This window comes from Anas platyrhynchos, chromosome 20 (genome assembly GCF_047663525.1).
Source record: "Anas platyrhynchos isolate ZD024472 breed Pekin duck chromosome 20, IASCAAS_PekinDuck_T2T, whole genome shotgun sequence".
Classification (NCBI taxonomy): Eukaryota; Metazoa; Chordata; class Aves; order Anseriformes; family Anatidae; genus Anas; species Anas platyrhynchos.
Window position 1 is genome coordinate 10657810 of NC_092606.1, and position 254870 is coordinate 10912679.

The 254870-nt window shown below is 52.9% G+C and overlaps 7 protein-coding genes and 1 long non-coding RNA gene across 31 annotated transcripts in view; 2 read left to right on the top strand and 6 right to left on the bottom strand.

Moving 5' to 3' along the window:
- Window positions 1-13769: 13769 nt before the first annotated feature.
- On the bottom strand, window positions 13770-122904 carry TYW1B (tRNA-yW synthesizing protein 1 homolog B). 5 transcript variants are annotated; one of them, XM_027445999.3, is made up of 17 exons: window positions 122829-122904; window positions 121640-121694; window positions 121249-121391; window positions 120387-120524; window positions 119704-119805; window positions 118710-118904; window positions 117549-117830; window positions 115007-115126; window positions 99011-99137; window positions 87773-87825; window positions 85008-85126; window positions 74034-74143; window positions 67601-67778; window positions 63616-63751; window positions 41875-41985; window positions 28218-28385; window positions 13770-16171 (listed from the first exon to the last, which is right to left on the bottom strand). In XM_027445999.3, the coding sequence occupies exons 3-17, from the start codon at window positions 121375-121377 to the stop codon at window positions 15950-15952; spliced, it is 2190 nt and encodes a 729-aa protein (XP_027301800.3). In that variant the 5' UTR covers window positions 121378-121391; window positions 121640-121694; window positions 122829-122904; the 3' UTR covers window positions 13770-15949. The 5 variants fall into 5 exon arrangements, with proteins under 5 accessions (XP_027301800.3, XP_071882280.1, XP_071882281.1 ...); XM_072026179.1 differs by lacking the exon at window positions 115007-115126; XM_072026180.1 differs by lacking the exons at window positions 117549-117830; window positions 118710-118904; window positions 119704-119805; ... (2 more) ...; window positions 121640-121694; window positions 122829-122904 and adding exons at window positions 100638-100702; window positions 116611-117486.
- An 11-nt stretch (window positions 122905-122915) lies between these two features.
- On the top strand, window positions 122916-128710 carry SBDS (SBDS ribosome maturation factor). The gene is made up of 5 exons (XM_027446010.3): window positions 122916-123145; window positions 123392-123521; window positions 124750-124950; window positions 125541-125705; window positions 126322-128710. Exons 1-5 carry the CDS (start codon window positions 123018-123020, stop codon window positions 126448-126450), a joined length of 753 nt encoding a protein of 250 aa, XP_027301811.1. The 5' UTR covers window positions 122916-123017; the 3' UTR covers window positions 126451-128710.
- A 135-nt stretch (window positions 128711-128845) lies between these two features.
- CCDC183 (coiled-coil domain containing 183) lies at window positions 128846-134813 on the top strand. Its single transcript, XM_013107981.5, has 14 exons — window positions 128846-129738; window positions 130199-130320; window positions 130462-130539; window positions 130861-131028; window positions 131103-131207; window positions 131347-131469; window positions 131848-131976; window positions 132093-132153; window positions 132237-132337; window positions 132506-132666; window positions 133170-133335; window positions 133529-133654; window positions 133883-133979; window positions 134614-134813. The coding sequence occupies exons 1-14, from the start codon at window positions 129672-129674 to the stop codon at window positions 134724-134726; spliced, it is 1617 nt and encodes a 538-aa protein (XP_012963435.3). The 5' UTR covers window positions 128846-129671; the 3' UTR covers window positions 134727-134813.
- Window positions 134814-139968: 5155 nt separating this feature from the next.
- Window positions 139969-151464, bottom strand: SEPTIN4 (septin-4). 2 transcript variants are annotated; one of them, XM_027446002.3, is made up of 12 exons: window positions 151175-151375; window positions 146858-147151; window positions 146584-146677; window positions 146424-146510; window positions 145218-145341; window positions 144846-144980; window positions 144632-144749; window positions 144217-144318; window positions 143846-143942; window positions 143421-143583; window positions 141618-141717; window positions 139969-141366 (listed from the first exon to the last, which is right to left on the bottom strand). In XM_027446002.3, exons 1-12 carry the CDS (start codon window positions 151358-151360, stop codon window positions 141307-141309), a joined length of 1560 nt encoding a protein of 519 aa, XP_027301803.3. In that variant the 5' UTR covers window positions 151361-151375; the 3' UTR covers window positions 139969-141306. The 2 variants fall into 2 exon arrangements, with proteins under 2 accessions (XP_027301803.3, XP_071882286.1); XM_072026185.1 differs by lacking the exons at window positions 139969-141366; window positions 141618-141717 and adding an exon at window positions 142764-143007 and having other exon boundaries at window positions 151175-151464.
- Window positions 151465-153716: 2252 nt separating this feature from the next.
- On the bottom strand, window positions 153717-157505 carry LOC139999164 (uncharacterized). Its single transcript, XM_072026186.1, has 2 exons — window positions 155019-157505; window positions 153717-154789 (listed from the first exon to the last, which is right to left on the bottom strand). The coding sequence occupies exons 1-2, from the start codon at window positions 156403-156405 to the stop codon at window positions 154713-154715; spliced, it is 1464 nt and encodes a 487-aa protein (XP_071882287.1). The 5' UTR covers window positions 156406-157505; the 3' UTR covers window positions 153717-154712.
- Window positions 157506-157639: 134 nt separating this feature from the next.
- On the bottom strand, window positions 157640-166308 carry LIMK1 (LIM domain kinase 1). Its single transcript, XM_038165754.2, has 16 exons — window positions 166121-166308; window positions 163563-163659; window positions 162157-162295; window positions 161910-162019; window positions 161614-161820; window positions 161030-161135; window positions 160755-160939; window positions 160479-160662; window positions 160196-160282; window positions 159831-159962; window positions 159681-159740; window positions 159508-159573; window positions 159250-159406; window positions 159088-159143; window positions 158844-159001; window positions 157640-158727 (listed from the first exon to the last, which is right to left on the bottom strand). The coding sequence occupies exons 1-16, from the start codon at window positions 166176-166178 to the stop codon at window positions 158541-158543; spliced, it is 1989 nt and encodes a 662-aa protein (XP_038021682.1). The 5' UTR covers window positions 166179-166308; the 3' UTR covers window positions 157640-158540.
- Window positions 166309-166737: 429 nt separating this feature from the next.
- On the bottom strand, window positions 166738-188168 carry ELN (elastin). Of its 18 annotated transcripts, none has more exons than XM_072026010.1 (35): window positions 187975-188167; window positions 182692-182745; window positions 182310-182336; window positions 182125-182157; window positions 180788-180832; window positions 180224-180316; window positions 179788-179847; window positions 179642-179701; window positions 179507-179557; window positions 178154-178225; window positions 177984-178010; window positions 177707-177778; window positions 174792-174833; window positions 174331-174396; window positions 174004-174048; window positions 173752-173853; window positions 173605-173664; window positions 172571-172693; window positions 172441-172488; window positions 171399-171536; window positions 171257-171313; window positions 170933-171094; window positions 170765-170821; window positions 170024-170167; window positions 169774-169827; window positions 169545-169679; window positions 169403-169450; window positions 168992-169033; window positions 168632-168691; window positions 168151-168192; window positions 168041-168064; window positions 167751-167792; window positions 167586-167615; window positions 167423-167473; window positions 166738-167326 (listed from the first exon to the last, which is right to left on the bottom strand). In XM_072026010.1, exons 1-35 carry the CDS (start codon window positions 188051-188053, stop codon window positions 167277-167279), a joined length of 2295 nt encoding a protein of 764 aa, XP_071882111.1. In that variant the 5' UTR covers window positions 188054-188167; the 3' UTR covers window positions 166738-167276. The 18 variants fall into 18 exon arrangements, with proteins under 18 accessions (XP_071882111.1, XP_038021681.2, XP_071882112.1 ...); XM_038165753.2 differs by having other exon boundaries at window positions 172589-172693; window positions 179642-179710; XM_072026011.1 differs by having other exon boundaries at window positions 174807-174833; window positions 179642-179710; window positions 187975-188166.
- Window positions 188169-253700: 65532 nt separating this feature from the next.
- The window catches only part of LOC106015848 (uncharacterized), a 13570-nt gene continuing 12400 nt past the window's right edge, over window positions 253701-254870 (bottom strand). For both annotated transcript variants that reach the window (XR_001188157.5, XR_011804289.1), the window contains exon 3: window positions 253701-254870. This exon is cut by the window's right edge and continues 3092 nt beyond it. This is a non-coding gene — a long non-coding RNA (uncharacterized lncRNA).

A 254870-nucleotide genomic window follows, 5' to 3' on the forward strand; every position in this document is an offset into this window, starting at 1 on the left:
AAAAAAAGAAAAATACCTCCTCCCCAGTTCACCCAAAGCCAACCAAGATAATGGGGAAAAAAATAGTTTTTTTTTCTGGTAGCTCTATGGTGCAAGAAGCAGAGCCTGCTTTGCCCTTGCTTCAGAAGGATGCAGGAAGGACTTGCGATGCCTTCCATTATGTCCCAACACAAGGAGCCAAAACACTGCCAAATCCTGGTGGTGATCTGGAGGGCTCAGTACTAGAGGTGTTTGTTTTGGATGACACACAGCAAAACCCTGCCCTTGGATGAAAAGATCATCAGATATTTGGGGTTGGCAGGGACCTGCAGAAGTTTCAGCCCAATCTTCCCCTCAAACATGGTCAGCCATGGGGTCAGACCAGGTTGCTTTATCCAAGCGTATCTTAGAACCCTCTGACGATGGAGGCAGAACGAGGACATTTAATGTGATTTCAGAACTTATGTACAAAGGGAACAGCTTAAGTCACTTTGAAATTTGGTATACAGTTCACTGCTGTAGGTGCTCCTGCAAAACCAATCCTTCATCCATAGGCCAAGATTTAGGATCTGAGGCTACCAAATTGTTAAGAGAGCAAGAAAATCATTTACACTGCTTGTAGCTGTTCTTTGTGGGATTCAGACCATGAATGGCAATGTTTGCATGTGTCACTGTGGAGCTTTCAGTAAGGGACATGCTGCTCAGTGGTGCAATGCACATTGCACCCAGGAAAGGAGCACACTGGTGCTCTCTGGTCAGGAGCCTGCACTGCAGCATCACAGCAGCACTGAACCTGCAACAGGGACAGTGAGCACCAGGAGCTTTATAAATGCTCCGTGAACCTGTAAGGAAACCCCAGATTTTCCCCAAAATGCTTAGCCCCAGCCCTGCAGCCACATCCTCAGCCCTTGTGCAGGCATCCCCTACAGGACCCTTTCCATCTCCTCCTCCTGCTGCAAACCAGGCAGCAAAGAGGCATTTGGGACATGAAGATGCTGAAGGGACAGGAGCACCTCTCCTACAAGGAGAGACTCAGGAGGACCTCATCAAGGTCCACAAATACCTGATGGGAAGGTGCAAAGAGGACGGAGCCAGGCTCCTTTCGGTGGTGCCCAGTGCCAGGACCAGAGGCAGTGGGCCCAAACAGGGGCACAGGAGGCTCCCTCTGAGCACCAGGCAGCACTTGTGTGCTGTGCAGTGACCGAGCACTGGCACATGCTGCCCAGAGAGGTGCTGGAGTCTCCTCCTTGGGGATCTTCAAAGGCCACCTGCAGGTGGTCCTGGGCACCCTGCTCTGGGTGGCCCTGCTGGAGCAGGGTTGGACCAGAAGGACCCGGAGGTCCCTGCCTGCCTCAAGCAGTCTGGGAGTGGGATATGAGGGCAAGATACAAGTGGTGACCGCTGCCTGGCACCTTTTTCCTCATGGCCCTCCAAGGCTCCATGCACTCCTGGGAGCCTAGTCCACCCCATGAACATCCAGACCTCCCAGAGAAGATTTCCAAAACCAAAATTATTTATGGAGTTCATTTGCTGGGGATGAACTAAGATTTGGTGCCAAGTCCAGGCTCCTATTGTTTTTCTTGGGTTAACAGTTGTGACACAAGGTGATGGCTTTGCTCGTGCCTAACCCAGCATCCGCAACTCCCCTTCCTGCAGCACTGCATGGACAGCCACCTGCAACAGGCTGCATCAGGAAACCTGCACAGCATCTTTTAAAGCAGACATCAAACAGGGGCTTTGAAGAGATCAGAGCTTTGCAAGGATCCTTCAAAAGGGCCTGGATGTTCCCTGTGTTCACCATTTAATCCTGGAGGATGAAAGAGAGGACAGGGAGGAGAAACATAACCAAAGAACAAATTCACCACTGTGCTGGTGAACTTAGGTACGGCACAGGACTCAGTCCATCATGGATCTGGCAAACGAACGCTTCCCGCCCCCCTCACAACAAAACCGATGCTCAAATTAATCTGCAACTTCAATCGCAATTGGGGGACCCCTGCCCCATTGCTCTCTGCTCTGTTCCCATCAGGGGGACACATGAAGCCACCTCCAAAGGCAGCCCAGTACCCCACAGGGTCAGACTGGGTGCCTGGTAGCAGCTGCCAGCACCGATATAAAATCTCCCGATGCGTCCTCACTCTGAAGAGGTCGGCTATAAAAGTAATGTGAAAAACGGCTTTAAATAAACCCATCCAAGACCACTTCATAAAGACACAGCTGGCTGTACAGAGCTCATTTGTTTTTTAGTGAAGCTTCACAGGATTACAATTATGAACAATCATCGTTTTGATGCACTTGGTTATTACAGTAATAGCCAGGAAATAAATACCTGAGACAGGCTGGCCAGACAGAAGTTAGAAAAGAAACACTCACCTACAAATTGTATTGTCTAAAATTCAAGCTTTTAATATAAATATTGGCAATTTTGCCTCTTCCCTCCCCCCCAGATGAAAGTATTGCCAGCACTGATGTGTTGCCAGACACAAAATTTGGGCCAGGCTTTGCAAGAGCTGTCAGTTTAGCGCAGGGACCCTTCCTGCACTTGTCAGAGCAGCTCTCAGCCCCGTGCCCAGCCACTGCCTGTGTTAAGGGGACAGGGCAAGAGCCCCCAGAGCCCCTGCTGCCCCAGGCTGGCCAAAGCATCACTGGGGGCAGGCAGCACACCCTGCCAGCCCCTGGGGTATGGGTGATTGCTCACACACAGGGAAAAAAAAAAACAGAACCCACCATTGGCATCGCACTCATACAGGTGAGAGGGGCATGAACCCCTGGATCAAGCAGTGGGATGAGATGAAGCAGTGCCAGGGAGGGCTGAATGAGAACTTGAACACAGTAATATCCCTCTAGATTTTGACTTTTCAGGTGGGGAGAGAGGGAGGCAGAGCATGTGTCTGGCAGCTCCAGCCAACCCACCAGGGAGTGCTGATGCCCCCCAGCACACAGCATGCCAGGGTCTAATGCAGGAAGAGGAAGGATTTGGTAAGAGGGGATGCTGGAGCTGTAACACTCTCCCTTCAGCCCACGGTGCTCTGAGCAGCACACCCAGGACACTGCTCCATGCAGGGGCTCCCAACAGGCTGTGGGATGCCCCAACAGAACCTGAATAAAGGCTGGTTTTATTCACCTGTGAGTCTCATGCAACCGAAGTCCCTCTTTCAACCTCTGCCAGCTCAATCACCCCAGTGTGGTGACAAACCAGCAGCAAAGAGCCTGGAGGCTGGGTACTGCTGCTGGGAAGGGGCAGCTCTGCCTGCATGTACCAGTGTCCCCTAAAGCAGAGGCTTTGCCCAGCCAGGATGCCAAAGTCTCTGGGGAGGATTTTTTGGGCCTCTAAGAGGCCAGAGCAGATTAAGAAGGCAACCCAGTGGTGTGTGTCCCCCCCACCTCTCCCCTTTATTTTATTTCCTGATTTTCTATTATAAGAATAATTTTGCTAATGCTGTACAGCACCAGAACAAGGAAAGAGCTGCTGGCAGCCCTGGGCTCACACATCCCCCAGAATGAAGCCAAGGGCTCCCTCAGCTGCATTCACTGACAAACCCACCAGCACAGCCCACCTGAGGCAGCACCACGGGCAGCACACCCCCACCACTGGCCCCACCAGGCTGCAAAACTCACCACAGGCACCATCCACAAGTATCCTTCAGTATCACATCTCCAATGCTCAATAGACTATCTTGGAAGTTGAAAGCAACCTCCTTCCTTCTGGGCAGCCCCAGTGGCTTCTATAACCTTGCCAAGCCCTCCCGTCCTTACAGCAAACCAGGTCCACCTGTACAGAAATCACCCACAGCTGGTTTTCATCCCCCAGAGCCCATCACCTGCTACGCTGCAGCTTCCACTTAGCAGAGTGGCTTTCATGGTTGCGGGGTATACCCGATAACACGCACTTGGGAGAGCACAAGTTGCAAAAAGTGGACCCTATGTGAAAATAACTGCAGGATCCAAGTGGGTTTTGTTGCTCGAAATGTCCAACTTGTACGCAGCGCATGAAGGCAGATGGAGATGGATGTGTGGTGCTGCCAGCTCTGTGCCTGAAGGGCCCTCAAGGAGCTGCTGGGGAAGCAGCAAACACACTGCAACCACCTATAAGCACATCTGCTCCTGTAGATTTGATGTTACCAACCAATTATGGGAGTTTGCATTGCTGTAGTTTTAGTTAAGCACAAGTCTCCCATGCATGGCGCTTTGGGAGCCCCAAACACGCGATGCTTCCAGCCATGCTTCCCTCACCGCCCCTGTGGGTATCCCTGGCGTGAGTCTTCCTGAAATCTTCAGGAAAACATAAAAAAAAGGAAAAATGTAGAGAGAAGCTGTTCTTAAGCTGCAGCAGGGCACCCACCAGCCCAGCTTGCCTGATGAAGCCCTGTCCTGCAGCAGGGCTGTCAGAGCCAGGGAGGGTGGTGGGGACCCGGCTCCCATTTCACCTGGTTTCAAGCTGGGTTCGCCTTCTCCCTTCAAAAACAGCGGGCAGATGGACCTTGCTGTCTTTACACATGCCCAGGATCAGTGCAGAATTGGGGCCTGGAAACCCAGCAGCAGGGATTATCCCTCGTTTTGTTAATTTGCTGATTTCTTACTGTTCAAACCCCACATCCTTGCTTTTAAACTCACATTAACCTCTCACTGAGGCTGGTGGGACCCGTCTGGTCCTCCTTTGGGCAGACAGAGTGGAGAGGGAAAGATGCAGTGTCCCCATCTGCTCTACAGCCATAGTTCACTTTGCAGGGAACTCCAGGGCCAGGGATGCCTAGGGACACAGTGGTCCCCATCCTGGGGAGGGCTTTGCTTCAAGCACAGAGCACCTTTGCAAGGTGAGCCCCAAACTCGCTGCAGCCTTGAACCCTTTGCCTTCACCTGAAAACAAATGGAACAAGAAATGAGCCAAAAATGTTTTGAAGGCCTTTTTGTGCCCTCTAAGCTGTGAGCATGTTGTTAGCATGGCCTCCCTGACACTTCAGAGGGACACATCCAGGCTTGAGACACGATGTCAGCCCCTACAGGCTCAGTCCCAGTGCTGGAGTTCAGGGACAAAGGTCCCTGAGCACAGCCTGGGCCCCCCTCCAGCAACAGGAGACCACCTTGGCCACGCTCAGTCCACTGTGGCTTGTCCCTGTGCCAACCTGCCTGATGGGGCACCTCCATGAGATGAACCAGATGGATTTATTACAGGGATTTTAAGCATCCAACTTTGCCCCTGACATTTTAAGAACACACAAAACTTGTGTCAGAGAGAAGGCGGTGCTGCTCTCTGAGTGATGCACAGTGCCTGAGCAGAGGAGGTGACAATATTGATCTGCACACATTTTCTCCTTTCCCAGGTCGGCATCTGCAGGCCTTGCAGAAGCTGCAGGCTCACAGCAGCCTGGCTGCCCAGCCAGATTCCAGCGACAGCTCATGCGGGACAGGGACATTTCTGCCCCACAGCTCCAGGGACTCTAAAGGAATGGAGAGCACCAGAAGCAAAGCCCAGCCCCAACTCCTCTCCCTCCTAGCAGGGCTCGAAACTGCTGGCTATTAACTTGGCTGTTAACGTGTTTTCATGGCTTGGCTTTCTCACTGCTCACTCTCCAAGGTGTTTAGCAGCTTTCATAGCTAATTTGTTTAAAGAAACCAAAATTCTTTGTTCTGAGCAGACTTTAGGAGTCAAAATTAGCTATTTTGGCACCATCTGCGTAAGCCCAGCAGAGCTCAGAGCAGCTTTTCTTCTAATGCTGTAAGCTTGTCACCAATGAGCAATATTTTATTAGTAAAATGCTAATGCCCCAGTCCAACACAGCCCTCCTTGTTTTGCAGCCTCAGCCCCTGCCTGCAACGCTCACCACTTTTTTCCTTCTATATTACTCTGGAGACTGGATTTCTATAATACAGGGATGATGCATTGTATCATTCATGGGGTGGGCTGCTGGGAAGGAAAAGAAGCACATGTGAATACTCACCATGTACCTCACATTGCACTGAAATACGCCAAACACCATCAATGCCACAAGTATCAAGTCCGAGTTCAATGCCAGGTCTCAAAACCCTGGCTCTTCACTTCTCTGGCTTGCAGTCATGGGGAGATGGGGGCAGGTGTTGGAGGCTGGAAGAGCTGTCCCCATGCGAGAACCCCTGGTGACGCTCCTCCAGGTGCTGCTGCCAAGACAAATGCCTATGGGGGTCTTCCAGGAGAAGCTCCTGAGTTAAAACAAAGATTCATGGGTCCTATCACTGGTGATCATGGAGAACTGGTCACCTGCCCCTCCACTCCCCCTCACGAGGAAGTTGTAGACTGCAATGAGGTCCCCCCTCGGCCTCCTCTTCTCCAGGCTGAACAGGCCCAGTGCCCTCAGCCGCTCCTCATACATCTTCCCCTCTAGGCCCTTCACCATCTTCGTAGCCCTCCTCTGGACACTCTCCAACAGTTTCATGTCCTTTTTATACTGTGGTGCCCAGAACTGCACACAGTACTCGAGGTGAGGCCACACCAGCGCAGAGTAGAGCGGGACAATCACCTCCCTTGACCTGCTAGCGATGCCGTGCTTGATGCACCCCAGGACACGGTTGGCCCTCCTGGCTGCCAGGGCACACTGCTGGCTCATATTCAACTTGCTGCCAACCACAACCCCCAGATCCCTCTCTGCGGGGCTGCTCTCCAGTGTCTCGTCGACCAGTCTGTACGTGCAGCCAGGGTAATGATATCTGATAATGAAATTATATATGACCTCCATTTTTTTTTAAATTTTTAAAATCTCCAGTGGGTGTATTTCGTTTTTATTTGGGACAGCCTTGATACCACATGGGCAGTTGTACCCTCACCTGTCTCAGTCTCCTGTTTCAGACTGCGTGGTGTCGGCTGCCTGCCTGAGTACATTCATTGAGAATAAACCAACACTGAACATTGTCTGAAAGCCCCAAACCTGCTCCCAGCAGGACAGGATGGGTTGCACAGCAGCCTGTTACTGTCACCTTGCTGGGTGGGTGCCACAGGGGTCAGGCAGGAGCACCCCAGGAACTGCCGAGGCCGCAGCCTCCCAGGACACCCTGTCCCTGCGGGCTGTCAAACACAGCCGGGGAGGGAATAACAGCTGTAAGAAGTGAGGAAGTAAAACTGAGAATAGGCATGGAGAGGTGTTTGTATCAGGTGTTCAGGAAGGCAGGAACCAGAGCCCAAACCTGTGACGCCAACGCCAGCAGCTCCATGTCAACACCCCTGCGGGGTCTCCAGCCCCCAGCCCTGTTGGCTTTTTGGCTTTTGGAGAAGAGAAGTAGAAATAGCAGCATGAAGCAGGCTTGGGGATGACAGATCAGCAGCTCAGGGGGCTGCGGATAATTTGACAAGCAGCTTCACATTTCCTGGGGCGATCCACTGCAAGCAAAGGCAGCATTTAACAGCTAATTATTCACGGCTTTGATGCTTTCTCTGTTTTCCAAATAACACGTATTTAGCACTAAGATGATTTAAACAGCTGATCTCATCTGAGCCCCTGGCAAAGAGGAGGAAATCCAGCAAGGCAGCAGCGGGTTAAGCTCCCAGGTGGATGCCCCAGCAGTGAGGGTTATGTCAGCAGCAGCATCCCAAAACTCGCAGCCGTAAGAAAAGCGTGAGCAACAGTGGCAGGGTAGAGACGGTGGGTGCAGGAGTTTGTGGGGGCAAGGAGATGCACTCCTTATCCCCCATGGCCACCCCTCTGGGGCACATGAGGGCTTTGAAGCCGCCCTGCAAACAAGGGCCATGTCCTCAGCTGGGTTCGAGAGCTGAACCAGCTGATGCTTTGGGTAGCAGGGATGAGAGTGGATTCTGGAGTAATCCACAGCACAGCTGGCTCCATCACAGAAAACAACAACAACAACAACAAAATCACCACATTTTGGGGGATTTCAGCAGTTAACCACATTTCTTTCAAGTGAGTGTTGACATTTGTTGACATTCTGAATATTTCCGAGGGGTTTGGTTTTGTTTTGTTGTATTGATTGGAATGACTCCTTGCAAGCTTTCTCTTTGATTTTGATCTAACCTGAAAAGTATGGCTTTGGTTCAGAAAGTTGCATATGAAGATGCCGCCAGCTGTGGTGTGATGGGGAGCAGGGGAGCAGCCGACCCCATCCATCCAACCCAGTGGGCCCTGAAAGGGGATGGGGAGGCCTGAAAACACTGGATCAGCAAAGCAGATACCACCTATGAGGAAAGACCAATTCCAGGCTATCTTCCAGTCCAGACATTTATTTTTAGGTTGTGAATGCCTTGAGAAGTTTCCTTCCTCATTCAAAAAAAAGAGATTGTTAAAAAAAAAAAAAAAAGAAAAAATTAAAAAACAACAACAACAACACCTTTAGTTACTTTGTTTCTTTAAAAATAAAAAGGTGGGGAAAAGTGCAGGAGAAAATGAAACAGCAAAAAATGTAGTAATATCTCTTGGGAGATGCAAATTTCCTGGAAAACCAGGTCTAAGCTTTACGGAGTTTGCTTGGAAGCCTGAACCCACCGCAGCTGGGGCAAGAGATCAGCCGCTGGAGATTGTTTCTGCCATAGCAAAGCCTCTTGTGCCAACAATATTGTGCCAAACAAGCGGTTTTGGGCATCTTTTCCATTGCATCCCCCCAAATTGACGTGTGGTGGTCACCCAGCTGTGGAAGGCAGCACAGGGAGAGTCACAGCTGGGGTATGGAACAGCACAGAGAATGCACGGCAACCTTTTGTTAAAAAAAAAATTAGTAAAAATAATAAAAATGCCTGCTGCGACAGCAAAGTGTTTCCAGTGCAATGTGAACAGCAGCATCTGAGGAGGACACTTTCAATCATGGGACCAAATAAAACTGCATTTTCCTCTGTGCATCACCAGGGCCCTGATGCAGCCCCCCCAGCCCAGCCCCAGCCCTGCCTGGGGCTTCCCCCCCGTGGAGAGGATGCTGATGCTGCGTGTCAGCCAGTCATTTGCTCCTGGCAGTGGGTACCACACCTGAAAATGCCCAAGATGCTGCCCTGCAGGATGCCCAGTGCATTTCAGAAAAGAGGCCAGAATGTTTCCCACTTAAAAATAACCCCACAGGCATCCAATATTTGAGAGAAAACTTCCAGCCTCTCTGATTTGGGGTGCACGGACCCTGCACCTCTCTGCCACCCCAGAGCACCTCCAGTTTTCCTTTCTCAGTACCAACACCGCTGAGCACGCTGCGGCCACCTTCACCTTCTTTCTGAAAGCTTTTTCCAGCACCTCCTAGGATGGGAGAGCATCCCAGCACCACCTTTGGGAGGACCTGTGAGCAAAGCCTATGCAATGCTTACAACATGGGGTCACTGTGCAAGTGGCAGAAGGACTTTGTCTTCCTCAGTCTTTCCAAATAACAGCAAAGGTTGTCCTAGGATGAAGGCAGAGGGCAGGATTTGTCTCAGCACAGGGGAGACAACCCAGCATGGTGGCCCAGCCCCAGAAAGCTGGAGGATGCCCCTGGTGGGATGGAGACATGGGGATGTGGTTGGTGGGATGCAGCCACCAGGGATGGGGAAGGGATTGGTGAGATATATAACCATGAAACTGCTCCTGCTTAATGCTCTCATGGGCTTCAGTCATGTTGCTGCTGCATGGATTTTGGTGATGACTGGTGTGGGTTCCCCCTGAGTGTCACTGCCACCTGAAGGTCCCATCGCTGCTGGAAATGAGATCCCTGACACCTCCTGCTGCAGCTGGGCTTGCCAGCCAGAGTGGGATGGAGACAGAGATGGGTTTGGGGAGGGAGGGAAGGAAGTGTTGGGCTCCCTCCTCCAGGAAGGGTCAGCTCCAGAAACCCAAGGCTTCCTTGAAATATTTCCCCAGGTTTAGTTTCCTCCCCTCCCCTTCCTCACAGCTGCTGGAGCAGCACGTGTCCTGCTGTGGGGCCTGGGCCCCTCCTGCCAAGCCCGCAGCCTTTGCCAGCTCCCAACTCAATTTGCAATTGATGAAATGAAAAAGATGCCCTTCCTTCAATTAATTCAGACATCTTTTTCCTCGCCCCTCAAGGCACGATAGTGGCTCTAACATCGTAAATGATTTAGGATGGGAGCCAGATGAAGACAAAGCTGATGGATGACAATTCTCTGTTTGGGGGATGTTTTCCAGCTGGAGATTTTTGGAAACAAATAGATTTATCCCCTTCAAGAAACGACACGCAGCCATTGCATGACTCACGCTGTGAGTCAGGGAGCAGCAGCAGCCAGGAGGGATGCCAGCCTGCACCGGGAAGGGACGGGACAGACCAGGGGAAGGAGCTGGGGCACAGGGCTCAGTGCCCAAAACTCAGCCACAGCCCCTCTGCTCCGGGCTCTAAGTGGTTAAAATCCATTTTGCCCACTTTTCCTTTAGGATCAAACCTCCCGAGCCTCCAAGCTGGCTGTTGAAGCAGTAAGACCGTCTTCTCTCAAAGCCCTGGATTTGGGTAAAATCCCCCCAAACCAAAGCAAGGTCAGTTCCTTGGGGAACCAAGTGATCTTTAAGGTCCCTTCCAACCCAAGCCATTCTATGATCCCTATTTTTGCAGAGTGTGTTGAGCACATCCCATACCAACACATCTTGCTGGGGAAAACGCAGAAACCACAGCCCACGGAAGCATCCCAGAGGGCGATGATCTGCTTTACACCCAAAAGCAGAGACTTCAGGCCGGGCGTGCAGTTCCCGTGCAGATGAGGGACTTCACCCTGCGATGTTGGGGTGCCCGGAGCTCCACCTCCACCGCTGCCTGCCGACAGGTGAAGCCCGGCAGCGATCGGCTCTGGCTGAGCTGCGCCTTACACAGAGCACGTCCTGGAAAACGGCGGCGATTTGTATTAAGTTGTACAATTGAAAGCTATTCGCGTAAGAGGATTGCTTTCGGGTACGTACATTGAAAGATTTGCTCTAAGCACAAGGCAATGCAAGTGTAATTGTGGGAGCAAATCCTGCCCAAATTGCTCTCTGCACGGCTTCCAGATGTTAGACAGCCCAAAAGGGACAAGCGGGTGTGATGCGGTGTCACCTACCACCCTGCCTGGCTTTTGGGGCCGTGTTTTCCCTCTAGCCTCTGAGCAGGGGAAATCACAATTTTTCTGAGACATTTCAGCACCAGTCCCAACGCGGATCCCACTGCGGTGGTGGCCTTGGTGCAGGCTCTGGGGACCTGCAGCCCTGAGTGCCCCCTGCATGGGTCACCCACCTCCTCCTCCCAGCCCTAGTGGCAGTGGCTCCATCAGCCCCAGCTCCGCGGCACCCCAGGACAGACCTGGAAACACAGAGCTCCAGAGCACGGGGACACCAGGAGGATGAGGGAGAGGGATGGTTGGAGCATGGGGACAAAGAAAGAGGACAGAGGGAGCGTGGGGACACCGGAGAGAGGAGGGAGAGGCCTCTGACAGCAGGAACAAGCTGTTATTTTGACTCAGCCAAATGGCCCGTGGAGAAGCAATGCATAAAGGGGACAGCAGCAATTCCCGTGTCCCAGGAGGGGCTGGGAGAAGAAACAGTGCGGATGCTGCAGCACGGAGAAGCCACGCAGACAGGGTTTTCTTTAGGGCTCCCCTAGGATTTCCAAGGGAAGGAACTGTGGGGGTTTTATGGGGCGTTTTACATGAAGTGCTAATGACCACAGCAGCTGTTGAGGGCAGCAGGCATCTGGCGGTGACACGCAGCCCCAAGGCTCCTCAGGCACAGAAGCCACTGCTGCCAGGGCAGTGCCGGCTGCTACCAGGGCTCAGCACAGACAAGGAAGGGGCTGTGGTGACCGCTTGTGATTTACGGCTGTTTCAGCTCTCAGGGAGGTGGATGCAGGAGGGAGGCATCTGGCCCAGGAAGGAGGACCAGGTGCAGAAGAGCTCGTGTCCACCCAGGGGAACATGGTGTGTTATGGTGGGCATCAAACTTCCCAGCCCAACTCCAGCTGCACCCACATGCAACTGATGCCCTGGGGTTAACTTGAGTCCCACAAAATAAATGTGGCTTGCTGAAGTTGTTAAAAGACCTCAGTTAACCCAAGTGACCCACAGGAGGCTGGTGGCTTGGGGACATGTCTCACAAGCTGGTCTTTCTCCTACGAGTGGTCAGAAGGAGCTGCAGGCTGCTAAAGGACAGCCCATGCCTGCAAAGTGGTGGGACCACATCGTCCCTCTGCTGCCTCTACCAGAGCTGGTACACGTGTGTCTGGAGGATTCACTGATTTGTAACACGGATGCAGTTAAATACTTGTGCATCTTATTGCATACACAACTTCCCTTCCCCTGGCCTATGCCATGGGAAGGTACCCCCAGACCTACCATTACAAGAGGCCACATGGAGGAATGAGGATGAGCGTAATGGCACAGCTGAGCAGAAATCGGGGAAGATCACTACCTAAATGTGCATGCAGGGGCTGGGAAATGCCCTGCCACAGCTGCCTGGGCTGGCGGACATCAGCCAGGTCTTTTGGAGCCTCACAGAGCAGAGCTGGTGGCTGGAGAGGTCTCGGCACCCTCTAAACAACTGTGTTCTGATAACTGCATCCCACCCCTGGTATTTTTACTCAAACTGCATTAGTTCTGCAAAATAAGCCTAGAATACAACAATTTTTAACTTGAACATAGCCCAACACTGGGAATTTCTGAGAATTCATACTCTTCACATGGCAACCCTGCCATTGGAAGCAGGAGTCAGAGCACAGGGCTTTCAGAAAACAGCACAGAGCACTTTTGCAAAGAGCTCCCGGGCTTTCCAGTGCTGCCAACCTTCACCCTAAAGCCCAGATGCAAGTTAAATGGTGTCAAATGTCACCAAAAACAGAGGAGTGATTGAGCAGAGTATGAGAGCGCCTGTAGTGAAGCTGTGGTGGGAGCATGACAAATCATTCCCCAGCAAGAGGAAAGAAGAGCAGCCCTTCACCAGCCAGTTTCTTAAGGAAACCAAGCCCCAAAGACAAACTTCCCATGATAGTTTTGGATTTGAAAATATGATTAGCCCCTGCTCAAAGGGTTGGACCCCTAGCATGGCATGGCAGGAGCTAGGCTGGTGGGGGCCCCCAGGTCACCCATGTCCCCTGCCTTGCCCCATTGCTCCTTCACTGCAGCCCACCCCAGCTGGCCAGGTTTTCTGCAGGCACCAGTGCAGCAGAGCATGCCAAAACCATCTTCTGGCAGAAGGCAACAAGCAGGAGTGCTCCCAGCTGAGCGTGGTGCTCAGCAGCTCCCAGGAGCAGGGCTGTAAAGGAAGCAGCACGCAGACAACCCTTAGCTAGGAAGAGGCACCAGCAGCTGAGAACAGCAGATCTCACTAGGACCATAGCCTGGCTCACCCATGGGCAGCTTTCAGGATGGGCCACAACACACAGAGGCTGGGGCAGGGGTCTCACCAGCCTGGCTGGGACACTTGGATCCTCCAGCTGGATGCAGTCACTCAGCACAGACACCTCACAGTCACCTGGGCTTGCTAGAGTCCTGCGTCCAGACCTGGGTGGTGCAGTGCATGCACACCAGCATGGTTGTCACGCCAGGTTTCCATCATATGCAGACACAGAGATGGCTTAAAAACATCCCACACCTGCCCATGGCTTGCAGGTGCCACTTGTGTCCCTGTGGAAGCGCAGTGACTTCTCCCCAGCTCCAACCTCCTTTCAGTGCTTTGGGCAGAACCCGTGATGGGCCTGTTGGAGCTGCTTCCTATCCACCAAGCCCTTTCCATTACCCACAGGCACGTGGGCTAACCCTTCTGCTCCTTGTGCAAGAAAAAAGATTCAAGAAAAAAGATGTTCTGCAACACTTGTTGTGCTTTTCACATCCTTAAAATCCTGTTAGCATCCCCTCTCACAGAGTCTTGTATGACTATGACACACAAAGGTGCCCTAGGGAAAATTATTTTTTATTTTCTTTCTTTTTCAGAATCACTTTTAACAATTTAAGAAATGAGGTAATCTTAAAAACAGTCACAATCTGAGGAGCACCCATCGACAACACCGTGGGCTCCGCGGATCCCAGGCTGCAAGCGCTTGTGGAGCCAGCAGCGGTGGGAGCACTGCGAGCACCTGGAGCCCGGCGGGGATGCAGATGCTGGAGCATGGCTGCATTCTCCCATCTCCAGCTGGCACCTCTGGGTCTCCACTCAAGCCACATTTCTGCAGCTGGCTTGGCCAGGCTCCTCAGCTGGAGCAGTGTCAGGCTTCCACCACGCAGCCGCTGGAGGAAGCGGGGACTGCAACCACCCCACATCGCAGCGGAGTGGGAGGAGAAGGTGGGGAAGCCCTCCTGCCCCCTGGGGAAAAGTCTGGCAGAGCTGTGGCAGGCAGCCAGCAGGCATCAGGGATGTCTGGGGCTATTTCAGGCCTTCAGTGACTGAACACACAGCCTGACCACAGTGGTGCTTCCCCAGTGAGGTCTGCCCTGGGTATTTTCATGCCAGTCCTTCCTAACACATCAGTGAGAGCTCACACTGAGACTGCAGCCGACATGGGTATTGCATAAATAGAAAGGCACGTGAGAGCAGTGATCTTCCCAACAGCAAACCCCTTCCTCTCTCATTTAAACGCATTTTTCCAGCCAGACCCCAGTACCTCCAAAGAGAGTGCAAGGCAACCCCTGTGGCTGTCAGTGTACCCCATGCTTGGATGTCACCACTCCATGATAAGAAGTAGGTTCTTGACACAGAAGAAATCAACTGGATTGGGTTTTCACTTACATCAGATTGGCACCCCTATTCAAACCAGTGGTGATGCTGGGCCCTGGTTTGGGCTGAGATATAGTTAATTTTCTTCACAGTGGCTGGTATGGTGCCATATTTTGGACTTTGGAGGAAAATAACGTTGGTAACACACCAAAGTTTTAGTGCTTACACAAAGCCACACTTCCCAGCTTCTCATGCTGCCCTGCCAGCAAGAAGGCTTAGGGTGCACAAGAAGCTTCGGAAAGGACACAGCCAGGACAGGTGACCCAAGACAGGTGACCCAAACTGGCCCAAGGGATATCCCACAACTTATGGTGTCATGCTGAGCAATTAAGCAGGGGGAGTTGGCTGGAGGGGCCACTGCTGCTCAGGGACTGGCTGGGCATCAGTCAGCAGGCAGCGAGCAATCGTGTCGTGCATCACTTGTTTTGTGTGTTCCTTTATTATCTTCCCTTCCTTTTCTGGCCTGTTAAACTGTCTTCATCTGAACCCATGAGTTTTACCTGTTTCCGATTCTCTCCCCATCCCACTGTGGACAATGAGCAAGCGGCTGCGTGGTGCTGAGCTGCCCGCTGGCTTAAACCACAAGGGGCTGGTGAATTGCACAGGTGGAGCAAAGGCATCCTTCCATGAGCACAGCGTGGCTTTGACGGATCATGTGCTGGTTAAGGCTGCTGGGAGACTGGAGTAAAACAGCTTGGAAAGTACACATTGCCGAAACCATGGAGTTGGAAATCATTTGGACAGATATCAGAAGTTGCACACGACATTAGTAGGGGTGCTGTTACTTACACCATCCCCAGTAAGCTGAACCTTGGGCAGCAGACAGGGTCTTTCAGCAGACAGCAGGCGTTCAGAACACATAAAGGTACAGTCGTTGGTACAATGAGGCCTTCAGTGGGGCTTTTAGATCTGCCTGCAGTCGCACCTGCACAGACCCAGCCAGCCAGCAGTGCCTAAATCCCCTTCACACTTACCCCTATGGACACCACACACTTTGCAGCCGAGCTGGGTGCACCCCTGGTCTCCCTTATGACTCGTCACCAACGCCCACCCCCCCCGCACCTGAACCCCAGCTTGCACAGCCACAGAGATCACGAACACGGCCTCCCCGATGGCGCTGCCAACGATGACACATTGCTCTCACGCAGCATTTGTACAAGGTAAAAAGTGTTATAAATACTTCCATCCAAGAAGCCCTAAAAACAGCAAGGAAGGGTTAAACAAAGACTTCAACATCCTTCTCAATATTCAACTTCAGAAAGTCTACGTGAACAGATTTGATATGGGTGTTAGTATGGAAATGAAGACCAAAGCTCATCCATCAGCCAGCCTGCAGACTGGCGAGCCCCATCCTAACGTCAGCACCCAGAGATGTCTTTTGCTTTGCTCTTCCGCTGGTATCTTACATCCAGGGGATCAAAGCCCCGTTGGCTGGACCCAAAAAGCGCCCAGCGAGGAGTCCTGGCTGTGTAGTCTGCTGCTGTGAATGTCTTTGATCCCCCACTCCTCTCGTGCTCTCGCACCAGCTCCTGGAAGCGCTCGTAGTTGATCCAGGTGCACCACTCGCCGTCAACCTTGAACTGCAAAATAAGAGAGACGTGTTACTGTGCTGCAGAGCAGGGAGCATTACCATGTCAGTGATTCATGGTGGGACAAGCTGCTGAAGCTGGGTGTGTATTAAATTGGTTTCCTACCTGTATTTTTTTTTGTGGGTCTGGTGATTTTTTATTTATTTTTTTCCCCAAATTTCTGGCCCCATTATGTCCAAGGTGAAGCCATCCAGAAGTTAAGATAGATTCTTAAAGAGGAAAAGGAAATCCTTCAGGCAGACATATACCAGGAGCTTACTGTTTCTGAGCTACATTTCATCCATGAGGTCTGACAAAGCAAACGCAGAAACAGGATGGCCACTTCTCTTACAGCTGTAGTCATTTAGCAGAGCTGTCTACCAGCAGATAAGCTTCATGAAGATTCGATTGTTTGGTGGCTTGACTGATCCTTTGAAGTACCAGATCCCAACATCATTTCAGCCCCACTTTGCATCCCAAAGCCCAGTTTCAGGTGCAATTGCACTTGCCAGTGCACTGTCATTTATACCTTAGACACCTTAATCTGGGGAACTGAAGGAGTCCTGGAAGCAATGTATAAATTTGAGCCCAATACCCAGGTGTCCCTTGATGAAAGGCAGGGGCAGAAGGGCTGTGTTCGGGAGTGGGGAAAGATAAAAAGGTTTAATGACACGAATCCTCTTTCAATACAAGAATTTTAAGAATTCCTTACTTTGACAAGTTGAAGCTGCGTTTGTCTCACAGACCTGCTCTGCTAATTTAGCAGCAGTCTTGACTGAATCCTCAATTAGGATTTGTCTGAGCTGAGAGCTTATCCAAAGAAAGAGGGAAAACATACTGGCTCCCTGATTTTTTCGAAACCTGATGGTTATGCATTTAAATGGCATTTGACTTTCTGCCCAAGAACTAAAAGCTTTTTTGGTTGGAAAAACTGCTGATACCTGCAAAACTTTGAATCAAACATTGCCAATGTTAATCTCTTGCTGCCTGTGTAATTGCAGCAGATTGTTGCAGGAGGAGTCCTTCACCCAGAGCAGAGATGTGCGACTGCAGAGCCAGAACAGCCGGGAAGGAGTCTTGCTGTAAATATGCTCGCCCAAGGCTCATTCTTTATATGCTAACATTTAAACAAGGCAACACGTCCTTTCCCATGTGAGCGGCTGCAAATAAAGCAACAGCAGAGGAGGCAACACATTGCTGGGAAAGCAGACAGGTCCCTGACAGAACCAGCCTCAGGAGAGCTGAGCTTCCCTCCCGATGGGAGGTGCCAGATGACTTTGGCCAAGTCACCCAGCTCCCATCCCTCCAGTGCAGTCCTAACTACCAAGACTCAAACCTTACTGGCACAAAGAGCATCCCAGAGCAAGGTTTCTGCAGCCCCGCTCGCAGCCCTTCCCAGCACAGCAGCCTGGGAGTGCTGCAGGCAGGCGGTGGTGCTCTGCAGCCAGCAGAGACCTGGGGCTTGGACCTGTTCTGCCCATGGCACTCCTCTGCAGCTTCTCTCTGCTCTCCCATCCCTCTCTTTCTATCCCCAGTGCCTGTCTTGAAACATCATAAGCCAAAAGCCAGAGGCTGAAGGGAAGACACTTGAACAAGTTCAGACCATGCATCAGAGCCCTCCCCAGATTTGATTCACTCCTGCTCATCAATAAATTCTCACATGAACTAAGGGCAAAAAATTCTGCAGGGTCCAGCCACACGACCTGTAACACAGGCAGCATGAAGCAGAGCTGCTTAGCACACAACAAGTCGCTGAGCCTATTCCCATGACATGCTCAGAGCTCCTAACTCGTCAGATGGGTCCCTAGATAGACTCAAGGCCAACTAACAAACCTTCTACATAAAGAATAAAGCCACAGCTGAGACTTGGAACCAGCTGAAGAGGTAATTTTGTAAAGCTCATTTCATTGAAAACCCATGGGATGCTCTCATCTCAGGAGGGAAGGGGAAGCTTGCAAAGAATCCTTAACCTTGCAGCCAAGAGAGGCTGAGCAAGAGCCAAAGCCACGAGAGGTGCTCGTGCCACCAGGGCAGCTGGCACAAGGCTGCAGCTGCCATCCCCAACCCAAACCCTGGTGTAGATCTGTGCCTCTACGGAGTCTCCCAGTAGAACAGCACCGCTGCCCACCTGGGGGTAAAAGCTGTCTTGCACAGGGATCAAAGTCTGAAATCAGGACACAACTGTATTGCTTCCCTTTTTCAAAACAAACTACTCCATTCATGCCCTGCCATGGCTGTATCTCACTGTGGTATCTGTGGAGACACTGACCTTCAACAAGGCTAACAGCAGGAGATAAAACCCAGAACCTCCCACCCACACCAGTGTCTGTGGGGCGATTTTGGCCATACGTGTTAGAGTGCTCCTGCAAGCGGACTGTGCTGTCAGAAGCTCTGGGGGCAGGCACCCTGACTCCTCCAGCAGACACAAGCACCCGTATTTCCCAAACCAGAAGCACCCCGTTAAGTGCAAACATGCGGAGCATCGGGGGTTCTTGACCCACAATTTGACAGCAGACAGCACTGAGGAACGTGGCACTGGGTGCTGCCTCTGTGTGAGAAATCCTCGAGCAGCACCAAAGCTCTGCCTTTCCCCAGACCCCACCAGGCAGCACAAACTCCGGAGGCTCCCGGAGGCCAAGCAGCAGAAGCAGGGAGGACACTGCTCGCAGGTGGCCCAAGTGCAGCAGGCTCAGACCCGCAGCCTCTGGGCTGTGCTTCTGAGCGAGGTGAGGCTTGGAGAGGTAGTTTGGTCAGTGGCAGAATGGGATATTTGCCCCCTCCTCATCCCCTCAGAATAAATGTTGAGGACAAAATGATGGAGCTCTGGTTTAATCTGGTTTTAACCCCTCCCAGGCTTGCACAATCACTCGCATTGCTCCACAGGTGTCCTGAACGTGGACTGGGGCACCTAGGGGAGATTCTAAGCCATCTCATTTGGGCTCAATATACAAACCTGCAGCTCCTGACACAGCAGAGCTACTGATGCTGTGAACCGCCTGCTGCAGCCCTGCACAACAAGAGCTCCCGCAAGAGCGGCTGGATGGAGGCTGCCTGGGGTTTGTTACAAAAGCAGATTAAATACTATTAAATATTTGTGGGGCTGCAAAACAACAGCAATAAAAAACAAAGAGATGGGAACCATCCTTTATTCTTGTCATGAAAACCAATTACTTCTGCTAAGGAATAAAAACCAGACTAACGTGGGGTAGGGGAGAAGAGCCTCAATTGCTTAGGATTTACAGACGAAGTTTTAACAATTTTATGATTATTTCACAGATAATGGAAGATTTAAGACTTGGAACAGTTTCACAACATCCATACAACAGGCGAACCAATGATAGGCATCAGTGTTATTTCAAACTAATGCAGTTGGATGTTTTATCAAATTTTTCACTACCTGGTTAAGTCTTTTAAGGCGATAAATACATCGGCAAAAGACGAATGGCTGAAACCTTCCCCTTGTTTTCAAGTTAGCATCTTAAAAAAAGAGCAATAAAACTCCTTCAGTGGCTCTGAGGCCAGGCTGTGCTGTCTGGAAAGGCAAACTCAGCGCCTCCCAAGGGCTTTGCTCAACAGCGAGGTGATGCCGGGGCCAGCGCTCAGCTTCCCCCTAGGAGGTCTTGTCCCTGGGTCCCCAGGCTCCCACCCCTGCTTGCTCCGGTCAGAAGCTGTACTGGTGCCCAGCTCCGCAAACCCTATTTCTGCAGATCCTACAGCTCGTGCAAGGAGCACCATAAAGAACTCATAATGGCCCTCGAGTCAGGAGGAACCTGGAAGCACACATTCAGAGCTGAAGGATCAGGTGGCTCCGACCTGAGCATCACCTCCCTGCCCCTGCGACACAACTGCTTACAGCTCCGCAGGTTTTTGGTTCAAAGTAATTTTGTAGCACGACACCAAGGCCCTGTGCATGGGGCAGAGCTGCGGCAGCGTGGATACGAATGGGAAATTTCTTTAAATCAGCCTTTGCAGTATGTTTAGAGCTGTTTAGTCTGTACGGAGAAGAGCTGCTTGCTGCAGAAACCCATCAAGATACACGAAGGAGAAGAACCACACTACATATTTCTCTTCTTATCAACCTATTTGCATAAACAATTTTGGAGAATAAAAATTTATGCATGTATTGAGGACGATATAGTAGTACAATTTACTACATTGGCCCATTCGCGCGTAATTGCCAAGAAATAAACACGGGGTTTATACGAAGGGATAAAATACAGAAGAAAGGCAGAAATGGTGACACATGAAATGCCAATGCTGAAAAATGGAAGTCAGCCAAAACCCAATTAGCTTGCCCTAACAAGGATAATGCTATATTCTCCTCAGAGGAAAACACGCTGGAAGGAGAACGCTCCTCTTTGCCTGCTGACTGCTGGTCTCTGCAGAAAAGTGTGCATTTCCCGGACAGGAGGACAGAGCTCGGGCAGAACAGGACAAACCACAGCACAGCCCACAGGGCCACAAGGCAGCCTCGGCACATTGCGTCCCGTGAGGCTGATGCAGGGCAGAGGGAGAAAACAGAGGGCTTGGGGGCTCACAACCAGCTCTTCAATGACTCATGAACGTGTGGATAAATGCACGGGTTTAGTAGTCCAGCAAATGGCACGTGCAGTATTTACCAGTTAAATACAGCAGCTTTATATGCAGTCTTAAAACCCACGCAAAAATCAGTCAGTAGCAAGGAGGGAAAACGGGGCACGGTCAGCAGCATGGACCCGGCACTGGACAGCAGGGAGCAGTCTGGATGTGCAGGGAGGTCACGCCAATCCCCCAACAGTTTTTCTAATTGCAATCCCCAACATTCTGAAAAAAGGGTTTTGGCCAATGCTACATCAATGCTTATTTGGTTTGCACGGGGCATGAGACATTAAAGAGCATTTTGCAAGAGCAAGTCTCAGCAGCTGAGCTTTTGTAAGGCCAGCAGCTCGGATGCTTCCCTTCCCTTGCCTGCACTTTTATGTCCTATCCCAAAAACCAAATCAAACCCAGCTGCTGGCTCTGCTCTTACACATTCAGAAGCGATTAGGTCTTCCTCCGCCTTCTCTCAAAACCCTGCTGAGCGACACAAGCTGACAGCTTACACAGGGGCTCTGTGTCGCCTGGGCAAAGCTTCTGCTGATGGCTCTAGCGACCCAGTGCTGCGGGGTGCTTCGGTGCCGCAGGCAGGGTTTCGGAAGGGCTGTGCTTTCCAAAAAAACACATCTTTTTTTTTATTTGTTTTTAAGGGAAGTAATGCATCCAGAGCCTGCAGCATTGCGCTCCCTGCGCTGTCTGAGCATTTAAAAGCACAGAGATTAAAACCCAACACTGCTACCTTCTATTTACATTCTTTGAGAAGAAAGCTTATCTTTGGAAAAGCAATTGGGTATCCTCAGTCCGTTTGTCAGCACCTTCCCTTGAAATGCTTTCTTTGCTGAGCCTAAATATATTCTTTCACTAAGAAGGAAAAAATATTGTTCTGGGGAAAGGGAACGGGGCTTTGCACTTTGGCACTTTTGGTAGTTCTTCGTTTTGTTTTTAAATTCCATGTTTCTGTACTTATATTCTTGAAACTTAAAAGTATGCCTGTGTGTTTTCGAGTACCTGCACAGCTTCCTGCCAGCACTGCAGACTGCACTTCAGACCAGGTGAGTCCACAGCCCATGGGGTCACTGAAGACCACCTGCTTCACACTAGACGGTTTACATTAAGAGCATTTTGAGACAAAAGTGCATAGCAGAAACACTCCTCTCCTTAACTCCCCTGGCATCAGCTGGAACAACTCAGGAGCATCAACACACTGCAAATTTCATTGATCTGCAATGATATCTGACTCAGAATACAAAAATAAATCTGCCTACAAGCAGCTGTACAGCAGTGCAGAAGTTAACACCCATCACCTATTTTCCTCTTGCATTTGCATTGGCACCAGAGCCTTGGGGCCTGTCCCAGACTCCAGGTGTGTTGCAGCACATCAGACCTAAAGAAACAGCACCAGCCTTGCAGAGAACCTGTCTGTGAACCAGATTTGGTGGGGTAGGCGCACATCTGGATTTTCTATAATGGACAGAAGTCGTGAGCTGTCTAGACGGTGCAGCTGGGCTCTTACAGTCAGAAGGAATTTAAACATCGCAGCCCCAGAGGCAGCACGCGAGGCTGAGCTGGGTCCATTCCTCCTGCTGCCACCATGGCTGGCTTTGCAAGCCCGCCTCACCTCTGTGATGCCCTTTGTGAGAAATACAATCCCATCTTCCAACTCCATTTTACTTCTCAAGGTTGCACGGTTTTGAAATGTTTAAGAACTCTGGGACCTGAAATAGATGTCTGAGTGCGGGGTAATGCCACGTGAAATGTGCTGCTCAGGAATTATTTACCGCTTCGGATCTGCAATAAGGTTGCTTTCAGCTACTGGCTTTGTATTGCTGCTCTCCATGTCTATGCCCAGAAAAATGCCTGACATGAGGAAGGCAGCTGGAAAATGACTCTGAAGGTCTCAGTCCCAAGCATCTTACTTTAAAACTGATGCAGCCAATCATTTCAGTAAACAACTCCTCCACACAAGGTAGTATTAATTAGACCACATATAATGAGAGAGAAAACTTGCACTATGCAACTGCAGTGACTTTTTGGCACCTGTCAGTACAAAGTACTCTGACAGTACTCCTTAAAGTCAAACAAATAATTCATTGTATTATTACACACAGTTTCTCATCTAATTAAGACTCACAATTATTTAAGGCTCCATTTATTCAACAGTGAAAGTGGCTGAGCTGGAGTCATTCAGGGAAAAAAAGAAGAAATATTGTAGATAAATTAATCTTAACAGGGTCACACAGCTTGTTAAAAGTTAAAAACCTTTTATTTTTATTTATCAATTGTAACCTCAGGCTTTGCATGGAAGAAGTAAAGATTAAACTAGTTAAGTAACAAACGTGTGGAACAGAAGGTTAGAACCAATCCATTCTTTGCAAGCAGCCACGCTGAAGTAGATGAAACACCTCCCAGAGCTGGCAACTACAGTGCCTGGAAATGGGGTTTGCTATAATGTTTCCTGAGAGCAGCGAAACAAAAAGGCAACACCAAACCAAGGCTAAAGCGACCTGGCTGTGCGCTGCTGGGCCAGTACTGCAGTGCTTGATGCTTGTGGGATTGTTCCTCTGCCACTTGTCAGCTTCTATTTATTAAATCTAATCTTGTATGAATTAATTACTCTAAAGAAAAGATTCATTATTGCAGATTTTTTTTTAATCTGTACCTGCTGCAGAGATGAACAACTCATCTGCCAATTAAACCAGGGCTACATCCAGACAGTTTTAATTCCGATGGATGAAAAATTGATTACCTTAGCATAACTGATCTTCTTTTAATAACTACCAGATCAAGCACAGCAGAGCCACCTTCCTACTTCGAAGGAGATGGAGGGGAAAAAAAAGCAACTTAAAACCCATAAGACCTCATGCTCACACCTGCAATCAGGCTGTACTTGGGCTACTAAAACACTTTGTCCTGAGACAGGGAGGAGCCCCTGCGCAGGGATGTGGCATCTTTCATGACCTTCTGACATGAAGCAGCAAGTCAAGTCCCTTTTCCCCATGTACTGCACCAGTCACAGCATGGGGTAATGCTGATATAACAGCTGAGGTAGCAAGAGGAGGACAGGGTCCAAGTTCTGGATCTGGGATGCAGGATCACAGGGACAGCTCGTGCTCTCCAAATGATTTGCAAGGCAGGAAGGAAATGGATGTGATGGACTATTTTTCTGTAATATAACCCTTGTTAGTCAATCTGCAGCTGGTAGTTAAGTGCTTCCTTCTCCTCCCTAAATATAGATGAAATGCTCAGCATGGAGCAACTTCACTGTCCTTCACCCAAACTCTCAAGCCTCCTACAAGCACAGCCAGGGTGCATGTGAAGTCCTCGTGTCCCACCAGAGCCCCATGGGACAGACATGGGTGATGCTGGAAAGCCCGGTGGGAACAAAAAGAAGTCTGATTTCATCTCTGGTGGGAAGATCTCTTGGTTGATGGAGAGCAATGAGCACCACAGACCAGGTTGCCATCTCCCCCCAGCTTATTTCAATTGCAGCTACCCATAATATCTGGTGTGGTGGCACACTGTGCACCCTCAGCACTGTATCTTGGCTATGGGAAGTCTTCTCCCCAGCTCTTCCAGGAGAGGACAGTGAGGAGAGTCCTTCCTCTGAAAGCATGTCTCCCTTATCAGACCGCCCCTACCCTCTATAGAAGGACACCTCACCTCCACCAGCACGGGGTAGCTCAGGCAATACCCTCCTGCAGGGCCTCCAAGAGGAATGAAAGCAAAATCTTCCCCATCGAGTGGCTGCAGATACCTTCCCAGAAGTGGCTGCCTTGGCTTGTGTTGCAGCTGCTCGGTGCCAGTGGGCACGCTGTGCCTGCTGCGACCCTGCTGTGCCAGAGGAGCCAGCCAGCAGCACCAGGGAAAGAAAATACTCCACTGGTGAGATGAGGGAGGTCTGTGGTAAAATCGCTGCATCTGGACCAAGCAGCCCTAGAGGACCTTGCATCCAGGGTACGGACCTGAATCTGATGGCAGAAGCCAGGCAAATCTGTTTATTTGGGAAAAGAGGATGCTGACAGCAACTTCTCTGAGCTTGCTGACCATTCACCTCACCCTGTTAACAGATACCTCCACTCAGGCAAAAAAAAGTGTTCCTTATGCTAAGGAAACAACATGGAAATCCACTGACATGGAAAACAATCCCAGCACCACAGGGGAGGCAGGGGTGCTCACACACACACACAGACCTGCTAAGGACCAGACTGAGCAGCAGCACAGGATGCAGACCGTGCTAACAAGAAACTCAGGTCTGGAAAGCAACTGGGAAAACGTGGCTGGAAACCAACTCCCCCTTGCAAAAGCGAGTCAGATATTTAAACAAACCTAAGGGGAGGTAATTGGCAGGCAAGCGTTTTGATACAACGGAGCGGGTGGTAAACACATGCATAAAGCAAATTCAACAAAGTGAGGCAGAGGGTTTCATTTGAGAAATTATTGAAATGCTAGCTTTCATTCAAAAAAATATTTGCTGCAAGGCAACTGGAGCACATTCTCTCTCCTTAGGCACTCGTTGTGGTTGTCTCAAGGAAACATTTATTGTTACAGTGCAGGGAAGCCAGCTGCTGGAGGTCTCACTCTGGAGAAGGTTATACATATTAATGGTTGTATTATAAAGTCGCTGCTGTCTCAATATCTCAGCCAATTAGTTCAAAAGCACTAACAAATTAGGTTTTTGTACTGTGGCATTTATAGAATTTGGTACAAAGTGAAACAATTACTGAAGGATTTAGCACCGCTGCTGAAGAACCAAAGCAGACGCAGCGGGCTCGAGGTCATCGTGCGGGGCACACAGAAAAGATGGCTCTGAGGAATCCCCACAGCCTTGGGAGCCCGGATCCAGACAGACCCTGCACCCAAGCCCAGCTGCCCTCTGGCTCCAGGGGGCTGGTACTGGTACCCAGCTGACCTCAAAGCGTGGCAACGCCTGCAGCCAGTGGTTCCTCAGCTCCCTATGAGGGCAGTACAGGTGCTCCCTGCATTTTTTTTAGGGCTCTGTGAAGGGCAACTGGAAAGCAAACATGTCGCACTAAGGCTTTAAGCTCATGCAACCTCTGCAGCTCCTATTGCACAGCACGGAGCTGCCAGGTCCAGAGCTCCCTGAGGTAAGCAGCAGTCCTCTCACTTCCCCAGCTTCACTGAGGCCTGAAGGCTTTCACCAGCCTCTTATTTTTAGTTGTAGAAAGACACACAGACACCATGACCGTACTTCTGGTCAATGGAATTAAAAAAAAACGTGTGTGCATGCCTATGTGTGAGGGAAGAGACTTCAAAGACTAACAGCAGATTTTTGAGACACTGAAGTACCCCTAAAATGCAACAGCTTGTACATGTATAACCTCCTCTTGATTTCCCAAAACAAGAAAATACCACTAGACAAACTGCAGCTTCCTCTACCTAAAAAAACCTTTTCTACCTAAATCTCTGGCCTTAAAATACTTCAGAGCTCAAGTCCTAAACTATTATTCATCAAGTGAGCAGGTGCCTATCAATGACTCTTCTTAAATCAAGGAGCAGAGGCTATAATCAAGGTGCATTACTTCTGACGTGTCCAGACTCTTTAGTACATGCTGGCACTTCAATACTAGGGTTTAAAATTATTAGTATACATATTGTTTCAAAACCTCAAAACTCAGACCTAGCAGAGCCCAAAGAACAAAATCACATTTTAAAATTATTTTTATTACCTACTTCCTGCAACTCCTTAACTTTCTAAAGATACCTTTGATTTTGCAATTACTCACTACAGTTTGATTGTTCCCAGAGTACAGATTTTCTCCAAATAATATACACTGACAAATTTTATTCTCCACTGGAGCCTGAAATTCTGAATTAAATGTAATAGAAATATATTTTTTTTTTATTAGTTGTTTTAGTACCAAGTATAGATTGTTTCCAAAAGACGCCCTCTCCTAATGGCTTTGGAAAGCAAAGCAGCTGTTGAATTCCTCCTGGGCTGGTATCAATCTATTCTTGTTACTAACAGTGTTACTTAAATTATGCATCAATAACTTAGGTGGCAATCTGTTTCCTTTCTTTCCCTGAGCCTTTCACCTTAGAAAAGGATTTTTTGCATTCAAGGATTTGTTCAGGCACTGTTGCCAGTGGCAACAACCAAGACTGAGACTGTAAATAAAGCAACTTTATCATGAGTTGAAACAAAAAAAAAATAGTGCCAGGTATCACATTTTTTTCTGCTCCTTTTACATCTATTCCCATAAAACAGCAAATCAAGGAAAGCAACAAAGTTTTGCAACTGCACAAAAGTTTTCGACGATGAGATTCTAATTGTTTCCAAACACCAATTTAAAATATTTCAGACCTTCTGCAAGTGGCGATTTTAACCAGTTACTCCCTGTGTGTAGCATAGCATGGCCAGAATTTTCTTGCATGTAAAGCCATACAACACGTGACTAAAACCATGTCCCCATCCAAGCAGATGGTAAGAGAGAATATGTGGCTTCAGCAAACACAAGCAAAGAGCAAAACCATCACTAGTTGCATAGTAAGTAGTTGCTCCACCAGTTGCATTGCTAGCACATTATACATTTTCTATCATCTTTCTGTTAAGCTTTGCTGGAGCTCAGAAAGGCAAGTTGTACTTGATATTTCTCATAACCTGCATCCTTTAAAAAATATTTTTTGGCACTTCATTTGTATTTCAAATTGTGTTGATGGTATTCATGAAGGAACCTGAGTTTCTAACACAACATTTTACATACGCACTCAAAGGCTGCTGAGACACACCTGGCCTGCAAAGTGCCCCAGTAGCATAAGGGACACTGGGTGACATCAGAAGGCAGCTCTGCATCCTCTTCTCCATCGTCAGGACAGAGAACACAAATGTGCCTGTTGTGTTCTGATGAATGATTTTGCAGAAAGGCAGGTCCAGTTCAAAAAAAGCACGCAGACGGTATTTAACATCTACATATCGATTTGACCTTTGACAGAATTATAGCTCCAGAATAAGCCAAATACGTTATTCCAGCTTTGGTTGAAGTGAACATGGACATCTAGAGCTTTGGAAGGCATTGCCAGGATCCAGAGGAGGCAAAACATAACCCTAACCTTGTGTGAAGCGTAAGTTCCCTAAAGAGCTGCATATACCAATGAAGACCATCACGAAGAAAAATAAGGCAATGAGACAGAAACAGCTGACCCACCTCAACAAGATTTGCCTTTGCCTCTCTCAAAACACAAACCAGCGAGAGTGATGAAGCACAAGAAATAATTGCAATGAGCTCTTCCTGGACCCATTAGATATTTCGTGCTGTGTAACGCTATGGAAGTGCTCTGAGTTATCACGACAACTGAAACCTGCAGTGGCTTCATTAACTCTCTGCGGTACATACTAGGCATTTTTCCCTCCAGAAGCATTAAGCTAGCTCCAGAAAGAAAATCTGCTCGAATAAGGCAATTGCACATCACTTCCAAGGCCAAGGCATGGTGCCTGATCTCACAGCTTGGCACAGAAGAGTCTCACCTTCTTGTGAGCTATCAGCAGACAGTTCGAGTGTTCGTGCTCACAGGCAATTTCGTAGTCTGGGATGAGTTCGACCAGCTCCTGGACGAAGCGCACCACCTCTTCGTGCCAGGGGACGTTGGCCATGGTGAGGCTGCTGGCCGAGCTTTCTCCGCAGTACGTCACCCCCTGAGAAGAAACACGGAAACAATCACTGTCAGCTCAACCCTTCAAGGTCAGGTCCATTTTACCCCCCTTCATGCTGCATCTTACGGAAAAGAATTTGGATTTGGGGATAGCCTCAAATAGACCCGTCCCTCGGTGCTTTGGTAACCGCAGTCTGCTCAGGCTTACCCAGCAGTGACACACAGGTCAGGCATTAGCCTGCAAAAACAGTTCAAAGCACCCAAACAGATAGAGCTTGTGCTCCTGAGCTACCAAGGGATGCCTGAGAAGATCACTTTGCTTTGAAGCATAATGTGCCTAGAATAAAGTCTCACAAACAACTAATGCAACAAGTCTGGAGAAGAGGAGGCTCAGGACAGATCTTATGGCTCTCTGCAACTGCCTGAAAGGAAGCTGTGGGGAGCTTGGGGTCGGCCTCTTCTCGCAGATAACTAGTGATAGGACAAGAGGGAACAGCCTCAAGTTGTGCCAGGGGAGGTTTAGGTTGGAAATTAGGAGACATATCTTCTCAGAAAGAGCAGTCAGGCATTGGGACAGGTTGCCCAGGGAGGTGGTGGAGTCACCGTCCATGGGGGTGTTCAAGGAAAGGCTGGACGTGGTGCTTTGGGATATGGTTTAGTGGGTGACATTGGTGGTAGGGGGTGGTTGGACCAGGTGATCCTGGAGGTCTTTTCCAACCTTAATGACTCTATGAAGTTGCAGCACGGTGTTTCCAGAGGGGCCCTGTGTTCTGCAGAGGTAACGACTCCCCCTCCTGAGCCAAGGCTGCAATTTCTGCCACCACCCCCTACTATTTGTACAAATCTCTTCCTAACTCATTGTAAAAACAGTTCTCTCCTAGCCCCTCCATCTTCTGGCTGTTCAATCTAATTACAAGACAGTTAAAAGTCTATTTTAGCCATAGGTAATTGCTGTAACTGCCCCAGATCAACACAAAAAGCCCACTTGCTGCCTTCCCGTGGTGCCCATGCAGGGAGACCCAGGGAACCATAGCCTGGGCCATGTGGATACGTGCTTCTGCAGCTGCAATGGACTGCACATTTCAAGCAAGATGCTCAGTGCTCTTTACTAAATTGTTTTGAACTTGAGATCTCAAGGTTCTTCCCGACTATTGGGCAGTCTACAGAAACAACAGGATCCTCCCTGAATTTGTGTAAGAGAAGCATTTGCAAATCATTATGCAGCTGTGCACCCATGGGCTGGGCAGAGTCCTATGGAGCAGCAGAGCCAGTATTAGCAGAGACGTGGCTCATTAGGAGAAAGGAATAGATGTAGGTGCTGGCAGGGCAGGAGCAGCTTGAACCCAGAGAAACAGCATTAAAATACCTTTCTTTCAAAAGAAACAGGAAGAAAAAAATCCACAAGTATACAAATTATCCTCCTAGACTGTGCATGCACAAAGGGTGCAATTGAGACCCTAAAGAAATGTCTAAAAATTAAAAGGTACAAAATTTGAACAAAGTGGAGGATTCCTGTGAACCTGGAGATTTTCTGAAGACAAGTGCTAATTAAGTTCAAAGCAGGACAGAACTGGGCTTTAAAGCTGCAGAATTTGCATGGGCCACTGCCACTTAACACTTTGCGTTCGCTAAACCAGAAGTGATTCCACAGGGATGAAAGCATCCTCCCCAGGGCAAAACCCAGATTTCTCAAAAAAAAAAAAAAAAAAAAAAAAGTTCTGCTTCTGCTCTTCTGCTCACCTGAGCTGTTTTTCAGCAGCAGCCAAGCACCTAAGAACCCCTCAATAAAGCCAGCAGATGAACACCCCTGGGAAGGAAAGATGAGCATGTACACCTGGAAGTGAAAGAATTGCACAGGGACATGTGGGAAACTATGGGAAAAAGATGAGTATGTACACCTGGAAGTGAAAGAATTGCACAGGGACATGTGGGAAACTATGGGAAAAAGGACAGGAGCCCTGGTCAGCACCTTGGCATCAGTGCCCTACCAAAACCTCACCTTCCCAATTCAGCCTGCTTTGACTCTGGTCTGCTTCCCTCCCCTGCAGCATCACTGCTCTGACTTCCACAGACAACAGCAAAACACTGTAAAACTGTAAAGCCTAGATGGAGGTGCTGTTCTTCATCTTGCATTCACTGCCCAGCACTAAAGTTGCAGCTTAAAGGCTGCCCCAGACCCAGAGCAGACTGCGAGGGTTGGCTGGTTCTGCCCCTTCTGAGCAGGAAAGGACAGACAAAGCCCCACAAAGTCAGGGGATTTTAGAAGCCAGCTGGAAAACTTTGCTTTACTAACTCCAGCTGAAGAAACGAGTCACCAACTTTCAAGATTATTCTGTAATTTTCCAGCTTGGTATCAGCAGTGGTGTTTGCACGGATGTCTACAGGCTGCTCACCAGCACGTACAGGATGCATGGCAGTGGCTGGGGGCACTTGTCCAAACTGCTGGGTATCGACTGGCTTCCAGGCAGACACACAACAGCAACCACAGAAGTTGGCATCAGCTGGATGCAGAACTAACACTGGCACCATAAATCAGCCCAAATACATCCCCGGAGGAAGGGCACAGGGACACAAAATGAAGGTGGATGCTCCCAGGGTGAGCAGGAGGTTTGGAGCTAAGCGAGAGGTGTAGAGCCATTAGTTACATGCCTTGGGGTCAGCCGGTGTAAAGAGCCAGTAAACACGGAGTACTCAAGGCTGAAAACATGAATAGACACCCAAAAACATAACAGCATTTATAAAAGCTCCCTCCAATTCATGCTACTCCTGCAATCTTTTGCTTCAATTAATTCAGAAAATACTGGGACCTGCCTGGAAAACAGCCCATCTCTGACTGTCTCCTGCACACACAGAGGGCGGATCAAAATGCCTAAGTTGATGCTGTAGAGAAATTCTTACTGTTTACTTACGAGCAGAATTTATTTGACCACATTAAAAAGCAGCTTGTGATTTTCTGGCCAAAGGCCATTGGAACAATTTATAATTTCTATAATCCTACCACTCAGGGAGAAGTTCATGTTGCTTTGTGAAATGCTGAGAGCCGAAGCAACTGCCCCAGAACAAGTGTATGCAAGAAGTGGAGGGATTTTCATAAAACTGAGGGGTGCTGATTGCAGATTTCCCCTGACCCTGCCCGCACAAACAGCAGCACCACCTGCACCCACCACAGCCCCTGCCAATCCTGGATGCCACAGCACCACTGACTTCGCAGAAATAAAGGTCGTGCAGTGCTGGAACCCCAAAAACCCTTTTCCACGGGGTGGGAAATACTCAGCACTTGTGGGCTGATATGACAAGGGCTACAAGCATGGACTGCCCAGAGCACGGACAGCAGCTTCCCACTGCAAACCGGTCTGCAAAGCTCTGCAGCTCACCGGCGTGCACAAGTCTTCCAGAAAGCAATCAGAAAAGCTGTTTTCCTGAAGTATCCTCAGAACCAGTTACTGAATGAAGTGGCATTGTTCAGAAGATGCTTTCCTCCCTGCTTCGCTCACAGTGACCCGGAAGGCCTGGTTTGCTGCAGCAGTGCTCGTGCCCTGCAGCCCAGGGCAGCTCCACAGGTTCTCCTAGGCCAGAGGAGACAAAGCCACTTCTAAGCTTATAACTTGGAGATTTGTTATTTTAATTTGGAGATACAAATCGGTAACTGAGGAGGTTCAAGTGATCAGTCTTAGCAGTGACCTCAATTTCACTTAAGCCTTGCTCCATCACTGAGTTAAAGTTTTCATAAATTAGCCCAGCAGTATGAAGCTTCCTGAAGTGTTTAGTTGTTTATTTCTGACTTTCCAGATAAAACTAGTTACAAGCATATTGAAGCAGTTTAACCCGTCATACCACAACAAATGTCAAACTCACTGGCACTCAAGAAGGGCAAACTCACGTAGGAAGCTTGGCTTTTCTTCCAGACAAAAGCCTGAGTCCCCTGAACTCAACACTTCTGCTGTTTTATTCCCAGCAGAAAAAACCATCAAGCATGGGCATTTAAAACATGCACTGTCATGTTTTTCCTCTGAAGAACACTTCTCCTACCTGCCACCTGCATCCCCACCATCTTTATGGTACCTGCTCCCAGCTGCCATTGCATGCCCTGCTCCCAGTTCAGCTACATTAAAGCCAAAAATGTCACATCCAGCAATAAACAGATCTTTGGCAAACACTTGAAATTAAAGCAAGGTGAACCACACTGTAAGGCAGATGCTTAAAGGGGGGTGTTACAAAGAAACAGGCTCATGCTAATTAGAAACTGTACAAGTTTTGGAAGCAATTACTTTCTCGCTGTTAAATTTATGATGACCCTCCTCTATTAATCTGCCCAGGCAAACAATACTTGAGCTGCACGCCGTAACTCAGAGCTGGAGCACAAACAGGTTGACTGTGCACAACAGCACACGAGTCAGGGGAACACTAAACAGAGAAGTACATTAATATTTTTAAGCCCAGCTATGAAAGTCTGAAAAAGACCGTAAGCGTTCTTATTAGAGCAGCCAGCCAAGCAACTAAGATATGCATCTCCAAAGTTCGGCGGTACAGACACAGCTCCATATAGCAATATTTTCCCTTGTTCATTATACAGATTATGATTTGAGCAGCATGAAAAATGGATGACTATGAGGGGGAAAATTCTTAGCGAGCTACAACATGACTCATTCTTTTAATAAACTTCAAAGATATCATTTACAAGCAAAGAAAGCACAGAGGCAAATGGAATAACTAAGTGCTCGGATGGCTGATTAATTCACATGCACAAATCAATGAAAATCAGCTTAGCAGCACACCGAATGAAAGCACATCAGCTTTCAACTTCTCCAACTTCTTAAAACTTGAGTTAATTAAGAGTGCTGATACCACTTAAAAAATGTGAACAGTTGATTAGGGCGGTCATGTTATATTTTTCAGTAATACATGAAGACAGTTATTAAGACATCAAGTATTAAAAAGGAAACTGGTCTATTGTACACCCTAGTGCTTATAGAAAATTCCCTGCAGTAGAAACATCAATGATGCTGCCTCTTAATTAGTCTTTAATACGGATGCTTTAGCATCCTAATCATGCCACACAGCTTTGGGCAAATACCTGGAAAGAAAACCTTTTGAAAAGCAACTCGGATGTTCTTGGTTATGCTGGTGGGAATCCAGAGCACCCTCAGCAAGCGCACTCGGGATTTATGTGCTGCTGTAACAGAGCCGAGCGTGCACAACTGTATTTAAGCAACACGTTGTGCCGAGATGATTACTGCTGTGGAGAGTGAGAAACATGAGAAGCTCACGTCGCCTGCTGCTCGGCACATTTGTTTCATTGCGATCTGGCTCCTTGCCGGAGATCTCATCAGCTACCAGTCATTTTAATCCATGGGACTATGAAGGAAGGGAAGTAAATATGACAGCACTTTGTTTCTTAGCTCAGATAAAGTCCAGGCTTCCCAACTTAATTACTGAACAAGAGAATTTTCTGAGCTCCGAGCCCACAAATTGTACATTTGTTCAATTGAGGCTTCGGTGAATTAACAGAAGAACAGAGCGTTGGCCAAGTGCTCCTGACCTGCTGAGCCACACAGCCACTGCTCCAAAACTACGGCAGTCCTGCCCCAAGACAAATATAAAAAACCTCAAATGACATGTTGATAGATCGCACACCCCGCAATAAAAATGCTTATGATCTGAGCATCAGCATTGTCCAAATTATATACACAAGCTCTCGTGCATGTCTGCTCCTCACTGGAATGGATTCAGCCTTGTTGGTTGGTTTTTGTTTTTAATAGTCACTTTCAAGTTGATTTAACAAAGGACATTGGTTTATTTGTGTCAGTTAAATGTGAAGAGCTGGAATGGAAATGGTTAGGCAGCATAACCCCGATATTTATCGGGAGTTCTCCGGATGCACCACATGTATGGCTACATGCAGATCTGTGCCACAGCACCCCATAAATCTTCAGCAACTCCCTTGAAGTCAAAGGAACTCCTCACATAAAGGCTAAGCTCTGAAACTCTGGATGTGAACTTTCCTTCCAGCTTTTAGAAGTGAATGATACAGATCTCGCAAGAGAAATGCTCACTGTTAAATCCCCCAGCCACCACTCCTCATGCACAGAGGCAGGCAGGAGAAGTCAGAAAGGCTCAGACTGGGAGGTAAGAGGGAGACTTCAGCCTGATAGCGACTTGCTTTGCTGTGATCCTTCCTATCGTGCTCCAGTTTCCCCAGCTGCAATAGGCTAACGGTACTAGTCCCCTTCCCCTGCAACAAAGTAGGCAGAGGACAGAAAGCATTTCCCCACGGCACTGTTACAAACATGCACAGCAGCACTGGGCCGTCACACATGGCCAGTCGCCATGAGCTGAAGAGGCTTTACATCCTACAACTTCATCTGGTCATAGCTAAAAGCCCCCCGAGCCATTGCCATGTGTTGTGTTTCCTACTTGTTTTGGAGGCTAATCCCTTTTCTCGTGCTGGAAGCTGCCAGCTACCTCCTTTAGCCGGGATGTTCACAAGGGTTGCCTTTGCATCCAAGCCCAATGCAGGACTGCAAAAATTCCTTCTCAGTTTCAGAAATGCATTTGCAACAAAATGCAAGGCTTGGACTAAAGACTGACTTTTCAAGGACACGATGTGGCAGCTTCACTTGAAGATTCCAGATATAATCATTCACCTATGCTTGCAATGAAGCTTGTTATCAAGCCTTAATAGGTGCTCCAAGAGTGCAACAAACGCCCGTCAAGCCGAACTCCTCAGACACACCACGTATTAGTAACTTTTAGCTGAATCAACAGAAATACCAAACCGGCTCCCTGCCTCTGTCACCCAGATGTAAATAATTAAAGGAGGAGATTTCAGCAGAGGCAGCTCAGGACCTACCCAGAAGCTGCCCGTGCCATGTGCAGCCTCGTGCTCCCACCCAGGGCAACTGGGGTACCCGACCGGCCGGTCCCTGGGGTGGCCCCGACCGCCCTTCAGCTCGCCTGGGGGGGTCGCACAGCGCTGCTCAGCCCAGCTGTGGGCACCTTGGCCCCTACCACGCCTTCTGTCTGGTCCACGCAAAGTGCAGAGATGCTCTTGGCTTGCTGCTTGGCGCAAACAGCAAGTCTTTATTGTTTGTTTTTCCCTCCTTCAAGCAATTACACACTGCTTAGGTTTGTTTTACAGCAAGCACTGGGACAGGTGATTTTTTAACTTTGTCTTCTCCTCATCTAACTGGAATAGCACCAAGACTCTGAGTAGCTTTTTGACAGGTGGGGGCAATCGCTTATTGGTGCATGTAATTAAAAACTCATTAAAGCAGAGCTCATTTTCCTCATTATTTTAAGCACTTAGTCTTTGCTGTTTAAGAGGACAAGACTGAGCAGACTGGGACAGATATGTCCCTCTGGTCCTTCCCCTCAGACATTGACTTGGTCATTTTAATTTCGTAGCAAAGTCTCGGATGCTGACCAGGAGCTGCAGCTGCAGAACCTCGTCCTTCACTCTGCTGAACACGAGTCGGACCCTGAACCACGAGCTGGGTGATGTGCTGGAACCAGAGCTATGGCACAGCCACCAAGGACAAGTGCTTTCAAGGAGCTGAACATCAATTTGAGGAAGGCTTGAGGAAATTCTGTGCAGTGCCTCAAATCCCACCCCTGCTTTGCCCAAGCTCCGTGATACAAACAGCCCTTGACCAGAGGACAAACCCAACAGGCTTTATTATTATTTTTCCCTTCTTCAAATGAAAAGGCTGCAGAGAAGCAGCAGGGCTCTGCTCAGGCTGATTTGGAGAGCTGCAAGATGCAGCTTCACTTCAGCAAATACAGATGGCCTCCCCGAGGAGGGCTGGTTCACCTCCAGCTCCGAGCAGAGCAAGTGCACCTCCCGCACCATCACGGACACAGCTCTGAAGTCAAAAGCCAGGTGTGCAAGGATCTGCCCTTCACAAGCACACTTGCATGCACGCAGTCCTATATCTGTTGGCAGCGTGGATGGGATGCCTGGGCACAACCACAATTACAGATGCAAGCATACCCAGCTGCTCTGTGATCTGCCTGCAGGGGTCAAAGGTCTGCAAGGGTTTTGGGTGCTTGGCTGGCCTTGCGCTAACACAACCCCACAGCATGCTCCACTCCTAGGCTATTGAACGAATTCTTTATGACCTGCTTACATTTTTCCCTTCTAAACACTTCTGCCCCTTTGCTTTAAGAACAAATATAAATGGCAACATACTGTGTGTTAACAGAAGGCTCTGGCTTTTACAACAAGAAGAGGGTTTTGCAATGCTTGCCACTGCAAAAAGATGAGCTGCACATCCTAGATATTAAATCTAGCAATCAACCCAGTAGAACTGTGATAGAGATGTTATGGCATTCAAGTTTACTAATGCAATAAATAAAAGTAATGTGTATTTAATAACCACATGACTGATTCTTCATTTGCTTGGGTTTTTGCACACCAGTAATCAACACTAATTTCTATTGGCTTAAATAAGAGAACAGGGTCCCACAGAGTTACACTGCTGTAAGATACTCATGTAAATGAGAACAAGTATTAAGCTCTGCAAGAATCTAAATCTCTACCCACTCCACCCTGTGAGCCTCTCTGGAGCAACAGGGGATTAGCTACATTCATTTTAAATGAACGTCATTTATCTCAAGTATTTAACCAGGAAATCCCACAGAGATGAGCCTCATTTTCTGGCAGATGCTTTGCAGTATCTTGTAATATTTTTTTTGTTTATTTGCTTTAAGCATGACCTGGTCTTTGCCTTAACCTATCTCACTGGGGTCTTGGAAGAAAAAAAGAAAAAAAAAAAAACACAACAAAACATGCCCCAAGTGTATGCCAAACCAATTCTTTAGCCTTTCACCCTCAAAGAAACATTAAGAAGTTACTTCTGATCAAAACAAACAAACAAACAAAAAACGGTCTTTTGGAGAAAATGCCCATGTCACAAATGCAGTGTAAACACCACAAATACCACAGCTGGACACAAGGACAATTACACACCAGCAAGAGTTTTTGTTCAATACATAGAGGAGACCATGAACAGGAACTGCGACAGCAACGAGCGCTAGGTTTGAACACTCCTCAACCCTGCCGGGATTCTTCTGGGTCAGAATTGAAGTCCCAGCTTTATACATTATCTGTCCAAGCACCACTCTGACCACCGTGGGATTATGCCATAGCCTGCGTACGCTTTGCCTACACAACTGCAAATTCCCCAGGTGTTGGGGCTACACTTGAATTAGCAATGCAGTCTCTTTTGTGCTGCTGCCCTTTGCCTACACCTACTCACCTTTTATTCCAGAGCAGAGGGACACAGACCCCAGCTTTTGCTTCACCCTGCAGTGCATGGGCAGAAACATTGAAATAACCTCAACTCATGGAATCACAGGATCATTCAGGTTGGAGAACACCTCTAAGATCATCTAGTTGAACATTTAACCAAGAATTAAGTCCATCACTAAACCATGCTACTAAATTCCAAACCCACACGTTTCTCAAAGATCTCCAAGGACAGTGACTCAACTGCTTTGCTGGGCAGCCTGTTCCAATGCCACGCAACCCTTTCAGTAAAGAAATTTCTCCTAATTCCAGCTTGTTCATCATCAGGGCAGCTCAAAGGTTTGCACAACACCCCTGAAATCCCCACAGTGGCTGTGTGCTCCACTGACCCTGCCATGCGAGAGTGCTGATTGTGTGTGTAGGGCACTGGACAAGGGCTTCACAAACCAGCTTCTTTCCACAGCTTCTTTTTTAATGCTATCTCCAGAACGTACAACTGAGAGCAAAGCAGGGTAGACTATAAATTCTGTTACATAGGGGTGCCACAGCAGGTGGCAGACACTGCAGCAACACGACCATCACCAGCAGCAATGGGGACACCACCTCCGGTGATCAGAGGACACTTCTGAGGTCAGCAAAGCGAGGAAGCCACCCTGAACACCCCTGTCCCTGTCAGCCTCTCCAGCTGGGGCTTGGGCTGGAGCCTCCTTCCCTGCAGCTACTCGACTAGATGTTCACAAGCCCTCTGGAGCTGGCTGCTTGACCCTTCTGGCTCAGAAAAAGGGAAAAATTGGTTCCGCTCCCAAGGTGAGAAGCCAAGTAAGCCACTTGCATTGCTAAGTCACAGATGCACAGCAGAGAATGCTGTTGTGCCTCCACACAGAGCCACACCTTCCACACTTTAGGAACACGGCTGTTCGGCAGGAACTGGCAGGTGAAACCATGCAAAACAAATAAGGCCACTGGCTGGGCTAATCCTGCATTTAGTATGAGCTACTTTTCCTCTTCGGATCACTACATGCCCACCTTTTGGAGCAAGTGCAATGTTCCAATGAGGCAAGAAAAAGGCAAATTGTTTAAGAACACCTGGCTCTCACAAAAACATCCCACATGAAAATCTGGGAGCACACCTTTTGCCTTTTTTAGGTCTGTTTAAACACAACCTAGTGACAAGCAAATCCCTTGTTCCAGGAAAGCCACCGCAAAATTTCTTTACGTTTTAAAGGGAAGCTGTACTTACTGAAGGCTGTGGGCAGGGAAGGAAGCCTCTCTCCCCATCACTTCCAGCCAAAGTACAGCAACTAGCACAGACAAGGGCAGTGTGCGTTGCATGCTCTGGAAAGGCTTTAGCCTGGGTTTTCCCATGTCCTGAGTACTGCTGTTCATATTTCCAAGAGTAGAGACTTTCCTCATACCTGCAAAGGGCTTTTGTGGCTATGGTGCAGGTACACCAACCACCAGGTTCTCCAACCACTAACCTACTCACAGAGGAAGAAACTGAGGCATGAGGTATTCTGCTCCTTGGCATGAAAGGGCAAACCACAAACTGGCCCAGACCAGTATCCTGTGAGGCCAGGATCTGGGAGAGGTTTCTGTCCTGCATTACTAACAGACCTTCCCTTACCTGCTGGAATATTACTGAAAACATTCACAGAATCACAGAATGGCCAAGGTTTGAAGGGACCTCTGAAGATCACCTGGTCCAACCACCCTGCCGAGCAGCGTCACCTAGAGCACCTTGCGCAGGATGGCATCCAGGTGGGTTTTGAGTATCTCCAGAGAAGGAGACTGCACAACCTCTCTGGGCAGCCTGTCCCAGTGCTCTGTCACCCTCCCAGTAAAGATGTGCCCCCTCATATTGAGCCAGAACCTCCTGTGCTTCAGTTTGTGCCCTTTGCCTCTCACCCTGTCCCTGGGCACAACTGAAAAGAGACCGGCTCCATCCTCTTGAGACCCTCCCCTCAGATATTTATAAACATTGATGAGGTCTCTCCTCAGTCTCCTCTTTTCCAGGCTAAACAGGCCCAGTTCTCTCAGGCAGTCCTCATACGACAGGTGCTCCAGTCCTCTGATCATCTTTGTAACCCTCCTTTGGGCTCGCTCCAGTAGTTCTGTTCCATTTAGATCAAAGTGTCCTGCTCGCTAATCTAATTAAGTAGAATTAAACAGCATGCACTTTTTTTTATAAAAAAAAAAAAAAAAAAAAACAGCAGGACTGCTAACTTACATCAGTGCACAAAAACTCCCAAATCCACCCAACAACAACTCATGGCCAGCAGGCACCACAAGCACACACCTTCCTTCCTAGTCCTGTGACCCCCCAAGTCCCCCTGCAGCCTGATGTGGGGCTGGTTCCTGAGTGAGGCCAAAGCCTCAGCTACCCCACTGTGCTGTGTGGCTTCTGTGAAGTGCCATGCAGCCCCTCTCTACCTCAGTTAATACTTCTGCAAACAGGGTGAAGCGCTCACTATACATCCTTTTCTTGGAGTAAAGTCATCGCTGCTTGAGAACTGAGAAGCACCCTGAAGTGCCCAGTTCAAAGACATTTTTGATGGAAGCAGCTTGGGCAGGAGCCTCGCCCAGCTGGGTAAACACCACGAGTCAATCCCTGACCACCTCAGAGGGCTTCTAAACTACTTCCCCAACAGTCCAGGCCATGATTTTGCTAGGGAGGAGTTGCTGGGAGCGCTGAGAACCACAGCTGTGAGGCTGAATCCTTCCCCAGGCAAAGGGAACTGCAGCCTTGGAGGAGACAGATGTTTGCCCTGGAGAGCGCTCAGGGGAATCTGCACTTAGAAACATTGATTAACTTACACCTGTTTCATTTTTACTAATTAAAGCCTCTACATGACAGAGCAGTCTAAGTAGCACGTACAGCCTCACCCTCCACACTTGGCATGCACTCATCTGTCTTCCTCCCTGCTGCAAGGAAGGATCTTGTACCATCGGGCTGCAGGGAGACAGGGAGGAGATGCAAGGTGGAAGGGTGCCACAGGAGCAGCTCTTCTGCCAGGTTTTACTTTACTTATAAAACAGCCTGACATGCATTGTAAAACTGAAGGTTTCCTCCCCCCCCCAAACCATACTCAACATCTTAGTTTGTATCAAGCTATCAACTTCAGCAGCGCATTCAAAGACAAAAAGAACTCCCAATACTGATAATATCTTAGAATAATTGAAAGTCTTGGGCTGGAAGGGACCTTAAAGGTCATCCAATTCCAACCCTCCTGTCATAGGCAAGGATGCCACCCACCAGATCAGGTTGCCCAAAGCCCCATCCAGCCCGGCCTTTAGCACTTCCAGGGCTGGGGCATCCACAACTTCTCTGGGCAGCCTGTGCCACTGCCTCACCACCCTCTGAGTGAAGAATTTCTTCCTAATGTCTAATCAAATCTGTCCTCTTTTAGCTTAAGACCACCCCCCTTGTCCTATCATTATCCATGCAAGGAAAGAGTTCTTCTCCATCCTTTTTGTAAGACCCCTTCAGGTTTTGTTTCACAAGGAAATTGCAACAAACTTTTTTCTTCAAAGCAGCAGTAAATAAAGGTTTTACAAAGGGAAGAAAAATGAAAAAAGGAAAAAAAGGAAAATGCAGAAGTAATAGAACTGTAAATATGCAGACCTGAGGTAGATGTGCTGATCTGCAGGGGGAGCTGCTGGAAGAAAATGCTGATAATGACTCCTTACAGAACACATTGTGATTTTTATTACTTTATTTTTTTTTTTTTTTACATTCTCTGTATACTAAATTGATTAATCCGAAGATAAAGCACCTCCTGCCCTACTGTATCTCACATGCTCCTGTTAGTTGCTCTTCCAGTCCCGAGGACAGTATTTCCTCCTGTTTTGCACGGCCTGATGAATACTACATCAGTAAGTCACACATTATCGCCTTTCCCCCGGCAGAATTTGAGACCACAGTGGGAAGAATAATGCCACACACTACCAGCTTGTCCTAGAACATTCTGCTTAAAATGTTGGCTGACATAAAAGAAACAAGTTTAAAACTATTTATCTGTCCCTGCTTTCATGAGAAATACAAAAAAGCCCAGAGGGTTATGATTCTGTTGGGCAGAAATTGATGTCAGCTGCCACAAAGCTGGTCTCGCTTAACACTGAAGACTACGTTGAACACACGTATGAGGCATTTGAAACCTGTCTGCCTGATATTAAAAGCAAGAGATGTGTTCCTTATATATCAGTGAAACCTTTGGAAGAAGGAAACTTTAACACTGTTTACGTGGGAAACAGGGACGAAAAGGTAAAATACTGATGTGCAACTCACCTTGACCTCAATGAAGTCTGGTTTACCCAGGGATACCAGGTCAGCATAGGCTCTGAGTTCATCCACGTTCCAAGCTTTCACCAGTGTCAGCCTATAGACTGTACGCTGTTGCTGTAAAAAAAAAAAAAAAAAAAAAAATTAGCAATCAACACTGACACATGGACAATGTTCCAGCCTTCCACACAGCTTCAAATAGGAAAAAAAACACATTAGTTTATTCCAAGAAACCACAGGGTAAGACAAAGTAGACCCAAACCAGGAGCCACCTCACTTGTTCTTTAAAGGAAGCTCCACATATTTGAGCCGAGCCACCTTTTGCTCTACAAAGCCCCATCTCCTCTCTATAAAACGCAGGCACTTCATTTTCACAGGAGCTTTTACTTATTTGGAAAATAACCAGGAAGTTTCTCACTTTAATTTGCTTCCCCAGGCTTAAAATCTCACCATTTGTTGCTCTATAGCTATTTTATTTCCTCCAGCTGGATCACCTGGCCCTGGTCACTTTTGGACAGACTGAACAAGGACAGACAGAGCATTGCCTGCCCCTGTCCAATAACTCTTCCACCACATTAGGTACAACATTGCAGAGAAAAGGCTCTCGGGTGATCAGTTATACAGAACATTTTATTGGAAGCACACAGTGAGGGTTAAAAATCACAGCCAGGAAACAGTGCAAATACCTCACTTATGAGCTACTGTTAAAAGTGTGGCACAAACCGCTATGGACAACCTCAGTACCTGCAGCACTCACTGATACAAGAGCAGCACCCACCCCTCGCTGCCCTCCGCATCCCCGACAGACCTTGTCCCCCCATTCCCATGCCGCAGATGAGCCCGCTGAGTGCTGCAGGCAGCTCACGCTGCAGCAGGATGCCCAGGCTGGATTTATCCCCGTGCACTGCTCCAGGCAGCACTCTGAGAACTTCTCTCCTTGGAGCTACTCAGATGCTTCCTCCAAGGGCTGCTCTCTGCAACAGTTACTGGCGACAAAAGGACTTTGGCTTCCTTAATCACTTGGCCATGGGATGGATCCAGACTCCCTGCCTACATCTGCCCCTTTCTCCCCTCTCCTTCCCTTCATCTTCCACTAACTTCTAGAGGTAGGTGAAATACAGCATTGTGGACAAACTTGTGGTTAGATGTTCTGGATTAACTCACTGCACTCAGCACATCGGCTGCACGATGTGACAAAGGCCACTGCGCACCAAGGCCAGGACTTCACAGCACAGCAAGGGCTGGAGTCTGGTTCTCCTGCTCCACAAAGTCCAGACTTTCATCACTTGAATTAAGAGATTTTCCCTTACCTATTAACATGTCTGTGGCATAAGGTTACCCCAATTTCAATGCCACTTGTGGTACGCTATTCAGTTTATTCCATTTTTTCCCCAACACAGAACAATGAGGTAATACAGATATCTGCTGCTGAACTGAACTTTTCATCACCAAGCCTCAGACCATTATGCACTGCAATGCCCTTGCAGCATCCTACTGGGTAGGGCAAAGCCAGGACTGGGGCCAGGACACTGAGTTCAAAGCTCTGTTTTAGGAGTTCACCCTATCACCCTTCCCCAGATAAAATGGAAGTTTCCCACTGTCTATCCCAGCCACATTTTACTTCTGCAGGTCCCTCTGGCCTACAAGCAATATAAGTGAACTTTGCCCTCTATGTAAGAATCAAATCATCACTGTCCTAAAACAACATACAAGTGTTTTACATGGAGGAAAAAATTAAACCAATATTCTACACCAGTTTACTATGGAAGTGTTCCAGATTATTAACAAGTAACTAGAGCACAAACAAAAAAAAGGAGCATCTCCTTCCTCCAGCTAACAGCAGAGAAGAACAAGGGGCGAGTCTTTAGGGTGCTGGGGTATGTGCAGGGAACTAAAAGCCAATGCACACAAAAGCACATCCAACACACTCGGTGCCTGCTGCCTGTCATCTCAAGAGCCTAAGCACCAGGTAAACCTGCTACACTCTCCAGTGATAAGTGTAAGAGAAGACTTAATTCCTACAAGGATTCAACAGTGTTTGAGAAAATAATTCTATAGTGCAGCATCTTTATTACAGAAGTTTGTGGAAGAGTAACTTCAATTAAAGAACAATTGAGTGAATGATTACTGAAGGTCAATTATTCTGTGAATTGAAATACTTTACACATTGCTTATAAACTGTTTTACGCATAGCGTATAAATACATATTTAGAAATGAGAGACTGCAAAATAAATGCATCATTTAGCAGGGAAATAAGAAACCAGAGGGAAGATATCTAACAGGAGGAAAAATGCTGATACGTGCGTGCCTGTCAATCGTCTGAAGTGATTAGATACCCAATTAATCAGGAAATGTCTCCCCAAAGGTCAGCCCAGTGGTAAACAAATGCAGGCAGCTTTAAGGCAACAGTAAATAAAGTCATGTTTTTAATACCAGCCCTTAAAGCCTGCTGATACAGACCCATCCTACAGGGCCAGTCCTCAGAGATCAGCAGATCAGGTCCCTGGTGCAATCAGCAGTTGGGGGTCCAACACAAAGTGAAGCCTTTAGTGTTTTTTTGTTTTTGTTTTTTTTTCTTCTTTTTTTTTCTTTTCCCCAATAGGATATTTTTGTGCTAAAATTAAGAGCAGATTTCCGGAAGTCTCTGTTGTGCACAGAAAGCGTAAGTTGGCAATGAGCACGCGGCAACTGAGACAAATCCATCCTGTTTAAACCAGCAAGGGTAGCACCGCCACTGCTGGCTGAATAATCCGCATCATTGGAGGCTATAAAACAGAAAAAAAATTAACAGGGAGAAATAAAATACAGGAAATCCACATGTGGAAGGTGGGATGAAAGTCTTACGAAATCCACTTGATCTTCGCGCAGCAGACACTATTTAGGGAATTTGAAGATATCATGCTTGTAACAGAATACTGGACTGGGCAGAAACCGGTTTCAAGTGCCGGATTGGAAAATATCAGCGCATGCATGGAGAGCTCCAGTAGACTAATGAGAGACATTTATAGCTAAAGTGTGAAGCAGAACAACTGCTTCGTATCACCTCTGCCAAGCAAGGAGGGCACGACCTGCTGGCAGATGAAGCACTGGCAGTTCAGGAGGGCATCAATACCCTAGAAGACACGTGACAAACCTAAGTCATTTCTGCACTGCCATGCTGCTTGGAGCAAGCTTAGAAAATACCCAAGTGTTCTCCCCACATTCCATTTCTTTAAGAGATCTTCAAAAGGAGAGAAGACATTTCCTGCTGCAAAGGCTGCAGAGGACCACTCACAGCAAGAGGTGAGCAGTGATCCCAGCTGGCAGCAAAAACTGAGGTGGCTGCAGGAAGGTGGCTCTGGGAATGCCGCGCTGCCATTTCAGGGGACCACTGTGATTTTTGGCACAGGGGCAAAACTGGTTCCCTTTCCATACCTGGGGGCAGAGGAACGTGCCAGAAGTACCCACATCCCCTAGGAGACCACACTGGAGGGGGCTGCCCGCAGCTCAGGAGCGAGCTGAGCATGTTCACTGCCAAAATACAGCAGAAGCAATGCATTTAAAAAAAAAAAAAAAAAAAAAAAACTCAAGTCTTTCCTAGTGAAATGTGTGTGAAATCAGATTGCAAAGATTAACAAACATCCCAACCAACGGTGCAGCGGCTGGGGCAGGCGGGGGGGGGGCACAGGGGCTGCAGGACGAGCTGCTCCGCCTCGTGTCACCGCTGTGGGGAGGCTGCCAAGGGAGAGCTGCCCAAGGCGCGTGGCCAGCAACTGGCTGCTTGTGGCGAGGAGCAGGGGAACAGGCGTGCCGGCAGCCGTGACCAAAACCCAACCGTACTAGCACGAATTTTGCAGTAATACAAACATTCGCAAAAAATCCTGGGCTGAGAGAGGACAAGCACGTGCAGCGAGCTGCCAGCCTCCCTCCCCGTCCTCCTGTGTCTGAGGCCCAGTCACTTGTTGTCTTGCAAGCCAGGATGAGAGGGGACAGCTCTCAGCACCTCGGCGCTGCAAAGGCTGGTGTTGAAGTCAGACCATCTTATTTTCTCTATCTCATCTCAAGAATAGGTTTTAGGGGCTAACCCCTAATCCCCGTGCTTTGCTCTCAACTCTAGCAGTTTGTTCCCTCTCTGACTTCAAAACTGGGCTGAGGCATGCAAACACTTTTCCCACAAATGTGTTTTTTTTGTTTTTTTTTTTTTTACACTCATTCTACAGAGGGAGTAAACCTAAATGACACAAAAAGTGGTTTGAAGCTCCCGCTGAACACACCATGGGGGTGTCAGATACAGCAAAAGCAGTTTGGTGGAGAGGATGAAATGCTATTGATTTACTTTCACCACAGCATTTTCTAATGTACATCAAGTAAAATACTTCAGCATGCTATTTTTTTGGGGCAATGAAGGCCACCACGAAGAGCTGTTTCTCCCATTTGAACCTCAGTTTTAATACTCACAAAGAGATGCCCTCCATCATTTGAGGAGTCTAACTGTAAAGTTCAAGTACTTCATAAAACCAAAACCGCTGCAGTAAGAGGGCTCATTCCCCGAGAGGCAGCACTAACCAACAGTTAATAATTGCAGTCCCTGTCTGCTATCCCTCACTTCTACAGCTGATGCATCACAAACTGTTAATTAATCATTACTGGTAGCGAGGGAAGCCGGTGAAGAGAACTAAACTGCTGGAGGTATACCAAAAAAAGTTGGATAAATCAGACGTTAGAGCTGTGGCTGAAGAAATCTCTTTCCAGTGAGGAACATCTCTCACGTGCCATCCGAGCAGGGAAGAGCCTCTTTAAAGACGTGGTACAAATGCCAGATCAGAATGGCTGCGGGGCTAATGGTGCAAAGTGTTAGGTACAATCCTCACAGACTGCTGGCAGTACAAATACACAACCCTGTTTTATTAATGTATTATTTGTATTTGCTTGTACAATAGGGCCCCAGGAGGTTCTCTTAAGCGCTGAAAAACAAGAAATAAGAGCTTAAGCCCTGAGAATTTAATGATCTAAAACATCAGGATATAAAAACAGACTGCAATGCTTTACGCCCCACGTTTCCAGGAAAAGCAACCATTATTTCACTTCAGACAGCCATCAGAATAACATTAGTGTAAAAGAAAAAGTTAATATTGTAACGATCCTTTCAAATGGGTGAAAGTTGAGGGCGTGGAGCCAAGTACATGTTGATGTCTGAGGGCTCTTGATGCAAAGCAGCAGGCGGGGGGCTGCGGCTGCCCCTCCATGGTCTGGGGGTGCTCCAAGCTGCTGCCCAAGGACAGAGCTGCTGGGGCAGCCGCACAAGCCCACAGGGTGGCAGAGAAGAGGAAACATGGAAGAGAAAACATAATAACATGTCCTTGTAAATAAATACTTGGTGGGGGAGTAAAGCAGGTGAAGACAGACCCTTCCCAGCAGTGCCCAGTGGAAGGAAAAGTGGCACTAGCTGAAACACAGGAAATTGCACTAAAAAATGAATTTCTATGGGGAAGGTGATTAAACATGGAACTGGTTGCCCAGAGAGGCTGAGGAGTCCCTGTGCTCACCCAACCAGAATTAGTGAACCGATTCAGGGCTGGGGAAGCCAGAATATCTTGCATAAAGTAATATAACAGAAATCATGGAGTGCACCAAGGGGTTATGTGCTACAGTGCCCACAGGCCTGAGGCAGGAGCCAGGCTGGGAGCAGGATGGAGCCTGGCCCGGACACAAGGCGATGCTCTGAGCACCCGGTGAGTCCGCTGACCCAGCTGGGCAAACTGAGGGCATTCCTCGGCTGTTTGCAGCCCTTTCCTGATGGAGATCACAGCTGAAGAACACGCTCTACAAAGAGACGATCTCAGAAATGGAATAACTGAATAACTGACTATTAAAGGATTATTATTTTTTCAGCTATGAACACTCCAGAGCCTAATGAAGTCGCCTGGCCAGCATTGCTTGGCTGCACTCCAGTCCCTGAGGAGCAGCCAGGGAAGGGTCTCCTCGCTGGGCTGCAACTCCCCTGCTGTGCACCATCCGCTCTTCAATTTGACCCTACAAGGACCCTAGCAGGACCCCTGTAGAGGTCACAGGGCATTTACTGCATGCCCAGGAGCTAAGGCTGGAGGGCTCTGGCCTGCAGCCCCCCGGGAGGCGAAGTAACACCATCACTGAGCTCCTCCAGGACCTGGTGTGCACGTTGTGCCCTGGGGTCCCTGCAGGAACACCCTTTTCTGCCTGGCAGCCTCCTCCCTGCCCTGCTCAGGAGTCAGTAATGCTTTTACTTATGCCCTTGATAAATCAGATGTCTCAGGAGATGCTACCTGGAGAAAAGTGACAGGAGCTGCTGTTGAGAAAGCACCACAGCAGCGACCAGTGCTGGTCACAACATCCTCTGGAAGCACAAAGCAGATCTCTGAGAGGTGCCAAAACAGCAGTGGGAGGGCTTGTGCTGCTACTTAAGGACAATTAGCATCAGGCACCGCAAATCCACATGCTGGGAGATCTTCCTGAAGGTCCCTGGGAACAAAGGCAAAAGGACAGCAACGTCGTCCTGAGACCCTGCCCAGTTCCAATGAACCTCTCCCAGGCTCATCCAGAGCCTCGTGTACAAAAGGTGTAATGGAAGCCTTCTGCCTGCCCACGACACCGGGCATATGGGTGGAAACTCAGCAGCTTTATACAAATACCCCTCACTTTCTCAAACCTTCGCTCTGGTTATCACAGCAGACTTTAAAATACAGCACTGTCATTTATTTAGGACTGTATGTAGCAGCTGGTCCAAAGGCACCTCAGTGTAGATTACTGACCAAGAAATATCTTTAAAAAACAAAACAAAACAAAAGAAACTACTGAGAACCCTATTCAGCACACACACACACTGGTCACCTCCCTTTCCAAGTCTTTCAAACCTTATTGTTTGGAGGACACACCATGACAGTGTCGACAGCATGCTCAGAAACCCAGACACTGCTCCTTCTCTCTCTCATTGCATTCTAGAACTACACACCAACTGTCAAGCTTTTGTAACAGGGTCCAAAATGTAAATAACGAGGGTCGGCTTGGCAGCACCTCAGACCAAGGAGTGAGGAACCAACCTGGTGAAAAGCAGCATTTTCCCCCTGGGCAGCTCTTGCTAAACTCTCTCCAAGCTACCCCCAAAGCTCTGCGCTCCTTGAATGCCAACACAGGGCACAAGGAACAAACAAACCAAACGGAGTCAAGGGAAAAATACGTGCTATAACAAAATACTTCATTAGCTGGATCTAAGATACTGGTCCCTCTCTGAGATGACAGAAACCAGTTTTCTGTCTCAAAGGAGTGCCTCATGCCCTGGTGCTGCAACAGCAGCACCCTGCAGGCAGAGCTCAAAGCCGCGATGGGGCCAGCAGGGGGATGCAGCTCCTTTTCTCCATCCTATACCCAGGGCAGCCAACACCCAGCTGAAGCCACCAACAGCCCCGAGGCAGTTACGTTTTCCTTTGAAACCATCCTAGAAGTTTCCTGGTCTTAAAATTTTGCCTCTGGCCAAATTTCAAAGCCAAACGATCCAACAAACCCCAGGCTCCCAGGCAGGCCCACGAGGTGACACCACCCTCCTGGTCTCCGCTGTCCCAGAATACGTTAATAAAGGTTTCACGTCAGCTTGACAAAGTGCTCCCTTCTTGCTTCAATAACCAAGGGAGCTTTTTTTTTTTTTTTTTAAATAATTTCTTTTTAATTCCCTCCTCCTCGACATTCATCTTTTTGCAGATCAAATAAAATTATTCTTCATAAAACATCCCAGGTCTAATCTCAGGAGGAAGAGGGAGGGGTGAGCACGTCACGCGTGCTGCAAGCAGCAGCTTGCTGGATTGATGGGTTTGTATGAGTTCAGCATCTCCCTTTTCTGGCTGAGGCAGGGAGACAGAAGAAGCACAATTTGACCTCGAGGGACTGCAGGAGGCCGGGGCAAACATAATGAGGGCAAAGATTGGACAAACCTCCTCCTCCAAGCCACGCTCTGGGATCCTACAAGACCTCTACCTTGGATTGTGTCACTTGGACTCGTTCTTTTAATGATACAGCATAATGCTGTCCCACTGTTTGGAAATAAACTCAAACCCTGCATTTCAGTTTAGCTTAAAGCCTAAACATTCGTACCTCCCTGTGATATAGATGAAAAAAACTTATTGCTAGAAAATTACGTTTTGTTCTGACTCCTCATAACAAATCCATGTTTTGCAGCTAATGACGCTCAAGTAACACAACCAGTATTGTCAACAGAAACACTGCTTTGCTTAAATGCAAAAAGCAGTCTCCGGGGAGAAGAAATTATGGTGCAGGCTCTAAACAAATTGCTCTTTCCCTCACTCAGCTTCACAGATCCTTTGCAGGTATTAGATGATGAATAGGAAGCCACTTCAAAAGCCAGTTTCTCAGTTCCATTAATATTTCTTATTCCCTTCAGTGAAAGACTCAACTTGCAAACTGACTTCATAACACATTTTCAGCGCTTCCCAGCTGGCGAGGAGCAGCTCGGACCAGCACAGACAACAGCCCAAAAGCTGAAGGCACGCACAACCTCACAGCCTGGAGCAGCGCCAGCACTCCTGCCCTGCCCTCTGCACGCAGCAGCCCCACGAAGGCAGCCCCAGCCCCTCCAAGAACTCGATTCGAGGCCCTGTTCTGGGTTACACAACACCTCACTAGGCGAGCAAGTCCTGAATGAAGATATCAAAGCAATTTTCACACTTGGAAATTACTTGTCACAGGGATATGATCAGAAAAAAAAAATATCCCTGCAGCCAAGCATCTATTCACCACATTCAGTAGCATGCATCTTTATGCATAAAACCCCATGAAGGATAAAAGATCCAAAATGTAGCAAAAGGAAGTCTCAAATGCCAACACGCCCCAGATTTCACAGCTTTCCAAACCTTTCCCGTTCAGCCTGGAGCCAGCTTTTCTGCAAGCACTGCAGGTTCAGAGAGCCTACGGGATCACTTCTGCCTCTCCCGAGCCCCGCGCTTTGGAGCCGCAGGCTCCCCGGCCCCACAGAGGAGCTGTGGCCCCCACCTCGCTCCTGGAGAGCATCAGCAGGAACAGACCTGGTGCCCTTGAAAAACAACGGCAGATTAATCTATTCTTTTGGCAACCAGGACCCTCCCCTTAAATAAAGGGCTCATCCCTTCATTCAGGCTCATCCATCACCAGGCACCCAGCCCTGAGCACTGGCACGACAGGCGTCCTCCTAAAAGTCACATTGCAAGCACCTGAGAGCCTTCTGCCAGGCAGATCTGCGCAGCAGAGGAGGTTTTTTTCCCTTCAAAGATTAACTCAGCACAAAGCACAAAAGTTCTTGGCTTCCTTTCTTCAGGCTAATACCGTCATTAAAGTGAGAAAACTGAATAGGTTATGCTGCGTAGGTATCTACTAAAAACATACATTGTTCAAGCATTTGCTATTAATAAACTGGTTTAAAGCAAGTTGAGGCTTTGTCTTCACGGCTAAAAAAAGTGCATTTTAACCATGGGATAATTAACACATTAGCTACTCTGCTGTAAAACCAGAGCAAAGCTCAGAACTTTAATTTTACTGCTCGAAAAGGGAGAGCGCTCAATGCCAGCATCTACCTGGGGATCAGCACCAAAGCGCCTGGTCTGCTTGCCTGAGATTTTACAACCCAACAGTTCAGAACAAAAACTCAGCAGTTCTCAAGTGCCACGTAGAAAAGACACAAGGTTTCTTACATTTCCAGAGTTTTGAAAATAAAAACTGAAAAATGCTACCATGAACAATAATTACAAGAATATGAAAGTTGTATTTCCGTTTTGCACTTTTTTTTTTTTTTTTTTTTTTTTTTTTACTATTTTCATAATCAAATCATTTGACATAACTGATCTCATTTTGTAAAAATCAGCTTTTATTGAATAGCTTTGAAATTCTTCCTGGAAATCAAAGGAAGGTCCTGAAGCAAGACAAACACTAATTGCTAAGCCAGGCTGTTAAGCCAGAAACGCCCTCAGCCCGCACACAGTCCTGCTGATGCACTGAGCACAAGTATAAAATATCCAGACTGGAAATAAGGGAGAAAAATCAGATTTCATTCTTTTACCTTCCTAAATCAGCTTCTTAAGCCATGTTCTCCTTTCCATAATCATTATTCCTGTACTTGCCACCTATTGCTCATCATCTGCTTTATTGCTTCACACTTCAGTAATAATTTACCCATTTTAGTTAAATATCTCCAGAAACAAGCCAAAGTGGGGTAACATCTCTGTTCCGAAGCCTGAACATATTTTAAGTAGATCAGAACCATAACTGCTGCTTATCCATTTTCCACAGACTTACTTTTAATATACCTGCTCATGTAATTCACCAAGAATAATATTCTCCTGATTAATTACTGCTTTTTGTTATATCTAGAGCAACTTGAAGGAATTACCATGTAAAATTCATACCCAGAGAAAGAAAAAAAATCCAATGCGATACAATTTAAAATAAAACAGCATCAGAACAGACTATATCAAATCATCAGCAAAAAAACACTTCAAGCTTGCTGTTAAACAGACCACACAGCCTGCAATATTTCATTTCCTCAGGGAAAGAGTACGTTTAACACTGAACAGACAAAAAAAGCATTAGCAGAAGCCTGGGTAGGGCTCACACCAAGCTCTCCACAAAATCGTTGTAACCAAAGCCAGGCTGAAGCCTGAGCTGCAAACACACGCAGGCAGTACCGAAAGAGCCCATCACAGCCCTTCCCTGGGATGAAATGCTCAGCGATGCTCCAAGTTTGTGCCCAGGTCCCGCTGACTTTGAAAGGACTTCAGCCAGAAGCTTGACAGGGGACGCTGCTGGGAGAGCTCCCAAATATAGGCGAGATCGGGACCTTTCTGCACAGGCAGCTTCCAATTAACACGGCGGCAGCCCCGTGGGTCGCGGCAGCAGCTGCTGCCACAGCAGGGGGGGGACAGGAGCCAGGCCCAGCGCCGGCTGCTGCTCCTCGCACAGCACGAAGCGCAGACAAGCACCGGAGCCTGGCCAGAATCTGACTTGCTCAGCCCCTCACTTCCTGCCCCTCTGCACCAAAGAGGTGAGGAACCCAAGAACCACTGACCTGCTCCGGGCTGACCTTAGAAGTGCTCTGTTCAACTCGAGCTGGCACCTCCGCGCTCACTTAGCGGATGGGGTAGGTGCTTGGTCTGCTCACACATTGGGAAGAGAGGCACTTGGACCCAGTCTGAGATGGGGAAAGGCTGAAATGACCCCCAGGACACCCCACAGCCTCCTTTCATTTTATGTCCCCAAATGAGGGTGCAGGTCCTGGCTACAGCTCCACGCTGCCACTTCCCTCGGGCGCCTGGACCCAACGTCACAGACTTGGCTGCCTGGCCCCAGGCACGGGCAGGGCAGGCTGCTGCTGCTCCTTGTGCAGCAGCCCTGGAGGGCACCTCTCCAAAGGTCTCCCTTCAACGCACAGCTGTAACCCCGGCAGCGTAAGGGAGTCAAGAGGAGAACACTAAAAGCAACTACAGGCAAGGAGGAAAGTCTGCCTGGCACAGCAACGTGCAAAATACCATAACACACAGACAGGGGAACTTAAAGAAAAAACTTGAATGGCACTGATCTGCACAAAGAAAGTGAGGGGTAAGAGCAGTTTAAAAAGAGTCCAACTTTAGCCAAATGCTTTTGGACAAAGAAAAAAACTGAGCATTCACCAGTATCTCTTCAGATCCAATGGAAGAACCCAATCTCCCCCATGTCAGCTGCCAGGTGCTCAGTATTTTTAAAAGCCATCCCAGCAGTTATTTATACATGCAGGCAAAGACTTGGATGCTTCATTACGGACCTCTGTAGTTGGAAATCTCTGCCAGGAAAACAACATCCCACTGAAATTTTGCAGGGCTCTAACAGAATATTTCTCAAAATCAGTGTTTTTGAGACAACAGGGGATACAGGAAAGAAGAATAAACTGCATTTTAACTAACACTGTAATAACAATGCTTTAAGTCAGCAACTGCAGGATAATGGAAAAACTGAGACATCTTGTCTGCGAGGCAGAAAGAGAATTCAGGATCTGACAAAAGATCAGCTCTGCCACAGGTATAACTCAGGCAGCGATGCAGATGCGATGCCCGCTTGAATGACAGCATGGCACGCTGGCACAGCGAGCACAGGCTTGGCCAAGGCTGGAGAAGGGCTATTGTGCTTCAGACAATAAACTGACATTTGCTATCTCAGAAAACAACAAACCAGCCATGCAACTTTGAGAGTAAAGTGATGAAAGCAGAGATTAATCTGCCGTAAAAACATAATTACCTCATTAAAAATCACTCTCGCAGTTTGCGAAGCAAAGAGTAATATTTTTCTTCTGGGTTTTGTCCAAATCATCTAAAAATAGAAATGAAAGCTCTACCATAATTTGCTGAAAATCCTGCCCATTTCATTTAACATAGAACAATATAAGCGGAGTCTGAAATAAAATTTCTTACTGGGGAAGCAGTCCTTGCAAGACTACTGTTCCTGTAAAGCCCTATCTCAGGAGTTTACCTTCTGAAGTAACAAAACCCATGCAAAAGCAAACAGGCTTTAAACATTTTAGCTGCCCATCCTATTGGGTAGTCACGCTCCAGCAGGAGCTGGAGACCGAGAGCACTCCCAATTGGCGCTGGGACAGAGTGAGATGTGCCAGGAGGTGACACGTCCAGAGGACATGCCCCACCTGAGCACCCAAGGAACGTCATTCTGCATGGGCAGGTTTGTGAAAGCAGCCCCTCACTGCACCTGCATGATGCTCTGCAATGCACGTGTGGAGATCAATGCTGCTGCAGAACAGGGGCTGCCAGTGCCCCCCGTCCCAGCACATCTCACTAGCACTTACCTGAGCACTCAGGTGCAGTGCTGGGAGCCTTTTATCAGCTCCCGCAGGCTTTGTATCTGGCTCTCAGCTTTGAACAGTTAGCCTCTGAGCTTTAGCCTCGAGGAGCTGGACTCCTCTCAGTTCCCACTGATTTATAGGATTAATCCCTACAGATACACTGCTTGTAGAATATCACCACTGCAGAGCACAGCGGTACTTGAACTCTTCAGTCCCTGCCCTATCTATTCCCACCCACCAAGCAAGCTGACCCCCCAGCTGCCCGGGTCTTGTAGCCCCCAGTAAATCAGCACCATGGTGCACACAGCAGAGGCTGGCAGGCTGCAGGCTGGCAGCGAGCAGCACTTCTGCTTGCAAAGAAGCTGCCGCTGCTTTTCTGTGCGGCACTCCAGTCCTTTTGCAGCTGCATAGATACATCCTGCCATCCACTGCAGGATGCCACCTCTCCTGTCCTGGCATGACAAAACCACTGCAAGCTCTCACATGTCCCAGGATGCGATGACCCTCAGACTGCGCCCCTGATTCAGGCTGCTTATAGCTGCTGGGCAAACATCCTCACATGCACCATCTCAGGAAGACAGTTGTGGGCAAGCACCAGGTTCGTCTCTTCTCAGCCCCACTGCTTGATGTGCTCTCAAGTGTGGAGACATGGGCACAGAGCAACTGGGTGTCTCTGAAAGCTACTGAGTGGGATGACCCTGGAGCATCATGAAGAACAGGAGAGCTCTCATTCACTGCCATGCAGCATCCTGCTGTCCCCAGCTCACTAAAGTGCAGTACTGCTACATCAGATCTCCAAGTTCACTCTGCAGGTACAACCACAAGCAGTGCATGAAAATATAGTAGTTAGAAAAGAATCAGGGATTTGCTCAGTTGACAGGAGCTGGGTGGAAAAGGAAAGAACAAACAACTTAAATTATAGGAGCAACCCAAAGCAACAGAAAATCAGGGGCCAAATACATGTCCCATTCCTGCAGGGCAGAGGGGGAACACCTGGCTTCACAAACCTGCCTTAATGCAAGCCTCAGGCACGAGGCACTGTGCATTGCCACTGATTAGCACCATCTCCTCACCTCGTTTCACCAAGCCACACATTCAACTGTTACTTTACCCACCTTTCACAACCGCAATGTGTCCACCTCCCTGGGAGCTTAAACAAAAATGACAACTTTCTCCTTGAAGTGACTACCTGGCACAGCTAGAGCCTTTGGTAGGAACACATCCCAGCAAACTCTGGATGAAGATGCCATGCTATGTATTCTTTACCACCGAGAACAGAAAAACAGCTTACCCAAACTGTGCATGCTTCAAAGGTATCTGTTAGTCTGAGATACATATTTAATAATGATGTTGTTTTTTAAAAATCACAAAAAAAAGGTTAAAGTCAGTGTCTCTGAATGTAACTTCCACCCCCCACTGGAGGCACCTGCCCTCAGGGATACATGGTTTAACATTACCTGAAGCTCCAACATCAAACCATGGAGTGGTTTGGGTTGGAAGGGACCTTACAGACCATCTAGTTCCAACCCCTGCCATTGGCAGGGACACCTTCTACTGGATCAGGTTCCCAAAGCCCCATCCAGCCTGGCCTTGAACATTTCCAGGGGTGGGGCGTCCATATCAAATTAAAGCTTTCTAAAACTGAGACCTAGTCTTTATGAAATGCCTTCAGATCTTTGCATTTTCACGGAAAGCTGGACTCTTCAGAAGAGCCCTCCAGGGAACTACGGCTCCTCAGGACAGAGGAACAATTTCAACACACAAAGCCAGAATGAGCCAAACGCAGTGAAGCAGATGCACATTTTTACAGGTCTGCGAACAGCTGCATTAACACTTGGGATCATCAGCTCTTCAATTCCAGGGCTCATCACCACTTACATTCTCTATGTTACTCTGTTTTTATAACTAACAGTTAGAGATGATTTACAGTGCATCTAATACCAGATCCTCCAGCAAAGATTTATAAGGATCCAAGTGCTCTTCTGGGTAATAAGAAAGGGAGACCCTCCCCCAGCCGCTCCCCAAAAAAACACTGTTCAGTACAGCAACTGCACCTATTGCACTTCGAAATGGCTTCTCTCAAAACTGTTTCAACTAAGTTCACTCATCTCAAAGGCCTTAGCTGCATGAGAAATGAGAAATAAATCACCTTTGATTTACCAATTTTCTTTGACCTTTTACTAATTACCAGCTTTCTGTATTTAAGTATGTACAAGACAATAAATTCCCCAAATTTATCTAAAAGACACAACAGCAATTCAGCAGCTTCAGAGGAGATTCTGAACGCACCTGGTATGATTTCTGCACTTCTTATATTGGCAAATCTAACAGCACTTTTGTCCAAGGAGAAAGTGCAGAACTTGGCTCTTGAGCAAACGACTTCCAAGTCAACAAGGCTCCAGATGGGTTTTTCAGCACCGGTGGAAACAAGGGATGGGGCACATGGTTCAGGAGGTCACAGACCACCTCCCCGATCACAGACATCATTTATGATAGCTCCGCTACCACCTACCTGCCACAGGATCCTGCTCTAAAAGTGAGCTGAAGGAAGAGGCTAAGTGCTCCTCCTCTGTTTCAGCGCCAGCCCTGCTACGTTCGGTCAGACCACCGTCACTGCAGGCTGAGCCGGGCACTCTGGTTTCACCCCAAGGTGCAGGAGGAGCCTTCCCAGATGCTGCTTCACCAGGGGACGCATGGCCCCCAACTGCCCTGGGAAAGGAACTCCGTCTGTCACTCCAGTACTTCTGCAAGCCTTGGTCACCTGAACACAGCTGCAGCACTGCATCCACCACAGCTTGTGAGAGGGTTTCTAGAGCAATCTAATGCTCTCTAGAGCAATCCACCCCCTATTTTTTTCCACCTGGCATGGGGTCCGTGGCTATGTTCCCTCTCATTCTGAGGAGCACCAGCACACCAGCTACCACATTCCTACAAAATCCATTTTTTTTTTTATTTCCATCAATTTTACACTCTGAGATGAGAAAATAGATCAGTCTTGCAAGATGCTTTGTCAACTCATCTTCCCTGAAATGTCAAATGAATAGATTCGATGAACCAAATAAACACTTCTTATCTGAATCATCATGCTAGAGCCACTGATACTCGGTCAGCGAGAAGAAAAATTCAACAGCTAATGCATTTAGCAGAATGGAATATTATCCAGTGCTCTGAACAATCCCAGTCCATGGCATTTGGCCCAGTAGCTTTAACTTTATAGGTTTAAATAAAAACATGCTTTCAAATAAACTGCAGATATAAATTTCTTTTGCTTAGTTGCCACAAGCAGAATTTTAGATTCGCTTTCTCCTTCTTAAGATTCCACAAAAACACAACGTGCTCTCTTCCTCACAGGGTGCCCTTGGATGAAGACCATTGCTCTGTTCCACAACCAGGGAACGAAAGAGCAAAATGTCCTCTTCGAGACCATGGGGCCCGCTGGGCAGCCGGCAGTTCTGGCTCCCAAAGCTGAGCCCTGCGGAACAGAGCAGCCATTCCCTAGTGGTCATTGAACCGCATTCTCTACAAATCCAGTCTCTTACAGTGTCTAGGAAGAGGCTCAAGGCAAGAGACAGACCACATTTAATTGAAGGTAGGGATAGTAAATGCTTCCAATGAAAGCGTTAGCAGCAGAAATAGGTGAGCCAAACGGTGTGTGCTGGCCAAGAGGGAAACAGAAGGGTGAACTTGGAAGAGGAGAGCCCTCGTTTCTTCCATTTACACTTCAGAGGTCAAAGCCCACCTCTCCCTTCCCACTTCTCCTGGGGAGGTGTCTCCTGCAGGCAGGAGGTGGCTGCAGCCCCCCTTTGGCTCCACCAGCAGCCCTGAAGCCCGGCTGCCCACAGCCCCGCATGGTGAGCAAGGAGGGGACTGGTGCGGAGAGGGGGCAAAGCGCTGGGGAAGGACTGGGACAGCTCCCCCAGTAGGCCAGAGACACCTTGCTTCTCAGCCAGGCTCGCTATCCTGTCTTCTTAAGGCACAGCAACAACCAGCGCCTCGGAATATTGGATCATTTTTGATTATGAAGTGTGTTTATGAACATTTTTCCCCTTTTCTTGCCTGCAAGCGAACCGAGAGATACTGGAACAGACAGCAGAAATAAGATTTCACTCCCTCTGATGCCAAGAATCTTGCTGAAGCCTCATTTGGATTGCTGCTTGCTCTAAGCTAAGCTGAAAGGAGATGATGTATTTCAGAAACTATAACTTAATATTGTACCTTTGTAACACATCATATTGCATTTCAGAAGGCTTACACCAGAAGTCTCATTAGCAAAACTATTAAAACAAGCACACAGCTGGTAGAGAGCATTTTCTGTGCAGAAGAGTCAAATACTTCTAAATTTATAGTAGCAAAATTGATTACTGATTCTAACATCTGTTAGAAATTTTTACATTTAAATTCTCCTCAAAAAGTCACTTAGCTCAGAAACAGACGAGGCTCTACAAACCAGTCCCTCCCCCCAGTAACCACATAAATAATCTCCATGCAAATCAAATGTGCTCTTCTCATAAAAGAAATCATTACTGTCATATATTACACAATGATCACTACAACATGCTTAAGATGCAACTCAATGTATTTACACTATGTTTGTAATCACACAGAAGCCAAGGGTAACTTTGAAGAAAGAATCATATTGGAAAAGACCAAAAGGAAATAGCAACAGATGCAAGACAGAAAACATTTAAATATGCAAGTTGGTGTCATCACTGAGAAATGTAAAAGGAACTACCTGTAAGCAATGTGCCAGCACAGAACTGGAAGACATGAGACATTTCATATTTCATGCCTTTCTCTGGACAAACCATCTCTATCAGCTTATGGCAAGGGGGACAGGCACTGAAGTCCTTGGAAAGCCAACATCCTATCAAATATGTGATAACCTGGGACAAGCAGAGCTAGGAGTTTTAATTTTTTTTTGGTCCTTTTTAGTGGGAGGAAAAAAGAGACTTTTGCTACATCGCACCCACAGAGCCATGACCCTGTTTCTCTATGAAATCTTAATTCCTCTGAAGAAGGAAAAAATGAAGGCAAGGTTTTACCCAAGATTTAAAGCAAGAGTTGTATATGATGTATAAAGACACTGAACTCCAGAAAGCACCAATAAACCACTTCTTTTGCTTTTTGTGACTCTCCTGGAAGGACAGGAAGGATAAGGTTCTGCCTCATCATCAGTTCCCACAGTGCCATAACATCTATTAACCTAAAGGGTTTTTTCCCCTGTTTGCTTTGTGCATGGCTCCAATCTGTTTCAGAGAACATTGGCACCTGTCCCCTTAAAGTTAAAGCAGTTCAGCAGTGCCTACTTGGTGCCTGGCAGCACAGCAAGTTCTGAGCTGACTGGACAGGATTTATCATGATTAAGTCAAGAAGACACAGACAGAAGAGGTGACACCACGTCAAGGGTGGAAGAGTGCTCCTCAGAGCACCTGAACACCAACAAGGAATATTCCCCTACTGCTCAAACCCTCAAGTGTCCAGGCAGTAGCAGGCACTTGCTTCAAAGGTTATCTTGTGTTCCCAAAGATATAGAAATTGAAAAATGCTCAGAGATGGTGCAACGTAATGCTGAACCACAACCAGGGCACATCCTGCTGCTCTGCCCATCACCGATTTTTCTTTAGTTATTTTCAGTGCACTTGGGTAGAAATAAGCACTTTTGCAATACTGGGTCACTGCATCGCCACTTCACATACCAGCAACAGGGTGTTTCGCATTTTTCTCAGTCAACGTCCCTATTGCTTGGGAAAACATCTGGTGATTTATCACCAGCAAGAATAACAGTTTTCAAGTCTTGCTCAACCCACAGAACCTGTTGGAGTAACACTGAGGGAAACAGAGCACAAAGTCAGAAAAGTAAAATGGATCATAGGTCTGCTGGTGTTTCAGAGCTCACAATGTCAGCTCCGTGTTCTCATCATCAGGCAACACATTTGGTTAAAGGTATTTTTGGAAAAAAAAAAAAAAGCATCAGCTTGATAAGAAAATTATGAGGTATGGAAAATCTATTTTTTCCCTCCTGAGCTTCTGGACATTTGAAATTAATTTGCACCTCATTTCTCATTTGGATACTGCATTATGAAAAAGCAATGGCTGGAAGAAATTCCTACCACTGGAATACAGACTTCTCATCCCTAGCAGAGAAGGATTCACATTCTTAGCGCTTCTTCCAAATGCCTGGTCCATCAACTCAGGTCATCTCTCAGTTGTTCTGATGAACTAAAGGCTGTCAGAGGATGAGTCTATGAGACTTCCAAAACGTGACATTCAGAAAGGGCATATTCTAAATTGCACATAGCATCTTTCTTCTTCCTCTCAATTTGATCTGGAGGATGGAAGACATGATGAGAAACAAATGGAGCCTTCTGGGAGTCCACCTGCTGTTTAACAAATTCCTCTCTCAAGAAACACTTCTTGGCATAGAAAACTCAACACAAAGATCATCTAAATGAGAATTCCTCTAGAAAGGATAACACTTGAACCACATAGCAGGGGACAAGGACAGGGTTCCTTCCTGTTTGTTGCAGAAATCACAAAAGTTTTTTTTTTTCATAGAATCATAGAATATCCTGAGTTGGAAGGGACCCTTAAGGATCATCAAGTCCAACTCTTGACACCGCACAGGTCTACCCAAAAGTTCAGACCATGTGACTAAGTGCACAGTCCAATCTCTTCTTAAATTCAGACAGGAATTCCTGAACTTCCCTTGCAAATGCCGTAGCAACTAATCACTAACATGCTGTATGATGCTGTGAAAGCACACTGGGAACAACGCATTATTAAATTCACTCCTGTCTCTAACTGCCCATCCCTGCAGCACCAAGCACACAGCCACAGAACGGCCAGGCTCTCTACCTGCCAGTGGGCATCACGCAAGCAGGAGCAGCACTTGCCAAACACAGAAGCAAGCGCAGCAAGGTACAACCATTTTGTTGTTTTTGTTTTTTTCTTCCTTCCAAACTCCCTTTGCCCATTTCTGTTTATTTTTTAAAATGCACCCAGATCAAGCCTATCAGTGATTCTTATCAGCAGTGACTCATATCAGCTGCAATGCCAGCTTGTCTCAGTCTCAGGAGAATTAAATTGAATAAACCTGGATAGTTTGTCAGGCTGTGTGAAAATATTGGACTTGTATTTTATTTCCAGATATATTAGCATCACTTTCCCAACACAATGCATCAGCACATCACCATCCACTCTGAAATAGAAGCTGTATTTCTCAGGAATATCAGCAGGTGCATTAGCTTTCAGCACTCCTCATTCATCACAGTCCTAAAGAAAGGTGCTTAAAATCACATGTGAACACCAAGCAGTGCACTTGGAAGGAAAACAGTTGCTTCCACCCAGAAGCAGCTCAAGATGTTTTTTTAGGTGCCACAACTACATGTAACATTAAATGAAAACTTATGAACAGCAACTTCCTTGAGACTCCTTGCTGCTGCCTGTGTTTGATGACACAATGTGCAGCTGAGCAGGGGCTGGCAGAACAGTGCATTACCCATTGGAGAAACTATTAATTGGCTCTTGTGTTATCAGTGTTTCAAGGACCCTTCAAAGTGCAGTTGTTTTTAGGAGAAAATGCACCTGCTAGCTGAGCTTTTTTTTTTTTTGTTCTTCACCTTGACCAGGGTATTTTTAGCTGCATGGACAGACTTGCCAATACTTTCACATTCAGTTCTTTGCAAGGAAATTTCTGACAACATGCGGCAATGGATGAACCCTATCTACCAGGGTCAAGAGAGACAGGAGAGCAAAAATCAGCTTCCCAAAAGACTTCTCCAGTATTTTTGCTTTCAGTATTTTAGTCCCCCTTCTTATTTCCACAGCTTCTCCTACTCACAGTATTTAATGATAAAGTTTGTACTCAATTTCAGTCAGCTCAGTATTCGGCCTGAGATTTTGCTCAACAAGATCAGCTGGCACTTAAAAACAGCTTGATAAAGCTACCCACATGCCCTTGCAGAAGAAAGTGTCACTCAATTACACTGAGTCTCCTGGATCTCCTAATGTAAGCATATTTGGCAGAAAATGGTCCAACATTGTCATCTCAGAAGGCAGTAAATTTGATTCAAATGAAACAGTCTCTTGCCTGTTCATCTCAGCAGGTAACATACAAACTTCTGCCAAAACAGTAAATAGCCGTACTTGTTTCCATCAGAGTGCAGTATCAGTAAACAAGTGAGGAAAGGCATTCATGAAGCACTTTTATTATTAATTCACGTGATGCTGTGACCAAGAGTGATTCATTAATCGCTATTAAAAACACTAACACGGTGGACTGAATTTTGAGACAACAGCAGCAGACGCGAGCCTGTGTTTTCAGGTCACCATTCAGCTGTCTTGCACAGGCACAAAATACTGACAGTGCAAAGGGACACCCTTATAACTATGCTCAAATACACTATTTCAACTAAATCTTCCAGACGTAAGCAGATGTGCTTAGAACTATGTAGCAGGAGGGCAAGTAGAGCTAGGAATCTCCAGCACACAAATTACGCCCTTTATGTAATTCAATTTCAAGGGAGCCTTTGCGAATCAGTGCTGAGTACTGCATGGATTTACAATTCTTCCTAGGCTTCCCTGAATTTCTAATCTTTTGAGCAGCCATCAGTATCCATGTTCCATTATGAAATCTATTATCTTATAAACTCATCTCTTATCTTCACATCTTATATTCATTATCTTAAACTTACAAAGTTTACTGTCCCATTTGACACATTCTCCTCTCCTAGTTATGGAATTTCTTCTCACATAGAAAACTGATCAACCATGCTGGAGTTTTACATGTTATACAACTTATGTGCAAAACATGCTGCTAACAGACCTCAGAGTGGATTCTGGATGTATCTTAAGACCCTCCATCCTCCACTTTTGTCCCAAGTAGGTAACATGCAGAAGGAAGGAAAAAATATTCTCATATGGGTACCTTTTCAGACAAGGCCTTTAAACTGTCTAGAAACCTCTGCCAGAAATCCTTGAAGAGGGGTCGATCAATTCTTTTCAGGCTCTCTTTGGTGCTGGCATCCACGCTGACATACAGCTGCGTTACTGGCTCGAGGTTCCTTGATAATAAAAAGAAGGGGATTGTTATTTTCAGATATTCCTGTTAACTGAAGGTGGGCATTCTTACCAAGGCATGTATAAAAATACAGCATCTGCCAACAAGCTGCTCTGCTGCTCCAGGAACTATGCTGTATTCATAGGGAAACTCTTAAGGTTCAGCATTTCACACCACTGCCAAATGACCGCTCTTACCAGTAAGATGTTACAATTTTCTTTCAGCACTTAATATACCCCAAAAGTAAGAGTACCCCATACAAAGGACATCTTTGAGATACAAGGTTATCTTTTCCTCACTGAGCCGGAACATGCTTCACTGAAGTGTACTTCTAAAACACTCAGAAACCTTTCCCATTGCAGGCTGCCATGGGTTCATGCGAGGCATCGACTCCTTTGCACACCACAGCCCACGTGGGTAAAAGCCATGAAGCTCAGCCCCTTCCCCTGAGCTGCTATTCACCCTAGCCCATGGAAAAGTAAACCCATTCAACAAAAATACAACCTTAATTCAGCCAATTTCTACTGCTGGACACACTGAATTTATTGTTTGCAGCTGGCATCATCTGTCAAATAATGTTTTGAAGGAAAATCAAAGCTGTTAAAAAAAAAAAAAAGTGCCACCCCTCCCCCAGTGTTCTCCTTCTACTTCCAGGACTCTTATTTGATATAAAGTGCATCTGGTTACACAGTGCTGGTGAACACAGCATCTGGGAGCCCAACACAGGTAACTTCCAAATGATGAAACCTCCCCTGCCCTGCTAAGAGCCTAGGTCAAGAGGCTCTGCAAAGAGCATAATTCATTCCCGAAATCCCAAGGGTATAAAAGAGAATGAGCAACGATGAAGTCCATTAGAAAAGGGATAAAGAAGGACAAAAAAAAGGAGCAAACTAAAGCGAGTTCCCTTGCCACAGAGAGGACTGATAAGGTAGCAGGGGTAACACACACTCATTCCTCCGCTGTCCTCAGGGAGACAAAATGAGGGCCTCCAGCTCTTAGCAGTTTTAGGACAACGCTTTGCAAGTGTCTTTTCTTCCGCCTTTTTTTTTTTTTTTTTTTAATGTGCGTGTGTGAAGGCTGTTAATGAGCAGACTATAGTCCCAGATTGATTTGGTCCTTTAGAAGATGAGAACAAATTAGAAGCTATTGTTCAGCTGCCAAATAACGCCACCTAAAAATACACCAAAGTGTCTCACTCTCCCCAGAGGTGACAGGATGACAAGAACTGTCCAGAACAAGACCTAGCAGAGCTGTTAGCAGCCAGAAAATCCAATTACTCGACATGAACACTCAACCTATGTAAACATACTTTCTCAGTACGTATTTAGACAAAAGAATGAAACAGCCCAGAGCAAATACAACATTTTCGGTTAAAAAAACTGTTTTGCAATTAAGCTTGTCTGGACTGCCAGCCCAAAGCCACAAGCTCCAGAAATGACCAAATGTTCTAGCCATGAGTGGACTGAAGTATTCAAATACAATGAACATAGCCAAAATACTTCTTGTCTTTCCTTAAAGCTACATTTGCCTAATTAGGAGACCCCAGTGAAGATGGAGCAAGTGGTTTTTTAAAACACGAGCTGAGAAAATCATCTCTTCTAGGCATCTGAATGAATCCCAAGGACAGGCAAGAGGCAGCAGACTCAGCCCTGGAGAAAGCTAACTCCTTAAGGTAACTCCTTAATCTCTCTCTCTCTCCTTAAGAGATGCCAGCAAGGGATTTCTGCCCCAAATTGTTGCAAACCAGAACTGCCCACAGAGCTCTGCCATGGCCAGGAACCAGCATGACTTCCTGCACGCTCTCGCCAAATGGGGGACAAGGTAAAAGGGAATCCAGGGGTACACCCATCACCAGGGAGAAACAGCACAAACCAATCTTCCCTGAACACACCCAGATTTCATAATTAACAGGAAATTTAGTTGCACACTACTAAGATAGGTTTTTGAAAGTTTCTCCTTAATTTTGGGTTATAGTTTGCAAACTACCACAACTGAAGACAGCTGAGATCCTATCCAGGAGGCCAAACTGAAATTCATGGCATTTACTATGTGTAAGATGAACTCATGCAGAAATCACAGCTAAGTTGTGTAGCAGTAAACTGACTTCAGACCACCAGCCATGGGGTAGTTTTACAAGCAAGAAAAACAACGCAACTTGCTTAATGATACAAAAACCCAGAAACAACAATATAATAAGGAAATGCTCATTTCTGTGAGCAATAATGAGCATCTGCTCACTATTATTGATGTTCATAAATGCAGACATAGATGTGAGGGTTCTTGTTCACAGGCAATAATCAGGAACAATAAAAGAGGACAAGAGCCAGGTAGCCGTTCAATGAGCTCACACCAACGAAATCGCTTCTGCTTTATGAAAAAGTGTTTGTCTGGAAGCAGATGAAGCTGCAGCCCAAACACAAAGGAAGAGGAAGGCACAGGCAGCACCACGCTGGAGACCCACTGGGTCCCCCCAAAGCCAGGGAACACCCCAGGCGTGCTCTGAGTTTGCGTGCTGAATGCCAGAGGTCATGCTGCCTGTTTCAGGACCAACTTTTAGACTACAGCTCCCCTCTTCTGACAATAGAAAAATGAACTTGGTGCACACTTTAGTTCTTGTATTATGCAAGTCATTAACCAAAGATCAGTTGCAACTTTTAACAACAGCAAGACTAGCATTCTATCACTTTTTTGTTTCTTTTTAACAACATTCAGCAGATCCTAAGAGATCAGCTGCAAAATATAGTATGCTCTCCTTTTAAAATGCTATTTTTAGGAAGGAGCAATTTCTGTCTATCAGGCACATAATACATGACTTAAAGTAACTTGATTACACAATTATTCAATCATTTGGAATGCCTTTGTAGTGTATAATTACTCACTCAAAAATTGCATGCCCTTCCCCCCTCACTGCCATATTCAGACCATGAAAAGGAAGTAAAAAGGAAGCTCTCTCAGAAAGCACTAATATGGAAAGGCATTGAACTGAAATAAGCTGAGCAACATACCAGAACCACCCCGCATACAGCTGCGCTAACTTGCTCAACTAACTCCAGGGATGGACTTTGTCAGCATTGTTAGCTGATGGTGTTCAAATCAGTTCCCAGCCACCTTGCAGCTCACACTACTGTGCAGAGCAAGGGCACTAACTGTTTCCTTGCTATATTCCTTATTTTTATTAAACATGGCCTGGTTACTAAAAGACATCTGAATCAGCAATGCGTCATATTTGTAAAAACTCTGTTGGAGCTCTTGAATTGTTGTGTGAATGTTTAGCACAAGTCCCTCTGAGAGGGAGATAGTAACTACTGCTCCTGCTTCTGCAGATGAGGTTAACGTATTGCTGTGCTTCTCTCGTGCTCTTACACTGCGCTCTGGGTCCTGCTGCAGAGGCTGACCTGTACAGACCTTGGGTTTGAGCTGTTACGTCTGTTTATAAGGCAGTCAGAGCAGATGTCAGACTGCAAGGGAAGCAGACAAACCAGACAGACAATTTGCGTTTGGCCTGCTCGAGCTGTCAAACACTCACGCCAGGTATCTGCATCCCCAAGCACAAGACACAGCTCACTTGCTGCTCTCCTTCCCTCACACCTCCAGGAGATACGATATTACATTCTCTTCACTTCAAGAAGTGATCACACTTTAAGAGATATAAAAAAGAAAAAATCAAGCTGGGAGAGAGAAAGATGAAGAAACACAGGGAGATTAAGGCTAAAATCGAAGAGGTGCCAAGTAAGCTTTTCTTTTTTATTGTCAGCACTCGTGCAGAGCTGACTTGGACAAATGATAAAATGGCATTACAACACAGGTCAGCACTGAAATGCCTTGGAACAGAGTTATTTCGTCCAGCCCTTACCTAATCTCATCTGGAAACTGTGCGTTTGTAACGAGGAAGCTGGAGATATTGTGCTGGTGCAGGAGCTTCAGGAAGCGGTTGATCTCCGGGTACATGATGGGCTCTCCCACCAGTGACAGCGCGCAGTGCTTTGCTGTCATTGCTTCCTCAAAACGATCTGCTTTTACTCCTGCCACTCCTGCAAAAAAGACGGAGAACCGACATAAGTTGCATATAACCTCTCCCTGAACCATGCACCCATATCTAAAATATACCCTGTCACCAAGTAAAACCAGCTAGAGCCTTCCTGAACCAGAGAGAACACCAAGCCACAGAGACCACCAAGACAGCTCTGCAGGAACCCAGAAAGCAGTGTATGGTCAGGCATACAAAATTCAGGGCTTTGTGTGCACAGTTAACTATTGCAAGTGATTCTTCTTAGTAATGTTTAAGTCAAACTTTCCCTTGCTAAGACTTCAGTGATGCTGCCTGAATGCTGAGACAAGCACAAGAGCAAGTTCAATTCCACTTCAAGTTGGCATTTAAAAAACAAATAGGTTCTGTTTCTCTCCAATGCTAACCACAGACTGTGTTCCAGCCCCACAAGAACAAACTCCTCAGTGAGGTGGGCCTGGCTCCTTCGAGCAGAGCCACAACCACCAGGTCTGAATCAGCATCAGCCACCACGTGCAATGCAACCCAACAGAGGACGTGCTCAAAAGAAACCTCAACACATGACACTGTCTTGAATAGTAAGACGAGTTCCAGAACAAAGACAGAAAAGCGAGGAACTCAACTGCAGCATCCACGTGAAAATACCATCTGCAGGTTTAACTGACCCGAGTCACATTTACTGCACCCACAGGAGGGCAGGAGAGAGGTGAGCACTGCTCCTGCCCATCCGTATCTGACTAAGTGCTCAGCACCCCGTATGAAGCCATCTGACTACAAACAAGCTTTTGTTCCAAATGTGTCACTTCACATTTCCTTGATGTGCCTTGATGTACTTGAATAATATCTGAGGTTTCAGATTGGGGGTTGGTCTGTTTCAAAAAACAAAGACTTAAGTTTGAAACCAGGTCCTCAGCTCACCTCCCGTTGCCTAGACGCTGGAGCTCAAGCAGTACAGAAAATTACATGCTATGCTGCAAAGCCAAGATAAAAAGAGGTGTTCGTGGATATCGCTTCAGCCTCACATAGAAAAGCTGGTTTGTGATCAGAGTGAAGCTTAGTGCATTTTAAACCAGCCAGGCTCTGTCCTGAATAGGTGACAGGACTAATGGTTACTCTGCAGAAACTTGACAGCGCTAAATGAGAACTTTATTTGAAAAGAAAGGAGCATCTCAACCACACACAGAGATTAAAGGACTTAACTTTTGTTTTCCTAAAGCTACTTTAGGTCATTTTGGGAATTAATTTCTCTCTCAGTATCTTGCAATTGGACTACAGTAATTACACTGCCAGCTTTATAAGCAGACAGAAGAAAGTTCCAACATCACGAAGTTCGAGAGTAACTTTCTCAAAATGGTTTACATCAAACCTGGCATACAGTAAATACACTCCAGAGGAGAGTAGAGGTTTTATATGCGATCATTTGACCACATAAATCACGAGCTAGACAGGAGTAAACTAAACAGGATTAGTGGGTACTCCAAGGAGTACATGAATGCTGCTGTACGTGTGGCTGCCCTACCACTCCAGTGCTCAGCCTCTGTCCCTGCAGATGAGCCCCCTTCTGTCTTCAGCCAGCAATGGACTTCAACAAAGGCAGAGCTCGGGCAGATGCCGCATGGCATGCGGCAAGTCCCACACAGGTGCAGGAGCTGGGAGCCACAGGAGCTTGAGATGCCTCTGCAAGAGCGGTGCACAGCTTCCAGCTCAGATCTCAGCAGAGCGTGCAGCCAAGCCACCTCTGAGCTGCAGATCTCCTTTGAAAAGCTGACTCCAGCTGCTCTCCTACTGACACACTTCAGTTTCAGAAAGGAAAGCATCATCTGGCACGTCACCCTGTTCAGGCTGGCTGCTGGCTTCGGCTTCGTGCATCCCTCTGCAAGTACCTGTGCTACTGCCTGTGGGGCAAGGAACACATTTTATGCATGCACACATCAAGACACACAGGTCTTCCCAGATCTCATTTTAAGACCTGTGTTTTGAGTGATTCCCACAAAACTGCTCCCTGTAAGCCAGCAGGATTTCCTAGTTTAGGTCATGTGCTTATTTGTTCATTTTTCCCCCAAGCTAAACAAGGGCTCTATTAGAGACACCCACTCTTATTTTTTGAATTATGTTTCAATTCTGTGCGTGCCCTTCACAAGGGCACTGAGATTTACTAGTCACCACCTAGAAAAGGTATCCATCAAATAAACTGCTTCACACCTTCCCACCTCAGCTCCCTATCAGGAAGATGTGTCTCCGTAAGTTACTCTAAGAGAGAATTATGTGACATTAATTAACATCTCTAGTCTTCAAAACCTGTACACACTATTGAAACATTAAAAGAGGGAAGAAGGTATCTTTAAAAGCATGCAGAAAGACTTGCAGGATGAAGAGCTATCCTCTAGGATACATTATAGGAGAGAGGGTCTGCAAATATTTTTTGTTCTTTCAGGGAACACCTTATTTTTACTACAATGTGTGCAGATAACAACGCAACACAATAACTCTCCTCTCCCTCTGGTCTGTACCAGAATGCAAAGCTGTGGTACTGGTACTACGAAGAGCACAAATTTATTCAAATGTTATCTGAGCAACGTTACCAGACTCAAGAGACACGAAGACGAAGACATTTTCCCCATGCTTTTCTTCTCCAGCAGCTCAAATTCTCTGCTCTACACTGGGATCAGCATTCCAACTCCTTGGCAGATGTGCACAGCACCCAGCTGGAAACTTGACCGGTGTCATTGGAGCAGCCCACGGAGCCCAGCTGCAATCCATCTTCCCTCTACACTCTCTCCCTCTTCAACAAAGCAATCTAGTCCATCACTCTGCTCAAACATACACGTATTACCTATTTATCTTAAAATCAATCATCGTAAAATCCAACCCAGTATTTGTGTTGCGCCGCTGGGTTTGCTGGAAGCGGTGGTGTCTTCTGCCTGAGCCACCTCCAGCCCAGAGGGAGCACAGCTCTGGCAGGCGCACAGGGAGTTCCCCGTGGGTTCCCCCTGGGTTCAGGGCAACACTTCTAATCAATTTTGCTCTCACATGGTTCTACTCTAGCCATTGTTCACCTGCACCTCAGGGAAACAGTGTAAAATTCACAAAATGTAACAGCTAGCTACTGGTCTTAATTTTTTCCTGTTTTTCTTCTCCTGAAAACACTTGCTCTTAGGCTCCCAAGACAGGGAGTACATTACCATCTATTACTCTGCAGTAACAACCCCCCCCCCCCCTTTTTTCTTTTTCCACTTTGCAACACAGTTCTAGTCCAGAGCTTTTTTTTTTTTCCCCCCCCTCCAGTCATTCTCCTCTCACAGTTCCAGGTCAAGGATAACTGTGCTGAGGAAGCGTGTGCAAGTTTCAGGCATCGTTTGGGAATCTATTTAATGGAAAATACGCTCCAGAAGAGAGAATTGGACTGTCTTTACAGACCTCTCAACACTCTGGGAATACTTTCAGATGCTGCCAAGTCATGCTTGAGTCTTTCCTCCTTCCCAGCCCTTTCTGGGAATGCATCAAGGTGTATCATGGAGAGAAGAGGGTTACTCCAGAGTTCGAAGTTGGGTTTAAACCAACTCCTGTACTTAGCTTTCAGAAGGCAGGGCTTTCAAACAGCTGCAGAATAAGCTGCTTTTCACCTTCTTGTAATGCAAACAAGAACACATGTCCTGCCATACAGGAGCAACGTTTCCATCACACTGCAGTGCACCAACACTGCATGCAGGAATTGCCCTTGACTCACACAGAAACGCACCCTGTGCTCCATCACAAACTGCAGGCAAACCCAGTCATCATCTGAAACAGCACGTGGCTTTTTTCAAGGTGAACATGAGTGACGATTTTGAACTCAGGTCCTACCTGATAAAAGAGGATACATATTTTTAATTTCTTTCAGGACTTTTGATTTTAACAGGTATAACACAAGTCACAGAACTACTGGTCAGAAGGGACTGCCACAGGTGTCTGGGCCAGGCTCCTGCTCAGAGAGGACAGCTGCCAACACTACTGGGGCAGTAACAGATGTGCTTAGAAGACCTGAAAGCCTCCAACGCTGGACGGTCTCTCCTCCTCTCTGAGGACCTGTCCGAGAGCTGCACCACCTTCCCTGTGCAAGCTTATTCTTATGTCCAGCCTGAATCTATCAAACAGCAACCTGACTCTGTTGTCCCTTCATCTACAATAGCAGGAGGGTCTCCTCCCAGCAGTGACAACAGGGCGATGACACCCTCACAGAACTTTCCGCTTCTTGCTGAGCTCCATGTGTCCCCATCAGCCCAAAGAGCAGCTCTCTTGAGGTGCTGCTGAAGTACAGCTCTGCTGGTCAGTGCGCCTGTCACCCCCCCTAAATCAGTACTGCCTGCAAAGCTGCTGGGGGTGTACTCAGTCTCATCATCCGCTCATGGAGATGTATAACACAGGCTCCTGGATCAACACCTGAATTACCCTGCTTGTTATCAGCCACCAACCAGACTTCAAGCTATTGATCATGATCCCTTTAGCTTGCCCAGCCACATTTCAACTAATTTAATAGCCTGGCTATCCGGAATAGACTGAATTCTGAGAAGTGCTCAGTGCTGTAAGTATTAAGCATGAATACTGCTTTGTTTATAGCTTTAACTGTTACTGCATTCCAGACGAAATCTGACATCCTACAGGCTCCTCACTCAGATGAGCCACCTGTACCCAAACCCCTGCTGTGCTGGCACTGCATCCCAGCAGCTGAATTAACAGGCTGCCATGAAACCCTGCAACGGCTCTGGGCCAGCCAGGCAGCACTGCTGCAGGTGTTCTGCCCTTCCCAAGCACTCTCCCCACCTAGCTGCAGCACAAAAGGAACACCACCAAAGCTAGGATGTGAGACCTGCACATCTTAACACCCTGCCCTGCCTCGAGCACCAGGAGCTGTGCTTTGCTCGAACTGAAGGAAGATGCACTACTGACACCAAACTACTCCTGCTGTGCCTCCAATCCTCTCACTAGCTCTTCTGTAAGGAAAACCTCCCCACCAAACTACCATCCTCTTCCCCTGTTACACTACAGCACCGTCACTTTTCTCCTGAGGAGCAATAGAACTGCAACCCAACCCAGTGGGCTGCATGCAAGGGGCAGAGTGCAGCCAGGTCTTGTTCTTGCTGCTATCCACTCAGCTCAGAACGGGAGCTCCCAGGGAGCTGGCTTCCCTGGAGCTGTTGGTCTGGGATTGCAAGATGATTCAAACCAGCCACTTCATGAATGTGTAAAACAAAGCTCATGAGGCCCCAGCTTGAGTTATTTTTCTGCCTATTACATAAGTCCAATGAGCGAGACAGAGCAACTCCCCTCCGCTGACACAAGTTTTTTTTGCCTGTCACTTTTTTAATCCATTGGGTTCTCTCTGTGCACAGCCAACATAAACAAACGGGCTCCCAAAATGACAGCCAAGACTGAGGCTCATCTTGCACGTTTTATGGACGCTTCATTTCACTCCTGCTGCTCACGCAGCCTCTGCTGTCAATTAGGAAGAGCAGAGTTCTAGACCTGCCCTGCCAAGCTGGCCAGTCCTCTGAGCACACAACGCTGACCTTGGCAAAAAGACCAAGCTTATTACACACATCTGGGGGAAAAACAAAACAAAACTAACAGCCTTCTATCTCTATATATACAGACATATAGCAAGTGAATGAACTCATGAAGATTTGATATTGGAAGCAAAATACAGTAATTTTCAAAACTTCCTAACAACTGCAGCTTCAGTTGCACACAAATATACTGAATAATTCTTAATAAATATCATCATCCTGAATGCTACCTCTCACTTGTAAGTGAGGAAAATACAGCCTGGAAGTTTCAGAGGTAACAAATGCTCTCAGGGGAATATGGCTGGACAGCATATTTCCTATTCAGTTTAGAAATTGATTCCTTTTGCCTTCCACCTGCCCTCACTTTTGTATAAGAATCAACATCACTCATCATGCGGGCTAGCTTCAGCCACTGCAGAAGCCTCTGTACACACAAAGAAAGGATGTCACTGCCAGGATGCACAACAGGCAACTCCACTGTACTCCCTCAAGGCAGCAGTAGATTCCCAACAGCTGACTCATGTTCTAAGTTCAAAAACAAGACAGAACATTTCCAAAAACAAGTAATAAGTACACCCACAAAGTTTCCTATTTGCCTATCTTTCCGAGATTATAAATCTTATGCCTCCTTACCAGCATTCTGCAGGTAACCAAAATGTTTTAATCTAAACTTTGAAAGTGGTGCTGCTGATTATCTTCCCAAAGTATCATTAATGGGCAAGAGTAAGAAAGGTTACCTTTGAACTGCTTAATCATATTCTGATGGTTCTCAATAGCCTCCTGCAAGATCATTTCAGGTTGGTCCATCTTCCATCTCCACTCTGTGCCCACTGGATTTGTATGATGTCTGAAGGAAAAGGAGACTGAGTTATTCATTGCAATTTGTACGAAGCCATCCATCACCCTGGGGACTCTGGTATTGTTTAATAAGACTGAAAAACAAGAGCAAATTATCTGCAAGATCCTGCTTCCAACAACTCTCAGATGTGACCTTTGAACACCAGTCTTCTACCCCTCTCCTCCCAGACTCTGGTCCTCTCCAGAAAGAATGGACCTTGTAGTCTAGTATAAACATTAGCATACGTATTTTGAATCATTGGTAAAAGGTTTTTAAGAAGTTAAAATGACGCTCTGCAGCCAGAAAGACCTCTTTTTAAAGAAAGAAAAACCAGCTCTACCTCCTCTTCTGACCACAGCTACATAAAGCACTTAAGAAGGAAGATCCTAAGACTCTTATGGATCCATTCTGGAAAGGCAAACTATTACCCTAAGAAGGAAAGGATTTACTTCTAAGCCAATCTTTGGTTAACACTAGTAACAAAACAGATGATAGCAGGCTACTCAAAACACATAAAGGTTCTGGGACTTCTGCAGTATGCCATAGATTCATCCAGTTAGTCTCCCAGATTTACTCAGTAGGGGCTTCTCATCACTTCTGAGACCTGCCACCCAGTTTCTGACACCCAAAGGGAAAAATTAAGTGTTAATTTAGGAATCAAACTGACTGCAGGGACAAAAAACACTGATCGTCACTCTGAGGGACAGCTGTGTTGAACTGGGATAGGCAGCCGACCTTGCCTATGCAGAGAAGACCACCCACTGTACCCACATTTTGCTTTCCTCAAAAATGCAAAAAGCATACTCAGGTGAATCGACCATTCAAGTGCCTGGAAGATACCTGAAACTTCTTGTGCCTTTATTCGTTGCCATGGGAGGATATTACTCAGCCACTGTAAGTTATCTGGAAGAACCTAATCCAGACCAGCAAGTGAAACCCCACAAAGCAACATGCTCATTCCTGGACAACTCCAACCCAAGGAGAGCCTGTACAAGAGCATGGACCTCTCCCTGGTGAGAGGAACTTCCCACTAACCTTGCTGCACTCAGGTTAGTATCGAACAGGGGTAGAAAGACGTCTAAAGGCTGCACTAAGAAAACCAAAGAATTTGTGTTTTCACCTCCTTGTTCTCTCTGCCCTCTCCTGTTTGTTCCCCAAAATACACTACAAAAGTTTTTCTACTTCTCCCCTACCAATTCTACTGTGGCTTACTGAATAACGCAATCAAAGAAGAGTAGTATATATTTGCTGTGCCTTTCAAAATAGCGTTATTAGATCAATATAGGTCTGGACAAGAAAACATCAAGCAATGCATCTTCTTGAAACTCAGTCTTATAACCAGCTGATCTCTTTTCTCTACTGCTTTCATCATCCCTGGAAGTCAGCCATGGAGAGGACTGAGGTTACCTGCCTCACTCACTCCTTCCATCTTCAAGGGCATTAGGAGATAACATTCAGTATTTAAAGGAGAAAAGAGAGACAAGGGCACTTTTTCCAGAAAGAAACGGCTGCTTTTTTAGAAGCAAATGGCCTACTGAAGACCATCAAAAGATTCCCACTGGCTGCAGCTCCACTTGAGCAGTGCTAAAACACAAATTCTAGCTCCAGAGTCAACAAGAACAGACCCTAGCCCAAATGCTGCTGTGCCCGCTTCAAGAGCAAAGATTCAAATGCTACTCTCAAACTGCTTCACCATCTCAAAGCTGCTTTAAGCAAAAACAGCTTTTTTGCATTTTTTTTTAAACGCTGCCAACATGGAAAGTTTTCTGAATGCCAACTATAAAAAGGCATTTATAAAACACTTACATGTTTAACTACATAGCTTGTACCCCATATATTTAATAGGGCAAGCTGGCAGAAGATCAACAGGCTCTTAATGCACACTGGACAACTATTAATTACTAGCGTCTAACAGCCCTTGAATTTTTAGCACATTCTGTTTATTAAACACACCGGGTCATGTCTACAAAGCTCATTTGGCAAAAAGCAGCTTCTTTTCTCCCAGGGCACAAAGCAAGGGTTTGGGGCTGATGAGATTGTTTCACAGTCCCCAGCAGAGACCGGCTTTCCCCGCCACCTTCCCACTCCCCTGCAGGCTGTCACCCCTGCATCCCCTGCCTCACCAGCTACTCAAGCCTTGAGCAGGTAATTAAGCGTGATACTCCTTTCCATCCCAAAATAACACCGCACACAAAGAAGTCCTACCCAAAACCACACACACACTAGAAAGCTCTTACTGTGTTAGAATTTGAGTCAGGAACATTTACATGACCCTTTGGAGACAAGCCATCGCCATCCCAGCACCCCACTAAGATGATGACGGCGATTGATGATTATTGATGATCAATTGATGATTGATGATTATTGATGATCAATTGATGATTGATGAATAGATGATTCCCCAGCTAGTAAGGACTGCCACCAACCAAGGCTGGTTTGCACACCTCATATCTCTGATCTACCAGTGTTATTTGACAGTGTCACCAGCACGCCCCCAATCAGACCTCTGTGAGAAAGGCGGGTGCTGCGGTGAGGCACTGCATCCCCACCCCCAGCTGCCAGGGCACGATTTCAGTAAGGCAGCTTTTGCTTTATTTTCAGGACAGGTTCATTCAACACCGCTAATTCTAACTGTGGAAAATGCCAGGGGAATTTACAACTACTTCTTTACAAAACTAGAGTTGTTTTCTCCCTGCTAAGAAACTACAGCTTGTTTATAAAGGAAATCCTTTTAAAATGACCTGAAGTGTCTGAGTTTGTGCCTCTTTTCTTTTGTCAGGGTGAAACCATGAGTACAGATGGTCTTAGGATGAGAGCCTGAAAATCTGGGCTCTAAAATGAAAGTTTATTTTGCAATCAACTCCCAGCATGGCCAGAAGAAACCAATGACCCTCTTTTAAAATGTTTGCTTTCTTCTATGAGCAAAGGTTAGCATTACGAAGTCTTTCAAGAGACTTTGTTGGAAACCGTAGCACAGGTATAAAGTATCCTTTACTCCAGTGATTGATGTCGATACCTGGCAGAGAACACGAAGGTGAGGAAACACTGGGGGCAGTGATCATGAAAGGACAGGGTACGCAATTCCCAGGAAGGGACAGGAAGGAAAAGCAGAACAAAAATAAGAGGGTTCAAGACAGCAGATCTCAATGATCCCTGAGAACCAGCAGGTGAGGTCCTAGAGGAGAAATGTTGAAGGGCAAAGGAGCTCTGGAGAACTAGAAGGTTTTTAAACCCTATTAAGGCAGAAGTGCAACTGTGGCAATATAAAGCAAAGTGTAACAAGAAACCAATCCAGCAGAATCACAGGCTCTTCTGCAACCTTGCAATCCTCCAGCTGAGAAAAAAAAAAAAAAGGAAGAACTTCAGAACACAGGGTCACAATCAGAGAGATCAATGCATAGAGTATGATACACCTAGCAAAGGATGTACAAAAGGGCCAACAAGAAAGCCTCTCCCTGTACTGACATGAGGAGCAAGCAGACAAACAAGGAAAGTTTGGCCAATACACAAGGACACAAAGCTTGTTCCTCCGTGATAACAAGGAGCGTTGGCACCTCCTCTTCCTAATGACAAAGGGACAAACCAGATGAGACTAGGAAAGGACAAGTTAACAATACTTCTCTAAAAAGTGTTTTCACTCGGGTGGTAACCTTGCCCTGGAATGTGCTGGATGAACCAGCTGACGGAGCATCACGGTGGGTAGCAATAAGCTGAAAGTGTGTGGCCAACACAGAAATGCAACTTCAAAAAGACTACAAGACTGCAAGTGCAACGCCTGCTTTAGCAGGAATCGAGGATTTCTGTATCAGCCCCTCTTAACTTTGAATTCCTTGGCACTCAATGGATTAAGTGTTTGTGATTTCCACACCCCCTTGAGAAGACAGCCTGCAGATGATAACAGCCAACAGAGAACATTTCACACCAAGACCACCACGTAGGTGTGGTGGCCACCTTGTAGGCAAAGGAGAATAGAAGAGTTCAAGCTTTGGACTCTGATTTACCCAATATTTTCACAATTTGACCAAGGAAATGTTCTGTAGAAGGCACTATTTTTAAAGAGTGGTGGAAAACTTAGATCTGCGATCAGTCGCCACTGCTTCAGAAGGCCACCAGACCTGGCCAGAAGGACAGCTGCAGGGCGCGTGTGGAACTGGCCCCATTCAGCGGTTTCTTAGAGCTGAGCAGCACAGGAGGGGGGCTTGCCACAGCCCCAGGTGGAACCAACACTTCTGGAGATGCAAACCCACAGCATGCCATTAGGAACAGATCACCCGCTGGTTGAGGACATCACCGCCCTGCTGGTGACAAGCCGCCGTAACCTGCCACTGGCTGCAAAACGCAGCACAGGGAGGCAAAGAGCTGGGGAGCGCCTCCTCCACGAGGGATGGGATAGCGAGGACGGGCTGTTCTCCAGGCATGCAGAATCACAAATGGCCTCAAAACAACAGTGAGGAGGGATGCCTGGTTCTACCAGTCCCCCTGCAGACCAACGCTGCAGCATGCTGCGAGGGGAGCACTGCTTCGTGCCTCTAAGCACAGGCAGCACGCAGCCATCAAGCAGGACCGACACAGGCTCACCTGGACCTGCCCTCTGCAGAGGATGCACCAGAGACTTCATGTCTCAGATTGTTTTACAAATCACACAACACTCACTTTAAAAAGAAAAAAGTAAGTTGATAGGCATTTTTAGTTTTTTGTTCTTATCTAGACTGTTGTCAGAGAAAAAGGAACAATGTACCTACAGAAACTTCCCATTAAATATTTTTTTTGTGTTGCTTTGAGAAGTCTTTTGTTAGGTTTAGGAGTAAGAAAAATAGTTTATAATGAATAAATTTGGCAAAAAACATTCAAAACACATGGCATTAACTCAGCAGAATGTAGGAATAAGCTATTTGGCCTGTTCTCCCACGTGCCTGGTGACAGAACGAGGGGGAATGGGCTTAAGTTGCGCCAGGGGAGTTTTAGGTTAGATGTTAGGAAGAACTTCTTTACCGTAAGGGTTGTGAGACACTGGAACAGGCTGCCCAGGGAGGTGGTGGAGTCACCATCCCTGGAAGTCTTTAAAAGACGTTTAGATGTAGAGCTTAGGGATATGGTTTAGTGGGGACTGTTAGTGTTAGGTTAGAGGTTGGACTCGATGATCTTGAGGTCTCTTCCAACCTAGAAATTCTGTGATTCTGTGATATTTTAGAGAAGAAAACACTGGGGAAATAAGTCCAAAATCAAATTTTGGATATCTAAATATCCAAAGAAAACTCATTTTAACAGTGACAATAGTGAGTATTTTAGAAAGAAAATTTGGACATCCATGTTTTGAAATCAATTTAGGTAAAAAAAAAAAAAAAAAAAAAAATAAAAGATTTTTCAGAAACATAAAAAACCCATGGCTGATTTATTTTTTCATCCCAAATCCAGCAGCTCAGAGCACTTCCCTAGAACACGCTGCAGCTGACCTCCCTCCAGCTCCAGGGGAGTGCTCCCCCCCTCAACGCGCTGCCAAATCACAAGGTGCAATTTTTCCTGAGATAGTCATGGTACAACTGCCTACAACTCGTGGCACTAACAACAGTGATTGCTTTAGATGAGGTTGGATTTGCCAGCTACCCCAAACAGAGGGGACTGAGCTTCACAAGGCTCTAGACAAATCCCCTTTTTGAACTCGCATTTCCGAAGTCTTAAGGACAGAAGACGGGCCAATGCTGAAGAATTACACCCCAACCCTCAGATGTCAAAAATACTCACCTTTTATAAGCAGGGCACAGTTTATAGAACAGCAGGTGCTGCTGAGCACCTCCCAGAGGCCTGCCAAGGGCTGTGTCGGTGTATTTTGTTCCTTCCCAGAAGAAACAGGCACCGTGCTCAGCACAGCATAAGAAACCATCCCAAAGGCAGCCCTCAGATGTGCAGGGTCACTTTCAGAGCCCACAATCGCTCCATCAAGTTACTCATTGCTGTAACTGGCTACCAAGTCACCTACAGTACCTAACAAGACACACGTAAGCATTCCCTTAGCCAGTGATCTGGTTACAGTCACCACTAACGCCATAAATACACAGATTGGCCATGGCAGCTACAAAAGCCAGTAACAAGTCCAAGAATACAAAAATGCACGCGGCTGTGAGATGAAAAGCACAGACTTCAGCCCCAGGAAGTGCTGGCAGGCTATTTTTTGTTCCCCTGTGAGCCTTTTACATAACAATAGCAATGAAAATGCTCCTCACTGCACAGGGTGAGCTGGGAACCCTCCACAGTAGATGCCCCACTGGGGCTTTATTGACCTCAAGGTCACTGACAGGAACCTTACCGCTATGCTCCCATGCCTGGATTTGGCAAACCAGCATCTCACCATTACCAAGGACCACGCTTAGCAGTGCGGTCTTTTGTACCGCACAGAGCAACTGATCCAACTCCATCCTGCTCTAACAACAAGCACCAACGGCACTGGCAGTGCCTCAGCAGAGCCCCAATGCTCCCGTGTGCCAGCACAGAAGCCCCCAGCCAAGCGAGACCCAGAGGCTTGCTCCCACCTCACCCGATGGACCCCACCAAAGTGTTTCCACAAGAAAAATGCCCAACAGGTGACTGCAGTGCTGGCAGAGCAGCACGTAAAGGCACCGAGAGAAACATTCTCTACTCTATCGAAAGTAAAAAAAAAAAAAATTGTGTTCAGAAATTACTTGTGACATTGGCTCAGGTTTTACCAAGGATGAGCCAGCTATATTCTGCCATCTGCCCCTCCCCTTTCATTTACATGGTTACCTCCAGGTAAATAAACCAGTGAAAAAAATAACACTGAAAAGGGTGAACACCTCACCATGTACTACTACAATTCTGTAAACAAAAACAGGAGAATTAGACTTATGCTGGGAGAACAGTCTCGCTCTGTTGAAACAAGAACAGGTGACTAGAGATGCCAAAAGGCTTCCTGAACTTCCAGGCTCAGGTTCCAAACTTATTTTACAAATCTGCATTGCTGTCAGCTCCTTTGATATCATATTTCACATTTCCCTGACAAACTTCACCTCTGGAGTAGTCCTTTAATAAAAATAAGCTTTGTTTTGATCTGTTTTCAGTTTTCAAGCACCTCTCCTGTAGGAGATTAATATTATTTTTTTTTAATCTCTTCATTTTGCAGGGCTTACTGTAATCACTGGCTTTTGGCCACGTACATGCAGACAGTCCAAACAGTTTCAGCTGTTGCCTACTGTACAAGTTAAAGCTGGAGCCTTCAAGTACAGGTACAAACAATATAAAGCTACAAAAGAAGAAATATGAACACATTTCTTTATGGGATATTTTATTCTGTCTGGTTTGCCTCTTCCTCAGATGCAAAATAAAGCCTATTAATTTAAATCTTATTTAGCTGTTCCATTGCTCCACAAAAATTGATCGTGTTTTAGACACTCAGCCAGAGGACATAATCAAATCAGGTTTGCCTGGTGGCTGTGCCGCAGTACAGTGTCAGAAAGCCTCAGTCCCCACACTTGCTCTAATTGATTAAGAGATTCGGTCATTTGCACATTTCCATTTAGACAATTAAGCTAAAGAGACACTACAAACAGCGAGACCAACTGAGTGCAATAATGGATAGCGACGGACTATTTCTGTAGGGACAGTTATAAGTTAGGGATGTTGCTGTAACTAAAATTTGGTGGGTTTGGTTTTGTATTTTTTGTACCCCCTCTTGCTTTTATTGCAGCACCGCCTTGCAGGGGAACAACACACAAACGAACGACCTGCCACATCGCTAACCTGCACCAACAAACCACCAGCCACAAGGGGAATGGAAGCAAGGGCCAGCGGCCAGCCCAGCAGGGGGCACAGGCAGGTTACCCACCAGCCCGGAGGAGGAAGGTCTCTAGAGCACAAGTCAAGCTGCATCTTTTATAAGGCAGCCCAACTGTCCAAGTGTTTGGGGGTTGGCTCCACCCGCAACGCCTGGTCTGGGGCCAGAAGGCATCAGTCATGACCAGCCAGCTGCAATGACATCCAATTCCCAAGGAACGCTGCTGAACTACAGCATTTCTTGCCAAAGTGAGGAAGAGAAAACAAACAGGCTCCTCGGCCTTTTCCTCAGTGATCCTCGGAGAGCCGCAGTGAGTTATGCAGCTGGAAGTACTGGCAGCCTCTACAAATGTCAAAATCCTGAAAGGGATCAAGGAAAAAAAAAATCACAGCAGTCTTATCTGCAGCTTAGTGCACAGAGCTGCACAACAAGGCCAGCAAAGCATAAAACCTGTATTAAAAACATTTTGCCAACTGTAGATCAAAACTATCGTTTCCTATGTCTCCAACAGCACAGATGGTAACTGCTAATAAGAAGGTAATATATTTATACTACCCAGCCACTGGTGCTTGTAATTTTGCATTCAGCCTCATGTGATTAAGCATCTGCAAGGAGTGGTGGGTTTAAAGTAAGAACTGTGTAGATGTTGCTGGATGTTTGTGAACTGCAGTGACATGTAACAGGTAATGACAGAAGTGGACGAGGAAGTCTCCTTTCATCCAACTAACCGGACCTGGCGCAGCTTGCAGCCATGGGAAGGATTGTAGCAGCACAAGCACAGGGTCTGAAAGCGCTGCCAAAGCCGAGGAGAAAGCTTCATTCAGTGACAGTTCTGGTTTATGTCAAGCTTAAGGTGTACATAAAATGAGCCGTGAGATGAGATGCAAACTGAACCTTAAGTCTTCAAATCCAGAGGTCAGAGATGAGCAGACAGCTGCTATCCACATGGACAAGTCCAACAACTGCAACCCATTTCACCTACTGAAGGTGAATGAGAAAGTTTTTCGGCACAGTCCTCTGGAAAGCTATTTGCTTGTATTCAGGTTGTTACCATTAGCAAAAAAAGCATTCCAGCACTCAGTATGATTAGAGCTACACGTTTCCAGGATTCTTCTCAAAGTGCCAAATGACACCTCCAGAATGATGAGTCACATGGAAGGTATCACACTTTGCAATTTATCCTAATTTACACTTGTTTGACCTCTCCAGCTCAGCCCCATACTCTAGGTACAGGCTGGGATACTGCTGCTAAGAAATGCCAGAGTTGGGTCATTTTGAAGGGGAACAGCATTAAATGGTCTGCAGTGCAATACTAGGAACAAAACACTATGTTTTGGTGATGTTATTGCTTTCTATTTGCTGTTTATGATGTACCTTCTGTGTAGGGACAGAGGGACAATAATACGCATGGCGGTCTTCCTCCTAGCAGTACAGCCACCACTGCAGAATTAAATGCACTACTGCTAGCTGATACTTGGAAAAAAGGAATAAGCAGTACATTTTTTGTTGCAGTCATCAGATTGTTATTACAGGCTCTGAAGAAAAGTGGTAATACTTGCCAGTTGCTGTCCTTTCAAGCCAGGATACAATGAAAGCCCATCAAGAGCACCAATTAACATTCTGGAACAGGCTCCCAAACGCAAACTTAACAGGACAAGTGGTATCTGATGCTTATACTTAATACTAATATGGAAGGCAGCGTCAAAGTGCGTTCAAAGTTTCAGCAGCACTTTTGTGTGGATGCTGTCATTTAAATATTCTCTTGAAACATTTGCATTATTAGAACTTGATGACTGTGAGAGACAGGAAACAGTACTCAGAAACGCAGCTGTTTCGGCATGAAAATACTGGTACATTGGACACCCAGGCTCAGGGATGGAATAGCTGCTGCTGGCAGACAGCCCCCTAGGGTAGACAAATAGCAGAGGACGTGCAGCCCCCATGGTTTGAAATAGCTAGCAAGGCAGAAGACAAAAGAGCTCAAAGAATAACCTCTGTGTCCTCCCACTCGGTACACTTTCACGTCATTGCTTTTATTTCTGCTGAGCTTCTCAGTCTCACCGATCCCATCCTGCACTCCCCCTGCCTAGCAAAAAACTCCCTCTGAAATCCAGGCGTTTTGGTGAGTTAGCAGTGCTAGAGCAGCTGACAGTTCAGATCTAGGCAAAGCTCATTTCCTTCAGAGAAATGACAGTGAAGTAATTCCTTCGAGAAAAGGGTCACTTTACTAGCTAAAATGGAAAATCATTTATTAACTACTGTTTTAGAAAGGCAACAGTTATGAAGTCATCACTTTTCACTCACTGAGAATGTGAATTGCAGTGTGAAGGTAAGACAAAAGATCCAGTTTCAAAGAAAACAACAGAATATTTAGCACCTTGGTGGCTTTGCACAACATGAGGGCCTGTCCACGTGCTCCAAAGCACCACAAGCCAGTCCCAGACAGTGACCTCAAAAGGGAACCATACTGCTGTCAAGTGCTGGCTCCTGCCAACCCTTTCAGAGCAGGGTGCAGAGGGACTTGTAGGCAGTTGATAAAGAAAAGCCCATCTCCTGTCTCCCTGATTTCTCCTTCCACCAGCTGGTCTGAACTTGCTGGGGCCCCAAGATGTGGCTGCAGAGGACCCTGCTCTAGGGAAGGTAGCGCTGGGGAGCCATCAGATCTTATTCAGCCTCTAGGAAATACAGTCTCCCACGCACCTACCTCAGGCCCAAGCCATAGGCTCCACAGCTCTCCAAGGAGGAGTGCAGGCAGATGCACGAAGGCCTGGGTGAGCACAGCTCCCTTCCTCACTCCTCCTCACACTTGCAAATGGAAAAGGACACATGAATGACGCTGCCCTATGTTTGAGGATAAGGACAGGGACGGAGTGGTGCAGAACAAAGCCCAACTGGCCCACGCAGTTGAGTAGAGCAGGGCACAGGATTAGCACCGTGGACAGACATCCCTCTTACGTAGCTATTGCCCTGTTTCTTGTGTTGCTGTTCACAGTACAGGATTCCTCTCCCCATGTGCAATAGCACTGAAAGACTGTAATACATAACTAGGTGATCTCCCCCCAAAGCAAAACTGCAACAATATTTTACCTCCAGCAAAACACACATTTGTTGGCACAAGCAAGGCTCGGCGTGGCTTCCATGCAGCGATGGCTCTCAATTCCATAAAATGTGTGCTTGTAGCAGCCGCCTCGGCCTCGAAGCATCGACTGGCAGCAGAAAAAGACACAAATACTGAGAAAGTTAAAACACATTATCTGTAACCAAACCAAGTGTAAAGATTTAAAGTCTGCTCCCTGGGCATATTTGCAGTTTTCAATCACTAGTAAATTTGGTGTTCAGCCACCTGTGATGGGTACAGCGAGCCAGGTCACAGCTATGCAACAGGTCAGAATAATGACAGATGCAGTCTGTTTTAAGAAATTCCTAATAGGCATATCACCATGCAGTCTGATTGTGTAAGTTTCCTCTCACACAGCTTTAAACTTGACACCATAAGTGCCTTGTTTCTGTAAGGATCTATCCAGACAATCATCATCTTCTCACTTGCAGCACCAAAGCATAACTGTGCTCCACCGAACCTTTTAACTGAACCAGCCAACAGAAGAAAGCAGGTAAAGCCACTTAAGCCATAAGAAATATTATTGCAAGAGCCCAATAAAGAGTAACAAGGATCAATTTAAACGCTGCACTATGAAACACTCAATTCTTTCCATTTGTCTAGTAAAGCATTTCTTTTAGCACTAAATTAAATAAATATCCTGACCTTATAAACCCTCATTCACACCAGTCATTGGCTCCAGCAGGACATCGCACGTTCCTTCACAGAGCCGCAGCAGCCTTCCCACTGGAATTTGTCTCCTATTTAGTATGCAAGTTGCTTGGAGCAAAGACTGTCTTTCATTATCTCAGTTAAATAATAATAAATGAGAAAGGATCTTTACCATTCTCCAGAGAAAATTTGAAATATAACATAATAACTTTTAATCTATCTTTCTCTACCTGAAGTGTCCTAGTGATCCAAGAGAAAGTTTCCACTGAGCACTAGGGAAAGAATAGGTAATGCCTAGCATATGTACAGCATTGATGGAAGATTAAACAAAATAGAAAATATCACTTATTCTACCCATCCCTCAAATGACAGAGGTTTCAGGAGACTCACAAGTTCTAGGAGAGCAAGTTGTATTATGGATTTCATAAAACAGGCAAATTGGACCCTGCCTTAAATTTGCAGGGTTTATGCTCTTTTCCAGAATACGACAGACACAATCATTTTAATCTGAGATATCACTGTGGAGCGCTGCTTAATACTATTCCTCGTAGCCCTGGCTCCTTCTCTCCACTGATACAAATCTGGAACAAACCTCCTGAAGACACTCACATATTGGTGTGAATCTGAGTCAAAGCCACTGCCTGTAACCAATTTCAGCTCAATTTATTAGAAGGCTTTATGTTCAATTCCTGCTTAAGCTAAAAATAGTATGGTACTATCTAAGCACACAGAGCTGCTATTTATTTTGTGAAATGGCTTTACAGTGCTGCATTAAATTTCAGTTCTTTAATAAAAATAGGTTCTCTGGTTTTCTCTCAGTCACAGCATTGATGAAGTCTGACAAGTTTTTCTTTAAACATTTCGTGGCCTTCTCTGACGCTAAAAATGATGGAAGAGAAATATTTGCAAGAGTAAACAGCAGAAGCATCACTGGGATCAGTATGTCTCAAATATTCATGACAATACAACGGTGGGCTCTTTAAGCTGTTCACAAGAACAAGTCTTTTGATAAGACAGTTCATTGATACCAGCCATTTCAATAAAAACCTCACTGCAGCCACCCACTTAGGTGATTGCCATTCAAAGAGCTCTTTTCAAAAATAAACAAAGTTAATCATGCAGCAAAAAGAGAGCTGAGAGACCAAGGAACTGATCGCTGCCACAGCTCAAGAATTAGATGCACTGGCATTTTGATGAGATGCTGATTCCTGGTTTATCATCCTGCGAATGCTGAAGGCTTGAGCACGTTAAAATCAATGTTACTCCTCAAATGTATACCATTACAGGCCAGCTTTCAACTTCAGAGCTGCAAACTGCTTCTCAGGGACCTGCAGAGGACAACTAAAACACACATTCCAAAGCAGCTGACGTTTGTTCTATAGGGCTCTGAACCTCCACTGGGAAAAGTCTTAAGCCTGCAAACAAACTACTTGAAAAGCTAATGGCTTACATAGCCTACAACTATAGGACTTGGGGGATGATTTTTTTCCACCTATATATGCATACACACACACATATATATACCCACGTGTATATTATGTACAGCTATAGATACACACACCCCCAAAGACTAAATTTAAAAAACTCCTAGTGACAGTTACTTTGCTATCTAGACCTTAGCAAGTGTTGCAAAATAGTGGAGGAACATTGCCTGTTACAAATCAGATGCCTTAGTCACAGAACAACAGGTTTAATGAGTGCCCTTGTGCTCTCATTTGAACGTAGCGATGGACTGTCATCTTTGTTTCAGAAGACCTCACACCTATGACGAAACCTTCCCACTTTCCTGTGGCGTTCTGCTCCTGCCATATATTTTAGTAGGTAGGAGATATTTTAGCAGACAGCAGAAACGGGAAAAACAACAACAGAAAATGATGTTCCCAGCTCTTTGCCACAGTCATGTTCTCACTCTTAGCAGCAAGTTTTTAATAGCTTGAAATGCAGAACTACAGCCTGTAAGACAGAATGTTTTCTTGCAGGTAATATCACATTTTTAAAGGGTATTTCACATGTAAGTTGTAATACCTGAATAAGTCTCTAGCTTTATCTTTTTATTTATTTATGAACTGAGAAAAAAGCATACCTTTGTCCATCGACAAAGCTTCACCCCAGAATGGCTTCCGATCAGCTTGTAACCTGAAGACAAGAGGTAAATCAAATGATCAATTTCAGCCTGAAATAGCTGACACACAAAATAAGGGGTAACAGAATTATTAAGCATCTCCACCTCAGTGCTGCTTTTCCCTGTTAGCACAAGCGCAACACCAAGATCAGCAATGCCCGCGCACATCGCTCGTCACTTGACTCTGGGAGCCCACACATCCGAGCAATGGCCATGGCCACCCAAGGGACTTTGGCCTGCTTGAAGCAGTTTTTTCCAGAGGGGATCTATTTGTACTGCTCAGCTCTCTGAATCATTCTGGGGTGGCCTTAAGACTTCTCCAAGTAACAGGGTAGCCCTGCAACAGCGGTGTGGGACACCTGCATTGACCCCAAGGGATGGGACATGGAAGGGAGCAGGACAGGGCACCAGCAGCTTCTCCTGGCCCTAAGCAACTACTCCTGACCTGACTCTTCCTCAGGACCAAGGAGACCTGTTCCTGCTCCTCAGCAGGTCTGACCAAGCCTGGAGAACAACATCTGATTGACCGTGCAGCTGCAATGGTGGAAGAGAACCAAAATACAGGGCTCAGTTTGAACTCAAGCTTCATGGGTTCACCAACACCACACACACCATCTCCCCTGGCCATGACAGAGCCACAGTAATCAGATAAGCAAGGAAGCCACTACTCCACACCCAGAGGAAAGCTGATTTCACATCATTTCGCACTCCTAAGCCAAGATCAACACAATTTTATTTAAATTTATTGGCCCAGAAGGATTAATTCTACAGTGTCTGTTAAGCACTAAGTACTATTATTACCCAAACTGCTTGAGTTAGGTTATTTTCTTCTTTGAAAAAAGTGCTTAGAGACCAATGTGTCTGAAGGATTAAAAATCACTTCAGAAATCAGCATAAAAATAAGAGGGATTTGAGAAGCCTCGTGGTGTCACTCATGCAGTAGCATTTATGCATCTGTGTGGCCTGGCTGTCCAAACCCAGCACATCTCCACCAGAAGCTTTGGGCAGATGTTTTTATTAACACTTTCAAGGGAAATCAGACTTCAGGTCTCAAGCCTCCTTCCTGCTCCTCCTACCCAAGAGGGGGTAAAAATACCTGTTCATAGAAGCAGCCTTCACCTGGTGAAGGAAACGGGCACAAGCACCCTGCCTGGAACTGGTCACCACGTCTCATGCAGCAGGGCCCCAGGGAAGCATGACAGCACCCCAAAGTCCCCTGCACCTCCAAGTACACAAAGCCAGCCAGGAACTAAAGTGACAGCAGATGCCGTAACAGCTGCAGCAGCTAGAAATTAAACAGTGTGAAGACATGCACAGCTAACAAGAAATCACACAGCATCTAGAGCACGCTGCTTCCACTACTCCGCCACTGAAATCCAGCAGAGATCTGACCAGACTCCTCTTACTTGTTGACCTTATGTTGCTCCAGTCTCCTTGTGCAGCTTCTTAACCTCATGGGAGGGTGGACAAATGTAGTTTTAGCTTGATCTGTTCCCTGATCAGCTCTCCAAGAGACTGCGTGAACGGTTGGGTCATAGCAAGGGGGGTGATTGGCAGAAACCAGTGGTGGGGGCCCCCTTTTGATGGCAAAGGGACGGACAGCCAGGTTAAGTGAAGGTTCAGAGACTTCAGTCTGCTCCCAAGAATAAGCCCTGAGCTCCCTCTCCCCTCAACTCAGGGGGAATGGACAACATTTCAAACTCATGCTCCTTGCACATATGCCTGGGTTAAGTAAATGCAGCAAGGAGGAGAGAACTGATGCAAGCCAAAAAGCCTTGGTATTTTACCAAGCTGATCATCCAGCCCTTTCCTGGAGAAGACATCAACATTACCCTGATCAGCACTTCTGATATGGACCTGATGTCCGGCACAGCCAGGGGTGATATTGAAGTCACCATCTAGGACTGGATGTAGCATCTCCCTGTCGATCCTTGTGTGAGACAACCAAATCCCCACAACTGAATTTGGCAGTATCACATCATCTCCTCTTACCCTGAGTCTCTCCTGTTCATTTCTTCTGCATTTCTCTGCAAAAAGGTTTGTCCAGCAAGGTCTAATCTCAGAGACCTCCCTGTACTGCTAGAATTCATATCCTTACAGAATATGATGAGCATGGGAAAGCCAGACTCTGCTGATATCAACCACTGCAGCCCTAGTCGTCATGTTATATTTCTCAGAACCCAGCAACAGTGTTCCTATAAGATTATTCTCTCAGATTGTCAATAGAAGTAATGTGGCTGCTTTAAAATGAGTTTTAGATTAAAATTAAATTGGAACTAGGGCACGCTTGCCCAAATCCACTACTGCGTTGCTTAACGGAAGAGAGGAAGCAGCTACACTGGACAAGGTGCCAAACTCAGGAGCCCAAAGCTGCAACACTTTCTCTTAACTTACTTAGACCAACTTCCACCATGTGGAGCGCCCACAGCTTCCTATAAAGGCCAAGAAAATTGTACATGTTCAACATCAAAACAGAGGCTTACAAACTTCAGCCAGCTTTAGCTATGAGAAGGGGCTTACTCATCTTATTTGCTGCTGCCAGGAGTCACAGCTAGAGTTACTGGAAGAAACATCATATATTTGCAGAACTTCTTAAAAGCACTGCACAAAGCTTTTGAATTTGAGTCTTCACTGCATGGGTAGCTCTGGTAGCCAGTCTAGTTACCTTGCCAAGCCATCACAGCGATCATGGACCATGACACATTTTTTCAGACTTGGAAATTAGACCAAGTATCAGCAACCACGTCTGTACGCTCTTTACATCTATTGTGAGCAGAGTCCCTCTGACTCTAAAGCCTGTTTCTTTGAGCACTATATTTTAGCCCCCAGTTTGGACTAAAAGAAGAAAATGCAAAGGATTATGCAGGAGCCAAGAAGTGCTGAGCTTCAAACCAGCCCTGGTAAAGAACATGCCAGAGAACCAGTTTGAGGGTCTCACCCATTACGTTTCTGCAGCAGTTTCTGCAGAACAACCCCTGGGAAAACTCAGGCCAGCTCACCTCTGCCACGAGCTGTGCCACAGCTCCACCGTGCCTCTGTCAAGGCTCTTCTACAAATGGTAGCTGAATCATACCTTACTGACAGCCCCAGAACCTGCACCTATGCATGCCAGAGCTCACAGCACACACACTTACTTCTTAAGCTTGCTCTTGGGAAGTATTATTGGGAGCAATAACTCTAAGTGAGTATTTGGATGCAACACCCTCCAAATACATTGTATTGTCTCAATGGGACTGGGCTCATAACCCTTACGTATCTTCAGATCCTAAGGCTCAACAGAAACATCCTATTTCATCTACAGCCTAATATTCAAAGGCGTCCTTAAATTACCAGCAGGTTAAATAATAAGCTCTACTCAGTAAAGGCACAATGTCTGATCACAAGTGTGTATTTTAGTTGATTGCACACTAGATTATAAATTTTGGATGACCCAGAAACCTGCCAAGCTTCACTGAAATTCGGTGTCACTGTCATAAAGACTTGAATTAAGCTTTTAAACAAGCTTTTGGGTGAAATTAGTTTCATCAGGCAGTAGGCCAATAAACATTCGGTGATTGTTTGCCCTGAGAATCAAACTGGAGTTTAATAGACCACAGACGGACTTTTAACCAAAAGAGATGGCCTCTGTAACAGATGGTGAATGCCCCATCATCTAGTACAAAACAGTGCTGCAACTGTTTAAGACCATTACAGCATTTCAACTCCATCACGTAAATAGTTTATAAAGTCCATTCTCTGAAATTTTAAGAATTTATTGAGGGACACTGCTGAACTTTCAGCCTCAGATACATACCGTAGGCAGGACACCACTGTCTATATATACACACACACATCTCGCATTGCAGGAAATTGAGGTATTTTGGTGATGTCTTTGCTAGATTGTTTTACCGGTGTCACATAACATGTCTCCAAATTTGGATTAGCTACATGCACATGTGAGTAAGCACGGTAATTCTGAAAGCAGAATAACCAAGATAACTTAAATTTCTACTAGTACAACTGTCCACATATTAGAAGCAGCATCATATCTGCAGTCAAAAAAATGCATCTGCAATAGTCACATCCACAACTTTAAGATTCCTCTGACTATCCTAACACGGCCAGATGTCCAGGAGAAAACCCGAGGGCACCTTCCAGTACAGATGTTTACACTACCAAAAGCATGCTTCAACTAAAGACTTTGAAAGCACAGAGGTAAAGATTTTAAATAAAAGAATCAAGCAGATGAGTGGTTGTAAAGACCCCAAAAGGCAGAAAGACTTAAACACCCTGTGAGAATTCAGTAACTGTAAGCTTGGCGAAAGCCAATCTGATGTCACGTTATGCTTCAAAAAAAAAAAAAAAAAAAAGTGACTTTCAGAAAGCTTTCTTCAGAAGAACAAGTAATATGCAGCTGACAAATCAGCATGGTTCTATCAAGCAATCTCCTTAAATAAAAACCTGTTTTGAAGCAATGATTATTCCTTAAAGCTGAAAACACAGTAAAGAAAGTGGAACTTCAAACTAGGGGAATATTTACAGAGAAAAGTTTCCAGTTTCCTGCCATTTTGCAAGCTTGCTGGTTAAAAGGCCTGAACCGAAGGTTACAATACAGCAGTAATCCATCACCAGCATTGTAAGGACCATTTTGAAAAGCTGTAACAATTGCTGCACTCCAGCTCCCGTCTCAGAGACAGCATTCTGACTAATGCTGGAAAACAAGTAAGAAAAATAGAAGAGTAATTTGAGAAAGGAACCTGTTCAAATTATATCAGCATTTATACCAAAATAGAAAGAGGTAGGATCAGGGAATTGGAAGTTTTCAGATCGCCCGAGCACGGTAGGAGAAACCTCGGGTTTTATTTCTAGCACTGCTCAATCTTCAAGAAATCCTTGCAAAGCACATCTCAGAGTCAACTTCTCTTCTCTTTTCTTTTTTTTTTTTTTTTTCCCCAAAAAAGCTTTTTTGAAAAAAATTGCTCTTAAGGAGCAAAAGGCTAGTGAGTTGTGGAAGGGCTTGCTTCCACGCACTCATGGCAGATAAAGGAACATGATAAAGGATTGCAGGACTATACCTTACACGCAAAAGATATTGTAGTTCAAAATCAGATGGAAAGTTTGCTCCATCAGCGGAGCTGCCAAAATGCTGCTTCAGATCATTCTCATCATAAAGAAAACACAGAATTTCTTGAACATTTTTAACTCGTAGTAAAAGCCTGCTGAAGCCGCTGCAAGAATCACAGCTGCTATGTCAAGCAAACCAAACCTAACCTAGAATCAAGAAAATGAGACTGGTGAAGGTCAAGGATGGAAATGCCAGTAGATCCAAGTTCCAGCAGCAACAGCTGTCCATGAAGGAGCCAGTAAATTCTTAATGTCTGGGTTTTCGCTTAAACCCAGATGTCCATTTTAATCCAGTAGCACTGTTTCCCTTGCAGCACTGAATTGCCAGGGCACCAAGGGCATAGGAATATAAAACCTCCAATACTCAAATGTATGATATCTAGTCAAATTCTGCTTTTGACAGACAGACACAGAGACGACTGATACTTTCACCTGCATCAGCTAGCGCTGAAGGATAACAAAAGAAAACCTGTCTATATCTGGCATCTTTGACAAAGCAAAGTCTAAGACCATTTGCAGAGCTGTCGTAGAGTGTTTGCCATGCAGGAGTGATGCTCTTGACCTCCACCAGAAGCAACTCCAGCAAGGCACACCTCATCTTCAAGAAGCGAGGCCATGGGCATCTACAGCATGGCACCTCATCCCATTTTAATTGAACCTCCAAATCAAATGCAAGTTCTTGAGACCTCTTACCATGGAGAAGATTGAGAAATGGGATGTCCAACCCCTTAGCCCCAGTAGTTTCACCAGCTTCCACACTGGCTTTGCCATCCCAAGATGAGAACAGCTGCCCTCTACCCCCAAAAAGCCATCTTCACAGACATCCACCACCACTCACCAGAGCAGCCATCAGAGAACAGAATGAACATGCTATGGACAGAAGTCACCTCCCCATTGCTCCCAGACACTGTGCAGATAAAGACCTGCAAAACAAGTCACCCAACTAACTGAATAGCAAAAGGACCCTACACCTTTGGGACGCTGGGAAGACAAGCTCCACTGAGGAGGAGAGCACATCCAATCCTGTTTTGGCTGAAAAGCAAGAGAGAATGTGGTGGGACTCTCAAACAGGCTGTCTCACAGAAGAACCAGCTTCCCCAGAAACATGCCCTGCACTGCCCCAGCCAGCAGCCCCAGCTCAGCACAGAGCAACAGCTCCATGGCCAGGACCTCAGGCTGCCCTCTCACCCACCCACCCTCCCATGGAAGACCTTCAGGTCCCCACAGTGCCTCCCATACCCCTGCCTCATAACTCCAGCTCCTCTCACATCCTTTATCTATTTTGACTGGCCTGATGACTGGGTAGGATGCAGCAAATATGCCCAGGCTACAGCTAAACCCTTGCCAACCAGCAGCAACCAGCCAACCAAACACGATGGGGCATAGCTTGGAGGTCTGAATTCTCAACTGAATTGGAGGAACTGAATTCTCAAAATTGAAACATTTTAGAAGTGCTCAATATCTTTAAGAACTTAAAAGTCAGTGTCAGCTTTAGCAGAAACTGTCCTGCCAGGTCAAAAGGTTTAAGTGGAAGAAGGCAATCAGCCTGCACAGCTCTTTTCCTTAAGTAGCCCGAACTAATACACAGAGAATTAACGTTATTAGAGAAGAGATTGTGCTGGCTTTTAACGAAGTTTTCAGTCATTCTGAGCACATTTCTTTCTCTACACGTCCATTTGTATAAAGATGGTGACCCCTTGCCTGGGGAAAGTGCTGTGTTATGAAGAAAGGATAGCAAATTTTATCCTTGCCTAAATATATCTTGTACTTTGTTCCAGCTTAATAGACTTAATTTCAAAAGACCAATACTCTCCAAAGCCCTTCCAAAATCTAAAAATAATGGGTGATCTTCAAATACAAGTGAATTTATACTTATTTTCCTCTGTTATATAGGGTAACCACCAACCCCAATAACTGCACACAAGGGAAGAATCAGGCCCACAACGCTGAGTTTTGGCTATCTAATCTGCTACTGATAAGCTGCTACATCTGCGCCAGCACATTAGTATTGCAGTCAGCTCACCACCAGCTCTTGGCAGCTTCCACGCTGTTGGACTTGAGCATCTTCTGCTTCCTGGATTCTTCCCCGTTAACTGTGTATTTCCCATTTATTTACACAGATATTTTTAAGGAACAGCAAGAAAATCTAGCAGGCTTAACTTTGCCTGGTTTCAGTCATTACATTTACTCTACTCACAGGTATTCACAGAAGAATTTTGTGTTTTTCAAAACTAATTTTTAATTTTCCCGTAGCCAATAACTGAATTCTGTGGTACATTTCAGAGACTGCACCAGTGTTACTAATCCCCGACCCAGCTGTGAGCTGTTAGTGCCACCTGGAGTTTCAGAGCAATACATAAATCACACCAAAACCCAAAGACATACAGAAACATTTCGGTGCACAGCCTGCAGAAGTGTACATCCAGCAGCACCAATCTCTGGGCAACTTCTCTGTGCAGTGGATTTGATTCCCAAAGCCACAGCACCTACATCTCAGCACAACGAGCCAAGCAGAGACCGTCAGAAGCTCAGAGCAGCAGGCACTGAAAAAAATCAGTCCAAGAACAGGCAGTAAAAGCTACCGACTACTTCACTACTTCTGAAAACCTAATCTCAAACAAGATTGATAAGCACTTGAAAAGCTTGGTTTTCAATATTCTTCTGAAGTCAGCCTCCAGATTTCTAATGCACGCTGAAAAACACAGATCAAAGCATATCTTTACATCGAGCAGGAAGCCAGAGCATGAAAGAAAGAAGTTAGTGAAGTAGCCCATACTATTTCAGATAGCAGCCATCTCTGAATAAGTACTTGCCTTTCAATACAAGTGAAATACAGATTATGGACACACTGGTGCTAAATTTTATGCACATTTAACCAGTAGAAACAGGATAATCCAACTGGGCTGCAGCAAAACTGTACTCGCAATAGCAAAGCAGCAACAGAATAATTTAATAGATGTCCATGGGGTCTGTCTTTGGGTAACACTAATACATTCCTGTTGTGTTATTACCTACTGCACAGTTACAAGAAACAGTCGTGTTCAGCAGTACATACAGTTGAAGAGGACAAAGCAAAGAACATGTTGGAAACAGAGTATGAGCAGATTAAAAAAAAAAAAAAAATTCAACTTTCAGCCCCAGCCAGGATTGTTTCAAGACTCTACAAGAAACTATAGAAAGCAAATGAGAAAGTAAGTTGGGCTGTGCCTACTCATCACCACAGGAAACATCCACATGAAAAGTTTGCTTCTATTTTCAGTTAATTTCATGACATCGACCTAAACAGATGAAGCAACTAAAGCATTAACATACTGTCAGCCCTCTCTCTCTCCAGCTATATTTGTTACTTGGAAGTACTAAGTAGTTCATGCTGTATGTGTATTTTATGCAAGACTGAACACCGATGGGAAGGGAATCAGTGTTTGCTCACAGCACAAGACCAGCTACGACTTTCAAAGAAACAGCTATTTCAGAGAACCTTTTATAAAGGTATTTGCAACCAGACAACTACAAGGGCTTACACCTACACAATTCAATATTTTAGATTATATTTAGCTGAAATTCACTGCCAGTGCTAAAATAAAACTATTAAGCAATATGCAGTTTACGCACAGGAAGGAGCTAAATTTGTCTGAAGGTGATTAAAAAATAAGACCAAGTGTTACAGTAGTCTGAAGAGATGCTGTTCAAAGGCAAACTTCTGTTATTTCTGTTATGCAACTACAGTTCAAAAGAACAGCTTTCTTCTGAATCACTACTACTGTTTTTTCCTTCTCTTGGGCTAATTATGCCCTTAGGGAGAATCTTGAAGAGACACTGAACCCATATCCAAAGCAAACAGTTGTCGCCAAATTAGATGATCTTCTGACAACACTGCACTGTTATTTTTTTGGGGGGATGGTGCTGAGGGAAGGAGCGAATTGCTTTATTTGTATAGCCACATAAGCTTGTCCTGGCATATTATTTGCAGAAAAGAGCTACAGCACAAGAAGAGAAAGGTAGATTTTTCTTCCAAAAGCATCCACTAAAGAATTATGTGAGAGGCAGAGGAAAGAAGGGGAGGGTTGCATCAGCAAGAGGCAGTCGTAACTGAAATTACATGCACAATAGTTTTAAGCCTTTCAAACTTCAGATTTAGGTGAGGAGACCCCCCAACCAGATGATCCACTGTTGGCACTACCCTGAATGCAAAAGGAACAGAGAAATATTTTCAAAATAGAAAGTATCTGAATAATGAATTCCTGTCTCTGGAACACCACAAGGAAAACCCAGTTATTTGGGCCTTTGCATCAAAAAAAAGAAAAAAATCCATCAGCAATGTGACCCTCCCTCCAGCATTATTTTTCAAACTACCACTTTTATACAGCACTAATACCCCACCGTTTCATTCATCCCCCAAAATGGAACCAGTAACGAATGGGTCATAGCGAGCCGGGGCATGAAGCGCTCCCACGACAACCCCTGTGACCACCCTGGCCTAACGAAGAGCCAAGGCAGAGCACTGCACCCCAAGAAGAGCATCCAAGCAGGGCAGTTGCTGAAAACCATGCACCCAGACCCCAGAAGTTAGTACCGCAGGCCACTTCTACATCCCTTCTAGGGCTCCTGCTGCCTCATGCAGGAGCTGAGATGCCTGGGGCACCCCATGGAAGCAGTGGCCCCAACCCTTTCAAAATAGGGGACTCATAGCAGAGCACGCACTCAGCTCCCTGCAGGCCAGCTCTAGAAGCAGGGAGGTGAGAAGAAGTCCAGAAGTCTCCAGCAGACCACTCCCCAGCCCTGCCAGCCAAATTCACCCATCCTCACAACACCCGTGTGGGCAGAGTGATTAGCCTTTCTGATCACATACAGTAGTAACAAAACAAGTACAAATAAAAGCCTGTAAGACTCCTCAAACTGCTCTGCAACTGCCACCATATCACAACCTTCAGAACCAAAGCTGAGAAGCATTGAACCAGCCTCCTACAGCCCTCCGCTGGCTCCAACCAGCAGCAATGCCACTGTGGACATGAGGATGAAGCACAATCACTGCTACTTCATGCTAAGTGTCATTTTAAAGAAGCTTTTGCTGGATTCTTTAAATCTGCAGGCTGAATGAAAGAACAGCTGTTTTACAACTGCACTAAGGTTAAAGAAAAACAACCAAACGAGTCAGACATGACAGGCAGAACACAACACCAGCCATCTACAAAAACTCAGGCTGAAGAATATCTGAGATCCTGTGGAGCAAACGTGTTGTGATCCCATGGCTGCTGGACTGACACAGAATGTGGTCAGAACTTCAGAGCCCAGCTCTGCAGCAATGTGTCTCCACTACAGTGACCAAAGAACCTTCTCCGACACATCAGGAGAAAGGCTATTGATTCAGCAGGCAAGAGAACTGAGTACACTCATCCTGAAAAAAATCACACAGGCTCCCTTTAGTCTCTAACCACAGTGACAGAGCAGCACAGGGCAGCTCACATCTCCCTTCTCCGGGCTTTACCACTCACAGCTGAGGGTTTTGAACTGCAGGGCTGTTGGCTTGGCTCCTCTCATGCTTGCCCTCTGTTTTAAAAGACTTGTCCTCTATTAGCTCATTAACACTGTTCATTACAACTCATAGGAGAACTACTAACCTAGTCATCTAGCAGATGACATTTGAAAGACTTTCCTTATCGGAAATGAAGTTTTAGTGCCAAAAAAGCAGAGGCATTTGAAACTGAAATAAAAGCACGGAACTAAAGTGCAAGACAGAAACAAATCTGATCTTTAAATATTCTTACAGAAGCCTATACTTAGTCCTATGTGCCTCACGCTCCTATCTTCTATCTCAAACTGACTTAGCAGAAGTTACACCCTGAGAACTCTGCTACCCTCTCTGTACTTTACTGTGCATCATGCTGAGATGCATTACACAGCTTTAGATTCTTCCCCCGTGGAACACAGATACAGACAGCCCTATCCTAATTTCTCTTGCCTCTGGTTAGAGCTTACCAGAAGCCTACCAGGACTCACAGTCCAGAGCAGCATCTTTGAGAGAAAACAGGCTTTCACTGGCTCTGTTAACAGCCCACCACTAAGCCAGGACTACTGCCCAGGCTGACAGAACCTCACCTTGCTTTGTGAGCGCGTCTCTCAGAGCTGCAGTTATCATCTCTCTCTTTTCACCTGCCTCCTTCCTCCCGGCGGTCTCTCCAGACAAGCTCGTTCCAACATGTCCTTCCTCAAGCTCACGTTCTCTCTGTTTAAAGACAGTGAATTACAACCACTTAGATTGAAACATCATGTTTTAAGCACTGTGGCACAGTTCAACGAGTCCTGACAGACCTGCTAGACTTAAAACCTACACAAGTGCCCACACATGAGTTCTGCATTCATGTAATCCTGCATTTGATCCCTCTTCCCATCTGTCACTGACCTTTGAGTAATTTAGGACGGTGAATTAAAATAAGAGAAAAAGATCCATACGTGACACTCTACATTTGTTCTAACGGAGCAAGAAAATTTCCTAGGACACTTTAAGAAACCAGGTGCTTGAATCTCATCTGGAAGCAGGAGGGACTCCAGGCTTTAAACCCACGGGTTTTGTGATTGCAAAGTAACCTCACCTCTCCACAGCATGCAGACCCAAAGGAACAAACCATCCTGTTTGGAAATGCAGCTGCCTGGAGTGACAAAGCAGCTATTGTCTCAGTTATTTGGGACAGACAGTGGAAGAAAGCCACGTCACTGCAGTGATTTGGACAGCCGAAGAGTTTAGACTAGAAGATGCTCTCCACGAGTCACCTAAAAGGACAGCCAAGAGCACCACCAAAATTCAGTGATCAAGAAAAGGCTATTTTCCTCCAACTCCAGACAGAAGCTGCTGCATCCCACAAGTTTGGCTTTCAACAGATGCTGCTTTATAAACATGCTTAAGCTCATAGAGTTTACTTAAAAACAAATACAAGAATATCATGTATTAGCATAAAGTTAAAAGAAGAGAAACAAACAAATCCCAGCACGTAAAAAACTGTGAATCCCCTGCTGTATAAGTGTCACTTCTGAGACTTTATGGGTATTTATTACTTTATGTCTGCACAAAGAAGCATGAAAGTGTAAATAATTACTTTGATATTTCATGCAACTTATAATCTGTCAGTCCTTTATGGCTTTTTGAAATATTAGAGAAGTTACGGATAAACAACAAACAAAAACCAACAGAGGACATTCTGTTTCTACAAAACAGGCTATTTCACATCCAAGTGTCTTTTGCGCCAAAGACATCAAGAAGTTCATGCAAATGCTTCCAAGTTTACCCACCAACTGTTCACATCGCTAATGAAACCAGTGCGCTTGGCTTGCCAAACTGTGTTCTTCACAAAGTAACCCAGCCGTCCCTGAACATACATATCTTGTGTACCTGAGCAAAACTTCAGAAAGCAATTACAGGTAATCCAGAAGCAAAAAAAAAAAAAAAAAAAAAATTCTCAGGGGTTCCAGAACAAAGGAAATTTCATAATACTTGAGAAGAAAAGCTTTGTCTACAGTTTCAGTGAGGCTGTGCAGGAAGGTGTTTTCTAGCGACCAGTAACATAACTTGGGCCATACTGAAGGAGAAAGCAGCTTCCATCTTTCACTTTCCTTCACTCAGTTTGCTGAAAAGCAGTAGGTTACTTTTGTCTTTTAAATAGGAAGATTGCATTAGTTTCTATAACACATTACAAACTCCCCTGAAAGGTTGGCTCTATGAAGTACATACATGCTGTTGAGTTTGTAAGCTCACATCCATCCATCAACTTAATCGTCAGGGAACTGCAGAGTCACCTGGGTTGGAGAAAGAAAGACCTTCAAGAACACAAAATCCAACCATCAACCTGACCTACCATGTACCACCATTAAACCATGTCCCTTAGGGCCACTTTCACGCATCTCTTAAATACCTACAGGGATGGGGACTCCTCCAGCTGAGCAGCCTGTTCCACAATGTTTAACCACCTTTGCCATGACAAAGGTCTTCCTGATATCCAATCTAGACCTCCCCTGGTACAATTTGAAGCCATTGCCTTGCATCGCATTAATTGTCACCTGAGAAAAGCGAGCAATACCCTCCTTGCTGCAGCCTCCTTTCAGGCAGCTACAGGGAGTAACGAGGTCTCCCTGCAGCCTCTTCTCCAGACTCAATGACACCAGTTCCCTCAGTCGCCCCTCATACATCTTGTTTTCCAGTCCCTTCACCCAGCTTTGTTGTTCTTCTCTGCACATGCTCGAGCAATTCAATATCCTTCTTGCAGGGCAAGTGCAGGGCACCACACTGAACACCATATTCAAGATGCAGCCCCACCAGTGCTGCGTACAGGGGACAATCCCCTTGGTGGATTTTGATCATGAAGACCTCTTCCCTACTAGTCCTGCTGGCCACGCTGTTTCTGCTGTTGGCCCTCTTGGCCACACGGCTGGCTTGTGTTCAGCCAGCTCTCGAGCAGTACCCCAAGGTCCTTTTCCACCAGGCAGCTTTCCAGCCATTCTTCCCCAGGCCTGTATCACCTCATGGGGCTGTTGTGAGCCACGCGCTTAGAGCCCAGCACTAAGTCTGGCATCATTTAGCATCAAGGCTGTTCAGAAATAAAATATTAATATTACTGAAAAAGCCTCATGCATAAAGAAGGGAGGAGATAAAAATCCTCATCTTTTAACTATTAATTCTTAAACTAAGGGCTTCTCCCACATCATTTAACCAACAACTAGGCACGACCATCCACTTAAAAATGAAAGGCACTATCTCAGCACAGACTCATTAGCTTGCCAAAGCAAGACACCATGAAGGATTTGTGAGTAGACACATGCTGGCACATCCACTCTGCTATCTCATGCCAGGTTAAACCCCCCCCGGAACTCAATGTGCATTATGTAGCACATCATAACATTAAAAAATGCAGTGATTCACTTAATCATAGAATCATAGAATCATAGAATATCCTGAGTTGGAAGGGACCCTTAAGGATCATCAAGTCCAACTCTTGACACCGCACAGGTCTACCCAAGTTCAGACCATGTGACTAAGTGCACAGTCCAATCTCTTCTTAAATTCAGTCAGGCTCGGTGCAGTGACCACTTCCCTGGGGAGCCTGTTCCAGTGTGCAACCACTCTCTCTGTGAAGAACCCCTTCCTGATGTCCAGCCTAAACTTCCCCTGCCTCAGCTTAACTCCATTCCCGCGGGTCCTGTCGCTGGTGTTAATGGAGAAAAGGTCTCCTGCCTCTCGACACCCCCTTACGAGGAAGTTGTAGACTGCGATGAGGTCTCCCCTCAGCCTCCTCTTCTCCAGGCTGAACAGGCCCAGTGCCCTCAGCCGTTCCTCGTACGTCTTCCCCTCCAGGCCTTTCACCATCTTCGTAGCCCTCCTCTGGACACTCTCCAACAGTTTCATGTCCTTTTTATACTGTGGTGCCCAGAACTGCACACAGTACTCGAGGTGAGGCCGCACCAGCGCAGAGTAGAGCGGGACAATCACCTCCCTCGACCTACTAGCGATGCCGTGCTTGATGCACCCCAGGACACGGTTGGCCCTCCTGGCTGCCAGGGCACACTGCTGGCTCATATTCAACTTGCTGTCTACCACGACCCCCAGATCCCTCTCTTCTAGGCTGCTCTCCAGCGTCTCATCGCCCAGTCTGTACGTGCAGCCAGGGTTTCCCCGTCCCAGGTGCAGGACCCGGCACTTGCTCTTATTGAACTTCATGCAGTTGGCGATCGCCCAGCTCTCCAACCTATCCAGATCCCTCTGCAAGGCCTTTCCACCCTCATTCGAGTCCACAACTCCTCCAAGTTTGGTGTCATCAGCAAACTTGCTCAAAATGCCTTCTATTCCTACATCCAGATCGTTTATAAAAATATTGAAAAGTACCGGCCCTAAAATGGAGCCTTGAGGGACCCCACTGGTGACCGCCCGCCAGCCTGACGCAGCCCCATTCACCATAACCCTTTGGGCCCTGCCCGTTAGCCAATTGCTCACCCATCGTATGATGTTTTTATTTAGCTGTATGCTGGACATTTTGTCCAGTAGGATCCTATGGGAAACCGTGTCAAAAGCCTTGCTGAAGTCCAAAAAAATCACATCAGCTGGTTTCCCTTGGTCCACCATACGGGTGATCTTATCATAAAAGGAAATCAGGTTAGTTAGGCAGGACCTACCCTTCACAAACCCATGCTGGCTGGGACCAATGACTGCTTTGTCCCCCAGGTGCGCCTCAATACGTTCGAGAACCATCTTCTCCATGATTTTACCAGGCACTGACGTGAGACTGACAGGCCTGTAATTGCTAGGGTCTTCTTTCTGACCCTTCTTGAAAATCGGCACAACATTTGCCAGCTTCCAGTCTACCGGGACCTCTCCAGACTCCCAGGATCGTTGAAAAATAATTGAGAGAGGTTCCGCGATGACGTCCGCCAGCTCCTTCAGCACCCGGGGATGAATCCCATCCGGACCCATGGACTTGTAGGGATCCAGGTGGAGTAGCAGATCCCGCACACGTTCAGGGTCGGTCGGGAGTTTGTCATCCCCACCGTCCCGGTCCTCCAGCTCGGGGCACCCTGGGTCCCGAAGCCCATCATCGGCATTGAAGACAGAGGCAAAGAAGGCGTTAAGCGTCTCTGCTTTGCCTATGTCATCGTCTGTGAGAAGACCTTCCCTGTCAAGGAGCGGCCCTATGTATTCTTTAGTTCTCCTTTTTCCATTCACATATCTAAAAAAACCCTTTTTATTTTCTCTCACAGACACAGCCAGCTTCAACTCTAGGTGTGCTTTAGCCACACGAATTTTCTTCCTACAGACACGAGCAGCATCCCTGTATTCTTTCCATGTCACCCGGCCCTCCTTCCAGTAGCGAAACACTCTCTGTTTCCGCCTAATCTCCATTAGAATGTTCCTGGTCAGCCACGCCGGCCTCCTGCCCCGCCTGCCTGACTTGCGATATTTAGGAATCGCCTGATCTTGTGCTTCTAGGAGGCATCGCTTAAAGAGTGACCAGCACTGGTGGACATCAAGGCCTTCAAGAGCAGCTTCCCAGGGGACCTTGCTGACTAGTTCCCCGAGCAGCCTGAAGTCCGCCTTCCCCATATCTAGGGATGAGGTTTTGGTGGCACTTTTCCTTCTGTCACCGTAAATTTTGAACTCAACCACTTCATGGTCGCTATGACCGAGGCGGCCACCAATCACCACATCTCCCACCAGACCCTCTCTGTTTTCTAGCAACAGGTCTAGGAGGGCACCTTTCCTAGTTGGCTCCGTTAGCACCTGCACCAAAAAGTTATCATCTAGGTGCTTCATGAACCTCCTGGACTTGCTCGTGTCAGCCGTGTGGCACTCCCAGTTAACGTCTGGCAAGTTGAAGTCCCCCATAAGGACAAGGGGAGTTAATCTCGAGGCCTCTCTTAGTTCTGTAAAGAATAAGTTATCGGCGCTATCGTCCTGGCCAGGCGGTCTGTAATAGACTCCCACAACGACATCCCCTTTATTCGTTCGTCCCTTGATCCTTACCCAGAGGCTCTCAACTTTGCCATCGCCGACCTGAAGTTCCACACAGTCCAGCCCCTGCTTCACATACATCGCCACCCCACCACCTCGCCTACCCTGCCTGTCCCTCCTGAAGAGCCTGTAACCGTCTATCGCAACACCCCAGTCACAGGACTCATCCCACCAGGTTTCGCTTATGCCGATGATGTCGTAGTTGCGGGACTGGGCCAGGACTTCTAACTTAACTACAAAGACGACATCCTATCCAAGCCAGCCTTCAGATACAGGGACAGTCCTTCTGAATTCAAGAGTTTGCATTCCTACCTGCCTGTTGTGCCTATCACTGCCATAGCTGAGAAAAGTACCTAAACATAAGAACAAATATATAAAATTGCTTTACTGGCAAGGCAGAAACGTGTTTATTTCAATGATCATTTCCCCCTTGGAGAGGATGTTAATATTTTTTCCTCTTTCATCTTGATGTGAAAGCCTGTAAACAAAATAATTGTTTTTTTTTCCTCTGAACTGCAATACCTGAGTTGTTCTGTTTGGCAAGTGATTGGCTTCAAATATTTCTTAGGGGAAACTGAATTCACACCCCCATGAGTTTCACTGATTTGCTTAATAAACCTTTCATATCTATTTTTAGGATTTGAGTGCAGACAACAAAGTTAACTTTGCACAGAGCAAACTTCTTGAGTTCTAGCAATTTAGCAGGAAGTCCCATAGTAAATCTAAAGCAAGTTACTGTCTTTCCGTAACAAATCAAGCGAGCACTGACAAGAGCCAGCTTTTTGTGCCCTTGAAATACTTCCCTGCCAGAAAACTGAAGTAATCCCCTGGTCTGTATTCACCGATGAGAGCCCACAGACAGAAAGCCCCGTGAGTTCCTCCCAGTTCCTTGATAACTCAGGGTTCAGCACAGCTCTTGCTGCAGCCTGCAGGAGCTTCAGCCTGCTGTCATGCAAGCAGGTCTGAGTAAGAGCATCAAGACCCACATGTAGGGACTAATGATCTACTCCTCTGCAAGTGAAGGCGAAAGTCCTTCCGTTTCTTGCCATACAGGCAGCACAGACACGAGCAGCACGTACTTTGTGTACAGGCAGCGAAAATCTGGCAGAGACATTCCCTGCCAAGGCAGAGGTGCTGCTGCCCCTCTCACAGGCCACAGTTCAAGTGCTTCAAAGGATTTCCTACAAATCTCCCTAGGAAACTCACCCACAGCCACTTTCAAATCTGGTCAGCGTGACCAACAGCACATGCTACTGCCACTTCTCTTTGAGCTGCTCTCTCCAGGACATCAAGGTGCTTGGTGTCTGTGTTTTCCGTTTTAAAACATCAAATGCTTTCCAGACTACTATTGTGGGCAGGGGAGGAGGAAAAAAAAAAAAAAAAAGGGAAGTTCAGTGTAAACTCCATACAGAAGTATGCCCTTAAACTAACTTAACTTAGCATTTTTAGCCTCATGGCTCTATTTATGTCCCAGAGCTGAAAAAAATATGTTCCCTGAGAAGTTGAGAAGTTTTTGCCCCTGGAAGGAAAACACCCAAAATATATCCCAACTCTGACTGAACTTATTTCCTACTTAGCCTCCCACTGGGCAAACGAGAGGGAACCCTGGTCTTGTCATAATTTACAGCCTCATCCATCAAAAGACTCTAGGATCTTCTAACAAATGAAAGGCACAAACGCTAAGAAAACAGTAATACATCAGCGGCTGGAGACATGAGAAACAGAACTGGAGCTAAGGGAAAAATGTTGGCAAGGTTGTCAGGAAAAGACTGCCTGGCAGCAAGAAGCATTAGTAAAACTTTCCCAGGGGAGTGGTTAAATGAGGTATTGAAGTTCATGAATTACATGAATGAAGAGTTGAAACCTCCACCAAGCAGTGCTCTGGAAGCAATACCCCAGTGACAATAGGACAGTTAAAGCTGACAAGCTTCCCCTGGTTCAGGCCCAGCAATCTCTGGCACTATAGGCAGTGGTTTCCTGAGGGACCAACCTTCCCACAAGAGCAGGACAGAACATAAGCTCACACAAGAAGACTGCTAGCCTGCTGCTCCAGGTACAGAGAGCTGGCTGTCACACAGCCCAGTGGTTGCAAACAGAAATGGAACTGCTCAGTCCATGGACTAAATGCCCTGTCACTCTTACATCAATGTGGGATACTCTAACTGCTGTCAGTCATCACTAAAAATGGCCCTGAGCATTTGCAAGTGAGCACAAAAATGAGTATTAGAAACTTGGATTGAGTAATCACTGAACCAGCAAACACCCTAACAGCATGAAAATCTTATTAAAAATAGCTACTGGTGTCTACATAATCACAAGTTACATACCCACTCCATACATCACTGCCCAGTTAAGCAAAGAGCCTGAACCGAAGCAAAAAGCAGACGAGAGAGAAAAGCCTGACAGCTAAGAAATGGAGAACTTGGCAATCCATTCCTTTGCCATGGACTGAAACAGGAGGCGGCTTGATCAAAAGCAAGAGCCATGATATGTATTTTCAAGATCTGTCCCTGAAGTGGAAAAAGCCCCTGAGAAGTTCTGATAGATAAAAACAAAAACTGAGGAGATATTTTCTCCTGTGATAGATACCTTCATGACTTTTCAGTAAAGCTCTGGAAAGAAGTTTCCATCCACACCTAAACTGCTATGCTAAACAATAACCCAAGGCCCCTTGCATCTTTCTCCGGCAGCAGGTACTAGGTGCCATCCAAAGAAAGGATGCCATCCAAACACAACTGCAGCTCAGACCCTGTTGAGGGAATCCTGCATTTTCTTTGTTTGAAGAGTCAATGCTGAGATTTTTGGACACACACAAAAGCAGTGAGGATTCATTTTAAAATCCAAACTCATGCAGACAAGTGATGACAGAAGGCTTATGCTGCTACCTAACTGAATCAGCTTGTAAGGGGCACAGCACACCCTCCGTGAAGCACAGAAACATGAGCAATCCCACCAATGTCCATTTTCTTGTAGTACAGCATCAGAGAGAATCATCAAGGACAAAAATTCCCAGACCATAACTCTAAAGTATATATGCAGGGCTACAAAAGGATTTTTGAGATTGCTTCACTGAGCTATAATATCACTGCTTTGCTGTAAGGAAGGTTTTTACAAGGTGCAGTTAAACCTTGTCTGCATTTCATGTGCTACTTCATGACTCTGTCGACATTTGTTTGATTTGGGAAGCTTCCTTGGACACACCATAAAGACTGATTTTTCAAAGGAAACAGAAGAATCAAAAACTAAAAAAGTCTGCCTGTCTCCACCCAAAAGTAACTAGCTTATATTTGAGAACTGGGACATATATTCACATTATTCCTTTCTTCTGTGCTACTATAATCAAAACTAAAACCTAGGAAACAAGATTTAATAAGTGTCCTGAAGTGCTCAGCTCAGCCTAAAGCCAGCAAGACTTTCTGCTATAGTCCATTTTGCTTTTTCACACACAGAACATGTAAGCACACTTTTTTTTTTGAGGGTCTTGCCCTATTTTGCACACTTTTTTTTAAATGGCTCTGTAAAAGACTTCTCCATTCCATTTCTTTTTCCATACAGTTTGGGGGGGGGGGGGGGTGGGACACGGGACAAAAGGACATTTTACTTCAACATCAATCTTCCAAGCAGCTAAAACATCATGCACACATTCAAAAAGAGTTATGAATTTCTATTCTGTGATCATTGGCTACGTTTGAAGCAGCCTCCAGTCAGCAATCTGAGCTAATATCAGCTAGACGTATGTTTCCTACTATCAATACCTGGTCTGGAAAAAGACAACCTTTGTAAGCAGTGAAGTTGGCTGGACTCCATACTGCTCTTCTGTATTAGAAACACTGAGTGTCTTCCAGAGAAGGGAAGGCAGACTAGTGCACTGACACGGGTCAGGTGTGAGCAAGAGAAGTTGCCAGCTCCCATAACTACCTTAGAGATGCAGCTTGCATTTTGTCTTCACAGTTCCTGTCAAGCAGGAAAGCATTTAACCATAAAATGATAATTCAGGTTATGAAACAGTGCTAAAAGGCAAAAGCGCTTTTGACACTTTGCCTAGGGAAATGAGAGTCCCAAGCATGACTCCCCCCTTGGGTTGGATTTCTCAGGAAGACCATTCAGCCAAAGACCACATTCAAGCTCGTGATCATAAGGACCCAGGGCTAACCGGAGAGCAGCAAACAAGTCCCTATTTGCTCTTCCTCCCACTTCCCCAAGAATATCCAAATCTTCCAAGCATCCAAATTAACAGGTCTGTCCTGTAGCCTGTTCAATGATTTGCACTAGTCACCTTCTCAGAATTATTAGATAAAAGACACAAGATTAATAATGTATTTTTAACTCATATAATATTCTTGTAATAACCATACATGTAAACCCAAAAGGAAATTACCTGGTTTCTACCATAGTAAGTTTTCATTGACTGTAAGAGAATATAAACTAGACAATTAGCAATTGGGAAAACGGGCATCGAAGAGCCCTGTAGAGCATCCCTCAAACTTTGCCTGCTTTGTCAGCTCAAATATCAAAGAAAACAAAATCAGGGCTCACCTTGCAACAGGAAAGACAAAACAGCTCCCACTGTCTGTAATGGGTGCTGTCCTCCATGCAGAGGAACAGGGCACTGAACAAGCTGGAGGCTGTATACTCACTGCAGTCAAGAGCCACTTACAATCTATTCCAACCCCTGGGAAGTTGCAATAAATAAGGTTTGATTGGAGACTACATGTGGACAGGCTTACTGGCAGCTGCACTGCTGAACAACCGATCTGCGGGGTTCATCTAGCAGAACACGGATGCATTTACAGTACCTCTTAACACCTTATCCAAACACATTTATTCGGCTTGAAGCACAGCATCTGCTGCCATCCTTATGCTAGTCACTCCTTGGATACAGCAGCAACAGGCCACTTCCTCCACACTCCTCCCAGTAATTACCATCAGCAGATAATTGTTCCATGCATTGATTTGTGGACTTCTGTTCAGTTGTGTTATTTGCCTGGCAAGAAACTTAAAAACTCCACAGGAAAAAAACACCTGAAGAAACACAGCACAAAGTTTCTGCAAGAAATGGTAAGCACAGGGGCTGGGCTGCTGCAGGAAACACCCTGATCTTCTCCAATAGCAGATGGGGAGAAGAAAAGGCTGCAAATAAAGATGAAATCTAATGCTCAGATGGACTTAAAACACTTCTGAAATTTGATATTTAACAGCTTTGCATTACTATCCAATTATCAAAGGGCTGGAGCACCTCTCCTTTGAGGACAGGCTGAGAGAGCTGGGGTTTTTCAACCCAGAGAAGGGAAGGCTCTGGGGAATCCTCACATTGGCCATACAGTGCCTAAGGGGAACTGCAGGAAAGCTGAGGAGGGACTCTGTCATGGGGTGTAGTGATAGGGCAAGGATTAATTCCTTTAAACTAAAAGGGGGTAGAGTTAGATTAGTTATTAGGAAGAAATTCTTTACTCAGAGGGTGGTGAGGCACTGGCACAGGTTGCCCAGAGAAGCTGTGGGTGCCCCATCCTTGCAAGTGCTCAAGGCCAGGCTGGATGGGGCTTTGAGCAACCTGCTCTAGTGGGAGCTGTCCCTGCCCTTGGCAGGGGCTTAGAATTGGATGGTCTGTAAGGTCCCTCCAACCCAAACCATTTTGTGATTCTATTGACTAATTTACAACAAACTAAAGAGCAGTGAGGGGTATGGGATCTACCAACCAGCACAGAAATCAGGCTCTTTACTCTCTGAACTCAAAGCCCTTTACAAATGCTTATCAGGGAAAGCCAGCATCACAGTGCACGTCAAAGACAGACTGCCCGGTTAGAAGCAACCTTTATTTTTCCTACCTATATCTTTGGGTGCTCCCAGGTTCTACATGGAAACTGAAAGCCTGAAAATCTTACATTGTTTACAAGTTATAATTCTTCACATCAGTCAAGGCATAAAGAAAGATTTGAACACAGGAAGAGGACAGGGAAAAGCATCCCTTGGACAAATTCAGATTTCAGTGCTGGTAGTCATCCCTGAACAGGGAAATGATGTTTCTTAAAGCTTGTTTCAAGATGCAGGATCACTCTGAATTCTGAGCCAGAATAGCAGAGGTCAAAATCTAGCCCAGAGACTGAGCTGCTGAAGATAAGAGTGATTTTTTCCTCTACAAATCTGTCACCCATGAAAAGTTAGAGAAACTTCTTGGAAAGCTCTAAAGGCACACATCATTTTTAGCCATTTCTAAATCTGACAATTAAGTACTGAGCCTCATTCAATTCAGCTAAAACACAGCTAACAACTCTTGCATGCTCTAGAAGCTTATGCTTCTATAAAAGTTGCATGCAACACTGTCCGTAAATCTCATATTTAATTCTTAAGTCTTGAAACTTACTGTCCCACTTCATGTAAAACTCCAGTCAACTCCACTAAAAGCTTCTTCACCGAGGGTCAGAAAAGTCTGGTCTGCCATGGCTTACAAGAGGCTCTTAAGAACCACTGAGTAACTTGATTCACTATCCTAGCGGTGACAGGATAACAGCAACATTAGGATGACTTTTTAGAGAGGAGAGCTGGGGGAAAGGGGAAGAACTAAAAAAAAAAATAAATCAAGAAACCAGTTCTGTCGCAAACAGCAATAAAACAAACTTCTTGAACAGACTTTCTTGGGCATGCTTTCTTTCCTATAAAGTCAACCCTATCTTGTTCTCACACCCTCTTCCTTTGTATTTACATCACAAACATGACTATCAGCCTCATTAAACTTTGAAAAAAACAGAACACTAATCTCTAAACCGAGCCAACAAAATATGCCCATTTGATTACCTCCCAACCCATCCAAAAAAAATAGGATATTATTATTACTCATGCCTGCAGTTTCCAAATATGAAGGTTAATAAAGCCATTTCATTCCCTTGGAACCAGTCTAGATTGATCTGTCTTTCTAGTTTATCACAATCTCCCAGCTGTGGGAGATAATCTACATTAAGAAATGGTGTCCCTGTGATTAATTACAGTCTTGCAGGCCACAAACATATCCATTAGATTTCTCAATTTTATCTGATAAATATATTTCAAGGGGGTGTCAATGACTTTGGAAGATGGGTAAGCGTACTGCAATTGTACAACTTAAAGTCTACTAGTTACGAAACCCATTAAGAAGAGCTATTGCCTTCTGCTGCTGCATAACAGCACTTTGGAGAACAGGCCCAGACTGTCAGCCTAAAAAACAACAAGCCAGAATAAACAGATGCAGAGAAAATCCAGAACTAAACCTAGCTGTCCATGCATCCCCCAGCCCAGCATCACAGCCTTGAATCATCAGACACCAAGAGAAGCAACCAGAGAGCTGGCTGTGATAGACTGATCTGCCAGCCCTCTTTGGGCCATGGCTGCATTACACACTTCTGGACTTTCATGCCTGAGCACTTCATTAAAGTTTAGATGCCATCCGTACTGATATAAAGGTCAGAGTTCTGTTCAGAATCCTACTAAGCATCATCCATTTCTTGTGGTAGCAAGGTCCAAAAAATTGCATTACTCAGAGTGCTGGATTTCAGAAGCTATTAAATAGCCATCATGAGACAGAAGAAGATTCAATAAAGTGTGGAATTTCCCTTTATACCAATCATCATTTAATATATTTGAATGATGTCCCTTTGATACCCCAGTCTTTCAAGTTTTGGGCTCGTATTAAGTGTAGAAGGTGAACATCATCACCTTGAACAACATTCCTTCATTCCTCAGTCCTTAAAAATCTCTCTTTTCCAAGGAATAGCGTGTAATAACTACAACTGTACCAGGAAGATAGGTTCAGTCATTCACCTTGTACTCCTGGATCCATCTGCCTGATCCAAATAATTGCAAAAATCCAGTACTTGTCTCAGATCCTTAGGCTACACTTTGTAAAACACAAGTAAGCCAAAGCATACAAAAAAGACAGCTGTAGGCATACAGACACAAAACAAGCTGTAAAGCAATCCAGTCTAGATTCTCATCAAGTAATAGGAGATGGATGCAAAATTAAATTACTATCACCTGCAGATATTTGAGTAAACATTCGTTAGATATACTTGTCTCTACAGCCTCACTCTGCTATCCCACAGAAAGCAAACCAACAATGAATTGTGAGAATCACTAGCAGATAAGACAGATGTGCAGCTAGTCATAAGTGGCAAAATGCCTCCAAAAGATCAGAGCTCAATCAAAAAACACTTCAAGAAGCTAACTGCATTGCACAAGGCAGAACCTTCTACTCTATTGCCCATAAGCGGAGTTAATATACACAACACTGAAATCCCAAAAAACACATGCTGGAAACTGCCAAGCGTATTTCAAACCCAAGACGCTCTGCACGCAAAGTGTTTGTGATGTAACCCTGAAATACCCACATTTTCTTTAAACTCACTGGCTTGTACATAGGCAGTTCAGACAGGGAAATCCAAAGCACTTGCCTGTATCTGTAAGGATTACTGCAAGACAACAGATTACATCAGTGTACATGTAAAACAAAAGTGTCAGACTGATCTTACACAGTCCAGCATTGTGGGGAAAAAAAAAGTGACTGAAGGGGATGACACAACTTACCTGAAAAAAATTCCTCATTGCATAAATTCATAGCCACTAAAGTGAGAACATGACTTAAGAAACTAAGATGCATTGCATTTAAACAACTGTATCTTCTAGACTTGGAGCAAGAGAGCCCAATCATGATGAATTACTTTCATAAATGCAGATCATCCTGCTCTTTCATATCAAGTCTTCAGCATTTATTTTCGTTACAGTAAATAACTGCACCTAAGGGATCATTTTACAATTCAAGTGTTTGCATAAACCTGTTGGCAAGTCAATGCACACATTCCCCAGGAGATTCTCCACCAAGCCAAAGTCATTCTTTTTCCAAGCTAATGATATGGATAGCCATCAGTTCATGAGATATTTACACAGCAATATCCTTTGTTTCCAGGGTGATGGCAGGACACTCCTATTCAAGAGGGTCGAGGATTAACACTGAAGTCACCACTGAAGGCCCTTTCTTCATTACCTGCTCTGGTTACAGAAACATGAAGCTAGCAACCTAAATTGCAGCAGCTAGGCAGATCAGCCACACAAAATGGGAATAAGGGGGCCAGTAATGAGAACTACACCTTGTAAGGTTTCAAAATAAATCCAAAATCCCAGGACAAGTCTAGAGTAGTGCAGCGGTGTCAGCACCAAAGAAAAGCTGACCTTTGTTTCATCAGCTGACAACAGCTCACATCCAAAAGGAGCCAGGACGCTTTGTGCACAAGAACGCATTTTCAGTTCTTGCCATGGTCCCACACAGAGGTGACTCGCACTTTAAGGATTAATTATTTGCAGAAGCAAAAGGGCAGCACTCAGCTGTCAGGAACAAACAACTGTTTGTCATCTCCTCCAAGAAAAAGGCAGCAGATCAGAAGACTGCAGTTTGCAGCTCCAGATGAGCACTTGTGCTCAGACAGAAACTGTCCTCTCAGAGAGGCTATTTAGGTCTGAGGCACAAGAACCTGACCTTCACACTTGTGCTGAGTACCTTGCAGGTACCACACGCAGGCCCCTCTTACACACACACTCGGGCAGGCCCCTTCCTTCCCTGGTCTCAAACCATCTCACATGGCATGCTGCTACAGGAACCGCAGTTCCTTTCTTGTCAGTGACCTCTAGTGGCAAGCACAGACAGGAGAGGAAAAAAGAGGGCCAGCTCACAGCACAGTTACTATGAAAGAGATCGATCTTTTTCCCCACCAACAACCGAAAAACAAACAGTTCATCCTTCTCTTGGAAACTACAGCAGTCAAGTCAGGGATGGAAGCTCTCACACATTCTGACCAACCCCATTGGCAGGGCTACTCTCCTGGAGTCAGGCTTCACTATAAACAACAGATTATCTTCTTCCCACTCCAAACGGTAAGGATCAGAGATCACCGTATTCCCCTCAGTTTCCTTACCTCCGAAGGATTCAGCTTCCTCTAACCCAAGGCTTGCCTTGCTATAGCCCAGCTGCGTACCCTTGCCTCAGAGTGCTAAGGAAATTGCTAAGGTTCAAGAAAGCTGTGAGAAGTCCATACCACAGCACTGTGCAATGTAAGAAAGGTGTAATTACAGACAGAAGTACGTGTAGGTTTGTTGAGATAGGGACAGGTATCACCTGACCTTAGGGCAGCAGCAAGATGCAGAAGCTGTTCGAGCAGTCTGTTACCACTGCACCTGCACTGCTACCACCCCGCTCCACTCCCTGCCATGATGTGCCAGCACATGGCATGCCTGCATTTCAGCTGATGTACCCACAGCCAGATTTAACAGGATTTGTGTTTTGATACTGGACTGTAAATCACAATGGCAGAGTTGTGCTTTCAGATCTGTGATGTTCACAGTGAATGTAATTTCTCTCAACTGAAGACAATGTGTTACCACACAGCATTCACTTCATGAACAAGCCAAACCCAGTTAGCCAATACCTAAATCCGATATACCTACAAGCATATTCTGGGCTTGGGACAGGTTCTCAAATAGTTCATGTTTTACTCTAACTGGACTCTACAGGTTTGAACCCAGCAGACAATATTTGAATCAATGATAAAGAGCTGGCAGTTCTATACTTGCTGCAGTAGCGGTACCTTGGCTTTCTTCATGTGGCTCATGACATTGCCAAGATCTTCAACATCAATGACAGAATTTGTGCCTCCAACTTCCTCAGCATCAGCCTCTTCCTCACTAGTGGTTTCAACCAATTCTGCCTGCATAAGAGACCAGAGAAAAAAATAGGTACATATCTGCTGTGTTAAACAGAAAACCTGAAAATAGCCCCAAAGTTACTTCTAACAGTTCAGTAGCACATGTACACAGACCATCTAAAACCCAGCCCAGATAGCCTGTCTCCAAATCCACAGTGCTCTCTTTCCCTGTGTCATCTGCCCACCCGATCACTTAAGAAGTCATACAGAGAGGTCTGATTCCTGCTGTATGCTATGACAGTCTGGAAGCCTTAACTCCTCCTATTACCCCTGGCCTGAACAAATAGGGGAGAGAACTGCTTTCCACATCAAACTGTTCACAGAACAAAAAAATTGTCTCCCTTTCTGTATGTAGCCAAGTTACAACATAACAGCACCAATGTAACAACAAGATCAACCTCATCTCCTTCCAGGCAACCTGCCTGGTGAATGAGGGAAAGGCTGTTAACATAGACTACCTAGACTTCAGCAAAGCCCCTGACACGATCTCCCACATTATTCTGGAGAAGCTGGCAGCCCATGACTCGGACAGGCACTTTGGAGAAAAATTAGGAGACATTTATTCTCAGAAAGAGCAGTCAGGCATTGGGACAGGTTGCTCAGAGAGGTGGTGGAGTCACTGTCCCTGTGGGTGTTTAAGGAAAGGTTGGATGTGGTGCTTAGGGACGTGGTTTAGTGGGTGATAGGGATGGTAGGGTGATGGTTGGCCCAGATGGTCTTGAAGCTCTTTTCCAACCCTAATGATTCTGTGAAGATGCATTCCTCCTGTTCCTGCAGCAGCCAGCATCCTTGAACCACCTCAGACAGAAGAGCTCCTGTTTTCCTAAGGAATTCTACATGGCCATAGCAATCATTTCCAACCCGTAATAAACGACATCCAGGAAGGATTAAGTACCACAGCAGCTCTGGGTCTTGCATGCAGAGCAATAAAGGATTGTGTATTCAAAACCTGCAATCAACAAATATCACAGAATGGTTGAGGTTGAGAGGGACCTCCAGAGATCATCTAGTCCAACCCCTCTGCTCAAGCAGGCTCACCTAGAACCAACTACAAAGGATCACATCCAGGCAGGTTTTCAATCTCTAAAGGAGACTCCACAACCTCTCTGGGCAGCCTGTTCCAGTGCTCTGTACTGAACCATACCCGAACCCTAAAGAAGTTCTTCCTCATATGGCAATGAAACCTCCTGTGGTTCAATTTATACCCACTACCCCTTGTCCTATCACTAGCTACCACTGAGAAGAGTTTGGTCCCATCCTCGTTACATTGTCCCCTCAGGTATTTTATTGAGAGGGGATCTTATCAGTCTCTACCTCCTCTTCTCTAGGACAAACAGTCCTAACTCATTTAGTCTTTCATCATAAGGCAGATGCTCCAGTCCCTTAATCATCTTCATGGCTCTACGCTGGACCCACTTTAGATGTTCTATGTCCCTCTTGTACTGTGGAGCCCAGAACTGCACACAATACTCCAGATGTGGCCTCACCAGAGCTGAGTAGAGGGGGAGGATCACCTCTCGACCTGCCGTCCACACTCCTCTTGATGCAAGCTAGGGTCCTACTGGCCTACTTGCCAGAAGAAGGGCATGCTGCTGGCTCTTGGTTATCTTGTCCACCACAACCCCCAGGTCTCTCTCTGCAGAGCTGCTCTCCAGCAGGTCAGCCCCCAGCCTGTACTGGTGCTTGGGATTATTCCTCCACAGGTGCAGGACCCTACACTTGCCCTTGTTGAACCTCAGGAGATTCCTTTCTGCCCACCTCTCCAGCCTGTCCAGGTTGCTCCAAATGGCCGTGCAGGCCTCTGGTGCATCAGCCACTCCAACAAGCTTTGTATCAGCTGCACACTGGCCGAGGGTGCACTCTGTGCCTTCATCTAGGTCATTGTTGAATAAATTGAACAGCACTGGACCCAGTACTGAACCCTGGGGGTCACCACTAGCCACAGGCTTCCAACTAGATACGGCACTGTTGAGCATATGCTAGAAGTGATTATGGGTAGATAAAGTCAAGGAGGTACAGGACTTGCTCAGATAACAGTACCCCAATGCCTTTGGAAAATCCTTGGGATGCAAAGTGCTTGAGCTTCACCGAGTTGGGAGCATGCTACCTGCTCATAGCAAGCTAAACGCTTCAATCTGGCTGTGAGACAAAGCAAAGACTGGCTCCCTTGGAGCATCTGTCACAACACGCATCTCCTCCCATATCATATAGAGGCTGTTCAGTCTAAGTCCAACGCTAATCCTTGGTCCTTCTTTTTGGATTACTTATTCTGCTTGCCTCTCATCCCTCTACTCCGTAACAAAGAAGTATCAAGCTCCCCACAGCACTTCTCTGGGCTGTGGGATGAAGGAGAAGAGTCAGACAACACTCCAACAAGCACTGAAGCACTGAACCAGAAGTAAGGACTTGTGGATTTTGTCTCTACCTCAGCATTCTCATACTCTGATGCCCCGTGTTCATGATCTGAGCTCTCCTTGCTCTGCTTCCCCTGGGATTTGCACTTCCCTTTCTTGCACTTCCCACTGCAGGGCTTCCTTTCCCCTCTGCAGAGGGCCTGGAGACAACTGAGGAACTTGGTTTTCCAGGCTTCGAAGTCAGCCTCAATGCTGCCATGCTTGCTCTGGGCCACGTTGCAGTCCCCCTCAGCACGAGTCATGATACGGCTGGCACTGAGCATCCACAGCCATCTGTCAATATTTCTTCCAACCTAGGATGGGATAGAAGTTAAAAGGAAATTTAAAAGTAACAGGCAATTAAGAAAGCAAGGACCAAGCCTGGAAATAAAACAAGCTACACAGGCTGCAGGACAGCAAGACATGGACTTGTAGACTCCTTCTAACCTGCTGAATCAGAGCACAGCCACAAGGCACTCTGAATACTGCCGAGCAGCCTCCAGCTGTAAATACCCCTGCTATCATGGCAATGTAGTAAGTGAGGTGTGAGAACTAGCTTTGTGAGATGCTTGTTGGTTAAGATGTCTACATATATGACACTTCAGGTGGCCCCCAGCTACATAAAACCAACAGTCTGGTGGCAGTCACCCCATTTTTCTTCAACTTCAGAGATTAATTATCAGGCTTAGATACCAACGTATTTTATATTAAGAAACAAAGAACCACAGTAGACAGCAAAATACAAGAAAAGTTGAGAAAAGTGCTCTAAACTGAAAGGCAGCAAGTGAAAAGGCTTCTGGTAATGTGTCTTCATGCACTGAAAGTGAGCTTTCAAAGCTGGGAAATCAACTTAATAAGGATGTGGTAAATGTGTTCTCATTAGTCACTACCAAAACCACTCAGATTAATGCCATGCTTACAGGACTTGTCTCTGTCCCATTTCATAGGACAGCACACTTGCTTCAACGCTGCATTGCCTATGGCCTAAACCCAGCTCCTATCAAGTCCACACAAATGCTGTAATAGGAGCTGAATTCTCACACCTTAAGTTCCATACTAGGTAATATCAGTGTCTTCTCAAAATGATAGTACAACTCCACCTGACCCTAAAAACCTACTAGTGTCACTGAATTTTGTTGCAGTTTGGAAAATTTAGCCATTCAGAGGAATGAAAAAGTAATGGGGATACTCACCGTGTTATAATGATCAACATAAACTGAGTTTCCCAAGCCAAACACAGCATATCTCAGGCCCTTCAGGTAGGTTTTGCCAAAGCGGAAGTCATTTGCAGTCTCTTCTAACCACTTGCAGAACCATGCAGCACTCTCAGTTGGCTGTCCATCTGTGTACGTAGCTACCAAGAACACACAAATGTTCCTGCTGGTTGTCTAATGTATAAGAGTGGGACAGGAAAAAAAATCACTGATTATCAGAGCACTTTACATGAGGAAGAGCTGTAACACAAGGACAGCTTGAAGAAGTTAAAAGTTGTTTTGTGGTGGGGTTTTTTGTTTGTTTGTTTTTTTACTACTATGTGGGTTAAGAATGCTGCAAGTAATAAACCCAATGGTAGCAAGTAGCCATCCTCCATGCAAAGCCATCTTAAGCTAGCCAAGGGAAATCAAGCCATCTTGCTGTCTTCCCCCTACATAACAGGGACAGTAGTAAAACTGACATCCACCTTCCCTACCCCAGTGAACAGTTTCTTACACTCTTGCAGTGATAAAAGTCTCCCACAGATGCAAGAAGGAACTATTAATATTTCCAGAAGAAAAAAAAAAACATCAAGGATTATTCAATATAAATATGCCACCCTCTTCCCCCCCCCCCCCCCGAAATTTTCTTAAGTCTTTGAAGGTTGCAGAAGTATCACTATTTGATCTTTGGTTTCCCCATGTGTACCCTCTCAGAGAAAACAGAGGGACCAGGTGCAGATACTCTGATATAAGTCACTCCTGAGTTACAGGAACCAGCTCATACAAAATCAGCATCAGTATCAACATATTGTAGATGATGCTCTTATAGTGACTTTCAAGATTACTGCTGAGCGCTGAAGGGCTATGCTCACCTATGTTTAAGAAGCAATTTGCAAACACATAGCTTTGGGGACTTCCAGAATAACAGGAGAGAAATACAAAAGGAAAAGATCCTTGACAATAACAGGAACAGTTTGTATTTATTACATACCTCCTCTGCTAGACAGTCATCTGGATCATAATCTCCCATGCTAATTACTTCCACAGGCAAATTAAGGGAAATAACTGCTTCAGCCAGACCTTTCGCAAATCTCTGAGAAATGTAGAAAACTATGAATGACTTCGACCCACCTACAGTAAGTGTGAAACAAGCTCTGCTGTGTCCAATCACAAGACATCTCCCAGAACAGAAAAAACAACGACACTTGATAATTACACACTGCACCTGTAATTTCTCAGATTAAAAAAGTGAAGGAGCAATGAAGACTTACAACTGCTAATAGCTAATAATTTACATACATACAAATTCATTCTTTTTGACAAAGTACCTGAAGCAGCAATTCTCTAGAGTACCTGCTAGCAAACTAAGAGTATATTGTAAGAGCAAGTTTTAAGTCTCATAATTAGTGTCTCTACCACTTGCCCCACTTTACGTGAACAGATTTGTGGTTTGCTTTTTTTTTTTTGGTTTGGTTTGGTTTTGTGTTGTTTTTTGTTTTAAACATAATTTTTGCTTATCTGTCATGCTGTACACTGATTTCTAATGAAATAATGAACTTTCCAATAAGCTTTCAGATTTTTACATGGCACAGCGTTCCTAAGGCAAGTGATATACTTGAATCTCGGAAATATTTCTATCAGCTTCAGGCATGTGGAAAAAAAACAGTAACATACCCTTGCTGTGCCAGTCTGAGACCCATAGAAAATCTTTACACCAGCAACATAGACCTCCTTCGCCTGCAGGGCAGCATATCCATTTGCTTGTTTTTCTTCTACGACTTCAGAAGACAGATTCCCATTGGATTTTTCACCCTGTGAAAAAAAAAAAAAACAAAAAAAAACATTGTCTCATTCAATCCTTTTAAGTGTCCTTAAGTCCATTTTCCCAAAAGCGTTTAAAATCCTAAGCCAGTAACCAGCCTCCCAGCACTATGCCAACACAACAGTCAAAGCATTTTAGCTTCTCACACATTCCTAGAGAAATGCATTCGTGACTATTCCACTGAACTAGGCCATGCTGCAAGCCCATCTCACACATCAGGGAGACAGCAGGATTCAGCAGAACCTGAGAAGTGATTCTTCCACCCTGTGCTACAGAACTTCACTTGTGCGTGAGAAGGTTTTAGCTTCCTGAATGAACTAATCACACTCCAATCCTAAAACCAGTTCAATGTTTTCATTAAGGTCACCAGAAAGGCTAACCTGAAACACTGGACACAAGCAGAGTGACTTACATGAAGTGACAGAGCTGTCCAGGCTAACACTTTTCCAATGCAGAGTGAGAAGTTTTCAGGCAAGATCTGCTCTAACCTCAGAGCAGCACTGATGGCTAGTTACCCATGCCCACAGCACAATCCAGGCTAACTGTAACTGTCAGGTAAACTAAACCACACTTTGTATTTACAACAACCAAGGTGGGCCCGCAGCAAAGTGTGGCATTTCACTGCACCAGTGGGTACCTTCACCTGGCACCTACCCGTTCCCACACACCAGTTTTGGGTTTTTCTCAGACAAATGTGCTCAAGTCTCCAGTTACCTTCTTTTTGGTGGTGAAGAGCTGGACAGCAATCCAGAGACTAATCCCAAAAGCAATAACAGAATAGATGTAAAATCTGTGCAGCCATAAGGATGCCAGGCAAGTGTAGGAAAAGTTCCACATATCCATTCAGACATCTAAATCTAGAATAAATCACAGATTTAGCAAAAGCAAATTCCTTCGGTATGAATTTAGAATAAGCACACAAAAAAGTCACACCACACCCACAGATTCATGCCATCAGCTATTCTCAGGCTCTGCAGAAAACAGCTTCTGGCTGAAGACACAACACTACAGCTGAATCAGTGACCTTCACCTTCTCAGCAGTGCGTACCTGCCTACCTAAACTAAAATTTTAGACCATCACACTGCAATGCCGGGCTTCTCTTACCTAGGACAGGTTCTGTCCCAAGGAAAGGCAGGAAATACTTGTGCAGCACCGCTGCCTGAAAGTAAAGTAAAACATCATTGTTAAACATCAATTGCGTCTCACAGGCCTTAGCTTTCCATAGACCCAACACACACAGATCTCTGGAGCTGTAAAATGCCATGTCAAGGGGGAAATCACTCCCCAGAGCTAACAGCAGAACACAGCCCTGGCTTGCACACACAAGGTGCTACACGGATTACAACGACAAGTTGGGTACAGAGCATCGAGGCCAGACTCAAATCTGGATTTGGTCACAAGTACTTTCCCAGGGTTATATCATGTGGGTGAGGTTTCATTTGGAACAGTGAAAATTGTTCTGAGCTGGCTTTAAAACTCCAAGGGGTGCTGCTTGTGTGGCCCCTGTGATTACTTAACGGGTATGAAACATTCAAGAGCTTCAAGGAGGCTCATCTGCAACACGTTACTGCCCAAGAAGCACCGAGCGTGACAGCTGGTGAACCTGCAGGCCTCCTGCACCCTGCTTTGGCAGGCGTCTAACAGGAGCGGGAATGCAGAAAGCCTGAGGAAGCTGGAAGCTTTATCTTCGCTCTCCCCAGGCTGCCGCTCGTAGCAGGAGGTTAAAGCCCTCCTTCCCCTCGGCCAGCGACACCCAGCCCCCCAGAGAAGCGGGGTGAGGGGACCCCGCTCCCGGCCAGCCCCGTGCCACAGGTGGCTGCCGGGCGCTGCAGGCAGGGAAGGCCTCCAACACCCCAATAATTACCCCACCGGAGCCCCCTATGCTAATTACCCCATTAATTATTCCACTGAAGCCCTTCATACCAAGTATCCCAATAATTACCCCCACTGAAGCCCCCCTGCACTAAGTACCCCGATAACCACCCCACTGAAGCACCCCCACGTGCTGATTACCCCCACTGAAGCCCCCCCGTGCTAATTACCCCAACAATTACCCCACTGAACCCCCTCCCACGCTAACTGCCCCACTAATTACCCCACTGAAGCACCCCCACATGCTAATCACCCTCACTGAACCCCCCCTCACGCTAATTACCCCCACTGAAGCCCCTCCTCGCGCTAATTACCCCAATAATAACCCCACTGAAGCCCCACCACGTGCTAATTACCCCCCCCCCAGAAGCCCGCCCCCACCACTAATTACCCCTCCGAGGGCCCCCACCACCCCCCGTACCTCCTCTCTCCCCTCCGCTCGCGACCCCCACGCGGCGCAGCCCCAGCCTCTGCCCCCTCCCCTTCCGCTTCCCTCCGGCCGCCATTTGCCGGCCCTGCCCCTCCCCGCCCCTCGCCGCGGGGCCGCGCTGCGCAGCGCTGTGGCGGTGTCTGTGTCTGTGTCTGTGTGTGTGTTTGTGAGGGTTCCGCCATGTCCATCTTCACCCCCACCAACCAGATCCGCCTCACCAACGTGGCCGTGGTGCGGGCGCGGCGCGGGGGGAAGCGCTTCGAGATCGCCTGCTACAGAAACAAAGTCATGGGCTGGCGCAGCGGGGCGTGAGTCCGGGGGGGAAGGAGGGAGGGGGGGGTGCAGGGCCTGGCTGCGGCGGGGCAGGGACCGGCAGGGGGGCGGCTGGGAGCGGGGAGGCGGCGCTGAGGGGGCTCCGTGGGGCCCGGTTGTGGGGTGGGGGGGATCCTCCGAGATCCTCCGGGCTCCCCTGGGCCGCCCCGGGTCTTGTCAGCGGGCTCGGCCCTGCTCTCTCCCCGTCCCCGCCGCTCCCTGACGCTGCTGTTGGCCGGCAGGGAGAAGGACCTGGACGAGGTGCTGCAGACGCACACGGTGTTCGTCAACGTGTCCAAAGGGCAGGTGGCGAAGAAGGAGGATTTGGTGCGGGCCTTCGGGACGGATGACCAGACGGAGATTTGTAAGATGGTGGGTCCCGTGCCTCATAGCGCGGCTTGTCCTGGCTTGCATAAGAAACAGTGTGACCAGCAGGGCTAGGGAGGTGATCGTCCCCCTGTACTCGGCTCTGGTGAGGCCGCACCTCGAGTACTGTGTTCAGTTTTGGGCCCCTCGCTACAAGAAGGACATCGAGGTGCTTGAGCGGGTCCAAAGAAGGGCGACGAAGCTGGTGAGGGGCCTGGAGAGCAAGTCCTACGAGGAGCGGCTGAGGGAGCTGGGCTTGTTCAGCCTGGAGAAGAGGAGGCTCAGGGGTGACCTTATTGCTCTCTACAGATACCTTAAAGGAGGCTGTAGCAAGGAGGGGGTTGGCCTGTTCTCCCACGTGCCTGGTGACAGAACGAGGGGGAATGGGCTTAAGCTGCGCCAGGGGAGTTTTAGGTTAGATGTTAGGAAGAACTTCTTTACCGTAAGGGTTGTGAGACACTGGAACAGGCTGCCCAGGGAGGTGGTGGAGTCACCATCCCTGGAAGTCTTTAAAAGACGTTTAGATGTAGAGCTTAGGGATATGGTTTAGTGGGGACTGTTAGTGTTAGGTCAGAGGCTGGACTCGATCTTGAGGTCTCTTCCAACCTAGAAATTCTGTGATACTGTGATTGGTGCAGCCGGGGGTCCTGAACGCCGCGCAGACGTGGGAGGTTGGTTGGTGGACCTCTCACGGCGTGGCTGTAGGTGAAATCGTTTGATAAGAAACATGGAGAGAGGGGTGGTGGATCTTTGGTATAGTCTCAAATGTACGTTCATCTGAGTCTTCTGCGTAGCATACAGCCTTCATGTGCTGATCTCTTCAGACCCAGGTGAGCCTTGAAGAATTTACCATCAAAGATTCACCACGAAGGATGCGGAGAAAAGGATATTCACTTATTTTGGAGAGTTCAACTAAATGTTAAAGCAAATCTAGTTTCTTCTTGGCATGTTGCAGACTGTGGGCTTGCTGTGGGTGATGACAGTTTAAGTAAACCTGTGCCTTTCTTTTTGTAATTCAGTGCTTCTGTAGTGTTTCTTGGTTGTGGGTTTTTTTCTGACATCTTTCCAGTGTTGTCTGTTGTAACAATATACATTCTTAATTTGTTTGTGTTTTTTTTTCCTGCATTTTGTGTCTAACCAAACCATTAAAGCAACTGTTAAATCTGTCATGCAAGGGTTTTCAATTTTTAGCCAGATCTGCAACACTTACTAACCAATTTAATTTTAACTGCAGATTTTATCAAAAGGGGAGTTGCAGGTGTCAGACAAAGAACGACAGACGCAGCTGGAGCAGATGTTTAGAGACATCGCAACTATTGTGGCTGACAAATGTGTGAATCCTGAGACAAAGAGGCCGTACACAGTAATCCTTATAGAGAGAGCCATGAAGGATATTCACTACTCCGTCAAACCAAACAAGAGCACAAAGCAACAGGTTAGTATTCACTCAAAATCAGCTTGTGCTCAGAGGTGTTGTCAACAAGTGTAACTTTTCTATGAGCATTCACATAGGAATGAAAACAGCCTTGTGGTCAAAAGCTGGCAGAATGGATTAGTTGGCTGGCTGGCAGCTGAATGCTGGGTACAAGCAGCTTCTGAAGCTCCTGTGGTTTGTTTTTTAACTGTTTGGTGAAGGGAGAAAGAAAAAAACTAATTAAAGCAGCATCAGTGATATGCCTGGAACAGAAATAAATGTTTTATGATTTATTTCAAGTGAGGTGGTAAATCAGTCCGTACATCTGAGCCATATGAGTTTGTAGTGTTCTGTAGTATAACTGTCATTTAACATTATTTCCTATTTAACATTCTTTCTGGTGTGTTTTTTCAGTATTTGATGTGACCACCATCAGCTCTGCCTTTAGTCTAGCAAACTAGTGTAACTGCAATCTCTTCCTGCAGCAGAGTGCTAGTGAACAGTACTGAGAAATGTCTGAGGCTAGTGCAGAAAAAATGAGGTTTTGATCTGTGTGGCCTTTTTAAGCAAGTGAGTAAATGCTCTTTCTTCTTTCTTCAATGTCTCTGCAGGCACTGGAAGTGATCAGACAATTAAAGGAGACCATGCAAATTGAACGTGCTCACATGAGGTTACGATTTATTCTTCCAGCAAAGGAGGGGAAGAAACTCAAAGAGAAGCTCAAGCCACTGATTAAAGTTATTGAGAATGAAGACTTCCACGATCAGTTAGAAATTGTAAGCAGTAAAGCAGACCTTGGGTTTCATACTTGATTTGACTATACCATACTACAGCAAGAATTAGTATAGGGAAGTTGTTTAGATAAACTGCAAGGGTGCCACAGATTCTAAATCAGAGTCATGGTTTGTAGTCTTTAACGTCACACAGTCGTACTGAAAGCTTGAAAGTAGCCTTTAGTTTACAGAGATTGCAGGTTCAGACTGAGGGGAAGCACAGTGTAGTTTCTCTAGCAGTGATTTTCCTATAAAATACCTAAGTTTCTCTACATGTATGGAATTCTTCTGTTAATTACTTGGTGGATTTTGACAATAGTTAATTATTTAAAAAACAGTTTGTGGTAAAGCAAAATTTGTAATTGGTAAGAATCTTTGAGAACAAATTAGAATCTAGCAACCTAACTGTCGAAACCATCATGTCCAGCACGCTGAATGTACTGGAAATGCAAAACTTCTTTGATAAAAACTTTTGATTAAAATTGCTTATCAATTCTGCCAAGTCCCTATAGTAACAAAACAATACCTTTCTTTAAATGAAAATGAATTTTAGATCATGAAAAGTTGTTGATGAAAATTGAGTATTATTGCTTGACTGATTCAATGTGAAATATTTCAGGTGTGCCTTATTGACCCAGGCTGCTTCAGAGAGATTGATGAGCTGATCCGATGTGAGACAAAAGGGAAAGGAACGCTGGAAGTGCTCAGTCTGAAGGATGTGGAGGAAGGAGATGAAAAGCTTGAATAACAAAAACCTTCTTGATGCAGTACTACTTTAACGGCATTCAACGGAATGACTGGCGTTAGCCACTCTTTTCCGTTAGGCCTTCTTGTTTTTCCAATCTCTTGCTGCCAAATACTTTCTGACACTAATCCTTTGGGATTTTTCCATGCAGTGTGTTTTTTTTATCATTTTACACTTGCTTGGTTTGCCTGTAGGAACATTTTGTGTCAAAGTTGCACTAATGAGGATTGAGTTAAGACTTGATATGGAAGTTACTATGGCTTTGGTGTACTTTAAGAATTGCTGATGAGGACTGTTATGGCACCAATCAGTTTTGCTTAAATTGTCAGTGATGAGTGGAAGATTGCATATGTCACCGAGGGGTGGGTGTTGTACGTGAGGAGAGGAACCTTTGGAAAAGGGAGATGCATTTTCACTTTCAAAGAAGTGCAAAATGTGGATCATGTGTAAACCAATCTCTTGGCAGCATGAAAACTCACCTATACTTCCATAATTGGCTGCTCAATAATTACAGTAATTTAAAGGACCATTCTTGTAGATTTTCTTCACTGGATATAACAGCACTCACTAACTTTAAAAAAAAAAAATTCTCCAAATAACTTATTCATAAAATCTATTTAGTTACATTGATAAAAATGAATTATCATCTATTTATATATTATAGATACAGAAAGAAATAAAATAATTATTTTTGTTATAGCATAGGAGGTATCCCTGGCTGTGGTGATGCTTTTCATAGGCTGGAGGAGCAGCCTGCATTTCTGAGCTGTTCTCATTCACGCAATGAAATGAACCGCATCAGTAGCCTCTGGCCATTGCGCTAGACAGGCTTTTTGTTGGGCTGGAATTCCCTCGTGGTAGCTGTGTGTATGTGTGCCTTTTCGTTTGAGTTTGATGCAGAACAATGCTTGCAGCTGTCCTTTATCCTGTGTCTCTTTATGCTGCTTTCTAACACATGCAGAATTTTCAGCCAGCTCCTGAGGCACAGTGTATAGTTCTTCAAGTTTGTTAAAACTTGTCTCAAATGTATTAAACAAATGCTTTTTAACTTGCATATGTCAAAGAAGAGGGGAAAAAGAGGATGAAAACTGGAGAAAGAGGTATGAAAAATACCCCCAGGCCAAGCAGATATTCTTGGGAGACTGAAAGCCAAGTCAGCAGGAATTTAAGGGGAGCCTTTAGTGTTACTTTCCTGTTTCCATGCTGACAGTATGCAGCAAATCAGGATTTGCAGGGCGGCCAGCTACTATATCTCTGTTTCAGATAAGCATGTGGTCCATTAATTCTGTGGTGTTTACTTCTGGAGCGTGTGACCACACCTCTTAAATGACAATTAAACAGACCTCTAGGTTGTATTTTTCACATGACCTTTTGCTATGTACCATTAAAAGATGATGTGAATCTTCTAGATTTCATGCAGGGAGAGAAAGTCAACTGGAGAAAGATTTGATATGTCAGGTGCAGAGGAGCCCACGTGTCTACATCCTTGGTCAAAGGTTTCTTCTCTGAAGTTGATTTCTGCAGCAGCCTGTTGACATGAACTTGTTGTGCAAGGCTGGTTTCAATTTCTTCAGTTTTGGGAGGACTTGCTGCTAGGGAGCCTGAGTTCTGCTGAAGGGTTATGAAATGAAGATTCTTGAACCATTGTATCCATCTTTAAATGCTTTCTGTTGTCCCCCAGGATAATCTTCCATCATGTTTAATGCTACCTAGGAAGGTTTAGTGGCTTAATTACTGTATTTGTGAGGTGGACACAACTTAAGCATGGAGAGCTGGAAGTGCTTGGTTAGATAGGCAAAATTCCTCATATATACAAGCCCATTGCTGATTGTCTTTCAAATGGCCATCTCTGCATTCACAATTTATGAAGCACTGAGGATGATGTTGATATTTAACTTGTCACTGGTACTTAGAACTAACATGTAATTCATAAATCTGCAAAGGAGACACTGAGCAAAAGCCTCAGATGACATTGTGTTGGTAATATTTGATTTTGTAATTCTGTAATTTCTCTGTTTTATATGTTCAACACCTAGAGCACAGTAGGATGGCTTGAGTTACAGAAGCTTAACCTAAGCTGATTTATGAGCTTGGTGCAAGAAAGTCAATTTCCTTATAAAGTCTTTTTCTACAGATCAAATGTTAAAGGTTCTCTATGGTAGAGGGAGCTTGGTTTTATTAATAAACGTGCGTGCATTTCTTAACATGTTTGCAGTTCAGCAAGAATGTATGGTAAGCATCAGAATAAATACCAGTATTGATAGCTGTTCTTTCTATTTTCAACTTTTGCCCATTTCTATGAGGAACATAGTCGTTTCCTGACTAATTAACTGAAATTTCCGAAGCAACATACAATGTAGTGTATGAAGTAAGCTGGCAGCTTTGAGGTAGTGGGCGTGGATACACATGCACACATTTTTTTCCCTGAAATTTTCCTCAAAAACTTAGTTAAACAGACTCTTGATCTTCTGCATGTTGCTATTCTTTTTAATTGTGGTCTTTCTGTTGAGGGAGAGATTCAGTTTCATGGGGATCTGTGAAAACCTGTAGGTGGCAGTGATTGGTCTGTAACCCATGAGTTTAAATGACACTGAATTACTCCAATTAAGACCAGTATTTCACCACTTGGCAAGCTTTACGTAGAGGCAGTGCTTGTGATTGGGTTGGGTTTCACAAGTGGGTGATAGGAACTGAGGCTAGGAGGGAGAGGAGCAGAATGTAATAAATTAACAGGTAATTACTCGTCTTTCCTGATATGACAGCTACCCCTAAACCATCCTGGTAGGATTCCTGACCCAACCTTTATACAGCTGTGAGAAGCTCCTTGAAGAACGTACCCCTCCTGGACGTACCTGATTCCTGGCAGGGCTTGGAGTGTTTGCAGGGCTGAGGAGGTTGGAACTGCCGTAGCCACGGTGATGGGACACTGAGCGTGGTCCCAGCTGGCTGCCCAGCCTTTGGAGGGCTCGGTAGTTGGTAATTGCACAGTGTTCAATCCGTCGTCCCCTGCAGAAACGCAGAGGGGGCTGTGAGTGGCTGTGGCCACACCGTAGGGGCGGGTGGCAGCCAGGAGGTGCAGGGCAGCCAGTGTGGGTGTGTGGTGCTTGGAGGAGCCGCGGTGCCAGTTCCATCCGAGGTCACAGGCCAGCAGTGGCACCACCGGACAGAGGGGCAGCAGCAGCTGCTGTGTGCGCTCCGAAGCTCAAGGCCAGACCACTAGCACCATGCAGAGCCGCAGGGCAAACATCAGCCAGCAGACCCAGGAGCTGCGCAACATCATCACCTTGCAAGGTGCTGCTCCTTTTGGCCTCGCGGGCACAGCCTGGCGTTGGGGGCCCTCGGTGCTGGGATGTGGCAGGGATATGGGATGCGCTGGGATGTTGGCCTCCTGCATGGCACCCGAAGCAAATGGGTGGCAGCCCCACTGGGATGGGGCCTGCAGTGGCTGCCTGGTCCCCTGAGCAATGTGACCCCCTGCAGAAAGGGGCCATCAGGTCCCCGGGGGGCTGCTCCCTTCCTGCTCAATGGGAACAGCCAAGCGTGTGGCTGCTCAGGCACTGGGGAGGCAGGATTTGGCCCGATGTCTTTTGTCCCTGCCTGGCTTTTTCCCACTGCCGAGCCTCTGGGGCAGAGAGGATGCATTTGTGCAAAAGGGGCCAGCAGCGGTGGGTGAGGATAGGCTGTCCTGTGCCAGAGCCTGGGGACAGGACATCATCCTGCATGGCACCAAGAGCACTCTAATGTCCTCTAGAGCAAGGGAAGAAGTTTTTCACACAGTCATCTGAGGAAAAGCTCAGCCAGAACAGAGATCTGCTCCCACAGCTGCGCGGGATGGTGCAGGAGGACGTCCATGCCCTGGGCATTGCCCAGAAGGTACCTGCAGATCCCCTCAGCTGCACCCCTGCTCCTCTGCTGGGTCTCTCCAGGAGAAGACACTAGCCTTATGGGACAATGGTAGGATGTGACAGTCCCCAGCCTGGCACGGATGTTTTCTCTGCCCTTTCCTACCCACAGCGTGACCAGCTAATCATCTCCGAGGCTTGCAGAGCACAGAAGAACTTGGACATCGTTTTGGCTGGCAAAACGGTGGAGGTAGAGGGCAGGGCCTGGCTGGCACTGGCTGCTGGCAGGGGTTGGGAAGGGACACTTTTAGGAGCCTTTGGGCCAGCAGCCCCCCAGTGGTGGCTGTGAGACCTGGGGTGTTCACAGGTCCCTTCCCATCAGAAACACTCTGCAGCTGCAGTGTGTGGACACCAGTACCCACCTCTGTCCTGCCCCACCTCCAGGGCAAAGCTCTCCCATCCTCAACCCTGCCACAGCAGTGGCCATGTCCCAGTGTCCCCGGGTCCCCAGCTCTGCTCTGGAATGAGTTTCCCAGGCAGGTCCCCATCCCCTCCCCACGTGCCCATCCAGGGTGCCCGGGAGAAGCTCCAGAGCAGCATCTTTGAGCGGGTGAACGCCTGCAACGCGCTGCTGTACGAGGTGAGGCGGCGTGGCCAGACCCAGGACGAGCTGCAGCAGCGGCTGCAGCAGCTGCTGGATGTCAAAATCGATGACAAGCGGATCCAGGAGCAGGTGCAGGTACATGCCACTCCTTCCCCATCCCAAGCTCCCCGGGCTCGGCACACTGTGCCACCCCATGTCCTGCCCCACAGATGATTCGCCAGCTGGAGAACAGCATCGAGAAGATGCTCATGAAAGTCCGCACTGGGCAGAAGGTGACCCTGCTGTACCTGGCGGTGAAGGATGTCCTCAAGAAGGTGGGCTGCCCCTCGCTGTCCCAGCACGCAGCACTGCGATGGACGTGCCCTGCGGCTGGGCTCTGCCTCGGGCCATCTGCTGAGGTTGACTTGGCACGGAACCCAGAGAGGTGACGCAGGGTGGCTCCGTGTGTCCCAGGAGCTGGCCTACCTGCCTCTGCATCTGGACCTCCTGCACGGGATGGCCGGGGTGTACCATGGGGAGCTGGAGGACATGGAGCTCATGGCTTTGGATGCCCTCAAAGCCAATAACATAACCAAGGTGAGGAGCTGGGGGGCCTCTTCCTTCCATGCTTGAAAGCCCACAGAGGTCCAACAAAAACAGCCCCATGTCCCCAGGCTGGTGCATCTTCCTGCAATAAATTGCAGGACTGAGCTGGACCTGCCCACAACAAGCAGGTGCCTTTACAGCTCCTCCAGCATCCTGCTCTCTGTGGCCCCGAGGCTGGGGACAGCCTGCCAGGAGCACTGGTGATGTTGAAGCCAGCCTACTCCAGCCTCCAGCCCTCCGTGCCCTCCGTACTCATTTCCTATATAGCCCAGGAGGTCAATTTTGGCCATGGAGACCAGCTGGCCCACAGAGGTCCTTCCCAGCTTTGACAGCCATTTATCCCTTCTCTCTGACTCTAATGTGCTCCAGGAGGAGCTGGCCAAGCTGGAAAGACAGTTCCTCGCGGAGAGGGAGCTCAGGCATCGCACCCTGGCAGCCCAAAAGGTGCAAATCGACCGACTTTGGCTCAAGGGCGCAAGTGAAAAGCACTTGAGAGCGGTGAGCTGGTGGGAGCTGGGGCAGGGGGCAGTGCTGAGAACTCCTGGGGTGGGCGTGCTGCAGGGCCACCCTCCCCAGGTGCCAGCAGCTCGGGGTCACAACGAGTGTCCTTGCAGCAAGCCAGGTATGACCTGGCCATGGACTTCCCTGCCCTGCTGCCCCAGGACTCGCTGATGGGTGAGTGCCTGGAGGGGTGGAGGTGCCAGGGAGCCCGAGGAGGAGGAGGCCTCCTTCCTTCCCTGCTCCTTTCTTCTGCCCAGGCTCCAAGCTGGAGGCCACCAAGTCCCAGATCCAGCATGAGGCCCAGGTGACAGCAGAGGTGGAGAAGGCCAAAGCTGCGGTGCAGTGCTCCCGCCTCTGGGTGAGGGAAAATCCCACCCAGGAAACACCCAGCCATGGGGAGCTGAGACTGCTCTGCTCACGGCTCCATCGAGGGGCTCTTCTCCCGAGCCCCCTGAAGCCCTTCTTGCTCCATGGTGCTGACCCCCTGAGCCCTGTGGGCTGAGTCCTCGCGCTGTGCCCCGAGCAGGATATCACGGGCAGGCTGCTGGCACAGCAGAAGTCCACGGCGGAGCTGGAGCAGCACATTGGGGCGTGCGAGGAGAAGAGGCAGGCACTGAAGGCCACGCTGAAGGACTTGGAACTGAAGCAGGCAGAGCTGAAGTTTCGCCAGCCCCCAAGTGCCATCAGGTGCTGCTGGCCTTGGGCTGCAGAAAGCCTCCTGGGGGCCCAGATCTGGGTCCAGCCCATCCCTGGGGAGCAGGGACACATCCTCCTGCTGCTTGGTCACTGGGACACCTGTGTCCCAACAGGCCACCCTGCCTCTGTCCCCCTCAGCTGCCCACCCCTCCTATACCAGGGCCTGTGTTCAGCAGGGTGCTCCCCACTTTGGTCCCGGCAGAGCACCCAAAGCCCCCCCTGGGACAGCAGGGACATGGGGCGAGGAGGGATGTGTGAGGTCCTCCTGTCCAGCACCATGGTGATGGCAGGACCTGAAGCCGTGCAGTGGAGGTGCCTCTCAGACCCAGCCTGCCCCAGCAGGGCATGTGGAGGACATGTCTTTCCTGCCAGGCCTGAGCTACAGTGCAGGCAGCGTCCACTCCACAGTGTGGGCCCACCTGGGCAGCTTTTGCAACACTTTTGGGGTCTCTCTGCCTGGGAGCACCCATACAGACATGTGTGGGTCTGGTCAGCTGTAGGAGGCTGGAGACAGAGCTGAGGACGAGCCTGCAGCAGGAGGAGGCCCGGTTGGAGCAGGCGCGAGCCCAGTCTCTGAGGAACCAGGAGCTCCTGCTCCTGTTTGAAAATGGCATTGACAACCTCTTCATCCGCCTGTATGGCATCGATGTACCCGAGCAGGTACAGGGTGCAGCGAGGAGCTGGGGACCAAACTGCCACCAGGAGCAGGCCCTGCCTATCCCCTCCATGTGTCCCCTCCCCAGAGCATGACCCATGGCAGTGCTACGGGGCATCCCCGTGACACTTTGTGCTGCCACTATCACCCCAAGCAACTCATAATCCGTGTCAACGTTGTTCTTCCCTCTGGCCCCAGGATGTCTCCGTCGAGCTGAAGGGGGTGGATGAGAAGCTGCAGTACTGTGAGCAGAAGCTGCAGCACCTGGTGCAGCGAGTGGCCTCCCTGCCTGCCCCCAGCTACAGCCCTGATGAGGACAATGAGGTGTGCAGGGGCCCTGTCCCTGGTCTGGTCTCTGGGGCCCTGCATGTGGCTCCTCCGGGTGGCCTGTCCCAAGGTGTCCTCCATGCTGGAGGTGGCCCTGAGGCAGGGCCAGGGTAGTGCTGGATGCTGCAGGGGGACCCCTTCCCCAGGGGGATGGTGAGGTGGGACACCCCTCAGGTTGCAACAGCTGCTACTCCTTCAGCAATTACCCCAGAGCATCTTTTGCAGATTTTTGTGAAGGTCAGGAATTTTCTGGAGAAAACAACTGCGAGAGAGCCACAGAACCTGAAGATTTCCTTGGAGGACATAGGCTCTGCAGTCCACGGTAGGAGAACACAGGGACAAGTCCCACAGCAACTGCCCCAGCCCACGGGACTTCTGGGGGTCCTGTTTTGCCTCTCACTGTCCCAGCAGACCCCAGCTCATGAGCTGATCCCAACCCATGCGCTGTCCCCAGACCCTTGGTGCTGGCCAAGGCTTTGAGCATGGGTGGTCATTTTTGGTGGGTATGGGGGAGAACAAAGGCAGCTGGTGGGGTGGTGAGTGCTGAACCACATCAAGAGGTGCTGTTGGTCTTCATCAGCCAAATGGGGGTCTCCTAAATCACCTGGTAGGGAAGAATGACCAGTGCTTGTCTCTGTCTGTGGCCTCCTCCTGTTAGATGCTCTTAGAGGAGATGGAGTGCTCAGCAGCTCACCACCTCTTTATTCACAGAGGGAGCTGTGGCCACCATCTCACAGCTCCAGACCTTTACAGGAAGCCCCACCAGTGACAGAGATGAACCACTGGGGTGGGGGTGGCATTGCCAGGGGATGCTGAGGATGGAAAATCTAGTTGACAGTGCCTGTGCTGGAGATGCTACCAGCCCTCCAAGACTTGGAGGCTCTCCCTGGAGACAGATATGGTGGAGGTGGCCTCCCAGCCCCACTAAGCCCATTTGTTCCTGTTCTCTCCCACAGATCCCTTTGATTTTGCTGACAAAGACCATGGCCTGGTTCTCACCCGGGAGGACATCAAGAAGCAGGGGCTGCACTTGATCGAAAGCAAGATGAAAAGTGGCAAGAGGAAGTAGTGGTCGCTCCCCCAGAGTTCCTGATGCCTTAGACCCCCCCCGTGCTGTTTTCCCAGCAGGTTTAATAGAGCAGAGCTTTTTCATCCCTCCCAGGCTTGTGGTAAGGCTGGAAGGGGGCAATGTGGGAGGTGGTCTTGTCCTGCTGCCCTCACCTGCTGCTCGCCCTGCAGAGCTGGGGACATGCTGTGGTGGGAACAGCTTTCCCCCCGGAGCAAAGCCATGGGCAGGCTGGCTTTCTTCACCCTTGATTCTGTAGGGCCAGTTTCACCATGGGGCCTCTGCCCCCCACCCCAAAAGGCTATGCAGAGAGTCAAGGCCACGCACTGGTGGGACAAGAACAAACAGGTAGAGACACCTAGGCATGCATGCAGGTGCCCAAGAAGGCAGCATGCCTTGAAGTCATGCACTGAAGCATGGAAGAAAGCTGCCTGTGATTGATTTAATCCCATGGTGGCTCCTTGCAGGAGGCTGGGTGGTGGCATGGCAATGATGGATGGGGACACGGCAGCTCAGGAGGGTTAGTACCACCTACAAAGAGTCCCAGAGCTGCAAAGCACCAGGTCCCACTTTTGTTTTTTTGGTGAGGTTCCAGAGTAGGAGCTGACCTAGCCACTGGGTTAGATTTAATGGGATTTCACTAGGCAAAAGGCCACCACACATGGATCTGTTTGTAAGATGTTCTCACTGTCCCATGGATCTGAGGCGGCTGGAGGGAAGCATACGGGTGGTGGGGCAGCCTAGGTGGGCATGGCAACTCTGGACACATGCATGGGAAAGGAGGGACAGATCCTGCCTCGAGAAGGAGGAACCAAACATCAGATGAAGCCCCTAGACTGGAGCTGTCCAACCTCTTCTTGGACCTCTTGTGCCTCTTCCCTCCCCCGTTGCTTGCACACATGTCATTCAGCCCCTGCTGACAGCCCTGAACTCCAGGCATCAGCTCTGGGCTGCAGGGAGGTGCCTGGAGATGGCTTCGAACCCAGTGGGACCTGGAGAGCAGAGGATGCCCTGCCAAGTGGTGGTGGGTCGTAGACACCTGGCCCTACCAGGACACATCGTCTCTGCAAGCAAAGGCACACATAAAACAATGCTGCAAATAGATGGTGCTGTTTCCCCAAATACAGCCAGCACCAAGGGCTTCTGGCAGGGACCTGTAGTCCCTTCTGGTGACCCAGAATCTGGTGACACCACATCCCAGCCCACAGGGGGACAGCGGCACTGTCATTTCCACGTGGTGCCTGCACTTGGTGCTGACATCACTTGTGATTTCATTGCTGTGCAGAAGGGAATGACTTGTTTTGCTGAGCCTCCCAGGGGACAGGCAGGTCACACCAAGTGTTCTTGGTGGGTTTTGTGAGACTGCAGTTATAGAGAATATATTGCAAAAAGCACAGTCTATTTTGCCTTTAAAAGGAAGCTCCAGAAATAGCACAATTTGCCAGTGAAGGCATCTAACGGAGCTTTTCAGAATCAATAGCCACATAGGCACGTTCTTCTGCATAATTACACCTGCCCTGTTCTCACGTGCTCACCACAGCCAGGGTGTGTGGTTTGGGGTCTGGACCAAAAAATAGTCTGCAATCTAGGGGCCAAGCAAGCGGCAGGGCTGGATGGTGCTGGACCACTGAAACCATGTCCACGGTCTCCACACCCAGGGGTCTGAAGAGCTTTAGCCAGGCCATACTGGTGGGCTCTATTCAAATAGAGAATTAGGAAGCCAAATGCTTGCACAACTTGAGCAGAAACCCCAACTTGAGCAGAAAACATTTCTGCTTTTTGTGTAGGGCCCTGTCTCCAGAGCCTAGCAGGCTGGTTTTGAGATTGGTATGCACCCCACAACACTGGGGTGACACAGCTGCAGTGGTGGCATTGTTGATGAGAAATCACGGAAAATCCACCCACCCATGGGTCTGTTCCTTCTTTCTTTCAAGGCCATGTAAGTGGCTGCCCAGCAGTTTTAACTACAATGGGGCTTCGGGAACCAACAGGAACTCCAGTGTTTGCTTTTAAAAGGTCTAGCACAGCACAAGTATGGAGCATTAATTCTGTCTCAGCTGGCTTAGAAGCAGCACCTCCAGGACACGTCTGTTAGACAGCAGGCACCCCACCACTCAATAAATGGGAGTGGTTTGAAGCTATTTGGTAAAAATAACTTAAACAGATACTTCAGAATTATGCACATAGCTGCTGGGGGTGCTTTCCTCTCAAGAAGCTCCTGATAGCCTCAGGTCCTCCTGAAGGAACTTCCCCCTCCACCCCCCCAGCCGTAGCTCCCCCAGAAATAGCTGTACACCTATTGAATGGGTGCTGCAGGAGGAAGCAAAGGCTTCCACCTCCCCCCTTGCCAGAAACACCAGGACAAGAGGCGATGAGCCCACGGGCATCTGCCAAAGCCTCAGGCAGCTGAGAAATGCCCCTCTTGGTGGTTATACCACTGAACCCAAGACCCAAAACGAGGTACTGAACAATGAGGAATGTCCCGGTTCCAGGTGATCTGGTAGCCTGGAAGCTGAGGAGGAGAGGAGCAAACTGTAAGTGTTTTGTAAAAAGTGAAGGGTGGCTTTTTAGAGCACAGTGATGGTGCTTTGTCCCTTGCACTCAGTCCTGATGCACAAAGGAGCAGGAAAGAGCACTGGAAAGCTCTGGAGAAGATCTCCCATAGCCTGACACATTTCCTCTCCCTCCTCTTCAGCCTTCAAAAGGCGTCTGGTGAGGGGCAGAGCCATACCGCTCAGCTAGGCCAGGGCCTTCCTTCAGCTGGGTTCAGTGCTGAGGAAAAAGTTTCAAGCTCTTGCTCTGGTTTTTCTATTCTGGATGTGAGAAAGAGAGAAACCACAGAACATGTTGAACACTTCTTCATTTTCTGGAGAACTGGGGCTGTGTCCCGCCCTGAGGAGTGTGAGGCGGTTCTGGGGCATGACGGCACGCTGCAGCTACCGAAACCACCAGGTCTGGAGAGGAACTTACAGAGGCAACCAGACTCATCACCAGCATCCGTTGGTTCAGATGCAGCATCCCAAACCTTTATCACAGCTGAAAAATAAGAGGAAGGCATGTGGTGCTGCAAGCCAGCAGCTCGTAGGCGCGGAGACAGACCCCAGTGCCACCATGGATGGAGCTGGAGATGGGCTGGGCACAGTTTGGACAGGTGGATCCCAGCCCCCCAATTTTAAACCCCTTCTGACAAAGCAAAGGTGCGAGAGGGAGTGGGAAGGAACCAGAGCAGCGGCTTGGTTTCTGGGTTCAAGATCTGGATGCCCCAGGGCACTGTCCTCACCCCACAGAGGCCATGGGGCAGGAGAACCACGCAGGGGTGCTCCCGGGGGGACAATGTGTCCACCTGGCCACTGGGAGGGAAGGGGTGGTGCTGGCAGGGGGTCCAGCAGGCATGGAGATAACACAGCCCTGGAAGGAGCAGAGAGATTTCCTCTGCCTCCCTGAGAAACGTTTCCTCCCACCACAATTATTGCCAAAGGGCTGGAGAGCTCCAGCATGATTGTCTGCAGGCGGTGCCAGTGCTTGTGAGGGACCTAAAATAGGACATCGGAGAATGCACATCAGAGAATTCACCACACTAAAATATCTCTGCCCTGGAAACACTTGTGGGAAGGCTGGGTTTTGGGTGGGATTGTTTTTTCTTTCAAGGATGTGATCAAAATCAGATGGAATGAAGCAGAACCGAGAGTAGGCACAGGCTGGAACTGTTATCAGAGCCTGAGCACTGGGGTTTTCCTGCTGAGGATGCCAGCAAAGAGCCAGGGCAAAGGGCACCAGGCCAAGTCAGCTGGTTTGGGGCCACAAGAGGCTGTGCTGGCTACCCTGGGCAGGGCCACCAGGGCAGGGCTGCTGGGGAGCTGCAGGAGGCAAGTTCCTGCATCCAGAGGAACTCAAGCACTTCTCCCTTTCCCTTTCATGTTATAACGACTGCCATTTATGAAGATGACTTTTGAACTTTTTTGACTTTTTTGCTCCCTGAATAGTGACGTGATGGATTCCCCCTGCATCAGGTGTTGGTGGGGTGGCGGTGCACCCTGCGGCTCCTGCTCCATGGCAGGGAGGCCCTGGCCCATGGCCCCTCTTGCTCCTGGCTGGTGCTGCCTGGGGTTGCCCAAGGTGGCCCCAAAGAGCACAATAAGAGGGGAGAGATCAGTCTTGGCAGCACCAAGCATGTATCCAGGACACTTTCACCATCCAGGAGGGATTGCTCCGTTGTGCACCCCTCCTGCAGCACCAGAGCCTCGTGCCCTACAGAGCGGGTTTGCATCACCTGGGGCTTTGCTCCCAAAGACCCCTGTGGGGATACAGCAGGGGCAGCATGGGTGTGGCACAGGCTGGGGTCTGGCACCATTTGGGGCAGTATTGGTGGGGAATGTGCCACACTCTGTGACTCAGGTGGTCTGAAAACTGCAAGCAAGGAGGAGAGTGGCTGCCAGAACCTCAGCCCTGACCCCATCTGCGTGGTCCCACCTTGGGGCAGGAGTGGCTGGTGCATGCCCCAGCCCTGGCCAGGCTGAGGATGACCAGAAGCAGCCAAAGGACCTGCAGCAGCTGAGGAACAGCAACAAGCATCCAAAGGCAGAACCTCTGCCTGGGCTTCTCCCCCAGCTGGACCACAGAGCTGAGTCCCACCTGTGGGGGATTTGGGGAAAAGCCCACCCAAGCTCTCACCCATCTCCCCTACTAGTAGCTGTGGTCCTTGGGGTGCAGATACAGAGGCAGGAGGGTCTGGATGGCAATGGAGCACGGCTGGGGACAGGGCTTGGAGCAGACCAGAGTGGGGACACCCAGCAAGGGTCCTCTGTGCACCAGGCAGAGGGGTCTAGAGAGAAACCAGCTCACGCTGAAGCCAAACTGGCATAACTGGTCACGTGTGCTCATAGGGGTGATCCAGCCACCATGTGCCATGGGGGCATCGGGGCAGAGCAGGCCATGTGGCGTAGATGCCCCCAGCTCAGGCCCCAGGGGGTCCCAGAAATGCCCAGTGCCAGCAGCACCCACAGCACAGTGTGAGAGGGGGATGAGCCAGCACCGGGCACTGGTCCTTGTGTCCTGGAGAGCTTGGGCAGCTTCCCAGCCCCCGTCTGGGTGCCCTGTGTCTGCTTCAGCAGCATGGGGGTGGCAGAAATCCCCCTGAAGTCCATTCTGACACCTTTCCAAGGAAAAAGAAGCCAGGAGTGAGAGGCCATCCACATCATCCTGATGCCTCGCCTACCCACACGCAGCCCGTGGAAGCGAGACGTGGTTGCAGACAAGCCAGGTCAGCCGTATTTATTGAGAACGTTTGTGGAGGGGTTAAAAATATTTCCACTAGCTCTATAAGAATTTATAAACCTATACTCTTCGTATACTTTAATAAATGCATCTATGACTGTCATGCAAAGGTAGGTACTTCTGTAAGAAAATAGCAAGATAAAAAAAGGAAAGCGCTAACACAGCCTGCAGGTCCCTGCTCACGGGGCGGTGACAGAGGGAGCCCTCAGGCTGCAGCCCATGCGGGGACACGGGTGGTACCCACCAGGCACTGTCCCCAGCAGCCTGGGACACCTCCAACCACACCGTGGGGGCTCAAACCCACCCTGAGAGGGTGGCCAGGGCCCTGACAGGGAGGGAACATGGCCCTGTGCCCCAGTTGTGTCCCCATCCCTCAGCCTGGCCGTCCCCTTCAGCCTTTCCTCACTGCCTGCGGGGAAGCAGGGAGCTGGGGGGGCTCCCCTGGGGCCAGCTCTCTGCCTGCAAGCAGCACAGGCAGGGACGTCTTGGGGAGGGGGGCACGGGGACACAAGAGACAAGCGAGCGGCACCAGGGGCCGAAATGGCAGCGAGGGACGATGCTCTTGCTAAGGGCAGGGATGGCGATTATTGCTCTATAGGGCCAACGTCAGGGGGAGGGGGGAAGGTCTCTGCTCACGGGGATTTAGGGTTCACGGGATTTTCTACAGGGACAGCGATGCCCCAAGGCTCCTTGTGCATCGACTGGGGATACTCCTGTTGGACGATGCTCACTGGGGAGAGAGAACGTGCCCAGGACATGGGGCTGGGCACCATCAAGCTTCAGGCCCTTCTCCGCTGGCACAGAGGTGCCACAGGCCCAAGTGGTGTCTGTCCCTCCAGCCCCTCAGTGCCCCGCTGTCCCCCTGCGGTCACATTTTCCCTTCTGTTCCCAAGGTGGGAACCAGCAGTGGGACGGCCCCTGTTTTGTAGGGCTGGGACTGTCCCCTCCTTTCATCCTCTTTTACACTGAGCAGGCAGCCCTAGGTGACACAGGGACAAGAGCCACAAGGCGGGGAGCTGGGTGGTGGCGGCCTCCTGGGAGACACCCGGGGCTGGGGCAACAGAGGGGGAACCGAAGCACTGGGGACAAAGCTGCACCAGGGGGTGCAGGGGTGGCCGGGACAGGGTTTGGGGGACCCCTGGGCTGGGCACCCTGCCCCCTCGCGGTGCCCAGGTCCATAAGGCGATACCGCAGCAGCTTAAGGTGAGAGGTGTTGTTGGTACCGAGTCTCGCAGCTTGGCTGGGATGGAGCGTGATGTAAACATCTCTGATCCGCGTGGCACACGGCCGGAGGACGAGGAGGAGGGGGCTAGTGGGAGTCCTTCATCTGCTTCTGGATCTTCTGCAGCATCTCCTGCATGCGCCGCAGCTGGGACAGAGCAAAGGGGTGACAACCAGGGAGGTGGCACCTCCCTGGGCTTCCCCCAGCCACATCACCTCCCCTGCACACAGATTTGGGTCGAGCATCCCAAGCAGGTCCGGATCATCAAGAGATGTGTTTTGGGGAGAAAACCTCTGATTCCCCTCAAATGCTTCCCCAGCTCACCTGCAGGATGTACCCTGCTGGGTCTGGGGGCAGAGCAGGGGGACAGCAGGATGCTCGGGGGGCCCTGTGCTCACCTCCTCGTCCTTCTCCCGGATGAGCTTCTCCGTCTCCGAATCGGGCACCGGGGGGATGACAGGGATGGGGAAATCTGTCCCGCTCTCCCGCGTCAGTTTGCTGTGGGGCAGAGAGAGGAGATGAGGTTGTTCCTATCCCCACCTCCAAAACCGAGCCCTCCTCCCCCAACTCAGAAAATATCTCCCAGACCCATACAAGAGCTGGGGCCAACCAAAGGGGACGGTGCTGGCCCCCTGGTGTCCCCCAGCCCCTGAAGACAGCCGGGCTGTGCCACAGCCCCTGCTCCCAGCAGCGCTGCGCTGCTTTCCCAGAGCATCATCCGGGAAAGGCACTTGTGGTACAGCGCATCCTGCCCGCGGCCACCCCATCGCAGCGGGCTGGATCGATGGTTTCTCCCATGGCAAGGACACGGGGAGGGACCAGCTCTGGTGGCTGGGTCCCTGCGGCAGCCACGCGCTGCCCCAGCAGGTGACCACGTGGCTGTGACACCGCTGCCGCTCGCAGCAGTCACGCGTGTCACCTCGTGCCCGCGGTGCGGGGACATGCAGGAGCGGTGCTGGCTGTGGCAGAGCTGATGTGTGGGGAGGTTGCCCCTGGCGCTGGGGTAGTGCAGGCATGCAAAGGCAGGGGATGGTTTCTGGTTGAGTTTTGCTCTGTTTGGGAGATCCCCGCCCGTGCTCCTGACAGTGGCAGGGGGAATTTTGGAGCCGCAGGGATGGTGGTGAGCTCCAGCTCCAGCCCCAGCAGTGAGATGAGGTTGGAGCTGGCACCAGGCATGGGCCAAGCGGCTTCACCAGCCCTGGGCACCCACCTGAGGGACCTTCTTAAAACAGGCACCCAGCTGCCTCCCACACCCCGAGCTAGCATCACCCCAGTTTGGGGTTGCCTCCCTTTGGCTGGGAAAGCTGGGTGCCACCAGATGGGGACACAGTGGGGCTGTGGCAAACACGAGTGCCTGCAGACCCCTTGGGCACTGCTGGAGGTGGGTGCTTAGGTGACAGTGCCGGGCAGGGTCCCTGCAACCCCACCATGCCTGGGTGAGGTGGGTGGCCCCAGTGACACAGATCTGCAGGGGAACTGCATCCTCCCAGTGCTGTGGGCACTGCCAGCACCATGCCCCTGCCATGGGAAGCTTGACAGTGGGCAACTAGATGCTGATCTGGGCAATGGGCAGGTGGTCTGGGGCTGGCTGTCCCCAGGAGCCCCCCAGGTACTTTTCCTGCAGGGCCCTTGCAGGCACAGAAGGACCAAGACAGCATTGGGTACCAGCAAGCACTTTATAGAGGGGCCAGGGGACGCAGGCAGCGGTGGCAGCAGGGGACGAGCACGTCCCTGGCTCAGTCTGCAGAGCAGTCGGCGCAGCACAGCCGCAGCGTGGAGGGCTGCCTCCTTCTCCCACAGCATGCATGGAGAGATGAGCTTAGGGCACCCATTGTCACCGCCAGCCATCCCCGACTGCCACCCGTGACCACCCCCCCAGCCAAGGACAAGCCACCCGCCAAGCCCCCGCACTGCGCCGGAGAGGGCTCTGCAGCCAGCTCCGTGGGGCATCTGCTTTTTGGGGTCACCCCTGGAATTCTGGGGATTCTGAAGGGGATGCAAGTACCACGAGTCTGGTGGGCATTGAGGGCAGAGCCTTGGCACCAGCTGCTTGCTCTGCTCTGGCCCCAGAGCCCGTGGGGACAAAGGGTCCCCACCAACCCCTCCAGCCAGCAAGGAAAGGGCCACCCCAATGCCACCCCAGGGAGAAGAGAGGCTGCCCCATCCCTCCCCACAGCCCAGCCCCACTGCCAGCCCCGTACTTGCGGTTTCTCTCCTTCACCACCATGCGGGTCATGCTCTGGATGCACTGCGTGCGGTAGTTCTCGTAGTGTGTCTCCCGCGTCACGTCCTTCAGGTCCTGCATGTGTGTCCTCACCAGCATGGTGCGCAGCTTCACGAAGTCGCAGTGGGACGGGTTCTCCACTGCAGGGGAGCCGGGGGTCAGGGGGCCCCACCAGCCCCCCCCCTCCCCAAACCCCCCAGCGTGGGGACCACAGCACGGAGAAGGGGTGCGCGATGGTTGGACTGTGCCCTTAGGCACATGCTCTAAAATTTTGGGCACACCTGTGCGGTGCCAGGAGTTGGACTTGATGATCCTTACGGGTCCATTCCAACTCGGGATATTCTATGATTCTATGACTCTGTGTCCCCGTCCCTGCAGGGACAGGTCCCCCCATGCCGTTACCTTCCACGATGCCCCAGGGGTAGAGGCGCCCGCGGACGCGCCGGCCCTTGGCCTCCACGACCGTGTTGCTGCCGATGACAGCGAAGGGGATGCTCTCCTGCAGGAGGATGGCGAGGGTTATAGCAGGGCTCGGTCCAAATTCCCCCACCCACATCTCCCCAGCCGTATCCAGCACAGCTCTGCCAAGATGCCCCGGAGCCCTGGCTGTGGGGTGGCGGAGCTCGCAGCAGGGTTTCTCCATCCCACTGAGCTGCAGCTGGCAGCAGCTCAGGGAGGTGTCCAGCCCCGTGCGATACATCCCAAACCTACTGTGCCTGGCACCAGGGACTGTGTGCTCCCCACGGCCCTGGGGCTGCAGGGGCCCAACCCACCTTCAGTGCCTGGTCCTGCAGCTTGAACTCCTCATCCTCATCTGAGTCACACTCGGGGAACTGGTAGATGCGGATCCCATAGTGGTCGATCTCCTCACGGATCTGCGCACACAGCCCGGGTGAGGACTGGTCTCTGCCCCTTGGAAAGGGGGTGAGGAAGCGCCACGGGCAGGGCACACACCCGGTGTCCCCCAGGGACCCAGCAAACCTTTCCCCCACAGGAGGAGGGCAGGATGTCACGGACACCCCTACCCCCCCCAGAGAGACAGGACCCTGGGGACCATCAGTACTGGGGGTCACGGGGGATGCTCCACCACAAAGCCCAGGCAGGGGATGGGAAGGACCACCAGGCAAGAGGGGACCACAGCCCCCGGATGTGAGGGGACAGCCCCAGGCAGGATCAGCTCCCCCTCACCTTGTTCTTCATGCGCTCCACCTCAGAGGGTGTCAGGGTGTCCGCCTTGGCCAGCACAGGCACGATGTTCACCCGCTGGTGCAGGGCTCGCATGAACTCCACGTCCAGGGGCCGGAGGCTGCAGGGGAGCTCTGTGAGCCCCCAGTCCCTTCTCTGACCCCCTGGTGCTGCTCAGAGCCCCAGGTGGGCAGGGAAGGGGGGGTGATGCTCCTACCCATGGCCGAAGGGCGAGATGAAGTAGATGCAGCAGTGGACGCGGTTGTCCTGGATGTTTTTCCGGTTCAGGCCACTCTCATCACGGAAATACTGCTCGAACTGCTGGTCGATGTAGTCAGCCACCGGCTTCCAGCTGGGAGAACAGGAGGGCTGGCAGCAGGGGTAACCACTGGAGCCCCCATGGGCTTTCCCCAGTCCCAACCCCAACATCCCTGGGCCCAACACCTCTTCCAGGGCTCAGCATCCCGAGGATGGGGACTGCACAAACCACAGCACCGTGGGGCGTCCCTGCCTCGGAGCCGCTCACACCCACAGCAGCGCTCCCTGTCCCCAGGGCCACCCCAGCACACCCACGTCCCTCTCCCCGCACCACTCGGTGTTGTTGACGGCGTCCCCAAAGCCTGGCGTGTCCACAATGGTCAGGCGCAGCTTGACGCCCTTCTCCTCAATGTCCACCACGTGCTTGGTGATCTCCACTGTCTGCGTGATGCGCTCTGTGAGGGCAGGAGAAACGGGAATGGTGCAGGCACCCCAGGTGAGGGTCAGGGACGAGCAGGATGCACTCATCTCCGCACACGATGGGCACAGCCGTGGTGGCACCACGCTCACCCTTCCCCAGTGGCCATGCCATCACCTCCTGTGACAGCATCTGTCCAGCACCAAGCAGGGCACCCACCCACCCCAGCTTAGCCCCAGCCTGCAGCCACTGCTCTCCCTGTGCTAGAACAGAGCCTGGGGTCACATCCAAGCCCTGGGGGCACAGGATGCCTCCCAGCTCCCAGTGTCCCCACGCTCCTGGTCACCTTGTCCTCCAAACCCAAGCACTTCACTGCCCACAGCTGCTTTTAGCTTTTGAACTCAGAAGCCAACAGGAGCCCTCCTTCTGTGAACACAGCCAGGGCAGCGTGAGGGTGAGGAAGGTGGGCTGCCGGAGCATCACCTCAGGAGTATTTTCAGCTCCCTGCACCTCTGTGTGACTCCACAGCCCCGCCACTGTGTGTTTTAATAACCCTTTACCCCCAGCCCCCCTGCACGCCCCGTGTCTCTGCATCCCCACGCCCCAGGGATGCTCTCATCGCTCTGCGTGTGTGCGGCTGCGTGTGTTCATTTAGGCTGAAAATTGCTCCTGGCAACCCAAACAAACCCAATAACCCCCCCGGACTGCGGGGATCTGGACCTTTCGGGCTATTTTTAATTAGCGTGGCCACCGCAGCTGAAGTGGAGCCGTCCACGTGGCACTGTGTCCCGGACCCCGACTGTCCCCAGCCCAACAAGCCAGGCTTTGTTCCCCCTCTGCTTTGCAGCCCAGGACAAAGCCTGGTGGGGGGGGCACCGTGCTGGGGGGCCCCGCTGCCTTGGCAAAACATCGCGCCTGCTTCTGCCTTTGGGGAAGCCCAGAAGGGACAAACGCGGGTGTGAGGGACCGGAGGAGCCCAGCTGGGTGCAGAGAGGAGCTGCCAGCCCCTGGGGGTGGGGCACAGATGGAGATGTCCCTCCAAACCCACCCGCATCCCCTCCCCGCAGCAATCGGGGTGTTCACAGCTGCTGCCCGGTGCCCGGTGTGGGCTGTCCTTACCTTCAGCATTCAGGAACTTGCGGTCCCTGTACATGTCCGTCAGGAAGAGGCTGTTGACGAGGGTGGATTTCCCCAGCCCAGACTCCCCTGGGGCAATGGGGAGCAGTGAGGGGACGCCCAGGTCACCATCCCCACACCAGCCACCGCGCCAGGCCCCTACCTGCCACCATGAGCGTGAAGTCGAAGCCCTTCTTCACCGACTTGCGATGGACCTGGTTGGGGAGCGTGGCAAACCCCACGTACTCCTTGTCGTCCTGCAGGGAGAGGGGACGTGGAACAGGGGACGCTGCTTTCCCCACCGGGGCTGTGCCCCCCCAGGCAATCCAAGGGGTCCCCTTGGGCTCACTGGGCAGGCACATCCTCTGGGGACAAAAAGACACCCCTTTGTCCCCCCCTCCCAGCCCGCCCACACCCCAGGGACCCACCGCACGCACCTCGGAGGAGTCGTAGGGGTCCAGCTGCCCCCAGGGGCTGCGCGGCCGGGAGGGGCTGGGCGGCGGGGGGGCCGTGATGAGCTGCTGGGCATCCAGGGGCCGAGGACGAGAGAAGGGCCGCGCGTCCCTGTCATCGGCGGGCTCCTCGGCGGGGACCCTGCCACAGAGGGGGTGGCCGGGCTCCCGCCTGCCCTCGAGGGGCTCCACTTTGCGGGGGGTGTCGGTGGGGGGGCAGTCCCGGAGGAACTGGGTGAGCTCGGCCTCCTCCGAGTCCTCCTTCAGGAAGCGCTTGATCTGGGGGGGAAAAGGGGTGAGGAAGGAGGGGACGCCCACAGCGGCACCGCTCAGCATCGGGACCCCCAAACCTCCACAGCCAGCCTCATGCACCCCCAAGGCAGGGGCAGGGGGAAACCTTGGGAAAAAAAAGAAGAGGGGGACAACAGTGGCAGCCCCAGGACAGGCGTGGGGGGAGCATGGGGACAGCAGGGTCCGTGCACCCCGCGGCATGGGCGCTTACAGCTTGTTGCATGGGGAGGTCGGACGGCTCCTGGCGCTCCGGGGGGCAGGGATGGGGACTGTCCCCCCTGGCCCTGCGGGGGGGCTGGGCACCCCCACGCTCCTTGGGGTCTTCTGGGGTGGGCAGAGCCCCCGCATGCGCCATGGCCTGCAGGGAGCATGGGGAAGGAAGGAGGGGGGGGAGAAGAGAGATGAGAGGCAACAGCCACGGAGCTGGGGGGCAAACAGGGGTCTGCTCGTGGGCTCCCCATGGAAACTGCCTTGGGAATCCCAACCCACAGAGGGACTCCCAGACTGGGGGCAGGGCTGAGCCCCCACCCTGCACAGTGGCACCGAGGTGAGAGCCCGCCATGGGGACACGCGTGTCCCCCTGCACCCCGTGTCCCTGTGGAGGGCGGCTGTGCTGGAGGCCAGGCGAGAGGTGCCGGGTGAGCGGGCTGGAAACGAGGTCACGCTGCTGCTCTGCCCGGCACCCCCACGGCCACCAGGATGGGGGATGGCAGTGCCAGGCTGGTGGCACCGTATGTCTCCCCCTCATCCCCCTCCCTGTCCCCGTCCCCGTCCCCAGCAGGTCAATAGCACTCGCCAGGTCCCTGGCACCGCAGCATCCTCCCCTTGTCAGTGTGCTCAGCACACCCTGCCCAGCTGGGGACAGGTGACCACTGCCACCGAGCATTTCCAGCCCCACTGCCCCAGCTCTGTCCCATGGGGCTGCAACCCTTTGGGGCCCAGCCCCCCACACCCCAGCACAGGGAAGCTCCATAAAGCTGGATTGCATCCTCCCTGCAGTGTGTCCCTGGGGACATCGGCTGTGGTACGTCCTCCAGCCCCCCTCCAGCTGGGTGTGGGGCTCCCCCCGTGTCCCCCACCCATGTCTGCCCCCTCTCCCCCAATGCTCCCCCCGTACCTCCTGCAGAGGCTGCAGCTCAGGGCCGGTGGCCATGGCCGAGCCGGTGTCACCGCGGCTGGGAGATGCTGCGAGTGGCACCAGCTGCACCGAGGCTCAGAGAGGGCCAGGAGCACATTAGCATAACTCCACCCTGCGCAGGCACCGGGGCACCCAGGCACAGCCCTCCTGGGTGCGGTGGGGCAGCGGCAGGGTGGGGGGCACAAGAGGGGAGCCTCCAGGCACAGGGAGCTGAGTGAGCCCAGCTCCTGGCCAGCTACGGAGCAGGAGAGCAGCTCTGGGAGGTGTCAGGGACCAGCGAAGCATCACTGGCCAGGGAGGGGACAGGCAGACAGGGGGAAATGGGGCTGCCTGAGCCCCCCAGGCCTTGGGCTAAGCACGCAGCTTGGAGGACGTTCATCCCAAGAGAAACAGCTCCATCCCCAGAGAAACACGGCTCAGCTGCCGCTGTTCAACCTCAAGGGTTAACCAAAGCATTAACGGCCCATGGAGGAGCCCGAGGCAGCAGCCGAGCTGTCAGTGCTGGGGGGTCTCCCCCATCAGCCCAACGGTGATTCGCCTTGATGCATGTCAAGATGCATCGAAGCAGCTCAGGCGCGGAGCCGGGCAGGCTTCACTTGCCTGAGCTACCCAGGGAAGTGCTAAAAAGCCCCAGAGCGCTGCCCTGTGCCACGGAGGGAGCTGGGAGATGAAGCGCGAGGGGCCAACAGAGGCTGATGGTCCTGTGCTGGGCCCCAGCACCCCATAACCCATAAATCCAGCACGGGCTCTCAGGCTGAGCCCTGGCAGCGCACACAGCCCCAGTGCCGCTGCTCCCTGACTGTCCCACGCTGGCGCCCACCTGCAAGCTGGGATTTATGTGTGCCGTGTCCCGTAAGCGGATTACACACCCCGCTGCACATGCGAGCCGCTGCCGGCTGCCCTGTCCCCGCCTGTCACCCTGCATCACACCATCCCGCACGGTGACAGCTCGAGGGTGCCACGGGGTGAGGTTGGCGGGGCACTGGGGCAGCGCAGCCTGAGCTGCAGAGCCACCGATGGCATCTCCACGCCTGGTTGCTCCCCGCAGCCTCCCCCAGCTGCTGCAGGGAGGCTTCGCACCCAGGACGTGGGTGAGGGCTGCCAGGGCACCTGCAGCATCCCCAGCCCCATGTCCCCAGGGGCAGCACTGCACCCTGTCCCCACGGGGGTGGGAAGAAGTGTCCCAGCCAGGTGCTGTCCCCACAGCTGTGCCCCACCTGAAGGTGACACCCCGATGTGCCACCCACGGCGCTGCACACCCCACAGCCGGGTGTCTAAGGCAGACAGGGCCACAGATGCCCTCATCCCCACCACGTGCCACCCCCCCCGCTCCCCAGCATCCACGTCCCCTGGTTCTCCCCACGCACTGCACTGCAGCGAGAGGCTTCCCCTCCCCGTAACCACCCCCCACCAAAGCCCGGTTTTCCGAGGAGCAGCCCGGGGGGCTCGGCTGTCCCAGCGTCCCTTCCCTGGGGCAGCCAGCACCTGGGCTGCTCATGCTGCGACCTGCCTGCTGCCGCCCTCTTGTAATCGGAGTTTCTCGCTCCCAGCTCCCACCCCATCAGTGCCGTCCCTGTTGGGAAACCAAGTCCCCGAGCTGCGTCGCTCAGCCTGAGCAGCCTGGGAAGGCTGTGGGGGAGCAGAAAACACATGTTGCTGGGACCTGCAGGGCTGGAGCACCCCTGAATGTGTGTGGGGGAACCATGGGCGAGGAGCAGGTTGCTGGGCACCCTACAAACAGGGCGCAGGGTCAGGCGTGGTACCAGGCCTGGGCAGGGTGGCCATGCACACAAGAGCAGAGCTTCCCAACGCGCCCCTCGGTGCGGGAGCTGCAGCCCCTTCCCTTCGGGGCACTTTTTAGGAGCAGGTTGAGTTACTTGAGGGGGGGCCCAGGCTGACAGCGTGCACGGCAGCACCCCGGGTGCCGCAGCCTGGAAGTGACAGCGGGGCCTGCCCGGACTGGAATGGGGGCAGCGTTTCGACGCGTGCCATTAACCACGGGAACAGCCACCACGGCCCCGAGCAAACGAGATGGTTCGGGGCACTGAGAGCCTAACGCGGCTCCGACACAGGCCGGGGACAGGGGTGTCCCTTGGCTCCATCCATCCCCAAAGCCGATTCGGGGGCTTCTGGGGACGGCGCTCCCCCAGGAGCGGTGCCGCCACGCTCTGCCGGCCGCCCTCTCGGCTGCTTTCGCCGTGTCCCGCTCCCAGGAATGCGCCGCTCCCGTTCCCACGGCGGCCGCTCGGGAAGGACGGGGCGGATCGGTCCCACCGGGGGTCCCTCCGTGGGCACCGCGACCCCCTGGGGACCCCGCGGGGGGGATGCGCGGGGCCGGGGCGCAGGACGGGGCGCGGCGGGGGCCGGGGCCGGGGCCGGGCGGGCTCTTGGCGGCTCCGCACCTCGCCGGGACCCCGCTCCGAGCGGCCCCGCGGGAGGGCCCGGCCCGGCCGGCAGCGCCGCGGGCACCGCAACCGCGAGCGGCTGCCGGGAACCGGCCGAAGGCCCCGGTAAGGGAGGGGGGAGCACAGAGCCAGCCGCTGCCCCCCCCGTCCCTTACGGCGGTGCCCGGGATGGGGGCCGCAGATGGGGGGCGCAGGTGCCGCTTCCCGGGGATGGGGTAGGAACGGGGCGCCCCGATGCCACGGTGTGGGGGGCGATGTGCAGCTTCCCCCCCCCTCCCTCCGTGCCTCCGGTCCCGGGCAGGTGCGGCCGCGCTGTGCCCCCCCCGGCCCCGCTGCGGCACCGGCGCTCCCAGCCCGCTCCGCCCCCGCGGCGCCGTCACCTTCACGGAGGGCACCGGCAGCGGGCAGGCGGCCCCGTGCGGCCCCCTCCCTGTCCCCGGCCCCGGCCCCGGCCCCCCCCGGCCTTACCATGGCTACCGGGCGCCGTCCGGGAGCGGCGGCTGCCGAGCGGCACGGCCGGGCCCCGCCGCCGGGATGAGCAGAAATAGCAGCGGCGGGGGCGGGGCGGGGCGGGGCGGCACCGGGCACCGCCACCGGCACTGCCACCGGCATCGGCATCGGCACCGGCATCGGCACCGGCACCGGCACCGGCATCAGGGCCAGTGTTCGGCACCGGGACCGGCACCAGCGTCAGCATCGGGCACCGGAAAACGGGCACTGGCAGCACCAGCAGCAGCACTGGGCACCGGCACCGGCATCGCACTGGTATCAGCATCAGCACTGGTATCAGCATTGGCACCAGCACTGACACCAGTACCAGCACTGGCTTCAGCACCAGGCACTGGCACTGGTACCAATGCTGGCACCAACACCAGGCACTGGCATCAGCACCAGCACTGGGAACTGGGATCTGTGCACCAACACTGCTACAGGGCATTGGACACCAGTACCAGCACCAGCATCAACACCAGGCACTGGGAGCTGTGAGCCAGCACCAGCACCATGCACAGCACACCGACACCATGGACTGAGCATCAGCACCACGTACTGGGCACGGGGCAGCAGAACCAGGACTGGCACCAGTACCAGGCATTGCCCAAGTGGTACCAAGCACTGGGCAGGAGGCACTGAGCGCTGGGGAACACTCACTGGTCACTGCACGCCAGCTACAGGGTACTGGCCACTGGGTACCAGCACCGGTACCAGTCTGCATACTGGGAGCTGCACAACTGTTGCTGGGAGCTGGCACCACACATCACACACCAGGCACCAGGCACTGGGTCCTGTGGCTCTGTCTTGCAAAATCACAGCCTGCTCTGTGCTGTCCCTGTCCCTGTCCCTGTCCCTGTCCCTGTCCCTGTCCCTGTCCCTGTCCCTGTCCCAAAACAGTGCTGGGGTTGGAGGCAGCTGCTTTTGGGGACATTCCCGGCCATGGGACCCTGCCGTGAGTGCTGGTGGCACGTGGCTGTGTCCCTCCTGTCCCCATGGAGGGCAGGGGAGGACACTGGCACAAGACAGCGGCCGGGGCATCATGGGGTGCTTGTGTTCCCAGCCATGAAAGGGGCAGCGGGGGGCTTGGCCAGCAGCAGCTGGAGACAAAGCCGGAGCCAGCCCCAAGCAAAGGCTGGGACCATCTCGCTCCCGCAGCTCTGCCCCCAGCACTGTCAATGCTCAGAGCCTCGTCCCCTCCATGCCGCGGGGCCACGGCCAGATGGCTCCATGCACCGTGCTCGCTTTATTCCTGTAAACAGCCCATGGAGGCGCAATCAGGCACGTGGGAGCCTGAGCAGCACCCGGGCCCCGTCCATCTGGGGCAGCGGGCAGCAGGCAGGAGTGGGGCAGGGGCAGGCAGGGGCAGGTAGGGGAGGATGGATGCTTAAATCCCTAATCCCCGCAACAGTGCTTTCCTCTGAGAGGCAGCATTACTGGGGATTACTCACTTACACGTTCCAGGAGCTCATCCCTGTCTCCCGGTGCCCTTCAAGGAGCAGCTGCTCCCATGGGGGGGCACTGAGCCAGGCACTGCTGTGATGAGCTGGCTGTGCTCAGCCAGGCCAGCAGGAGATGTGTGCAGCCTCCAGCAGTGGGAATTTGGCCAGGGCCTCGCTCAAGGAGCCCGGTGCCTGGCAGAGGCTGTGGGATGTGGCTGCAGAGCTGCAGCCCGGGCTTTAAATAGAGCATTAAAAGCTGAAGGGATCAGCTGCGGAGTGGGAGGGGGATGCAGGGGGGCAAGCCCAGGCTACGTCGTGGCAGCTGGAGCTAAAGGGGGTCACGCTCTGTCCGTGCCTGGCTGAGGAAGCGTGCTGAGTGTGCCCAACACAGCCACATCACAGCGGGGAACGGGACCTTTTGGGTTGTCCTGTGCATTTTCCCCGTGAGAGCAGGGCAGCTCTGGGACGTGGTGATGTCCCCATCCCTAGGGGTGCTGCACTGGCTGACCTGGGCCAGATGCGTTTTTCTTGGTGGGGAATGAACCAGGAGAAGCAGCAGTGACACGGAGGGAAGCCGGCGGTCCCCAAGGCACCCTGAGCACCCCGGCCTCCCTCGCCCTGGCCAGCAGCAGCAGCCGGGTGCTGGCTGGGAAGGGAAGCTGCAGTGAGCCTCGACCAGGGGCCAGCGCTCTATAATTATCATGGGAGGCTGAGTTATTTTGGGAAGAGGCTATGCGCTGCCAAAGCTTTTATTCCTCCAAACCAAAACAAGATGGAAAGAGCCCATCCCAGGATGCTGCATCCGGCGGGCGCGGGGCCGTTAACCCCTTGCCTGCCCACTCGCCCCCCCCCGCCCACACCCCCCTCTCTGCTCCCATTCCCCCAGCACCGCACCGAGACGGGTCCTTGGCTCCTCGGTGGGCTTCCCAAGGGGGAGCTGCCCCCAGCCCACCCGTGCACAGCCCATGGGGCCAGGGCTGAGTGCCCATGCCCCAGGGTCAGCCCCCTCCTCTCACACTGGCAGGTTCAGAGGCTGCGAAGCCGCTCACAGCATCCTCCGTGAGAACCACTATTTTTAGCTATTTTGGTTGCAACGGGTCCATTTTTTGGGGCCTCGCCAGCATGGAGGCTCGGCAGAGGAATGCCTGCCGGGGTCACCACCTAGCCATCCCTGAGGGCTCAAAGCAAACTTCCCAGCGCTTCCCACAGGACACAGCCTTGGAAAGACGCCGACACGTGCCCTCGGCACTTTGCAGCCTCAGAAGACCCCCTGAGACAGCCAAGCAACTTCCAGGCTGGGAGCAAACTCATTTTTCCCAGCGTGAGGAGGATGAGCCGCGTTGTGCACCCCGGGGTGCCACCCAAGTGCCTGGGTCCCCCCCTGTGCTGGATCCCTGCAGGCAGCCAGCGGTCCCTGAAACACTGCACCAGGGTCTCGCAGGCACCCAAAGCCACACCCCGGCATCTCCGCATCCTTGTGCCAAGCCCCTCAGGCTGCCCCTCTGGACCAGGGTATGGAGGCCTCCGGGGGGCTCAGGCATGGAGTGAGCTCTGTGCCACCCCCTGAGCCTTCCCACACTTCATCACATGCCATCGGCCCCCAAAAACCCTTTGCAAAGTGTTCAGCAGATGGTGCTGACCCCTCCCCTCCCCAGCCTGGGGACGCGGTGGCAGTGGGGAATTGGCAGCACCCGGTGTCACCTCAGCCAGGCCATCACTTACCTCCATGTCTGGAGCCGCAGCCAGAGAGGGGTCAGCACCGGAGCAGGCAGAGGACAACAGCCAGAGCGAGGAAAAGCAAGTTTTTCCATCAGTAGTGGCTGAGGATTTCTAGGGCTCCTTGCATGTTCCCCCAGCTCCCCACAGACCCCCCCCCCAGGCCAGGCACAGGGCACAGTTCGGGTGGCACGGCGTGTCAGTGTGTCCCTGCTGCAGAGAGGGGCAGGGCAGGGGAGGCAGCAGCGTGGTGGGGAAGCTCAAACGGCAGCGGAGGGGGCCTGCTGCCTGCCCAGGCCTGGTGGCCGAGGGACCGGAGCTTATACAGCTGGGATCGAAGCGCTGTGTTTACATAGGCCCTACACAAACTGCCACAAGGGGCCGGCCTCACCTTTCAGGGACCAGAGGTGGTCGGTGTGCCTCTCGTCGGCCAGATCTGCAATGGAGAGGAAGGGCAGTGAGTGATAGCTCCAGCTGCCACTGGTGACCACTGCCCCCGTGCAATGTCCCCTCCGTGATGTCCCCAGGCTGTGCCCTGGCTGGATCCCTGTGGCCAGGGTGGAGTGGAGGGGACGAGGACATCCTTGACGTCCTTCCTGGGGCCCTTCTTGCCACATTTACAACTCCCTCCCGCTCCAACCGCAGCAGGTTCAGCCCAAACTCACCCATGAAGAAGGTCCTAAATCCAGAGGCCTCCGGCTCCCTGCCTGCCACGTCCCCATCATTGGTGTCACAGCCGGAGGGGAAGCTCTTGGGCATCACCTCCTGTGGGACGGCGGTGGCAGGGGCTCTGCCGCATGGTGCCAGCTCAGCCGCATCCTCGCTGGAGCCACCTCTGCCCGCCGTGACCTCCGTGATGGCACCCAGCCCCAAGGAGCCAAGCTCGGTGGCATTCGGCCTCATCAATGGGGACATGGGGCGCGGGGCCACCTGCTGCTCCGGGTGCACCAGGGGCCACCAAGCCGAGTCAGGGTCAGGCTTGGGCAGAGCCCTGGCAGTGGGGACATCCCTGGCGAGCAGCAGGGGCAGGGGGACAGCTGGGCCCTGGCGGTCCCTACCAGGGGCATGGGTGTCCTCGGGGGAGTGCTCAGTGGGGCGTGGGAGCACGGGCACGGGTGTGGTCTGGGTGCCCTTGTCCCTCTTGGGAGGTGGCGGCGGGGAGGGTGCCATGGGCCAGGAGCCCCCGTGGGCCACCTCCGCCTCCACCACTCGCCGCAGCCGCTTGGCCGTGAGGTGCAGGGCGCAGCGGTACTCCTCCTGCTCCTCGGCACGGGCCTCTGCTCTCTGCACCCCCCTGCTCTCCCACGGGGCTGAGGCCCCCATGCTGGGCTGGGCTGGTGGGGGCTCCAGGGGTGAGAAGCCCAGCGTGGTGCCAGGCTCGGGGGAGGCCCGGTGCAGCACGCACCGGTAGCTGGATTTGTCCCCGGGTTGTTGCGGGGCCCTGTGGGATGGCTTGGTGTTGGCGATGGCTGCGGGGCTGGGTGGTGCCGGTGGTGGGGACGGGGAGCTGCTGGTGGGGTGGGCAGCACGGGGGGCTCGCTGCGGGGCTGGGGGTGTGGGCAGCTGGGTCTTCACATCGACCCACGGGGGTGGCAAAACCTCCGTGCTGGGCTCGGTCTGGGTCATCTGGTCCCTAAGAACAGCCCTGCTGCGGCAGCGCTGGGGCCGGGCCAGGGCCCCGCGGGTGTCCCGTGGGGGGCAGCCCCCAGCTGGTGGCTCTGCCTGGGACAAGTTGCTTGTCATGGGGGCGACCGAGTGGCCACTGCTTTGTCCCTGCCCTGGTCCAGGCTGCGGCCGGCCGCTGGCCCTCGCTTTTAGTCCCACCCGCCGGGCACCCAGGGGACTCTGCAGGGCCACCAGCAAGCGGCCCGATGTCACCGGCTGCACCAGGCACATCCCGCTCCGCAGCTCCATCACCATGCAGGGCAAGCGGCTGCGGGGGGGCTCGGGGACCTGTGGGGATGGGGTGGAGGCGCTGCCAGGCTGGGGGGCAGCAGCCGAGGGGTCCCGCGGGGTGTCACTGTCTGGTGGCAGCAGAGGGTTTGGGGCCATGGGGCTGCGCAGGGCACGGCCGCGGCTTGGCTGAGATCGGTCCCCGGGGAGGATGGCACGCACGAGCCCGGCTGCCCGCGGCGATGGTGTCCTGTGCCCGGAGCGGAGAAGCGGCGCAGCGTGATGTCACCAAGGGCACCGGGCGCTCCTGTTCCTTCACCAGGGTGACAAGAGCACGGGGGTGGTGCAGGACCTGGCTGGGGGTGCGCTCAGGCTGCTCCATGGGGTGCAGCCACCATCTCCCCCCAACTCCCCCAGGTGCCCCTTTAGCAAAGGAGTGGCCAGGGACACAGCAGAGGGGACAGGCTGCTGGCACGGTCCTGAAGGCCCTGACTCCGGGCAGCACTGGAGCAATAAACCACGAGGTTTTCCTTGTGATGTACATGGATCCAGCCTGGATCCGATTCCCTTTCCCTTATGGCTGTGCAGTCTCATTGCCTGGCTGCAGCATTGCCTAGGGCCACCCCGTTGTCACCACCCCGTCCCCTCCATCTCCCTCCATGCTGCTTGCAGACACAAAACCTGGGGGTTGAGGTCTTCTCCAGCCAAAGCTCGAAACCCTCCCAGGGCAGGGATGCCCACGTAGCTGGGGACCTGTTCCAGGGTGGCTGCACCCCACGGCCACAGGATAGCTGAGGCTGGCAGGGACCTGGGGATGTCATTTGTTCCAGCCCCTGCTCCTGTAGGGCCACCCATGGCAGGGTGCCCAGGACCACCTCCAGGTGGCTTTTGAAGATCCCCAAGGATGAGATGCCACCTCCTCTCCTTCCCCCAGGCAGGATGTGGCCCCATGCCCACACTGTAGCCTGCCCTTGTCCCCTCAGGCGGTTCTGGCACACCCTGGTTTGATGATGGTGGCCCTCGGGGATGTTTCTCCAGCTGGTGCCCGCAGATAAGGAGAAGCCTTCGGGAAGCCGAGTGTGGCTGAGGCAGTGACACGGAAGCAGCCGTCACTGCCCTGGACACACGCCAAAGCCAACCGAAAGCTGGGCTGGGAAGGCAGCGAGGATGCGGGGACACACAGGGCCACCACTGCCTGCGCTGGACCACGTGTGGCCACCTCGCCTCGCGCTGCTCGTGGAGCTCAGCACTGGGGAGAGCAGGGGCAGCGCATGGCCAGCCCTGGGGCAGGGGGGCAGGGAAACACGGCTCAGGGGTCCTGGGGGGCAGGAGGAGGGCCCCCCCTGGCAGGGGCAGCCCCTGTGCAAGCGAGCGAGTCCCAAGCAGGCCGGGCAGCGAGCGGGGAAGGATTTATTGACCGAGGGCCGGGGTACATCACAGTTTGAGTTCCCTTCCCGCCTCCGGAGAGGACGTCGCGTTTGACTTCCCGGGCAAAGTGCGCGGAGAGGCTTCACAGTTTCATCCTTCGGTAAAGCAGAACTGAGGCAGTGACAAATGGCAAACTACGTCGTATGAAAAAATAATACAAACTCTTCTCTTTAAATATCTTACAGAAAATGAACCTGAATAAAGAGCATGAAAAGCACCGCACGGAGCGGCCCCCTCGTGTTGGCCCTCGAGGGGATCGAGACGTCCCCGCGCCCACGGGCGCACAGAGACCTGGCTCAGCCCAGGAGCCCCCCGGGGACGTGGTGGTGGTCACGGCACAGCGCAGGCGGCAGGGACGGGGAGAGCGCTGTGGGGACGTGGGGAGCGCTGCGTGCCCGTCCCCACGCCGCAGGTACCGCTCGCTGTGCCCGCAGGGACGGGGCGGGAGCAGCGTCAGTGGGGACAGCCGGGGCATCGCTATGAGGATGCCCAACGGTGGGGAGGTGGGGGGGGGACAGGGACCGTGCCCCCCCCCACTCATGGAGGAACGGGGACGCCCCTACTGTGTTGCAGTGCAAGTTCACGGAAACCCAAGGCACCTCCGCGAGGACGCGGGTGTGGGACAGGGGAGCCCCCGGGCGTGCAAAGCGGGGGGCCGTGTGGTCACCAAGTGAGCGGAGGGGGGGATGTCCCCCCCGCCCCTCGCTCCTGGGGGGCCAGGGCTATGTACGGGGGGCCGTGCAGGCTGTGCTGCCCGGGGAGAGCCAGCTCCCAGGGACGGGGCGCGAGCACAGGGGACACGAGGGTGGCTCCGGGGCCGGCCCCGGGCCAGAGGAGATGCTGGCTGCGGCTCCCATCTCAGCAGCTTAGACGGGGTGCAGGTGGGGGGCTCTGTCGGGGAGCTCAGGGTGGGGGGGCAGCCCCCCCTCGCCCCTCCGGTGTGTTTCCCAAAAGGCTCGGGTGAGCTGCTCCAGCTGCGAGCTCAGCGGCAGGTGGATGTCCAGGTGCATGCGCAGGGTTTCCAGCCACTGCTCCAGCTTGCCAAAGGACGGCCTGAGGAGAGAGGGACATGTGGCACGTGGTGTGCCACCCCCCGTGCCGGCAGCCCCCCCAGCCACACAAGCACCCCGATGTCCCCGAGCTAGGGGTCTCAGGGCACCAGCACTCACCGCTTCTCGGGGTCCAGGTCGCAGCAGCAGACAGCGATGGGGAAGAAGCTGGGGGGGCAGGCAGGGGGGCAGTAGCGGTCCAGGAAGCCCCGGACGTTGAGGCCGAAGTCAGTGGTGCGGGGCAGGTAGTCGGGGTCGGCGCTGACCCGGCCGATGATCTGGGGAGGGAGCGAGGGAGGAGAGATGGGCACCAGCGGGGACGGCGTGGTGGCACTGGGGACAGCACGGGGGCAGCAGCACTCACCTCGCAGAGGACGATGCCAAAGGAGAAGATGTCCACCTTCTCATCATAGCTCCTCCCTGAAGGGATGGACGGGTCAGGTCACACTGCGTGTCCTGTCTGTCCCCAGGTGTCCCCTTCCTGGGGACGAGCCCCAGCTGTCCCCGTGCCCCCCGCACCGCTCACCGTTGATCATCTCAGGAGCCATCCAGTACGGGTTGCCCACCACCGTGTAGCGCTTCTTGCGGTCCGGCTTCTTCAGGTTCTTGAGATGCTCGGGCTGGTTCTTCTCATCCACCATGAGCCGTGCCAGCCCGAAATCGGCCACCACCACGCTCTTGTTCTGGGTGGAGGGAGGGGGGTGAGGCGTGGGGCCAGCCCCATGGGGCCACCCAGGGCCGAGCCCCTGGGCCGGGCTGGTGGCACAGGCACGGCGAGCCTTACCTCGCGCACCAGGCAGTTGTGGGAGTTGAGGTCGCGGTGGATGATGTTCATGGAGTGGAGGTAGGCCTGGGGGAAGGACGGGATGAGGACAGGTGGGGGGAGCACTCGACCCCCACATGCACCCAGCCCACGGAGCCACCCCTTCAGCGGCACCGTCCCCAGGGGCTGCTCACCATGCCAGCAGCGATGTCCTTGGCGAAGCTGACCCGCTGGCTCCAGGGGTAGTGGCTGTCCTGTGGGGAGAGGGAAATGGGGAGGGGTCCTGCCCTGCCGCGGGGTGGGGGCGTCAAGCTGCCCCCTGACCTGCTCCCCCCGGCACTCACCATGCTCTTGATGAGGCCCCGCAAGGTGCCCCCCTTGATGTACTCGGTGATGAAGTTGAGCCTCTTCTCCTTGTAGAGCACCCCGATGAACTTCAGCACGTTGGGGTGCTCCAGGCAGCGCATCACCTTCACCTGGGGGTGCGGCACCCGTCAGGCACACCACACCCCCCCGGGACACCCCAGTGCTCCCCAGGCAGACCCTGCGCTATTTGCCCTGGATTGAACGGGCATGGAGCTGCCAGGCCATCCCCACACCCCCTCCCAGCCCTGTCGCAGCACCACCCCTGTGGGATGCACCACACCAGCACGGGGAAGGACAGCCCCATCCCTTGTCCCCCCAGCCCAGGGAGCCGCGTGCCGCTCACCTCTTTGAGGAAGGTCCTCTGCGTCTCCTCGTCGAAGCGGATCAGCTCCTTCATGACCATCACCTCGCCCGTCTCCCTGTGCGTCACCTGGCAGAGGGCAGGCGCTGAGTCGCTGGCTCCCACCTCCGGGGACACCCCCAGGACACATCGCCCACCTCCTCCCCACACAGCAGGGCCGGGGGAGATGAGACCACCAAGCTCATGACACCAGTGGCTGCCCACAGCCAGCAGGGGCTCTCTGCTTGGGAACGGTGCCGCCGGTGTCCCCCCGTTGGTGACACACCTTGATGGCCTGGCCGAAGCAGCCCTTGCCCAGCACCTCGCCGTGGATCAGGTCGGAGGGGCGGAAGATGCGGTGGGCGCGGGAGACGACACGCAGCGACTCGGAGCGGCCGATGTCCTTGCGCTGGGAGGCGGGCGAGCCCACCGAGCTGGAGCCCGGCGACTTGTCTGTGCTGCAGCTCCTCCTGCGGGACAGACGGACGGACGGACGCGGGGTCACCCTGGTGTCAGCACGGCCGGGGATGGATCACGGGATGGGGACGCGCGGCGGCCTTACATGACGGTGCGCTGGCGCATGGCACCGAGCTCCCCGCAGGGCGTGGGGGCCGGGGAGCGCAGGGGGCTGCGCAGGTCGGGGAGGGGGCTGCACGCCAGCGCCGACTCGCGGGCCAGGGGCTCGTGGGGGTCATGCTCGATGGTCAGCTGGAGCAGGCGGCTGGTCTCCTGGATCAGCAGGTCAATCTGGGGGCGCAGAGGACACAGGGGTGGCACGGGGGCGGCATGGGGGCACCCCGAGGGATGGCCGAGCTGGGGGGTGCGGGGGCAGCGTACCTCGTCCAGTGGCACGTGGCCGATGGGCGTGCCGTTGATCTCCAGGATGCGGTCACCCACGTGGATGGAGTTCTTCATGTCAGGGCTGATGCAGTCCGGGTCCACCCTGCAGGGCCAGCATGCGGCAGGAGGTCAGCCCCTGTGGCTGTGTCCCTGCTGGCTGGGGACACACTGAGCGGCCCTGTTGGTCACCCCTTGTGGCACGGTGCCCACAGGTCACCCTGAGCACATGGGGACACTCTGACATGTTACCCACAGGTCACCCCAAGGGGGACACACTGACATGGTATCCCCAGGTCACCTCGAGCACATGGGGACACGGTGGTGTAGCACCCACAGCCCTGCTGGCCGATGGGCGAACACCAGCACAGCGCCCCACACCGCCCTGATGGCTGGGGACACGCTGGCACAGCGTCCACAAGCCACCCCAGCTGACAGGGACATGCCACCACAGACAGGACCCCACAGTCACATCTATCCTTCACTCTCCCACGCCAACAAGGCCCTGCAGCGGGCAGCTCCCACCGGCTGAAGGGACCCGACCCCCAGGAGCAAGGGGGTGACGCGGTGACGGGGCTACGCACTCTCGGACACGGACGGTGCGCGAATGCTCGGCGCCGCAGCCCTGGGTGCCACAGTGCTGGTCGATGGAGACGGAGAAGCCACGCTTGCCGTCGGAGCAGGCGGGGATGGAGACGAGGGTGACGGTGTGCGGGATGCGGGAGCCCGGCGAGTCGGGCAGGATCTGCTCGATGACTGGCGTCACCACCATCTGGTAATAGCAGTGCCCGCTGCGGGGCCGAGAGGAGAGGGGTGGGCATGGGGGGGGACACACGCACACGGGGACCCGCCAGCCCTGCCCGCCGCGGCTGCTACCTACCAGTACAGCTTGGAGCGCTCCACCAGCGCGTAAGTGTCCCCGTCCCCGATGAACGTGTGGCAGTTGAGGCAGCTGAAGCACTCGGGGTGGTACTTCTGCTCCCCGGCCACCTGCAGGCGGGCTCCGTCAGCACGAGGCACCCTCGGGTGCCACCCCCGGCCTCCTCCCCGCGCAATGGGGAACTCCGGGGTGGCCGCGAGGACCCACGCGGAGAGAGCGCCGTGGGCGAGCGTCCCCGCAGCCTTACCATGACGAGCCCCTTGGTGATCTGCTCGGCGCAGCCGTGGCACAGCTCCCCGAAGCGCGCCCAGTAATCCTTCTTGCAGTACAGCCGCCCATCCTTCTCGTAGTACTGGTGGGACAGCGACGCCCCGCACTCGCAGCACCTGTGGTGGGGACCGGGGGGGCGCATGGGGACACGGCGGGGTGACAGCCCCACGGAGAGCCCCTTCCCCTGGCTGCCAGCGCAGGCTGTGCCCGTGTGTCCGTGTGTCCGCCTGTCTGTCTGCCACCCACCCGGTGCCAGCGGGGTCCCGCGGGCCCTGCTGACGGTCACGGCCCCGACGTGACTCAGGACGCGGCCGCCCCCGCTATTTATGGGACGCGGGGGGGGGGGGAGGGGGGGCAGCCAAAAGGGGGGGTCCCCAAAATCCAAGCTCGGATGGGATGGGGCCAGCAGGACGGGGGCTGCGGGGCTGGGGGGGGGCGGTGCCGGGGGGTTGCTGGGGGGGGGGGTGCGGGGGGGGCGATGCCGCAGTGCCCCCCCCCGGGGCCAGGAGCAGCAGCAGCGCGGTGTGACGTCACGGCGCGGAATTTCCCCACCCCATGACGTCACCGCGCGAGGACTCCGCGCCGGCCCCGCCCCTTTAACCCCCCCGCTGCCGCCGCCCGCTGAGCCCCGACGGGGCGGCCGCTGGGTGTCACGGGGGGGGGGGGGCACAAACGCCGCCGCCCCGCAGCCCCCGTTTCCCCTCGCCGCCAGTCCCGTCCCGTCCCGTCCCGTCCCCCCCCCGTTAGGCCGCGGGGCCGCGGGGGGAGGCCGCAGGCTGCCGGAAACCCGCCTGCCCCGGGGCGCGGGGGGGGCCGGATCCAGCTGCAGCCCCCGCAGCGCGGGTTGCGCTGGGGCTGGTGGCCGCGGGTCTGTCCCTCTGTCCGTGTGTCCGCCACAGCCTCGGGGTGCGGGGTGCGAGCATGGGGGGGGGGGGGTCAGGAGCCCCCCGGGGCTGCAGAGGAGCGCGGGTCCCATCCCGCCCCCCCCCTCCCACCCCCCCCTTACTTGGCTCCGGCGCTCAGCGCCCGGCTCTTCCTCAGCACCGCCGCCAGCATCCTCGGCACCGGGCGGCACCGGGCGGCACCGGGCGGCACGGCACAGCCCGGCCCGGCACGGCCACACCGAGCCCCCCCCGGCCCGAGCCGCCCCCCCCCGGCCCGGCCTCCTCCCGTCGCCTCCCGCTGCTCGAGGCTCGGGGAGGGCGCGACAAAGAGGAAGCGGGGAGGGCCGGTGGCGGTGACATCAGCCCGCGGCCCCTCCGCACCCCCCGGGAGGGAAGGGGGGGGGGGCAGGAAGCCGGGCCGGGACCCCGCGGGACGCCGCACGGGGGGCAGAGCCCCCGCCGCCCGCTGTCACCTCGGTGCCCCCCCCGCGGGTCCCACCTGAAGCAGTCGGCGTGCCAGTCGGCGTTCAGCGCCTGCAGGTACTGCCCGTCGTAGATGCCCTGCCCGCAGCTCGCACACACCGGCAGGTCGGTCCCTGGGGGACAGGGCTGTCACCCGGCTGCTGTCACCCGGCCACTGTCACCCGGCCGCCCTCCCCAGCCCGGGCACGGCCACGCCACAGGCTCGCAGCTCCGGCCGCCTGCGCCACCCCCCTGTGCCCGCAGGGACCGAAGCCACCCCCAGCTCCCAATCGATGGATCCATCGATCCCCGGGCTTCGGAACGGGGACAAGGTCACTGCGCTCGTGTCCCCAGCATGGGGGGATGTGGGGACAGGGCTGAGCACGGGGCAGGGGTTGACCTCTGCCACCAGGACGTGGCCAGAGTCCCCGTCCCCTCGGCAGAGGGCTGGCTGGGACGCTGCCCCCTGGTCCCCCCAGAGGCAGTGCCAAGGGGAGCAGTGCACGTCCCCGGGGTGCTGGGTGGCTCCAGGGGCTGGTGGTGCAGGGGACACAGGGGGACATCGGGACACAGGCCCCATGGGGCTGGCAGGGCATCAGGGACATGGAGGGGCACAGGGCAACGGAGAAGGGGGACAGAGAGGAGCAGGAGTCGGGGAGGGAATGTGGGGCAGGCGGGGGATGCCAGAGGGGCAGGAGGGGTGACCCTGGGGTGGGAGGGTGCAGGGGGCGTGTGGGGGTCCTCACAAGGGACACTGGGTGGGATGGGGACGCAGGGGGTGCGGGGGTGCCTGGTGCAAGGGGATGGGGGAGGCTTTGGGCAGCAGAGGGGTGCAGGGAGGAAGGGGTGGGGTGATGTGGGTGTGGGGGATGTCGGGGTGCCCAGTGGTCAGGGGGATGTGGGGAGACTGGGGGGCCCAGCAGGTCGCAGCTGCAGGACAGATGTTTGGGGTGCACGGAGCGGGGACAGAGGGGATGCCTGAGTGCTTGTGGTGGGCAGGCAGGGGGGCATGGGTGGGGAGGGATCTGGGGGGCACACGCTGGGGTGCAGGATGGTGCCAGGGGGATGAAGGGGTGAATGAGGCGTGCAGGGGGGGAGAGGGGGCAAAGGTGTGCTGGATGGGTGCAGGAGGGGATGAAGGGGGGGGACAAGGGGAGTCTACAAAAGAACGAAGGGCTGCAGGATGCGAGGAACAGAAGATGCTTGCAGGGATACAGAGGGATGCAGGATGGGTGCTGGAGGATGTAATGGGGAAGACGGGGTGCTGGGTGGGTGCAGAGAGGGAGGTGGGGGGGGGTGAAGGGGGTGTGGAAGGAGCTGAAGGGGTGCAGGATAGAAGGGGTGCAGCGGATCCAAGTTACGTGCAGGGATACAGGCGTGCAGGATGGGTGCTGGGGGATGCAGGCACACGCAGGGATGCAGAGGGGCGCAGGAGCAGCGTGGGGCTGCAGGACAGGGAGCGGGCTGCCTGCAGGGGCACCAGGGGCGCAGGATGGGTGCAGGAGGATGCAGGGGGTGTGCAGAGGGTGCTGGGGCACGGGGCAGCCAGGGTGCAGGAGCATCACAGGATGCACGCAAGGATGCAAAGGGCGATGAGGAAGATGACGGCACTGGAAGGGATGCAGGGGAAGGGTGCAGAATGGAACAGGGCACAGGGACAGGGGAGGATGGGGGCCCGCAGGGTGGCATGGGGCGCACTGGGGGGTGCGGGGCTCAGGGCAGGAAGGTGCAGGACGGGGGGGGCTGCAGAGGCACCGGGAGAGTGGGTTTGATGCAAGGAGTCCAAGGGGTCCAGAGTGGATGTGAGGCGCAGCCGGGATGTCGGGGTGCAGGGGAGGATGCAGGCTGGGTGGGGGATGAGGGGTGAGCTGGGGGGGCAGGGGTCACAGGGGTGCAGGGGGGAGTCAGGCTGGAGGGGGCTGATGGGGGTGCAGGCTGGGTAGGGGTGCAGTAGGGGATGTGGGGGTACAGGGGGAGATATGGGGGTGCAGGGGGTGCATTGGGGGATGTGGGGGTACAGGGGGAGATGTGGGGGTGCAGTAGAGAGATGTGGGGGTGCAGGGGAAGATATGGGGGTGCATTAGGGGGATGTGGGGGTGCAGGGGAGCACAGACTAGATACGGGGTGCATGCAGGATGTAGGGATGCTGGAGGGACACAGGCTGGATTGTGGATTGGGGGTGTGGGGGGGATGCAGGGGGAGATGTGGGGGTGCAGCCTGCATGGGGGTGCAGGGGAAGAGATCGGGGTGCAGGGAGAACGTCTGGGGGCAGCCGGGGCTGCAGGCGTAGGGCTGCGGTGGGGAATGAAGGGGACGACGCCGGGGTGCAGGAGGGGTGCGGGCTGCACGGGGCACGCGGGGGAAGATTTCGGGGAGACACCGGGGGGGGGGCGCGGGGGGGGGCGCGGGGGTGACCGGGGAGACGTGGGGGGGGGGGGGCGGCAGGAGGATGGGGAGGGGGCGATGCGGGAGCGCGGGGGGCCGCGGGCCGGATGGGGGCCGCGGGGAGGCCGTGGGGGGGGCAGCGCGGAGCCGGGGGGGGGGCGGCGGGGGCCGGCGGAAGCGCTGAGTCAGGCGGGGCCGGGGGTCACGCACCTTCCTCCTCCCCCATGGGCTCGTCCCTCCAGGTGCAGCACAGCAGCATCAACCTCATGCGGCCCCGCCGCACGGCGCCGCGCCAGGCCCGGCCCGGCCCCGCCGCACCGCGCCCCGGCCCCGCGGCCCCGCTCCCGCTCCCGGCCCCGCCGCTGCGGCTCCGGCTGCGGCTGCGGCTCCGGCGGCACCGGCGGCAGGGGACGGGCCGGGGGGCGCAGGGCGCCGGCGCGGGGGCGGGGAGGGGAGGGGCCTGGGGAGGGGGCGGGGATGGGGGCGGGGATGCGGGGGGTGGCGGGGGTCGCCGTGAGCCCGGGGGGGCGTCCGCGGGTGTCCGAGGCGGGCAGGGGGTGTCCCGCGGTGCCCCCGTGGAGCTGGGCACGGGCGTCCCCTGGTGCCTGGGGGTCACCGAGGGGCCCGGGGGGGTGTGGCGGGGCAGGCGGGGGGTGTCCCCCGGTGTCACAGTCACCTCGGGGAAGGGCTGGCCCCCCCGTGTCCCGAGGCTGTCGCCCTGCCTCAGGGCATGGACATGCCCCTGGGGACCTGGGATGTCCCCGCACATGTCCCCGGTGTCACCACGCAGGGTGTCAGGGGGCCGCAGAAGCAGGAGGGAGGCAGAATCCTTTAAAAACTTGTCCTTTATTAGTCTGTTGGCAGCGATTCCCCCTGCGTAGGGCGTCCCACCCAGTTATATCAAAGTGAGTAACATGAAGGGAGCCGGGGGGGTCGCAGGGCGGCGGGGACAAGCCCCCCCCACGTTGTCCCCTGCCGCCGGGACCCCCTCCCTCCCTCCCTCCTTCCCCCCCCGGTGCCCCTCGTGCCCCCCACTCGGCCTGCCCCCCCCCCGGGTCAGCTCTCGCCACCCACCCCGGGGGGCAGCACCGGGGCAGGGGGTGTCAGGGGGGTCCCAGGCCCCCCCGCAGGGAGCGATAGCACCAAGGGGGACAGCTGCTCCCCGCAGTTTATTCCGCGCTCCCTGGGGGGGTCAGGGGGGAGAATTCCCGGGGTGGGGGCAGGCCCCGGCGCTGCTGCCGCACCGTGGGGTCCCTCCCGGGAGCGTGGGGCCGGGGGGCCAGGGGGGTCTCAGCTGGGCTGGGGATTTACATTCTGGACCATGCAGTAGCACCAAAGTTCATGAGGTTATCGGTGGGGCGGGCGGTTACTTCCGCTTCCTCCCGCAGTATTTCCCTTGTGCGCAGCCGACTCCACCTGGGTTGGGGGGGGGGACACCGGGTCAGCCCCCCCGGGCCCCGGCAGGGGGCTTGGAAGCCGGGCAGGGGTGGCGGGGGACCCGGCGGCGCTCACCTCTAAAGCCCAGGGCCCCGAGGGCTCCTCCGAAGGTCTTGGGGGGCTTCCCTGCGGGGACAAGACGGAGAGGGTGAGCGGGGTGGGGGGCTCCACGGGTGCCCCCTGGGGAGGTGACCCCCCTGCCCACTGTCCCCAACCAGCCTGGCTGGGGCGCACTCACCGCCAAATCCCAGCTGGCCGCCGACCCCACCTGAAAGCACAGCAAAGCCTCAGTGATGCTCGGCCCTGTGCCCCCCAGCCCAGCCCAGCCCCACTCCCCGTGGCCGTGTCCTCGTGCCCTGCGGCTGCGTGTGTCCCCACGGGCAGGGCACGCAGGGGAAGGTACCTGGAAATATCGGTGACACGCCAAAGCCGGGAACTCCAGGCCCTGGGGAAAAAGTGACAGCCGGTGACAGCGCTGCCACCCCAGCCCTGCGTGGCCGCAGTGTCCCCAAGCCTGCAGCAAGCTGGGCGTGAGCTGCCCCAAGAGCCCCCGAGCCCAGCAGCACCCCTGGGTGCCCACCCCGCTACAGAGCACCCCGCGAGCCTGTGGCGTGCCCGGCGGGGTGGGGACAGCAAGCGGGGCAGTGCGGTCGGTGACAGGGTCCCACCCTGGCCCCCGGCCCCGGCACTCACCTGGCAGCCCCCCAACACCAAAACCTGCGGGAGGGGAGAGCCCTGGTGAGGGTGGCGGCCATGGGGACAGGGACGTCACCCCGCTGGCCAGGGCTGTCCCCGCTCCTTACCTGGCTTGGGAGGTTTTCCAGCAGCTCCTGGAAACAAGAGCCCTGCAGCAGCAAAGGTGGGTGTCAGTGCAGCCCCCCACCAGCCCAGAGGGTCCCCGGGTGTCTCCACGTATTGGGGACACTGCTGTCCCATCTCCTGTCCCCACAGCCTGGGACACGCTGGGGCTGGGGCCCTTGGTACCTGCTCGGTGGGGGCCGTCCCCTCCCATTGTACCCCTGGGCAGGCAGCAGGCACAGACGGGGCACGGTGACAGCGGGGTGGGGACACGCCGTGGGACCGCAGAGGTGCCCCGGCTCCCTCGGGGTGGGACAGCACCCAGCTGGGCACTGCTCCCCCAAATCCCAGCCCAAGGGGTCACAGCAAGGAGGGGACAGAGGTGGCTCTGAATCTCCTGCATCCCCCCGATGCCCCTTCCTTCTCAGCACCCTGCACAGACCCCTCTGTGGGACCCTCAGTGCCGAGCCCACCAGCACCACTCACCAGCACCAAGGCCACCAGCTCCGAGGCCACCGGCTCCGAGGCCACCAACTCCGAGGCCACCTGTGGTGAGGAGCCTGGGTGAGCACTCCCAGGGGACCGTGGGGACGCAGCGCGGGGCTGTGGGGTCTGTGCCCAGGGATTTGGCCTGGGGTGGGAGGTGGGGACCAGGGACACCGGGCACGGCAGCACTGGCCTTGCCATCGTTCCTGGCTCACATGGTGGGGGGATTTGCAGGGAGCAGCGCAGCTCCAGCACCAGCCCAGGGTCCAACCTGCTGCTCACCCAGCCCCACACAAGCCCAGACCTTCCTGATGCAGCCCCATGCCCTGGGGGAGCACCCCCTGCCCGTACAGCACCTACCTGGGATGCCACCAACCCCTGGGACTCCAGCTCCGGGAACTCCTGTCGGAGAGAGGCAGTGAGACCACATCCCCACAGCCTGCACAGGGAGCTCGGGGGAGGCAGTGAACACCCAGGGGTGGCCCTGGCACCCGTCCCACCTCCCCCAGCACAGAAAGACCTGGAGGCCTTCTGCTTGGTGCCTTGCTGCAGGCAGTGCAGAGCAGGAGGAAAATGTCCCCGGGGTGACTGGGGTGGGAAGAAGCCACCATACCGGGTGGCACTCTGCACCCAGGGGTGACAGCGTGCCATCCCCCCCCATGCCCAGGGCTCCGCAGGGCATGTGGGGACATGAAGAGGGGCCAGCACCCCGATATCAACACGGGGTGCCCAAGGGGGAGCAGGCTGGGGACGGGTGGCAGCAATACGTACCGAACTTGGGAGGCTTAGCACCTGGCTGCACCCCTACTTGGGGGATGCCTGCAAAGCAAACAAGGGCACCGCGTTTAGGACAGGCACCCCCGTGCCCCCCATCCCACCCACCCCCCACATCTGGGTGCAGTGCTGCCCTCACCTGCCCCGGGGAGAACGCCGGCACCGGGTACCCCCACGCTCGGCACCAACCCAGGGACGCCGCCAACGCCGGGTGTCACTCCTGGCACACCGGGACCACCGGGCACCGCGCCTGGCACCCCTCCGACACCGGCACCTGCAGGAGAGGGGGTGAGGACACAGCCCAGGGCTGCATGGGACAGGGCAATGCTGTGCCGGCATACGCTAACCCTGCGTGGAGATGGACTCACCGTACTTGGCTGCCTTGGCTGCTGCTTTTGCTGCTGCTGCCGGACCTCCGACTCCTGGGACAGTGAGACAAGGGTCAGCATCCCTGGGGGGAGCCTCCCCAGCAGTGCTGGGCAAAGCCCATCTCTGCCACCTTGGCATCCACCAAAAGATGGCCCCGAGCTGACGGAGACCACCGAGGGTGTCCGAGGTGTCCGTCCTGCCCCAGCCCTGTCCCAGTGCCAGCCCAGCTGCCACCACCGCCTGCCTCACCTGGGACACCTCCAACGCCGGGGGCCAGGCCACCCACACCAGGAACCAAGCCACCTACACCAGGAGCCAGGCCACCCACACCAGGAGCCAGGCCACCTATGCCAGGAGCCAGGCCACCCACGCCAGGAGCCAGGCCACCTGCCCCTGCAAGAAGAAGGAGAAGGACTGGGGCTCCAGCTCAGGAAGAGGGACCGGGGCTGCGAGAGGGCTGGGATGGCCGGAGGTGCAGGTGGGAGGGCGGTGGGAGAGGTGGTGGGAAGGATGGTGGATGGACGGAGGAGGGGGTAGTGGATGGGTGGGTGGGTGGTGAGGTGAATGGAGGGAATGAGATGTGCATGGGTGGGTGGATGGAGGTGAGGTGTGGATGGATGGATGGATGGATGGATGGATGGATGGATGGATGGATGGATGGATGGATGGATGGATGGATGGATGGATGGATGGATGGATGAGGAGATGAGGGGACGGGGGTGCGGATGTGTGAGTAGAATGTAGGATGGATGGATGAATGTATGAGAAGGCACATGGATGATGGACCTAGGAGCCTCCATGCACACCAGCTCTCTGGAGAGCATCCCCTGACGCAGCCAGGACCTCATCCCACGCGCAGAGTTCTCACCCCTCACCCCGACCCATGGGGACCCCATGCAGTGCCTCAGCCCCAGCTGGGGAAGCAGCCTGATGCGGGGAGGTGGCAGCAGGCAGGACGTGCGGGGTAACCCCGGGGTGAGCCCGTCTTACCATACTTGGCTGCTTTGGCGGCCGCTTTGGCAGCAGCGGCGGCAGCAGGGCCGGCTCCTGGGGGAGAGGGGAAGAGTGAGGGGCAGTGACGGCCTGCAGTGGCCACGCCAGTGCTACTGGCCAGCACCACTGCGGGCATCCCTGAGCATCCCTTAGAGAGCATCTCACCGGGTACCAGACCAGGCACACCGACTCCGGGAACACCGACTCCAGGAACACCAACGCCGGGAACACCAACTCCAGGAACGCCAACACCGGGAACGCCGACTCCAGGAACACCGACTCCAGGTACTCCAACTCCGGGAACACCAGCTCCAGGCACGCCAGCTCCTGTTACACCAACTCTCATTACACCAACCCTCAGCACACCAGCCCCGGGCAGGTGCCCTGCTCCTGCAGAGAGGACCAGGGATGCATCCGAGCCCCACGCCCCAGCCATTTGTAACACCTCTCCCTCCTTCCATCCCAGCACAAAGGACGAAGGTCTCTCACCAAATGCGGCCGCTTTCGCTGCAGCCTTCGCTGCGGCAGCAGCTGCTGGGCCACCCACTGCGGGGACAGAAGGAAGGGTGTCAGGGGGAGCAGAGAGGCCAGCACCACGCTGTCCCCTACTGTCCCCAGCCCCTTTGCTCACCTCCGACACCAGGCACCACGCCAGGGACACCAGCCACGCCAGGGACACCAGGCACGCCGGGGACACCAGCAACGCCGGGCACACCGGGCACGCCGCCGATGCCAGGAACACCAACACCAGGAACGCCAACGCCGGCTCCTGCAGGCAGTGAGAAGAGAGAATTTGGAGTGGCTGAGCCGTGGGACAAGGAGGGAGGTCTGCCCTTGCCATCATGCCATGGGGAAGCACCCCGTGCCTCATCCCTGCAGGCGGCTGGGACACGCGCCTGGTGCTGGGTCACACAAGAGGCTGGGAAGTCACCAGCACAGGGAACGATGCTATGGGGGGCTCCAGATGATCCTCGGCATGAGGAGATGGAGCCTTTCAGCCCAAAAGGGCAGAGAAGTGGCTGGTGGCCCCCAGTAGCCACCTGGAAGTGCTGGGATTTAGGGAGAAGTTCAGCAATGAAAAGCTCACTGGTGTGTGAGAGCAGGGGCCAAGAAGATTGCCAATTTTCTCCCTAAATCCCATCCACTTATTGCTTTTTTTTTTTTTTTTTCTTCCTGCATGATGCAGAAAACAAATGAAAGAAATGGCCAGCAATGGTCTAGCCCTCCCCTGTGCCTGCTCTCCGAGCCCAGCCTCCCAGCTTCACTGCTGCGCAAGGTGCTGGGGTGCCAGCCCCTGCTGGGACCCGCAGTCCTGCTAGACCAAATCAGGTGTGCTTGCCGGGTCCCACTGTTTTTTTGGAACGAAACCAAAAATTTCAGACAAGAACCAAACAAAGTCAGTTTGTTCTCATCCATTCACCCCCATGAAACACCAGTAGCATCACGGCCTGCAGAAACCTGGGGAGGGACAGAGGCAGGGGACAAAGGCGAGCCCAGGCAGAGCAGCTGGGAGCCAGGCTGGGCACATCCAGCGCCTGGATGCTTCCCCATAAAGATCCACCAGGAGTGATCTCCAGGGCAAAGCCACCTGCCTGGTGGCACCCCAAGTCCCACAGGGGCATCCCCAGGATAATGGAGTGGATGGGCGTCTCCTTGCCCCCTACAGTACTTACCATACTTAGCTGCCTTTGCTGCTGCTGCTGCTGCTGGCGTTCCAGCTCCTGAGGACAGGAGAGAGAGGGACCCTGAGCCACCTGCCCCCGTGCCACCTGCCGTGGGGTCAACACTCACAGGAACAGTCACCTGCCACCCCGGGGATACCTCCGACACCAGGCACCAAGCCGGGGACACCACCGACACCAGGCACACCACCGACACCGGGCACGAGGCCTGGCACACCGCCGACACCAGGCAGCACCCCTGCACCTGGAGGGAAGCAGAGCAGTCAGAGCACCCCAAAATGCCCCATGCTGCCGGCCCCAGAGCATGTGGCTATGGACCCCTCAAGCAAAGCCAGAAGCTGGAGCATCAGCGGGCTCAGCACCTCCCAGAATGTCTGCTAAGGGACCAGTGCCCACATGCGCATCCTCCAGGGCTGGGGCGCCCAAGCTGGGGCTCCCACTTGCCCAGCAGGCACGGGCATGGGGTGGGCTTCCAGGAACAGCAAATCCCCCTGGCAGCAGATGTTCTCTGGCTGCTGTGCTGCTCTCCACCGAGCCCGGGGATGCTTCCACTCCTGGGTGTGCGATGGCCCCGCCGCTCGCACGCACCCGGGCAGGGGATTCCCAGCTCCCAGCCTGGGAGCCCACGTGGCCGCTCGGGAGCTGGTGGCAGCTGGCGGGACCCCGAGGTCCCCCAAGGACGGGCTCGTAAATCCCAGCTGCTCCCGGGGCTGACGCATTTCCTCTGGATGCTCCAATGAGCGCGTGCTTGCTCCTGCGAAACCGGCTCCCTCTGCCAACAAGGGGAGCAGCGAGCATGCGATCTGCAGAGCCCAGCTTGTCCCTCTGCTCATGAGCCCTGCCTCGCTGCAGACGCCCTCCCAGCGGGACTGCAGGAACTGTCACAGCCTGGACCTGCCACGTCCCCACGTCCCCCAGCGCAGGCAGCGGAGGCTTTGCAATGCCAAGCTGCTGCAAGAAGGGGGAAAGCCCCCCTGCAGCCTTAGGGGGGTGTTGCAGCCCACAACGGCTCAGCAGAAGGGATCAACTCGCCCCAAGCATGGGCACGCAGATGCCGGAGCCATGCGGGAGCCTGGGCTGGGCGAGCATCGCAGAGGGCAGCACCCTGTGAAGCCACGCCAGCACTGCTCAGCCCTGCTGAGAGCAGGGACTCACCGTAGGCTCCTGCCTTTGCTGCTGCCTTCGCTGCTGCCGCTGCAGCCGCCGGCCCTCCGACTGCCGGGGTAGCAGAACAGAGTCAGGGTGTGGGACGGGGCAGGGGGGACATCGGCATCCGCACCCCGGGGCTGAGCCCAGCCTCACCTCCAGCTCCTGGGACAACGCCAACGCCAGGCACCAGGCCACCAACCCCTGGGATGCCGCCGACCCCTGGGATGCCACCAGCCCCGGGCAGGACACCGGCTCCTGGGGGGGGAAAAGAGGATGTCAGCGTGGGAAGGGGACACCACCGGCCTCCCCCAGCCTGGGAGGGGGACAGCAGCCACCCGGGCGGGGACACAGGCGCTGTTTGTGCCCACGGAGCACAGCAGGGTGCTAGGTGTACCGGGTACTCACCGTACTTAGCTGCTGCTTTCGCTGCTGCTGCCTGTGCTCCAACTCCTGGGGAAGGACATGAGGAGATGCTGAGGGCCTGTGGCCACCCCAGCACAGCCTCCCCCGTCCTGGGGACTGGTGCCTCCCACCAGCAGCTGCCCCCTCTCCTTAGCAAGGTGACACAGCCCACCCCAGGCTGTTCCTAGCCCCTCTCTGGCCACCCTGGGGCCACCAGACAACGCTGCGTATCCCATCCAGTGACCGCTGAAGCTAAGGGGGTGCTTGCTCCCCCTGCCATACTCTGCAGGTCCCTGCCACCCCACAGGACTGCTGGGGAAGGGACCGTACCTGTCCCAGTGGGGTACCCAGCCTTTCCAGCACCAAGTCCTGCTCCTATCCCACCAGGTCCGAGACCTGCAAACACAAAGAGAAAACACAGCAAGGTCAGGATCTGGCCCTCAAGAGGGAGGGCGAGGCAGACAGCAGCTCCAGCCCCACATCTAGGGACATGCTGGGGACACCCGAGCCAGCCCCAGGCTGGAGATGCCACCTCAAGCCTCCCTGAGCAGAGCTGGCTGCAGCACACGATATATCCTAGCCAGCATGAGCCGAGAGCTGCTGGCTGCTGGCCCCATGGCACGGGATGCACAGCGTGGGCGTGCCCGTGGGCACCACCCCCATCCCCGTCCTTCTGCCCTGCCCGCGTCCCCACCCAACGTGGGTCGCTTTGCCCCGGGTCAGGGTGCCCCTCACACAGCCCAGACTCTGTGAGCAGCTACGACCGTGGAGCAAGGGCTATGAGCACTCACCATAGGGCAGCTTACCAGTGCTGTAGGGCAATCCATAGCCACCTGGAGAGGAGAGAAGGCGGCTGGTTAGCACCTGGCTGCTGGTGGCTGTGCCCCCTCTGCCCCGCAGTGTAGCCCCTCTTTGCCAGCTGGCTGTGCAACGCGAGCCCTCAGCACCGGGGCTCCTTCCAAGTCAGGAAAATCTTTTTTTGGGGTGCGCCCCCACCTCGTGACGGGACCTCCCGGAGGTGCCCCTCTCCGCAGCAGCTCCAGAAGTGAGCCCCATGCTGAGGCCTGCAGCACGCAGAGCTGGTTTCCAACATGAGCGTGTGTTTGCCAGAGCCTCCCGTGACCCTGTTTCGGCAGGGGGCCCCCCAGGAGCCCCGCGGCGAGAGCCGTACCCAGCTGGCTGCGCCAAGGCCGGCTCCAAACGCGAGACTTTAATTGGAATCAGGCTTGGGAGCCTCCACTGAAACGTGACCTCATTAGGAGGTCGGCAAGAAGGGACGGCGGGGGATTACGAGAAGGAACATCGCGGCCGGGGAGGTGGCTCCTTGTGAAAGAGCGGCGTCCCATGCGTGGGACAGCGCAGGGATCCCAGCCTCTCTGCATGGTGGTGGCCACAGCCTGAGGAGCAGGGACAAGCTGCTGTGTCCCTTCTGGTGGCAGCTGGGGCCGCACACGGCAGGGGTGCCCCGCAGACACCCAGCTCCCCAGCCACGGGCAGGGCCGGCGCCTGTGGCCAGGATGCTCGTGAGAAGGCGTCCCTCCAGGCATCCCCTCCCACAGCCACATGTGCGCACCACATTTCCCCCCACCCCCCCCGGCAGCCCTTTCCACCGGGTGCCACACAAGGCTGGACAGGCTCCGCATCCGGCAGCTGTGTCCAGGGTCCCCAGGGGCACCCAGTGCCACCAGCGCCTCGTTTGCCCCAGAGCCGCCTGGCACTGACTGGGTGACACCCGTGGAGGTGGCACCAAAGGTCCCAGCCCTTGGAGCTCCAGGGGTTTTGCTGGTCCAACCCCAGCTCCACAGAGCCACTGCCACCCACCTGGATGGTGCTCACCCCCTTGGCACCAGCACGAGGACAGCCACCAGCATCACCAATGCCAATGGACGCAGCGGCTGGCATGGGAACCGATTTTCCCAGCCCTGAGACCACCTTGGTGTGGCTGGGCACTGGGACACCATTCCCTTCTCAACGACACCAGCTGGGACCCTGATTTCAGCCACAGCATCAGCCTGCACCCCCAGAAAGTGGGGTGGCCCTGGGGACCCCTCCTGAGTCAGAGCAGCCCAGAGCGGGAGCTGCCCAGGGCATTTTCAGCAATCCCTCCAGAAAGGAGACTTTCCTCTGAACTTGTCATTTTCAGTGCTCGCCCCTCATCCCCTCTTGCCCTGTGCTCGCCAGCTCCGGCAGACAGTGCAGGGGACACGGGGGACACAGGGACGTGTCACACATCTTTCAGCAGCTCCCAAGCCCACCTGCAGCATCGCCCTGCTCAAACCAAGAGCTGTGACAGCCGGCCCAGTGTGTCCCCAAGCTGCTGGGGAGTAACAAGGTGGGATCCTGGGGGGGACAGGGATGCACCCAGCACCTGAAACCGGGCTGGGGGACAGCACCGCTATCCTACTGCACCCTGCAAGGGGTGGCACCACCGCTGCCACTGCCGGCCTTGCAGCTGCAGGGACAGGGGTCCCCAGGGAGGGAGAGGGGTGACGCAGCCACTCGCTGCTGGTGGGGCTCCCTCCTCCGATTTAGGCACGGCAGCTCCCCAGAAAGTGGGTCAGCCCCGTCTGGGCTGCAGGCCACTGGCAGGGCCGCCGGGATGTGGCCAGGTGCCCGCACCAGGCACCCCATGAAAGGCAGTCTGGGGCCGGGCGGCCAGACGGCATCCGATCTCCGCGGGGCTGGGTCGCCCTAACGAGCGTAACGAGCCTCTGCGGGAGGAAGCGGGCGCTGGCCAAGTATTTCTGCTGCCGCTCGCGGCCGTGGGCCCTGGCGGGGGAAGCCGGCAGAGCTGCTGGGTCTGGCGCCCGTGGTGGGGAGGGATGCGTGCCCCAGGGTGGGCTCCACCCCAGGATAAAGCCCGTGGACCTACTCTCACTCTGGCACCCCAGGGATGTGGATCCCTGGCCAGATCTGGCTCCCCTCTTCCTGCCCTGGATGTCACTGGGGTGGGCCCTCCAGCTGCTGGCATCCCCGGACAGGCTGTGTCACCTCGTCCCTGCTGCCTGGCACTGCCATCCTGCTGCTGTCCCTGCCGGGCACGGCTGGCTGGGGACAGGCAGGTCTGGCACCCAGCGTGGGGACAGGTGACAGATGCCACTGGAGCAGCACAGGCTGGGAAAGGGGTGCTGAGCGCCCCTGGGCTGGGGCTGAGCATCGTCTCTGCGGGCAGTGAGGAGGGAGACCTGCCTTGTGCTCCGTCCCCACTGCCAGCCTGCTGGTGGTGGCCTTGGTTAGCGGTCCCCAAGGGGGGACGTTCAGCCTGGGTGAGCGTCTGGTGATGCCCAGCACATCCCCTGGCCCCCAGGAGCCACAGAAAGCAGAGGATTCCTGGAAAGATGTGCCTGGTGCCAGGAGGGGGCTGTGGAGCCAGCCTGGGATGGCCTTGCCCAGCGCACATCCCCAGAGCACGCCTGCTTGTCCCTGGCACGCCTGGCAGCCAGAGGAAGGCACAGCATCACCCTGGGGCCGGGAGCAGGAGCAGCGGCAGCCCTGGGCAGGATCTGCCCTGGGGGCTGTGGGCAGCAGCTGGAATCGCCCGCCCAGCAGTGCCCGGCTCCGTCCTGCTGTCCCCTACCAGCGCCAGCACTGCCGGGTCCGGGGGACCCAGGGCCACCGGGGCTCAGCCCGGGGCAGTGAGGACGTGGGGTCCCCCTGGCACTGCTCGGGGCCCTCACCCGCACCCCTGCTGGCTGTGGCCGCTTACCTGGGAGCTTGGGAGCTTTGATGGGATACCCCAGAGGGACTCCGGGCTGCTGGCCTCCAAAGCCTCCCAGTCCTGCAAAGCCAACAGCAGACGCTCACCTGGAGCCCTTGCCCAGGCTGCCACCAGACCTTGCGAGAGGGGGGTGCCCGCGGCACCCCGGGTCCCCGGCCACGGCTTGGGAAGCCCCTGAGGCACCTTTTGGTGTGAGGAGGCCACAGCAGTGATGGAGAAGCTTGGAAAGGAAGAGAAGGACAGGCGGGAAAGAGGGAACACTCACCAGGGATTCCTGCGAAGGCTCCTGCTCCTGGGGAGAAACACAAATGTCCCCGTGAGTCATGGGGCTGGTCCCCAGGGCTCCACAACAGCCCGTGACATCCTGCCTGGGCAGCGGGGGGTGGCCCGCGGACAGCCCTGGACCCTGCCGTGCGCGGAGGAGCAGGGACGTACCTGGACCTTTCGCCTTGACACCGGTGCCGGTGGGAACGCCAGGCAGCACCCCTACGCCAGGGAAACGGACACCTGGGATGGAGCAGAGGGGACGGGTGAGCGTGGTGGGGCCTCTCGGTGTTACTGGTACCCCAGACCCACGATCTCTGGCTGGGTGCAAGGGAAAAACCCTCCAGACCTTGCTCCTGGCACGACCCAACCGCCCCCACCACCCAAATCCTTGCCAGCCTGCCCAGCTCAGCACCCTGCACCCAGCACCAGCACAGCCAGAGGGGACGCGCTCCCCGCAGCCAGACCCAGCCGTGGGGCACCCGAGCCCCCCCCAGGCTGGAGGTGGGATCCTGCCCCCCCAGCCCTCACCCTCCAGAGGCAACCAGGGAAAAAAATGGAAAAACTGAGCTGCTTCGGTTTTGCTTGTTTGTATTTTTCTCTCCAGCCCCCCCCCCTTTTACAAATGTCTTTCATTATAACTCACGCATTTTCAGACATGGAAAGACATTCCTGACCAGCAACAACACACTTCCCATTCTGACAATGTCGAAACATCTTGTTTTCACAAGTTTTCCTCCCCAGATTGCTTTGCAGTGAGGAATTCCTGCCCCCGCCACCCGTCTCCTCCCCCCACAGCCCTTGGCCAGGCGAGCTGCCCCCGCGTGGCCCACGCCAGCTCCGCTCTGTGTCCCGTGCTGGTGCCCCTTGCTGCCACAGGCCCCTGCCTCTGGCACCATAAAGATGCCACTTTAGGAAAAGTGAGAGCTGGGCAGGCTGATAGTGGTGTCCCAGTGGGACTGAGCACACCGGGATGGGGACATGGGGCCAGGGCACAGCTGGCCATGAGACCACTGATGCCAGCTAGGAGGGTCGGGCACTGGGGTGTTGCCTTGGGATGGGGACCCCCTTGGAGATTGGGGTGCTGCTGGTAGGTGGGGATCCCCTCAGAGGCTGGGGTGTTGCGATGGGATGGGGACACCCTCAAAGGTTTGGGCAATGTTATTAGATGCGGACCCCCTTGGAAGCTGGGGTGCTGCTGTGGGATAGGAAAACCCCAAGAGGTTGGGATGCCGCGTTTGGGTGGGCTTTGCCTTGCAGGCTGGGGTGCCACCGTGGGATGGGAACCCCCTCAAGGGATGGGTGCTGCTGTTGCATGGGGCTTCCCTTGAAAGCTGGAGTGTTGCCACAGGATGGGGACCCCATCGGATGTTGGGATGATGCAAAGGGATGGGGTCACCCTTGCAGGCTGGGTTACTGCCATTGATGGGGACCCACTCAGATGATGTTCCCATGGGTGTTCCCATGGGAAAAGGACCCCCTCGGAGGTCAGGGTGCTGCTGCAGGGTGGGGACCCCAGCTCACCTGCACCAGGGAGAACGCCACCGCCTGGGAAGGCTCCAGGGATGCCAGCACCTGCAGGATGAGAAAGGCAGCGGTGAGCCCCCCGCCAGAGCCGTTCCCCAACCACCACCAGCCCCTCCTGGGCCGTGCACCCACCTGGTACTTTGGGGGGCTTCCCTGCCGCGCCGACCCCAGGTTGTACCCCTCCTGGGGGCACTACAGCACCTGCCGGTGGCAGAGAGCCCTGAGAACCCACTCAGCACTGCCACGGGCTAGGGGAGCAGGGACGGGGCGTTTCCTACCTGCGGAGACCCCGAGGCCTCCAGGAACACCAACTCCACCCACGCCACCAAGACCAGCACCTGGGGACATTGGGAAAAAGGACAAAAACAGGGTGAGATGCCACCTTTGAGCTGCGGGTGATTGGAGAGGTGCCAAAGGAAGAGATGGCCCCAGGGGACACCCCAAGGAGCACTGGAGATGTGTCCCCCAGGTTTGGACAAGGGACCCAGTCCCAGGACAGGGGGCTTCATGCTCCTGGTGGCTCCAGCTTGACCAAAGCCCCTTTCTCAGCACAAGAACAGGCGCCAGGTGGGGCTGGCAGAGAGAGCAACATCTCCTGCTTGCAGCCCCCCCATCCTCAGGAAAGGCTGGGCATAGAGGGGGCCCCCAGAGCCCTGAGGATGCCCAAGCCCAGTGTTGCCCCCCAGCATCAGAGCAGGCACCCTGAGCACTCACCAGCTTTCGCAGCAGCCTTAAGAGCAGCCGCGGATGCAGCACCTGGGAAGACGCCCCCGGGGAAGCCACCTCCTGGGAGCAGACCTGCAGCACCTGCGAGGGGAAAAGGGGCAAGGTGAGCCCGGGGAGCAGGAAGGTGCCTGCACCCCCAGGCTGCGGTGGCGGTGAGGGGTGGCGAGCTGGCATGAGGCAGTGCAAGGCAGGGTTAGGTGACATCTGCGTGGGGACAGCTCTGCGGTGCCAGCCTGGCTTGTGCCCTGCACTTCTTCTCCCTACATTCCCTCCAAAACCTGCTCCCCTCTGCACCCCTGCAACCCAGGCACCCCTTGGTGTCTTGGACTGCTGTGTGTGCCATGCAGGGGCACTGCCACCTTGCTGCCAACCCCGTGGGGACACAGCGCCCTCTCCCCTGATGCTTCATGGGGTTGCCCAGCCTGGCCACATGGGTGGAAGTGGTGGAGGAGCCGCCTCATTGCCCTACAGCTGGTGGGGATGGGCCACCCGCAGTCCATCGGGAGGTTCTCTGGGGACACTGCACTGGGGACAGTTCTTGTCCATGCTCACCTGGCTGGAGGCCAAGAGGGCCAAGTCCCCCGAGGCCACCGACCCCTGGAAAGAGAAGCGGGCTGAGGGAGGCTGGGGGGTGCAGAAGCACCCGCACGGGGACAGGGAAGGGGCTGGGGTGCTGCCGTCCTTGCCCATCCCAGTCCCACGCAGCTCCAGCATCCAGCTGTGAGCTTCCCCTGCCAGCCACCCCAATGCTTGCTCCCTGTGCAAAGCAGGGAGGGCAGGACCCGGCCATCGTGCCGCATGGGGATGTGCACAGGACGGTTGCCCAGCAGGAAAAGCTGAGTGGGGGGCCCCCATTTGCACCATCCTGGCAGGACAGATTGCTCCTGGTCTCGCCTCACTCGCTGGTGCTCCCAGCCCACCACAGACCAGGGAAGGGCATGGGGGACGGGGACAGGACCCGGCCACGGTGGCATGGGGCACGTGTCCCCATCCGATCACTGCCGCTGTCCCTTCCCACTCCGCTCCGCCTCGCCCGCCCCCCACCCCGCCAGGCCATGAGGGGACGGAGCCGAAATGTTTCAGGCTGAGGAATGAGTCCCTCCGGCTGGGCCAGCGCTGCCTTCCAACATCTGGGGCTAATCAGTGCTCGCTCCCTCCAGGCGCAAATTCCACTGCCTTTGGCTCACGGCGCGGACACCGCTCCGGCTGGGGCTTCGCGGCTGCACCGCGTTTGGTTTTAATTACGCCGAAATAAAGGGCCTTGTTTTTCTTTCCACGAGCTGAAATCTGAGTAAACGGAGGTTGCAGGCCCCCGCCTGGGGCTGGCGCTCCTGCGGCGCGGAGCTGGGCCGAGGAGGCCGGCGCACCCTGCCCCAGGCACAGCGGTCCCCATCTGAGAGCATCTCCCCCTGGGCCACGGGGCTCTGGACATCTCCACCAGCACCAAACCAAGCAGCCTGTGCTGCCCTAGCACCTCCCAGCTGTGCCTGGCAGTCCGTGACCTGCCCCAGGATTGGAGTCCTCCAAAAGGCCCAGTGCTGTGCGTTCTTCTGCCTGCATCCCCTCCCTGTCCTAGTGGTGGCCCTGCCTGTCCCCTCCTCTCTGGGCCAGACAAACCCCAGCAAAAGCTGCCCAGCCACGAGTGCAGGCAGGCAGGGGACACCTGAAGACCAGGGCTTGGGGACGGTTGTGGAGGAGGTGGCAGCACGCTGAAGCTGGGGACAAGGATGAAGGCGCACGGAGCCCTTGGGGCTGTTGAGAGCTTGGTGAGCACAGCAGGGCAGTGCGGAAAGCGCGGGCAGCTGCTGGGGAACATCCTGTCCCCACGGCCTCTTCCTACACCCTGGCTGCTGGCACAGTCGGCGAGAGATGAAGGAAAGGTTTCTTACCTGGTTTGAGAGGTTTTCCTCCAGCCCCGAGCCCTGGGGGAGAGTGAGGGAGGGTGGTCAGATGTGCCCCTCCCTGCGGTGTGTCCCCTCTGCAGGCATCCCGGGATGGGGACACCGGGTGGGACGGGCTGAGCCTCTGCCCTGCCACCCCCTCCCCGCCCCAGAGAAGGGTCCCCGGCACTTACCTGCTCCCAAACCTCCAACCCCAGCACCTGCAAGCAATGACACAGGCTTAGCACCCACCCCTGCAAGCTCCCACCCAGCCCTGCCCACGCTGGGGGTCTGGGGACACAAGCAGATGGGGGGTCCTCTGTGGTGTCCCCAGGACTTGAGCCAGAGCACTGGGGACAGGCTGTCACCCTGGGCCTTTGCCTCTTGTGGCCAGGGCTGTGGAGATGCCAGCCCTGGGCTGATACAGCCCTGTCCCTATGCTGTGGTGCTTCAGCTGCCCAGGGCAGGGTGTCCCAGCACCCTGGTCCTGCTCTGCTGGGCTCAGAGGTGCCCTGGGTGCCCACCCAAGGGCCTGCCCATCGCTGTGATGCCCCCACACTGCCCAGGTCCCCTTACCTGGGAAAAAGCCTCCTCCTGGGACTCCCCCTCCCGGGATAGCACCAGGAACCCCTGCAAGAGAAGAGACCCTTGCTAAAACCCCTGCAGGGATTTGTGTGTCCAGCTGGGCTGGGGGGGCACCCCCTGGGATAGGTGCAGCTCTGTCCAGATGAGGCAGGATGCACAGCCCCAGGGCAAGAGCCGAGGGCAGCTCCCTGCCTTTCCTTGCACACCTCAATTTCTCCAGCAATACGGTGGTGATGGGGTCTGGATCTGCCCCAGGGTCTGACGGGGTGGCAGCACGATTTGGCCCTACACCATGGGGGGAGAGTGGGGGGGATCCAGCTCTGCTGCCCAGACCCCATCCCATCACCCAGCCAGTGCCATCTCCAGAACCACCTCCTGGCAGCTCTGTGTCCCTCTGTCCGCCCTTGTGCAGTGAGAAGCTCCCAGGCCCCTCTGCTTTCCAGGGCAGGCAGCGGTGGTGCTCAAACACCACAGTGATGCTTTTTGGGGTGCTCGGCTTAGCCCCTGCTCTGTCTCCTGCAGGACACCGTGCAGCAGATCAATGGTCCCTGCTCCATCGTGTCAATGGAAGGGGTGGAGACAGGGTTTGGGGAACAAGGACGCAGTGCAGGGGATACTCTGCTTCTGGCAGGGCTTTCTGGCACTGGGGGGCTTGCAAAGGGATTTGTGGTGGGGCTGTCAGGGCTGCGGGGGACTCTTAATGGAGCTGGCAGGAGGATTTGGGGGTTTCTGAAGGTTACAGTGGCCGGAGGGCACCTGGCACCCCCAGGCAGGCAGTGGCACAGCCCTGGGACAGGTGGCAGCTGGGTGGCAGAGCTGGCACCCAGCAGGGGGGACACCCAGTGCTGCACATGGAGCACCCTGCATGGCAGGGACAAGGGCGTCCCCTGCACCCTGCTCATGGGTGCCCTCCACCACACGGAGCACCAGAGACCGAGCCCCCTCCCTGCCTCACGGGGACAGGTGCTCATCTGGGGGGGCACACAGGCACAGGTGAAGCATCGGCACACGCACACACCCATCAGGACACACGCACAAGCGAAGGACGAATGTCAGGACACACACGAGGAGGACATGTGCCACTGTCCCCACGCACATCAGGGGACACGTCGGGCTCAGAGCCCCCCCCGGCAGCACCCCCATGGGCACACACACACACGTGGCGTGTTGCCCAGCTGATGTGCCCCAGCGGTGCCAAGCAGCGGGATTTGGCCTCGCACATCCCCAAACCATGGGCTCGGGGCACGAGCCCGTTCCCGTCGCAGCTGGCCTCCCCGGAGCGCAGCGGCCGCGTTCGGTCATCGCTCTCCCCGCTGACCGGCCGGCTTGCCCCGCCGCCCCAGCCCAGCCCAGCCGGGTGGCAGCCGGCCAGGGCTTACGGAGCAGCTCCCTTTCCCGGCACATTCCCCCGCCTGCCCCCCCCCCCCCCCCCCCACCAGCTTGGAAAAACAAAGCCCAGCTCCTTTGCCTGTTCCCAAACATCATCCGCACATCGCCCAGCCTCCCTGGCCCGCCCCGCCGGGAGGGGATGGCCACAGCCAGCTGCGTGGACACTCCACACAGCGTCCCCAGGAGCAGTCCCCGTGGCCAGGCTGCACCCCGCTGCTGGCAGGGGGGATGCTGGGTGCCCTGGGAAGCCCCCGGACCCCTGCCCCATTGCTGCCTGGCGGAGCCCCCCGGAGAAGCCGGGAGGAGGCTGTGCAGCTCACAGTCCTCACAGGGTGTGCGGGGACATAAAGGCCCATGGGACACCTGCCCTGGGACTCCCCAGGGGGCTTGCAGAGGCCGTGCTCAGCCCTGCGTGCCTCTCCCATCTCAGCTCCACACAGTCCCAGTGCCTCATGGCCATGCGTGTTCTGGAGGGTTAAAGAGGAGGTGCTGGTGTCCGGGGGTTCACCAGCCCCCTCCAGGTCAGGTCAGGAGGTGGATGGGGACCACCTGCCTTGACACGAGCCAGGATGGCTGTGTGGATCTGGGGGAGATGAGGCTGTTGCTCAGGAGCTCTGCAGGATGCTGCTCCCAGCCAGTTCTGACACCAAACTTGGTCAGCTCCACGCTCTGGCTGGACCCACACACCCGGAGATGCTGCACCAGGGCTACGGGGATGGCTCCAGGGCTGTGTCACCACAACTGCACTTGTCCCATACCCTGCAGGGAGGAGGGAAGTGCTGCCCATCACCTGGCTCGGGGTCAGATCCTGGCATGGGGGCCCTCTGCCCTCTCCTTGGCACATCAGGGATGGGGAAACTGAGTCACAGCCCTGCTGGGGCTGAAGGTCCCTGCCCTGTGTTTGCTCCTGCTCAGAGGCTGCTGGCAGGCTGGGAAGGGAGGGTTTCTCCCTCATCCCCTTTTTTCCCCACAGGGCTAGGGCTTGACTGGACCCTGCACCCCAGGGCTCTATTTCCAAAGCTTTCCAAGAATTTGCATCTGAATGTACAGCCCTGGCTGCAGCAGGTGATAACCCATGGAGGTGCTTCAGAACCTGGAGTGGGGCGTTGTTTATAGAAAATAGGCTTTTTCTTCCATATTCCCGTACTGTTTGGTCACTACTACAGCTGCACTATTTCAGCCTGACCACTACTTCTATTATTCCATTTCCACTACCTGCAGTGTTACTTGCAGATTCCAGTCCAAGTGAGAAATGCAGATGGTTTCTGTATTCTACAGCTTATTTCCTCCCACATCCAAGAGCGGGCTGAGGACCCACAGCAGGACGGACATGCACAGCCTGGGCTCCACTGCAGCTCAGCCCCCTGCCCCGTGTCCTCAGCCCCGCGCCTCCATAGACCCCCCCGACCTCTTCCCGCGGGAGGCTCAGCGCTCAGCTGAGGCAGACGTTTCCCTCTTGCTGTGTGCTTTTTTGGGAGAATGGGTTTTGGAAACACGCAGTCTCCAGGCAACTTTGAAGTCGTGCCGTGTCCCGAGCCCACTGGTAGCAGCTCGGGAGGCCAGGCGGGAGCGAGAGCTAACGGGAGAGCGGGAGGCAGCCTCCAGAGCCTGGCTCCCATCCAGCCCCCAAGCCTCAGCTTTCAGAGCTTTCATCTCCGGGTGCCTGCGGACAGCCTGCACCCTGCGGCTCCTGCAAAGGGAGCAGCCCCGCCAGGCTGCTGCGGCGGCGGGGAGGGGAGATGCCATCGCAGCTGGGACGGTCCCCAGCACACACGGTGACACAGAGATCTGACAAACCCTCCTGGTGGCCTTGTCTGGGCCATGCCTGGTGGAGATGAAGGTGCCATGAGCTGACTTTTGTACCCGTTGCCAGCACCTCTTTGCCCAGCCCAGCTGCTCCTGTGCCCCTGAGCCTGCAGGGCTGGGACCCCCATGTCCCTCTGTCATCCCTGGGGTGTCACTCCCCGGGAAGCACTGAAGGATGGGTGCCCCCCTCCAAACGCCACACTTGGCACCTCTTACAGCAGCCTCCCCGTGCAGCCGCCTGAATCCGGCCCATGGGCCACGAACAACCCTGCAGCCCAGAGGGGTGCAAAGCAGCAGGGGCTGAGCCCAATCCACTGCTGGGAGCCTCCCAAATGCCACCAGCTCACCCCCTTGACTGAGCTCCCTCTGGGTGGGTGCACCCCCACCACCCTTGTGGGTGCCACTGGCCATGCCCCTGTCCCAGCTCGGCCCCCAAGGCTGGTTGAGCAGAGCTGAGCCTGTCCGGTCCAAAGCAGCACTCCAGGCTGCAGGGACATCGGTCACTCCTCCACGGGGAAATGTTCTCCAGTGTCCCCGGCAGCTCTGGGACCACCTCCAACACCCACTCCTCAGCGAGCTGCTTCCCAAAGCAGCAACCACCCCTGCAGCCAGAGTCTGGAGTGGGGCCCAGCAGCCCCAGACACTGTGGGATCTGACCCTGGGGCCAAAGTCACTGAGACTGCCCCAAATGGCAATTTCGTGAGAGCTGGTGAGCAAAGCCACCGTGGTTAAGCAAAGCCAGCAAAGAGCATCACTGCCAGGCACGGAGAGTGGCCAGGACTGAGCTGCATCCCATCAGGGATGGCTCCTGGGTCCCAAGCTACTCAGGATCAGGCACTGACAGCAGCTCAGCTCCATGGGTGCTGGCTCGGCACTGCTGGGGGTGACCCTGTGCACATGGCAGGGGACAGGCCAGCCGGGGGCCAGGGTCCTGGGAGCAGAGCAGGGCGCTGGTGGACGGAACTGCTGGCTGCCAACAGCAGCCCCGAGGGTTCTGCCTTGGGTGGCTCAGCACTGGCACTGCCCTCCCCTGCCCATGGGATCCTGCCTTGTCCCCACTCCGCTGGCCCCATGCAATGGTTCTGGCACTGTCCCCATCACTGCTGCTGCCTCTCCCCCTTTAGCCATTGCATTTTCCCCGTGCAGGCAGACAGGCACTGTCCCCCTTCAACCCAGCCCCAGCAGAGGTGACTGTCCCACCCCGAAGCACGCCGTCCCCACCTCGCAGCCCTTTGCCCAGTTTTGCCCTTGTGGGCAGCTCCACGTCTGTGCTGGGAGCAGCTCTCCCCTCTGCGTGCTCACGGCCCCGCCACGAAACACGAGCTGTCCCGTGGGCAGGCACCTGCTGCGTGAGCTGCTCCGGCTCCCTCCCGCAGTGCAGCGGGACACAGGGGGGCTCCCCGGCACACGGTGGCTTTTGTCCCCTGCCCTGGCACATGCACGTGCATGTGTGTGTGCCAGAGGTGCCACGCAGCCGCTGCGGCCAGTGCTGCCCAGCCGGGGTCTGGGTGGCACTGGGGACACACACAGCCACCCCGACACCGGTGACACAAGCACAAGAGGACGGCGCAGGGGCCAGACCAGGCACCGCAGTCCTGGGCCATGGTGCTCTGCAGCGGTGCCCAACTGGGGGCTTTGCCACGGCCACCACGCAGCAGCTTGCACACATGGGCTGCGGGATGCACACACACACACACACCCCCAGCCCACACCGGGATATACACCGGGAGGGCGATGGGGGTCAGCCCCCCGGCCCCTGGCACTTGCAGTGCTCACCCTGCCTGCACATCCCCAGTGCCTGGGCAGGATGCGGTGCCTTGGAGCCCCCCCGGAAAGTGCTTGGCAGTGCTGCCCCGGAGAGCTGAGCGTCCCCCCGGGTGCCATCCCACCCTGCCTGGGCAATGCATGCGGGGAGCAAGGAGCCCTCCAGGGAGGTGGCACCCAGGCGGGCTGCCCTGCCGCCCCCGGTTGTCCCCAAGGCAGGGCAGGGGCTGCTCGTCCCTCCTCAGCCGGGGCAGGATGGGGAGGTCCGGGCAGAGCCTCCCTGTGCTAAGGGGAAGGAGCCTTTTCTTTCCTTACCTCCTTGCTGGGAAGCCGGGAGGATGGAGAAGAGGAGGAGGACTCCGGGAAGGAGGGGTGCAGCTGCCTGCTTTGCCATCTCTTGAAGCAATGCCCCCGTGCTCTCGCAGTCAGTGTGTTTTATCCCAGAGCTGCTTAATTGTTGCTTCCAAGGATGTGAGGGGAAGGGGGGGTGTGGGGGTTGGAAGGAGGGAGGGGAAAAGGAACGAGAGAAGGGGGGAGAGAGGCACAGGACACTACGTCATGACGAAAGGGCAAACACACAAGCCTCTCCAGGCTATTGGGCTGTATTTTTTTTTCCTTTTTCTTTCCTTTTTTTTTTTTTTTTTTTTTTTTTTTTTTTTGTAATTTCTCTCCCTCGCCGCTCTCTCCAATTCTGGTGCGGCTCTGCCAAAATTGCAGGGGAGCTGCCAAGGCAGCCTCCGGCGGGAGGGGAGCGGAGGGGCGCGGAGGGGAGCGGAGGGGCCGGGCCGGGGTGGCACGGGGGTGGCACACCCCGGGTGGCACCGGGCCAGCGGCGGGGTGCAGGGGTGCAGGGGTGGGGGCTGCCCCGGCACGGCGGGGGCCCGGAGCGTCCCCCGGAGCGTGCTCGGGTGCCAGGTGAGGACCCGCCTGCAGCGGGGGGACGGAGGGACGGCAGGCGGGGGGACTGAGCGGCGTTAGAAACGAGCTGACGGGGGGCGGCCGAGAAGTGCCGCAGTTGTGGCGTTGGGGTTTCTCCCAGCTCGGTCCCCGCTTGTTTGTCCCCAGCGCCCCGATACCTGCAGCGGCCGGGGATGGGTTGGGACGGGGATGGGGATGGGGACAGGGGTGGCGACAGGGACCGGGACCGGGACCGGGACGGGGACAGGGACGGGGACAGGGACCGGCCCCGCTTCCCCTGCTCTTCCCCGAGGGGTCCCGGCCCCGACAGGGCCCGCGCTGGGGCTCGGGGAGGCGGCGGGGACCCGCGGGTTCGGGCCGCAGCCGCCGTGCGCTCGGCTCGGCCCCGCCGCCGCGGCCACCGCCCGCCGTGTCCCCGCCGCTCGGCCCTTGGTGGCCGTTAGGTGGCAGCCGTGGGGTGTCGGCCAGGAGGACAGGACGGGGAATTCGCGGAAAAACGAGCCGTCTGCGCCCGGGGCTGTCCGGCCGGGGGGGCACAGCGCGGCCCGGCCCCCTCCCCGGACGGGGTGTCCTGGGGACACGGCGCTCACCCCGAGGCCCGGCCGCCGACAGACACCGCGGCCCCCAGGCCCCGGAGCGGGGGTTCTTGGCCAGCGTGCAGCCGAGCATGGCTGCTCCGGGGCAAAACCGCGTGTCCCCCCCGCTTCCAGGCCGATCCCCCCACCCCGGGTGCAGCCCCGGCTGTGCTGGACCCGGCTCTGACCCCAGGGCGCAAACCCAGACGCAGCACGGGGCACCTCGAGGTGCTCACGACGAGCTCGGGGACAGGGAGCAGGTGCAGGGAAATGCCCCATCTGCACCCCCCCTCCCTCGTGGGCCTGTGCCCCTCAGCTCCATGCACTCCCTCCACGGCTTTAGAAACTTTTTTAGAAACTTTTGGGAGCACAAATAATCTGCAAATCCACCCATCTCCCTGCGAGAGGTGCGAGGTCCCCAGCCTGGATGCCCACTTGAAGACGTGAGCTGCATCCTTGCTCCCCTTCCTGGCCCGGCCACTTGCATTATCTCAGCTCCAACTTTATTTTAGAGAAAGTGCTGATGGCTGCAGCCCCCAGAAATCCAGGGGGTGAAAACTGAATAACACACCCAGTGCTGGAACACACTGAGGTGCAGGGGGCCATGCAGGAGCTGCTGGGACTCTGCACAGGCACCCATCTTGTGCTCACCTACAGCCCCACAAAAGGCTCTGGGCTGCAGTTTCGGGGATGGGAGGGGAGATGTGAAGGAGCACCCCACAATGCAGCGTGCACAGCCGGGCTGGCTGAGCTGAATGCTCACTGCTGATTGATGTAGTGCTCGAAGAAGGAGACGCACGGTTGTTAAACACAAGCTCTCTGTGCTCCAGCAAGGGCAGCAGCCCAGGAACAGACAGAACAGTGCAGAGCAGCTTTGCAGCAGCATGACCCATGGGCACGCAGACCCTGGTGGCACTGGCCAGGCTCCAGAGAACGCATCCCCAATACATGTACCTGCAAAACATGCAGAGAGCAGGACTGGGAATGTGGCCTTGCTGGAAATTGTAACTGGGGCAGCTGGACGTCTCTAGCAGCTTCCACCCCTTGCCAGTGAAATGGCTCTGACTTTTGAAAGCATGTTTTGTACCTAGAAAGAATAGAGGCAAGGCAAGCTTTCCCCGCCCCTGGCACTCACGCCTGAGACTGGGATCCAAGCCCTTTGCAATTTGGCCATGGCAGAGCCAAGCCATCCATGAGCTGCCCGCGGGGAAGGGCTGGGAGCTTTCACTGGAGTTTGCAAAGTGTCGGGGAAAAGCTGTGCAATTTGGCCAGCACCAGGAAGGCACAGTTATGGGCACGCTCCTATAAGCAAGGGAGAAGGCAGAAAGCAAGAGGCCCAAGTGGAAAAGATGCTGTTTGCTGCATAGCGCAATATCTGGGTGAGAAAACCTGCCTGGAGCAAGAGTGCCTGGGACTGCATCCAGGGCCGCGTGGCAGCGTGTGGTGGACCAAGAGGTGGTCGCCCCAGGGGTGCCTCGAGCACAGGGTCCCCGCTGCGGGTCTCCTCACCACAGCCAGCAGGCGTGGGCCACACGCTGTTCCCATTAACACCCCGAACAGCCTTGCCCGGCTGTTGCACGCCCAGGCACCCCGGTTGTCCCGGGGGTAGCACCAACAGGCCAAACACCGCCGTAAACACACCTTCGCCATAGCTACAGAGGAGCCCCACACCTGCCCCGGGGGGGGGACAGCATCCGGCACCGCGCGTGTTTACGGCGTTGTCATAGGAAACGCTGCTCGCTCCGGGATGCTGGCGGGCGTGACACAGCTTTACGGTGCCTGTGCGGAGCGCAGGGGATGCATAGCTCAAAGGAAAGCTATGTGTGAAGGGCAGATCATGGCCTCAGGGGAAGGGGCCCCCAGATGTGTCCAACCCCAGCACAAACCCAACATTGTCCAGCCGATGCTGCAGACCCTGTGGGGATGGAGATCTGTCCTTCCTGGGTCAGGGGATTTTCCTCTATCCGAACCTTAGATGTGTTTGCAGCGGGGGATATCCCCCATTGCCCAGGGCAGCACCCACGGGAAGATCTGCACTGCATCAGCTAGAGGGAGAGGAGACCTGGTGGTGGTGGAGGAGCCCAGAGCTCTGCGTTTGGATGCCAGCCCAGCGAGGGCTACCTGGGGGACAGAGGGCTGCTCTCCCCCGTGGAGGATGGCCATGGTCTGTGAGGAGTCACGACGAGCACAATTTTCCACCATATCTGCTCTGAAGTTGGGTCTGGAAAACTGGGTTTGCCCCAGCGTGCTCCCAGAGGTCATGGAGCAGGGAGAGACTGGGGATACGGAGGTCCTTGCTGCTGCCCTGCCCTGATGCTCGGGTCCAAACAGCATCACCTTGAGCAGGGTCTGTCACTGTCTTGGGAAGCTGAGGCTGGTACATCTGCTTGGTCCTACCTGGCATTGTATAGGCTAAAATTTTAATTTCACCTCCCCATCCCTCTGCTGAGCAAGTGCCTAGTGTTTGTCCACCACATCTTCCAGACTGGTGTTACAGTCTTGAAATCAAGCAGCAAGGGACAGAGACATCACCTCTGCCCATGGGCAAGCACCCTTATGTTTTTGTGCCTTGGTTTACCATCTGTTACTTGCTAGCTAATGAGTTAGCACCCCAAACAGTCTGAAATGCAGACCTCTGTAAGTCTGCCTGCCGCAGCATCCCAGAGGCATGCATCTCAAGGCATGGGGCAGGAGGAGGCAGGTTGTGAGGCTGGACAGGGCTCTGTAGTACCTGGGAATTAAATCAACTCTCTGCTTAGTCTAATTTTTGGTAATCAAAACATTCAGACTTGTCAACTTCCTTGTTCAGAGCTATTTTCATGTGAAATCCACTAGTGGGATGCTGGGGTGCAGTGTGTGCTTGGGGTGGTGTACCTGCTGCTTGCTCCAGCCCCCCAGGAGCCCACTGGCCCTTCACAAAATCTGCAAATTGAGCCCTGGCTGCTGTTAAAACACCAGCATCCTTCTAGAGCATCACTGGCTGTTCTAAGCATGGCCCGGGGAGGAGATCTCAATCTCCATCCTCATCCTGGAGCAGTATGAGACACGTTTCAGCAGAGCCACATTTTGGGGCACACTGTGGGTAGGATTGCCATGCTCCCAGCTATGCCCCATGCTTTTTGGTGCATGGACATTTCTCAAAGCATGAAAAGCACGACTGGCCCTGCCCAAGGGTGCTGGGGCTCAGGCTCCCTGCCGGTCACTGGAAGGTCCCAATGTGTGTGTGTGCTGCATTTGATTGAGTAACTAATGGGTCCACACGAGACCAGCCATACCCCACCCAGTCTCAGCTTTCCATTAGCTCATTTCTCTCCCTCAGTCACTTCCTGCAGTCGTCATGGAAAGAGGTCTTGCCAATGTAAGGTTTTGCCAACACGGGGTCTTTCTCCGTGGGTTTGGGGCTGGAGCTGCAGCCACATGCAGTGGTGAGGTGCTCGGCCTTGGCATGACCGCAAGAAACAGCATCAATCACCCATGGCCTCGAAGGGACCCTGAGGTCTCTCGGGAACATTTATCAACACCTGGCTGCAGCACTGGGGTCTGCCTTGGGGAGAGAGGTGAAGGGGAAAAAACACCCTCATTGCCCAGGCTGGAAACCTACCCCAGCACCGTTTTTGGACATTCACAAACAACCACAGGATGCCTGTGAAGGTGCCTTCTCTGCAGGCTTCACCTCTCTTTCACATCTTCTCCTCCATTCCCTGCAGGTGACTAGCTCTCCTTGCACTAAGGCACTTGGGCGTACAGCACCTGTGATGCTTGGGTTGTGTTGCCCTGGGACATGCGCTGCAGAGTTGGTGGGATCTCCATCCTTGGCCATATTCAGAACTTGCCTGGACAAGGCGCTGAGTGCCCTGACCTGGCTTTGGAGCTAGCCCTGCTTGCGCAGGGGCTGGGCCGGAGACCTCCAGACGTCCCTCCCAACCTAAATCCTTCTATGATTTATATCGAATTCTCTTTGGTATTTATGTAGTTCTGGGAAGTCTTCGGTGATGTATCATTGAGCTGTTATAATCTAAAGCTGGCCAAGGAGGGATTTAGTGGTCCTGGCTCCATACATCTCATTCACATTGTCCTTCTCAAGGACAGCTAAACATCTGCTGCTGATAGGTAACTCCAGGCCGTGCGCACCCCGCTCGCTGAAACCTCTTTGTGCCGGGGATATTTGGTCAGATCGTGCAAGAGGCTGTTTTTGTCCTTCCTCAGGCTGCTTGTGAGCTTTCCAAGTGTTGATTAAAAGGTACCATCACTGCAACGCATGCTGTGCCTGGGTGGATATAGCTTTCAGCAACTGAAATGCAGTGTTTACTGGAAGGCTCCGCAGTTGTTCTCGGTCGGGACTGATTCCCTGCCAGATGTCAGCTCTGACCCCCAGCAGTTTCGGCAGTAGAGCCGCTTAAAAATTGGAAGATTGTTTTGTATCCTTGAAAGAAAAATGGGTATGTTTATTATGGAGATATTGCTTTTCCCTGCCATCATACTCTGAAATGGCCAAAGCGTGTTCAAAGAGACTTTCCTTCAAATGGCCTTTGTGCACAGACCGAGGCTGGAAAATCTCAACGCAGAAGGGGAGAACTGAAGCGAGCTGTGGGCAACCGAGCACAGCGATGTAACTGGTAACGCTCAGCCAGAACATGAACTTTAGACACTGCCTGCGCTCCAGTTTGTGTCTGTAGCACAGAGGGGCCCTAAGGAAAAGGCGGTGGAGCTCGATTATCTTGCAGCCAGATCCTTGTGGTGTTGAGGGGAAACATATAGCAGGCAGGGCTGGGCTGCCTCCCTCCCTCCAGCGCACCCTGCAAATGCCAGGCGATGGCTCCCAGAGCACTGATAATCCTGAGCATGAGTCAGAGCCCAAGAATCACGAGCAGAGCTTCAAATTAAGACTTATTAAGAAAAAAAAAAAAAAAAAAAAAAAAGCACATACTGGTATGGTTTCTTGCGTTCTGCTTTTCTGCTTTTTAAGCTGTAAGGTTTATGCCTGCAGCATTTCTGTGCACCCAGAAGGACTTAGCATTTTCCTTTCAGAAGAGTGAAATCTGAGTCTCCCCCAGCCACGTGATGCCAGGAAAGGGGATTGAAAAACCCTGTGAGAGGAGTGATGTATTTGCTGATGTTGACAAGGCCTGGAGCAGCAGCATCGCAGAGATGTCCGTAGCCAAAGAGTGCCCTTGCAAGGAATGGGAACTCCCCGCGAGGTCTCCAAGACACGTCCCTTCCCCTTTCAAGGGAACCTGGGGGCTGGGAGGGATCTGCCTAGCTGTGGGGTCACCTTGAGCTGAGTGCCCTGAGCCCAAACACCTATCAAAGGAGGAGGTTGGTTCAGAGCAATCTGCAGCCCTGCTGTCTGACTCCCAAAGGAGCACCACATGTGTGATTAAATCCAGTATTTCATGGTGTACTTGCCAGGGAATTACAGAAATCTCCCTAAAATGCCCTTTCCAGCAGGGCTGAAGCTGGCTGCAGGTGTGTGAGCTGGTGGCTCTGCCCAAGCTGCTGGAAAAGTGAGCATGGGGATGGTGACTCTGATGGTGTGGTGAGGAACCCAGAGAAGTGGTGGGTGTCACGGATCCGTAGTCCAGCCATGCCAGGGGCTTCCATCACAATGCTCTGCAGTCTTGGGGCAGGAGGGGAAGGCAGAGGGGACCAGGGCTGGGCCAAGGAGGTGACTGAACTAGCACAAGGAGAGCTGGAGGAGTGAGTGAGGAGGGTTGGGAACCTGGTGTAAAAATCAGGGAACTGGGGGAAAAGAGAGCTCCATGGAGAGATGAGGAGAGAGGGGTTGGTGCTGCAGAGCAGTGGCCACGAGGAGATGCCAGCATCCCGGGGTGGTGACACCAAAGCAGAGGAGCTGGACAGAAGCAGGCCCAGAAGTTCCTGGGCTGGCGTTAGAAACACCAGGGATGGGAGCAGTGCAGGCACAGGAGGTGCGGGGATCTGAGCTGGTGGGATCAGGGGCACATTTCACCCCAGCACCAGCCAGGATCTCCCCACACCTCCTGAAGCTCCACCAGAGCGTCCTCCCTGCAAGGCTCTTCCAGTGTCCTCCTGGCCCTCTCCAGCCCACTCTTCCCAAGCCTGTTCTGCTCTTTGCCTCCTACCAGAGCAGTGACCAGACCCCCTCACAGGCTGTGCCCTGCTGGTGTCATCCTGCCTGCTGGGCTCTGTACAGCACAGCCTTTCCCTCTTGCTCTGGGACAGTTGGCCAACAGTGGTCCCACTCCTCCAGCTCGCAACCATGCTGGAAACATCCTTCCCAACAAGTCTCCAGCCCACGTTTCCCTCTGGGTGGCTGCTCTGTGGGATGGGAAGGGGGTGCTGCACCCAGCCTGCACACCCCAGGGCTCCAGAGCTGTGCCTCGTTAGGGCAGAGGGATCAGAAGCACCTTGCTTTCTTCTTCAGTGAGAAGGAGGTGATAGAGACTGTTACACTGCTTGAGCCCTGGTTGGGGGAGACAAGCAAGCTGGCCTTGGACACCATGCACTTTTTGGGGCTGTTTGACCACATTGCTTCCATCAAGCCCTGTCACAGCTCTTGGCTTTCAACGGGCTCTGTCTGCCTGTCGGGTTTAGCTGCCCTCCCGAGGAGCCCTGGGAGCTGCTGCCCAGACCTGGCAGGTCTCGAGGCCCTTAGGTTCCCACCAGCCTGTCTGGGCAGAGCAGCGAGCCCCAAAGCGCAGCCCCCCGGAGGGGAGAGCGCCGGGGCGGGACCGGCCGCTAGCCCTGCAGTCTGGCAGCGAGCTGCAGCACAAGCGGAGCCCTGGCCCGACACCAATGCACGCTGTTTCCTCCCGGCAGGCTGGCCAGCAGGAGTCAGATGAGGACACAAGAGGAGCCGGGAGAGCAGGGAGACGTCGGGGGAGAGCGGGGCCGCGAGGGCACAGGGCTGGGGCAGGCGGGTGGGTGCTGCCAGTGCCCCCCAGTGCAGGTGGAGGGGCCAAGGCTGGTGGTCCTGCTCCTCGCCTCCTCCTCAGGGCCTGGGCTGTCTCTAGTCCTTCCCCACTGTCCATCCGCAGCCCCTGGTGCTTGGGCATTTCTGTAGGGCCAGAAATTCCTCACTTTCAGTTAAAACCCCACCTTAACTCCGCAGTCTCCCCCTGCGCAGGGTCACAGCCATCACTGCGTTCATCTCCTGGCTCTTCCAGAGCTTCACCCATTCCATGGAGCAATGGCATCTCCATCCCTCGAGTGCTCTATTCCCAGTGACACGACACTCACTGTCACTGTCTCATGTACTCCCAGGAACAAGGCCAGAACAAGGACTGTCCCTCCTGCCACCTGATTGTGCACATGGTAAGTTTTTAGGCTTGAGACACCCAGTCCCCATGGTAGGAGCAACCCAGCATCAGCCACTTGCCAAAACCAGCGACTGATGTCCTCAAGAGTGTGCATGGCTGAAGCTGTCCTATGACTTTCAAATTCCTCCCTGCTCTGCCACCAGATCCCATTTCCCATTGCCCAAAGTGATGCATCAGCTTAACTGAGCCAATTAAGAATTAGGATGTCATTTGTAGCTAGCATGTGGCTAATATTTCAACTTAATACCTTTATTATTATTATTTTATTAAACTGTAGAACATTGCCTCAGGGTAAAGAAGCTTCAGACAAAATAAATAAATAAATAAATAAATAAATAAATAAACAATAACATAATATTTCACTTTTCAAAGTGAAATTCCCAGAATTTTTCAATCTAGCACGGAACCAGTTATATCTTAAAGCTAAACAAAAACAGCCCAACCAGCCACCATGTTTCGGAACAAAAGAAGCATTTCCCTCTCACACCAAATGACTCAAGAGTTAGTTTTGCTTTCAAGGATAGAAAACACAGGAATTCTGTTTCCAGGTAAACCAGCACAACACCTGGCTGTGGGGAGATGTGGGAAATGCTGAAGGTGTCTCACCATCCCGGGGGTCCCCAGGCTGGCTGTGGGCATCCCAGTACAGGCAGGTGGGAAGCGTTCAGAAACGCCGCTGGTCCAGCTGGGTGCAGGCAGCACGGACATGTGAATGCACACACAAAGAGCAGAGCACCAGCAAAACGAGAATAAAGCACAACCAGCCCCGCTGCGAGCTTCCCCGGGAACTGCTGCATGAGAGCATCCACTACATGAACACAGTATTTGTCAGGTTTTGGGTGGATTCCCTCAAACCTTTCAAGGGCAAATACTTCGCAGAGAAGAGCTGTCCAAGCTCCCCCAGATGTGCAGTGCCCTTGCTGAAGACGTCTCCCCCCGGGACGCTTGGCAGAGGACAGGGCTGCTCTGACATCGCCCCTGCCTTCTCTGCTGTAGCTGCTTTTCCTCGCAGCACTTCACAACTCAGCACTCTTGAGTTAATTAGAGAACCATATGCCCCTTTCTCGCACATCATAAAAGCGTGTGTTTAAAGCCGGGTGATAAAAGGGAGCATTAGCCTGGGTCACTGCAAGGCTCTGATCTCAGCTCTGCTCAGCGCACTGCCTCTTCTGGATGGCTCTCAGACCAGGTGGAAACGATGTTTGAGTCCATCTGAGCTCGTTTTGCTGCCAGCTTGAGAGCCTACCAAGTATTTCACAGCTCTATCCCGGGCACGGTCTGTTCCCTGACACCCCCTGCAGCCTGCTGGACCCTGCTTCACCCTCCCAGCTCCCCCCTGCTCCGGGTGCCAAGTTTCCTCCTCCCAAATGAAACACGGGACCTTGCTCGTGGGCTGTGGGCTGCTCTGTCCTAAGGTTTGGGGACAGCCAGATGACCTTCAGACAACAGAAGATGCAGGGCACCCCCCAGGCATGGCTCTGAGCACGTCCCCTCAGGGCTGTGTCCCTTCATGCCCAGTGGGGACACAGGAGCACGGACCACATGGAGACCCTGCCCAGCATGTCTTGTGCCCCTCACTAGCTACATCCAGAAATCTCCCCTTTCCTCCCCTCTGCCCAGAGGATATGTTTCTCTCCCATTCTATAGTGTCCAAGGCAGAATAACATGCCAGATGTTTTATGTTAAAAGCTCCCTTTTTCTCCTTTCCACTTCCTTCAAATCCCTGCAGGAGTCTGAGCCAGGGAGGTGAGGACCCTGTCTGCTCTGGTGAGGACCGCCTAATGTGATCACATTCCTTTCGGCACAAGGACTATCCCGGCTGCCGGGAGCCCAAAACCTGGACATGAAATGAAAGAGTGTGGTCCTAGGTGAAGAGCCATGGGGGCTGCGCATGTCTGATGAGCAGGAGAGCTCTGAAGCCGCAGATGGAGATCCTGCAGCATCCTGCAAGCCACAGTGGCTGCCCCAAGAAGCCCAGAGCCATGGAGAGCCACCAGTACTGTGAGGCTCTGTGGCCCGAGGACAGGGACCTTCACAGAGGTCTGAGCCTGCTGCTCCCCTAGGAAATGTGTGTGCAAGCCCAGCAGCTCTAAGATGAATGTCAGGGCTGCCTTGGCAAGGGTCCACCACAAGCTATGCAGTCCCTGTGTCCTCTGAGCAAGCACTGAAGGATGGGAAGAGAGCAACCACCTGCTGCTGCATTCACTAGGGACTGGGACTTGGAGGAGGGAAATGGTGCTGAGAAGAGCAGGTTTGGTGGTTGATGAGAGGGAAAGTCACAGAATCACAGCAGGGCTGAGATTGGAAGATACCTCCAGAGGTCGTCCTGTCTGATCCTTCTGCTCATGCAGACCCACCTGGAGCAGGTTGCCCACGGACCACATCCATTGCACCAAGCCTATAACTTGGACCACGTCTAAGTCACATTGCTAAGATAGAAACATTAACACATTGAATCATCTGGATCAGAAAAGACCTTCAAGATTAACAAGTTCAGACACCAACCCAACCTACCAAGTCCCATCTCTAAACCATGTCCCTCAGTGCCACATTCACACATCTCTTAAATACCACCAGGGATGGGGACTGCACCACTTCTTTAGGCAGCATGTTCCAAAGTCAGCCACCCTCTCTGGGAAGAAATTCTTCCTAATGTCCAATCTACACCTCCCCTGGTGCAACCTGAGACCATTTCCTCATGTCCTATTGCTTGTCAACTCAGAAAAGCAACTGACACCTTCCTCACTGCAGCCTCCTTCTGGGCAGTTGCAGAGAGTTGCAATGAGTTGTCCCCTCAGCCTCCCTTTCTCCAGACTAAACGGCCCCATTCCACGACCTGCTCCTCATAACTCCTGTTTTTCCAGTCTCTTCACCAGCTTCATTGCTCTTCTCCACACAATGTCCTCTGGCATAGCTGATCCTCCTGGTCCTGCGTGAGGCTCACAGCACCTTTCCTGCCTGCAAGCCCGAGGCACCATGCCTTCCCTTTGCTGTGGCACCAAGACCACGACCAGTGTCTGGAGGAAACTGGGCAGGGAGGTGCTCACCTCCTTGTCCTCCTCTGGGGACAGCAGTAGTCCTGCAGAGAGCCTGCACGGGGCCATGAGGACCCCATCAGACTAGAGGTCCCAACACAACCCTGTCTGAAACAGAGTTCTTAGTCTCCATGGTATCTTCCATCCCCCAGCATGGTGGAGAAGCTGTGTGTCCCTGACTGGCTGGGCACCCGGCTTGCTCCTGGGCTAGGGACAGCCCTGGCATGGCCTGCCAGCCTAATGCCAGCCCCATGTCCCCAGGGCCGTGCTGCAGAGAAGGCAAGAGGCTGGGCTGTGAGAGGGGAGCCCCACGTTGTTTTTGCTGTTCTCAGAGACTGGCTCCATGTTTCTGTTTCCTCATGCTATGTTTAGACTACTTTGCAGGACACATTTGCTTGTACTCCAAAAACATTTTTTTTGCTGCACGATGTTCAAGTCTGATGAGGGAAGGGCAGGGGAAGGCCAAGGTGAACCTCTGAGGGCTGCGTGCCGGGGCCAATGGTGATGTTGGGCTTCCCTGGGCTTGGGAGGTCAGCTTGAGTCTCTTGGTGGGTTTGTGTGGATGACCTCCATCTCACACGCTGCATCACCAGGACTTGGGGCTTCCAGTCATGACCTGCTGCATGGAGCTCTGCAGGAGAACCTACAGACCTTGGAGCCCCGTGTCCCTGCTCTTGACACACTCACAAGATTAGGGTAGCGCCGGGGTCCAAATCTGCTGGATGCAGAGACCCTGCTGAGCACACATCTGCCCCAAAACATCATTATGGCTTCTCAGCCAGGTTTCCAGCTCTCCTTGCCTGCTGGGACCTGGGAAAGCGGGGTCACTTCTCAGGGAGACAAGTGTTAAATGTTCCCCTTCCTTCCCTGGCTCTGGCAGCCGGCACTAATCTCAGCAGTGCCTAAGAGGGGAGATTATTAAGTGAGTATGAACATCCTTGAGTCTAATCCACACGCAAATGTGAAGTTAAATTGAAACCAGAAGATGGCTTTAGCAGCATGGTTTACAGCCATTAACCCTTGGGTGACACAAACTGACCTCACCTGGTAGTGCCAAGAGAACATGGCCAGCCTCAAACCTGAACCACAGCCTGGTGGGGAGATGGTCCAGAGGAGAGCTATGGCCATGGCCGAAATCCCTGCAGCACTTCCACCTGCCAGGCCCTGAGCCTGAACCTAGCCTTGCACCAGGACACATTTGGGTCATGTGTGTGTGGCTTGGGGTCAGGATGCAGCATCCCAAAGTGGAGATGAAGCTTCCAGCTCAGAAGGGCTCCCAGCCCTGTGTGCCATGAAATGGCCTCAGTGCCACGCAGAAGGGGACCCTGCTGCCCTGCACAAGCTGGGAACCCTGGCAGACTGATAGACCTCCTTGGAGGAAAGGTGACCAGGAGGAAAACATCTGCCCCAGATAGCACAGCGGTTCTATTACACATGGCCTACAAGCTTGTTGGTGATGCTTGGAGGACATCTTTCTCTCTGTCCTGCCCATGTCGAGAGATGGATTTCAGAAGATGCATGTGGCAGAAGTGCAACCCCAAGGGTGCAGCATCCCCACTGGAAAGGCAGAGCAGGACAGAGCACAAATTGCAAAGCAACCCTGGCCGTGATACCAGGGGAGAAGGTTGGTGCAGCAGAATGGTGATGCTGCTGGTCCATGGTGAGTGAGGACAGAGCAGCCAAAGGAAGGAGACATGGGACAATTGTACCTCTCCTGTGAGAAAGCAGAGTCCCAAGGGGCCCGTGGTCACCTGCTTTTACCGCTCCTTCCATTGCCCTGCCCTTCACCTGCCACATCTTCGCCTGTGGTGCCCCGACCTCATCTCTTCCACTTGCTCCATCACTCATGTACTGCTCTACTGCCCCAACCCCAGCTGCCGCCAGTCCTTCCTCCAGCACCAGGCCTGGAGCACATCACGGGATTTCTCCAACACATCTGCACAAACCCACACGCGGCCCCTCTTTGAATCCCAGAACCTTAGGGCTGGGATTTCTCCGAGGCTCTCTGTTACCTCTTCTGCATTGCTTTCCCCACCATGCTCGTGCCAGCAGCCTGTCACCGCACGGATCGCTTGGCAGGACGGAGGGTGACCTAAGCAACACGGAGCCCATCGCTCCTCGGGGCAGCGTGTTCCAGGGAGAGCAGGGGCTGCCAGCGGCAGGGAAGGTGCACAAGGGGAGCGCTTAGGACATGGTTGGCAGGGCCACCACTGCCCCCGCTCCAACAACCACAAAAATATGTAAATGAGAAACTCGGCCTCTTATTTATGAGAATTCACGATTCATTTTTCATTTGGGGAATGCGAGCAAACGAAAATATGAAATATTTCTCCAATGACACAGTTTCCACCCAGAAAGCACATTCCTTGGAGGCGATGTGCATGTGCATGGGGGCCACATGGGACCAAGCCTGAGCCCCGGTGCAAGCTCTGCTTTGTGAAGGGGTGGAGGCTGCAGGGACAGGTCCCACGGCAGAGCTATGGTGGGAGAGGGATGAGGGTTTCGCTGAGCTTAAAAGCCCTGCTGGGATGTTGGAAGGGATGAGCATCAGGGAAAGAGTGAAGCTGAGCCTGGTCCAAGGGGAGAGAGGGCAGAGCGCACCTCGTGGCCCTCCTTCACTGGAGTGAGGATTTAGACTCCTGCTACACACTGAAAAGAGATTTCCTCCTCCCAGCATCTACAAAGTACTTGCTCCTGTCAGTGCCTAAGTTTCCCAGGGATGTGCAAGTATCCCTGTTTATTGCCTTAACAGTTAAAATTCATTACCAGCTGGCTCCTTCAGAATGGCTCCTCAAAGTCAATCTTTCCATGTCCTCCACATCCTCCATAGGGAAAATCCACACTGCTAAAACCTACAAAGACCATGATCTCAAGGGCCAGACCTTGCTGCCTCCCAGCAGCATTGGTAGCTCATACACCCAGAATGCCTCGTCTTGAGGTCCTCCCCATTCCCACCGCTCTCCTGGAAGTCCTGTTCCTGCCCTTACCTTCTCCTAGCCCCGAGAGAGCTGTCATCCAGCTGAACCCTTCTGTACCCCTTCCAGCAGTGTCCTTCACCTGCTGCAGAGTCCAACCACTTTGGATAGGAGTGATCCCTCTCCTGGTCCTGCTGGCTCCATCCGTGCTGCCTCACCGTCATGTGCAATTACCCAGCCTCTATCCGCTGCTCCTGCACCTTTCCCCAAGCTGCATTTTACAAAAGAAAAATTATCCTTCTGTATTTCACACCCTCCCGCTAGTCCCATGGTGCAGGATCTTGTCCTTTGAGCCAAAAAATGTCACCCCACCTCCAGAAGCTGCTGTCGTGAGGACCCCTCCTCTCAAGGGCAGTGATGGGAGGCTCTCAGGGCTCCACAGGGACCAGCCTCAGGACCGGGGGTGGGTGCTGAGACCCCTGCCCTTGCTGGCCCTCCCCAGAGCCTATTCCCATGGGTGCTGTATTGAGCTGGAGACAATGTGTCCTGTAGGACAGGGGTAGGTTGGTTCCCTGGGTTTAGCCCACCACTGGTGTTGGTTTCCTGGAGACATCACCATGAGATACCCTGTGGTGGGTACACCACTGACCTCACAAGAAATGTAATGTATTTAGGATGGGGGCCATCTGAGATTAACTTTAATCTCCACTCTTTGACCCGCATACCAACCCCTTCTCTTTATTGATTTAGATAGAGAGTCTTTTGCTATTTGTTTGAACTTCCTTTCAAAGGTCCAGCTCAGCTTGACTTCTGGCAATTCTCATTTTCTCTGGACGCTTCCAGATCCTCAGACCCACTTTTCCCTGCAGACCTGCCCAGTCTCTCTGAGCCCTGTTAATTCTCAGTGTTGTTTTTGGTGGATTTATCTACATGTGCCTGGAGGTGAGCAGGTCACTCTTCTTGCAAAAGGCACCAAATAGGTTTGTATCTTTGCCTTGAAAGCTCTTTCATCCCCTTGCACATTCAGTCTCTGAGCTTTTCACTTCAGCTGACTTCAGTGGCTGGTTCCCAAACTTCTCCCAATACAGGAAGGAGAAATATCCCACCTGAGGTGCTGATCTGGCAGAGGTTACTCTTCAATTTATCTTAAATGAAAACTGTGCAGTTGAAGTGCATTCTGCAACCAACTTTGCTATCATTTCTCCTCAAGAGCAAAGACCAAGTCTAAAATAGCAAATTCTGGAGCCATTTATTAGCTGCCACTTCCCAGAATAGTCGGTAGCATTTACTCTCCAATCTATATCTGGAAGTGAAAGGCCCCCACTATGACAGCAAGATTTATGGGCAGTCATTATTAAGGGACATATCCAGGCTGCCTGCTCTGGTGCCTAAAAAGGACTTGAGCACAACCAACAGAAATACCTCCCCCCCCCCCCCCCAAGCTCCTGCTCCATGGGCTGTGTCAGGAGAAGCGTGGCTCAGCCAGCACATTCCTCCACGGGGCCCTTGCCCCAGTCCTGGGGGACAGAGATAAGGGACCCCCTCCCAGACCCCCTCCCACCCACCACATTCCCTCTGTGGTGACTGCAGAAGCTCCAGCACAGAATGCATCGGTGCTCTGGAGGTGCTTGTTTCCCAGTACGATCCTGGAGGTATTTCTCCTTCTCCAAACCAGAGTCTGCAACCAAAGTCAGTCAGAGCTCTACCACATCTACCCTCAAAAAGCCCTTTCATCCTGACCAGGTTTCTGGCATACCCACAATGACGTTTCTGCATGGTGATCCCAATCACGAGGGTCATCCCATGCTCCTCAGCCCCCACATGTCCCCTGATGGGCTGGCACCAACCCGCTGTCCTGCGAGGAGACATCGTCCTCCCCTTCCCAGAGTGCCTGCCCAGCCTCTCATCCTCTGGGTGCTTGGTTCATTGCATTTGCTGTGAGCAGAAACTCACGGGCATCAGCTGGTGACACCAGCAGGGCACAGGAAAGACAGATTGCACCTTTAATTCCTTCCTGATGGGACGGGGTGCTGTGTGTGAGCTGGGGTGGCTGCACCAAACTCTACAACAGGGAGATACTGGGGTGAGCCCAGTGCTCACCAAGATTGTAAGGAGGCTGGAGCATGGGATGTACGAGGAGATGCTGAGGGAGATTGATCAGCTAAGGGACTAATTGCAGTCTTCAACTGCCTAATGAGTTACAAAGGCAGAGCCAGTCTCTTCTCAGAGGTGCACATCCGGAGGAGGATCCAGAGGCAACCAGCACAAGTTGTGGCAAGGGAAAATACAGCAGGAGGTGAAGGAAAAATGTTTTCACAGCGAGGGTGAAAATCCTTCTTGGAGATGTTCAGAACTGGCCTGGAGAAGGCGCAAAGCCACTTGGTCCCCACTTGGAGCTCACCCTGCTCGGAGGAGGAGGTTGGATGAGAGGCACCAGCGCTCCCTTCCAGCCTGCAGCCCTGCGAAATGCTACGATGTCCCACATACTTTGGTGAGCAACACATGGTCTCAGCTTTCATTCCAATTAATGGAGCTTCTTTTCCCCAAATGTAAACAGTCTGCTCTTTTCAGGAAAATCTGCCGGCCTGTCCTCAGAGCCAGGGAGCCATATTGCTGGTTATAGACGGCCACTGATTTACTGGTGTGACTTCGGCCAAGTTGGACAGCTTCTCCGTGTGGAGATCCAGCATCCTCGAAATGCAGGAGAAACCCAATCTATCAGCTGGTCCATCTCATCCTCATCCAGCGCAGGGCCTTCACGATGATCAGTGTAACAAGCTTTCGGATGAAAGCCACTGGGGGAGTGCATCCATCATTGTTAGCCTGATTAGAGTTAATTCACTACAAGCTGGGTTTCTAGAGATTGTGTCTTTTTCTCTGACTTGCTTCCTGTTTGCAAGCACTTTGCAGCAGCCTTTAATTAATTGTGGCTTGAAATTATTCAGGCTTTTCTCGGGGAATAAATCTTCCCTGACTGAGTGGGGCACGTTTCAGAGAAGGCCCAGTGCAGAGGGAGAGGAGCTCTCCCTGGGCAGGGCCGTGTCTCAGTCCGAAGGCACTTGCCCTGGTCTCAAGCAGTGCCAAGGCCTGGGGCTGACCTCCATCCTCCACGAGTTTTGGAGCACAGCGTGCCTGTTCCTTCACTGTTCCAAGGGCTGATCGCTCTCATCCTCATGACCAGCCGGTACAAAGCGTCTACAGCCGCATCCCGGTCTGCCACGGGATCCAAGTGAGTTTTCCTTGGGAATTACTTTCACTACTCGCTCCGCTGCTGCTGTCAGAGGGCCATGAGAAGTGGTTGCCATAATAATGGTTGAAATCCAGTTTCCCTTCTAAGCCTTTTTTTATGTTATTGAGAGCTCAGATCGACTCTTTTTTGGTTGAAAGTTTCCATTCTTGGGCCCAAGCCAAAAGTGGATTTTTCAAGAAATTGGAACTGACTGGGTTCAGTCATTTCTGAGTCACACACATGGAAAAATACACATTTCCCCCTCACACTCCACGGAGACACTTTGGACATGTACGACTCAAAACCAGCTGGAGCAAGAGACTTCAAACTTGGCTTGTTTGAGGGTCCACACTGAGGTGTAAAAATCAAGCCAGGTTTGGAGAAGATCGTATTGGCATTTTCACACTTCCCTCCCCAAAAGAGCCGTCGACTGGTGCACGATGGCGAGAAAACATGCTGTTCTCTCCCCCGTTGCTTTACATTGCTTTCTCCAATGGGATAATCCCAGGGGATTAGCATTTAAAGTAATGAATGTTTAAAGTTAGCTAGAGAAGAATTCCAGCAATGTTCAATTCTTCCTAAGCCCCTTAAATGGAGCCGAGCTGAGGGGGCCTCGCGCAGGGAGACATCCGTCAGCCTCAGAAGTTGAACGGAGCATACGCAGGCAACGGTCCCTGCCGTGATCCAGGACAAACACAGGGGCACATCACCACCCCAAACAGCCCAAGAGTTTGGGTTGCGCTGGCTGCTGCGGGGTGGGTGCCAGGGGCTCATGGCCCCGTGGCAGGGAGGATGGAGCAGCCAGGAGGTGCAGGGCTCACCCGGGACCGAAGAGTGTCAGAGAACAGAAGCCAGTGTCGTAGAGACCAAACTCCTAACCACAAACCCCTTCTTTCTTCCCATAATGGATTGTGTGGAGACCACATGAATGTTGCTGCTGGAAATTTCTGCCTTCCCCTCTTTAGCTCCCCAGGGCATGGGACAAGCTGTCTCTGCGAGACACGGATGGTAGCTGCTGGCTCAAGTCACCGTGCTTGTCCAGAGAGGTGGCCCCAACCAGACCTTCCCCATGGCCAGCAGAGCTGGATGTCAGTGTCCATCCTCACCCTACAGGCGTGGGGCTGTGCCAGGGGCATTTCTCCAAGGACATGGGACCCTCCAGGATCCCACTGCCTGGCCGTCCTCTGGAGGCTGTGCTCAGGGGCCCATCTGGGACAGCTGGAGGACTGTGGCCATGCCGGAGGCTCAGCCTCAGCACCCCCATCCTGGTCCTCAGCCCTCTCGCCTCTGCTTGGCCTGGGCGTGCGGGGCAGGGAGGTGCCTGCACACGAGAGCTCTGCGATCGCTGGGGAGCGGGGCCCCGATAACTTGGGTATTTCACACCCTTCCCTGCCAAGGAAGGGTGGGAGCGAGCGGGAGAGGCCAGGAGGAGCGAGGGGCTGGGAGAGGAAACCAGCTGCATGAGTCACCCTGCAGCCGCTGGGCAGGACAGCCGCAGGAAGCGCCGCTTCCCCTGGATAAGGTGCAGAGGACGCGCTGGCACCAGCCCACGGGCACAGGGTGAACCGCGTGCTGCTGGGCGCAGGGTGGAGCTGGACGGAGGAGGTGGCAGAGTTTTGTCTATCTCTCCTGGTGGGCTACACTAGAGGCCAGGGGGTCCCCTGCACCATGGAACCCCTCACCAAAGCTACCCAGTGCCCAGCTCTGTGGCTGTTCAACTGCCCGCAGGGGAAGGACGATATTGTAGCTGTCTGGCTTTCTGCCAGGGCTCAGCATGCACAGGGGGCATGTGTGTGCTGAGCTGCAGGTGTGCTCTGAGCCATAACCCCCCGCCACACACAAGGTAATAGAAATCCTACAACACCCTACAGATGTACACTACTGGCATCCTGAGCTCTAGCCCACACCATGGTTTCATGTGGCTCATCTGCTACAACTTCATCTGCTTGGGTGTTCACAGACCCCCCTGCAGCACCCCCGTGCCCCCAGCAGACCCATGGCCAGTGGACACTTCCAGCACTGACCGTTGGCCCCGCACAGCTTTTACGGCAGGAGGCCGGGCAGCACAGGGCTCCCGTGTGTGCTCCTGGGGCCTGGCTGGGGCAGATGAAAAGAGTGTGGTGATGACCCAGCAGAGCTAAAGAAAGGATGGTGTCTTCTGTGACACGATGTCCTGTGACATGATGGAGCTGATGTCTCAGGAGAGGCTGGGAATCCTGACAAACAGTGACCCCAAACCCATCCTCAGTGAAATCCTGACGAATGGCACACAGGCAGCATTGATGTGGAAAGAAAGCAGGGCACACTGGTCCAACAGGGCTGGCTCTTCAGCCCCTCTGGCAGGACCCTCCTCCAAGGGCTGGGGACACTCAGAGGACCAGCAAACTGTGGGCACCACCTGACCAAGTCCGCCCTAGTGGTGGCAAAGACCATGAGTGAGCAGATGCAAGAGGCACAGGAGTGTCCCAGGCTGCTGCAGCAGCACAGGGCTGAGCTGGGGCCAGCCCTGCCTCCGCGAGGCTTCCCCTGCCCAAACAGCTCCCATGAGCTGTGTGGCCTCAGGCCTCCAAAAATGTCTGCCCAGACTGGGATGGAGGACAAGATCCTGGCTTCCACACCAGGAAAGGGATACAGGCAGGCAGAGGGAGCATTGCGGAGATCCAACATCCTGAGCCTCACCACATGGGATCGGCCACCCCTCATCTGACATGAGACCTTTCTGTCTCCCCAGCCCCACCACCTGTCAGGGACAGTGCCATCCTCCAGCCACCTTCCACAGTGGGGTCCCCATCCCAGAACACAGGGCTGGGGGATGGAGACAGCCCCAGGAGGAGCTGGGCTGGGAGAGAGCAGAGTACGGTGCCCACACCAGCACCCAGGGATCCAGAGGGGTGGTACAGGGTTCTCTGTGCTCTGCCAGCCCGTCCTGCCCCTGCTTTGCTCCAATAGCTTTTCCCAGTGTTTAACCTGACTTTCCCCCGCTATAACTTAAGCCCATTTGATATCCTGTCTGCCACGATCCGGGAGAACAGACTGTTCCCTTCCCCTCTGTAGCTGTTTTATGTCTTGGAGAGGACCAGCACGTCTGCCCTTGCCTAGGCTGTGCAAGCCCCGTCCCACTCTCCAGAGCTGTCCTCTCCTTGCCGTGCCATGGAGCCTGGCACGGGTGCTCAGACACACCGGGAAGGGCACAGAGGGCATGCGCTGGTGAACACCCCCAGTGTGTCATTAAAAGGATGAATTCCTTGAGGCTGCCAGGCCAGGCTGTCTGCAGTCAGGCTGGGGGCGTGCATGCCACAAGACACCAAAATCTTTGGCACCTGTGTGCACAGCAGGTCTCAGAGGGTGTCCTGTGGTGCCAGGAGAGACACCACGGAGGGCACCATGGAGATCCCAGGGCATGGTGCCGAAGCCAACAGGGATGCAGGGATAGCCCCCAGCAACAAGGCAGTGTGGAAATGGGGTGTCGGAAGCTGGGTCTCACCTGACTGTACTCCTTTGGGCAAACGAAGGAGTTGTGTGGTGAAGGCACTGCGTGCCACCAGCTGTGTCCCCACTCGGTGACATCCCAGCAAGGTGCCAGTGGGGGTGGCTGAGGCTGGGGCAGAGCAGGGGCATGCTGGGGCCAGGCAGGCACAGGCTGGATGGATTTTGGTCTTGTTCCATGAGAGGGTTTTGGGGCGGGGGGTGTTTTATATCTAGATTTGTTTGGAAGGATTTTGGTTTGATTTCCTCCTCCGCCAAGCACTAAGCGATCGTTCTTTCCCCCTTTGGCAGGAGCTGCCTGTCTCGTGGTGTTGACCTTGGCTGGGCTTTCTCTGCGGCTGGAGCGGAGTCACACCATAAATTCCCTGTCTTCTAGGAATCTAGCATGGGAAAGAAAAGAAACGCAAAAGAGGACTGTGGATTAAAATATTTTGCATCTTAGCACATAACAAAAGGGGTTTGGCACCGAGGTGATTTCCCCGAGTACAGAGGTGTTGTGCACACAGCCTGGGCACCGGTGGGCTCAGAGGCAGGGCCCTGCCTTGCCCCGGGGGACAGCCGTGGCTGCGGTGGCAGGGGTGGCTGCATCCAGCCACATGGCAGCAGGACAACCTGCTCGGGGTGTGTGCGGGGGTCTTGACCCTGCAGCAAGGCAGAAGGCTCCTGTTGGAGGAGGGGGAGGTAGTAATGGGCAGGGCTGTCCCCGGTCACCACCCCAGGTGGCCATCTCCCGCAGCACACCTGGATCCAGCACCCGACCTCAAACCAGCCCAGTCCCACCAGCCTGGGCACAGCGCCGCGAGCTTCCCCTAGCAGTGCCCTGCCCAGTGTTCGGTGTGGCTGCAGTGCTGAACAACTCTGAGGCTGGTTTGAGGCACCTTGCACAGACATGGTGCAGAAATCCTGGAAGCAAAGAATGGAGGCAAGGCAGGAGGAACCAAGTGGACAAAGCCCCAGTTGCTCTCACAAGCAGGCGAGATGCAGCACAGCCCCTAATTGAATCCAGCAGGGCTGCTCGGACAGACAAAACACAGCAGTGACTCAGAGCATGGGGCTGAGCAGACACAACTGTCCCAGCACCTGGGGAGATGGGCCAGCACCCTGGGGTGGGAGCAGATGTCACCCAGCCCTGCATGGAGACACAGCCCCATGGCCAGGCAGGAGGGGACATCCTTGTGTGCCGGGACAAGTGCCGAGCCCACAATGTCCAGGGTGCCCTTGGGTGTGCAGGGGCTTGGGGATTTGGGGTGCAGGCAAGGTGCCCCCTGTGGATGCTTGGCATCTCCATAGCCCTGCGGTGCAGTGTGCTGCTCGCAGCCTTGAAGCTGGGCTGTAAAGCTGGGGCTGCCCCAGCAGTGGCAGACAGCTGGGGCAGAGCACTGAGGTGCTGGGAGTCCCCTACATGGAGGACTGGGACTTCTGCACCCTGCCAGGGATGGCAGAGATGACCACAGGTCAAGGTGCAAGGGGCTGGTTACCAAAATCCCAGCTGTGCTGCTCCCCACCCCTGCTCTCCCCTCCTGGAGAGAGGCACAGGCACAGGGCAAGGCTGGCCGGAGCTCACGTGGGGAAGGGAGGGCACAATCACTCCTTGAGCACCAGCAGTTTTTCCACACAGGAGATAAAATTTCCTTGTGTAATTGTGCCTGGGAGCTCTGCAGAGCAACAAATGCGAGGCAGGCAGAGCCCGTCCTAAAGAGGGGTCCCCGGGGGGACCTAAAGCGATGACGTTATGGGGACAGGGGGTGTTGTGCTCGAGGAACAGGTTTACATCTCCTGTGCTCTGGAAACGCCAAAGAGCTGAGGGTTTGATGCTCTAAAAGAGCTCATTTTCCCAGAGCTGTAACCTGCTTTAAGCCCAACCAGCTGGAGGGAGGCCCCAAGCCCCCTGAATGTGCCTTCAAATCTCTTTTAAAGCACTTCACATTGCCTCTGCCCGACCGCGAACGTCACTGGAGCTCATTCACACTTCCCCTGGGCTACCAGGGAAGGGGAACCAGCAAGGCGTTAAAATAAAACAAAGCGCCCAAATCAGCTGGAAAGGAAGAGGAAACTGATAAGAAATGTGGAGCAATCAGGGTCACACAGATAAAGCTGCGAGTGGCAAAGCTGGGAGTAAAGAGGAATTTCTCAGGTCTCTCTAGGGATGGAAATTCCCAGTGCATGGGGAGCACTTCCAATGTGGAAGGTGTTCTACAGGAAGCCTGTGTAACACCAAAAAGCTGTGAGAGAGGCAATTATGGCCCAGAAAACATGAGTGATGGCTCCATGAGCCTGACCCCGCACAAGCAGGGCAAGGATCAGGCACAGGGTCTGCCAGCACACATGGCTCTCACTGCACTTCTGCATCACTGATGCTGGCTGAGAAATACACTGGTGCTGGTAGTGATGCCCTTAAGGACAAATGGGTGCCCGGGTCTGTGGAGTCCTAACCAAAAACTCGCTGGCAGCATTGCCTCTGAACCATGCCGAAGAAAAGGAATGGCGTGAGGCAGCCGTGCATGGGGGCAGCGGGGCTTCTACCCACCAGGATGTGGCTGCAGTGGGAGGAGAGGACAGGAGCATGTGGGAGGGGGACGCAGAGGGGGACAAGGGGTGGGGCAGTTCTATGCACCCCAGTGTGCAGGCATGAAGCCCCATGGCAAGGGGATGAGAGGGGGTGAAATACTTGGGGGAGACCCCAAGTCAGTGCTGGTGATGGGAGAGGAGATCCAGGCTGCATGGGAAGAGATAGCAGAAGCTCTGCTCCAGCTCAGCGGTAACAGCAGGAGGACAGAACGGGACCAAGGGGGCTGGGAGCACCATGCTGTGTGCCCCTGAGCATTGTCCTTGCGTGGCTGTGCAGAGACCAGCCCTGAGCCCCTCCTGAGCGACTGATCTGGGAATGGCCCCACGAGCAATGGCCAGCCCACCATTGCTGTATCATCTCCTTGTTTCTCCTGTGGGAAAAGCACCCCAGGAGCTCGGGAGCATGGCCTCAGCTTTGCAGGCTCCTCCGATCCCTCTCTTAATGCTCACCCACCTGCCTGGCTTAGCCAGCTCCCCATTCTCAGGCAGCAAGGGGATGATGCTCTGGTCAGAGGTGAGAGCTGATGGCTGGGGATCAGCTTCTGGAGAGGGTGTCCGCAGCCTCGTGTGCCGTGCTGTGGCCACGGGTCGGATGCCGTCCCAGGAAGCTCTCCTGAGGGAACCATTCCCATCCCCTGCTACCACAGGCAACCGCTCGGGTAATCCTCCTCATAAATTTTTCAAGCTCCATCTTGAAGCCCGTCGGGCTATTTGCAGAGCTGGCTGGGTGCCAGGGTCTCTAGTTCACCAGAAATGTCGTGTTTGTTTGTTTTTTTAATCTGGGCCAAAGCCAAACTGGATCCCAACCAGCATTTTTTGGAAGTTTCCGGTGAGCCGCAAGCTTCCCAGCCCCACAGCTGCTCAGTGAATCGCTGTGCCTGCCGGCTCCACGGTTCGCACCAGCGATGAACATGGTGGCACCTCGACCTCTGTGGCACCGAGAGCCCCTGAGCATCTCCCAGGGTGGTGGTGGCCCTGGGACATGTCCCCAGGGTGACCCTGCCAGGCACCCCCTGGGCATCCAGGGGCTCTCCTGTGACTGCCACCCCCGTGGCACAGGGACATCTGGGGCCACGGGGAAGCCACGCGATTTCTGGCACGGCTGCTGGGCTGAGGGCTGCTGCCCGGCTGGGCTCTTCAGCCCAGGAGAGGCGGCTGGAGGATTTGCAGGGTCGGAATCGCTGCTCTCACTCACAGCGTAACGGTGTTCACGGCCAGCTGATAGCCATCTGCTTCTCTGCCAGCACTGTCCTCTAGCCTAAATAGCTCTTCTCCCTCCTGCTGTTTACTCCCAGATGTATTTATAGATCAACTCTCTCCCAGCCTTCATTTTCCTAGACTAAACAAGCCAAGTGCTTCAGGCTCCTCTTAAAGCCAGGCTCCTTCCACACGCTGTCCCACCTCTTCCCAAGCCGAGCCCTTCATCTCCATGGGGCAGGGCACTGGCAGCATCCTTTTGATGGCATGGGTACAAGCTGGTCCCTGCTGCATGCACCCTGCCAGCCATGCCCGTCCCCTCTGAGGCCACGGTGGTGGATCCTGATTGCCCTTCTCTTTCAGTTTCAGTATTCATTGGCACCTTTGGGGTGCTGTGCAGACCCTAGACCTTACCCTAATGCTTCTCCCAGCCCAGCTTTTCCAGAAAGAAGGTCATGCTGTTCCTTGTCTGTGTCTATGATGCTTTCCCATCTTGGCCCTACAGCAAGAGTTGTTAGCAGGGCCATAGACCCAGGGCCAGGCCCTGCGGCATCACCATAGCACCTGCCCTGGAGCCGTATCTCATTTTCCATCACCCTCCTGCTGCCCGCCCCTTGCTCAGTTCCTCCTGATTTGACCACCCAACCTCTTTCCCCATTTCCTCACCTTTCCACCCTATTTCCCTGCATCTGTTTCTCATGTGCTTTGACAAAGGAAGGGTGGGTGGGCAAACCCTGACAGCATCCCCAGTCAGATGCAACAAGCGTGAGCGTGAGCAGCCTCCTGCATCCCAAAGGTTCACAGGAAGAGTGGGCAGCTCCCTGTCTGCGAGTTGGGCTGATCAGAGAGGTTTATCTCCCAGTTACTGAGGAGAAGAGATTCCTGGTACCCACTGGCAGATGCTGGCTGGAAGGAACGTGGTGCCTCTGGTCCAAGCTCCCCTTTGCAGCAGTCCAGGTCCAGGAGCACAGGCCCCACTGAGGGAGGAGAGGCTAGGTCAGCGTGGTGTGGAGGAGCTGAAGGGCCCCCAGGGCTTGGGCAGTACATTTATCAGCTGCTCCAGACTAGCGCAGAGCCCTGAATTGGCACCGTGTATTTAAAAGTAAGGTGCTCCTAATGTAACCACAGATTTGGAAGCTCAGCTGAGGGCTCCTGAAGGCTCAGGGCATTGCATGCTGCTGCATCACCATGCTAACAGGGATGCCACAAGGCAAAGATCTCTTTGCAAACAGCCCGGGTACAAGGACAGCTGCCCCAGAGCATTTGTGGAGCACACGTGCTGCAGCTGCTCAGGAGTGTACCCAAGGCTCTCCCTGCTGCCACAGAACAACTCCTGCTCTCCAAAAGCCAGAACTGATTGCTGAACGTAAAATGCTCCTGCCCAGAATGGGTGGTTCTGGGGTGGACCTCACAATGGCAGCAGGAATAAGGCTGCCTCCTGGCCTGAGACTGCAGCGGGCACAGGCACGCACAGTCTGACAGCAAGTGGAACACTGTCCCAGCGAGCAATGCTGCTTTCTAGGTCTCAAGAAGAGCCAGTTTCCTAAATCTGAGAACAATTATGAGTGAAATTGTCTTGGAGGAAAATTTTAAACAGAACAGAATAGGAACGATGGCTGGGAACCATCCGGAAATACTTTCTGAAGAGCCCAAGTGTTGGCTGAGGGCAGCAGCATGGACCTCAAAGGACAGCGAGACCCACCGGGGCCTGCCAGGCTGGCACATGTCCCTCTGCCCCAGCTGGAGACCCCACCATCTCTCCTAGGACAGCACCCATCCACGTCTGCTTTCTAGGGAAATCCAGCAGCCTCCCGTCAGGTCTTTCCCTGAGGGGCTCACCAAAACTCTTGGCTTGCCCCCTCCCAGAGCACGCAGCCGCGTGGGGACCATACAAGAGCGCGTCCACAGCTGAGCTTGGCTCAGCCCTGCCTTGTGCCCTCCAGCCTGGGCAAAGCCCTGCTCTTCGTTACGAGGAACAACCACAGTAGGGGAGATTTTTCTCTTGTGTTTTTGCCATCCTTTCTCTCTGGCCATGATTTGCCTTTGATCCCCCTTTGCAGATTCTCCATTTCCTGGCGACTTGTGCCCCATAGGCAGCTCGAGCGGCAATGGGACAGGGTGAGCCAGCTGGTGGGGATGTGGAGGCTGCCAGCAGAGCTTATCTGTCCCTGAAAGTATCTCGGCAGCCACCTGATGCCAAACTTGCTTGTGAACAACCCAGCCTACCACCACTGGGTGGTCCTGGACCCTTGGTGAGATGGGCATGCAGGTGCAACATCACCTACTGGAAGTGGGTTAATCTGTGAGCTGGACACTCAAACACAGCAAACAGAGGTCCTGTGCTGAAAGGGAAAAGAAAAAAAATGTAGCTCTCAGCACCATGTCCTGGAAGAGAAATGAGCAAAGACACCACCTCTGTGTGCAATGGAGGGAGCCAGCTCACCGAGACCGAGCCATGGGTCACCAACCATGGGAGCAGCACCTGGGTACCATCACGGAGGGGCTGCGGTGGGCACTGGTGGAGGTGGCACCACTTCACACTTCGTTTCTACCACTGCCCCCCATGTAAGCCAGCTCTGGGTGGCCTGGAGCAGAAGGGACACAGTGGAGGCAGCAGCAGCATTGCATGGGTGGCAGCTGGCTGCAGGGGGTGGTGGTGGGGACAGGGTCTGCATCAGGCAGAGCCTGCATGAGTTTCAATGGGAAAAAGCACTGACTTGCTTTCCTGAATTCATTTGTTTGTTAAAAGATACAACACCTTTATCAGTTCAATATAAGCTCTTTGCTCATAAATTGAATTCATTTTTATTAAGGTATTAAATTAAAGAAGAAGATGAGGAGAGTTCAGACCCCCAAAGAAATGCTGTCAGACTTTGATTCCTACTAAAGCAGAATCTGCTTGTTTCAGGCTGTCCCCAGACAACTGATCAGAGGCTGCAGGGCTGCCAGCATGAGGACAACCCAGATTCTACCGTTCTCTGTGGCATCTGCCTCATCCTCACATCCAGCTCCTCTGCCAGCCACTGCTGCACGCCCTTGGTTTGGATACACCAAGACCCCGCTGTGGGAAGAGGGAGCTGAAGGGGTAGAAAAGCATGGCTACAGCAGAGAAGGCAGAGGTTCTGGAGCACCCTCTTTTTACCTTTTCGTTGGGATGGCAAGGCTCACACCCCCGTCTTGAAATCTCCTTCCACAGGAGCTGGACCATCCATTGCGCAGCTGCAGCATTTGCTGCCCATATGTGTGCCTCTGGGGCTTGTCCTCCCCTCTGGAACCATGAATCAACCACTTGCAGGGGAGGGAGAGACACCAGAACATATGTAAACATGAGGAAAGTCTGCAAGGATCTGTCTCTCGGCCGGCTTCTCTACAGGGATGTGATTTATTTTGGGTACCTAAATGCAGGTTGACATTCTGATGACACAAGGTTAATCCTGGCTGGAGGCGTGTTGTGCTGCCGCCAAGCATTGCTGGCATCTCAGCAGGCTGATGCAGTTGTGCCAATATCCAGCTAGCCCAAGGCAGTACAGGGAAGGCTGAGTGTTTGATCTAAGCCCTTCCCAATACCTCCCTCGGCACGCCGTGCTTCAAACCCTCATACTTGGTTGGAAAGCAAAACTCTGATCCTCCATGGTGAGTGCCAGGCATTGTATAGCTGTTCCCCTCCACTCTTGGCTAGACCCAGGGTCTGAGCTCTCTGCAGCGACAGGCTGTGCACTAAAACAAGTCAGAAAACAAATTTGAAAACCACTGTGGTGGTTTTCCTGATCTTCTCAAACATCTTCTTGTTACTTGCAGCTTGGAAGTTTCCAGCCAGGAATGTACACCCACTTTTCTTTTCTCCCCCTTCACTGCTCGTGGCCATAAAATTCAAGAGTGTCTAGGCTCTGTATTCGTTGCACTTTTCCATTTCCACCCGCAGCTTTTCCAAACCTCTTCACCTCTGGAAGGGCTACAGAAGCAGCAAAATGAAAACTGAAACCCAAGAACACACCACGGCGCAGTTGTGCCAGCTGTGAGGACGTTCGAAGTGTCAGTGGGACAGAGGAAAAAGCTCCTTTAAAGTTGTTTAGAGAGAAGCAGATACTCTTCCCAGTGAGAATCAGCTGCATGGCTCTGACTCGCAGCCAGATAAAGCCCCACAGCACTGATCCCCCTGCGCCCTTGCTTGGGGCAGCAGGAGTCATGGTGCACCACGCTGGTGCCACCTAGCCACTGGATTCTGGAGGATGGAGGGGTGGCTGCTGACCCCATCCCAGGGCGCAAATTCCCAGCTGTATGCAGCCAGACGGGACCACAGGATCACAGAACAGATGAGGCAGGGACTTCCCGGTCCATCTGCTCCCACCCCTGCTCAAGCAGGGCCACCTAGCACGGGTGGGATGTCCTGCAGCAGGGAGGTCGCCCTCCACTGCGGCTGGCACAGCACCACCAGGGCTGCTGCAAGAGGGACCAGTGCCGGCTGCTGCAGGGGAGTTGCATGGGGATGGAGAAGATCCATCCCAGGCTAGAACTGGGGTGCTCCCGCGGAGCTGGGGAGACCTGGTGGGGCTTGGGTGTGCCTGGAGGGCTGCCACAGGAGCCCTCTGCAACCCATCTCAGCACTGCCATAGGCCAGAGAAGATTTGTGGGACGTCGGAGAGGGAACAGGACTTCTGTGCTGCACTTACAGGCTGAATGTGGTCGAGCCAGGGCGTGAGAGCCACAGGAACCTCATGGCATGTGTCACAGATGGATTTGTCCCAGGTTAAACATGCGCCATATGGGCTTGCATCAGCACTGAGGGCTTTTCAAAGAGCGTCCCATTCGCAGTAACCAGCCTGGAGGCTGATGTTATCCAGATGATACTGTTGTCTTTGGAAAGGCTCCTAAACACTTGAAAAACACCTTCAGCCATACTCCAACACAGCAGAGCAGGACTGAGATTAGAAATTGCACTTGACAGTGTTCAATCTGTGCAGTGGGAATAAAACCAGATCCTGTTCACGTCTCCGCAATTACACACCTCCCCTCTGTAGAAGTGTTTTTTCTTTCATCTTACATCACAGGTATGCACACAGTATCCCTGCCTAAGCTTCAGCCATAGGGCCCCTGAGAGCATTTCAATGCAATCACAAACTATTCTGGACAGATGTTGCACAAACTTGTTTCAAAACTGTGGTGGTCTTGATATGGCTAGCCCAGAATTTAATGCTGTTGGACTCCGGGTGTCCCACTGAGACAGCATGCAGATGTTTCAGACTAAGGATTTTGAGTTATACTGCCCCAAGTCCATGCAGGCTGTGCTGATAAGGCCAGGCACGTGTCAGCACAGTAACAGAAAACACTTCACAGCAAAACTGGCTGAGTTATATATCACCTACAGAAGGGTGCAGAGGTTACCTTCGGGATCATCCACCTGACGTACGGACACAAGACAAGCTTCTGAGGAGATCACTAGCCACCAAAGTCCTGAACCACCCAAAATGCAACTGGCTGAGGATCAGCATGGTTATTTCTTGTTCACAGTCCATATCTCTCGAGAATATTACAGAACCACTAATCTCCCCAACCTTGCTTTTTCAGGATTCCCATGGAGTTGTCACTAAATATCATGGCACTTAGAGCTGTCTGCCAAGAGCCCCTGATCCTGAAGTGACATTGCCTCTAAGGACACAGCCAACAGAGAGAGCCTCAGAGCTCTGAACACCTTGTTCAGCTCCACCACTGTCTTCAGCCATGGCCTTAAACTTTTTCAGCAAGACCAATGTGCTCATGATATTTGGACTCTGAAACTCCTCTAGTGGACAGAAGCCTCCAGCATGCGTGACCTTCACACTGATCTTCAAGCTGGACTTTGCAAGATTTTACTAATCAGTGAGTGAGAGCACAGAAGTACCCCTCCAGATCCTGCTGGTATCCAGATGTGCTTTCCAGAAGAGGCCTGAAGATCCTCACTTGCATCTGTCCCTTCCCAGAAAGATGCCCCTGATGCTGCAGACCTCCTAGGATAGATGGTCCATGCACAAGGTCCCTCTGCCACAGTAACCATGCTGAGACAGACACATGGAGCCGTGTGGCTGCCTCTGGTTGGAGGGGAAGAGCAAAGAGGCTGGGACAGAGCCACGGCAGTGCCAGGAGGGAGAGAGGAGCCATCCCGAGGGGATGAAGCTTTTGAGATATGCACAGCAAGTTGGAGGGTGTTGATTGATGTAGGGAGCATTGGAGGATGTCCGGTTCTCTGACTGAGACCAGAAATTAATGAGGAACAGAAAACCAAAGCTGGGAGAGATGGATAGGGAATCCTGGCTTATGCTTACAAAAACAACCTGATTTTGCCAGCCTGGAGAACACATCTGGTCTGCACTGCCAGACATTTGTAAAACATGACTGTGTTTTACCACGACAACAGAGCACAAACCTAAGTGCGCTGCCCTGTTCTTGGCCAGAGCTGCTCTGCTTGCAGGAGACAGAGACACTTCTCAAGGCTGAACAATGGAAAGATAAAAGAGGAGGTGGGGTGTGTGTGGAACAAATGAGGACTCCTTGGAGAGAGCTAAATCTGGATTCATTGTGGGCACCATCAGGCGATAGTACATGTAGGGACTGGAAGCCCTTTGGTCACCGATGAACTGCCCTAAGCCAGATCCTGGTGTGCAAGTTTTGTTAAGCTGCAGAAAGGAGCTCTTTGGAAAAAAAACATCACGTGGAGCACAACCACATCCCAGGTGTGAAGCAGGGAGGGACTGGAGCTGCTCTGGGGAACACTGGGCTGTGTGGGACTGCCCTGGCCTTCAGGTGGGTACAGCTGGGCTCTGCGAGTCCTCTCCTCAGGGTGTTCTTCAGGAGAAGAGGGCTGTAGGAGCTAAGAAATAACCCATAATAATAATTTTAGAAAACAACATTGTCCTTTCAGACAGACAGCTAAAAATGCCCCACTGGCACTCCAGCAGGTCCAGCAGAGGAACCGACTGGCAGGAGAGAGACACTGGAGAGCAAAACACTGCAGGATGGGTCTGTCCGAGATGGAAAGAGAAGCAGCCCTTCACGATTAAATTTGGTGTGAAAATGGCACGATCTCCTGCAGCTGGCAGGGGCGAGGGTTTGGAGCAAGTGGCAGGGGTGAGATGTTTTCCTGTAGGATGTTTCATCTGGATCCTCACCGGTTCCCCTGGATGGAGCCCAAGCCTTCCTGCATGTGCGCTTCTTGTGCCTTATCGGGGAGGTACTTTCCAGGGCTCCCTGAGGCTATGCTGTTCATCCAAAGTATTTCTCAAGAAGATACTGCAAATATTTGAGATACTGGAGGCACTGGTGTTCACAGGGATTGTATTATACTAGAAAAAAATGGCAGAAGAGCAGAACCAGAGTCCTGGGAGGGACTTACAATAGGAAAATGCTGCAGGTTTAATAAATAACCTATGAGAAAAAGTCACTGAATGCAGGCTAAGCCCAGCCACGTGGAGCAGCTACAGGCAGCAGTTTACCCAGAGACCTCAGGCTGCCTTTTCTCGGAAGCAGGATGAGACTTGAGCAGGATAGGCATGCACAGGGACATGCATTGCTCTGGCCTGGGTTCACTGTGGGTGTAGAATAAAGCATCAAATAATGTGAGACGTCAAATGTTAGAAGCTGTCAAACAAAACAAATGAGGATAGCAATTCCAGAAATTAGAGCCACAATCCAGTGCTGGCATAAATTCATTTGTATAATTAATGACACACTAGTTCTCAATTATCATTACTGCAATCCAGAAATAGTATTATTAGAGACTACAACGCCCAGACATGTAATGGCACACATAAAAGCTGTACTTGCTAGACATGACATACCTACTGTGCTGGCGACAAATAATGAACCGTAATTCCCTGCTAGGAGTTCAAGTTTCTGTAGAGATCAGGCTAATGATCCTCAGCCTAATGAGGTCATGGAAAACACTGTCAAATGGTTGAGTGAAGGCTTGACATACCTTCAGATACCTGAGCCGTCCCATCCGGATCCCATTCACTGTTGCTAAATTCCTGGAGAGCTGCCTTGAAACTGCAGCCCTCATCCACAGAGGCTGAGGAACAGATGATCTAGTTACAAGCCACCATGGCTGAAACCTGCAGAGCCTTGCAAACACCACAGCAACAGCCAGCAGAAGGCATGCTGTGGTAGGAGACATCTGCAGCCCCCGCGCTCAGGAAGCACTGGGGAAGGACATGCAGAGAGGGCTCCCCGTGACTTCTGGGGGATGCGGGCTGGCAGCAGCAGGTCTGTGGTCCTCAGGGGCTGAGCAGCCCCGCATTTTGTGCTGCACCCCAGGAAAAGGACAGTCAGCAGGCACCAGCTCCTGCAACGTCCTGGCTCCAAGGACACATCGCCTGTTGGAAGTGGTCCTGGTGGCACAGTGGATCTCCATCCTAACCCCTCCCAGCTTGTTCTTTCTAACACATGTTAGCTGTGGCTAGATTAAAGACTTCTCTAAGAATCAGTGCAGGCAATTGTTACTGAGCACATCCCTGCCCCTCTGCAGAGCCCAGGGAATGATCTGCCCTCTCCCTCCCCTGGGACTGCCTGCGCCCCTGGCTCCCCAGGGAAGGACCTGGGTGGTGACCCCTCGCCACCAGAGGAGACCTCCCTCTGAAGTATGGTGTTCCCGGAGCATGGGGTATGCTGTAAGAAGGCAGAGAAGCAAAATTTAGCCCTTAAACAGGCTAACAGTTTTCCTCCAAAAAGCCTCAGAACAGTTTTCCTCCCAAAGATACTTTCCATACGTTGAGCCAGCAAAGCAGGATTCATGGGCCAATTCTGCTCCAAAGGGGAGTGAAGTAGCTACAGTGAATGACCAGGAGCAGGACAGATTTGTTGGGGAGAGGGGCTAGCAGAGGCAGGCAAGTCGTCCTGGGAAGCTTGCTGCTGGAGGTTCATGGTGCTGGGGAGCTGAATGGGAGCTTTTATTTACACACCAATACCGGCACTGGACTGAGCATCCCCTTGATGGGCTCAGGCAACCACAAGCCAACCCGGTGCACCCTTCACCTCAGCCTGCCACCACAATAGAATTGTCCTCACCCATGAGGTGCCTCCAAGTCCCCATGCCCTCCCCTCCCGCATCATGCCCCAGCACACCCCAGAGGACCACAGGATGGCGGCTGCAGGGATCTGGTGAGGATGCACCGGTGCTGCAAGGGCCTGGAGTGCTGCTGTGCTGCCCCGGCTCTGGCTCCAGCCACCCTGCTGAGCTCGAGGCGTTGTGAAATGGCACTGTGCATGTCAAGGAGTTGGAGCCAGCTGCCTTTCCTGGCTGTAGCAGCCTCCACACACCAAGCAGAGGTGGTTCATTTGCTGGGGTGGCAATAGGGAAGGGAGAGGGGAGTCCTCCCTTTTTGAGGATGGAGACCAACAGCTCATCAGTGTCTCCCTGGTCTCTGGGTGATGCTGGAGGGGAGGAACCATGGTGACCAGGGCTGGGGAGCACATCCAGACCTGATGTCCCCCACCCCAAAGGGCTGTTGTCACCTGGGCTGTGTGGCAGAGGAGGTGCTCGTCACGGGGACTGGACAAGACAAGTCAGGACCCCGGGTCCCAGGAGGCTCCCCATGCACACCCCTGTCCTTGTGTGGCTCCAGCTGTGCTGAGCAGTGCCAGCCTCATTGCTGAGATGACAGAGTTTAAGCCCTCATTACATGTGCTTCTTTGCATTCAATGGCTAGTGACAGATCCCTCTGGAGATAGTTAAATAATCTCTGCTAATGGATTCCTGGTGTCCAGTTCCTCCGCCAAGCCCAGACCCACTGCATGGGCATTTGTGTACCCTTTGTCACTGAGACCTGCCATGCGTCCCCTCCACATGCCTCCTCTTCCCAGCCCTGGAAGGAGGGGACATGCCTGGGAGCATCCCATTTCTGTGCAGGGGGCTCTGGATTAGCCACGGAACCATCCCTACAGAGCCCATCACCAGTGGGGTGTGGGTGACAGCCCCATGCCTGCGTGATGGACCTGAACACCCAGGTGGGTGCTGGTGGAGTGTGCAGAGATGGGACCAAGCGGGGCAGGCGGCCCTGCTGCAAGTGTGCAGGGGTTGGGAGGAGCTCCCAAGGACCTTGAGTCCTGCAAAGGCAAAGACCTCCCCAGTGGCAGGAGGGAGGGAGCAGGAGGCAGACTTTGGAGCAGAAAGCTGTGAAGGACATAATGGGGTAAATGTAAGGTCTGGCTTTAGACAGAAAGGTGTGGGTTTAAAGCTTTTCTGCTAGCAGGTGGCAGAGCCTCCACACAGAAACTGCTCCATGGTGATGCAGCAAAATCCACGTGGGAGAGAGATGGAAAGGGAGGGAGGATTTGGAGGCACACAAGCAGAGAGATACAGAAAGCACAACACAACGAGCGGAGCCCAGTGTGGTGGAGCCTGACCCACACCGTGCTGCCTGGCACAGCAGTGAACCCCATGGTCTGCGGGGGAACCTGTGGCCTGGACCTGGGGGAGCCCAAAGGGCTCCTGCAAGCAGGAATTTTTCAGGAGCTTTGTGCTCCTCTCGGCTGTCACTGCAGGGTTAACTGCCCAGCACTGCTCAGAGCCGTGGCAAGGGTTGATCCCTTGATTTTCCATTATCCAGCAGGCCCGCTGTCACGACGGAGCTATTTATGAGGATCTTCCCAAACCAGCTCTTGCGTGCTCCTGCCGTAAATCACCAGAGATGATATCTGAGCATCATCACCATGCGTGAGATTGCACTTCTGCCAAGTCCCAGCTGCAAGGAAGCGGTTCCTTCCCTCCGCATGCGCGAGCATCCCTCGCCGCAGCCGGGGAGCAGCAGCCCCAGCGCAGGCGGATGGGGTGGTGGAGCTGTCAGCCAGGCCCCCAGGGGCAGCGTCCCCTCTGAGGTGGCCTCAGGAGCTTGCTGACCTCTGCTGAAGGAGCTCTCCGTGGTCTCAGGTGTGGACCCTGACCACCCCTGCCCTGCACATGCACAGCTGAGCACAGCAACGCTGCTGGCCACAAGTGGGCAAGCTGCATGTCCTGCCCTTCCCCAGCCGAGGACTATAAGCAAGTGGTGTTGCTTCAGGAATATCTCTGAAGCCCCCAGGAGTGCTCTAGTAGCCTCCAAAGCTCCTAAGGATGGCCTGGCCTCACCTCAGCAAACACCAGGCCTTCCCATTTCACCTTTCCCCATTCCACATCGTCCCTTCCCCAGGCCAGTGGTGCCTCCTCCTCCTTTCCGCCTGTATGTCTCTCCAGGCCCAACCCAAGACCATGGTCACCTGGTGATGATCGCTGCTGGGCATGAGTGAGCATCTCCAGGTGACCACACATGAGCACTGTGGCCAAAATACAAGGGCACCACGGCTTCCTCACCGCACAGTGACAGGTACTCACAGAGCAAGCTGCAGACCCAGGCACAGCCCCATGCCAAGGCCATCAGTCCTCTCACTGGAGTCTTTCCCAGCATCCTGGCTCTCCTGGGTCATACTCTCAGCAGGGCTGTCCCTGCTGTTCCACAGGCAGGCAGTCTCTGCATCACTCCGCTGTCCTCATCTACAGCTTTTCAGAGGAGAATTCATCCACCACCAGCTTCCTACACCACTTTTGCTACAGCTTCTGGTACAAGAAATTGCTCAGGATGGGTCAATGCCTGACCTGCCTGCCCATACTTGTGCCTCCTGAGTGTCAGCTCAGCCCCGCAGAGCCCCCAGCCCGACCCAGGCATGCCGGGAACCAGGGGCTGGGCTGTCCCAGATGCTGGCCCTGGCCCCTGCCCTACACAGGGCTCTGGGGCAGAGTTTCCATGCTCTGCCTGCCCTGCTGGCTGCGCCAGGCTGGAAATCCCAACCAGTGCTGCAAAGTGCGTAAAGCTCTTTCCTGCCCAGCTCCACTTGGAGTTCAGCCCTCCCATCTCCTAGGCCTTCATCCAGCAAAGCACTTAAGTGCACACTCCTCCCTAAGTGAAATCAATGGGGCCACTCATGCACTTGACTCTGAGGCAGGGTTCACCAGGCCCATGGGCTGATGTATTTCCATGCCAGACTCCAAGTCCTGCTCCTTGGCTAGACAACCCTCAAGGCCCTGATAGTTTTATTTTTTTATTTTTTTATTTTTATTTTTCATTTGATCAGTGAGACCCATGAAGACAGGGAAGGTGCAGGACCTAGATATGGGGCTGAGTACTGAGAAGCTTGCTGCATCTTCCTGTGTTTGATCATGGTCTGGCCACATACAATACCCTCCTCTAGGGGGGTCTCCCCCAGCCACAGCACAAGGCAAGCGAGCCAACCTGCTTACAGGACTACTTTTCGCCTGGTTTCTATCTTCTCCCAGTGGCTGAGCTCTCCAAGTCTCGCAGTTCCCCTCCATCTCCCCATCACAGAGCGCCTTGCCCGATCACGCCTCTGGGCAAGAGCTCAGCTTGTCCCCAGAGCTTCTCCCTCCCTGCCTCAGCTGCCATTTGGACACAGGATGTTGTGCCCCAGCAGCATGTTTTTCACACATGTGTCGTTATTCCCCTAGAAGCCAGTGAAAGAGGAATGCCAAGAGGCTGTAGTCACAGCATCACTGAAGCCCATAAATATCAGGCTTGCCCCATTTACCGAGCAATGCAGACAAGAAAGGAGCTGTTACTCACTCCAGCCCCATTTATCCTGCAGACACTCAGATTGTGGAACATGCTCCTGCTTCCCGCCAGATGTTTAGAGGTCTGCTTCGTTCATTGTTTACTTCTTGAGCCGACGAGTCCTCAGGCACCAGTCTCTGGACGCATGTCTTTGTGCTCGGCACAGCTTCGCGAAACCCTTGAGTCAATACTTTCAGATGAGCTTGTTTGGAAAGTGTTAGGAAAGCAAGGGAAAAATACTGTGGAAGAGATGCAATCCTTCGCCAGCAGCCCAGCAGTGAGCTCACCAGGCGCAGCACACGGGGCTGGTGGCTGTGTGCACTGCGCTCTGAGCGCTGGCCTGCCGCGGGGATGCGGCGAGGTTCTGCTCTCTGCAGCACCCCAAAGGAAGGGATGCCACAGGCTGGGAAGCATCGCCCTGTCCCCAGCAGGGACCCACTCCTCACCACTGCCTATGGGGAGGGAGCTTCCAGCGAGCCTCAACACAGCTGCAGCAAATGCAAGAACCTCTGTTCTTCCTAATGGCGATGGAGATGTTCCGAATTAAAGGAGTTAGCATGAAATTAGCCCTAAGCGGTTCAGCCTGTTGGCGAGGACAGACCTTGGGGTTGGGCAGCAGCAGCCCTTCCTCCCACGCTCATCCTGCTCCATTCATCCAGCCGCTGCCTCGTGGGAAGGCGGCGGGTCTGGTGCTCAGAGCTGTGCACCCCCAGCTGCGTGGCAGGCAGGCTCAGCGCTCCTACTGTGGCAGATTAGGGACATCTGTGCACCAGGAGCCACAGGAACTGTGGTGGGGGACTTCTGCTTTCCAAGAAGCCCAAGGCAGCCTTATTCTTTCTGCAAATCCTCTCCTGCTCTTGCCATGAAGCCTACAGGGGAAGTCCAGGAGGTCCACAGCTCTCCATGCACCAGCAGCCACATCAGTGAGCCACATGGGAACAGCTGGGGGTGGGGAGCAGGGGCATCACCTCTGGGCCAGTGATGGTGAACCGATGGGTGGTGGGTGGATGCAACAGGAGACCCCAGCCTACCTGTGGGGAGGAGAAACCCCCCCTCCCTGGGGAGCAAAACACATGGATGAGGGACATGCAGGGCCAAGGCTGCATCGCACGCAAGCCACAAGTGTGAAATTTTCCAACCTGCATCACCACTGCTTCCAAACCACAGGGAACATGAATCATCCCACAGATTAGCTCCCTGAAGGCTCTCAAGGGCAGCAGCTCGCAGAGGCCCATGTTAGCCAGCTCTCTCCACTCCTAATGCAAAACTTTCTGGCGTGCCGCGGCTCTGTAGCACAAACCCTTGTGGGGGGGCTATGGCTCAGGCAAGCCCCCCAGGAACGCTGCATCTGTCCTCTTTACCCGGCCCTGGTCCTCACCTGCATGTACAACACCCCTCCTGCCAAAGCTGGGCTGGCACCAGGTGCCCACTGCAGAACAAGCTCTACCAGCCCTCCTGCAGCCTCGGGAAGTCAAAAGGGCATGGGTGGAGAAGCTCCATCTGCAGCTGAGTAGGGCTCAGAGCAGAGGTGGTGTGGAGAGCCTGGCTCTGCCAACACTGCCAAGAGGACATGCGGCAGGCACAGGACTGCATTCTTCAATACAGCACTATTTGGATGTGCACTAAGTATGGGACCCTGGGCATCTTTGAAGCCTGGGGTTGGATCAGCCTGTGTTGAATCAGCCCTCTGTGCAGAGCCACCTGCAGCACAGGCCAGCAGGCCTCCTTCCCCATCGTGACACTCACCAGGAGCCCATCTCTGAGCTGCTGGGATTCCCTGGAGTCACTCCAGGATGAGGCTGGTGTAGGTCAGAGGTGAAGGGAGAGCATCCCCATGCTAATGGGGTTGGGGCAGGCAACAAGAGGAGGAGCAAGAGGTTGGGTTGAACAGGGCCACGGTACCAACTGGAGAAAGTGGGAGATCTCTGGAGGCTGATTTACAGCTCCTGAAAATGCAGACTCAGGAGTATAAAGGCAAAGAGCTGAGCCAACATGGGAGGAGCGCGTCCTGCAGCCGCCCTGACACAGGGCTGCAAAATACGTATGTACGTGGGCTTCCCCACAAGCAGCGCCCAAAGCAGAAGTGGGCACTGGGTCCTGGATCCAGCTGGGACTCCCCAGGAGACACAGAACCGGGATGGAGCCATCTGGGCAGGTGATGGTGGTGGGGCAGGAGCGAGGGTCCCCCGGCCTGTGCGGGTGTCCCCGGCTGGCTGCAGGACGTGGCGGTGCACAGCCCTGGCTGCACGCGGCGTTTGGCAGAGGCAGAGGGTGATTCATGTCCAGCCCTTCCCCAGCCTGGAAACATTCTTGGCATGTGGCAGCTCCCAGCCATCCCTCTGGTTAACCCTGGGTTAGCCCAGCCTGGCAGGAGATGGGACACGTGTGGCCCCATTCAGCTTCTCATGGTCCAGTCCAGAGCCCTCAGCCCTGCGATGCCCCCCAGAACCCTGCTCCAAACCCCTCAGCTCTCTCCTGTCCATTCCTCAGCATCAGTAGGAGCAAGGCAGAGCTGGTATAGGTGAAAAAAAACAGGAGTTAGAGATTTTCCCACCTCTTGGTCATCCCAGTGAGCTGCAGGGACACATCGCTGGTTGGGTTGGGATCAGAGGCGTGTCCTGGAATGGGGCTTTAGGGTGAGCAAGGACCGTGTCCTTGGACAAGGCATCTCATTTTGCCTGACTGCATCCAGAAAATACTATAGACAAGCAGCCAGGCTTGTCTGGGCTCCCAGCAGTGCATTGGGAAGGGACAGGGACTCTGCTGTGTGCTGCCAGCAAGTCCCAGGGAGGCCAGCGGGAGCACGAGGCGGGTGCTCTGGATGCACAAGGCACCAGCACCCACAGCCTGGCCCTCCTGACCCCATGCTGGTGCTGGCCAGGAGAGGGCCATGCCCCTGGCGTGGTCTGTGGCGGGACCCAAGCCTGGCTGGACACTGGTGGGTGACCTGCCCTGCCGGGGGTGGTCCCTGCACTCTGCCCCGGGAGCTGCTGACAGCCCGGTGAACTCAGCCCCACGAGGCGTTAGCTCATCTCCCTGCTGCTCGCGTGACTTGGCACGTGCTGTTGCCTGTTTGGGATCCAAAGGGATGACCCCAACCCTGGGCTGGTCTTGCTCCACCCAGCATGGAGAGGCAGTGAGCAGTGCCCAGCACCCCGTGCTGCCTGCCACCCGTGGGGATCCTCACCCGGGGGCTGTCCCATGCCACTGAGTCCCCCGCAGACCAGTGTGCCTGCCACAGGGACAGGGACCGTGGTCCACAGCAGGTGGCAGGGCTCAATCCATCGCCCAGGACACTGATCTCTGCAGGGATGGAGAGGTCAGCACAGGGACCAACACCTGCATGCAGGGTGGAGCAGGACCGTGCCGGGTCACAGGTGCTATGGCTCCAGCAGGGCTGGACAGGGGCTCACAGGCACCCAGGAGAAGTGGCCTCTGTCCCCTCCACTCTGTCTGTGCCAGGGTGGCCAGCACAGGGCCCAGACGCAGTCACGGCAGAAAGGAGCAGCCAGAGCAGGAGGAATGTGCTGTTGCATGGGAGGGAGGAGATCACAGCAAAGGAATGCGCTGTGCCACGGCCAGGGCTGGGGGGAGAGCGAGAGGAACCAGAAGGCAAGAAAAATAAACTCCGTCTCTCCCAGGCCTACAGGGCCCCGGTCCTTCTGGTCACAATTTTTTTCCTTTTCCCTCTTAAATAAAACATGATGTCAGCCATTGTTCTGGCTGCAGAAGGGCTGCCAAAAGCTCTGGCCCTTTCTCAAGCGTCCTCCAACCCCTGCTCAACTCCCCAGTGCAGGACAGGGGACGTGAGACCTGTAGGTTAGGGTCACCCCTTCTCCTGGTCTCTGCCAGACTCAGGGAGGCAAGGCATGGTCATGGGGTCATCACTCATGGGATCATCATCTGCTCCAGGAGCATCACGCCACCGCTGTGGATCTTTTGACTGCCAGTGTCCCCACCTGCCTCCTTCAACTTCTCAGGAAGTCAAGAGCCCCTCCAAAAGCTCACAGGCTGATGGTGAACCCTCAGCAGCGAGCTGGGAGCATTGCCCACCATAAGAAAGGTGCAGAAGCTTGTGCAGTCAGAGATGTCCCTCAGGAAACTGTGCACTGACACAGGACATGTCACCTCCCCGTGTCCTGGCAGCAAGGGAGCAGCCACACCGTGGCCACCAAGGCTCTGCAGCAGGCCAGTACCTGTCAGCAACTGCTTCCAGCTCCACGAGGAGATGCTGGCTATGCAGATGCAGCCCATAAAACCAGACAACCACAGGCAAAGAGCACCACAGGAGCCCGGACACATCCCTCCAGCCGAGCTCGTTGGCCAGCTCCAGGTGGAGGACAAGAAGGCAACGTCCAGCTCTGGAAATTGTGAGGGTGCCCCTGGTCCTGCCCCAACAACAGCTGGAGCCGGTGACCACCACGTTCAGGGCCTTGGAGAAACCTGGCCCCTGGTGGGAGGGGATGCTTCAGGCTGGCAGGGGGGCACTGCAGAAGCAGGACTTCAGACACGTTACCACGTGAAGACCCAGCACCACCAGGGAGGTTGAATGCCGTTTGTGGGCATGGAAATAGGGCTGCTTGGGCAGTATGGAGGCAGTGGGAGCGATGCTGGGCTGCCTGGGGGAGAGCTGCACACACCGCACCAGCAGTGGGTACCTGAAGGGAAATTATCTGAGCTGCAGAGAGCTCAGTCTGTGGAGCTCCCCAAAGCTGAGACGGGATTTGATCCTGGGTTTTATGTGGGTGGGAAATATGTCCCAAGGGATGATGTTCTCTCCACAGCTGGGACACTGGACCTCCATGGTGGGACAGTGTCATGCCACCTCTGGACTGGGACAGGAACCACGTGCATGCAGGTGGAAGAGGCAGTCGGTGATAGTGACAGCCAGGGAGAGCTGGCCTGGTTTAGGGGACCAGAAGGTGTCTGTGGATAAAATCTGCCTGAGCACATGGCTGGTCTTGGCACAGAGAGAAATTAATGTTAACTGGCCATGAAAGTGGGAAAGGAAGTCCACCATTCTCTGCTATCCTGGAGCTTTTCCTTGGGGAAAGTACCCAGGCAAGAGCATGTGGCACTGGCAAAGGCTGCTGAGTGGCATGGGGCTCAGGGCCTCTCCAGTCCTATGGTCCCATGAATGTGGAACTGTACTGGCTGTGATCAGACGTGCACAGTGTGCCAAGGGCAAGCTGGTCCTGCCCAGCAGGAGCATTTTAAGTTGTATCTTGTGTCCATTGCTTCTTTTTTTATTCTCTTCTCCTCTGAGGTGAATTTGGCTTTTTTGTCTCTACATCTCCATCAGGACCAGCCTGACCTCGTGCGGTCACAACATCATAGCCTCCCCACCTGAGGCTCACCAGGCTGCAGAAACTGAGCTCTGCTTTCCATCACTCACACAGTCTCTGCACCAGTTCTCAGCCCAGCAGCCTCCTCCTACACTGTCATCTCTGCATATCCTAAACGAAGATGTGCCCTGCTCTACTGAGGTGTCAGGGTCTGGTGTGGTGGCATTAACACTCTTGTATCTGCCAGATCTTCTTTGGTGTAATTTGGGACCACCTGTGCCTCTCCCAGAGGATCAGTGTTATCACCCTCCAGGCTCTCACTCCTACTTGGTTTCACACCCTCCTGGTGAAAACAGGAGAACATCCCATGAGCAGTCAGTGCTCCCCCAGCATGGTGGGAACATGATTTATCTACAGCCCAGACACAAATCCCTTGCTTTTAGTCCAAACACTGCAGGCAAGAATTTGGTGTGAGCTCCAGCATCAGAGAATTGCAGACATCAGGAAACTGTAGATCATCCCACTTCAGCCTCTTCCTCCTCCAGGAATAAGCAACATCATTGCTCCTTGGTCAAAGCTCCTCTGTCAGGGCACAGCAGGGAGGAAACCTACAGCACTGTGCTAAGGTCCATCTACAAGACAAGTTACCTTGCACAAGGCCAGGGTCCATCCAGCAGACACAACAAGGACACAAGCACACCAACATCATGGCCCAAACAAGGATGGAAGGATCGTAAATGAGCCAAAATAGGGCTTCTGGGCCATGGTCAGGGGTGGGTATAGTGCCCAGATGGGACTGACTGGGGCAGTGAGGTCCGTAAGTGTGCTCAGATTCTCCAGATGCAATTGGGAGCATTGGCAGTGGGAGGTGACTGCTCTGTGCAGATAGTTCAGGCAGCAGCTGCTTCTGCAAACCTTTTTTCTTGGCCTGGGAGGTTGAGTTCTCCATATTATTTGCTCCAAGGCATAATGAGAGGGTTTCATTGACACCACATGGGACAGCTACGTGCTGATCTGGCCTGAGCTGTAGGACAAGCTCTGCGTGCACCCCCTGCTCAGGAAATAACCCAAGGTGCTCGGATACCTACAGCTGGGGGCTTTCCGATGAACACCAGTTGTTGGAGGTACCTGTGCCAGGGAAGTAAAGGAGTAAAGCCGGGTGGTTTTATTTTCAGGATGCCCCGGGGAAGCAGTAGTCCTGTTTGAGATACAGAACCCTGCAGGATCCCTGGGCACGTCCAAGAAGAGGAGGAGGCTGGGTGCAGGGTACTGGGAGAGCCTGGCTGAGCTGGCTGTGACATGTGGAAACACTGCAGGTATTCTTGCTCAGGAAAGCCATATTTGAGAAAGCTCGCTCGAAACCACTGCTATACCACATGCTGGATTGTGCCTCAGGATCCAGAGGAAGCTGCGCTGCCAGCCCACAGAGGTGGACTTCACCCTTCGGTTGGCTCGTAAAGACCTAAAAACCAGGCCAGTTGCCCCAAAGTGCCTGCTTGCCAAGGAGGATAAGCTCATGCCCCAGTAAGTTCCTGGGAGTCAGCTCCTGCCAGGCCTCCCAGGTTTAGGCTCGAGATGATTTTGGCCCTGGTGGCAAGATTCACTGTGCAGCAAGGGGAGTGCAGTGCTGTGCATGCTGAAGCTCTGCTTTGTGCAAGCACCTCCCCACGTCTCTCCCCAGCTGTGCCCCACGCTGCCCTACCCAACCCACAGCATGGGCAGGGGACATCCCCAGGGACCGCTCCTGCCACCATGTCCCTGCTGCTTCCCTCTGCCCATGCCCAGCACAGCCCTTCACCTGGCCTCCACGCACAGAGGGGTGCTAGATGCCCTGTGCTGCTCAGCACGGGACCCGCACGGGGGAGCAGGGACATTGTGCTGTCACTGGGCTTGCAGCTGGCACCCAAGGGGAGCTCAGCCACGTCTTGGCCAGCACCAGTGGGTTCCCATGCCAGAACCCAGGATGTATCCCAGCACATCAGTTCACTTGGGAACCGTCCCCTCCAACCCAGGGCACAGGACATTTTGTGCTGTCCCTCTGCTTGCTCGTGCATCCCCTGTGCAGAATGCTTACTCGTGCATTCTGGTGTGGTACAGTGTCACAGCGCGAGGGTGCAGGGCAGGGTGGCAGGGTGGTGACAGCCACATGGCGCCAGCAGCCACGACTCTGCTCACATCCCAGTGCTCTTCCTCTGCCTGCATGACTGCAGGAAGCTACTCCCCAAGTGAAAAATGTGTGGGAAGCATGGGAATAGAGGGGAGCTGTTTCCAATTCTGGGCCTCTTAAAATGTGTCCTTCCTGGAATGAGGAGAAAAATATGGTCTCGATCCTGGAGATAAGGACAAGAGTCAACATGTGAAATGTCTGCAGGGATCTTGTCCCATTTGAGGACACAGAAGGGGAGTGAGGATGCTGCTAACATGACTTGCATTGATCAACCAGCAGCTCAGGTATAGCGATGGGTGCTCAGAGTGGCATCTACTCCTCTCCAGGGCTGCAGTGGAAAGATGATGGTGTGGCAGCCTCAGATAAGTAGAGAATCTGAGCATAGAGGAAGGGACTGATGGTGTCCCCTGGGAGACTCCAGAGTGACTTAGGGCCCACTGCAGCACTTGGGCAAAGCAGGGCTGGAGCGCACACCTGTGGAAAGAGCTCAGGCTGAGGTGCTGTGCAGACTGCTTTCCAGGAGTGTCATTCAGCAGGGTGGGTACAGGACCTGTGGGCAGCTCCTTCCTTTGTTCATGTGGTTGCTCCCTCATGGTTTGGTCCCCAGTCCTGCTGCCCAGGCACACTCCACTCTCTGCAGGCAATGTCAGCTCACTCTCAGAGCCCATGTCCATAAATCAAATGAGTGCTGAGCAAAGCAAGCATGATGAATATCTTTCCTTCTTCCTCTAGGGGCTGAGTATCAGAAACACTGCCTCTAGCCTGCAGGCTGGGGGAACTGAGAAACGAGCAGGCAGCACTGCTCCGGGCACCCTTGAGCCAGGGGTCCTGGTGCTCCTCTCACATAGCCGCCTGTCACGCTGCAGAGGGGGCTGGCCGCTTCCAGCCCGGCCTCACCCAGTGTGGAGACACTTCATCAGGTTGTGGATGAGCCACCTGCAGTCCCAAATACTCCTGTCTTTGTTCTCTGTGTCTCTGGGTACGATCATAGCTGAAGTCGTTCTCCAACCACAACACATCAGCCACTGTGCTGTGAGCCTCCTCCAGCTCCTTGCACCTTGTGCTCTCAGCCTCTCATCATGCAGGTCTCCGAGTGCCAAATATTCTCTTGCTTCTGATCTCCTGCCCTCCTTTTGAAACAGAAGGACTGGAGTGCCCACAGCATCCAGAAACATGCATACTTTCTATGCTAAAGGGTGGCATCACCTCCTCTTTGTGGTCACTTCCATCCCACACACTAATGCGTTGCACATTCTGGATCTTGCAGTTTTGGGTGCGCTCCAATGTTAGTACAGGCACACCCCAAAGAGCAAAGAACAAGCACCCATTTATGAGTGCTGACCAGCACTAAAGCCATTGTCCATTTCACTGCTTGGCTCCAAAACTCCTCAGCAAGCTGTTCTGTGTGCCCTGAAAGTCTTGCCTATACCAGTGCCCCTCCCTGACACCCACTCCCTCTTCTGGGGCATGGCTCCACACATTAAGCAGCAGTCCTTCTCTGTCCGTGGCTTTGCCAGACTGATCAAGGTCATCTTATGAGCCAATTTTCTTTGATGTGTCTTTATCAGGAACCCATAGGATCAAAGAATATCTTAGTCTGGAATAAACATCCAACATCAACACTCCAGCTGTACTCAGAGCAGGGCTAACTCCAAAGCCAAATCTGTTTGCTCAGGGCCTTGTCCGTGAGCAACCTGATCTGGTCCCCATTTTTTCCTTGTGTCCAGTGGTACCTTCCAGGCTTGCAATTTCTGCTTGTTGACCATTTTCTTTATTATTAATATATGAGAAGAGTTTAGCTCCATCTTCTCTACAGCTCCTCTGGAGACTGGGGAAGATGTGACCAGATTTCCCTTTCGACCTCTCTTGTCCAGGCAGAATGACCACAGCTCCCTCAGCCTGTGCTCATGCAGCTTCCACCCAGATGCTGACGATGCTCTGCTAACACAGCACTCTGCAGTTGGCTCTCTGGCTGCACAGTCATACTGCTGATTCACGGTCAGCTTGTCCAGCCGGTCCCCAGGCCCTTTGCTGCAGACCTGACGCACCCAGCCGGCTGTCCCCTGCCTGTCCTGACACACGTGGCTGTTCCTACCACATGGTATATGAGTCTGCTGAACCTCATGGAGATCCTGCTGGCCCATCCATCCAGCTTGCTGAGGTCTCTCAGACTGCATTATCCATGACAGCTTCCTTCTAGTGCATTTTATGGAATCAAAGAGCTGCCGGCCTATTCCCAGTATGATTGCTGCTGCTGTTTTTGCAGACCAATCCATTTGCTGTACTCCAGACTTCTGGAAAGCAGTAGCTTTAATGTTAAATTGCCTGCTTCAGTTGACAGAGCAGCTGCTACATTCTTTGTCTCCCTGAGCACTCTCAGCTCTACCATGTGGATCTGGCGTTTTCTTTTTTAACATATTTTGTTCCAGCACTTTGTCGTCTGCTAGCTCAGTGCTAAGACATATGTCTGCTTTGCAAACATCTGGGATGGGTTAAGAACATATTTCTGCCTGTTCATGGGGTGGATCATGGAAGCACTCTTTACCAGCCTCAGCGCATAGTTGCCCAAGTAATGCTACACTGACAAAGAAATAGTTGTGTGTCCAAGTGTCCCTTCTGCCCTAAAGCAAGCCTGGGGGTGTCCATATGCCCTATGCTAGTGCTGAAGCCATCAGCAGGGTTCCATAGTGGAACAAGGAAGGAGGCAGAGGCAGATTCCACCTACCTCTGGAGATGGTGACTTCATCTCTGTCCTGGCACGTGTTCAACAGTCCCTCTCAGGTTAAATCACTCCTCCTGTCTCTGGCCCCTGGGGTCTCTGGTTCCTCACCAGTGCAGCCTGCCTAGAAGTGCTGGAATTTTCCAGTGTCTGAAATGAGGGTATCGACCCTCCTGCAGGCCCAAGTGATGGCCCTGCCCCACGGAGGGATCTCGGGCCCAAGCTAGGTCCAGGAGGCTTGTGGTGCCCCCTTGGAGGCTCTGAGGTCTCCCCTTGACTACTGGTGCCTTTCCCCATGCCTCTAGGCTGAGGACTTCAGTTACATATCAGAACAAAGTGAAGATTGTTCTGAATTTCCACTAATACATTTTTTTTCTCTTTGCCTGCCCATGGTTTTACAGCCTTTTCCCTCCCGACAGACTTAAAATGATGCTTGTTCCTGCCCCCTTTCTTCACTCCATTTTTGTGAATCCTTAGTAATTGTACAGATGCTGAGGCAGCCTCTGCATTCAGCTGGGTGATTTTAATTTAATTACTTTTGTGCTTAGGGTATTTTTATAAGTTTCCTCTTGAAAATTCCCCTTCTCCAGCTCAGAATGATCCTTCTCATTTTTCCCAAAGTGTCTCCACAAAACATTGACATTATGTTGGAGTCTCTCTTACTGGCAGCTCCGTTTTCGTTGCTATAGCACTTTGTCTGTAGTTACTTGAATGTCATTCCTTGAACAAATGCCCCGTAGTTAAGAATCAGCACTTGGACGGTCTTCCCTTGGTTTCTGTAGGTGATGGATGGGGAGCAATGTCCCGGCCACCTCCAAGCATTCAGGTGTTTAATTCCTCATCAGACTGGGGTGGGGGGTGGGGGGGCAAGCACCCAAGTATCTCGGAGACCCTCACTCCTGTGGAGCAGCTCACGGTGGTGAACATTGCCTCCTCATCCAAGAGGAAGCCCCACTAGAGTGTGGATATTATGGGTAAGGACATGACCTCTGTGCTAACTTGATGTGAACTCTGAAAACTTGACCAACGGTCCTCTCCAATTGCAGAACCATATTTCAAGGATATTTTTATATCTGCCTCCAGTGGCTCTGTCCCACCCCAAAGATGCTGGCACAAAGTCTCCCCCACCTGTCTTATTCACCTCATAAGACTGGGCTTCCTTCTGCAATGCTGGCTGTCAGTCACCTTTCTGCACCTGGACACACTCCTGAGGTCTAACAGTGTCGTTAAGTCTGGGAGCTCTTCTCCCCCATTTCTCAAAACTCAACTCACTGCCCAATGATCACGTTCACATCATGAACCAAAAAGGAGGGAGCGACTCCAGAGCAACCTCATGGAGCTGCTAGGATGGCAGTGAGATGTGCACAGCTGCCGGTAGACCACTGCCTCAAGAGCCCTCGTTTTACTGTATGATCTGTGCTACAGCCCTGTGTTTGCCTTTCCCTTGCATGAATGGTTACAGCTCTTTTCCACACCCTTGTTCAATGTCTTTTTATTTAACCCTCCACTCACACTGTCCAACCTCTTTTCACAAACACTCTTAGAAGGTGCCTGGCTGTGATTTGTGTTCCCTTTCCCCAGGACTTCACCTTTCAAGATGCCGAGCAGCACACGTAAGAGGTGCAGTCTCTTCTGCTTCCCTCACTCCCCAAGGAGGTCTCGTTTGTCTGATGATCGGGCTGGTCCCTCACTGAGAGCCAGGCATGGGCTAAGTACAACACTTCCAAATCATGAAGCTGATTTTGAGCTCTCTGACAGCTAGCAAGGATGAGAAAAATGTTTGAAAAAAGGAAAACATATTTATTCTGATGCTTACATAACACAGAAACAGCTGAACGGATTTTGTTCAAACCATCCCCAAATAATTCTTCGTTTTTTTGGGCTGAGATCAAGCATGAACAAATTCAATCCAAAAGGATATTTTTTGAGCGATGTATAAACAACTGAAAATAGGGGTTTCGGCTGGAATGTGTGTCTCAGCCGTAACTCGAGTGTTGCAAGAGCCGTTCGTGTGTGTTTCTCCAGGGAGTGTGGTTTGGCGGCGACGTGCGGGCTTTAGCTCTCCGTCTCTCATCCTCTGCTATTGGAGAGGGCTCCTTTACTCTAAACTTAGAAGTATCTTATGGGATCTATTCCACTCGTGATGGGGCCTCACTGGCAAGCAACCTCAGTGTGTAATTGTCCCGTCTGGTAGAAATGTTCCCTATGTTTGACTTCAGCCTAGCCCTTGCTCCATGCCAGCACGTTGCTGTGATACTGTCTGCAGCCACCCCCGTCATCAGCACCCGGCCGCATCCTCGCCCTTCTCCTTTTTCGCACGCCGACTTCAGATCTCCCTTCATCCTCTCCCCTCATCGGCCGGCATCCAAGCCCTGGCTCATCTCGCTCCCAGAGACCTTGCTGCTCTGCAGTGATGCTGAAGCAGGCGGACGGGCCGTGTTAGGGGGCAGGAGCCTCCCTTGGAACATCGTTATGGGGGAGGCTGTTGGTGTCATGGAGAGGGATGATGAGGGATGGGGTGGGTGAGGGCTGAAGCTGCAGTCCCCTCCAAAGTCTCCACCATGGTTGGCCTTGTTCAGACAGCCTGGATAGCCTCTGACAGCTGGGAATTGTGAGCAGTGGCCGGTGCTGGGCTCCCCAGTAGGAGAGAGACCTGGAGCTACTGGAGGGAGTCCAACAAAGGGACATGGAGGTGCTGGAGGGCCTGGAGCCTTCTGCTGTGAGGAGAGGCTGAGAGAGATGGGACTGCTCAGCCTGGAGAAGAGCACGCTCAGGGGGACCTCATCAATGTCCGTAAATACCTGATGGGAAGGTGCAAAGAGGACGGAGCCAGGCTCCTTTCGGTGGTGCCCAGTGCCAGGACCAGAGGCAGTGGGCCCAAACAGGGGCACAGGAGGCTCCCTCTGAGCACCAGGCAGCACTTGTGTGCTGTGCAGTGACCGAGCACTGGCACAAGCTGCCCAGAGAGGTGCTGGAGTCTCCTCCTTGGGGATCTTCAAAGGCCACCTGCAGGTGGTCCTGGGCACCCTGCTCTGGGTGGCCCTGCTGGAGCAGGGTTGTCTCTGAAGGATCCAGAGGTCCCTGCCTGCCTCAGCCATGCTGGGATTTTGTAAAGGCACAGCACTGCCCCCACAAACCTTTCTTCCTCTCATTGTGTTCCTGGGAGCTAAACCACTTCTTCAGCCCCCCCTTTCAGGTCAACCTCTGCAGACCTGTGAAGGTCCCAAGTCAGCTCTGCTGGTCACAAGTGCAACCCACTGCAAGCCTTGCCCCATGTCAGACAGGCCATTTCCTCTGCCCATTCCCCAGCACAAGTACAGCACAGTCCCGGCCACAATATTTTGCCTGGCATGGATGTGCTCTAGACGAATGCACGTGTTATTTCTGTCTGCTCATCCTGACTTTGTAACAGTGACTAATGCTTTTTCTGGCTGGGAGAGGCTTAGGGGCATGTTAGCAAAGTGGCTGCAAGGAAACAGGCAGCTCCTCCGATGCCCCTCTGCTGGTGACACCCCTTGTCCCATTACCCACACAGGGGTTCAGTTGTTGGTCATGCTGCTGACTATGGGCATGGTGCTCTCAGGGCCAGCTGAGGACACCAGTACCCCCAGGCTGGCACCTGGTCTGGTGCGGGGCAGCCTGCTCTCGGCAGCACGTCTGGGCAAACACTTCGTTCCTGCATCTGGAATCTTTCTGATGTGTCCAAAGAGACTGAGGATGGTCTCAGTCCAACTCTGAGACCACGCTGCAGTCCACAGGATGAACAATAGGCACGTACAGCTGACGTTTCCAAGGAGAAATTCAAACCACAGGGAAACCTGTGAAGATCTCCAAGCCTCAGGATATGGCAGCAAATCTTGGCACATGCTATGAAGGTGGGGAGCTCGGGGAGCCAGTGCCACATACCCCTTGTGCTTGAGGCCCACGTGTCCCTGCTGTTGCAGCTGGGCAGGCATTTCACATGCACGGTGTGTCTGCCACAAGGAAAAGGCTGATCCCAACAGAGGGAGCCTGGGCCTTGTCTGGTGGAGGGGTGTCCGGCTGTCAGGAGGAGTCCTGTTGTCGGCCAGGCATCTCATGATGGTGCAGAGACCAGACTGCACTTCCTATTTCCTTTTGCAAGCAACCTTTTTGCTAACAAACCTTGTACCCATTCCCATTCAGAATCTGGCCTGAAAGAACCATAAATAAATATGCCTTTGTGTCACTGAGACAACTGTCCTGCATGGTGAATTCAGGTGGGGCTTGTTGTCCTCCTGCACAGCAGCACGCCCTCTGCTCCGCAGTGCTGGTGGGCTGTGGGGCATCGGGTGCATTACTGAACTATAATTTCTCCAGTGAGCAGAGAGACGGGGGTACGTTTGCAGGCCAACATGATGTTGTGGGACCCTTCATCCCCAGCCCAAAGCTTTTCCCCACTGGAAGACCCTCCCCATTGCTGCAAGAGATGGATCTGGAAGAGCCAGCAAGAGCAGATGTTTCTGCATCATCTGCCAGGATCCTAAAATCTGGTCAGAGCTCCAAGATCACTGCAGGTGTGGCAGAGCCACTGTTGTCCTCAGGCTAGCATCAGTAGGAAAGCAATGCCACCACTCGTCCCTCCAGGTGCTGCCGTGAGGTGGCCTCCCTGCCGATGTCCCCACACGCCCTTTGCCATGTCTCTACCTCCCAGGCACCCAAGGTTGCTGTGTTCTCGACATGGCTTTCCCTGGCTCCAGATCGCTGCTTCCACCTCCAGCTCCTTCTCAGCAGAGCCTCGATTTGAGCAAAGCCATTGTCTCAGTGGCAGCTTCGGGCTGTCAAGAGGTGGGCTGCAGGACACGAGGACACTGGGGTCAAGGTCTGCACTTCTGCCTCTGTTCCAGCACTCGGATGCTTTATCCAGGGAAAGAACAGCCCCATGCATGTCACCAGCCAGGACAAGCTGAAGGTCCCACAGCCTCTACATCCAGCTCTTTCTGCAGCCACAGGGCAACTCCTGCTGGCTCAGGCACCTCCAGTCTGAGCCTGAGCACCATCTCTTCTGCTGGAGACAACCCAGCTTGTTCTGAGAGCACTCCTCTTCCTCGCCTCTCCAGTGCTGTATGCAACGTTCCACCTTGGAGCCAGCGCCCAGCCACACTGTTAGCACCTCTCTCCTCCCTGCACAACAGCCTCACACTTGGCCGGCTTCTCCCCTTCTTATCTGCAGCCTCCCGCCCCTCCAGCCCCTCCCCGAGCCCCCTCTGCGAGGATCCTGGAGGCAGCCGTAGCATCGCCCCCCAGACACTCTCCTACGAGCCCTGCAAGGCCTTCATGCCCCCAGAAACTGGTTCCAGTCATTGCCTGTTCTCTCCCCTCATTCCCAGATCATCTCTAAATTTTTTCCTTCCATTACAGAAGTGTTTGGGATTCCTCTTATCTCTAAACATGGAGCTGCATTCATACGAAGGGGATGTAATTTGATTATATTCTGCCTGTGTTTTAATCCCTCTGTGTAATGTCTCTGTTGTGCTCAGATTGTGCTGTTTGCCTCTGGTAAGGATCTTTTCTGAATTTCATTAGAGGAAAGACTTGCTTAAGTAATTTGGGAAACAATTTGCAAGTATTTTTGCTTATAAAAGCAGTGAGTTCAGTTTGCTGTCAGTGGTGGATTTATACCTCCTTTGTTTGTGCGCATCCAGATGGTATTCTCTGACTATTAAAATGCTTTTCACGATGTTCACAGTGATTATTCATTTAGAAATTCCCACAGGAAGCCGACAACCCACGATGTGTTGCTTTTCTGCTTGAGGAGCCCCAGCCAGCCGGGCCAGGGGCTGAGATGGCACCAGCCACGCTGCATGCACCAGCCCCTGAGGGGAGCGGGGTCCTCTCACTGAGCACACCACGCGTTCCCTGGGGACACCACCGTCACGTTTTGCTGCAGGGCAGAGCCAGGAGGGTGCTCAGATCCCCATGAGCCAGACCTGAAAAGTCCCCTGGAGCCCTGGGCGGCCAAGCTCTTTTGCAAGCCTGGCCCTGGTGGTAGCTCCAAGAGGAGCTGGCTTTTTGGAAAGTCTGGCCCTGGCTGTGGTGCTGAGCGCCGGGGAACCTGGCACTGAGCTCTGCTGAAATCTGGCGCTTGACACTTAATGACTTTCTCTCGTACGATGTGCTCTGTTATTTAACTGGGAATAAAAGTGGGATGCAGACTGCCAGACTCTTTCTCCATCCTTCGCTTTCCCTGTAGCTGCTCTGCATCAGCCTCCCTCCCACGTTCTGCTGCTTTCACCATTGCTCATGATTTTACACAAGTGCAGCGATCAGTTCTTGAGGCAATTTCTGTGCTCTTCTGATGCCTGCCCCTGGCATTGCTGGCCTGCACTTGGCTGGATCTCCCACCCCTTGCAAACTTCACTCTCCACCCTTCCTCTAAGCCAGTGCTCAGTGCCACCTGGACCTTGTGCAGGAGATGCACATTGTTCCCTCTCCTGGGCTTACTGGTGGTCTCCTGATTGCTCCACCGATGCAGGGTTTGCTCCTGATCACGGGTCACCCGTTTGTCCCCCATGAGCCCCTGCTGTATCCCCATGCATGGGCACTGCTCTCCACCCCTACTGTCCCCTGCTCCCCAAGCCTCAGCACTGCCTGGCCTCCCTGCAGGCTCCCTGTATGCTGAGCTGGGGACGGCCCTCAGGCTGAACTTTTGCCAGGGCTGGAAGGAGGCTTCACCGCCACGGAGACAGCGCTTCCTGCTCTCCGAAGCACTATAAGGCCGGCCGTGAGCCGGCTGCTCCAGTCCCAGACTGACCGATTCTGTCCAAGCCTCCTGCATCCCTGCCTGGGCCAGGCACGGAGGTGTCCTGCTTGCAGCCTCGCACACTTCATCTCGCTCCAAGTGTCCCTGGGCTGTCCCGCATATGGCCTTTTCCTCCTTCCCAGGGAAAAGAAAACAGCCCAACCGCCGTGCTTGTTTACCGAGTGAGGCTTCAAATGCCTCGCCTTTTTTTTTATTTATTTTCTGGGGCTGGAAATTGGCTCCAGGTGTTTTTACTCGGGCCGCACGCGCAGGAAGGGCGCTGCAGAGGGAGAGGCTGCGTGCTGCCACTGGCCCCCAGCACATCACACCTCATCAGCTGCCTGCAGCGGGGGGCTATGGGGGGGCGCATCCCCCCTCACACGTCCCGGTCAGGGTCAGTTTGCCGAGGGCAGGAAACAGGACCACCATCCTAAGCACAGCATCCTCCATGCAGCTATGTGGGGAAATCCGCTTTCAGCCCAAAAAGTATCTCTGAAAGGAGAACAATACATGAATGTGGTTCCCCAGCCCAGCATCACTCCCGGACACACGGCTGGTGTGCTCCATCCTGTGGGTGTGCACACCCACGGTAGCACACACAAGCATCCCCATGCCACTGAACACGTGCCCAGTTTCACGAGCAGCTCTCACATCGCTCCACATGCCCCATTTACAAAGCACCACCAGACACACACACCAAACACAAACCCACAGTTTGGCCAGTGGGCAAACCCTCCCATCACTAGAGATGCCCCCCACATGTGCATGCTGTGTCCCCACACCTCACCACCTCCCACCAGCCCCAGCGGACCTGCCCTGGCTCAGAGACATCACCTCCTCCTGGCCCCATCCCATCCAGTTCCCCCATGGTAGCAGTGCTGAAGGTCTCAAGGGGTCTTCTGGGGGTCTCCTGCTGCCTGGTGTGGTTGGCTTCTCAGGGTTTGCTCCTTGCAGTGCTCAGCTACAAGGTGGGGCTGCTCAAGCCATGAGGCACCCACACCTTCTTCCCCTCGTGTCTGTTTAGGGCTCCTTGGGCAGTTCAGCACAGCACTGGTAGGGTTCTCCCAAGGTGTGTCAGAGCCTAGATGAAGGGCCTGGAGTGGGACCCCGGAGCTGAGACAGCACAGTCCCACCTGCAGCATCGCCAGCCAGGGCTGTGTACTTGAAGAGCTTTTTCCTTCAGAAACACAGCCAGGAGGAAAAGTGAGAAAGCCGCCGCACGAGAGTTGGTCAGAAACACTTAGACAAGACATTTCCCCATTGGAATGTGCTGGCTCATCGCGATGTTTTGTGGAGACGGTTTGATTGTAGTCAAACTCTGCCAAGAAACTGCCAGACCTGCTGCCTGGCCGTCCTCCACCTCCCCCAGCTCCTGAGCAGCTGCCTGGGGCACGGGCAGCAGCCCAGGAGCCCGGAGAGTCTGCAAGCCCCAGGCCTCCGCTCACCGCTCCATGAGAACCTCGGCCCCCATGGCTGGCCTGGGCCTTGGCCGGAGGACAGAGCAGCAAGAGGAGTAGCGTGAAGTCAGCGTTCCCAGGAATTCCCTGTGCCTGGGCGTTGCAGCCAACCCCCCCATCCCCGAAAAAAAATCGCCGGCGGGAGAAGTTCTGTGCTTTGGGTTCATTCTGAATCCAAACAAAACCAAATCTTGAAATGTCAGGGGTTTTTGGGGGGGAAACCACACTTGCTGCTCCCACCGCGAGCACTATGCTGGTACCGGGCTCCAGGCGCAGTGGTGTGAGGCCTCGGGGAGCAGTGTGGGGACCTGGCAGGAGGCACTGCCTGCCGTGTCTGCCTGCTGAGGGGCTGGCATTCCATCCCAGGTGGGCTCAGAGACCTCAGCCACGGGGAGGAAAAACAGTGCTAAGTATCACTTATGCGCATAAATGTTCTTGATGTGATGATGAGAGCTATACATTACTGTGGTAAGGAAAACAGGGAGAGCATCCCCTACTGAAAGTATTTTGCAGCCCATGAGAAAGATTTCTTTGTTCTTGGTAGAAAAGTTGAGACTCTGCATTTTTTGGCTAAGACTTGGCATGTTCATTCCTGTGCTGAAGACACAATACTGGCTCTTGGAGATGATCCCAGTGTAAGAACAAGCAAAAGAGCTGGGAGGGGGGACCTCCATCTCCAGAGGCTTCCAAGCCTCAGGTGGACAAAGTCACAGCCCCCAGCCTCGTGCTGGAGAGGGTTCTGCCATGAGTCAGAGCCTCCAGAGCCCCCATCCCACCATACCATGGGGGGGCAGGGAAAGCCTCTCCCACCAGGAGGTGCAGGAGCTCAGTGTCCCAGCTGAGGACCATGTTTCACGCTGCTGGTCACACTCCTGCCAGCCTGACCCGGTCAAGGGCAGCCACAGGCTGGGCAAAGTGACTGCATTTGTGAGATGCTGATGGACAGCTGACAGCGCAGCAGCCACTGCACGTGCACGCATGGGGGACGGCGTACAGCAAACATGACAGCTCGCTGGTGTGGTTCCAGCCGATGCAGTGCACAGCTGCGGGACAGGTAATTCAATACTGCCCCGGATCTCAATTAGAGACTAAACAATATAAAAGCCACATGGCATACGTGAAAAGCAATCAAAAGCTGGCTGACTGTCAGCTCTCAGAAGTGGCTGTGAAGAGGCCCATCACTTATGAGGTTTGTTTTTAGTGAGTTCCTGCAGTCCTCCGCTATTTAACACTTCTGTGGATGAAGACAACATGATTAATGTCATTAGTGATTAATGGATGAAAAACATAATTAATATTGTTGGCAGATGGCACGGGCTGCAGAGGGAGAGAGCAACTACAATGCCCGATGGCGTGAAGCCACTCCAGCAGGAGCAGAGCAAGGACAGGGGGCTCTGGTCCCAAATCCACAGGCCAAGGGCCCTGAGCCCATTCCAGGGCTGGGGGCTCCATCCCAGGCTGCAGCCTGGGGGCCTGGCAGGTAATTCGTGAATGTGCAGTGACACAGAGGGGCTGGAGCAGAAGCAGGAAGGCTCTGGGTGTTTTGGTGTGACCCCACCGGGCGCTGGGCTCACTTCTTCATGTGGCCTTCACAGGGGAGGCTGGCTGGATGAAAGCTCCAAGAAGAGCCATAAAAATCACAGAATCAAGCAGTATCCTGAGTTGGAAGGGACCCACAAGGATCATCGAGCCCAGCTGCTAATGTCTGTGGAGAAGCAATCACACAGCAGTGGGACTCGCTGAGCCAGCAGGAACGGAGCGCTGGCCTCTGAGTCCTCCTCTCTGTTCAATGTGCAGAGATGTGGTGGGCAGGGCCTGGGTGCTCCATCTCTGTATTCTCACAGTCACATCAGTGGTGCTTTAGGACACTGATTGTGTCAGGAGCCCTTCCCCTCCAGAAGAAGAGGACTGTCCCCAGGGAGCAGTGGGATGTGCTCTGGGGAGCCGAGGTCCTGGGGTGGGCAGTAGGTACTGTCCCTTCCTCTTCTGGCTCCCAGAACTCTCCCAACACAGGGCAAAGGAGGCAAACACCACATAAAATCATAGAATAATAGAATCATTAGGGTTGGGAAAGACCTCCAAGATCAGCTGGTCCAACCATCCCCCTACCACCACCATCACCCACTAACCCATGTCCCTAAGCACCAGGTCCAACCTTTCTTTAAACACCCCCAGGGACGGTGACTCCACCACCTCCCTGGGCAACCCATTCAATGTCTGACTGCTCTTTCTGAGAATAAATGTCTGCTAATTTCCAACCTAAACCTCTCCTGGCACAACTTGAGGCCATTCCTTCTGGTCCTATCACTAGTTACCTGTGAGAAGAGGCCAACCCCCAGCTCCCCACAATTTCCTTTCAGGCAGTTGCAGAGAGCAATAAGCCCCCCTGTGAGCCTCCTCTTCTCCAGACCAAACACCCTCAGTTCCCTCAGGTGCTCCTCACAGGACTTGTGTCCCAGGCCCTTCACCAGCTTCACAGCCCTTCTCTGGACATGCTCCAGGGCCTCAATGTCCTTCTTGTAGTGAGGGGCCCAAAACTGAACACAGCACTCGAGGTGCAGCCTCACCAGCGCAGAGCACAGGGAGATGATCACCAGACGAGGGCAGGGATGTTCCTGGGCTCCAGGGAATTCCCAGGACAGGCTGGGGCACCCAGCTGGCAAGCAGCCTGGCAGAGAAGGCCCTGGGGGTCCTGGTGGGCACCAAGCTGGCCATGAGCCAGCAGCGTGCCCTTGGGCAAAGAAGGCTGATGGTATCCTGGGCTGCATTAGCCAAAGTGCTGCCAGCAGGTGGAGGGAGGTGATCCTTCCTCTCCACTCAGCATTGGCGAGGCCACACCTGGAGACCTGTGTCCAGTGCTGGGCTCCCCAGTAGGAGAGAGACCTGGAGCTACTGGAGGGAGTCCAACAAAGGGATACGGAGGTGCTGGAGGGCCTGGAGCCCTCTGCTGTGAGGAGAGGCTGAGAGAGATGGGACTGCTCAGCCTGGAGAAGAGCACGCTCAGGGGGACCTCATCAATGCCCGTAAATACCTGATGGGAAGGTGCAAAGAGGACGGAGCCAGGCTCCTTTCGGTGGTGCCCAGTGCCAGGACCAGAGGCAGTGGGCCCAAACAGGGGCACAGGAGGCTCCCTCTGAGCACCAGGCAGCACTTGTGTGCTGTGCAGTGACCGAGCACTGGCACAGGCTGCCCAGAGAGGTGCTGGAGTCTCCTCCTTGGGGATCTGCAAAGGCCACCTGCAGGTGGTCCTGGGCACCTTGCTCTGGGTGGCCCTGCTGGAGCAGGGTTGTCTCTGAAGGATCCAGAGGTCCCTGCCTGCCTCAGCCGTGCTGGGATTCTGTGAGCCTTATGGCACCCACACACGGTGCTTTGCTTCCCTTCACCCAACTTAGAAGGGTCACGATACTGCCCCTGCCCTGTGTCTGCTGCTTTGAGGGATGAGCAAGATGGAGGCAGGAGAGCTTGGGGCAGCCACAAGTACAGGGGCACAGGGCACAGCGAGCAGCTGGTCCCCACTGCAGGAGCAGGACTGTCCCGCAGCAGCCGTGTCCCCAGGAGGTGGCCGCAGCACGCAGCACACCCCAAGGTGCTCCAGCCACGCTGTGACAGCTGGGGCCACATCAGCACCACCGGGCTGGGTGGCCCAGACCTGCAGGGCACTGCTGGCTGCCACCGGGGGATTGCTGTGACTCAGTGACACTTGTTAGTTAGTACAGGGTTTCCTCTGCAGGAACGGTGAGCTCATGTCCCTCCCTGGGCACTGCCACTACTGGGACCTGCGGGAGGCAACAGTGGCACTGGTGCCCCGAGGTGCTGCTGCTCTCAGGGGACGGACAGATGGACAGACGGATGGACGGCAGCCAGGGGAAGCAGACATGCGTGTGTGGGGAGGAATGTTTGCTCTGAGCGGGTCCAGCCCCTGTGCTATTTCTGGTCCCAAGAGGCCCTGAGGGAGGGCTGTTTATCAGGGATAGACTGTACCAGATTGACTTGGCACCTTTAAAAAAATCAACAAAGCTCTTTTTTTTTTTTTTTTTTTAAAGACAAGGTAATTGCTAGGAAGGCTGGAGAAGGAGGCGGGTGACACGGGATCATCTAGGCTATAAGGGAGAGGAAAGGGAGAGGACAGACTGTGCTGGAGCAGCAGGCCAGGCAGCTAGCAGACACAACACAGTTTTGGGTCAAAATCATCTGGATCTCTGGGGAACAAGAGGCACAGTGAGGGACACAAAGGTCAGGAGGTCTCAGGACAGCAGCAGGTGAATGGCATTGACGACTGGAGTAAGGGAAAGTTGGCGCGATGTGACACTGCAGGAAGGTTTTGTGCTTAGGGCCGATCATGTGGGCCACATAAGGCTTTGGTGGGAGCCCCCAGGAGAAAGGCATTCTGCAGATGTCACCCTAAGCCAGCAACAATGGGTGGCCATGTCACGAGGATCAAAGGGTCAAAAGGATTCTGGGGTCACAGAAGTCAGGATCCTCAGATCAAGGAGCTGGGATGCTTGGGGTTGGGACCTGCCACCTCTGTGCTGGTGCTTGTCCACCACATGCCCTCTTCTGGGATGCACAGACCAGTGGTGGAGCTGTGCACAGGTGTCCGCACACTTCCCTGAGGTCCTGGAGTCTGCCCATCATCTCATGGCCATCTCCTGTCCAGGCACATGCTGAACTGATGCTGTCAGTGGGGACATCTTGGCCACTTGGAGGAGGGGACACAGTCTGCACAGAGCAACTGAGCTATGTCAGGGGATGGAAGTGGTCTGTAAGTGTCAGGGATGCCCGAGATGGGGAACAGACACCTTTCAGGTGTCCATGTGGGACTGGAGGTGCCACTGGACACAAGATGGACCCATGGAGGATGCACACTGGGTGTCCTGAGCACATGGTGGTGTCAAGGCAAATGGGACAGCTCTCAAGTCGTGGGGAGATGCCAGCAGCAGGAGACACCTTTACCCAATTCAAGGAAGCTGGAAGGACCCACAGTGCTGCTGGTAGAACAGGAGGATGCAAGGCATGAGCAGGAGCTGCACGGCTACAAGCTGTGGATGTTATCAGCCACCGGACACACTTGAGCTCAAGCCTGGGGTTTTCCTGGCTGGGGAATGGGGCCAGCAGTGGCTTAGGGCTGGGGCTGGGGACATGGATGGCGATGGCGATGGCGATGGCTCTTGTCCACGCGTCTGCAGGGGCTGGGCTGGGATGGAGAGCTGGGTGCCAGCCTTGGCCATGCCAGGGCTTTCCACATGCGCAGCCATGGCCCAGGGGAACACGCAGGGAGCACAGCCACCCCCACCAGGGCAGTGCATGGCAGGGCAAGAGCTGGCACAAGGCGGGCGCTGCCGCAGCCAGAGACTCCTTCCAGGAAGGCTGGCCCACGCAGCTCTCCAGGACTTGGTCTCTGGCACCAGAAGCTAACTTCTAGGAACTCCTGGCTGCCTGGGAAAGCAGCGGCCGCCCGCGTATCTCCAGCCTTATAAGGAGCTTGTCGTGCACGTCTGCACTGCTCCGGCCTCCTCCAAGCACCGCAGGCACCCCACAGACATGCAGCACCGAGCAGGGAGCTCTGCAGGGAGCAGAGGTGGGGCAAGGCAGGGTGGCACCCAGGAACCCTGTGGCACCCAGGAACCCTGTGGCACCCAAGTTTCAGAGGCAGTGGAGGGGTGGCAAAGAGCCTGGGCAGGTTTGAGGGCTCTTAGGAGCTGAGTGCCAGCAGAAGATGCTGAGGTGCTTCACCATGGCACCTCCCCTGAGCACACAGCCTGGCTGCACAGCACGAGGGCACCCGTGTGCCAGTGTGTGAGCACACGCAGATTGCGTGCACACAACACTGTGCCTCCTTCTCTGCACACACGTGTGTGCATGGACACAGCTCTCTCAGTGCGAGCTTGTCTGGGTGCCCCTGGGAGGTGTGTGTGACCCATGCCCATGTTAACAAGCATGGTCCCAGCCATGTCACTCCCAGAAGAAATCTCAGGGCTTGCCAAGGGACACAGCTTCCTCCAATTGTCCCTGAGCAGTGGTGCTTGGGCTGGCACTGGGCCTTGGCACCAGGACTCACCCATGGCCTTGGCACCAGGGTGACCATGGTCAGCATCATGCTAGGTGGGGCGCCAAGATAAGGGACCCAGATAACCAAGTGCCAAGGTCGCTAAGGCACCAGGACAGGAGGTTTCAGGACATGCACCTTCCGGAGGAACACCTTGTCCCTAACAGGGGGTCACAGCCAGGAGTGCTGCCTGTGAGATCCACCATGTCCTGCTGCTGTTGTGGGGTGCAGGGGCACCCTGTTGTGGTGACCCCATATCCTACTGGTGCTGTAGCCTGTGAAGCAGGGCTAGTGGTCAGCAGTAAGATGGAACACCGTGGACATCACCCAGCACCAGAGATAGCACAGAGTGGGCTCAGTCCTTTCCATCCATGAGGTCACAGAGGACCAGGAGACCATGCTGGAGCCCTGCTGGGACCCACTGCCAGCCCCACGGGCAGACAGTCCCACTGGCATGGCCTTTTGGGAACAAGGAGCTGGAGCACCAGGCTCTACCCTTGGGGGCACGTCTGGGTACTGAGGCAGATCATTGCATTGAGTCTTGCCTTGATGTGAACTGGAGGAATGGCACCGGGGGCTGTACACCGTGCCCTGCCCCAGCAGCTGGCAAGAGGACATTGCCAGGTGCAAGCCTCTAGTGCAGTGGAAAGCCCAGGGCAGGGTATGGTGTAGGGAGGCCAGCCAGCACAGACCACATCTTCCCCAGGACTGTGCCTGTCTGGAAGCACGCCGCATGGAAATGTGTCCTCTGGGGCTCCGAGCTCAGTTTCTCACAAGTCTTGTACATTTTTCAAGGCTACTTTGATTTTTGATCAGCAGCTGGCAAAATATTTAAAAATATTTAAATGAATACTATGCAGTATTTATCTTTATAAATGAACATCTAGTTCATCAGACTTACTCATGACTTTCTCCTTTAAATAACATCCTAAATGTCACTGCAAAGTTCCTCTCTGGTTCTCATGGTGGGATTTTCCTTGACTGTGACCAAGAGCCCAAAGGGCAGCAGCAGCTCTGGTACTGCTTTGCAGCACTGATTTGGCAGAGGCCAGGGATTCAAATGTTGTGTAGCTGTACCCCTCAGCAAGCAACACATAGTGCCTTGATAGAGTATTTTCCAGGCTTCCCAGCTGCTCATTCCCTACATCCCTCTTCAGTATCAGGAATGTGTCCCTTAGCACCAGCTCTCATCTCAGCCCAACCTCTGCTTGCTGCCACGAGCACCTTAGGGGGCTGGAGATGGGCCCATGGGGCTTGACACACTTTGGGCATCCCGTCCCATCCCATCCCATCCCGGCAGCCACCGTTGGAGAGTTTCTTATCAAGGAAAAGCAACTGATAGTTACAGCAACTCCTGCGCAGGGAGAGCTTCCTGCACAGCCTTCAATGGGCTCTGTTGCCCATCCCATCCTCTTCCAGGCAGATGTCTCTCCAAGGCTGCAATCCCCCAGGGTGCCCTCATGCAGATAATGGCTCCTAATCCCATTGCCCAGACCTGCTTCCCCAAAATGAGCTCCACCAAAAGCCTGTTGAGAATCAGGCTCATGGTTCTGCCTGTGGTGTGTCTGCAGGGTGAATAAAGAGCTCTAGTGCAATGGGAAGGGCTGGGGCGCGGCAGAAAGGCTTTGGGCTGCAGGGCCTCCTGGGGTGAGAAGAGCTTCAGGAAGGAGGATGGGCTGAAGGTCCCCAGTGGGACCATGCATCACCCCGTTTCCCCAAGGGGCACAGGCAAGAAGGAGGAGAGGCTCCCATGCAGCTTCTCCTAGCCCAGGAAAAGCTCGCACCAGGCTGTCTCTGACCAAGCAGAGCCCTGCTCACAGCTGGGATCCCAGGATCTGCAGCCACCATGGGGTGCTGAGGGGCACCAGAAAACTTCCAGGAGCTCACAGCACCATGGGAAGGGGATGGGGTGGGCACAGAGCTGCCTGGCACCATCAGGGAGGGACTGTGGCCTCCTCACCAGGCAGGGAAGGGGTCCCTGGAGCACCAGTGCTCAGGTCCCCTGAGCAGCCTGCGATCGAGAGCCATGAAGGTGCCAGAGCAGAGGAGCCATGTTCTGCACAGGCACCGCCTGCACGTTTGCTCAGTTTCCCCCACCTTCCAACACATTCATGACACGCCTCTCATCCCCGCTCCCCCAGGCCTGCGGCATTCCCAGCGCCTGCCCAGCCGCTGGTGTGGCCCAGACAGGCCTTGCTGCGGGGGAACGGGGGTCAGGGGCCAGGCAGACACCTGGAGGGGGGCGCAGCCCTGCCCATTCCCCCACAGAGGGGACGGGACGGCAGCACTCCGGGGGCTGGCAGGGCGGGGGTGCTGACAGCATCCCTCGGCTGCTGGGGGCCCCCGGCGGCGCTGCACATCTGGCTCGCCGGCCGCCCGCACATCTGGAGGCACTCAGGCAGACCCCGGCGGCTGCCTGGAGCGGGAGGACGGGAGCAGGCAGTGGATGGAGGAGGCTTGGGGGGCTGGCTGGGGAGGGTCGGGCAGAGTAGCACACCTCCCCTTGTCTTGCTGGACCTTGGTGTTAGCACTGGACATCCCTAGTGGCCTCCTCTGCCCTGTCCTTTCCCTGGGATTCCTGTGTGCTCCCAAGCAAGGAGCCAGGAGGATCTCAGGCAGGCTTTGGAGCATCTCCTGCAGACGTCCGCCCCTCCATGAGGAGGTGAAATGGGCCACCAGCAAAGGAAGACACATGTCCCAGTCCCTCTCTGTTCTCAGATGCATGTCCCCAGCCCCAGCAACTGGCCCAGCACTGGAGGTCCCACTGTCCCTACAAGCCATGAGGTCCCAGGGCCAAGAGGACAAGAAGTAGGTCCCTACCTCTTCCAGCTTGGCCAAGCCTTGCTGTCCACCTCTCCAGGATGAGTCCTTACTCCTCTGCCACACCAGTGGAGAGCCCTAGCACTGCCCACCATCCCTCTTAGGTCCACCTGCCTCTCCTCCTGGCCAATACCCCTGGGTCAGGGCTTTTCCAGAGCAGGTAACAGCTGGGTGCCCTCCTGGGGTTGGATGCTGGCCTTTCCTGGCAGTTCTACCTGTGCTATGAAAATCACTGCAGAAGCACTGGCTACATTCACATGGAGATTAAACCCATCCTGGTCTTCCTGCTGAGCAAGCTCAGGCCAGCCCATTCTGTCCCTGGAGCAGAAGAGACAGCAGCCCATTGTTTCCCCAACAGGCGCCCCCCCACCAGGCATCCCAACGCACTGGCCCAGAGGACAGCTTCACCAGCCCAGTCCATCCTCACCCTGCTCCCCACCACCAGTACTCAGCTCTGACCACGGTGGGAAATGAGGCAGGGCAGAGCAGAGCAATGGCAGCAGGAAAAGACACACAGCCACACCTCCAAAGCTGGCCTGTCTTCTTCAGAGCAAAGGGGCTCGATCCGCATGGCTTCTCCATGCCAGTCGGGCTGATTTCTACCAACCTACCAGCCCAGGCAGACTTCCACTGGTGGAGCCTGGGCTGCCTGCCGCAGCAGCTGGGCCTCCTCCAGAGCATCCTCTGAGCACCAGCTGGGCAGCACCCACAGCTGCCCACACACAAGCCTCCAAGTGAAGGGGAGAGAGGGAGTGGTGTCCCCGTGTCAGAGCAGAAAACATCAATAATGAGGCATCAGTAGCTCATAAAGGAAAAGCAAGGCTGTTCTCAATTAATTCAGATCTAGATTAAGCAAGAGAGGTGAGCAACAGCGTGGGCTGAACCCATATAAAGTTATTGGCTCAAATAGATTGAAAAAAAAAAATAAATTAAAAGAAAAAAAAAAGAGAGAGAGAGAGAGAAAGAAAGAAAGAAGAAATACCGTATTCTGGTTTGGTTTGTTTATTCAGAAATAGAGAAAAATAAAACATAAGCACTAGGACAAAATATGCTAGCTCTAAATTCTGCCTTAGATGATGATTTTATTAGCAAAGAATCTGGATCTCAAGTTATGTCTCAAAACAACACAAAACCAGATGCAGAGGTCAGTACTCTCCTGCCTAATAACAATGCTTTCAGTGACATCCTTAAGGAAGAGATGGACTCATCAGTACTGCAAGAAACATTTCAAATAAATTTGGACAGCAAAGAAGACAGCAAAATTTTGCTATTAGAATCCGCAATTTGAGACAGAGCATAATGAAAGCTCTGTTCCAAATGCAATCCCATGACATCACTAAGACTCAACAATTAACATCAGCTGCTTCTCAATTAGTTTGAAAAATGGAGATAAAGTCATAAGTCATCCCATAAGAATAATCTGTGCTATCCTGAAAAAAATAGGTGTTTGAAGACTCAACATAAAGCCATTTCCAAAGGGAATAACAGCAAAACTAGTAGGAAATAAAGAACGATGTAGAAGTCATACAAGTTGAAGTGTTCGTGACAGAACTAAGACTAATGTCAGAAAAATAAAACTATTGCCTCAGAATCAAGTCCTATGGACAAAACACTCTTCTCTACCAACCAAAGATATCTTGAAAGTTAGCTGACAGGAACAGATCCAAATCTGGAAGGGACTACCAATTCCAGAGAATAATTTGGATCCAACAACAGTGTTGTCCACTTTAAAATGTTGTCCACAGTGCTGGGGGGCACAAGGACCAGATGTCATCTGTTGTTTGGCTTAAAATCTTCTCTTCGTTACACCCAAGGCAAGCAAAATTTCCCTTTAAAGAACAGATCTACGAGGGGGAGCTGCCAAGGGGTGCGCAGAAGGTGAGAGCTAACTATGAGGAATGAAAGTGCACAGGACGAGGTCTGCCTCTCCAGGTGTCCCCAGCTGCCAAGCAGTTACAACTGCTCTGACAGGAGCTAGGACCACATAGGCAGGCACAGATATCTCACAGGGAGCAAAACTGGAGACAAGTGAATGAGACACCCCACACACCATCCACAGATCGACTTCTGGTCACCCAAGTACAACGTGTGGATGCTGCATGTGTCTCCTCCAGCCCCGTTCCTATGGACACGGCAGGCACTGCAGGCACGTCAGTGGTACTGTAGC

Bases quoted from the DNA above. Each gene is read 5' to 3' on its own strand.
- TYW1B (XM_027445999.3), bottom strand. From the start codon at position 121,377: ATGGATATGTGGAACTTTTCCTACACTTGCCTGGCATCCTTATGGCTG. The intron at 87,826-99,010 runs GTGAGGTTCTGT...TCTTGTCTTCAG, and splicing joins AGACGCGCTCACAAAGCAAG to GTTACAAGCTGATCGGAAGC. The intron at 85,127-87,772 runs GTATGCTTTTTT...TTCTGCTGCCAG, and splicing joins AGCTTTGTCGATGGACAAAG to TCGATGCTTCGAGGCCGAGG.
- SBDS (XM_027446010.3), top strand. From the start codon at position 123,018: ATGTCCATCTTCACCCCCACCAACCAGATCCGCCTCACCAACGTGGCC. The intron at 124,951-125,540 runs GTTAGTATTCAC...ATGTCTCTGCAG, and splicing joins ACAAGAGCACAAAGCAACAG to GCACTGGAAGTGATCAGACA. The intron at 125,706-126,321 runs GTAAGCAGTAAA...GAAATATTTCAG, and splicing joins TCCACGATCAGTTAGAAATT to GTGTGCCTTATTGACCCAGG.
- CCDC183 (XM_013107981.5), top strand. From the start codon at position 129,672: ATGCAGAGCCGCAGGGCAAACATCAGCCAGCAGACCCAGGAGCTGCGC. The intron at 133,336-133,528 runs GTACAGGGTGCA...CTCTGGCCCCAG, and splicing joins GCATCGATGTACCCGAGCAG to GATGTCTCCGTCGAGCTGAA. The intron at 133,655-133,882 runs GTGTGCAGGGGC...CATCTTTTGCAG, and splicing joins GCCCTGATGAGGACAATGAG to ATTTTTGTGAAGGTCAGGAA.
- SEPTIN4 (XM_027446002.3), bottom strand. From the start codon at position 151,360: ATGCCGGTGCCGGTGCCGGTGCCGATGCCGGTGCCGATGCCGATGCCG. The intron at 145,342-146,423 runs GTAAGGACAGCC...CTGCCCTCACAG, and splicing joins CAAGTTCCTGAATGCTGAAG to AGCGCATCACGCAGACAGTG. The intron at 144,319-144,631 runs GTGAGGGGGAGC...CTGTGTGCGCAG, and splicing joins TGGAGCGCATGAAGAACAAG to ATCCGTGAGGAGATCGACCA.
- LOC139999164 (XM_072026186.1), bottom strand. From the start codon at position 156,405: ATGGCCCCAAACCCTCTGCTGCCACCAGACAGTGACACCCCGCGGGAC. The intron at 154,790-155,018 runs GTGAGTTTGGGC...TCTCCATTGCAG, and splicing joins ATTTAGGACCTTCTTCATGG to ATCTGGCCGACGAGAGGCAC.
- LIMK1 (XM_038165754.2), bottom strand. From the start codon at position 166,178: ATGAGGTTGATGCTGCTGTGCTGCACCTGGAGGGACGAGCCCATGGGG. The intron at 160,283-160,478 runs GTGTGTCACCAA...GCCCTCTGCCAG, and splicing joins GCTTCGGCCAGGCCATCAAG to GTGACGCACAGGGAGACGGG. The intron at 159,574-159,680 runs GTGAGCAGCCCC...TCCTTCCCCCAG, and splicing joins AGGACATCGCTGCTGGCATG to GCCTACCTCCACTCCATGAA.
- ELN (XM_072026024.1), bottom strand. From the start codon at position 188,053: ATGGCAAAGCAGGCAGCTGCACCCCTCCTTCCCGGAGTCCTCCTCCTC. The intron at 179,711-179,787 runs GTAGGAAACGCC...TGCCACCGGCAG, and splicing joins AGGCCTCGGGGTCTCCGCAG to GTGCTGTAGTGCCCCCAGGA. The intron at 168,065-168,150 runs GTAAGGAGCGGG...CCCCTCCCGCAG, and splicing joins TGGAAAACCTCCCAAGCCAG to GTTTTGGTGTTGGGGGGCTG.